The sequence below is a fragment of the Aquarana catesbeiana genome, linkage group LG13 (assembly GCF_042186555.1).
Source record: "Aquarana catesbeiana isolate 2022-GZ linkage group LG13, ASM4218655v1, whole genome shotgun sequence".
Classification (NCBI taxonomy): Eukaryota; Metazoa; Chordata; class Amphibia; order Anura; family Ranidae; genus Aquarana; species Aquarana catesbeiana.
In genome coordinates, this window is record NC_133336.1 from 109,628,048 (window position 1) to 109,916,405 (window position 288,358).

At 41.9% G+C, this 288,358-nt stretch overlaps 1 protein-coding gene and 1 long non-coding RNA gene across 7 annotated transcripts; one reads left to right on the forward strand and one right to left on the reverse strand.

Moving 5' to 3' along the window:
* Nucleotides 1-56,147: 56,147 nt before the first annotated feature.
* On the reverse strand, nucleotides 56,148-185,787 carry NOVA1 (NOVA alternative splicing regulator 1). 6 transcript variants are annotated; one of them, XM_073608710.1, is made up of 5 exons: nucleotides 185,670-185,787; nucleotides 182,784-182,927; nucleotides 72,714-72,880; nucleotides 68,738-68,809; nucleotides 56,148-60,184 (listed from the first exon to the last, which is right to left on the reverse strand). In XM_073608710.1, exons 3-5 carry the CDS (start codon nucleotides 72,792-72,794, stop codon nucleotides 59,177-59,179), a joined length of 1,161 nt encoding a protein of 386 aa, XP_073464811.1. In that variant the 5' UTR covers nucleotides 72,795-72,880; nucleotides 182,784-182,927; nucleotides 185,670-185,787; the 3' UTR covers nucleotides 56,148-59,176. The 6 variants fall into 6 exon arrangements, with proteins under 6 accessions (XP_073464811.1, XP_073464807.1, XP_073464809.1 ...); XM_073608706.1 differs by lacking the exon at nucleotides 185,670-185,787 and adding an exon at nucleotides 184,698-185,631; XM_073608708.1 differs by lacking the exon at nucleotides 185,670-185,787 and adding an exon at nucleotides 183,894-184,213.
* On the forward strand, nucleotides 126,243-139,410 carry LOC141117778 (uncharacterized). Its single transcript, XR_012237211.1, has 2 exons — nucleotides 126,243-126,543; nucleotides 138,958-139,410. It is a non-coding gene; the product is annotated as an uncharacterized lncRNA (long non-coding RNA).
* Nucleotides 185,788-288,358: the final 102,571 nt, after the last annotated feature.

Consider the following 288,358-nt stretch of genomic DNA (forward strand, 5'->3'; position numbering starts at 1 on the left):
TAATAAACATTCTTATTTCACTTTACATGCGTTTTGGTTTCCTCTTTGCAGTCCACGCAATCTGGTCACACCGGTTCATGACAGTATACCAAGGCCATCTCTGACCAGAAGTGGGTGCACAAGGGAACCATCTCGGTTCTGTTGCACATTACTGGGATGAATTCAGATATAATTGCTTATTATGCTCTGCTGGCAACAGAGAGTTCTGAATATCTCCGCCAGACATTGAAAGGGTGGTCCAGTGATCAGCTGCTGGAGATTAACCGTTTAGCTCACTCTGTGGTCGATCAGGGCAGTATACGGTTTGAGGATGTTCAGCCTTTGATTGGAATGTGTACAGAACTGGCTCTGCCTTGTATTCCAGAGGGCTATGATGACTTTTCTCCCCCCTTCAGCATTAACCAGATTGCATCCTTAGTATGGCTGTTGGAGGATGACTCTGCATCCTTTTTTGAGCATTATTCGGTTTGTCCCAAACAGTTGTTGAAGGATTGTATAGATGAAGTGCAGTCGCTGGTCAGACAGGGGGAATGTGAGGCCACTTTTGTGCTACCTGTACTTCAGGCATGGTTAGACCTGTTATGCCCAGCTTCTGTCAGCTCTCCACAAACCAGACCTGCTACTAAATACCTGCCTGCTCAGATGTCCTTTCTCCCATCACCCCTGGCAACCTCAGCTGCAGTCCAATATACCCTGCTCCCCACCAAGTATCAATGCCCTGTTTCTACTTCCTGCACCTATCCTGCCTTTAACCCACCTGCCTCTTCTCTAATACCTGCAACTTCCCCACAAGAACTCCCTCTGGCTGCTGTTCCCCCTTCCTTGCCATATCCCAGCCCTTCCTTTCAGTATGCCTCACCTCCTGTCTACAGTCCTACAGCCACCTACAGATCTCCAGCAGTTAAGCCAAAGAAGAAACGGAAGTTCTTCCCCACTCACACAATCCTGCCAGTAACCCAACCTGCTCCCACTTTCCAGTCTGATGTGCCGGCTTCCCAGTCTGATGTCTTGATGCCTGCCTATCAGCCTGATGTTCCAGCTTCCCAGTCTGATGTTCCAGCTTCCCAGCCTGATGTGCCAGCTTCCCAGTTTGATGTGCCAGCTTCCCAGTTTGCTGTGCCAGCTTCCCAGTTTGCTGTGCCAGCTTCCCAGTTTGCTGTGCCAGCTTCCCAGCCTGATGTTCCAGCTTCCCAGTCTGATGTTCCGGCTTTCCAGTCTGATGTTCCGGCTTCCCAGTCTGATGTTCCGGCTTCCCAGCCTGATGTTCCAGCTTCCCAGCCTGATGTTCCGTCTTCCCAGCCTGATGTGCCAGCTTCCCAGTCTGATGTGCCAGCTTCCCAGTCTGACGTGCCAGCTTCCCAGTCTGACGTGCCAGCTTCCCAGTCTGACGTGCCAGCTTCCCAGCCTGATGTCTTGAAGCTTGCCTTCCAGTCTGATGTCTTGATGCCTACCTACCAGTTTGATGTGCCAGCTTCCCAGTTTGATGTGCCAGCTTCCCAGTTTGATGTGCCAGCTTCCCAGCCTGATGTCTTGCAGCTTGCCTTCCAGCCGATGTCTCGAAGATTGCCTCCCAGTCTGATGTGCCAGCTTCCCTGTCTGATGTGCCAGCTTCCCAGTCTGATGTGCCAGCTTCCCAGTTTGATGTGCCAGCTTCCCAGCCTGATGTCTTGCAGCTTGCCTTCCAGCCTGATGTCTTGAAGATTGCTTCCCAGTCTGATGTGCCAGCTTCCCAGTCTGATGTGCCAGCTTCCCAGTCTGATGTGCCAGCTTCCCAGTTTGATGTGCCAGCTTCCCAGCCTGATGTCTTGCAGCTTGCCTTCCAGCCTGATGTCTTGAAGATTGCCTCCCAGTCTGATGTGCCAGCTTCCCAGTCTGATGTGCCAGCTTCCCAGTCTGATGTGCCAGCTTCCCAGTCCTATGTGCCAGCTTCCCAGTCTATTGTCCCTGTGCCTGCCTTCCAGCCTGATCTCTCAGTGCCAGCTTCCCAGACTGATGTGCCAGCTTCCCAGACTGATGTGCCAGCTTCCCAGACTGACGTGCCTGCTGCCTAGCTCGAAGTGCCCATGCCCGCTGCCCAGCCTGATGTGCCTGCTGCCCAGCTCGAAGTGCCCATGCCCGCTGCCCAGCCTGATGTGCCTGCTGCCCAGCTCGAAGTGCCTGCTGCCAAGCTTGAAGTGCCCGTGCCCGCTGCCCAGCCTGATGCGCCTGATGCCCAGCTCGAAGTGCCCATGCCTGCTGCCCAGCCTGATGTGCCTGCTGCCCAGCTCGAAGTGCCCATGCCTGCTGCCCAGCCTGATGTGCCTGCTGCCCAGCTTGAAGTGCCCATGCCTGCTGCCCAGCCTGATGTGCCTGCTGCCCAGCTCGAAGTGCCCATGCCCGCTGGCCAACCTGATGTGCCTATTGCCAAGCTCGAAGTGCCCATGCCCGCTGCCCAGCCTGATGTGCCTACTGCCCAGCTCGAAGTGCCCATGCCTGCTGCCCAGCCTGATGTGCCTGCTGCCCAGCTCGAAGTGCCCATGCCCGCTGCCCAGCCTGATGTGCCTGCTGCCCAGCTCGAAGTGCCTGCTGCCAAGCTTGAAGTGCCCGTGCCTGCTGCCCAGCCTGATACGCCTGCTGCCCAGCTCAAAGTGCCCGCTGTCCAGCTTGGTATGTTCCTGCCCACTGTCATCTCGGATGTGCCCGCTGTCATCTCGGATGTGCCCGCTGTCATCTCGGATGTGCCCGCTGCCTGCTCGGATGTGCCCGCTGCCTGTTCGGATGTGCCCGCTGTCTTCTCAGACGTACCCACTGTCCAGTTTGATGTACCCGATGCCCAGCCTGATGTGCCCTCATCTGTTCGGTTGGAGGCCATGAACTTTGGACAATTGCACCTTGTTAGAGCATCCGGAGGCCGCTCCTTTAGGGGGGGGTACTGTCATGAGAGGGTTTACCCGTTGGTGGCGCTATCGGCCTCTTGGATCGCAGTACCAGTGTCCACCAGCGGGTGTCTTACAACACCTGGGACCTGCAGTAAGAGGTCTCTCCTGCTGGTGGCACTGTTGCATCCTTGGGCCTGGGTACCGGTGTCCACCAGCGGGTGCACTCCGGCAGTGTGGAGCAAACAGCACACTCTGCGATCAGCTGTGACATGAGGTCATAGGCTTGCCTTGGTATCTTTCTTCCTTGCGCCCTGACCTGTTATCCTGCTATCCTGTAAACCTGTATCGGACCCTGAACCTGTTCCTGAGCCTGTATCCTATCCCATCCTTTATCTCCCTTTCCCAACCTGCCCTTGTTCAGTTGCTGATCTCCTGTGTATGACCTTGGCTTGGCTACGTTTATGTTTCTGGTATATCCCTTGTTCCTGCTGACCTGCTGTGTATGACCCTGGCCTGCCTGACATCTGTGATTCCGGTATTGCCCCTTGCTGTATATATTATCTGTTGTTTGTGGGTTTCTGTCGGTTGGTTGAGCACTATTTATATTTGGGGTGTTTGTTTATTTATATCACTTATCTTTAATAAACATTCTTATTTCACTTTACATGCGTTTTGGTTTCCTCTTTGCAGTCCACGCAATCTGGTCACACCGGTTCATGACAAATTGTCAAAAACTGTCTCTTGTCATGACATGTGAAGGACTTAAACCCCAGTCCTCTATGCTACCCCTTAAACATAAACTCAATTCCCTCCAAATCCTCCCCACAAGTGACGTGACAAGGTGTTGGAGTAAATGGCCTTGACGGCCTTTTATTAACAAAATAACATAATTAAATAAATAACATTTTAAATAACATTTTAAACAACTTTTTAAATAACCTTCTCAGTACTTATTGGGGTCTTGGAGGGGAAGACACACCACAGGTCACTGCGACAAACTTCGTAAAAACTTTAGGCCTCCAGACCCCAGACTGTGAGACGGTACACAACTTTCCCAGTGACCTAACTTTTTACCCCTTCCTGGTTAACCCCTCATAACCCGAAGGTACATAACAAACCCCATATTACATATGGGTACCAACCATGTTATATCTCCAGATAACATACATCTCCTCCTCCTCACAGACCCAAACCACTGCCCAAGCTGACTTCGTATTCCCCTTTTACCATAAGCATACCAGGGAGGGTGGGAATCTTTCTTCCCGCCGCTCTCCACTGACGTCACTTCCCCCCTTCTTCCACCTAATCTTTTTCCCCAGCGTAGCCTCCCTGCTTCTGCCACTCCCCCTTCTTAAAGGGGAAACAGCTTACAACAGCGTGACTGTACAGTCAGCACATCATGTCATGCTGTCCCTGCGCTGATCCCCCTCTATCCTCTGCTCTGGGACCTTCTTGACATGTGAAGGACTTAACCCCCAGTCCTCTACGCCACCCCTTAAACATAAACTCAATTCCCTCCAAATCCTCCCCACAAGTGACGTGACAAGGTGTTGGAGTAAATGGCCTTGACGGCCTTTTATTAACAAAATAACATAATTAAATAAATAACATTTTAAATAACTTTTTAAATAACTTTTTTAATAACCTTCTCAGTACTTACTGGGGTCTTGTAGGGGAACACACACCACAGGTCACTGCGACAAACTTCGTAAAAACTTTAGGCCTCCAGATGCAAACCCCAGACTGTGAGACGGATCACAACCTTCCCAGTGACCTAACTTTTTACCCCTTCCTGGTTAACCCCTCGTAACCGGAAGGTACATAACAAACCCCATATTACATATGGGTACCAACCATGTTATATCTCCATAACTCCTCCTCCTCACAGACCCAAACCACTGCCACCGCACGCAAGGGGTAAAACTTTACCCTTGCAAGCACCTCCAAACCCTCAATGCACTCTGTACCCCATCCTGTAAGCCTAAAGCCCAGAGGTCGGTACCCACTTCATTAAGGTGCACCCCATCACTCCTAAGGTACCTCCATGTATCCACCTCCAACTCCCTATGCCATATGGTCACACCCCCATTACGCATAATGAACCTGCTGACTTCCTTATTTACCTTTACTCGGGCTCTATCAACCTTTTTAGCAGACAAAGCCCACCGCCATGACGTCCTCCCAACCATATCCGACCATACAATAACCATCCCAGGAAATACCGCTTGTAAGCGTAAAAAATCGCATTTTATGTCACGGATAAGATCCCTCATGGACCTAACCCCATGTCATCCCCCCCCACATGTAGCACCAAAACATCTGGTGCCCTGTCCCAACGAGCGAACTTGTGGACTTCTGACCTTACCCTGTTCCACAACATACCCAGTAACCCGACCCATCTGACCCGAGCCTCCTGTCTGGGGATACCTAGCTGCCTACCATTCAGCCGAACCTTAGTCCATCTGGCCCCCCAGAAAACGAATCAGTGGCCCAAGATCCAAACCAGGCCCGCCGATTCACCTGTAAAGCAAGATTGACAAACACAACAGTAAGTTCCCCCCAACCGTAAACTCTAACCCCAAACTGAAAAAACCCCTGTTAACAAGCCTGTAATAAATGTGGGTGGATATAAAGCTTGAATCTATCTGAGTCCCACCTACCAATGCGCTTCACTGCTTCAAAACGAAGACCAGCCCTAGCAGCCTCTGTAGCAGCACCTATGCGGAAAGAGTGGGATGAGTAGCTTGTGGGGTCGTACCCGGCCGCCGATAAAAATTTTTTGAACACTGCTATAAATTGAAATTTAGACAAAGACGACCCATCTGCATACATCAAGAATGAGCCCGATAATCTCGGACGCATATCCCTGAACAATAGCACCGCTCTTACTGAACAAATGTGTGATTCCGCAATCCGGAAAACCTCCAGTTGCACGCCCTTACCGATCTGATCAGTTTTTGACCGTTTAATACATATTCTAACCGAATCAGTCAAATACTCCAGATCGTCCCACTGAAGCCCCCCTTGGGCCCGCCTGGACGGGCTAACCAGTTCGCTCACCCGTAACGCCCCAAAGAACGCTAATGCAAAAGCCGCACGGAATAAGGCGCTTTCAAAACCTGAACTGCAAAGGTATGATATATGTCGAAATAGGCCATGTAACATGTCAAAAGACACCAGGCGCCGCCCATCCCTCTTCCTATGCGCTTTCCTGTATCCTTTCAATGCTTGTTTCACCCAGAAGTCTTTTGTATGGTCTTGTAGCTTAAAAAGAAAGGCCAAACCCGCCAGTTTCTTATCGATGGCAGCTGCCGAGATGCCCCGCTCAAATCCCATATTAATAAAATAAAGAATAGCATGAGGTACCTCCCGGCCCGCAGGGGCGATTTCCAGCCCATGTAAGCATACCAGCCAGTCTTGCCATACCTTGGAGTAAGCGTCCCAAGTGGCCTTACTCACGGAGCATTGAATCCACCCTGCCACGTTCCCAAGGCAACGTTCCACATCCAGTCGGGGCAGGTAACCCCCTGCATCTGGTGCCAACTCCTGAAACCTGTCCTACTGGAAATGAGACAGTGCATCAGCTAAGGTGTTCTCAACCCCTGGTAAGTGTACAGTGTAGATGAAAACATTCAATTTCAAACAGCGCAATACTAAATGCCTCAGCAACCTGACCACTGGCATGGACTTGGCTGACAAACGGTTAATCACCTGGACAACACCTAAGTTGTCACAGTTGAGCCGTACTTTCAAGTTAGGAAAGGATTCCCCCCAGATTTCCATTGCCACCACAATTGGAAACAGTTCCAGGAGGACTAGGTTCTTCAAGAACCCAGCCTCCACCCAAGTAGAGGGCCAGCGTGCTGCACTCCAAGTTCTTTGAAAAACAGCCCCATAGCCCGTAGAACCTGCCGCATCTGTGAATAATTCAAGATCCCAATTACTGATGGGACCTGACATCCAAAGAGCGCACCCGTTAAATGATTCCAGGAATTCATGCCATATCCACAAGCCCTCTCTATGTTCATGATTAAGAGTCACAAAGTGAGTGGGGGGAGGTGACCCCCGCGGTCGCTGCCGACAACCGCTGGCAAAAAACCCTACCCATGAGAATTATTCGGCAAGCAAAATTCAGCTTACCCAATAACGATTGGAGCTGCCTCAATTGCACCTTGCACTTACCAATGGTTCCACGCACTTCTGCCTTGAGAGTTTCCAGCTTGTCCGACGGCAATGGACACTTCATTCCCAAGGAATCCACCTCAGCTCCCAGAAAAACGATATTGGGGCCCTCTGTTTTGTCCGGCACTAACGGGACCCCGAAACGCTTCGCTATGTGCTGTAACGTCCCTAAGAGGACTGCACAAATATTAGAACCCGCTGGGCCAACGCACAGGAAATCGTCCAGATAGTGGATGACTGAGTTGATCCCAGAAACGTCCCGTACCACCTATTCCAGAAACTAACTGAGAAAGCGCATGAGATAGAACATCCCATTGGGAGGCAACGATCCACGTAGTATGCCCCATTCCATGTGCAGCCTAGCAAATGGAAACTTTCCGGGTGAACCAGCAAAAGTCGGAAAGCAGATTCAATATCCGCCTTTGCCATAAGTGACCTCCGCCCGTAGCGACGGACCCATGATATCGCTGCATCAAAGGAAGTATATGTCACCGCACACACCTCAGGTGCAATCGAATCATTGACTGACCCACCCTTCGGAAAGGAAAGATGATGAATCAACCTGAATTTATTTGGCTCCTTCTTGGGAACTACTCCCAATGGGGATACCACCAATCCAGGAAGTGGGACCGAAGTAAAAGGGCCAGCCATGCGCCCCAACTGTATTTCTTTTTCTAATTTTTCCGCAACCACTGTCGAATGCATGAGGGCCGAACGCAAATTCTTTGCTATGGGAGGGGCTGCGTCCAATGAACACGGTATTTTAAATCCGCTTGCGAATCCTGATTCTAATAACTGAGCCGATTTTCGGTTGGGGTACCTACTGAGGAAAGGACGCATCCTTTCCACCCGCACCAGCATCATCCCTCTTACTCGCAGGCTCTCCGCCATGCCCCTTCCCTCTTCTAAAGCACTTTGACAGTGCGTGAGATCCCCCGCAGCCGGAGCATGTGTGCTTGAATCGACAGTTTGCACCAAACTTACAGGTGCCCTCATTAAACTGCCAACAGAAGCCCCATTTCTTTTCGGTCGGTTGTCCTGGAGCTGTGGTACCTCCAACCCCTGCCTGAAAAAACTGGTTCGGAGCCCTCGCTGTAGTCATTGGCTTCATCCACAGGCTGATATCCTTATGATCCCAGCGTAATGAAGGTCGGACGGCCATCCGTTGCCGAAACTGCTCGTCGTATCGCAGCCATGCCACTTCGCCGTATGTCCGGTGCGCCTCACTAATGGCATCTAAGTACACGAACAAGGCCGAGCAGTGCTCGGGGGCCTTTTCCCCAACCACACTCGCCAAGATAGCGAACGCCTGCAGCCAATTAGAAAAAGTACTCGGAATCAGCCTATATCTGCGTTTTTCCTCATCCTCTTTCTTACGTTCTTCCGGTTTCAGTCTATCCAGACTGAATTTTTCTAAAGGCAGTAATGTGAATATATCCACATATTCCCCTTTCCAAATTTTTTCTTTCACTTCTGTTTTGAAATGGGTTCCCAATGGGCCTTCAAAACAGACATAGACCTCACTCTTAGCGGAGTCCGCCAAACTGACTGACTCCGCCTTCTTCTCCCCAGTTTTTTCTTGGCTGTCCGGGACCGAAACGCTGGTTGATGTTCCAGGCGGATCGACTACCACCGTCCCAGTTCCGATGGTCAGTGTAACCGAATCTCCGCTAACCGTGACCGTTGTTGCTGGCGTAGCCCCATTTTTTCCCTGTGGTGTAGCCCACACCCGCGCTGGTGATGAACTGTCCCCCATGGTCAGCTCAAAGCGCTATACTAAGTCCCGCAAACCTGCCAATAACTCCTGCAGGCCTGTCCTGCCGCCCCTTCTCTTGCCTCCCTGGGTTGTTCTGAAGGAGGCCTAACAATGCTTACCCCCGCTGAACTACCCCCCCAGAAGAACCCCCTTTTCTACCCTGCTCCAATAACTTTTCTAACAAAGAAGAAATAGATAAAGTAGAGCTGCACTCACCGGGCTGCCCAGGACTGGGCCCACCAGCCGCCACTCCGGAATCCACCGCTGATGAATGTCCCTGGTCCTCGTCCCTCTCCGACCCGGACAGTTCCCCTTCCGATCTGTCGTTGACCTCCTCCTGACGAACGACCGCTGGCTGCACTCCAGAGGGTCCCGCTCTGGCTGCCGGGGGTCTGCGCTGTTACTCTCGTCCCACTCTCTGCGTTGCAATGCCAGACCTGTGTCCTGCCTGCCTGGATGGACTTCTGTGCCGCCGACTGGTTTGGGCCTCTGTTGCTCTCCCTCTGCCTCTGCTCACCAATGACACTACGCTCCTTACGTTCCTCCCTCTGGAAAGCACAGGGCTGCTGGCTGCCTCAGCCACCTGGCCAGCCCCCCGATGGACTGATGGCTGCTCAGAGCCCCCCCCTGTGAATCCCCGGCCATCTGCTCCTGGCATCTGCGATGAAATGAGGGGGGGGACCGTGGCTTGCGCTGGTCTTCCCCATCCCTGCACTCCGGCCTCTCCACTGTGTCCTCCTCGTTTCACCTCTTCTGGCTCCCTGAGCCTGCTGATCGCTGGGGGGGTGGCTGGGTTGATCCTCCTCTCACCTGATGCTGTGGCCTCTGACCCCCAGGAGTGGAGTCAGGGCTGAATCGCTCCGGTGGCCTGGAACGGCGTGCAAGTGGAGCCTCCGGGGCCCCCCCGTTTGTTGCAGCTCTGTGCTGAGACCTGAGCCTGCAGGTAGTCTGCCCCTTGTGCTGCCGCCACCGCTCGCAGCTGCTCTAACATCGCCGCCGCTGAACTAGCCACCATTAAAGATGAATCAGTAGAGTGATGGGAGCATGTGTTAATCTTTCTCCCCGCCGCTCTCCACTGACGTCACTTCTCCCTTCTTCCACCTAATCTTTTTCCCCAGCATAGCCTCCCCTGCTTCTGCCACTCCCCCTTTATTAAAGGGGAAACAGCTTACAACAGCGTGACTGTGCAGTCCGCACATGTCATGCTGTCCCTGCGCTGATCCCCTTCTATCCCGTGCTCCAGGACCTTATTTTTAACATTATTGACACTTTTTTTGTGAAATGGTAGGGGTACTTTTGTACCCCCTTACCATTTCACACAGGGGGGGCCAGGATCTGGGGGTCCCCTTGTTAAAGGGGGCATCCAGATTCCGATAAGCCCCCCGCCCGCAGACCCCCACAACCACCGGCAAGGGTTGTGGGGATGAGGCCCTTGTCCTCATCAATATGGGGACAAGGTGCTTTGGGGGACCCCAAAGCGCCCTCCCAATGTTGAGGGCATGTGGCCTGGTATGGTTCAGGAGGGGGGGTGCTCTCTCATCCCCCCTCTTTTCCTGCGACTTGCCAGGTTGCGTGCTCGGATAAGGGTCTAGTGTGGATTTTTGGGGTCCCCACGCCATTTTTTTTAAATTTTGGCACGGAGTTCCCCTTAAAATCCATACCAGACCTGAAGGGTCTGGTATGGATTTTGAGGGGGGCCCCCACGCCTTTTTTTTTTTTTTTTTAATTTTGGCACGGGGTTCCCCTTAATATTCATACCAGACCTGAAGGGCCTGGTATGGAATTAAGGGGGACCCCCACGCCATTTTTTAAAAATTTTGGTTCGGGGTTCCCCTGTGGGGAAATTCCATGCCGTTTTTAGCAATAAACTTTTATGTTTATTATCGGACCGATAATTCATATAGCCGCGACTCTGACAATACACATAAAAGTTCATTGATAAAAACGGCATGGGATTTCCCCACAAGGGAACCCCGAACCAAAATTAAAAAAAAAATGGTGAGGGGGTCCCCCTAAATTCCATACCAGGCCCTTCAGGTCTGGTATGGATATTAAGGGGAACCCCGCGCCAAAATTTAAAAAAAAAAGGCGTGGCGGTCCCCCTAAAAATCCATACCAGACCCTTATCTGAGCACGCAACCTGGCAGGCCTCAGGAAATAAGGGGGGACGAGAGAGCGCCCCCCCTCCTGAACCGTACCAGGCCACATGCCCTCAACATTGGGAGGGTGCTTTGGGGTCCCCCAAAGCACCTTGTCTCCATGTTGATGAGGACAAGGGCCTCATCCCCACAACCCTTGCCCGGTGGTTGTGGGGGTCTATGGGCGGGGGGCTTATTGGAATCTGTGGACCCCCAGATCCAAGCCCCCCCGTGTGAAATGGTAAGGGGGTACCCCTACCATTTCACAAAAAAGTGTCAAAAAATGTTAAAAATGACAAGAGATAGTTTTTGACAATTCCTTTATTTAAATGCTTCTTCTTTCCATCTTCTTTCTTCTATCTTCTTTCTTCTATCTTCTATCTTCCTTCGGTTTCTTCCTCCATCTTCTTCTTCTTCCTCCGGGATCTGGGGGTCCCCTCCTCTTTTCCTGTGGCCTGCCAGGTTGCGTGCTCGGATAAGGGTCTGGTATGGATTTTTGGGGGGACCCCACGCCATTTTTTTTTAATTTTGGCACGGGGTTCCCCTTAAAATCCATACCAGACCTGAAGGGTCTGATATGGATTTTGAGGGGGACCCCCACACCTTTTTTTTTTTTAAATTTTGGCACGGGGTTCCCCTTAATATCCATACCAGACCTGAAGGGCCTGGTATGGAATTTAGGGGGACCCCCACGCCATTTTTAAAAAAAATTTTGGTTCGAGGTTCCCCTGTGGGGAAATCCCATGCCGTTTTTATCAATGAACTTTTATGTGTATTGTCGGACCGACAATTTATATAGCTGCGAGTATTTTTAAATTACTTTTTTTCCTTTGAAATGTCATTTTGCTGTCAGACTGTTCTAAACATGGGAAACATGCGCCCCTTTACAGGCATACTATAGACACCCCCCAGGTACGAAATTTTAAGGAATATTACACTTTTATTGTTTCACTTTAAGCATTATTAAAATCACTGCTCCCGAAAAAACGGCCGTTTTTAAAACTTTTTTTTGCATTGATCCATGTCCCCTGGGCAATGGCGTCCCTAGGGGGGGCAGAGTGGGCCCTGACCCCCCCAACATTATGCTGTGCCCCACCATGTGTTTTTTTTTTTTTTTTACAAAAAATCAATGTCTAAGAGGGAGAGAGTCCCCAGTCAGCTCCTGTGGGTGATTCCTCCCCCCTCCCTCTGCTTGCTGACACTGCATAATGCGAGCGCTCACACAACCATGGCCGCCTGATCTGCTCCTTCTCCTGCATCCTCCTTGGCAGGGAGAAGAGCGAGTTGCAGGAAGGACTCCACCAGGACTCTTAGTTACTGAAAAAACAGACTGATTTCTCCCGTCCTTAGGACAGGAGAACCAGCCTGTAAATTCCAAGAGATGCCAGACCAGAGCAGTCAATAGCAGGGGCAGGACAGCAAGAGGAGGCTGAGAAACCCCACAGTGGCAGAACACCAGGGCCCGGAGGCAAGACAACCTTTGCAACCCTGATAGTTCTCCCACTGCTTTGGATCCTTATATTTTCTTGGTATGCTGGTGACATATATATCTTGTTTTCTGCCACCCTGGGGGACCCCAATACAGTAGGAAGGGAGCTCACTGCAGAACATGTGAAAGGGCCATTGTGGGGTCGTAGTAAAGGGCCCCAGTATATATTTATATATCTATATATATCTATATATCTATATCTATATATATCTTATATATATATCTATATATGCATTTTATAGTTGCCCCCCTACTTTTGTCCCTGTCCCCCCATGTGCCCCCCCTAAATATGAAAGCTGGAGACGCCACTGCCCCTGGGGCAGGACCCAGGTCCCCAAACACTTTTTATGACAATAACTTGCATATAAGCTTTTAACATTAGCACTTTTGATTATTCATGTTCGAGTCCCATAGACTTTTATGGTGTTCGTGTGTTCGAATGAATTTTTTACCTGTTTGCATGTTCTGGTGCGAACCGAACAGGGGGGTGTTCGGCTCATCCCTGGTGAATAGACGTAGAAGCAGGACACGGGAGCACACCGGCACAGATGTCCATGAAGGAGGGCACTTCTCCAACGGGGCACTCGATAAGAGGAGGAGCCAGGAGCGCAGCTGAAGGACCCCAAAAGAGGAGGATTGGGGCCACTCTGTTCAAAACCAACTGCACAGCATAGGTAAGTATGACATGTTTTGTTTTTTTAAAAACCCTGAACCTTTACAACCCCTTGAAGGTATTTTTAATGAAACGTGAAGCTTTTAAAACGGAAAAAAACTATGATGGTTTACATATAATTGTTTTTGAGCCATAATCCATACGTTGAGGAACAGTAATCACATAGATGTATGGTTACCTGGAGGAGAGTTGGAGGACCTGAGGAGCAGATAGCCACGGGATAAGACCGCTTTAAGGGGAAAGAACATTGAAACCTCTGAATAGGTCTGAGTTTAAGATCCTCAGAGGAAACAGCACCTGATGGACCGGAAGGTTTGGAAGCTGGGAGGGCTGACCTAAGGGATAATAACCACAAGCTTGGGTAGACCCACTTTTTGGGTCAAATGTTCCGGTGAGTGCATAGTAATTGGTGGTGGAGTAAGGCGCACAAGGTATACCAGTTTTTGATAATATCACTTGAGATATCAGATATGGGAAAGAGGATCTGCTGGATAAAGTTTTGACGATACAGGGGAGGACTGTTATTGTTTGATGGACAATTTATGCACTTTATATGATTTAAAATTGTTGTATTTGAATCTCCTGTTGAAAAGTTGAATCTGATAGCAAATCTAATAGTATAAAACTGCACACATCAACGTGGGAGATTGTTTTATGCCCCGTACACACGGTCGGACTTTGTTCGGATATTCCGACAACGAAATCCTAAGATTTTTTCCGATGGATGTTGGCTCAAACTTGTCTTGCATACACACGGTCACACAAAGTTGTTGGAAAATCCGATCGTTTTAAACGCGGTGACGTAAAACACGTACGTCGGGACTATAAACGGGGCAGTGGCCAATAGCTTTCATCTCTTTATTTATTCTGAGCATGCGTGGCACTTTGTCCGTCGGATTTGTGTATACACGATCGGAATTTCCGACAACGGATTTTGTTGTCGGAGAATTTTATATCCTGCTCTCAAACTTTGTGTGTCGGAAAATCCGATGGAAAATGTGTGATGGAGCCTACACACCGTCAGAATTTCCGACAACAAGGTCCTATCATACATTTTCCATCGGAAAATCCGACCGTGTGTACAGGGCAGTAGTGGTATACTGTATATTTTATTGTAAAGTAAAATTATTGTAAAATACATTTTTGTGGGTGATTACACTGGTGGGAAATATCATTATAGGGGGTAGCACATCACAAGTTTATATATATTTCACATCTGTCTGCATTGTGGCTAGTAGAAAGTCTCACTTCTCCTGTTGCGTCTTCTTCAAAATGAAGAAAAAAGCAATGCATCTTTAATAGTGCTGCAGCTTGATGGAGTAGCTGGTGGGCAGGAGTGGGAGCTCAGTTGTTGATAACTCCACAAGAGATTTAAGAAGCTGGTCAGTGATTCAACCTGCTGACATCAGCCTTATACATAAATATCAGTTTTTCATAGATTTTGTCTTTAGATCTGTGTGCTCCAAGCAGGATGCATAGATAAGTGATTTTCAAGGCAGCTGTATATGTTAATGTCAGCAGCACACTGACTGAATCATCGTATAATCATTCCAGGGTCGTTCCTACCATGGAGCCAAATGAGAATTGTGTCTCAGGCTGGGCTCTCCGGGCGAAGTATAACACGCGTTTTTCATCTCGCCTGATAATCCCTCGACTGTTTCCTGCTGCTGTGTACACTAAGGAAGCAGCATGAGGTTCATCATTTCCTAAGGCCCCATTTACACAGGCATCTAGCTCCCTAAACTTATCTGTAAGCACCGCAAACCTCAGAGTGTAGGAGGAAATATACCAAACTTATCAGGATGGTTTTTGTTTATTTCATCCTTTAGCAGCCGTCTCTTTTTTTAATCAGATAACATATTTGATCTCTTTTTATTGTGTAAACTTGGGGTGATTGCATTCTAATTGTTCTGCTGAAGTGCAATTATATTATTTTGTTAGGGTAAAAATAAAGCTGGCCATGCCTCTGTATAATTTTGAAAAAACGTGTACGAAAATTCCAGTATGTCCAATGACTTGATGAATGGTGTTTGAACGTACTTCAAAATGTCGTTTGCTTTTAAAATTGATTTTGAAACAGTTGGATTTTCCCGAATGAAACCTACATACACTGTTAGAAATTTGTTTGATAGTGAAAAAAGTTCTATCCTGCTCCTCAAATTTTCTTGTCTCTATGGTCAAAAATAATGTCACTTTGACACCCCTAACAACTAGAGAATCATTCCTAAAACAAAAGATTTCAAACAAATTCTACTAGAGTATTTCCAGTTTAAAGTGCATTTCTATTTTTGCAGTCAAATAGAAGTTTGTTACTATATGTTTGTTAAATGTTCCCATTCACACAGTATGTCTACATTTTAAAAAAAATTATATATTTTTTACTTTTTAGATGTTTCTCAGAAGGTGTCTTGGCTGATTGCAAGGTTTTTTGAAGAAGTGAGCCTGTCCCAAATCTGTGCTTATTAACATACAATGCAAGAAGCCCACTCTCTACACATTTAACCCTTTGTTAGGAAAGACAGTGGTCAAATCTAGTTACATTTGGTCATGAAGATCTGCCTGCATTGTACAGACAGGGTTAATTATGGCAAACACAGCTGTCATAAACAAAGAGAACTGTGTAGTATTTTTCCTTGCTGGAGGGTCCACGTTAGAGCATCTAAAAAAGGTAAGCTGTAAATTTAAAATATTTTTTTAAGTTATACTATGTGCATGGAGACATATGATAAATATAAAGTAGGTGTTATCCCAATCTGAGAAAAAGTGGAAATACACTATAATGCCCCGTACATACGACCGGATTTTCCGCCAACAAATGTTGAGCTTGTTGGCGGAAAGTCCGACTGTGTGTATGCTCCATTGAACATTTGTTGTCGGACTTTACGCCAACAAATGTTGACTAGCAGGTTCTCAAATTTTCCACCAATACATTTTTGTTGTCAGACTTTCCGATCGTGTGTACACAAGTCCGTCGCACAAAAGTCCACGCATGCTCGGAATCAAGTACAAGCCGGAAGCGCTCGGTCTTGTAAAACTAGCGTTCGTAATGGAGAAATCATGTATGTCTTGTACGTTACTACGTTCGTAATTGTTGGCCAACATTTGTGTGACCATGTGTACGCAAGAGAAGTTGGAGCCAACAACCTTCGAACAAAAATCCGCGGTTTTGTTGTCAGAAAGTCCGATCGTGTATACGGGGCATTAGGGTACTAAAGAGGACAGATGAGCATGTGTTCAGTCTGAACCTGGAAGTTTTCTCTATTGTTGGGCCAATGAGCTACAGGCAAGAGATTCCCCACACACCAGATGCACACATTCAAAGGGCGGTAGGGTGCATGTGACATCATTGACCTAATATGGCAATATAGGGACAATTGAAAATGAAAACTCTGCACCACAGACAAAAACAAAAAAAGGGAACACAGATGAATGTGAATATGATTGCTGCAGTCTTTAAAATGTTTCTGACTTCCACATTCATGAACCCTATAAATGTGTAGATAGACCGTGCTACCAAAAATGTAAATCAAAACTGCTAAATTGTTTGCCACATATAAAAGTGCTCAAAGTGAAAAAACAACATTGATACATTGGACATTAGTTGTTTATTCATTTTGTGCACTTTTATATGTGACAAACAGTTTGATTTACATTTACAGCAACGCAGTTTATATACACATTTATAGGGAATATAGAGATAATGACAACGTTCTAATATGGCCACATGGCCATATTAGGTCAATGATGTAATGTGCATCTTGCCCCTTTGTTACATGCAGCCAGGCATGTACTGGCCATTGGGACTACAGGGAGTTTCCCGGTGGGCCGATGGCTCAGTGGGCCGATTTCAGTGACAGTGGACCGCTGCCTCCCTCCAGTCCTCTGTCCCCCCCCCCCGCAGTGCTCACCTCCTCTCCCTGGCTAGTTATGCAGCACGCCTGAATACAGACATGATGCTCAGGAGTCAACACTTAGAAGCTCATCATACGATCTGGAAGGAGGGCGGCCTCACTTTCCTGCCTAATCTTGTTCCATTGGGGGGGGGGGGCGCCAAACTGATTAGCTAGTGGGGGGGGGGGGGCTTGGGTGGCAAGCCGGCATGGGAGAGACCTGTCAAAGTGGGCCAGTCTGGGTGAAGTCCAGGGCCAAATTTTTGTCCCAGTCCAGCCCTGCATGCAGCCAGGGCTGGACTGGGACAAAAATTTGGCCCTGGACTTCATCTAGACTGGCCCACTTTGACAGGTCTCTCATGCCGGCTTGCCACCCAAGCCCCCCCCCCACTAGCCATTAGCCGTTCTACATTATTTCTCTTATAGGCAGTAGGGGAAGCTAGACATTATTTCACCTGGGGCAAAGAATCAGTTTGGCGCCCCCCCCCCCCAATGGGACAAGATTAGGCAGGAAAGTGAGGCCGCCCTCCTTCCAGATCGTATGATGAGCTTCTCAGTGTTGACTCCTGAGCATCATGTCTGTATTCAGGCGCGCTGCATAACTAGCCAGGGAGAGGAGGTGAGCACTGCGGGGGGGGGGGACAGAGGACCGGAGGGAGGCAGCGGTCCACTGTCACTGAAATCGGCCCACTGAGCCATCGGCCCACCGGGAAACTCCCTGTAGTCCCAATGGCCAGTACATGCCTGCATGCAGCTGTGGGAGCCTGTAGGCTGTAGCTAATTAGTTCAGCCTAGAAGCAATCATGTGACAGCTTTAGATCCAAACCCAGCTCATTTCTACTAAAGAGGTATATATGAACTCAATCCTTAAAATCTTATATAAGCTTTAACATGGTCATGTAAATATAAATGTAATTTTCATTTTTTCTAAATCTCATTAAAATAATACCTGGTGATTCTGCTATAAAAGTCCTGTTATGTGGCAACAACGCTCTGTCCCAGTCTTCCATTTATGTTCCTGCATTGTTACCTTGGAACATCTGATGGGGATGGTATGTTGCTGTTTTAGGCTGGTTTCACACTTATGCAAATTGGATGCAGGTTTCTCCGCATCCAATTCGCATGACTGGAGAGTGTGACCGGCTCTCAATGCAGCCGGTACACAACTCTGGGGCGGCTGCGGTCCGCTGAAAATGGGTCCTGTGCATCTTTGGTTCAGTTTTAGGTCCAAATTCAGCCAAAAATTCGGACCTGATTCGCACCTGAAATGGGAACCAAGGACACACCGGACCCCCTGCTTTGAGCTGCGTCCGCAGCGAGTGTGAACCGGGCCCTAAGATACAATACATGGTGCACCTTTGACACCTGCATTAAAACCTACCCCAGAAATGTAGGAAGGGAGTGGCTGCAAAGAGGCTGAAGGATAACAGCAGCACTCAGATGCAACAAAGGATAAAACGTTATAAAGGATAAAAGGTCTGTAGCGCTGGTAGATTTTTAATCTACTACTGATAGGTAAATTTAGTGATTTACTTGTTAGGTGAAGTTAGATTTGCCTCTGTTCCAGCTTGGCTGAGTTGCGTGTAGTTCCACACTGCGCCGGTGGGTGTCGTTGTCCCCATGGGCCGGTGTTGGAAAGGCAACGTGTTGAAGCGCATGAGTGCTCCTCTGTCCCGGAGACAACTCGTTGGAGGTGGTCCTCCGAGTTGCATTCTGGAAGAGGGTATTTATGGGACAGACGCCATGTTTAGGGGTCTTTTTCCGTCCACCTGCAGGCCCTCCTGGCCGACAGGTATGCATTAGGAATACCACATCGTGGTCCTCCGATCCAGAGGCCCACGTCGCTGCAGCGTGTGGGTGGGCCCAGAAGCCTGTCTGGGGCCTACCACAGTGGCACAGGAATGGTCCTGGGCTGTCTATCCTGAGAGAAGAAGCTGGACAACTGAGGAGATCCCAGGGGAGGACCCGTCATGGAAGGATCATGCAGAGTGCTGGTCTGGAGAGGGGCCTGGTGACTCAGTTGGAGGACGTATCCTGAAGTAATCTTACTGCATAGTACTGCCGGGTTGGCTTAAAGGTTCAAGTGCTGTGTCTGATATTCATCGTAAACCATTACATTCTGTGGCAGAGGATCGTACCGGTTCTGTTCCAAACAAGTCTGTGGCAGAGACTTTTGTTCATGCTACGTACTGGCTGCTAGGCAAGTGAGAGAGGCCTATCCAGGCGGGCAAAGATTGAATCCCACAAGGGGAGTGCATTCAACTACAAGTGTTCAATTCCTAACAATGTACTAAAGAATACTATGAAGAGGTATTTGAGCTTCCCTGCAACTTTCCTTCTACCTCTTTCCTGCTACTTCCTTTAGTACCTGTTCAATAAAGCATTGGAAAAGATACTCAAGTGTTTGGTGCCTACATTGTCCGGAGGTAAACTCAACGGGACCCTAGACCCGGTGACGGTGAAACAGAGGTGGCGAGAGTGAAGGTAACAGCCCGCTTTAAACCAGCAGCTCCACCGAGAGTTATTGCTACAGGTTTAAAAAAAGTTTGTAAAAAAAAAGCAACTGTTTATGGTACACAGTGCTTTAGTATACTAAATGGTATTCAGAAGAAATCTAGAAAATGCTTCTTTTTCCTTGCAGCAAACTGATAACCTAATCTTAGCCTAGGCCAACTCTAGGGATTGGAGCACAATGGCAGTTTTTTAAAAAAGCTTTTTCGTAAACCAATATTGTTGCTGTATATTGTAATATGTCAGAAATGTACCAGTAGCTTTCAAAGTTACTGAAATGTCCACTGTAAGCGCTATTGTTGTATTGCTGTATGTTGTATGTTCAATGCTATATGACAAATATACCAGCAGGGATTTGTGTTATGTATAGTTACATTTTACATATAATGTATATTTCAGAACATGGATAACTGCACTTCCTGCTCTCAACAGATGGGTATCAGTTTATGCTTAAAGTATACCTAAAGGCTTTTTGTTTTGTTTTGCATAGCATGGAGATGGATTAGAACACTTGTCTGTTTTTATTGCTGTCTGTGCCCCTGTATTCATCCTCTTTACTTGTCCCATTTACCATTATCAATAAGGCTGGGTTCGGTCTGAATTTTTGGCTGAATTAGGACCTGAAAGAGACCAGAAGATGCACAGGAACTCCTGTGCAATTCACTCCGAAACCACTCTGTGTGAACTGGCTCCATTGAGAGGCAGTCACAATCTCCTGACATGAAAATTGAATGCGGAGAAACCCGAAAATCTCAATAATGTGAACCCAGCCTAAAAGTGAAAGTAAAAGAAAATCCCAAATTTGCAGTTGTCCCCCAAGAAATTCCCTATTTGCAGGAATTTCCTCTCACTTCCTGTTTTGCTATGGGACAGGAAGTGAAGGGAAAACTCTGCAATGGGACACAGATGTCGAAAAAAAAAAATCTGACAGCGGTTATAACCCTCCCTTGCTCTAGCCAAAATAGGCATCCAAAATGCCTATAGTACTACTTAAAGCGGAGTTCCACACAAAAATGGAACTTTCGCTTTTCGGAACCCTCCCCCCCTCCGGTGTCACATTTGGCACCTTTCAGGGGGGAGGGGGGTGCAGATACCTGTCTAAGACAGGTATTTGCACCCACTTCCGGCATAGACTCCCATGGGAGTCTATGCCTCTTCCCGTCCCGACCGCGCTATCTGCTGGGAACACACAGCTCCCAGGAGATAGCGGGGACCACTAGGGACGCGCAGCGCGACTAGCGCATGCGCAGTAGGGAACCGGGAAGTGAAGCCGCAACGCTTCACTTCCTGATTCCCTCGCCTAGGATGGCGGCGGCAGCTGCCGAGAACCGAGGGGGTTCTCGGCGTCCCCTGCCGACATCGCTGGACCCTGGGACAGGTAAGTGGCCATGTATTAAAAGTCAGCAGCTGCAGTATTTGTAGCTGCTGGCTTTTAATATTTATTTTTTTTGGCAGTGTGGGTGAACCCCCGCTTTAAAAAGGAATTCATTGTTGTTGTGTACATACATCTATATATTTAATTTTTTATGATTAATGCTAGTATCCCTTTGATTAGGGACAGTATTGCAGTTTACTGGTCTTAAGGATGAGATGGCTGCATTCTGTATTTTCTCACTTTTTCCTTTATTTTAACTCAGTAATCCTGCCAATAACACACTTTCTACCCTAGGGTGACAACCATACTGAATAGTGTTGTCACGCTAGAACAGTGAGTGTGTTAGGATTACCTCTTCTCCATAGGAAGGGTTATCAGCTCAGAAGATTTCTGTCTGGATGAACAGCTGCTTTTTTGGCACTTGTCCGACAGAAATAAAAGAAAACACTTTCATACTGTATATTAAAATGGTTGTAAACCCTGTATAAGCACTTTTACCTACAGGTAAGCCTATAATAAGGCTTACCTGTAGGTACCGTGAATATCTCCTAAACTTGCACAGTTTTGGAGATATTCACTGTATCTGCATGTGCCGACGTCATCGGCACATGTGCACTAAAGAAACGGCTCGCTTGTGCTGCTTCTTCAGCTGCTGTGCCGTTATCGGCGGCTCCCGCGCACATACGCAGGAGTGATGTAATCGCAGCTCAGGCCAATCACAGCACCGGAGCCCTTGAACCCGGAAATGACTCCGGGACAACATGTCGCCAGTCACAGCGCTGAGCCGGGACCGCTGCAACAGCATCGCTCTAAGGTAAGTATTTCATAATGAGCTAGTATGCGATTGCAGGTTTTGTTTTTTTTTCATCTGGGTTTACAACCATTTTAAACACACCAAAAGGGAGAAAATAAGATACATTTATTGTAAGCCTTACATACACTTTAAACATGGCTGGCTGAGTTTGTACATTGACAGAAGCATGGCCCTTTAGAATCTTAGGTGCTGCTACAGCTAAACCTGTGCACCAATGAGAGATGAAGAAGGGGAAGAAGGCAGGGGAAGGGAAGAGCAGCAGCCATTTTCTGGAGAAGCAGATCCAGTTTGCTCAAAGAGTGCCAAGTTGCTGATTATCTGTCTATGACGGTATGGGAGTCCTATTTATGCTGGGGAAGTGCTGGTATATCTTTTATCTGCATTAGTCAAACCCGTGAAAGTAAAAGGGTTCATTCCCCCGGTCAGCCAGAAGGTGTTAAAATCAGGTGGTCACAAGTTTTGCCACCTCCTAACTGTTCCACCTTAACAAATGCATGCAGCCTCTTAAGGGTTATGCAAATGCCACAGCCGCAATGCTTTGTTTCACGTCTACAGCAAAAAAACAGTATGCCACATTCAGTGGGTCAATGCTGCAACCGCATGCAATGCACACAGTTGTGGCACATTGGGTCAGTATTTTCAGAGTTAAAACATGTGCCTCCTCACTACCTGTCAAACTTATCTGATCGCGAACTGCTTTTCAGAGGAGCGGCAAGTGCTGACGTATGTATGAACAAGCCCTAAAGCAGCAGCAGGAGAGACTGTGCACAAGTCACAAGGGATCTGAGGATTGAGCACTGTATAGTGGAGTTGTGGTGAAGAAAGGCAGAGTTAGGATTTTCGCTAACAATGAAAGTCTACCATATATAAAGATGCCTGCAGGAGATAGTTCTGCATTCAAAACAGCAAATTGCCATTTTGCCTAAGGGACTGATAGAACCTGTATTGCATTTATATTTGAGTGTACCAGAAAGCAATTATTTGACTTTACTGAGCAATTGCAACTACCCTCAGGTGCTAAATTGATGTAGGTCTACGTAAAGAAAGAGTACCTGATATTGTTAAAGTGTTTTTCCAAGTACATGTCCCTGTATAAAGGGACTAACACATCGCCGGTCAAATCCTGGAAGGCCCAGAGGGTGTCGCCAATGAAAGATTGCCAAGTATGTTTTCTGATATCGGTGAAGGTTCATCCTTTACTCCTAGATGACCTATCCCCAGCCACTTGTTCTGCACTTGTTACCCTTAAGCTAACCAGCTGATCTCCAGCATTCCAGTTCTAAGCTATTTTATCCAACTTAACCTCCACAGCATCATCAGGCTGAATTACACAGACACAGTTTTAGCTAACTTATTAAGAAGACTATGTTCAAAAATCTTGCTTAGGGACAGAGGCAGTTAGGGGGACATAACTGGGTGTCTGGCCTAAAATCCGCCAAGCCATCTTATACTTCTCTGCACTAGTCCACCTGTAGATTACAAAGTGAGCTATTCGTTTAATACAGGCTCCAAGGAGCTCCAAATTTGCTAGCTGTGAACATTTCCAAGTGTTTTGTGTATCTTTTCTTCAATAACCAATGTGCCAAAAGGAGAAACTGTCTTTACATTATTTCGTTGAAGTTAGATTTACCTTTACCATTCATACTGCCATCTCAATTTAAATTTACATTGTCTGTAACTAATGTATGTATTTACCACTGTTACTTTTCATGTCTGTCTTGGGTTGTGTAGTCACAAACTGGTTCTCTTCTAGAGTTGCAGCTCCATATAAAAAGAACAAATTTCACTTCCATTGGCGTGTTCTGGGTTCAATTCAGTGTTTTAATCTCTGATAGAAGGTAGGAGAACCCCGCTATTAAATCCAGCTACTTTTACAAAGGTGTGCTACACCAGTGTTTCTCAACTCCAGTCCTCAAGGCGCCCCAACAGGTCACATTTTCAGAATTTCCCTTTGATGAAATGGCTGTGGTAATTACTAAGGCAGTGAAACTGACCAATTACCTGTGCAAAATAATGGAAAACCTGAAAACATGACCTGGTGGGGTACCTGGAGGACTGGAGTTGAGAAATACTCCATGAAAGAAGCTTGTTGTTTATAGATGTTCCTTATTTACTAAAGGAAAAGAGCAGGGATAAATTGCCACGGTACATTTGTTTTGCTGCTTGTAAGAGCACACAGTCATGAGATTCCTGAGCCTATCAAGATACACTGATGTTCAAAGCATATGGTGGGATCCTAGTGTGTCATGTTCATTGAACATCCACATACGGCTGCTTTTGTGCCTTCTGGTCTGATAAGATGCATTAAGGAATGCACGTGTCAATATTTTACTTGAGAATAAATATTTAAAAAACCTGTACACAATTCTCTCAGAGATATTATCATTGGATCCAGTATATGAAATGATGATTCCCAACATTGTGTGTGGTATAGCTTTTTTACTTTTGCTGTTTTTTTTTACACTCATTAATTAAATCAGTACACACTTTATGTGATTTCATTTCTACATGAGATGCACATGTAAAGACGCTAACAGCAAATTTTTTTCCTGGTGCCTCCCATGTCAGCACACCCATGGTTGGTTGCTCCGCCCTCTACCAACCCACAGGACCATTTTAACTCTATAAAAAAAGAGTTCCTCCCCTTAGTCAGTATTCTTTACTTTGTCCTCATGCCTGCAGGATCATTATCAGCCTTACCTCACCGCTTTATGGTGTAACCATTGCAGGTTCATGCTCTCCTGCAGTATGGAGTCCCAGCGCTTGGGCTGCTAAAGGCGCCAGATAAGTATGGGAGGCCGTTTTTTTCTGTGGATCTTTTTTTGGGCCATATTGGAAGATTAACAGGAGCTTAGCCTCTCCTCTATGCTCTTCCCTGATGGTATGTCCCCTATCTGTATGTGAGCAGGCTGTTACTTGCACATGTGACAGTATGGTGCATGCCCAGTAGCAAACTGAAGCTGCCGGCGGCCATCTTGGTACTCCCAAAGTGCTCTCAGCATAAATGGAGAGCCTGGGATTCATTACAGGGCCAGCTATCAAGGGGAAGACATCTCCCTTAAGTGTCTTCCCTATTTTTTTGCAATGGAGCCTGGCCAAGGTATTTAGGGGCTTGCAAATGGGTACTTTTGGTTAATGTTATGTATATGTATTGTGTAGATATGTGTATCTATGTGTATATATATATATATATATATATATATATATATATATATATATATATGTGTGTATATATGAGAAATGTAAAGTTATGCACTTGGGGGCTAAGAATATGCATGCATCATACATTCTAGGGGGAGTACAACTGGGGGAATCCGTAGTGGAGAAGGATCTGGGGGTTTTGGTAGATCATAAGCTCAATAATAGCATGCAATGCCAAGCTGCGGTTTCCAAAGCGAGCAAAGTTCTTTCTTGTATTAAGAGAGGTATGGACTCCAGAGAGAGAGATATCATTTTGCCCCTGTTCAAATCATTAGTAAGACCTCATCTGGAATATGCCGTTCAGTTTTGGGCACCAGTTCTCAAAAAGGATATCGGGGAACTGGAGAAAGTGCAGAGAAGGGCAACCAAACTGATAAGAGGCATGGGGGAGCTCAGCTATGAGGAAAGATTAGAGGAACTGAATTTGTTCACTCTTGAGAAGAGGAGAATAAGGGGGGATATGATCAACATGTTTAAATATATAAGGGGTCCATATAGTGAACTTGGTGTTGAGTTATTCACTTTACGGTCAACACAGAGGACAAGGGGGCACTCTTTACGACTGGAGGAAAAGAGATTTCATCTCCAAATACGGAAAGGTTTCTTCACAGTAAGAGCTGTGAAAATGTGGAATAGACTCCCTCCAGAGGTGGTTCTGGCCAGCTCAGTAGATTGCTTTAAGAAAGGCCTGGATACTTTCCTAAATGTACATAATATAACTGGGTACTGACATTTATAGGTAAAGTTGATCCAGGGATAATCCGATTGCCTCTCTGGGATCAGGAAGGAATTTTTTCCCCTGCTGTAGCAAATTGGAGCATGCTCTGCTGGGGTTTTTTGCCTTCCTCTGGATCAACTGTGGGTATAGTATTGGGTATATTGTTTTTTTGTTTTTTTTGTTTTTTTATGGTTGGACTGGATGGACTTGTGTCTTTTTTCAACCTGACTAACTATGTAACTATGTAACTATATGTATGTATATGGTTAAAAAGGAAAGCAGAAAGAAATCTATCCTTTTTTTGTTTTTCTCTTGCCCAGCTGTCCCTAGTAATGTGATACCGCAACAAAAAGATCCTCATCATACCGCTAGGTAAGGGCTGCAACAATCAGGTAAGTTTTAAAGGAAAATAAAAAAGAGCACTATGGGCAAATTAGAACATATTTTTTGTTTCTACAGCCCGCACCGGGGATCATCCCGCAGATCATCTCACCGTAGCTCCTCAGATAGGAGATCCAAAGGTCATAGGAGCTCAGGACACTCTCACTCATCTTCAGCTCATGCCTCCCGCAGTGACCAGAGGTCACCCCAACATACCCCTAGCAGACACGAATCCCACAGACCGGTGTATCCAAAAGAGAAGACCTGTTGGGTATGTGGAAGACAAGCGCTGCCGGAAAAATTGGTATGCGAGAAGTGTCTACTAGAGGCTACAGGGGATAAAGAGAAAGATAAGCAGCAGTCTCTGGAATCAATTAAGAGCTTGATCATGGATTCAATCAGGGAGTTGGCCCTCTCCCAAGACCAAATTAACCCACCCTCACCTGAAGCAGCAGTAAGCGCGTCCACTCCTCATTCGGACGCAGAGGTGGATTCTGAAGACGAGGCGGAAGGGGTGGATAGCAATGTTTCAGCCTTTGACTTCGCTCTAGTTGAGCCTTTCATAACCGCTGTCAAGGATGCAATCCAGTGGGAGGAAAATCCGGAGCCACCTTCTAAAACAAAGTAATATTTCCCACATCTGAAAAAGAAGGTATCAACTTTTCCCTTGATGGAAGAAATCAAGGAGGTGGTAACAGATGAATGGCAGAAGGTAGACAGAAGACCTATGGCGTATAATCGTTTTCTTAACTTATATCCACTGGCAGAAGCAGATGCGCAACTTTTTGATGCTGTACCAACTGTGGACGCCTCAGTTATGAGGTTGGCTAGAAACTCGACCTTGCCACTAGAAGACGCAGTCTCCTTTAAAAATGTCCTTGACCGAAGGATTGACTCAGACCTGAAAAAAACATAGGCGGCTGGGGGAGCATGCAAGCCGGCGGTAGCTCTGATTTCAATCTCAAGGGCCACCAGAGTATGGTCGGACAACATGGAAACGGCCCTCAGACAAGGGGTAGGTTCAGAAGAAATCATTAAGGCACTGGATGAATTAAAGCTGGCCTCAGATTTCATAGCAGAAGCGGCTATTGACGTCCTAAAATGCTCTTCCAGGGCCATGCTGTATTCCATAACGGCCAGAAGAGCGTTGTGGCTAAAACCATGGTTGGCCGACCCAACGTCTATGCAATCATGGTGTTGTATTCCATACGATGGGAAAGCCCTGTTTGGCGAAAAAATGGATACGGCAATTACCAGAGTCACAGGGGGGAAAAGTGGGCTAATTCCCCAGGACAGAAGCAGGAGGAAGAGATTTGCAAACTGCCTAGCGGGCCAGTTAAGAGGGAAGGACTCCAGATCCTACCGTCCGGGAAGGGAGTATAGAAGGGGCTGGAAAGGTTCACAAGCTACCTTTCTGAGGTTGGCTAAACCAAAAGCCTCTACATCCACAGTTGATGGCCAGAAGTCCTATTGACACCCTCTCCACCCAAACCGGTCCTGTAGGAGCCCGTCTAAAGGCGTTTGCCTGGGTTTGGGTGGAAGGTTGCGTAGACCAGTGGGCAGTGTCCACGGTCTGTCAAGGTCATTTCTGGGGATTCAAAAGGCAGCCTCCCATCTGTTCCTTTCAGGCCACCAAGATTCCAACCTCCAGAGAGAAGAAGGAGGCCCTTCTTCAATATGTCAAAATGCTTGTTCTCCAACAGGCAGTAGTACCCGTTCCAGACTTGGAGAAGCACTTAGGCTTTTATTCCCCAGTCTTCTTGGTCCCCAAAAAATCGGGGGGGTTGGAAGCTGGTGCTAGACCTGAAGAGGCTGAACAGGTATATCCGGATGGAACATTTCAAGATGGAGTCATTCTATCTGTTCAGCCAAGAGATTGGATGGCGTCCATAGACCTTCAGGATGCGTATCTGCACATACCTATCCGCCCTCAGTTTCAACCTTTTCTTCGGTTCAGAATAGGCGACTTACATCTTCAATTCCAATGCCTTCCCTTCGGGATTTCAACAGCGCCCAGAACTTTCACCAAAGTGCTAGTAGCATCTTGGCTCCTCTTTGAGAGAAGGGGATTCGAGTACTACACTATTTGGACGATATTCTAGTTCTTTCTCAGCACAGGCAGACATTGGTGATACATGTACAGTTGGTCCTAGACACACTGATAAAGTTTGGTTGGCTAATCAACTACGCCAAAAGTCAACTTACGCCCACACAGGAGATAATTTACCTAGGGGCATTCTTCAACACTCCAGGAAGAGCAGTTTCACTCCCGGCAGAAAAAATCCCTTCATTGATAGGGAAAGTGAAAAGGGCGCTAGCGAGCCATTCTATGGCAGCATCAGACTGTCTAAGCCTGCTAGGTTCTCTCTCTTCATGCATACCTATGGTGAAATGGGCCAGATGACATCTATGGACTTTCCAGGTGGGCTTCTTATCACAGTGGAAGAAAGATGGCCTAGAGCAGAGGACATTGATTACACCTACAATGAAATCCAGCCTTTGGTGGTAGACAAGACCATCCAACCTTCTGCTTCACTGTCCCCTTGGCCCCATCCCATGGACTGTTCTGACGACAGACGCAAGTCAGTTAGGATGGGGGGCACATTACCAAGACCAGTTGGTACAGGGCAGATGGCAATTCAATGCGACAGAGGTAGTATCAAACACCTTGGAGCTAAGGGCGGCTTGGTTAGCAATCCTGTCTCTGGCCACCTTCCTCAGGGGAAAATCCATCCTTCTCCAGATGGACAACAAAGCGGCAGTATCTTATGTTCAGAATGAAGGAGGAACGCACAGCAGGTCCCTTCTGAATGAAGTGACACCCATTCTGACATGGGCCGAGAGGAATTTAGTCAACCAACAAGCCTCATATATCCCAGGGCCAGAGAACCAGTTAGCCGATCAGCTTTCAAGATCTTTCAGCCACAACAACGAGTGGTCTCTGAATCCGAGGGTCTTCTCCTGGATATGCCAACAATGGGGCACTCCCCAAATAGACCTATTTGCCTCCCCGCTCAATGCGAAGACACCGCTTTTCTTTTCAAGGTTCCCATCTCCGAAATCAGCAGGGGTGGATGCCCTAACCCAGCCATGGAACTTTCAGATGGCATACGCATACCCACCAACTCCACTGATACTGAGGTTTCTCCAACGTCTAACCACAGAAGCGATCACAGTTTTAGCAGTGATTCCATACTGGCCCAAGAGACCGTGGTTCACGTTGCTAATCAAGATGACCTTATGCAAACCGCTTCACCTTCCACGCATAGACAACCTTCTGTCTCAAGGCAAATTCTGTCACCCGCAGCCGGAGATCCTAGACTTGAGGGTTTGGAAGTTGAGCGGAAAAGGTTGGGCGAGTTAGGATGTTCGCATAATGTCATTCAAACACTACTACAGGCCAGAAAAGCATCTACGAATTCCACATACTATAGAGTTTGGAGAAAGTTTACGGAATTGGCAGAAACTAACCATTTCGATCCTCTAAACCCCGGAATCCAGAACATACTCCTCTTTTTACAGAGTGGATTGGACTTAGGTTTAGGCCTGAATACGCTTAAGGTCCAGGTTTCAGCCCTTTCCGCTCTAACAGACACCCGGTGGGCGCTAGATCCTCTGGTGGAACGTTTCTTGAAAGCAGTTCTAAGATTGAGACCGCCTAGAAAAACGCTATACCCCAAATGGGATTTGACTATCGTGCTTAATATCCTTTCAAAACCTCCCTTTGCTCCCACAGAAGAAAGCACCTTGGAGAATATTTCTCTGAAGGCAGTCTTTCTAGTCACCATCACTTCGGGTCGCAGGGTATCATAGATCCAAGCATTAGGGTCACAAGAACCCTACATTACCTTCTTCCCGGACAGGGTGGTGTTGCAACCTATTCATCAGTTCATCCCTAAAGTACCTTCAGTCTTCCATCTGAACCAAGAGTGGGTTCTTCCAGCATTCGGGGAGGATCCAGCCTCCTCAAAACTGCATGAGTTGGATATAGCCAGATCCCTAAGTCACTACCTAAATTTGACGCAGCAGTTCAGGAAAGATCAACGGCTATTTGTCATCCCCAAGGGTGCCAGAAAGGGAATGGCAGCATCTAAGACGACCTTGGCAAGCTGGATTGTAAGCTTAATCCAAAGAGCATATCGGGCTAGTGGTCTCCCAGTTCCAGATGCGGTCAATGCGCACTCAACGCGTGGAATAGCCTCCTCCTGGGCAGCTTTGGCGCTGGTCTCCCCTGAGACAATTTGTCAAGCGGCCAGCTGGTCGTCCTTCAGCACGTTCATGTCCCATATAGTGTGGACCCAGCAGTCCTTACTTCCCGAGAGTTTGGGGAAAGGACTTTGCAGTCATCTGTACTGTAGCTTTTTTGTTTAATTAAATTGCTTTATTGCAGTACCCTCCCTGTAAGCGAGTTATTTACCATGGGTATGCTGACATGGGAGGCACCAGGAAAACGGAAAATTGAATACTTACCTTTCCATAATTTTCCTTTCCTGGTGCCTGCCCATGGCAGCATACACCCTCCCTTCAATGGTCCTTAGCGTTATGAGATCTAGTTACAAGAATACTGACTAAGGGGAGGAACTCTTTTTTTATAGAGTTAAAATGGTCCTGTGGGTTGGTAGAGGGCGGAGAAACCAACCATGGGTATGCTGCCATGGGCAGGCACCAGGAAAGGAAAATTACAGAAAGGTAAGTATTCAATTTTCCGTTTTTTTTTTTTTTAAATAATGGCACAGCACAGCTTAGCTTATTTTCAATCCTGAAGTTTATACTCAATAGCAAACTGCACTTATTTGTTACCATCTTCTCCATACCTAGGGTAGAGTATGCGCACATGCATTACTGGTACATATTAAATACTGTGATATGACTTGCTTGTTTGTACTCATTTAATGGGCAGATGTACTCACATAAACTTTGTAAATCAGGCCCAATGAGTCTCAACTCTTATCAGATGGCATGGTCAGAGGATTAAGTATGACAACCTGAAGCCTCATGGCAAGCTGCTCCCCTGTCTCTTTAGTTAAATCAGTGGTGGTCAACTTACTAAATAAAGGGGGCCTCAAGGGTGGCCGCTGACATTTCCAGATGGCTGCAGATTAGGTTACTATTTGCTTTGTGTTAACATGCATGTTAAATGTCAGGCATAACCACCCATACTGCAGCTCTGCGTTGCATTAAAAAGTAATGTCTGATTTTTAATGTTTTAAGGTGCACTGCCAATCTATTCAAACTGAATGGACTGCTTTAATGCCGCACACCTTAATGCATAGTACTACATTGTGTTGGTGCACATGTATTAATACAACACATGGAGGTTGACTTACTAAAAGCAAATATACTGTGCATTGCAAGTGCATTAGTGCTAGATCTCAGGGGAAGCTCTGAAATGATGGAACACTCTGCTGATTTCTATCATCCAATCATTGGCAAGCAAAAATACAGTTTTTTATTTTCCTTGCATGTTCCCCTCTGATCGAGAGCTACTGCACTTGCAATGCACACGCTATTTGCCTTTAGTAAATCAACCCCATAGTGTAAATGGGCACTTGTTAGGATCAAGTCAAATGTGTGCAGGTTTAAAATAAGGTAAAATTCTGAATGACATAGCACTTACTTATGCAAAAATACAACTGTCATTCAGAAGTTATCTTATTTTTTTACTTTTTTTTCTATGTGTGGTTCAAATCTGGTCAGTGGAGGCCTGATCCGCCCCACCAGTGTTGGCCCGTAATTCAGGGCACACAGGCGCCGCTCCCCCTATCCATGTGTCTGGCCCCCTAATCTACATGCCGGGTGCCGGACACGTGGATTCCAAAGGGTTATTTTTTTTAACACGTGATTAGAGCCAGAGGCTCTAACATACTTCAATCAAAAGTGGGCTTTGCGCCTCGAGCCAACCTAGTTGTGTGGCAATAGCGAATGAATATTTCACTATTGTCACACTGATTTACCCGGAGGGAAGCACTGCCTGCACCATATATATGGGTAAGTGCCGGTCTCATAACCGACCGACTGTGGGGGGGTTGCTGTGTGGGTGCACTGTCTGCTGTCTCCCCCCAGCTTCCACTGGCCCCCACATATAGCTTTATGGTACCACCTCACGTATAGTAGTGATCTACCATGTTAATAGAAGGTGATGTCACTCATGAAGTCACTTCACATCCAGTCTTATCCAATCTTATACTTCCTGAGGAACACTTTGTAGCAGGAGAAGGAGCCTAGCAGTTAATCAGTTCGGTCACTGACACTCAACAGTCTCAGGGCTAAAACCTGCCGGTGTTGTTGTCACATGAGGCCTAGGGGCCCCTTTCTGGGCATCGATGAGATAAACTGCAGAGCTTTGGGCACCCTTTGTCTTGTCTTTAAAGCATGTGTTACCCCAACACTTCATATTCCTGATATGTGCCTGCTGTACCATGTACTTGTATGAGAAAGTATCCTGTTCTCTTTGTATTGCTTCCTTTTTGTGAAATCCCTGATGTACTTGCTAGTCCCCTTGCTTTCCTATTAAAAACTGACCACACTAAGCAGGAGAGCACACTGTGGTCAGTTCTCTAGCTATGCTAAAATGAATGGGTTGTTTTACAAGGAGATCGTTCACAATCACTTTAATATTTATTAACAACATATGTAGTAATATACAGTATATGCTGTATATAAATACATATGTTAAAAAAAATAACAGATAAGACAACAGTTTCAAAACATTGTTAGTCTGGTAACACACTCCTAAACTGAATAGAGACCATGGTGTACATGCTCCAATAGTGCTCTACTAAATTTGAACGTGTTTAGGAGAAAGGCAGTGCATGGCAGGTCTTACAGGTATGTATAAACTATGACCAAAATTTGGGATGGGGGGAGCAGTAAACAAAAGTACATCAAAGTGCAGTTATCCTTTAATGTAAAACACTTTGTATATTAGAACACAGCTTCTAAGCCAGCACTTTTTCCCTAGCACTAATATCAATTTAAGAAAAATTGATGGATGTCTTAGAGCAGGGCTGCAGCCTGCGACCTGTGACATCACATGCATATCTCTCTCTCCCTCCCTCTCCCTCTCCCTCTCTCTCTCTCTCTCTCTCTCTCTCTTACATTGACTTATAGGGTACTATGTGAATGCATAGATTCTGTACAGTTACTGCTTTGTCCATGGTGCTGAAGTTAAAAAGCAATGCTATGGCTAATAACCTTTTTTTAAACCGCAAAGAACCACTACAGCCCCGGAAGGATTTACCCCCTTCCTAACCAGAGTATTTTTTGCGATTCTGTATGGCGTCGCTTTAGCTGACAATTGCACGGTCGTGCCACGTTGTACCAAAAACAAAATTGACGTCCTTTTTTTCCCACAAATAGAGCTTTCTTTTGGTGGTATTTTATCACCTCTGCGGTTTTTATTTTTTGCGCTATAAACAAAAAAAGAGCGACAATTTTGAAAAAAACGGCAATTTTTTTTAATTTTTGCTATTTATAAATATCCCCAAAAAATATATATAAAAAAAAAATTTCTTCCACAGTTTAGGCCGATATGGTAAAAAAAATCGCAATAAGTGTATATTGATTGGTTTGCGCAAAAGTTATAACGTCTACAAAATAGGGGATACATTTATGGCAATTTTATTATTTGTTTTCTTTTTACTAGTAATGGTGGCGATCAGCGATTTTATTGGGACTGTGACATTACAGCGGACACATCGGACACTTTTGACACTATTTTGGGACCATTGTCATTTATACAGCGATCAGAGCTACAAATAGTCACTGATTACTGTAAAAATGACAATGGCAGGTAAGGGGTTAAACACTAGGGGGCGGATCAAGGGGTTAAGTGTGTTCTAGGGAGTGATTCTAACTGTGGGGGGGATGAGCTCACACCAACATGACAGAGATCACTGCTCCCGATGACAGGGAGCAGTAGACCCCTGTCATGTTGCTAGGCAGAACAGGGAAATGCCTTGTTTACATAGTTCCCCATTCTGCCTCTCCTCGCCGCAATTGCGGGCTACCGGCGAACATACGCGGACACGATCCCGCGGTGCGTGGCGGGCGCGCACGTGTGCTCGATGGGTGGTAAATTCAAAGGGACATACAGGTACGCCCATTTGCCTGCCTGTGCCATTTTGCAGACGTATATGTGTGTGTGGTGGTCGGCAAGTGGTTAAGGTAGTCAGCTGTTGTTAAAGCTTGTGGAAATCATTGGTAGTTGGTGGTTTCAGTCTGTCTCACATAACTTTTGCAAAAAGTTTTAGCATCTGCAAACTATAGTGTATATACTGGAATTTACGCAGCTATAGACGATATATACTGTAATAGTGGTGATCAGCGACTTATAGTGGGACCTTGATAGGGTGGCGTGTAATCTGACACTAACAGACACTGACTAGGAGGGTCACTAACTGTCACTGACATCGCTAGTGACACTAAAAATATTTGTAAATGCAGAACTCTGTGTGTGATTGCACATAGCTCATCAGCAGGTTTCAGCTGAAACAACTGGCTGAAATCTGCTGCTAAACTCGTTCTGTGTCCAATCATAACATTAGTTGGCAGGGGGTGTAGAAACCTGGAGGAAGGCTGGTCACATACATGTACATTATTATGCATGTACCTGTCGCATGCCTGCAGTTGATTTGCTGTGAGCGGTTGGTAGGTGGTTAAACATATAAATAGAGATTGCAGAAATATCTTAATAAATCTGATTTCTGCAGGTTAGGTGATTACAGTCTTTCTTCTCTACACAGTACATGCCATTGGATGGGAAAAAGCCACAGCATTTCATGTGCTTTTATCAGGAAATCCCACAAGCACACTGCTTTCCTGCACTATTATGATAGCAAGGCTCCCTTGTTATAAATCACACAGTTGCAAGCAGCCCATCATGATGATTTGGACTGGAGAGTGAAAGGACAGAACATGCCATGCATACATGCCATGGTGGCAAGGCTGCACAGACTAGATCAGAAAGCAGATCGCTGCCACATGAAACAGGGAAAAAGAGAGTAACTGGTGGGATCAACAGGTATTTTATCCTTACTGACTGTGACGGGAGTCAATTTGGGCGGGGGGCTCGTGGAACTCAGAATCCCTTGGAGAGGTTGGGAAACCCTTGTTTCAGCTCCCCATGCACCTCCTATGTCTAAGTCACCCTGTGTCTATTAGGGGCACAGGGTGAACGAGAACCCCAGTCTGATCTGTACTAATCGGACTCACTGTACAAACACTGTACAGTGTACTCACTGTATATTGTATATTGTCTCATACTATGGTGTGCTCTCTGTTGCGTCGTTTGGGGTGTGGTTGTATTCCATTGTTCTATTGTTTGTGTCTGCCCTAGGAGCAACCTATTATGGGATGTATGTCTATGTGGAATAGCTGTGAGAGGGGAGGGGGGATTTCTCCAGCAGCCCCTCCCAAAAACAGTCTACTGATGAGAAGTTTGAATCCACCTGTGTCATGCTAATGTAGATGCGGGAAGGGGGGAAATCCTCCAACAGCCTCCCTGCTGATTGAGTGCTCTGTTGTTGAAATGTTGAATGTGTGTCCCTTATTGCTGACTGGATGGTTTACCCCACCCTGAATCAAAGGGAGGGGTGATTGGCCCCTGAGTGTATATCTGTTGTTACATGTGTTTGAAAAAAAAGTCTGTTGTTTTCACCCTACATTGAGTTATGGCTAATGACTGGGTGCTCTGAGGATCTTGGATCATGCTGGTACCAGACATAGGAAGCATTTACCGTGGACAGACTCATCTTGAGTACGGGGGTCCATCAGAGGGCACATATGCATTGGCAAATTTAATTGGAAGAATTATTTTTTTGGTTTACAGATACTTAAAGAATATTTAAAGTGGTTGTAGAGGGTGAAGGGTTTTAGCTTCATGCATTTAATGCATAAAAGTAAAAAACGTTTAGTGTGAAGCTCCCTCTGAAGCACCCCCTAATACTTACCTGAGCCAGAGCCTGATTTAGCAATGTGCACGAGAGCAGCGTCTCTCCTGGTTCTCTCCCTCCTCATTGGCTGAGACACAGCAGCGGGAGAGGAGGGGGGTGCTGAACTGAGCCACGCTTTTTTTTAATATAAATATACTTAATTTAACCTCTTGCCAACCACACATGCTTATGTGTGGTGACAAGGAATGTGGACCTTAATGTCTACACTCTACAAAAATGCATTCAAAGTGGCCGAGGTTTCTGTGCTAAGAGCATGCTTACTCCTCACTCCCAGCAAAGTGTCCAAGTTGTCAAGGGCAACTCCTGACCTATGTTTATGATCAGGAGCCAGCAAGACGAATTCCCGATCATGTGACCACTGTGACAGGCCAATCACAATAATCATGTGATCAAGAAGTCCATCCCACCTGCTAGCATTAAGACCCTCACTGGGAGGGGGCAGAAAAGCATTAAAGGAAACTTGTGTGGACAAATGTGTAGGTTCCATTGCTAACATGCTTGGCTGTCATGTTAATCCTTGGTTTTAAAACTTTCTGAGTCAATGTCTTAAAATAAGAACATAGATTATATGTTTTGAATAATTGATTTGATGTTACTTGCTGCATGGGTTAGCAGCTTAGAATATTATTGAAGACGGTGGACCAGCATGACAGTGAGTAAGCTAGCTAGAAAGATATTAGCAATAACAGCTTGTGTATTTATCATATGAAGTTTCCTTTAATGTATTTAATCATAACAAGGTGTTTTAATAACTTAAATTATTTAATTTCTATATTTAATTATATCTCCACATGTTTATCCATACATATGTACTGAAGTTCCTGATTAGTAGTGTAGTTTAGTGATTGTGTTCTGTTGTTAAACTCACACAGTTCAAATCTATCAGACTGGTGAAACACAATACAATTTTAAGGTGCTTTATCTTGTTATGTATAGTGCCTTGAAAAGTATTCATACCCCTTGAAATTTTCCACATTTTCTCGTGTTACAGCCAAAACCATAAATGTATTTTATTGGGATTTTATGGGATAGACTAACACAAAATGGCACATAATTGTGAAGTGGAAGGAAAATGATAAATGGTTTTCAAACTTTTTCACAAAAAAAAATTGTATTCATCCCCCCTGAATAAATACTTTACAGAACCTCCTTTCACTCCAATTACAGCTGCAAGTCTTTTTGGGGATGTCTCTACCAGCTTTGCACATCTAGAGAGTAACATTTTTGCTCATTCTTCTTTGCAAAATAGCTCAAGCTCTGTCAGATTGAATAGAGAGCGTCTGTGAACAGCAATTTTCAAGTTTTGCCACAGCTTCTCAATTGAATTTAGGTCTGGACTTTGACTGGGCCATTCTAACACATGAATATGCTTTGACCTAAACCATTTAATTGTAGCTCTGGTTATATGTTTAGGGCCATTGTCCTGCTGGAAGGTGAACCTCTGCCCCAGTCTCAAGTCTTTTGCAGTCTCTAACAGGTTTTCTTCTAAGATTGCCCTGTATTTATGTATCCATCAACTCCGACCAGCTTCCGAGTCCCCGTTGAAGAAAAGTATGCCCACAACATGATGCTGCCACCACCACCATGTTTCACGGTGGGGATGGTGTGTTCAGGGTGATGTGTAGTATTCGTTTTCCACCACACATACTGTTGCATTTTGCTTTTAGGCCAAAAAGTTCAATTTTGGTCTCATCTGACTAAAGCACCTTCTTCCACATGTTTATTGTGTCCCCCCACGTCTTCTTGCAAACTGCAAACAGCACTTCTTATGGCTTTCTTTCAACAATGGTTTCTTCTTGTCACTCTTCCACAAAGGCCAGATTTGTGGAGTGCACGACTAATAGTTGTCCTGTGGACAGATTCTCCCACCTGAGCTGTAGATCTCATGATGCTGTTTGTTCACTAAGGTTCTCTAATAAACCTATGAGGGCTTCACAGAACAGCTGTATTTATACTGAGGCTAAACTACACAGAAGTGGACTCTATTTAATAATTAGGTGACTTCTGAAGGCAATTGGTTCCACTAGATTTTAGTTAGGGGTATCAGAGTAAAGAGGGCTGAATACAAATGCACACCACACTTTTCAGATATTTATTTGTAAAAAAAATTGAAAACTATTTATCATTTTCCTTCCACTTCACAATTATGTGCCACTTTGTGTTGGTCTATCACATAAAATCCCAATAAAACACATTTATGTTTTTGGTTGTAACATGACAAAATGTTGAAAATTTCAAGGGGTATGAACGCTTTTTCAAGGCACTCAGTCTAAAAAAGTACCAAATCGAATGACTTTGTGATGCAAAACCCTCAAGTAAACAAAAATCTTCCTTTACCTTCACTAACTGAAACACTGCAGCTCACAGTGGGAGGGTTTCAGTAAGAGAGGCGATGTTACCAATTCAGAAAGCAGTGAGCAGAACTAGGTGTGATTGACGAGCTACAGGCTTTTGAATTAGCAGTGACAATGCTGATGGCCACAACCTCTGCAACATTTTTTTTTCATTCCACAGTAGTACAAGCAAGCACAGTTTACATGAGAGTGGCAACTGTGCTCTGAATTAAGAAGCAGTGCAGCATCATTGCCACACCACGACAGGAAGCTGCATTAGGTGTACTTTATTAGCAGACTCTACAAGTATTTGTAGGGCCCTACATTGGGCTACAAAACTATAAGTGCAGATGCACTTTTTTATGGGTGGCCATAGTTCTACTTTATTCATTAAAAGATGAAGGTGGAATTCCTTTAGGTTTTCATTTCATCACTCACAGTAAATGAGACACTCCCCCTGCCATGGATTAAACTACATTTGTTTATCGTAAATGGGCACATGTGTTGCCAGGTGCTTTTCTAAGAATGGGAGTGAGAGAAACACTGGCTGCAGCTGCTCTCTGTAGCTGCTGCCCTGCGGTGCCAAAATGGTTAACAGCTATTTCAGCAAGAGGAGGCAGCAATGCACTGTAGGAACTGTAGTCCTGAGTAGACACTCTACTGCTTAATCAAGAGCTTTTGAACAGCATTCCCCAGGGAGGGATGGCTGCGAGGAAGGGAAAGAGCTGAATTTTCCCAGGCTGTACAGGACATAACTTCCTTATGCTGTGAGGGGGACCAGAGAGTGCACATCGCTGTCCAGTGTGCACCATTACTGTTGCACATCGGCGGCCTGAATGGGATCCGGAGTGCTGAGGTTGAAGGTGCCAGCAGACTGATTTACCTGGATGCATAGCAGAGAGTGGACTAATCAATGTGTGTGCCTGGATGGTGAGCTGAAGTATTGCTGAGACTGGTGACCTACTGCTGTGGGGATTTACTATCTGCTGCTATAGAGACTGAATCCTTAAAGGAACTAACCATACAAATATCTAGTAGCCTTATTGCTGCCTGCAGGCTTGACTGGGAGAGGAACCTCTCAGGGTACATTGCACCATATCCAAGCCATTCTTTTAGAGATCACTCCAAACCAGTTACAGTATTATTGTCCAATCTGACGGTAATGCTTACACACACTGCTTATTGTTGACTTTGCTGATTTATGCACTAATTCCAATCTAGTGGTACAGAACTGTACATAGTGATTATAGTGTCTAGCAGTTTGTGTCTAAACCTACCTTCTGTATGCTTATTTATGTTCAAATCACCATTCATTCTAACCTGTGCCAATACATTGAGTTAATTTACCACTAAACGGTTTTGTGTCTATTTCCTGGTTCTCACAGCCAATTTAAAGGTATCTATACATGCTTGCAGTGAATTTAATTCAAGCTAGAGTGTCAAAGAGGGGCTGGGGTAGTTCTTAGAGCTCAGGCACAGAACAGAGAACCCAAATTACCAAGTGGCTCCTTCAGGGGTAGTGCTTCACATAGATTGAGCCAGACATACTTTTTAAAGAATCCTTCCTACTCTGCTGCCAAGCTGATTTCCAAGGGCTAAAACATCTGAAAGAAAGCAAAGACACGGCACTAATGCAGATGCATTGACTTGCTGTTACACAGAATAGTAGTTAATCAACATGCTCTCTGGGACGGATAATAATTTATATAGAATACATGAAGAAATGGACATATTGTAGATGAAGGCTCGGCTAAGGAATCTCTTTTAAACAATCAGATACTTACAAGATGCCACCAGGATCCTGAGGCTAAAGCTTTCATTAAAAGTTAAAAGATCATTTTTTGAAGGACTATGTGTTTTCTAAGGATCTATGAATAATGGAGATACGGTGTAGCTGGAAATAATTAAAATTTTGTGGGCATTTTATGGAGTCTTTGGCTTTGCTTTGTTGCCCATTTGTGAGGGTAATAATATTTTATGTCATACAGATGGCTGTTTAAAAATTCACAACATTTGATATTTTAGATTCCTAAGCAATATTAGAAAATGTTGTAAACTGATGTAACAAAATGTTTTGAAATCTTACTATTTCAGTTATTTTATGGTGACACATCATTTGGTGATATGTTAAATGCTGATATATTCCATCAGACAAATGTATATAATGTTTAGAAAGGAAACATTTACATATAACAGTTTGGTATAGTGTTCTTCAGTTGTGGTCTTCATACATTTAATGCACAAGAACTCAACCACCATTGGAGCGGTACAAGGGAGATAGATGAATGCTGAGCTATGCTGAAAGTACAACATTGTAGCAATGGAGTGCTAAGGTTTTTAAGCTACAAGCAAATTCCATGTTAAGTTATGTAGCTCTCAGAACTCCACAAGCTCTGCATCAAAAAGGTACAGAGCTCAACTCCGAGCACTAAAAGCTTTTATACTGCAGTTACTGGTTTTTGTTTTTTTGTTTTTGTTTTTTTATTGCTCCCAAATTTCCACTAAGATATGTGATTCATTGTGATATGTGTGTTTGAGTGCGCTACTCTATTACCAATACACCACTCTATATATTATTAAGTGTCCTAAATATTTCTCAACATATACTTTAAATTTTCTCCCATAAATATCTATGTGTAAGACCATATACCACAAACTTCTTAATATATCAACAAGCAAACAGAAACCAGGATAATCAGCATACTATGATGCGAAACGCGTAGAGGCTGCTGTGAGATTTTCGACCACGTGATTGTGACACGTCCGGTACGAACGAGAACGAGATGTGAAGCGCAAGCCGAGTGCGGAGGCAGTTCAAACCGCACACCGGTAACCACGCTACTAGAGACACCCATCCTTAACTGCTGGAACAGCTTAGTGTCGGCTCGAGGGCACTTTTAAATGTGAGTTTACATTGTTTACTGTGGCTAAAATAAATAAGCTTTTTAAATACATTGCGCAATGATCGTTGTCCATATATTTTCTATGAGGAAAACTAAAGCTCAGACATAGCATTGGTGGGACAGCACATACATCATTCAGGTGGAGTGGTTATCCCTATTAATGAACCGAAGGCGCATTGTCTAATAAGCATCTGGTGAGTGGCCAATCCATATGGTGGTGGTGTGTCATGGATATGGTGAATAAGTCACGATGAATCACGGCTGACAAACAGTGTGAATTGAATTAGAAGCCTGCACAGAGTTTTTAGAATTTATTGCACATTGCCTTTTGCACATGGACTTTCTGAATACTTTATAACTTCTAATTTTTTATTTTCATTTTTATTCACATATATTTTTTTATTTTTTTTATTTGTTTATTTGTATTATAAACACATGAAAGTGGGGATTATCCTGGTTTCTGTTTGCTTGTTGATATATTAAGAAGTTTGTGGTATATGATCTTACACATAGATATTTATGGGAGAAAATTTAAAGTATATGTTGAGAAATATTTAGGACATTTAATAATATATAGAGTGGTGTATTGGTAATAGAGTAGCGCACTCAAACACACATATCACAATTATACTCCATTTCACTGAATGGTTTTTTTTTAATGCAGCAACTCAAATCTTAAAGGGGAAATAGAATTTGTTAAACTTTTGCGCTGGTGACACACACATATTGATTTTTATATGTGATTCATTGGCTTTGTAAGTTCTGACGATGGCCAAGCAAAAATATATGGATCATACTACTATATTACTCTTAGACAATTGCAGTAAAGGTAATAACCCGCCAACTAAACTGGAATGTTTGGTTGTAGCAAAAGAAATAAAGCAAATTCACAACAGTCATTGCTTTAACGTCAATTTATTATACTTAGAGCAAATTTCCTGTAGTGCCATATGTGGTAGACTGATAATTGTCACGGATGGTGTGTCCTATGATATTTCAGGAGGATTTGGCTCTGCTCTATTAAGGCAGAACGCTGTTGGATCAAGAAGTGATGGAAAATCTCTCCACTAAAAAGCACAGTCCACATATTTTGTTTTTGGATCTTTACTCCCATGATCAAAATTTTACATAAAAAGAAAAAAAACAGTAGGTAAAATGATAAAACATATATTCACCTTCCCCCAGCTTCCACATTTGTAAGAAAATACTCCAGCACAGTGCACTTCTCATGATATTTGGGATCCTCATCATTCCTAGGATCTCACCTGAAGTATTATGATGTCATCATTGCCTAGGTGCCATGGGCAGTATATATATTATATATGTTGGGGTTGAAACCTCTTTCAGGTCATTTTTATTGACTTTGTCTTTCAGTCTCAGTGACAACTACTCCCTTTATCTTCTCTGCTGTTGCAGGGATGGGCAATGAGGAGAAATATACCCAATGGTGTCATGGACAGCGGTAAAAAAACTTTACCAAGCATTTACTCTTTTAAAGTCCGAATGGCATTTGGTTAGAACTAGACTTTGTATTAAATTGTACGAAAATCGTGCTTGCGTTCCAATTTTGGATGGGCCTCATCCACGACCAATGCACCATCTTTCTTTCACCTCCATGCATTTCTTTACCTAGACTCTTTCTCCTTACTGATTTATTTCAGTGTTTGTGCAATTATAATTCTCCAGAAGGTCACTTTATAAATACCTTTTACTTGTGTAGACAATATGCCCAGTCCAGATTTTTTGTATCATTATTCTACAAACCAAATTTTGACCAAAGCTTTTACCTTCAGATAAGTAAACTGATCGGCTGGTACATAAACTCATCTTTCAGTGGAACAATTCTATAGATATTTCACTTTAGACAGAGTTCAATAACTTGTTTGAATGTTACTGTTTAGTTTAACAAAGGTATGCAATGGCAGTAAAGAATATCCTAAGCATTTAACTAAATGATCAGACGTGGACAGCATAGGTTTCTTTGGAAATGATGACTTTGTGTAAGTGCCAACATTTTTTTTTGCATAGACTTGTTTTGGAATATGATTTTTAGCAGAAAAGAACTATTTCTGCTACTATTGTCATTAGGTATGCAAAGCCATAACAGTCCTAACTTCACTAGTGGTAGAGAGAGTGTGTTAATGCTTATGTTCAGATAAGAGTTTTTTCATACTGTCTGGCATCAGCACAAACCTGTTAATGAGTGTTATGCCCCAAAACAACCATGACATGTTAGAAGAAGGCATAACATGTCAGAGAAATACAAAATGAAAAACATGGGGTTGATTTACTAAAGCTGGAGAGTGCAAAATCTCTTGTGGCTCTGCATAGAAACCAATCAACTTCCAGGCTTTATTGTCAAAGCTTAATTGAACAAACTGAAGTTAGAAGCTGATTGGCTACCATGCACAGCTGCACCAGATTTTGCACTCTCCAGTTTTAGTAAATTGACCCCTATGTGTGTAGGCAAAAAAGATATATTTAAATTGCTTGTAGACTCTAGCAAAAAAATATTTTAAGTGCTCCTTTAAGTTCTTTTAAATATACCATCAAAGACATTTAGTTATATGAATCTAATAAGTGCAAAAAAACTGTTGATCAAGTCGGAAATTTAGAGCTTTCCTGTGCTCACTTTGACCTCTTTCACGCTGGGGTGGCTTTCAGGCGCTTTAGTGCTGGAAATAGCCTCTGCTAAGTGTCTGAAAACAGCCTCTCTCCATTCATTCAAGTGTTACTTTTCACACTCAGGCAGTGCGCTTGCGGGACGTTCCGACAAGTCCTGCAAGCAACATTTTTGGGGCGGGTTGGGAGTGCTGTATTCAGCGCTCCCAAAAAGCTTTGCCCAAAAAGCCAATATATTGAATGGGCAGTGCTTCCAAAGTGCCTGAAAAGCGATTCGGAAGTGCCGCAATATGGGAGTTTTTAACCCCTTCTTTGGGGTTAAAAGACCCCCGCTAGCAGCCGAAAAGTGCCGCTTAAACATCGGTTAAGTGCCGCTAAAACGAGTGGTGCTTTACCATGAACGTGACCGCGACCCCAGTGTGAAAGGGGTCTTCCTGTGTTATCCTAAGGGAGTAATTAGCCTCACTAGTTCTATTTTTGGGACTTTATAATGATTGTCCATTTGGTGTGGAAATGGGAGAGTCTGAGTAGTTTGGCAAGAAACAATTGGGCAGGATTGACAACACAAAAATGCTGTTTGTTGTCACTTCTCTGCAGGGTCTGGAAGCTTAGTGCATTTCTGGCAAATCCACAGGTATTTTTTTTTCTATTTGCTATCACACAGGGGACCAATATGCCGCTAGATGATAGCTTTTTCAACAAGACACCAGGGTTCTATTATATTAGTCCCCCTGATGTTTCCCCTGAATTCCACTGAAGCTAATGAAGAGCCGACTGTACTCCATTAGCTTTTTCCCTGGCCACAGCTACCAGGGAAAGTGACACTTGAAACCAGAAGTGAGAAAATCCTCATCACTCCAGGGTTCTTACCAGCTTGGGGAGATCTGTGGACATTCCATGGTCTCCCTCCCCTCTATCCAATTATACCTAATATGTGGGTCCCAGGTCTGAAGGTGAAATAGCTGAGCCCAGGAAACATGGCGGGGAGGCACATGTGCGGGTGAAGAGTGTACCAATGAATGTATCAGGGGTATGACACATATCAGCAGAAGTAAAAGGGGTACATTGATAAAACATGGGGAAATGTGCATGCATTTCACAGATGTACTGCATACGCTTTTTCATTTTTCTTTTTATTTGCCCTGACATACACTTTTACTTATCTTACTTAAATTGACCTAATGTGATTTTTCTACTTTTTTTTTATTTTGTAAAGTTTTGACAGGATTAACCTTTTAGGAACAATTATGCAAAATAGCTTTTCCTTTTGACTTTAGCTGTGAGCAAGTGTTTTTTTCATGGTTGTTTTGTTCTGCCTTTGGATCAGGATAGAGAGATAAAAAATAATGGTTAGAGAGGTATTTATCTCTAGGCAAGAGTAAGCTACCTGTGTACAATGCTAATGCACATAAAGTCTTTAGTTATATTGTATGAACGTGGTAGTGTTTAATTTCCAGAGTTTATCTTAACCTACTAGTATATTGTTTGCTAAATTCATTATTGCTAAAAGTTCACCAATGGATCTTCATGTACGTGGTATTCCTTTCAGATAACTGTAGTTTATGATCATACAGGATAAGGCCATTCTTGGGAAAGCAAATTGTCAAATAGGTAAAACTGTTTTTTTTTTTGTATCACCCCTCTCAAAATTACAGAATAAATTATATGGACCACTGAAACTTGAGTGGAGAGGGCCCACCAGTGCAGATGAGCATTCAGTGTCAGTAACTGATAGGCACTAGGACATATCCTCCCGTCTTCTTTAAGCCACTAGCTACATCAATGATTCCATACATAGAGTTCAGTGATTAGGCTTCAAACTAGGGTTTCTTTTCCAATCCATTGACTGTAACGGTCTGTAAGTAAAACATGAGTGCAGAGAAGGGGCATACACATGATACCCTTAAACAGCTGAATTAGACAAATGCAACAATGGAGGTTGGGAGCTTTCAGTTCTAAATGGTTGTGATTCCGGCAATATGCAGAGGAAGAGAAAGAGGACATGATCCTTTTGCTGGAGATTCTGTTCATTTTTTGAATTCTGTTCAGTCTGCGGTGAAAGTTTTAAGCACAAATATAAAAATGATGTAGGGGAGGTGCCCATTCATTCATATCTTTATTTATATCTTTATCAAATTCACACCCTAAAACTATCACCTAGCTATTAAAATTACAAAAAGGGCACACATTTTTATTTTGAAAATGTCATTGAAAAACCAATCCATTTCCAAACAGTTAAGTACAATATATTTAAACTATGCGGTGCCTACCTATTTGACAATGTTAATTTTAGTTATGAGTGCACTGTCCAGGAGTGATGATAGTCAGGCAAAGCCAGCCAAACAGTTGGTTTATGGAACACATACCCTTACAGCACCAACATAGACACCCAAGGCAGCTCGTTTCCAGGACTGGAAGTTCTAAAGATCCCATATCTGCAAACAGGTATTTCACAGTTTAATTTACAAGATTAGGATAGAGAATATCAAGGGGTGTGTATAGGATTATGTATAAGAAGGTTTTCTATTTATTCATTTTTTCTATTGGTTGTGTAGGATGGATTTGTGTCTTTTTTTCAACCTGACTAATTATGTAACTGTGTTTTTTAAATACATTTAAGAAATTGTAAAGAATGTGTGTTCTAAGGTCATTGTAAAGAACTGCATAATGGGCGTTTCATGTAAAAATGTCAATGGGTTTGAAGAGAAACAATTTTGTTACAAGCATATAAAATGGGTCGTTGCAGGGGTAAGCAGACTTAAAAAAAAAAATCTCACAAAGAAGGCGTCGGTGGTCAGCAGTAAATTGAAAGGTGAACTGCATGTGTTTCCTACTGAAAACGGCCTCTACAGCTTTAATCAGCAGGATTCATCAGCACAGTTATTGATCCAGTGAATTAATCCAATTTAGTGAGGTCCCTACTATAAGAATAAAAAAGCAGCAACCTTAGTCCTTGTATATCTTTTTCCATTGGCAAAAATGTAACATTTAAGCACCACAGAATAACATGCATTCTCTGGTGTTTGCACATACCTTTGTGTGTATTCTCCCATGCTTGGAAACACAGGGCGTTTCTATTATACAACTGTTCTTGCTAAAGATGGTGGATGAGCTGCCCCTCTTGCTTCTGTGTATTACTGTTGGTTCTTAAAAATGATGGTGGCTTTAGAAACCAATAGTAAAGTACAGGGGGCACAAGGAGTTCACCAGCCTTCAAATCAGTTGGTACTGTATGTGCATATCAGAGCACCCCAGGTTTTGGGTGCTTAAAGCATATGTAAACCTTAAATTGAAAAGTTGGAGATTGCTTACCTTTGTTCCTCACAAATCTTATAGTAATTATTTTATAAGTGCACAGTCTGTAAAACAAAGTACATTTTTGGTGACCCTGTCAGTCCCTTTAGAAAGTTCTCTTTCTTACCACACTGGTCATGGAAAGAGCTTCATTCTAGAGTAGGTAGTTAACACCTTTATTCCTTAGTGATGCAGAAAATTGTGGCAGCACATAGAATGTGGAATGTCGGGGAATGTCAATAAACTCTGCATTGCCTGAAACAGCCTGAAACTTTGTAAGTCTCCACCCTACTTCTTCTGAGCTGTGGGGGAGAAGAAGGGACTGAGTGTCATGTGATTGCTGATAATTGAAAATAAAAAAAAATATTTACAGAGGGTTTTTTACATTTTCTTGTTTGGGGAACATGTAAGCTTTACAGATACTTTAAGAATAAATTCAAAGGTACCAGACGATGCTTACTTTCAGTAATATTTGAAATTCCATTTTTTTTTTTTTTTTTTTGCAAAAAGAGAGGTTTTTTTTAGTCTGTTATTATGTAATATGTACAATAGGACGGCACCTAAAGGAAAGTAGGCACAAGATTTAAGACAAGATTTCAATTTATGTGATTTGCTACTGCATTGCATACTATCAGGGTGCTTATTGGAAGTTATAAAATATGTGGAAACATCATCTTAGCTAATATATATTTGTAACAGACACTGATCTAGACAGAACAACTTCAGGCATCCTGATCTTTATTTACCATGGGATTCTCTCCTTCCAGAAACATCATTAAATATGAATGGGATCCTCTTCATTAAGAAACCAGCTGTTTGGACTTCCCACAGAACAAAGCTTTGCAATACACATTGGGGTCATTTATGAAAGCTGGTGTTTGGTTCATTGGAAACCAATCAGAATTCTTGTTTTAGTTCTCAGTTTGCAGTTTAGAAAATAATAGAGAATGCTGCTAAATTGCAGCCAGTACACCAATTTGCATAAATGCCCACACTCCCCTTCAGAGAAAGAGATATCAGAACCACATCAGAGTATAGCATTTATACATTGCATGAATTTAAGCTTCGGTTCCCTTCCATAAACTGCACTTCGTCGCACAGGTGGGCTCAGACTTAGCCAAATTACTTAAATTTACCAACTTTTAATGCTTTCACACTGTTTATTTTTTTGTTTTCAAGTAGAAAAATATTTCTCATACATTCAAAGTGGTACACAAAAGAAAATGAGTGGGATTTCTAGTTTTCTTCAATGATTTTCGCTCGTATTATCCGATAGCACCATATCGATACATTCTTAACGTAAACATCCTGAGCACTTTCTTAGAAAGCGAGACCAGAATATATTCATTGTCATATATTTTAAATATATATATATAAATATATAAAGAGAAAGAGAAAAAAAGATAATTTGGTGACTATTGTGTTAGCCACTGGGATGGGATGAAATATTTTAGAGTACACTGAGGAGAGTTGGGCATGGCTGGATTTAATAACTGTGTTCACAGATGTAATGATAGACAGGTTTGTGGGAAGAGCAAAAAAAGGGGTCTGTAACGCTTTCGTTGTGATGAATCCATGCAACACAAGGTGTTGTACGTCCCTGTGACACTGAATGGGTTACCATATTGTCATGGGGTAGGGCCACTGGAACTCACCTCATGTCTTCAGAGATACATCATATTTTTGAGGTAGGTTCCGCTGACCCTAGCAACCTTTGAGAAAACAAAATAAAGTAAAAAAGACAAAATGTGTATGTGTGGACATTAAAATATGAATTCAGCTCCCCCATGAATAGTGAATGAATGGAACATTCTAGGAACTAGGTTGACAGCTGGGCAGGAAAAAGTTTGCACACCTGCATTTTGATTGGCTTACAATATTGAGTTTTTTTTTCATGTTTTTGGAAGGAAGAGCTTTCTTACCAACCGCAGTCAGGAGGGTTCCCAAATGGATTAATCTCTGAAAGACAAAGTAGTGAAAGGAAAAGAGGAGGTGTGGAGAGGTAGTAGCAGAGTGATGTGAAATGAGTTCTAAGGGAAAGTGGATAGTGTAGGATTCAGAAACCATTCTCAGACAGTCATTTAATGGTGATTAACACTTTTTTTGTAACAACTCTAATAATTATCTTTCGATCTTCAAACACTTTATTATTAAAACACTGCTTATTTGTATTTTATAGTCCATTGACATCTATCATTAAAATCTACTGTCCTGTCATTCAAAATGCTATATACACATTCACTGATGCCCAGAATGGGCTTGCTCATGACTGAGGTAGAAGCAGAGCCAAGAACCATATTTTCAAACCATATTTTTAAATTGTGCACTCAGAGGGGATTTGCACCCGTTGCAGTGCCCCCTAATTATTCCTTATAGTTGTAGCTTTCAGTTATGGTATAAAACAAGTGGCTCACCTTTCACCAAAACCAGGGAAGAAATTACATGCAACACCCTTGGGACTGGTTTGGTTAATGTTTCTCCTCCGGTGTGGATAACTCTAACTCTATTAGCTCCTACATCTTTGCATACTAATTTAAGCATGGGTTATAGCCAGAATGCCAATTCCTTGATTAGCACACCTGCTCCAACATATACGTCATTCAAATCTGGTTATTCTGTGAATATAAAATGAGGCTAGATTCAAACATGATGTTCTCTTTTCAAAAACACACCAGTGCTTCTTGGAAGAAATTCCTTTATTGTTTCCTCTCCACATCCAACTGACTTTTGAACTGAAATGATTCACTGAACTTTACCTAAGAAAAGGAGATTGATTTTGATTTTTTTTTTTTTTTTAACGTAAAATTGCAAACATGAAGCCATCTGATTCTGCCAAAATCAGTTTTTGAACTCATATGTAAAGCATTTATTTATGTGCTTTCTTGGATGTCATCACTGAAATCAAAAAGCTTTGCTTTTAATTGCTTTGGCCCTTTCTTAAAAATTGTAAAATTAACAAAGTTTGGTCTAAAAATGTTCCTAGTGTATATAAGTAAAGTGGGCCATGTTCATTTTGTGTTGTGTAGACTGCATTAAAATATCCTGTCTTCCGGATAGCAGTGAAGTGGGATGGCCAGCAATGAAGCAGTTAAATGTGGGGCTAAAGATTGTGCAGCACAGCATCCATTCAATCACAGCAAAGTAAATGAAATATTGATTGAAAGTGTCCCTGAAAAGAGAAAGCCATTAAGGAGGCACAGGAGTCGTGGCGTTCTTCATCCTCTGAACTCCCTCCCCCCACCTTCAACAAAGCATGAAAATTAAGTGCATTATTCCCAGGAGTTGGGCCTTTGTCCCTGAGCAGATACTGCTGGTAAGGACAGAGATAATGCTACTGTAAGCTGAACCTCTTGTGTCAGCTACAGCTTACCCCCATCCCAATTATAATAATACTACCTTTTCCTAAAAATCACTCACCCCAACCAGCAAACAAACAAAAAATGTCATGGATTCTATAAAGCACAAAACCCCACAATGACACGTTATTTGTGTAGCTCAGTAACTGCCAACTGATAGGACTAGGAGCTCCATGTGGTCCTCCTACCTACTGCTCAGGACTGAATTAACTATTTATAAAGTATTTTTTAATTGTGATTTTCTTGGTTCCTTCCAAACACCTTTTAGGTCCTATTAGGATAAACTGAAATGTGATGGACAATCCAGTGGAATACTACATTTTTTACAATCTTATCAATATGTTTGACTATTTCTTACTAGAGACATTACAAGTCATTAATATAATGACTTCATATTTACCTGAGTTGGCATTTTTTTTTTTTTGGAGTTTCCCTCACGTAGAGTTTAAGTAAAACTATAGCTTCTGGCCTTTTAAGGAGTTAGAGGTTTCATACGCTCTCTCTGGACTATATCATTAATACCCACTACGTGTGAGTAAGCCTGTTTGTTTATATTTGTAGGCACTGCTATCCATACTCATATAAATGTCAGCAAAACCCTTCTGTCCAATAATGTCACAGTGGCAAGACATCTAGTGGCTACATGCTGAGCTTAACATATTATTACAATCCCATGGTAGCAGTAATCCCTGAGAATGAGCACATCTTATTATGTTACCTGTGTACTATTTGGTTTGCCAACATGCATTCTTTAGTGAATTTAGCTTTGATGACCATCAGGAGTACCTTTTATCTTCTTTTGTTAGAAAGCTCTAAGCTAGGTAATTAGGAAATGATTTATATACTCTTTGTTACAAAGCCTAACTATGACTACCAGCCATCAGCAGTGCACCCATATCTCTGCGTTATTAAAGGAAACCTTTACTAAGAGGATATGGAACTCTCCATCTAAAAATTAAAGTTACCTAGCTGTCATGTTGTTCCAAAGGATTGAGGGCTTTTACTCACTAACCCAGAACAAGTGTGCAGATACAGAGTTCTGACCTTCCAGTCTGCATGCTTGTTCAAGACCAAAGACTCAAAATATTGAAGCCAGAGACAACAAGGCAACTAGAATTCTTAGGAGGTCAGCAATGGCAGATTTCTATAATTATCTCAGTGCAGGTTTCCTTTAACCATTAAAAGATCCAAACAATAACTTTTGGATGGTGAAGAGTATCTCTGTCTAAAACTAGACTTCTTTCCAGCCAGGATGACAGTGATACACAAACAGGGGTGCACAGAAACAGTACACACACCATTTCCTGAAACTAAGAGGGAAGAGTGTTTATTGACTGGTACATTTTAACATATTAAAATCCCTCCTATAAAATCAAAGCAGACATTAATATTTGTTGTTCTGGACTTAATATGTGTTGTTCTAGTTTATGACAAATAAATCAGGTGTGAAAAAGTATTTGTGTACCTGGAAATTCTCTTCTCCCTCACAGTTTAGATCTGAAGCACTGGCAGTTAAAAACCAACCAACAAGTTAGGTGAGAAAACCCAGTGGGAACCTGTGTAAAAACTGGAGAACAGGAAAAAAGGAGAGGTCCCACTGTTAGAGAAACCAAATGGATACTTGATTTCTATCTGTAGCCTGCTCTAGAAAATAACCTGCCTCTCAATGACCATTTCAAAACGAACAAGGTTTGAATATTAGAAATAATGTTGGAGAACTGTTTTAGTGAATAGTTTGTGGTAGCCAGGCAAACGGTGGCCACAGAAGTTCAGTTTTTATTGGCATCCTCTCTGTAGTAACACAGAAAGGAAGTAGGTATGTATTTTTGGGTCAAATGTCAGTGTAAATAAGAAAACAATTTGATTTGACATTTTTATTAACTGGATATGATTCTAGTGACCTGGACCCATGAACTGACTATAAGCTGTAATCTGCCACCTACAATATAAGGAATGTCCCTCCAAGAGCCGCCTACAGTCATTTTTACTATTCCATAGAGCACCCCTGGATCCTGGAAAACTGACTAGCACCTTGGTTTACCATGACGGCCCACCTACCTTCTGTGCTTCATTTGCCCATGGGTGTGATGAGTAGTTTTACTAACCGATTGAGGAGTGAGAGGTGAGATAATGCTGGCAACCACTGAAAAGGGTCTCTTTTGTATCTGTAGAATGCCCTGGTTTTCTGAGTTACCTAGGAATGCTTTATAGGAAAGCAGAAAGAATGTTCAGGCCACTAGAGATTCAATTTTTACAATGTAAGGGGTAGTTGGCAAATTATTTTTAGCACACTTAAACGTGCATCTTTATGGATTAGGATTCATTACCCACTGGCTTCTTATCTCTCTGAAGGTCTCTAGCAGCAATGGATTCTCACCCTTCATAATGCTGTAAATGGACAGTTCCATCAAAAATGATGACTGACCATGAATGTTGTAGGTATGTAGCAAAGTTAGAGATTTAAAACCAGAGATTCTGCAACCACAGAGATATAACCAACTAGTGGGTGGATTTAACTTTCTGGCATTTACCAAGGTTGTATCTGTTTTAGTTCAAATTACCTTTTAAAGAAAACTTCAACTGCTGACATCCCCCTGCAATGCTAGTTGTTTGGTTGTAATCCTGGTTCAATGCCTTTGAGGCTATCTAAGTCACTGGCCTAGAAAAAGTACGCTACAAAAGAAAAGTGAAGTCAAAGCTTTGGATCTGCATATTTTTTCTGGACTGTAGCAGTTACCTAGCTTTTCTAGAAAGTGAGGTCGGCCTCCAAACTTTCTTAGCATGGATTTCCTTTAATTAGTGATGAGTGTTGGTATTTTTGCTCAACTTACATAACATGTTTTCTGGAAAAATGCAGTTATTATAAACTAGAGTTTGACCTAAATGTTTTCTTTTAAGGAGAACCTGTTTTTTTTATTTTTTTAATCTTTGCTCAGATCAGAGTTATGCTGTAACTCTTGACAACTGATCAGTTTATCAGCAATAATTAGCTTTCATGAATTGCTGGTAATGTCTAGTTGACAGGGCTTACAGCACATCACTGCTCTTTACTCATGTCATTAAATAAGCCCTAGTTGTTTATAAGTAGAAAGCAAACACAGTGGTAGGTACATACAATATCTGGGGTGTGAAAAAAGCAGAGTGTACATCTCATGCAAGTTGTAGTGGTTAATCCTGTTAAAGCACATGCAGTAATCCGTGGTTCTTTTCTACAAAGGCCTGGGTTCTATTCCGGCCTCAATGTCTCATTTTTCTTAACTGAGAAAAATCTCTTCATCTGCCAGTGCCTCGTCTACTCAACACTATAATGTCACCTCTTATGCAGTGTATATCCAGTATAATTGTAGCCCTGTGAACACTGCAAGCACTATATAACATCAATACAACTCTAAACACAGGCAAAGCAAAACTAACACTAAGCCCTTCTAAATTGCAGGAACTGGTAACTGAGGCCCTCTGTTAGCAGATAAGAGGTCAGTTCTGCTGAATGCATTAAAACTGTGTCAATCATGTTCTGAAATAATCATTAGCATTTAAATTCCCCCATTTTGCAAAGGATGAATTGAGCATTCCAGAGTACAGCTGAGCAGGCTGGCAGGGTCTCTGTATCCATGGCAATCCCGAGCCAGTCCCAATGGTCCATGTATTGGAGCTCATGCTTGGACAGAATTAAAGTGTGACAAGGCATAATTGAGTGACTGGTTTACACCACAACTGTGAGCTACAGAATTTAAAAAAAAAGAACTGCGAGGGGCAACATCTGAGTAATAGGAACTCAGAGATTACTGCAAAATGTCCTTATGTGCTGAATTATGGCTTACAACATGGCAACTCCCCACTGGATTTTGTTTTAATAAATCTGACCCAATATCATAAAGGAGCAAACTATTAAACATCTATTCAGAACAATGGTATAGCAACTCCCAGTAAAGAAAATGTTGCTAAATCTAGCTTGCTCAATGTCCATAAAGTGCAACTGCTTTGTGCTACTGGCAGATAGCCAGGTTCTTTATCATTATGCATTATAGGAGAGGAGGACAGTGCTGCTTTGTACACCTTTCTTGTACTAAAGTGCTGAGGGATGGAGGGGTAAGACTGTACAGGAGGTGCTAGGTGCAGGAAAATATATGAGTGAAGCTGAGTTAATGGTGATGCTGTAAAGAAGCACATTGTCAAGACATGAATGGGTCGGGCATTCTTTTACAAGACAAAAGCAGCTTCCTGTGTAGTCCTCCGCTTCGAGACGTGCTGCTGGTTATGATTCGAAATGACAGGCAAAGAAACCTTTTCTTTGTAAACCGCCCCCCTCGTGGTGAAGTTATAATAATTGTGGTTCCTTCTGTCAGGTTTTCAAGACTGAGGAAGGAAATAGATCCATTTTATACACCCATGAGCTATACATAGAAATGGACACTTAACCCTCTCAGTGCCAAAGAGGGACTACAATGAAATGCCTTAGAGACCCTCCTGTGTCAGAGATTTAAGAGCTATTGATATGTTGCAGGCCACTTAAATTGACAAGAAGGCACTTAAAGAGCTCTCAACAGCTAGGGAAGAGTAACCATCTCTGAAACATGGAAATATGTGGTACTGTTCTGTCACCTGTTATTAACTACATTGAGGTGGCAGTGAATCATTGAGCCGTAGGCTGAAATAGCTTCACTGAAAGCAGAACAAGTTACATCTACTATGTGAGAACAAAAAGAACTGTAAATAGCAATTGACTTTATTAAAAAAGGCAATATGCTAGGAACAGATACATGCAGTCTTCCTGAGCAACCAATCAAAAGCCAACTGTTATTTCTGTGACTTTATTAAACAGATGAATGCTGATTTCTAGCTGGTTGATAAGAGTTGGTGCTACTTATCATCATTGCCATCGTTGTTTTGTTAAGGAAGAGAGTGTATAGCCAAACAAGTAGGTCAAAAAGTTATTACAGCTATAAAGGCGCCTTACTGTCAAAAATGGCTGCAACATATCAACAGAGATGGCTAAAGGAACATCCATGTAATGGGCTGAGAGTAAGCCCAGCTCCCACACTACACATAGTCTGAACCAGAGGGTGCAGGTTTCTCACACTGTGAATGGAATGTATGATTCCGAGATACTGTTGGGATAGAAAGATATGACAAAGGGTTTGTAACATTTTCCCCCAAGAGTTCATATAAACAGATCCCTCAGAAGCCACTTCTCTGCCTCTCACAGCTCTTGGTATTTTAAAGTGTGAAGCAGCTCTTTCTATTCCATGATAAAATAGCTCTGCTGCTGCCTTTATTGCAAAATGAATATGCTGCAATGTGCATGGGTGCTGTGAACTTGGGACTATCTTCCCAGACTTTTCTCTGTAGAGAATAGAAGATTACAATCTAAAGACAAGGAATGACCCTTGTGGAATGCACCCTGCCACTGTCGTCTGACCACACAGTTAACACCAGAAGCAGAGCATTGTTAGTGCCACATACAACACGTCATGAGAGGCTGACGGCTGTAATCACGGTAGCATCCGGTGCAGCATGTTCATTTTAAGGAGGATATCTGAGCATGAAAAGCTGATGACCTGCAGCTCTGTGTTGGTGCACCTGCTAACACCAGGACAGTGGGGAAAAAAATCTGAGAGGTATTATTCACTGTTAATGTATTATAAATGAATTGAAACTAGTGACATGCAAGGAAAATAATGAGACGGGAGACAGTGATGGTACATGATGAACAAAGCACATTTATAATGATATGAGTAAATATATTCGCATCATCGGCTAACCACTAGTTACACTGTATTGTCATAAAAACTTACAGAGCTACAGAGACTATTAACGATAAATAACCATTACCAATTAAAACACAGTTTGTACGACAGCTTTGCTCTTTCCATTTTTAAAAACAAGCAATATCATTCCTTTTTTTTAATATATATCAGTTTTCTCTTCTTGAAAATGTTTTTTTTTTCTTTCTGTAATCAAAGAGAAAGTGAAAATGGAAGGAAAGTAAGAAGAAATTGACTTGATCATCAGATTGGAATGGCTGGTGTCCCCCAAACTTGAGAGGCCTGTGACGCAACTTCTAGGTAGCCCAGTATTCCTCACAGGCCTCTCGGAAGTTGGGGGGCTCATAACAGTGAACAGAAACTGTACAGGAGTAAGGCAGGAAAGTTAAGGGTAAGGGAACTGACAGTAAGGACTGGAGGTCTTAAATCAATATTCCAGTATCCACTGAATATGGGACACTGTTGACTCAATAAAACTAAATAGTGATGAAGGTCATTTTTTTAAAGTTCAATGAACTAAATAAAAAAAAAATCATAAGGGTAAAAAAAAAGAAAACAAAAGATCACAGTTCAGAAAGAGAGATGCTGGACGAGAAGCCAGACGAGAGGACATCACAATCATTGTTCAGTTATCGGTTGCACAGGAGGAGCAGCGGAAAATGTCACTGAGTTGGTTATGATGGACGTTATCAATGAATTGAAGTTGAGATGGAAGGAAAACTGTTGTTTGGGAATTTCTCAGCCTGATGATCCAGAGGTAGCCAGCATTTTAGTTTTTTTTTTCTTTTTTTCTTTTTTTATTATTATTATTTACTATTTTAATTACTCTCTTTGTCCATTGATTTTGATTTTTTTTATTGTTTTACGACTGCATGCATAGCATGAGAAGATGCTGGGTTTATGAACGGCCACATTTTCAGTGGCTTGAGGTGGCCCAAATGCAGAGGTTAACATAATGATCTGGCTAGTTGGCACTCAGAAACATGGAGGAGGTGACAAGTTGGAGAACAAAAAGGCTTATTCTAGAAAATAAAACCAATAAAAATGGCCCTTGGAGGAACCTGTACTGTGACAGGTAGACACACGCCGGAAATGAACACTATCTCAGCTAAACGAGCATGCAGGGAAGTACTGACTGAAGCCGACATAAAGATGCCCCACGGAAAAAGAACATGCAGGTAAACGACTATCGGAGCCTGCGATGGCTGGTTGAGCCTTGCCCCGGAGGGATCAAAAACAGCTAAAAATCACAGATACTGTTCACAGTAAAATCTACATTGACAACACTAAGAGATCGCTAGTGTTAAAATTATACACAATCAGAAGCGTTTTTAAAAGGCAACGCCCTCGCTAAGTCGTTGCAGATAATGAAACCTCATCAACTAACAGTTGGCACTTTAATCTGTTGTGTGTGTGCGTGATTTGGCTTAGAAAAAACTCCAATACGCTCACAGCACAGCATTATATCTAAAAGGGGAGAGGATGTTAATGGATCAACTGGTGCATGGCTGGCCAGGAACTAGGGGGTCTGCTTAAAACCCCAGTCCTACAAACCCCAAATGTAAACCTTTAACCTGAATTGAAAGCAATAGTTAAGTGTCTTGATCATATCCTACCTTGGAGAAGAACAAACATTGTAGCTAGAGGTTGTGCGTAAAAAAGAGGAATGCCTTCTGAGTTACAATTGTACCACCTCAGCCCTGCAATCATAGCAATTAATTGGTTAACTAGGACTGCCATGATGAAATGTTACTAAATGGGTGACAGCGTTGTTTCTCCAGAGCAGGATTGGAAACAAGGTCATCTAGGGGAGGAAAGAAAGCTAGGCTGATTTATTAAGCAATTAAAACAAGATGGGGTGAGAGACTGGGGATTTAAAAGGATTTCAGCATGAAGGGGCAGGAGGGAAAACCCAATGAAGGAAGAAAACAGACACAGCTCTTGTCAAAACTGAACGTCACCCATCAGAGTAGTTAAATCTGATGAGATTCATGAGCCATAAATGAGAGAAATGGAGCCTGGCCAGCCGGAATATTCACCGCCATACAGGTTGTTATGAAGACACTGATCTGTAAACTTATCAAAAAAGGTTATTTTTTTCCACAGTTTTAACCATTTTAATATATATTTTACAGTGCTTTTTTGCAACTATATTGCTTTTAGATAATATATATATATATCTCTCTTTTAATGTTTTAATTTAAAACTATTTTTCTTTTTTTTTTTATTCCAAAACATGTGTTCCCTCACACACTGCCACCCCAGGGCAGGACGCATAAGTGAAGTTGGACAGTGCTTTTGATTTCTTTACTCCCTTTTTGTTTTAAAGGTACCTCACCCACCCAACCCTCCTGCTGTTTTCCAGCAAAACAGTAGTTCAGTTACAGCGTCGCTAAGGACTAATACTGATTACCTTGTGATTCTGAGGGGACCAGCAACACGTGGCTCTGCAATGCATTACTGGACACGTCAGCCCTCACAGAGATTAAAATTAATGTGTCACTTCATGTTTACATTCAGTTCATTTTCGACTACAACAATGCTGGTAAAATGGCAGGCTTCAAAAAATTTTTTTTTTTTTTTTTTTACTTTCTGACGCGTAAACAATAAAACCTCAACAAGAGAGAGATAACCTGTCAAAATCCTTCAAATAAAAATTAAAAAAATTAAAAAAATAAAAAACACTAAAAAAATTCCCTCTCTAAAACATCCGTAGAACATGTATTATTTACAGATGCGCTTTGTCAACACTGTTGCGTTCATTTGCATAATTATATATTAATAACCCGACGCACACACTTCCCCTGCCAATAACAAAAAACAAAACAAAAAAAGAATATCCAAATAAAAAATAAAATATAAATCGCTCCTGCAAAATACAGTACATCCATGAAAAGAAGAAAAGGGATTGGGTAGGGGGACAATTAAGTTAACATCCAGGAAAGGGAAGGAAAGGGAGGTCATTTAACCCACTTTCTGTGGGTTGGCCGCCCGGACACCTTGCTCGTAAGTGACTCGTTGCGTTATTAGATACTGGGCAGCTTGTGTGGCGGCTGGTGTGCCTGTTATGGTTACCTTCCGGTTTCTGGTGCCGGGGACAAACTCCCCCTTTTTAGAAATCTGTATCCTGGCTCCAGTCAACTCCTGATATTCCACCAATGTCTTGCCACCTTTGCCAAGTATGGCACCTACCAAATTTTCTGGCACAGCAATTTCTACTACGTCCTTGGAGCCGTCCGTTGACTTCTCAGTCCCCAAAATGGCGCTAGCAGCTAAAGGGGATGCTGCCCCGAAATATCCATTGGTAGCTGCGGTGGCAGCAGCCAAGCTGCCTAGTGCAAACGTCCCAGCCGCTCCTCCTGCAGTGCCACCACCCCCAGTTGCTTCGCTGGCGTATGTAGCTAGCAAATTGGCTGCTGCAGCTGCGGCTGGGTTGGCGCTTGCAGCAGCAGCTGCTAATGCTCCTGTGGCTGCTGCTTGACTCAATCCCAACCCTAATGTATTGAGGTTGTAACCATAACTGGCCAAAGTGTTGAGTGCTGATGTAATAGCAACTAGATCATTGCCAGTAAAGCCAGAGAGAACAGTGGGGAAGGCTGCTACCCCAGCAAGGTTAGCATGTCCTAGGAGCCCTGCAGCAGCAGCAGCCGTAGGTAGAACTTCAGCAGTGTTGGCATAAGGGGATCCTGTGGGATTGGAGTTAGCTACAGGTCCTGTAACATTGGCATAGCTGATGTTCAGACAGCTACCACTCTGTGGGTCCTCTTGGATCTTCTGCACTATCAGCTCTACTGCCTTGCGGTTTTGCTCTGGCTCGCCACTTACAGTCACCACTCGTTCCTGCAGATTAATGCCATCTGGTTTCTGGGAAAGCTGCACCCATGCACCAGACTGTTCCATTACCGCCTTCACAGTGGCACCTCCCTTCCCGATGATCAGACCTGCAGTGCTGTTTGGAACGATGATCTTCACCTAAGGTCAAAAAAGCATGAAGAGGAGCCCATAAAAAAGAAAAAGAGAAAGACAGATGGAAATCACATGAAAAATAAAGAAGCATAAATCTCAATGAGGTGTATGATGAAGGACAGTAACTAAGCGAAATATAGTAATATTGTTACATGGCAAAATTATAATGGGTATCTATTTTTAATCAATAACCCTAAGAATCACCATTAAAGAGTCAATAATCTTGAGAACAACAATTTAAAGGTAGTGAAGAGCTTTTTATTTTAAACTCTAATAAGAGCACCTATGCTAATAAACGGGACTCTATGGGTGCCAAAAATAGCTATTAAGTAAAAATAATAATATTAATTTACTGTTGCATTAATATAAAGGGCCAGTTCATACCAGAATGTGATGCAGGGAAGGTGCATTCTGTTTGTGTTTCTGGCACAGAACTCAAAACACACTGGGGTTGATTTACTAAAGGCAAATAGACTGTGCACTTTTGCGAGTGCAGTTGCTCCAGGGCTAAGTAAATGAAGGAGAGCTCTGCACTTCCATCATCCAATCATGTGCAAGTAAAAATGCTGTTTTTTTTTATTTTCCTTGCATGTGATTGGGTATTCTTTGTAAAGTGAACCTTTACCTCACTTACTAAGCTTTGGAGCAATTGCACTTGCAAAAGTGCACAGTCCATTTGCCGTTAGTAAATCAACCCCAATGCCTTTGGTAGCTGCTGCAGGTGCCAATGTAATGTTGACAGCACGCCAAATGCAGATTGCAAATGCAGTGCATGTGCAGGCACCAAACCACATGGTAGTACCATGCAATTTGTTGCCACACATTTTTTTTAAATGGCGCATGCATTCCCCGCATTCTGGTGCAATTTCAACCCATTCATATGAATAGGCAAAGTTGCATCACATAGGAATGTGTAGGAATTCAGATATGAACCAGCCCTTTAAAATAAGATAAAAATGAAAAATGTTGTTAAAATATAAGAAGCTTAGGGGCATTGGCCACAGTTGAGATGCATGCCACAGCACTGTTTAAATAACATACATAAATCAAGTTACAAGAACGACTTATAACCTTATGTCTCCATTAGGCCTGGAAGTTTATTTGCTTTCAATGTTTTTAGCCATCTTGTTTCAGATTGTAGGAGGGCTTTATCACTATCACCTCCTCTACTGTTAGTGTGTATATTGTCTAAAGCATAGAATTGAAGTTAGAAGCTGATTGGCTGCCACCAGAGTTTGCACTCTCCAGTTTAAGCTTTGACAAAAAAAACCTGGAAGCTGATTGGTTTCTATGCAGAGCTGCACCAGATTTTGCACTCTCCTGTTTTAGAAAATCAACCACTAAGTGTGTTACTGGCCGGATCATCAGGAGAAAAAGAAAAAAAAAAAAAAAGAAAAAATTGAAACAAATGCAGCCACCACTTTCAAGAATTGGTAAGTTGCAATATAGTAAAAGTTTATTTTTGGGTTTAACACCACTTTAAAATACACATAATAATAAAATATTGATTTATATATATCATAGTTGGTAGCTATTTTTGGTACCCTTAAAGTCCCATTTATATGACTAGGTGTTCTGCACCTGAGGTTACAAGGAATGTGGTGCTAATGGTTATCTATCAATCCAATTGAGATTGTGTATTAGTTCCTAGTAAGACTATAGGTTTTAGCATGCCCAGCATAAATAGGTTTTGCATTTTACAATTTTGAAAGAGAACGGTTGACCAAGCTCATGTTATGGCCCGGCACTAAAATTTCCCCAAAAAACAGTTAAAAAAATTCTCAAATGGCAAATAAAATATAACTTTATCTATATAATATAATGAAATATATCTCTGCTCAGGCTATTGTTCCAGTGCCATCTGATAATCTTTGGGAGGATGTATGAACACTGAAGACAAGAAAATGTACATATATCTACAATAACAACCAACTACATTTTCCATGGGCAACACTTCCACTTTACCTTTCCTTAAAGTGGTTCTAAAGCCTTTAGGTTTTTTCACCTTAATCCATAGAATGCTTTAAGGTGAAAAACCTTGTGTGCTGCAGCTCCCTCTCAGACCCTCCCTTTTTCTTACCTGAGCCCGATCCGATCCATCGTTGTGCATGTGCTCCTGCCACTGTCTCTCTCCTCATTGGACAGATTGATAGCAGCAGCTCTCACTGCTGTCAATCGGTGACACGGGAGTGGGCCAGAGTTCCACTGTCAAAAGACACAGCAGCGGGACTTGGGAGCGAGCCTACACAGGTGCCACCGCGGAAAGTGGCTTTCCGTGGGGGGCACCCGATGAAGAGGGGGGCCTGGAATGCCAGCGGAGGACCCCAAAAGAGGAGGATCAGGGCTGCTCTGTGCAAAACCATTGCACAGAGAAGATAAATATAGGCATGTTTGTTATTTTTATATATAAAAAAAAAAGGTTTACAACCACTTTAAAATAGAACTATAGGCAAAACCTTTTTTTTTTCATTTTGGATAGAGTAAGGGAGGGTTTTAACCCTTGTCAGACATTTTTTTGCCATCTGTGTCCCATTGCCAAGATTTCCCTTCACTTCCGGTCCCATAGCCAAACAGGAATTCCTTGGGGACCCCCAGGTCACCAGAACTAGTGTCCCCATTGGAAGATTTTCCCTCTATTACTTTTCTGAGGACAACCCAAAATTTGTTTTGTTTTTTACTTTCCCTTTCAATGACAAAAATCTTAACGGAAGCATAGACAGCAAAAAAAACTGACAGGTGTTCTGATCCCGCTCCACTCCACTTTTTCTTTTCTGTCCCGAACTCTCCCATTCTTTGAAAGAATAAAGAATTGCAGACTTCTAAAATATAAAATATAAGGCTTGCTAGAAGTCTATCCACACATGACCTATAATTGGCAAATAAAGCCACAAATATTTGTAACAAGCCATGAAAGTGGCATCCATTATAGGTGCAAGTCATTACAATGTTGTCCATGTTGTGAATAAATGTAACATTCTGTCTAGGGTTAGATAACAACTTTATCCGTCAATCTCTAAGATAATGATCTGTGTTGCCTCTGTTGTTATCTGTAATGCTGACCTTACACGGTACATTAACTTTCAATCAGAAATTTCAGTTTCAGAAGATTTTTTTTCACAAATATTATTGTTTGAAAGGATTGTTGAAGAATCAGTTTATGAACTTGACTTCATTTTCTATTGGGGACAGATCATTCCTAGAGTAAATGTTGCTAATACAAAATGCAACTGATTTCTGAATTCAATATCATTATTGTGATATTCATGTATTAAACTTTATTTTTGATGCATCTCTATACAGGTACTCCTCACTTAACGACCAGGTTCCGTTCCAACGACCAGGATGCCATTATTGTCTCTATATACTGAGTATGTTTTTATCCCTCAACTTTGAACTAAATAAAATGTTATGTACTTTTTATCAGCCTTCATTACTGCCCATTGTTGCCTTAGTAGCCGCTGCTTTCTCCCCGGGTAACCGTACCTGGGCTCCTTTTTTGTATGTCCGTTCCAACGACCAGGTCGTTAAACGAATTGGTTTTTAAACGAGGAGTCACAAGAAATCAATATATTAAGCATTCTTAACTACTGTACTGTACTGTAAAAGGTCTAAACACAAAACTCCAGTTCAATAATGTTGTTTTATTTGCATAAGTACAGAACACAAATGTAAATTCTGTACTGTACTGTACAATACAATGATGTACAGCGGGTCGTTCGGGTGGGGAGAGTTGGTCGTACGTCCAATCGGTCGTTAAACAGGTAAGTCGTTAAACAAGGAGTATCTGTATCTATTTATATTATGTTAGACCTTTTCTGTAGAACACAGTGTACTTGGGTTTACTATTCTCCTATGTGCTTCAAATAATATTCCTTGGAGTGAAGTAGGGCTTTATGCTCCACTCATCTTGTTGGCTGCCTTACATCTAAGTTTAAATGATGTCAGAATGTTGTGCTAATAAGCAACTTTTGGATTGCGCAACATTGCATAAGCAGAGACATCTAAGTTATTGGAAAGGGTTAAAGGTTCAATGCCACCCGAGCGAGATGCAAAGGGGTGAGAACGGCTCCTGACAGGCGCTCATAGGCAGGAGAACACCCGTAAATTACAAAATCGCTGGCAGGACCAAAGAGCGCAGAGTGTAATTGACTGTAATGAAACATTGTAATGAAATGATTGATCTAATTAGCTCTGCCTGGTTATCAGTTGTCCCCTCTGCACTAGGTTGGTGTCACAGTTTCATTCTTCATGCATGTAAGGTTTGTAACTGAGAAGGAGACCCACCATGTTTGGTGCTATAAAGTATGTTTCTTCCACACTGATATATATCTATCTTTATACATTTTCTGTACCCTAAATATGGAAGGACAGTACCCAGTTTATCATATGGCACTTGAACAGGTTGCTTTATTACTTACTATTAAGTAAGCAAAATTACAAGATTAAAAATACTATTCTAAGCATTTTTACTTAGACAAGATGTACATTTCTATTTCCAGCTAAGTTGTAACTTAAAACAGTTGGAAGTGCAAATGTTTTTCATAGTACAATTGGTTGCTTAAGGAAACAGGGAGCTGAATGTATGTGTATATCTGACTTGTGGGGCCACAAAGAGGCAAATGTCTCACTAAGTCCAGGTTTACATATGTGCGGCCGCGGTTCCCAGCATGGGTCTGGTGCGTCCCTGTTGGCCAGTTCAGATGCGAATTAGGTCCTTATTTTTGCCTGAATTCCCACCTGAACCAGACCCAAAGACACACAGGACCCTTTTAGAATGCGGACCGCAGCTGCCCCAGACACATGTGAACCGGCTCCATTGCAAGCCAGGCACACTCGCATGTCATGCGAATTGGATGCTGGCAAACACGCATCCAATTGACACATATGTGAATTTGGCCTAAGGGTGATATGCCATGACATAGCTGCCAATCCATAAAGGCATAGTTTACCTTTACTAAAAAACTACCTATGCAGATAAGGGATGTCTGTAGATAAAAACAAACTGTGCAGCTTTCACCAAGTTAAATAATGCCCTTTCTATAGAAGTAGGCCATTTATGTACCTCATGAAGAATAACTGGAAAAGTCCTAGGACTTTGCTAAGGGCGTTCCTAAGAGACGCATTGCTGTTACTGTTCACCTTCACCATCACAGAAGCAAGCTTTTTCTCTCTCACATGCGGTTTCTCTCCCCTGATGCAGTAGTTCTGAGTTAAGTGTTTGAAAACTCACTAGTGTGGTGATAGAGGCGAACAGTAACAGCTAGGCCTCTCTTAGCAACATCCTAGGAGTTTTCCATTTAGGCTTCATAAGGTATTTAAATGGCCTACACCTATAGCAAGGACATTATTCAGCTGTGGTCAGAGCTGCACAGTTTGTTTTTATCTACAGACTCCCTTTATCTGCATGTGCATTTTGTTTTTTGGTAAAGGTGAACTAAACCTTTAAAGCAGAACTCCAGTGAAAACATTTTTTTGTTGCTTTGGATAGCAGGGGAAAATGTTGGAACCTTTTTTCAGATTTTTTTTCTAATGCTGTCTGTGCCCCCCTGGGTGAAGAGGTTTTCCTTTTCTATCTGGAAAAGAGGAAGTAAGTGGAAATCTCCCAAAAGTAGGGGGATTCTCACCTTTGACAGTTGTCACTGGAACCGGTATCCCCATTTCAAGCTTTCCACTCTAATGCGGTTGCAGTTACAACTGAAAAAGTAGGATTTTTCTTTATATACTGTGATTTAGGATTTAGGATTTTTCTACACTTGGTGATAATGATCTTTAGGGCATTTATAGTGAGTGAAATCTCCTGAATGTGGACACAAATGGCAAAAAAGTGACAGAAGTTTGCTCCCTTACTCACTTGGTGCAAAACTGAAAAAAAAACTTTTTAACTGAAGTTCCACATTAATGGCATTGTCATATCACTGGGGCCCATCCTAGTGGTCTGCCTGACCTTAATGATGTTTGATTGTGATGACATTCCCATTCACCTTCAAGAAAGGGAACAACTATCCACTTACATTCAACAAATTAGAAAATATTTGTGCACCTTAACAATTGCAACTGAAACACTCTTTATCTACCCCAAAGTAAACTCAGCAACCGAATCAGGTGTATTGCTTGTGTATGGCTGCTCTTATGCCCGTTTCAAGCAAAACTCATTTGGAGCTGGAAGGACATACCCTTTAAGCTCAATTGACAAGGACAAACTGAATGTTTACCTTGGCTGTTTTCAATTATTTCACATGTATAAATGGGCTGAAACTAGAAGGCATATGAGCTGCCTGGAGGTTCAAGGCTGCCTTAAAACTCCCTTAGCCAACCACTATGATCTGCCTGTATACATTCATAGGATCACTTTCAAAACTAAACAGTCAAGTACATGAATGATATAGATTAGCGTCAGAAGTATGGATTACGCAGTACTAAAAAATGAACTCTTTGGATTTTAGCAATGTATTACTATTTTATATTTTCTATACATATTTTCTAAAACATTACACTAATATTATAAATTGTACCACATCTCTATCTCATATTGTACCTATGCAGTAGCAATATTTAAAAACAAATGTACGTTATTACTCTAATAAATAAAATAAATAAACAAAACTCGGTAAAGCAAAATTTCCTGAAATCGATGTAGAGAATAATGGAGTCAATGGATTATCTGAGAAATGACAGTTTTAGTGTTCACCAAAACTTGGCGGCCTATTTGTAAAGATCAAAATGACAGTATCCAATTTTTCCCAATATTGTTACTTTTAATGCTGTCTGGGGCTTTTTCTCTACTCGCTTTAATATACTTTATAAAGGTAAAATTAAACAATGAAATCTCTTTGTAAATCAGATTTGCTCATTTATAAACATTTACTCACAGTTTGTTTTTTTTCGCTAAAAATGTCACCAATAATTTAGGTCACCCCAAACTAAGAGCTATCTATCATTTCCAATACAGGGGAACCAGACCACAAAATTTCCTTGACGTGGAGTAATATTTTTTTTTTAACCGTATTCATCAATATGTGTGCATTTTATTTTCTTACATCTTTTTACCTTGTGTATTATTATTTCCAAATTTTATAAAAATGGAAATGTGGTGGTGACATATGGTGCAGTATGGATAAACAAAGGACTTATTTTGCTGATCTATATAAATAGGCCCCATAGTATAAATGATAATTCATAAAATTCTTATAATATGAATTACTTAATCTTTTTCTAATGATGTTATAATATATCAGGTCATTATTCATTCTTTCAAATCCCCATGCATGTATTTGATGTATGTCTGCTGATTAAAAAAGACGATTATTTCTATAATGCATATACTCAGGGTTATATATATATTTTAAGAACAGTTTTAAATTTTAATGAATTGTACAGTGCGTTATACTCCAACACTGGGGCCAATTTGCTGAAAGCATAAAGGGTCTGTTGCCCGGCCAGTGAGATTTCAGCAGTCACACTTCTGTGAGGTTAGAAAGTGATCAATAGACTATCGCTAGGGGTGATATAAACACTATTTTACACTTTTCTACACTATTTTTTTTTTATAAATCTGCTTTATTGAAGCAGAGCATGCAGTACTTCTAGTGTGATATGAATCACCAAACGCTAAAATTAATTATGGACTTAATGAATAAAAGCATCAACCAGCTTATTGCTTCAGCAACAATGTCTTTTGCTATTCTTGCTAAGTACAGTGGGCTTGAGTATTAAAAGGCCTTTATGATAACCTGCTGCTATTTCTCCAAAAACTCCAGATTCACTTTTGCCCTGGCATATGGAATTTAAAATACTGAGTAGGAACTTGATTGTTGTCTGTTGGTTGCCTTTATTAGTCTGCTTTTGAAAGATCATGTTTGATCGATCTATCTATCTATCTATCTATCTATCTATCTATCTATCTATCTATCTATCTATCTATCTATCTATCTATCTATCTATCTATCTATCTTTCTATCTACACTCCTATCTACATTGTAGATAGGAGTTAGTAAGTCCATATTGTTTTATAATATATAATGATATATATATTTTTAATAATCGTAGCAGTGATTCAGTGATTAGTAGAGGCTGTGCATCAATGAACTCAATGCCAACAGCAATGTTGCCTAGAACATTGATGAGAATATAATGCATAGTTTAGTTGCTAAGACTTGTCCAATGCTTCAGTTGTATGAAGCATAAATTGAATAACTTAAAGCTATTTCCAGATATTTTGCTGGAGTCTGGTTTTGAACAATATTATGAACTTTCAAATTCTTTTGTTTTTTCTAGAAAGTAGAACAAACAATCTAGAACTGAGACCCAGATCAACCATCTGAGTTTTCACTTTCTAACCTACACTGCAAAGTAAAGAAAGCTGGAATCCATTGGTTTCTGTGGGCAACATAATTTCTTTCATCTTGGTTTTAATGAGTCCCCTGTGTATTATATCACTTGACATAAACTGAGCATTAATAATCTGGAATGTAAGAATTTAGTTAATGATGATCCCTGGCATGTTGATGGAATTCCACTTTTCTGTGTGAAAAATATGAGATATGGAGAATGGTACTGTACCTGGCTGGCTCTGGAGATGGTCATGGGGTCGGATGGAGAGGACTTGGTGGCTGGTGGTAATGATGACAATGTCTGCAGAACAAAGCAGGGTCAGAAGCAGAATTCAGTCAGCTCTAGTAACAAAATGACCCCTTCACTGCCAGCAGGCTGGAAAGTCATTCTGGGGCACACGCTGTCTGGCATTGAAGGTGTCTAACCAAAGGGGGAGGAAAAAACATAAAAAACAAAGTAAAAAGCATTCTCAGGTAGAGCAAGGGTGGAGAGGAGGATGGATGACATTGGAAGAGTGACAAAAAACAAAACTTTTTCACCAGGAAAGATAAGAAAGGAAAAAAATACCACCACAAGCAACATATACAAGTTTAAGCAATTTGGATTGCTGCGACTATATGTAAAGAACCAGAATCAGGAGATTTTATAATGGTATAACCAGTGTACTATTATGTGAGAAGGGAGGGTTTAACATAGTAAGGGCCATGTTAATCATTCAATTCTAGATAGCGCTATTCATCGTGGGTCTTTAACCACAGTTAATCTAACTTCATGAGTCTCAGAGACCAGCAATAGTTGTGAACAATTGCCGCAATGCGCAGCGGTGAACAACCACTGAGGGTTCCTGCAGCCCATGTTATTAGTCTAATTAACTGTAATTTGTTACAAAACTGATCAGTTGAGGAGGCAGTGGTGATACTTGTTCTTGTCCAATGACACAGGAGTCACAGGGGTTAAAAATATCAAACATCTAAACAGCACACACCATTCCGGACCTTCTGCATGTTTCAGGATTTACATTAAAATAGCAGCTGCAGAAAGGCTACTGTTTACAATTAACACAACCCTTTCAATTGCACGTCAATAAATTCACAAGTGAAAGAATCAGCAATTCAATAACAACTCTGGAATCTGTATTTATAAGAATTCACCTTTTCAATTATTCAAGAATTATTGATTTGATTGAGGCCTTCAGACTTACTTTGTTACTGTTTCTTTGTGATTTTTTATTTTTTAAAGGCAGCCTGGACTATTTATTGGGAATTATAATTTAATGATCAGGTAATTGGGTAATATGTATAATGTTTTTCTAATAGGGTCAACTGTAACAAAAAATCTCATCTTTGTGTGGTTGCAGGCAAATTGAATGACGTGCTGTCTTCTCATATTTCCATAGAGACACTACTGGTGAGGTTTTTCCTCCAGAATTCCCAGTTCCACACACAGTTACGGTTCCTGTTACAAAACTAAACCAGAGAGTAACACCTTTGTTACAGTCTTGTCTCTGGGTAACGGGTGAAAAAAAGATATAAAGATTGGCAGGTGAATCAACCCATTAGTACCTACTCCATTTTGAGTGGAATTGGCCTTTGAAGCATCTATATTCCCTTTCTTGTTTTTGCATTGGCCTGTTTAGCACTTTGAAGCAATTACAGGTAAACCATTTAACATGGAATAAAAAGCCAAGCCATGCATCAATATTTAAGTCTTATAAACCATTTTAGTAAATGGAATACACCGAATACAAGACAACCTAACACATCATGTATTTAAACACGTACAAACCTCTTGCTCAACAAATATAGCAAAATAATTAGTCACAAAGCATTTTCATAAAACATATATACTAGAAAAATATTTAGGATAATAAAATAGACTGTCAATGATCAAGAGACATCAGTCTGCCATTATTGTGTAACTTTATCTCAGCTCTTCTGTTTTTATTAGATCTTATAAATATAGAATTATTAGCACTACTAGTACACTTCTGTAATATATGGTAGTCAGATTTATTCTTAATAATGGTGAATAAATAGTGCTTCTATTGAACATTCATGTGTGGTTTGTTGTTTTGCTTTTTCATATTTTGTAAAAATATATTCATAGCAATGTGTAAGCTGGCTGGCATATTTCTGCTGGCACAAATGCATAATACTTCATAATAACTGAAAAAAGCAAAATCTAGTTTTCCAATCAACAATAAAGGCCATGCCAATAAGCAAGCAAACACAATTTGTAACAGTGTTGTTTTCAGTGGTTCCAGTCCAAGCATAGGGCTTACCAAACATGCCCACCTTTTCACTTGGTTCAGAACTCTGAAGCAAGTGAAGCTCTATTTCAAATTAATAAATGTCAAAGTCGTGTGACCAACCTCACCTCCAATCACAGAATGCTCTTTACAGTATTATGCAGCAAGTACGCCTCTTAAAATGCAGAGCATACTGTGGTGTAAACACTGCACAGTGCAGATAGTGATATCCGTGTTCCTTTATTAAACTGCCTTTAATGTGAAGCTTTCTATTGCCTGTTAATGGTAAGCAGGGATTAGTTAACACATTGAACCCTTACTGCTGATACTTACCTTCCCACACCCTCTACCCCCGCCCTACACATCCAGAGGAGTAAAGTGAAAAATGTATGCCCCATGTTTACCTGGGTAGAGATTGATCCTGCATACTCCAAGTTACCAGGTAGTTCACTTGGCTCTGGTAGGTGAAGAGTTGGTGGGGGAATGTAGGAAAGGTAAGTACAGTATCAGCAGGAAAGGAAGGGTTGGGGTGGTCTATCAAGTAAACATGTAACTTTGCCCTAAATGAGCAAAATATGGATTCACTTAAAGTATATCCTTTTATACAGTAGACCCTTTTTGTTGCCAGCTGCCCCAGCATTTTAACTGACAGCTATGAGTATCTTAAGTAGAAAAGTGACCACTTTTTGCTGCTACTGGTTGTCCCGTATAACAACAACCAAATATTGTTTGTGTGCATTACTGGAGAACCTAATTCTTCTAGGAAAACCAGCCATTTAACAGTGTGGGGAAACCTGACTTGTGGAGTTGCAAAACAATTGTACAAAATAATAATTTGCACATTCTCAGTGCTGAGTGATAAGCTCTAACTGTGACATTCAAAACCACAAAACTAGTGGTGTGCCCTCAGTTAGATTGTGAAAGGGATGTCTAACATACCAACAGAAAACATCTTATCAAAATGATACCATAAATGCATCATTTCTCTGATCAGATCTGTTCAATATGTTTTATCAATGTTCCCTGCATGTGTTATAGTATACTGTATTCTTTATTTCAGAACAAATTTTTTTCCCATTAATCCTGTTAGTTGAAAGTAGATGAACAGTGACAAAATAGTGGCACACAAGTGTCTCTTGAAGACTAAAGAGTTAGAGGGGCTTTTGTATATGGACATTTAGTCTTCACTATTGCAAGTTCTAGCTGAGCTTTGCTGCTTTGCATTGCTGTTAATCAGCACTTTCACAATGTAAGTGGACTTAGGAGAGAGTCAGTGACCCCTATGACCACAACACAGGGCATGCATACAGTTATTCAGGGTTATGCAAAATAAAGGCTTCAGAAGCAAGCTTTTGTCATTTAATGCCCTGAATTACCATATGGCCAGCCAGTATGGCCATCCTCAGGGCTAGAAATCAATTTTTCTGATTCATTGTGTTTACAATGTTTGTTATTAAATGCCAACAGAACACCACAGCTCAGCCAGAGGAGTGCTACAGAATAAACACCCATATCCAATCAGCCCACTATTTGTACTCTGTTAAAGTCAGTGAATCTAAAAGTGATATTTTAATTATAAGCAGTGCTTGAATGGCTGAGTCATCCCACAGCTTCTTAAATGTCTTGGATACTCCAGCATGGAGATTTTGTACTGATAAAAGCCATGAAAGTTGTGCAGACACTCACATTCAAAGATCTTGCCAACGTCCCAGAGATAACAAATTAACAAATTTTCATGTTGTTTTACTCTCCATCATCTACCAAAAACTGAAATATGAGTATAGTGTGGATTGGTTCTTTATTGAATCAGTTAACTTAGGACTGGATAAATATAGGTGTCTGAACTGCAAACATCTTTACTTGGCTCTAATACGATTTCATCCATTCCTGTGTTAGCTCGCTCTGTGCGCTAGAGCTCAAATTCTCAATAACAATGAAGGGGCACAGAACACATACTTGTTTAATGCGATCAGGATTGACTGTTGTTTGTGGCTGCAGGATGCTAACTGGCTCGGTCTTGGCCACGTTCTGTGGCATTTCTCGTATCTTCTCTGCGATGAACCCATGGACGGCATTGAGAGCTTCAACGGTGCCCTGGATCAGACAGACCCTCTCTGTGGTACCTGAAAAGATAGAAAGATACATGCCTTGAAAATATCTTTCATATCATTACAGCAGCATGTAGTGCATATTAAAAAAACATTTGAATGTGATACTACAGATCTCTTTTTCTAGTTTCCGATGGCAAACAAGCCGGTTTCACTGTTACAATCAGTAGCAAAATATGCATTTGGTTCTTTTGATGAAATGCTTTACTTCAGCCACAGTTTTACAGTTTTCATAAATAAGCCCCCCTCCTCCCAATTATTACTGCTGTACTTTGTCCTTGCTGAAATGGCCTTTTCAAGTATGTCTAAAGCCAGCATTTTTCTAGTTATAGATAGCGTGGGGAAAGGTTAGAACCCTTGTTGAGTATTGCTGTCTGTGTCCCTGTTGGGAAAAAATCACTCTCTCTCTGTGTCTTAGTTACCTTTGTTACCAAGAATGAAAGGATGGAAATACTCAAAATTTTGAGTTGCCACCAGAAGTAAAGGCAATTCTCCCAAATAGGACCCTAAAATGAGCAAAACTAAAAATAAAGTTTTGGCTTTAGATACGTTAAGCAGTAAAAGGGAAGCACTGCATTGAATGTACAAAGCTGAATTGAAATAAAACAATGGAAGAAAACGCATTACAATATAAATGTATAAATGAAAGTAGTGGTAAAGGAATAGGTTTTTTAATTTCTGCACTCTATAATGCCAATTCTGGTCACAAGTTGTATCCATTGAAAAAAATGCTACTGACCATCGATATTAAGTTATTTTCTTCTTGCCCTCCTGACATCTTTTTTTCCTTTGCGGATAATTAATGACAATATGGATATACATATTGAAAGATGAAATAGATTGATCTATCTTTATAAAGGTTGTGTTGAAATATTAAATAGTCTCTTAACGAAAGGATAACCAGAAAAGGAGGTTATATATCCCCCCAGGGCATTCTGAATTTTTCACAGACTATCTGGAGTTTAAATAATGGTCACACAGCCTTGGAAAGGTTGTCGGCAATATCAGGACTAAACAGTATACTGCCTTACCCAGCCATTCTGTTTCTGTGGAATTGTATCCATAAATGTACATGTCAAAGCTTCACTACATGATCTGCTATTATTACTGTGTGTGTATATATATATATATATATATATATATATATATATATATATATATATATATTGGACTTTTTTCATATATTCATCTTTATTTTTTCAGTTACAGGTTTCAAAGCAAAAAGCATGGAAATATAATAAAGGCATTTAGACAATTGAGCCTATTTAGCCTGCACAAAGAGCAATCATGATGAGATTTAACCCAAAGGAACTAGATATAAGTAGAAGAATGTCACCTGCACTTTACATTACTAAAAATACAAATTTCATCTGGGTTATTAAACACTAGACATCAACTAACTTGAACTAACAATTGTTCAAATAACTGAGTGTTTCAAGGAAAATGAAAGCACATATCAGCGGGTTTTGTGAAATGCAATACCTCTTATGTACAGGTAGGCACACTGCAGTGTATCAGTGTTACTAATCAAAGGATAGTGCCTGGATAGTGCCCTTGATTGATGCTGCTAGCAATATTAATTGCTGTAAATAATGTGGATATTAAAGCACTGGATTTGATAGCAGAGAACAATCCTTTGGCCATCTGCCCAATCTAAATATTGACTGTAGTTTCAGATCCTATTTTGCATTCAGGCATTGCTGTCATACTCCAGACAACCCCACTGTTTAAATTAAGCTTGATGCCCAAAAAAAATGTGGCATCCTACGTACCCCCGCTTCTCACTTATGTGAACAGGCAGGCTAGGTATTGTCAATCCAGAAGCTCCTATCTGTCTTTTACATACAAAGATAAAGATTTGCAGAATTATGTGACAAAAGGCTCTGCCCCCCCCAACAACACGTCAGCATCTACTAGAAAGCAACATGAATTAATTCAGATTGCTTCCGCGGCTATGACACACCAGGCACCCATGTACACATTTGGTGGGAATGCCCTGTTGTTTTACCTTCTGGGTTGAGGTGTTTGGGATCCTATCAACTTTGTTTGGTTCGCCCCTGACACCAGACCCTGCGGTAGCACTCCTGAACAACAAGCCACAGGCTTTAACCTACCGTCAGTTTAAACTTTTCCTATTTGTCACAACAGCAGCTAAACAAACCATACCTAAAGCATGGATATCCACCTCCTTATGTATACTGTCTATGAAACATAGAATCACCCAAGCCATGATCCACGGCAAGACTGAAGCAGTCATACTAGACAAAGTGCCCATCTAGTAAAGACTCTGGAGGCCTTGACTCACCCACTTTTTGCCGATGAGCGCTAACGACACTGAGTGCTTCATAGCTGCAACTTAGCAGTAGACTCTGCACAGCACCTAGACAGGTGAATTGCCACATTAGCCCAGCAAAGACTTGGACTTCCAGGCATGGATCACTGGCTGAGACACCTGAACTAATTACTAGGTCTTCCTGACCAATAAAAACAAACTACGGACAATTGCATTTGAGTTCATCCCCCCCATGGTGCTGAGAACACTGCGATGTGGAAAGATAAATCCCAAACGTAAAGGATATTTCACTCATATGGTTAGAGCACTCAACTAGAGTTATACCACCCATCCAGTTGTCTCTCTATTATAACACGCAGACCAAGGCTCTGATGAAGAGGAAAACCCTCGAAACGTGTTAGCAAAGTATTCATCTCATTTTAACCTTTGTATGGGTATTATTTTATGTCAATCCATCTAGTGACAACATTGTCGTTAGCTAGTATTATTACTATTTTAATTTTGAATACGTAGTATCCACCCCTGTATTAACTCATTTGTTTATTGGAATAAACTCTTTACTATATTTCATGCATCAGACGCGCCTTCCTTTCTTTTTTCTACATACCCACTTTTCGCCCCCAGACCTAGATGACTCTTTCATACTACCCTTGTGGTGATACTACTCCCCTCCCACCCAAGACTAACATATACACATGGTCGTAGGGAATGAGTTCCTCTGCCTAAGGAACCCCCCTTTACCCCCACCCTTCCAATCTAATGTTTCTCTAACCCCCGTTCTCCCCCCTGCTCTTCAGGATTACTTTTATAACTTCTTATCTCCATCTCGCTTTCCACCATGGGGTCTACACAGCCCCCCTGTTTTGTGACCCAAGTATCACGGGACACAAGCTTCCCTCTTTCTCTTTATATTTTTCATTTCTTTTTCAAAGCCAGTGGCATGGAAGAAGTGATGTATCCACCCACAACCTTCTTTCTGAGGTATAATTTAAAATTTGCCTTGGGGACAGGGCCACACTAGACCCTGGGTACTCTATACAGAGGAGTTCCTCTGAACAATTTATTATGCATGTTCGCAGGACCAGTTTACTTACTGTTACCTAAATTTTAACCCCTCCTGCGGTCCTTCATTGACCTTCTAAACTAGAGGCCTGGCTTTAATATGATAGAGGCTCCCTAAGCCCTACCGCTCCATATACTTGAAGGTAATGTTATCGCCTGTTGTTTTCATACAGACTGCTGTATGTTTATGACTTTCTTTTTTATAATTGTACAACTCTTTTGATGTATTGTACTGTATTGTACCAATAAAATATTTGTACAAGAATTAATTTAGATTAGATTATATTTTAAGGTAATTCACATGGCTATTCTAACTTCTGCAATTTTGACTGGAGACACTGAAAGATGAGTGGGGCAGTTCTTGTTTTTCTATGGCAGGTACAGAAGAATTAGATGACTGGATAAGGTTTTACCCACATATTGATAGACTAGGACAATGCTTTATGGATAACAGGACTGCTTGATATGTGTTATAAGTGTATGTAAATAAATCATGGTTCATACATGTAGACAAGTAATGGCTTCATTTAAGCATCTTACCATATATATATATATATATATATATATATATATATATATATATATATATATATATATATATATGTATATATGTGTAGCGCTGGTAGATTTATGATCTACCATCTGATAGGTAAATTTAGTGAATTACTCGTTATAGGAAGTTAGATTTGCCTCTGTTCCAGCTTGGCTGACGTTGCGTGTGGTTCCACATTGTGCCGGTGGGTGTCGTTGTCACCATCGGCGGGTGTTGGAAAAGCAACGTGTTAAAGCGGATGAGTGCTCCTCTGTCCCAGAGACAACTCGGTGGATGTGGTCCTCCGAGTTGCATTCTGGGAGAGGGTATTTATGGGACAGACGCCATGTTTAGGGGTTCGTTTTCAGCCACCTGCTGGCCCTCCTGGCTGACAGGTATGTGTTAGAGTACCACCTCGTTGTCCTCCGTTCCGGAGGCCCGCGTCGCTGCGGCACGTGGGTGGGCCCAGAAGCCTGTCTGGGGCCTACCACAACAGCCGAGGAATGGTCCTGAGCTATCTATCCAGAGTGAAGAAGCTGGACAACCGAGAAGCTCCCAGGGGAGGACCCGTCATGGAAGGATCATGCAGAGTGCTGGTCTGGAGAGGGGCCTGGTGACTCGGTTGGAGGACGTATCCTAAAGTAGTCTTATTGCATGGTACTGCCGGGTTGGCTTAAAGGTCCAGGTACTGTGTCTGACATTCATCGTGAACCAATACATCCTGTGGCAGAGCATCGTACGGGTTTATTTCAAGCAAGTCTGTGGCAGAGACTTTTGTTCATGCTACGTACTGGCTGCTAGGCAAGTGAGAGAGGCCTATCCAGGCGAGCAAAGATCTGGTCCTACAAAAAGGGGATTGGATTCAATTACAGTAGTCAACTTTAAAGGATGTTCTAAAGAAACCTAAAGAAAGGTATTTGAGCTTCCCTGCAGTTTTCCTCCTGCCTCTTTCCTGCTACTTCTTCGTTATTTGGTTCAATAAAGCATTGAAAACGTACTCAAATGTTGGTGCTTATATCGTCCAGAGGTAAACTCAACGGAACCCTAGACCCGGGGGCGGTGAAACAGAGGTATCGAGAGTGAAGGTAACAGCCCGCTCAAAAACCAGCAGCTCCACCAAGAGTTATTGCTACACACATATATATATATATATATATATATATATATATATATATATATATATATACTCTGTATATATCCTAGAGATTGTGGTGGCCAGATATTTGCCCACCTATGACTGCTACCCTAGTTGGGAGCTTCAAAAAAAAAAGAAAAAGAAGGAGGGAGACTTCCTCCTTCCTCTACATGTAATGTGAAATGTGGCATGGGACAGAAGGGCGCTCCACTGTGGAGATCCATTAGATATGTAATTCCACCTGCCAACTGAAATATTAGTTTTGGGGTGTAATGGGGCAGATTTACTAAAACTAGAGCACTCAGAATCTGGTGCAGCTGTTAGCCACTCAGCTTCTATCTTCAGTTTGTTTATTTAAGCTTTGACAATAAAACATGGAAGCTGATTAGTTTCTATGCAGAGCTGTACCAGATTTTGCACACTCCAGTTTTAGTAAATGTCCCCCAATGTGTCTTTAGCAAAGTGCAAAGAGCAGTGAGGTGTCGTACCCAATCAGAGGGGCTAATGTGACACAGATTTCTCAAAGGTTGATTTAGATACCACACAACAGCTGTTTTTTTCCTTTACAGGACTCTATAAACCAGCAAATAGTTCTTTGGGTTTTACTCATTTCTGTGCAGTATGGAAATCTTACTGGTGGGCAACAAGTGAGAACATTGCAGAGTTGGAAAAGGGCATGTACAACAAAATGTCTGCCTTTAGATAAATATACTCGTTGCTCTCTCTGTTGCATGTGCTACCCAGCCATTGAAAACTACTGTTTATTATAACTTATCTAAGAAAAAAATTCTCAAAAATAACAATTCTCAAAAATCCTCCTTGCAGTACCTGTCGGACAGGCATTATAAATTTATGAATGCCCTCTTATTGCTAGACTGACAAATACAATCAATATCTTTTGCTGGAAAATAGTCAGTGAGTAGAAGAAGAATTATCTCCCTTTATTTTAGTGCTTTTTGTTGCCATAAAGTGGCACAGCAATTCTCAGCGGTGATCCACACACCCGCCACGCTGGCAGAGCTGTGGTTACCACCGGTAATAAAAATAAAAACCGTAAATCAACAAACTCAAGGAAAATTTTGTCATGTTTAAAAGCTTTCAGGCTTCATTAGTGTCTAAAAGGAACAGCAGGGTCCTTCATCATGGTTAGTGAGCTGACAGGACAGAGCACTGTATTATAATGCTGCGGAGACGTGCTCAGATAAAGTAAGGGAAAAAAATTGCTGTGATAAGTGCCTCCCGGACCATAGTATAAATCAGAAAAAGGCACAACATCTTCCTGCGGACACACAAACCTCGCTCTCCTTTTTGATGCCAAGATCATATAATAATTGCAATAACAAAGTAATTACTAGAATAACCCAAATGAGGTAAGTTAAAGATATAAAAACTGAAAGAAAGTTTTCAGGAAGGCTACTACCATGGCTCTGTAAGATGTCACTATGGCCCTCAGCTGTCTAAAAAATGAATAAAGTGCATTTCATGGATATACTTTTTCTAAACGACATATTCCATATAAATACCAATTGTGATTTAAAAACCGAGAAGACTTTATTAGGCCACTGCTTGTATTGTCCTTTATTTAGATGTGCTATAATCAGCCCCTCGATACCATGTCACTGTGGTTACCCCATTATCCAGAATAAAATATTGAAGGACGCAGAGCTTTTTGTACAGTGTAGCATAAAAATACAACAGGTGGAGGTGTTGCTCATAGTAATCACGTTTTGCATTTATATTTTTTCTGTCCTGTGTCAATGACAGTTACATGCCAATTGGTCTACTATGGAAAAACAGCAGAAATTCTTCACCCTTAGTTACATTTTACTATGAGGACCTCCATGGCAACCATGCCTAAGCAGCCATGAATTAATTCAAACCATGGATAATGCTGATGTTTTCTTTAAAGCCCAATGGAAGTCTCCAAAATGTGCCAAATAGGAAGCAAATATAAATGCCATTTTGAATATTCCTACCTTACAATTCTGCCACAGTAAATTTCTAATCACTGCTCTTTGTGGCAATGCAGCTGCATAGGAAGAGGATAAAAACCTGTGTGTAAGTAGCACTTTTGCAGTTAGGCGTCATCTTTGTTTTTCTGCATATTATTCTACAAGTAGTGATTTGCATATGCTTTATCATTTCTCCTGCCCTCGCTGCTGTGGACAAGAGAATAGGTCCATGACAGCAAGTAGTTCTCATGAGTGCACCGAAAAATTTAGGTTGCTGATAGCATTTAAAAAATGTAAAAACACATTTTTTAGTGCACAAGAAAGGTATAATTTACTCCAGAAAAAGAAGGACCTAACTTGGGCAACCCAGTAGGGTAAAACATGTGCTTCGATAGATGCCATTTGCACTCTTAAGCACAAAAACATAAAGTATTGGAGAGCTAATGCTTTCTAGATGGGAAAGGATAGTCAAGAAACCAGAACCTGGGAGATGGAGGGCCTTCAATATTAATTTGTACAAAAATGAATAGATGGATTTAGAATTATTATTTTACAGGATTTATATAGCGCCAACAGTTTGCACAGCACTTTACAAGGTGAGGGCAGACAGTACAGTTACCATACAACTCAATACAGGAGGGATCAGAGGGCCTTGTTCGTTAGAGCTTACCTGAGTGTAGTTCATCCTTTCTGGTTGCCCTATGGAGGTCAGTTTTCAAAACACAGGTGGAGATCACCAGCTTTTGTTCATCCAGCCTTCTAAAAACTTGGTAATGGTTTGAACAATTCTTATCTTATCTTATTGGAGTAACTCCTTTTTTAAAGCATAATGCAGTTTCCATGTGTTACCCTTTTATAATTGTGTTGATGTGCAAGGGCCTTTTCCCAATAGGTTTTATTTTTTAAAGTGTCTATGACAGAAAATTTTGTATCTCTTATATTTATGTCCCTGTTCTTTTTTTGCAGATGCCTCGATAAAAGAGTGCTCAATATACAAAACCTTTTGCTGACAAAGGGACCGCAGGTGTCAATGAACAATTTGTTTGGAACCCTGCCTAAGAGTTTACTAGTGGTTTAGCATCCCATAGACATGTAGATCCCAAACGAACCTAGTAGACAGAAAGAAACATCTGATCTGCTAGGGACCTGCCTCAGGACACAGAATACATTCACAAAAGATAAATCAGAAAACCTGAATGTGAAAACATTGGATTATCGGTGTAATGTATAACACAGTAATGTCACAACCTGTCACACTGAATAGGAGATAAAGGTTAGCTCATTATATATTGAGCTCATTATCCTGAATTTATATATTTGCGTAAAACTTTGAATTAACTACAGCTCAGAAAGTTCATGGCAGATGAGAAATTGGTAAAGCAGCTAATTCAAGTTGTTCTTAGTGATTTCTGTGGTCTGGCAACCTTCTTCCCACTAAGCCTCGACAAACATAACTTTTTATAACCTGCACAGAGCTGCCAGCTCCCCATTTATTGCCTAAAGAAAAGGACATTAAGTACATGTTTTCACTCTATCCTGCAGCAAGAACGCCCCATGTGATCTCAGTGAGACAAGCAGCTGCCTCAGTACCAACGCTGACTGCCTTTAGCTGCCTTTAGCTGCACTGTGCCTATGAGCTCATGGGTGCCAATACGGTTTCTTAATGTTTAAAGACAAATAAAATGAAATCTTAATGTGTTGCCCCAATCACTTAAAGACTGAGGGCTAATTGTAATAATTAGCAGGCAAATGGAATGTGCTAATTGTTCAGAGTGGCTAATTGCTAGTGTGTGACTGTCACTGGGTGAAAACTGTATTTATCGTGCACCCCCAACCACCAGACACCACTCACCGCACAAGGAGAGATTTTCAGGGCAAATGATAAACTCCTTCCTGTAAGATCCTGAAATCTAACGACCGGATAAAGATCTTTTTACATTTTCTGTGCAAAGAAGACCCTGAAGCACAAATCTGCAAAGCTGTATACACATTAATATGTATGTAGCTTGCACTGATAAAGAAATATTGAAATGAATAGGATATAAAACTATGTGAAAGGAAAGAGAAGGTGCCCCTAACAACCAATTCAATTTTAGCTGATGGTTTTCTAATACAGGTTACATAGAGAGAGTCGGTTTTTCTTCCTAAGTGGCAGACTTTTTCTTTCCTCCAACTTATATTACCTTTCCTTTAGTGCAAGAATAACTCACAAAACCTTATATACATGTAAATACTGCAGGCAAGGAAAAGTGACAAAAAAAGCTCACAACAACCAATAACATTTTAGATTTCATTTGTTAACCTAAAATAGTAAGACTATTTCAACACATGAAACACATGATCAGTTGCTTCAGTTTTATTGGGGAGGTCCCATATTTATGGTGATGGTGTGTGCGTTGAAGACATTTGCATAAGGATGGTAAATCTGCTGAAAAGCAAATAATATTGAGTTTAAGCAAGTGCTGTAGAGACTGGTGAGGCTTTATAAACCCTGAATATTATTAATGCTTAATCCCATTGGGCTCAGCTGAAAATAACAGTTTTTTTTGTTTTTTGTTTTTTTTAAGGGTCCCTATTATTGTGTAAAAGCTTTGCATGTTTGCATTCTAGCATATCACATGTTGCATAGCATCGTGTGAAAGCACTTGATTGGCTTTGCAATAAATATTAGTAGCTATAAAGTCTTTGGTGATCTACTAGAGCACTGGCAAAAGACTTATTCAGTTACATAAACTGTACATACAACCAAAACCCAAACTGTATCTGTAAAGACTTTTCAGTATGTATTATTGGAGAAGTGAAGGGGTTACAGTGTCATACTACAGACGCAACACATTAAACCCTACTGGTTTAAACCCCTTTCCATACTTTGATTCCTGCTGCTATAATCTGCCAAATGCCTTGTTAATCCCAGATCTAGGGGGCAAGTATTATTTTTTGTGGGATTAAGCATATGCCACCCTTGAATGCTAGGACACAAATTAAGGAGATGCTACTGGGATACATATTAATAACTTATAAAAGATCATTTATTTCTCTATAGACAAGGAGCATTAAACAGTGTTGCTGGCTGCAAATAAATTCTCTTCCTGAGACAGAGGGTTGCTTTTATTACACATCAAACCGTAGGAGGAAAATATCTTTTTACATTTATATGTTAAAAGATGATGCGAAAATATGGCTGAGGCACTGTTTGTTTACTAAAAAGCACAGATGGCCATTGATAAAGCCGGGCTTAATTGAACAAGTTTAGTACTTCCAGCCACAGCAAATAATACTCTGGTTTTTATTCTCTTGCTTGCAGAGATGTGCTGTAAAGACAATTTCCTATAACTTCAGTCTATACAAATTTTTATTGTTATTAACACGATTAGCAAACTAATATGTACAGTATGTATCCATATTCTCCACAGATCATGGATCGAGGACAGATCAGTTTTTTAAAGAGTAGATTCCCTTATAGGGCGTACACACGGTCGGACTTTGTTCGGACATTCCGACAACAAAATCCTAGGATTTTTTCCGACGGATGTTGGCTCAAACTTGTCTTGCATACACACGGTCACACAAAGTTGTCGGAAAATCCGATCGTTCTAAACGCGGTGATGTAAAACACGTACGTCGGGACTATAAACGGGGCAGTGGCCAATAGCTTTCATCTCTTTATTAATTCTGAGCATGCATGGCACTTTGTCCGTCGGATTTGTGTACACACGATCGGAATTTCCGACAACGGATTTTGTTGTCGGAAAATTTTATCTCCTGCTCTCCAACTTTGTGTGTCGGAAAATCCGATGGAAAATGTCCGATGGAGCCCACACACGGTCGGAATTTCCGACAACACGCTCCGATCGGACATTTTCCATTGGAAAATCCGACCGTGTGTACGGGGCATTATTGTTTTTATGGGTAGTTACATTGAAAAGCCAGACTATGTTTCTGTGTGCTTTATTAAAGAATTTTGTAAATATTTCTTAGCCTAAAATAATAAATATGTTTTATACTAATCTGCAGTGGTACTTTTTTTTTTTCTCTATAACATCTACACTCTGCATGTACAGAATGCTGGTGAATAAAATATGTTATTATTGGTTTCCTCTTAGGATGTGTTGTCTAGAATTAAAGATGTGTGACATTCATATCTTTCACCACTAGAGGGTGGTAAAACACATTAATATATTTATCTGATAAACGGAAAGAAAATGCCATAAGCATAATAAATTCAGCCTTTAATACTAACTGCAAATGATAATAGGTAAACTGACATACTGAATTACATTTATACTATATATAGATCTATATATAGATATCTATATATATCTATATAGATATATATATAGATATATCTATATCTAGATATATAGTATCTATATATAGAGATATATATATATATAGATATATCTCTATATATAGATATATCTATATATATATAGATATATCTATATATATATATAGATATATCTATATATATATATAATTTTTATTTTTTTAAGACAGATGTTTAGCAGCAGGTGGAATGAAGAAGGTCTGCTCTGTCCACATTAAGGTCCATTTTACATCTATGTGCATGTGGGGTGATGTACATGTATAACGGGGATTATATATTTATCTAGTAACCTGAGAGAAAATGTCCTAAGCTTAAAAATTCAAAGGAACCTTTAACACTAACTGTAAATGATAATAGGTAAACAACCGACATACTGGATTTTTCAATTACTAGTTTATATATGGATATATATATATATATATATATATATATATATATATATATATATATATATATATATATATATATATATATATATATATATATATTTTTTTTTTTTAACTGTGAGAAAGACAAGATATTTAGCTTTTCAGCAGCTGATGTTGGAATGAAGAGTATCTCCTCTGTCCACATTAGGGTCCATTTTACACCTATGTGCATGCAGTAATGTACATGTATAACGAGGGTGGGTTACTGGGTGTAGCTTAACCTGGGTTTATGTGCACTTTTAAAGTGCCTTATCTAATGTTTTAAATAATGTTTTGTTCATGTGTTATCTAACGTGCAATAGGAATATTTAAGAACAGCAAAATGGTGCAAAGTGTTCTAAAATCCACAGCATTAAGTGTATTGTGCATTTATATAAGTCTGCCATTGAAGTCAGTGTGCCAGCATAATGTGGATTAATGTAAAAAATGCAAAATGTTCTATTAAAAAAATGCTGGTATGCAGGCATATGTGTGAAATAATTATACAGGCACCATAGGGTTGATTTATTAAAACTGGAGAGTGCAAAATCTGGTGCAGCTATGCATGGTAGCCAATCAGCTTCTAACTTCAGCTTGTTCAATTAAGCTTTGACAAAAAATGGAAGCTGCTTGATTTCTATGCAGCGCTGCACCAGATTTTGCACTCCAGTTTTAGTAAATCAACCCCATGTACGAAAGTGTTTTTGCTAAGAACCAGAGTTATTTCTTAACAAGCACCAATCAGATTTAGACTTTCCGGGTATGTTTGGTGTTGGTTGGTGGAGGAGCATTAGTTCTTAACTACAACTCGACAAGTTATCAGCAAAAATGCACAAAGTGCCATAAATAATCTCTGCTCTGTTGTACAAAAAAAAAAGACATGTGGAATCTAAGGGGTTACTTTGGACAACACTGTTTTTTTACATGTCTTCTCTACTGTCACTGGAATTACTACACATCCCAGTGTAAGAGAGATGTTACATGCACACAGTAGAAAGTAGTATTATAAAAATGCCCGTTTATTCATTCATATTACCTCTTAAAGTTCAACAACACATAATGTATACACACATTTAATCCAACCAACAAAATTAAGCATTTGCATTAGTATAATGTACTCAGTGAAGAACAATCATTGTTTGTTTCAGATCACATATTACAGAGGAGGTTGTACGGAAATGTTTATTCATGACAAGATTATTTGTAATGATCACCAACAAAGAAGTCACTGTATCAGACTGCAGGCCAACAGAGCATTTATAAAACTGTGGTGTTCACTTAGACTCACAGCTCCATGTATAAAATAAAAGAAGGGATGTATAAAAAAAAAAAAAAATAAATGATCTCTTTGTGGAGTGCTGAGACCTCAGAAGGTAGACTCTAAAGGGGACATAATAACCAGAAACCCAGAATAGTCATCAGTAAGTACCCACCAATGCAGCTTTATCTCTACTTACCACAGGTAAAGTCCAATTCCATTTTTTATTCAGTAGTCATGCAATTATAAACAAGAAAATGAGCTCTCAGGGCAATGCTAATCTCTTTGTCTTCTTCCAGGTTAAATGACAACATTACTGAACTCACTTTTGTGAGTGCATAGGGGCAGGCTGGAATTGGCCTTTATGGTGCCAATATAGCACAGGTGAGCTATTACATCATTTGTAAAAACCCTATTCTACAGCTGTGAAGAAAAACTTCTCCAAATGAAGCTTCTGAAATAATTTAAGTGATATGGGTGATTTGTTTATGTGTTGGGACTGCATTGAGCAAGGCTGCCTCCAAAATATCTGGTGTGAATGGGCACCTAAGCATACAGTATAAAGTGAATCTACGTGAACCTAATTTCCAGAACCTATGTTTTCGATCCAGGAAAATATCCTCAATTTTGGGCCAGAGCATTAGGAAAAGGTTGGGTCATATGATAAACAATGCTCTGCACAAATCCTCATGTTCTTCTGGAGGAGCAGTTTTTTATTCACATTTCATTTCAAACAAACCTTGATATAGCTTGGAAAGGCCCTATTTCTGTTTCGTTCTGTTCTGTTTTGCTGCGTTTCAGTATTGCCTGGCCTGGATGTTGATGAATGGGATTCTATCTGTGAGCTATAGATGTATAGCGTACAAACTCCCCAGAGGAGTGACTGCTCCTCATTTGAAAATGTACATGCTAAAGGAATTGTAGCACTGGGTCCTTTCCCCCTCCGGACTTTCACCGCTGCTTAACCATTTTCTTGGCTTTGTCTACTTTTTTGTAATAATCCCCATCCTTCTAAGTTGCGTATATGAAATGCTTCATTTGGTTTTGAATTGCAGCAGGGTTGGTTTAACTACCTGGAAGGGCAGATTTGAGCCTATATCAGTAGACGGACCTGATGTTTTATTCTGATGGACCATAGCACCCCTAATGTGCCAGTACAACATTTTATACATGCACTTTCTCTGACTCCAAATGCAAGAATTTTGAATGTGCAGATTAACGTGTTACATACCTTGTCTAGGGATTTAGCCTGACATGTTGTTGTTCTTGTATTGCTTGGAAAAATGTTCATTAAACATTTATTGAAACTAAAACTATGCATAATAAGTCATCCAGTAAAATCTAGAAGTTATGAAGACAATCTATTGTACCCAAAGAACTTTGTCCACATGCAAGAACTCTCACTTCTACCAGTGGGAAAGACAGTGCATACACCTTCCACAGATGTATGATGTGGTGCAAGGTTTTGCACTCACTATGAACCCCCTGGAAAAAAGGTTAGCACAAAGTGGGTGCCCACGGGACACCAGGATATTAAAAAGACCCTGCTGCCAGGCCATTCATTTCAACAGAAATCTTCGAAAATATTATTTTTGTGGTTAACAGGGAAGTACAGCCAAAGCTCATTTGGCTGTACTTCTCCTGTGGATCACAGGAGTGCAGTTTGTTTTGCACTCCTATGACCCCTTTTCAGAAGATAGTGGGCTGAAGCCCGCTGTCGGCTGACGTCATAGAGCCGGTCCAGGCGTGGAAAGGATCGGGACCATATGGTCCCATGCTGCATCCAGCTAGGTAAGTATGATTCACAAAAAATCGCAAATCCCATATTTCACTTTTAATGTTATTTATCCATAAAAGCCTCTAAAATGCCTGAGACTGCTGCTGGGTGTCAATATCTTGGATGTGATGTCAACAGACCCAGCAGACTCAGAGCTGTTACTCAAATAAACCTCTATAGTATTCTTCACAGTTTCTGTAGGGAGGCGTAGAAGAGCTGGGCCAGCACAGAAGAGGAGAGGGCTATGATGTGCATGAAGGGAGGGGGGTCACCTAGGGAAAAGCCTCTTCCTGAAATAATCACATTTTTTAGCTTGTTCAGAGACACATTGCAAATGAATAAAAAATTGTTTATTGAAAGGAAAAACATTGCAAGTAAACATTTAACATTCTTGTTTTTTTTCTATGCTTTAAACTGCGTTTTTTAAATCAGTGACTGGGTCTTTTTAATAGAGTGCCACTCAACATTTTCATGTGTGTTCAGGTGGATAGCTTTATCACAGCAGCCAAGTATAGAAACCAATGCGTCAGAAGGAGCACAATTGTTTTGACAATCTGCCACTTTTTTGCATTGTGAACACTGTGACTACCATACAAGACTGGTATCCAAGGGCAACTGCAGAAGTTTTTTCGGGGGGGGGGAGGGGGCATCATGTCACCCATGCTCCACCCCCTTTTGTCCATGTCATGAAGGGGAGGGGCTTAGTCATTATCACCTAATAGTGCGATAACCCTCCCCCCTTCCACTGCCACATTTGGCACTTATAGGGGGGCAGAGTGTACCTGATTTTGCCATAGCGATCTGAGCCACATGCAAAACCATGCAAAATATGCTGCGACCACAGCAAGTGAAGGTATAAATAAACATACAATTAGGCAATCGATCAATTACAAAAAAAAAGTCTATACCTGCATGGTGCAGCACTGGTGGGCACAATAGCATCTTTATGCTGGTACCTGTAGTACAGAGATCAGGAGAGCTAAGAGAATTCAGCATGGCTTCTACTGAAATGGGTCTGTATAAAGAACAATGGCTAATTTTAGTGTTAGAGTTTACATTACAGGTCATGTTAGGTTATTGTTAGCATCAGTGAATGGGGGTTCATTGGGTTTGAAGGTCAGGCTAAACATTTGCAGAGGGGTTATGTGTAAAATGTGATGTTGTGCAAAGCAGGTTAATTTAGGTATTAGGTTCGGTTTTAGGGGTTATGGGTTAAGCATAGGTAAAGGGTTTCGAGTTAGGGACAGAGGTTAAAGCTCTGAGCGGGGAGGGATAATTGTTAGGGGTACTGTAATGTTCAGGATGCTTAGATGAGCTGCAGGCTTTGCACATGTTCAGAGTACTCTGCACTGAAAACTAATAGCACTGAGATCCAACAAACTGGGGTAGCATGGGTTTCAATATATGTAACAAAGCAGCCCATGAGTAGTAAGCATTTACAGAAGGTTGTATCACATGTACACAAGCTTGGAGTAGATTTACTAAAACTGGAGAATGCACAATCTGGTGCAGCTCTGCATAGAAACCAGTCTGCTTCCAGGTTTTTTTTGTCAAAGCTTAATTGAACAAGTTGAAGTTAGAAGCTGATTGGCTACCATGCACAGCTGAACCAGATTTTTCACTCTCATTCTAAGAATCTGGACACAAAAATACAAGTGCACTGCAAGTATTGCTTATGTCAGTTCGGACCAGTTTATATTTAAAGTGGTTGTAAAAGACTTTTTTTTATACAAAATAACAAACATGTCTATACTTACCTGCTCTGTGCAGTAGAATTGGACAGAGCAGCCCAGAACCTCCTCTTCTCATGTCCCCTGCCAGAGCTCCTGGCTCCTCCTTTCTGGCTAGGGCACCCAATAGGAAGCCGCTTCCCATGGGAGCACTCATGTGGTCCCCCTCCCAAGCCCCACTGCTGCGTTCATTGACACAGATAGCGGGACTTGGTCCCGCCCCTGATCCCTCGTCACTGGCTTTGACTGACAGCAGAGGGAGCCAATGAGACATGGAAGTGATCAAATGAGAGCTTAGGTAAGAAAAGGGGGGGAGGGGGGGGGCAATACCGATGCCTAAACAGGGAATGAATAAGTTAAAAAAATGTTTATGCTTTAGAACCACTTTAATGTCATTTGTGAATCTCGTAAAGATGACTTATTAAAATATCAGGAGAAGCAAAAGTATACCTACTACAATGTGGTGAACACTTATTCAAATCTATCATCTTTCTGGTGTCATTTAGACTTGTGTCAGTAATATACCTGATATGATACATTCTGTAATTACAATCAAAGTTTCATATTAATAATAGTAACTTGCATTATTAAATAAATCATGCATCTAGGTCATAGTAGAACTGGGAGTACAGCGCTAACATATGAATCATGTATTTATGTATCTATCCACACTTAGCTGTGTAATGGAGCAGTAATAAATATGTACTGGCTTTACTGATATCCTCAACATCACTGCGGGGGTCTAGAGAATGCAAATGCAGACTTTTTACCACTTCTCCATCTCAAAGTGTCCTTTTTTCTCAAGTTCCAGGGTTGGGAGATTTAAAACATAAGGCATGGAGAATGCAGGTAAAATATTCATGTAATTAATAGCATTCATATAATCGATCCATAAAATACTGTGTGTAGTCAATATAACCTGAAAGTCAAAGTCCATTGTAGCTGAACCACCAGCCTAGCTGTACAGAGCTAGCAGTGAGTGTTCGGTGTTAAACAAGGAAAGCTGAATACAAAAGAAGGAGGCAAAGTAAAAAAAACTGTACGCTTCACATAGATAGATAGATAGATAGATAGATAGATAGATAGATAGATAGATAGATAGATAGATAGATAGATAGATAGATAGATAGATAGATCATTTTTTTGACAACTGATTCGACATTTAGTATAATTAAATTTGCCTAGTAAAGTTATACAGGTTGTAGACCTTTGATAAGGGTGTGTTCAGGAATACACAGTGAAACCAAAAAAATAAAAGAAAGAATTATACATCATGCATGAAAAAATCATTAGCAAAGCTAATCACCGATGTTCATATTACAGCTGTGGGTAACCATATATTTAGTTTAAATGATTACATTTAGATCAGTCTTAACTGGACATGAAGGGAGACATAACCAGCCGATGACTAGCTAAACTGCATGCCAACATAGTTATATATACAATATAACAATACTGTAGTCAACTATGCATACATAGAGTCAGATTAGTATGGACTGGCTATATATGGTCCACTATAATATGCATGCAACAGAGATCCTAATGCAAGTTATACACATAACAATTCATTTTTACCAAAATATTCCCATAGGTTTTGGTACTATTACCACATAAACATGCAAAATATTCTATTAGATATGATGATTTTTTTTAATTGTGAGTTCTCCCAAAAGCACTTTTTGGGCCCTTCAAGCTAAATTGAGTGACTTATAAAAATAGATTCCTTTGTGTGATTATAACATTATAGATGGTTTGAATTAGAGGATGTCAATGTATCTGACAGCACCACTGGGTGGGTTTAGACTATAAATATAAATAGACTTATCAGGAAGACATCTAATGACAGCCAGTGCTAGAAGAGGGCGAAGAGTTAAAGACCCTCTCGTTGTTCTGGCTAAACTGTCCTATATTTGTGGGTTCTGTAGCCTGCTGTGGAATGTAAAACCATAGGGAGTTTCATAGCCTTAGTTTAAGCTGCAGAAAGAGAGGAGACAGCTGTTCCTTTCTAAGCAATCATCACAGCTATTAAAATGAGGGGTTGTTCCTTATCTTCATGACACTGGCCTCATGTCCTATTCACTTTTTCCCAGTCCATCTGTGACAGGGAGAGCTGCCTTACTGATGACCTCTGACTTCTTCACCTCTACCTGCTTTAACAACTGTAGCAAGAGGGATTGACACGATTCGATTTTAAAGTTAATTAATCCTATAAATTCATATCACAGCAACGTCTCTTTTCCTGGAGACACAATGACATATAAATACTTCAACTACCACAATATTTATACCAGCTGACACATAAAGTATGACACCAAAATACTGCCTGAATCCTTTTACCCAGAAATTCTTGCAGGATTTATTGTATGTACCATACACTGGCATGACAAGTAATAACTGCATAGTACGCATATTGATTGTGTCTCTGTAAGGAAAAGAACAACCTCTAAAACAGCCTTTCTCAACCTTTTTAACATGAAGGAACCCTTGAGCTTTTTGGCTTCAGGGAACCCCTGATAATAATAATTATATTTACATCTCACAGTACATTAGTGTGATGGCCAGCGTGAAGAATGTTCCTTACTTTAGTGGTCATTGGGAAGAATTCACCCCTTACAGATTACTAAAAAAAATATTGGTGTCAATGTTTACTTATCTGAGAGGCAGATATCGCTTATTGCTCGAGGAACCCCTAGCAACCTCTGTCTGGAGGAACCCTAGGGTTCCACGGAACCCTGGTTGAGAAACCTGGATCTAAAATAATGAAAGGAACAACCTCTATAATAACACCTTCTCTGTGAAGCTTGAAATTATTTTTTGTATTATAAAATTGTCCATTTTGCATAAGAGTATGGTGTTACAATCACATAAATGTTCAATATCATGACTGTTCCTGAGCTGCTTATATGCACTGAAATAAACCCGAGACACAGGTTGAACAACATGACCTGCATCCTTCAACATGACTGCCCTTTTCTTTTACTTTTTGGTTTCAATTGCCTGATTTGTAACTGAGTCGCATGCTAGAATTTGTGTAAAAGATGTTTAGGAGCGTATGTGTGAATGAACCTGTGTGAGCACCTACTAGTAGTTCAAAAAGGCATTTTTACTTGAAACTCCCCATTATGGAGTTTTACAAAAATGTGTGTGACAGGGAATTGCCTATTAAGATACTTTTCTTTAACTAACCCAAAATTCCACAACGAGCATAGTAGTCTAGCGTCTATCAGGTAGGAATTATTAGTACATAGGGGGCCGATCCAAAAATCTACAGTCTAACCCAATTCTTGATTTAAATTCTGCTTCCCAAATAGAGATGAGGAAATCATGATGGAAAGTTCAAACTATAGAAATTCTAATTAGTATGTGGTGGTGAATTACACCAAACCCCTATTAAATCCATTAAAACGTATGTATGGCCAAAATGTAAGAAAAAAAAATGAAATACCACTTTGACTTTCAATTATTTCTAGCTTACTTCTATTAATATGAACGACCTTAAAGTTTGTAAACTTACTTTTTGAAGATCCCCACACATTTACTTCCTTGAATGCAGTGATATATATTCACTATGCCCTGTAAGTAGGAATTACTTTCCAAGTACTGTATTGGAGTATAACACTCACTTTTTCACCACGAAAATTGGGTGCAAATGGTGTGTGCGTGTTATACGCCAATACTTTTATTACTTTTATTACTTTAATTTTAGCTGCCTCGGAGGGGACAGGGAGGGGGGTGGGACAAGCGCCGTCAGATTACATACAGTGAGAAACTCCCTGTTTACTTGGTGGCGCGTGTGCGTGTGCTGTGACTTTAGATCTCTTTTGAGTATTTAACTCCAAAGACAAGTGATCTGTGTGATGCTTTGATTTGTGGTGTTTTTTGTTCATTCTGAAGTTTTGTTCTTTAATCATTGCTAGAACATGTAGGGGTTGACTTACTAAAACTGGAGGGTGCAAAATCTGGGGCAGCTGTGCAAGGTAACCAACCAGCTTCTAACCTCAGCTTGTTCAATTAAGCTTTGATAAAAAAAATGGAAGCTGATTGGTTTCTATGCACAGCTGCACCAGATTTTGAGCTCTTCAGTTTTAGTAACTCAACCCCATATTGTCCAGCTGTGATAGAAAGGCCTATTTCTACTGGGTAGGTTCTCTGTTCATGCATCCCAAGAATACATTGATAAAATACATTACGGTGGAACCAACTACTGACTAAACCTATTGCAATGTATTTTAAACATCTGTAGAGAAATCAAGCCAGTCTTAAGCAAATACATATGTAAACTTGTTTGATACAGCATAGGACAAAGTCTTGAGTTACTCATCCCCAAGCCCCTTCTGTTCTTCTCTGTCCTTGAACAGTGTGCAGCCAAGGGACTATCATTGGGAGCAAATGGACTAGAAGGTGCAGCATAAAAGGTTAAGCCCAGTGCAGAACATCAGTTTATGGGTAAGTGCTTGAATCTGTCTCTTGGGTTTCAAAAGATCAATTTTTCAATTAATAAAACACAAAAGCTCGGAGTGCCTGAGATGCTATACTAATGAAACATGGCAATCAAACCAACTCTTGCATTTAACTCATGTGAAACCAGAGTTGCTATTACTGTACAGGGAAAATCCAGAACACAAACTGTACAGTAAGCAGAAAAGTGGTCTGGACGTAGATATACCACACTACAGTATATTCATTCATCATTTTATGCAGTACATCTTCTGGAGTTATTGTACGCAGGCACTTCTTAAACACCAATTACATATTTCTGAGGGATTCAAGAGGAGCTAGCTGGCACTGCTTAGTAGGATTCAAAGAAAAGATCAGCTGGTAGTCAGCTGATTTCTCTGCACCGGGCTATTCATGAGTCTTAATAAAGAATACATCATCATTAATTAGTACTTTATATACTCCTTGTATATCATACCATAAAATTGATATATTATACAGATCTTTAGCGTTCATAGAACTATTCACATCAGTTCCCTGTCCTTTATAAGCTTATGTTTTCATATCCTTTCTCAGTCACACCAGAATACAGATTACAAGATGCTTTTTTGGACATTGGGGGGAAAAAAAACATGCAAACATAAGGGAAAACTACAAACTACATGCCTTGGCCTATAACTGGATAGTGAGAAAACAGCGGCACTCTACTGAAGTAATCTCTGTGTTCTCTCCTCCAATCAATAATCTTTCTGTGGTACATTGACAACCTTGTGTATCGGAGGAGTGGAGCATGTTTTGTTTGACTAAGAACCGTGCCCCTTGTACCCCTAGTACTTCTATGTACATCTAAATAAAATACATTTAAAATGGAAGTGTAGCCTTAGACTAAGTTTAAATCTGCACCCACCCACCTTCTAACTCCTATACTAACTAACCTATAGAAGAAAGATGCTTATACTTACCTATTCTCAGGGCGCTCCAGTCTGGTTATGTAATCGGCTCCCTGCGGCCGGATCAGGGGATAGGAGGGACAGCTGACAATTGATCCCCCATAGTAAGCCTATGGGTGATGTCACTGCCCAGGCATTCCATCCATTGTTGGCGATATATCCTCTCCCCTGAAGCCAGACGCTGGGGAGATCATGTGACCAGACTGGACTGTTCAAACTGGACTGTTCAAAGAATAGGTAAGTATATGCATCTTTCTTTTACAGGTAGGTTAGAGTAGGAGTTAGAAGGATGGCGTGGGAGCAGTTTGAAGCTTAATTAATTCTAGCCAGGACTTCTACTCTTTTACATACAAAAGACCTGCTTTAAACTCATGGTATACAAAACACAATTCGTTATTATTTGCTCCTGAGTTTCTGCACTGAGCCATTTGGCTTCTACCTATCTCACTATATCACCTCCACTGATGTCAGAGATATCCTATTCATGCTGGTCAGTCGGAATTTCCAACAGAGAGCAGCAGTGAGTGGAAATGGTACAAATAGAGGGAGAGAGAAGGAAGCACTTCAAAACTGCTGCTTTAAAAATAGATGATTGCAGGATAGATAAAGATTAGTCCTCTGTGTACTCCATTAGGGTATGTGTATAGGAAATTTTACATGTTACATAGCATGGTCTAATCTTCACCTTTAAAACAAATATCCACCTAAAAGAGTTTTCATGTCATGAAATAAATGTGCACTTTCCAGGAACAAAGATCTTCACTGCACCACTAAAATAGCAATGAAAGGCCATCTATGACATTTTATACGAGGTGAATCCTCCTAATAATATCCCTATAAAGGAAGGAACGAGGGAATGGGCAGTCCCATGACTTGATAAAGTGCTAAAGGCAGGCTTCTGGCAAGATGGTGCAGCCAAAGTTCATACATCCACATGCTGGATTCAGACCTATCTTAGCCACATTATTATATGACTGACTATTGTGTATGACCTTTAAAGCAACAAGACTTACTATATCTGTACTATATTTATCCTCATTGAAAGTGCAGTTGTCAGACCCTAAGTGACTGTGCTGAGTAGAAATTAATTTTGTAACTGCAAAATAGATATACTATATGTGCCACCAGATTCTCTCTTTTGTTGTCCCTCATGTTCCTTCAGTTGATAAGAAGCCAGGATGAAACTGTATGCTGTGCCCTTACAACAGAAGGGGATTTCATCACCATCAGTCCCATGCTGCCTGCTAGCACTTAGATACTGTACATAACTGCAGGAGGTTTGCTGCCCTGCTTTTGGAGACAATCATACTGCCATTTGTCCCAGTGGGCAAAGCTGATAGTGTGATTTCAGCACTAAAAGGAATAAAGAGACAAATCAGGACATACATATAACATTTTTAAGTATACGTTAAAATACTAGCATTCAAGACAATGGAACATTTTTAAACAGAGATCCTCTGTTTAGGATGTGATTTGGAATAGTTCAATCTAACAGAAGGTCTTTGCTGTTATCCAGGAGCTTGCAGGCAAAATCCCACCCACCCTGACCATGGATGTGAACCTTTTTAGCTAAACTCTCATTTATTGTTTTTCCATGGTTTGTCTACTTCCATAGAGAATCCACTAGAGGGCGAATACATTCTACGTCCGTCATTCTGTACAGGATTACCCATAGGTATACATGAGAGTGACTTGAGTAGCCTGGATGAGTAGCAGATGTGATAACAGTGCAATATAATTACAATATCACTTTGGGGGCCTGTGTCAACAGACTTTGGGCTTATGTCAATGGCATCAGTTTGTAATCAGATTGAGATGCTGCTGAGTTCATTCTGAATGTATTGAAAGGTGCATCTGACCTGTGGTTGACCTCCTACCTTGCATTTGATCTGCCGCAAGCAGGTTTTTGTATCCCAGTAGATTTGTATGGGAACACAAAACATGCTTGAAGCAAATCTTAAAGTCCAAATTGAGTCGCACAATTTTTGTGCCTCGATATAGTCCTATACTCTCACATGCTATGAATTTGTACCAATTTTTGCTTGATAATGGTTTTTAACACCTGAAAAATGCTTCTTCCTGCCCTTCCTTATAGTGCTATCTCTTGACATAGCTGAGTAACAACTACAACCCTCAGCACAAATGTCCTCATACAGACTTGTATTGTAGGACCAGAGGGGATGTCTATGACCAGGTCTATTACTGAGTGCACATTACTGAGAGCATTTGATCCAACTCTGGGACCTATTAGACCGCTTGGTCATATTTAGACACAATGCACAACTGATGTAGCAGGAAAGTGGGGGTAAGGCAGCCCATACATTACAATAGTCAATTTTTTGACCCGATTCCCCCATCCACACATTTGAGGTGGATGGGGTACTTACTCCTGTTGAGCCTTTGTACCCTGACAGAGGGGGAACTTACCCACTGTCAGAATAGACTAATCAGTGCTGCTGGCTATGGCACTGATCATGCAGAATTTTTTCAACAGGCTGGTTGGACAGAAGTTGATTGATAAACCAACTTCTGGACAACCAGCCTTCCCATATATGGATCAAAATTTGGCTGGTCCCTGCTGAGCCAGCCAAATTTTGATCCATGTATGGGTGGCCTAAAGTGGTTCTAAAGGCAGAAGTTTTTTTATCCTAATGCATTCTATGAATAAAAAACTTTCTGTGTGCAGCAGCCCCTCTAAGCCCCCTAATACTTACCTGAGCCCCATCTCGATCCAGCGATGTTGCACAAGAGTCTTGGCTGTCCTCTCCCTCCTCATTGTCAAATAAAGTCAGTGAGCCAATGAGGAAAGAGAGGGGGCGGGGAGCCGGCTTGAGTGCCCCCATAGCAAGCTGCTTGCTTTGGGGGCACTCGACAGGAGGGAGGGGTCAGGAGCGCTGGTGAGAGACCTGAGAAGAGGAGGATCTGGGCTGCTCTGTGCAAAACCACTGCACAGAGCAGGTAAGTATAACATGTTTGTTGCTTTTAAACAAAAAAAAAATTACTTTAATATCACTTTAAGTCAATGAAAATAGAGGTTATTAATACAAATCCTGTTTGACCGCATATTTATTTCTGTGACATCAACTGGGCTTTAAAATTTCACAGTCTTAAGAGGAATATAACCCAATTCAGACTCCTGGGACATAGGCTATTAATAATAACACACCTCCATTTTGAGCTATATTTGAACCCTTTTTATTATGATCCCATTGTTCTATTTTACAAACCAATAACTAACCAGTTTTAGAAACCTGTGCTGAAAAAATGTGTAGGCTGCCCATGCTAATACTGCTTTCTGAACATGCTAGTTGCCTAGCTGTCATTCTGATGCAGTGCTGTCAATACCCTCTGAATCACTGACCTGTAACAGATATGCAGAGCAGGTGTTCTGTTTTCACTTGCTCACATATTTGTTTTATGCCAGTGACTCAGAGACAGTATTGAAGGCAGAGAGAACCGCCCAGATAGTGTTTTCAGAAGGGGGTCAGCAAAGGCGGCCTATGTTTCTCTCCTTGCAGGTTTTCTTTAATTATACAAATTGGGGTTCATTTACTACAACTGGAAATTGCTAAATCTGGTGCAGCTGTGCATGGTAGCCAATCAGCTTCTAACTTCAGCTTGGTCAACTAAGCCTTGACAAAACTAAAACAAAATAGGAAGCTGATTGGTTTCTACACAGAGCTGCACCAGATTTTTCACTCTTCAGTTTTAGTAAATCAACCCTATTGCGTAATATTGCTTGCATGTGTTGACTTCTGACATACATGCAGACCATTATGAATACATATTAAAATCTCATACCTCCTTTGTTGGTAATAACTAGATATGATCTATATTGCCAATGGAGCCAAATTGTCAGAAAGACAAAGAACGCAAAGACCCAAAAATTAGCTACAATGGAGCTTATGAAAAAGTGAACTATGGCTTTACAATACAGGCCACCACTGGTGACCTTTAGACCCCTTTCACACTGGGGCGCTTTTTAGGTGTTTTTGCGCTAAAAATAGCACCTGTAAAGCACCTGAAAAGCGCCTCTCAAGCCACCCCAGTGTGAAAGCCTGAGTGCTTTCACACTGGGGCGGTGTGCTTGCAGGATGGAAAAAAAAGTCCTGCAAGCAGCATCTTTGGGGCAGTGCGAGAGCGGTGTATACACCACTCCCAAAATGCCCTTCCCATTGAAATGAATGGGCAGCGCTGCCAAAGCGCCTGCAAAGTGCTTCGGCAGCGCTGCAACACGGGCGCTATTAACCCTGGCAAAAAGTGCCGCTATTACCGCAGTAAAGCGCTGCTAAAACTAGCGGTACTTTACCGCTAACGCCCGCACCACCCCTGTGTGAAATGGGTCTTAGAAAGGAAGTGGTAGGTCATGTTTGTTACAGGGTCTATGTTAGCTGGGAGAGGGAAAATTGCTATAGTCTTAGCTCTGCTTTAAGATTCATTCAAGACAAAGGAAAAAATATTCATCTGACTAAAGATGGGCAAAAATTGTCACTAAAGGAATTTTTTCTGTGATCCTTTTTTAAAGGTAAAGAGAAATCACTAATCTGTTCAGCAAATGGTACAGACAGCATTTTCTAAAAAGATCCCTATCTCTACCAGTTGTGGGGCATAAGGAGAGCAAGTCCCATTAAAAACTATGCTGACCTAATGTGGCATTTATCAACACAGCATGCAGCAGTTTATAAAATTGCAGTGTACAGACTTGTCTCTCTGATATTGCCCATAGAACATACCATACAAAGCAAGGTGCTAATGTCTGATGGCCACCTTGAATTGCACTCAGTGTATGAGTGAAAGTTTATTTTTGATGACGGCAGCCTCACAAGCAGATGATCTTTTCAGGCCTCCCATGCCTCCATCTGCTTTCTCACTGGCTCTCAGCTATTCTCTGCAAGTGTTTCCTCCAAGATTAGAAGATGCCCTACATTCTGCCCTACTTCCCAGCAGCACATAGAATACAGCAAAAGGATTTGGTGATCTGAAATTACTCCCTCTGCTAGTAAAATACATACAAGAGGTTCATTTAAAGTTAAATGACTGACAATGGGTAAAACAGATGCCACAAGGATCAAATTATTTTATAAACTTTTAGTAACCCATCAAGGCCCAATTAAAACAATTATTAAACAATAACTGAGCTTAATTTTTGGTATACATTTTTGATGACCCATTTATATTTGTGCAATGTGTTAACATACGCGTATTATGTTGCACATGTATTGCATTAAGGAAGCCCATTCATTTGAATGGACTTGAAAAGACTGGCAACGCACTCCAGTAAGTTCAAAATTGGACATGCCCCTTTTTTGTAACATACCACAAGACAACGCACTGCCATGCATTGTGGCTCGCTACAACACAGGCGCATTGTGATAGGTGTGTTGGTGAATGGCACCACATTGCACCAAGACAGCTAACACGTATTATGACAATGAAAAGGTGTGATTCAGCCTTTAATGAAGACTGTTTGGTCACCTAAAGGTCAGTACACTCAAATGGAGATGAACAATTAAAAAATAATTAAAAGGAAATTTGCACTTTGGCCTGAACTTGTGGCCCAGCAGCTACATGGGACCCTCTTGTCCTACTCTTGTAGTTTGGGACACAAACCAGGTGACCTTGATTCATTTGTCAAACAATTTCCAATATGAAAATAAAAAGAGTTATAATTTTGTATTAGAAAGTAAAGGTGCCCACACACATTTAAACTACATCACCCTTTGGTCAGATAATTTTATTTTCCTGAGCACATATTACAAAATATAAAAAATTTAGTTTATAAGGATATTTGACAGCCTTCTGCCCAATCTGTTGAAGTCAAAGTAGTTTTGGAGAGAGGTGCCTTTCAAAGCTCTCTGTGCCTGGGATCCTTTTCTTTTCACCTTATGTGGTAGCCTCTTCCCTCCCTTACATTATCCCTTCTATTTTTGGTTTCGCCCCCCTCCCCCTCCCCCACCCCCCACCCCTTTTTTTTCTCCCTCTCTTCCTCTGCTTTTTCTCCTCTCTCGCCCCTTTTCTTTATCTTTTCTTTCATTTCCCCTTTTTCCTCTTTCTCCTTTTTTTTTTCTTTTTTCCTTCTCTTCTCTTGTTTTTTTCCCTAACTTAAGCCTCCTTTTGCCTTCTCTGTGTATATTTGATCAGCCATGAGTGTAGCTGAGGGTGTCTCCCTCCCATTGTATTGAACGTAGGGGGGGTTTCTCCCCCTCTTTTTTTTCTTTTCTTTTTCTGAACTATAGTGTATTCAACCTGCAAGTTGAAACTTACTGACACAATCTATGGATATTTACATGGTGCCTACATAAGGATACGATAAGAAATGGAGTGAACTTTCATCAGAGTGCAATAAATGGAGGCTATTTCCTTTGTCTTTCCTTCCAATCAAAGTTTATGTAACACTTATAGGTGGCAAAACTTTCCTTAACCAGTGTAAGGTTAGATAAGTAGGTTATGATCTCAACTTACCCACAGGACTTCTCTTACATCGAAGCATCCTTTGGCCTGGACTCGGCTTACCTCTATTGTGTGAAGGCTCTCCAGGACACCTAATTGAGGCATTGGTCAACTGTAGGTTGGAACTCACATTTGCAACGATAGTTAAGTGTTATATTGTTTATTTTTTCTCTTTTATTATGTTGCACAAACAAGATGTATTGTGCAAACTGTGTAATACTTGGAGAGGGATTTGTCAATATCACTTTGTTCCACCTTGACCTCTCGGTGATCACACTTTTTTGATCTTTGAATTTACTATGTTTTTAATGGACAATTGCATTTGCTTTTTACTCAATCAAATATTATGGAACAAAAAAATTGAGTTTATAACAGCTTTTAAATTATTTTTTTTAAATGCTCATTCACACCATGTGCATTGGACTGCACTGGGTAGCCTTAGGTAGCCTTGACACTGCAGTCCCAATGCATACACAGGGCAATTTGCTTTGAGTTCTATGAGTTCAGTTCACAACGCTGCAATAAAAAGTAAGCCTTTCTTTGTTTTGAAACACTAAACCACATAGAAACATACTGTGTTGCATTAGATAAATGAAATCAAATTTTGAGACATTTCAATGAAGTTGAACAAAGTAAACAGTGTGATCACTGGGCAGTGGGCACGTCAGTGGCCATGGTAAAATGAAGCTGCTGGTGTAAATAAGCCCTTAAGATATAAATGAGGAAGAAACAATAAGACAAGGTTATCTATTTTATGTGGGGGTGTTGGTTGAGCTAAAAAGTCAATGATCTTTTCATGAAAGATTTGATGGTGTGTTGTACCATCATAAAAAAATATCCCCAGATATACAATATTCCCATATACTGTATATATTATGGTTGAAAATTGTAGATGGATAAAAATAAATAAACCAAGGCAAATAGCAAATGTGAATGGCCTGCAACAGTCCTAGTACTGTACTATCACCCATCAATACTATTACCAGTACATTTGTGTCACTGATGACATATTAGTAACTATTACTGAACATATATGTTTATATATTTTCAATCCTAATGTTTCTGACTTCCCTGTTCACTAAACACATTTCAAATTGTATCCTGGAAGGAGAAGCCCTCAAAAACTAGCCAGTTGTCCACTGTTGGCTTGTAGAAACCAATCACTGTTATTTTTTAACTTGTACAAAACAATTGACAGCTAGAGTTTAATTGCTGTGGGTAATGCATTCACTTTTTATTCACACCCAAACATTTGCTTACAAAGAAAGGTCATATATAGTAATATTTTGTAGACTGACCACAGTGAATGCAGCTCAAGCATTCTGCCATACAAGACTACCTCGTCCATCCAGCTGATTAAACTGCAGCCTTCAAAGGCAGCCAGAATCAACATTATTTCACAGCTGGACAGCACTTCTGGTTACCTCTGGTTCTGGTTACTCCTTAAAGTAATAGAAGTTATTTTATGAAATGGTCAATGGTCAGATTTTCCCTTATATTTTTATTAGGTTTATTCAGGAAAATCAGTATAAAGGGCGGTGATGATGTAGAAAGTTACCAATAGCAAACAATCAGATTCCGGTATCCTGAAGTCACATCAACACAACTTGTACATTGATGGTTACGGCATCTTTCATAAAAAGTCGGTGAAATCAAGATTTTTGTTTGGTTAGCAAAAAAGTACTCTGCAGGCTTGGGTAATGAAGTCAGTGACAGGTTTGAGGTGCTGTGCTCAGAGAGAACTCTGACAATCTTTACAGCCAGGATAAATGACTGTTGAAGAACATGATTACAAACAGTTGGTAAATGCTTGTCCTTTGGGTAGAACAGTGCTCTCTGACCTATTTACTTATATGATTAGCACATTTGGGTTATTACAGACCTCACAATGGTTAATGGTGTGTAAACCACATTAAATGGTGACATCTCCAGAGGGTGCATGTAATTCGCAATTTTTTTTTTTTTTTCGGATTATGTTCAGGTGCTACAGTGCACCTAATTCCAACCATTGCCATGTGCTAATGTAATTGACCAAGACCTATGATTGTTTTTTTACAGATATATACCCAGTCTAAAAAGTGGGGGGAAAATACGCTATCCACTTTGCAAGGGAATAAAGTGAAGTTCTGCTGACTTCCTTCATCCAATCATTTGCAAGAAAATATTACAGTTTTTTTTCTATTTACCTTGTATGTGATTGGGTATTGCAAGGTAAATTTTCATCATTTTTGCTAAGCAATGGGGACAATTCCATTACAAAGTGAACAGCCTATTTGCATTTAGTAAATCAACCCCAGTGTATCTTTATGAGTTATATGGGGATGGGGGGGGGGGGTCTGCAGCTTCTTTTTACATAATCCTGTGCAGTACTTGAAACCAGGGAATACACCCGCTATCTGTGTCCCATACAGGAGATTTCCCTTCACTTCCTGTCCCATAACCAAAACAGGAAGTTAGAGGAAATTCCTCCAAAATTAGGTATCCCAGGGTGTCACCAGGGTCACTAGAACTAGCGTCCCCATTGGAAAACGTCCCCTCTTTTACTGTTGTGGTGTCAACCTAAAATTTAGAATTTTACTTTACTTTCACTTCTGGTGATAATGGTAAACAGGACAAATAGAGAGGTTGAATCTCACTAATGGGGGCACAGACAACTGTAAAAACTGACAGGTGTTTTGCCTTTAGTTACACTGTGGGGTGGATTTATTAACGGCAAACAGACTATGCACTTTGCAAGTGCAGTTGCTCCAGAGCTTATTAAATAAATGAGATGAAGCTCTGCTGACTTCCATCATCCAATCATGTGCAAACAAAAATTGTTTTTCTTTTTTTTGTTTTTTTTTTTGCATGTGATGGGGTATTCTTTGCAAAGGGAAGCTTCATCTCATTTACTGAGCTCTGTACCAACTGCACTTGCAAAGTGCACAGTCTATTTGTCTTTAGCCACTTGCCGACCGCCTAACGTAGATATACGTCGGCAGAGTGGCATGGGCAGGCAGAATCACGTATATATACGTGATCTGCCTCCCGCGGGCGGGGGGTCCGATCGGACCCCCCCCCGGTGCCAGCGGCGGTCGGCATCTGACTGGGAGAGTCGGGAGGCGAGGGGGAGACCATCCGATCGTGGCCCCCCCCTCGCGATCGCTCCCAGCCAATGGGAATCCTCCTCTGCCTGTGTGTAGTTTCACACAGGCAGAGGATGTGATGTCATCTCTCCTCGGTCTGGCAGTTTCCGTCCAGCGCCGAGGAGAGAAGACATGTAAGTGCACACAACACAAACACACACAGTAGAACATGCCAGGCATACCTTACACCCCCGATCCCCCCCCGATCGCCCCCCGATCCCCCCCCAATCACCCCCCCCCCTGTCACAAACTGACATTAGCAGTATTTTTTTTTTTTTTTTTTTTTTTCTGATTACTGCATAGTGTCAGTTTGTGACAGTTACAGTGTTAGGGCAGTGAGTGTTAGGCCCCCTTTAGGTCTAGGATACCCCCCTAACCCCCCCTAATAAAGTTTTAACCCCTTGATCACCCCCTGTCACCAGTGTCACTAAGCGATCATTTTTCTGATCGCTGTATTAGTGTCGCTGGTGACGCTAGTTAGTGAGGTAAATATTTAGGTTTGCCGTCAGCGTTTTATAGCGACAGGGACCCCCATATACTACCTAATAAATGTTTTAACCCCTTGATTGCCCCCTAGTTAACCCTTTCACCACTGATCACCGTATAACTGTTACGGGTGACGCTGGTTAGTTCGTTTATTTTTTATAGTGTCAGGGCACCCGCCGTTTATTACCGAATAAAAGTTTAGCCCCCTGATCACCCGGCGGTGATATGCGTCGCCCCAGGCAGCGTCAGATTAGCGCCAGTACCGCTAACACCCACGCACGCAGCATACGCCTCCCTTAGTGGTATAGTATCTGAACGCATCAATATCTGATCCGATCAGATCTATACTAGCGTCCCCAGCAGTTTAGGGTTCCCAAAAACGCAGTGTTAGCGGGATCAGCCCAGATACCTGCTAGCACCTGCGTTTTGCCCCTCCGCCCGGCCCAGCCCAGCCCACCCAAGTGCAGTATCGATCGATCACTGTCACTTACAAAACACTAAACGCATAACTGCAGCGTTCGCAGAGTCAGGCCTGATCCCTGCGATCGCTAACAGTTTTTTTGGTAGCGTTTTGGTGAACTGGCAAGCACCAGCCCCAAGCAGTGTCAGGTTAGCGCCAGTACCGCTAACACCCACGCACGCAGCATACGCCTCCCTTAGTGGTATAGTATCTGATCGGATCAATATCTGATCCGATCAGATCTATACTAGCGTCCCCAGCAGTTTAGGGTTCCCACAAACGCAGTGTTAGCGGGATCAGCCCAGATACCTGCTAGCACCTGCGTTTTGCCCCTCCGCCCGGCCCAGCCCAGCCCACCCAAGTGCAGTATCGATCGATCACTGACACTTACAAAACACTAAACGCATAACTGCAGCGTTCGCAGAGTCAGGCCTGATCCCTGCGATCGCTAACAGTTTTTTTGGTAGCGTTTTGGTGAACTGGCAAGCACCAGCGGCCTAGTACACCCCGGTCGTAGTCAAACCAGCACTGCAGTAACACTTGGTGACGTGGCGAGTCCCATAAGTGCAGTTCAAGCTGGTGAGGTGGCAAGCACAAATAGTGTCCCGCTGCCACCAAGAAGACAAACACAGACCCGTCATGCCCATAGTGCCCTTCCTGCTGCATTCGCCAATCCTAATTGGGAACCCACCGCTTCTGCAGCGCCCGTACTTCCCCCATTCACATCCCCAACCAAATGCAGTCGGCTGCATGAGAGGCATTTTCTTTATGTCCTCCCGAGTACCCCTACCCAACGAACCCCCAAAAAAGATGTCGTGTCTGCAGCAAGCGCGGATATAGGCGTGACACCCTCTATTATTGTCCCTCCTGTCCTGACAATCCTGGTCTTTGCATTGGTGAATGTTTTGAACGCTACCATTCACTAGTTGAGTATTAGCGTAGGGTACAGCATTGCACAGACTAGGCACACTTTCACAGGGTCTCCCAAGATGCCATCGCATTTTGAGAGACCCGAACCTGGAACCGGTTACAGTTATAAAAGTTAGTTACAAAAAAAAGTGTAAAAAAAAAAAAAAAAAAAAACACATACAAAAATATAAAATAAAAAAAAATAGTTGTCGTTTTATTGTTCTCTCTCTCTCTCTCTCTATTCTCTCTCTATTGTTCTGTTTTTTTTTACTGTATTCTATTCTGCAATGTTTTATTGTTATTATGTTTTATCATGTTTGCTTTTCAGGTATGCAATTTTTTATACCTTACCGTTTACTGTGCTTTATTGTTAACCATTTTTTTGTCTTCAGGTACGCCATTCACGACTTTGAGTGGTTATACCAGAATGATGCCTGCAGGTTTAGGTATCATCTTGGTATCATTCTTTTCAGCCAGCGGTCGGCTTTCATGTAAAAGCAATCCTAGCGGCTAATTAGCCTCTAGACTGCTTTTACAAGCAGTGGGAGGGAATGCCCCTCCCCCCCAACGTCTTCCGTGTTTTTCTCTGGCTCTCCTGTCTCAACAGGGAACCTGAAAATGCAGCCGGTGATTCAGCCAGCTGACCATAGAGCTGATCAGAGACCAGAGTGGCTCCAAACATCTCTATGGCCTAAGAAACCGGAAGCTACGAGCATTTTATGACTTAGATTTCGCCGGATGTAAACAGCGCCATTGGGAAATTGGGAAAGCATTTTATCACACCGATCTTGGTGTGGTCAGATGCTTTGAGGGCAGAGGAGAAATCTAGGGTCTAATAGACCCCAATTTTTGCAAAAAAGAGTACCTGTCACTACCTATTGCTATGATAGGGGATATTTACATTCCCTGAGATAACAATAAAAATGATTAAAAAAAAAAAAAATGAAAGGAACAGTTTAAAAATAAGATAAAAAAATAATAATAATAAAGAAAAAAAAAAAAAAAAAAAAAAAAAGCACCCCTGTCCCCCCTGCTCTCGCGCTAAGGCGAACGCAAGCGTCGGTCTGGCGTCAAATGTAAACAGCAATTGCACCATGCATGTGAGGTATCGCCGCGAAGGTCAGATCGAGGGCAGTAAGTTTAGCAGTAGACCTCCTCTGTAAATCTAAAGTGGTAACCTGTAAAGGCTTTTAAAGGCTTTTAAAAATGTATTTAGTTTGTCGCCACTGCACGTTTGTGCGCAATTTTAAAGCATGTCATGTTTGGTATCCATGTACTCGGCCTAAGATCATCTTTTTTATTTCATCAAACATTTGGGCAATATAGTGTGTTTTAGTGCATTAAAATGTAAAAAAGTGTGTTTTTTCCCCAAAAAATGCGTTTGAAAAATCGCTGCGCAAATACTGTGTGAAAAAAAAAAATGAAACACCCACCATTTTAATCTGTAGGGCATTTGCTTTAAAAAAAATATATAATGTTTGGGGGTTCAAAGTAATTTTCTTGCAAAAAAAAATTATTTTTTTATGTAAACAATAAGTGTCAGAAAGGGCTTTGTCTTCAAGTGGTTAGAAGTGTGGGTGATGTGTGACATAAGCTTCTAGATGTTGTGCATAAAATGCCAGGACAGTTCAAAACCCCCCCAAATGACCCCATTTTGGAAAGTAGACACCCCAAGCTATTTGCTGAGAGTCATGTTGAGTCCATGGAATAATTTATATTGTGACACAAGTTGCGGGAAAGAGACAATTTTTTATTTTTTTTATTTTTTTTTGCGCAAAGTTGTCACTAAATGATATATTGCTCAAACATGCCATGGGAATATGTGAAATTACACCCCAAAATACATTCTGCTGCTTCTCCTGAGTATGGGGATACCACATGTGTGGGACTTTTTGGGAGCCTAGCCGCGTACGGGACCCCGAAAACCAAGCACCGCCTTCAGGCTTTCTAAGGCCGTAAATTTTTGATTTCACTCTTCACTGCCTATCACAGTTTCGGAGGCCATGGAATGCCCAGGTGGCAAAAAAACCCCCCAAATGACCCCATTTTGGAAAGTAGACACCCCAAGCTATTTGATGAGAGGTATAGTGAGTATTTTGCAGACCTCACTTTTTGTCACAAAGTTTTGAAAATTGAAAAAAGAAAAAAAAAAAATTTTTTTTCTCGTCTTTCTTTATTTTCAAAAACAAATGAGAGCTGCAAAATACTCACCATGCCTCTCAGCAAATAGCTTGGGGTGTCTACTTTCCAAAATGGGGTCATTTGGGGGGGGTTTGTGCCACCTGGGCATTCCATGGCCTCCGAAACTGTGATAGGCAGTGAGGAGTAAAATCAAAAATGTACGCCCTTAGAAATCCTGAAGGCAGTGCTTGGTTTTCGGGGCCCCGTACGCGGCTAGGCTCCCAAAAAGTCCCACACATGTGGTATCCCCATACTCAGGAGAAGCAGCTAAATGTATTTTGGGGTGCAATTCCACATATGCCCATGGCCTGTGTGAGCAATATATCATTTAGTGACAACTTTGTGCAAAAAAAAAAAAAAAAAAAAAAATTTGTCACTTTCCCGCAACTTGTGTCAAAATATAAAACATTCCATGGACTCAACATGCCTCAAAGCAAATAGCTTGGGGTGTCTACTTTCCAAAATGGGGTCATTTGGGGGGGTTTTATGTCATCTGGGCATTTTATGGCCTTCAAAACTGTGATAGGTAGTGAGGAGTAAAATCAAAAATGTACGCCCTTAGAAATCCTGAAGGCAGTGATTGGTTTTCGGGGCCCCGTACGCGGCTAGGCTCCCAAAAAGTCCCACACATGTGGTATCCCCATACTCAGGAGAAGCAGCTAAATGTATTTTGGGGTGCAATTCCACATATGCCCATGGCCTGTGTGAGCAATATATCATTTAGTGACAACTTTTTGTAATTTTTTTTTTTTTTTTTTTGTCATTGTTCAATCACTTGGGACAAAAAAAATGAATATTCAATGGGCTCAACATGCCTCTCAGCAAATTCCTTGGGGTGTCTACTTTCCAAAATGGGGTCATTTGTGGGGGTTTTGTACTGCCCTGCCATTTTAGCACCTCAAGAAACGACATAGGCAGTCATAAATTAAAGGCTGTGTAAATTCCAGAAAATGTACCCTAGTTTGTAGACGCTATAACTTTTGCGCAAACCAATAAATATACACTTATTGACATTTTTTTTACCAAAGACATGTGGCCGAATACATTTTGGCCTAAATGAGTGACTAAAATTGAGTTTATTGGATTTTTTTTAGAACAAAAAGTAGAAAATATCATTTTTTTTCAAAATTTTCGGTCTTTTTCCGTGTATAGCGCAAAAAATAAAAACGGCAGAGGTGATCAAATACTATCAAAAGAAAGCTCTATTTGTGGGAAGAAAAGGACGCAAATTTCGTTTGGGTACAGCATTGCATGACCGCGCAATTAGCAGTTAAAGTGACGCAGTGCCGAATTGTAAAAAGTGCTCTGGTCAGGAAGGGGGTAAAACCTTCCTGGGCTGAAGTGGTTAGTAAGTCCACCCCTTTAAATTATTTAAATAATAAGGATATAAAGCAGAGAAGCCAGGCCACAAGAAAAATGCTGTGTTACAGATAGATATGCTCAGAAGGTAGCTTGTGTAAATCAAGTGAATTTAAAGCGGGATTCGGGCCGTAAAAAAAAAAATTAAAAGTCAGCAGCTACAAACACTAAATAAATACTTACCTGTCCTGGGTGCCCGGGATGTCGGCCGCCCGAGGCCGACCCGTCCCTCGGCTCTCGGGTCCTGGCACCGCCATCCTAACTAAAGGAAACAGGCAGTGGAACCTTACGGCTTCACTGCCCGTTTCCTACTGCGCATGCGCGAGTCGCGCAGCGCTTTGTGAATGGGACGCGATGTGTTGTGGGACACACACATTTCCCATAACACACCGCGCCCCATTCCTCAGAAGACAATGCGGGGAGGAGAAGAGATAACATCACGCGGCGTAGGAAGAGGCAGATTAGGAAGACTGCCTAGCAACAGCCATTTCACGTAAGTATAAGTATATATATATATATATATATATATATATATATATATATATATATATAAATCTGCAAAAGGAAACATTATTAGAACTCCACCAAAAGGATGAAAATCAGCTTTTATTGGAGTGTATGCCAGTTGTCCTATCTCCTCCCACACTATTATATTATCAGTGGCACTGCTCTGCATGATGCAACATGAAACTTGCCAGCCATGGTAACAGACAGTAAATTCTACTCCTTTGTTGTTGACTGGCTGTGTGGTGACTGCTCTGCAGGGTTGCCAACTGTCAGTAAATTTACAAACAGTTTGTAAAAAACATAATTTTTGCATGTGTCCGTGTGTGGCCATTACATATATGCAGACTGCATGTCCGTAATGGACATTCATGGACAGATGCAAAAATTACGGATTTTAAAAACTATTCGTAAATCTACTGAAAGTTGGCAACCTTACTTTTCTGTGATTATTCGTTAGTGCCTGATATGATGATGTTTGAAAGATATCTTGTTATGTATTGAGGATCAAATCATCAGCACAAGTTCACTTTCATAACGGAAATGTTGGAAGACTTGTATGCCATAATATTCGCTTTGCTCAGCAGGGGTAACAAAAAGCATTAAAAAGTCAGCTGAACAATGTATATCAATAAAGATGACTTTGGGCTGTTAGGTTTGCATATTTGGTCAATTTACAATGCTATGGATAGCATCCACTATTATATATTTTGTCTATGGTGTGGCTTTTCAAACACTCTAATACATAATGTATTTAGTGCAGCTACTAAACTCACAGCAGCTAAACAATCCCCTAGAAATTTGTTCATTTTATTATTTATACGCTTCTCACTCCACTAAGCAATTTAATCCTACTTCCAACTCTGGAAATGCAAAGTTTACATGCAGCTAGTCTCTGTTAAAGTGACACTAAATTCTATTTAAAGTGGAAGTTCAGTCAAAATCTAACTAAGGCTAAACCTATTACACCTCCATTCTAAAACTACCCTGTGAAAAAAAAGACGCTTATACTTACCTATTCTAAAGCTGCTCTAGTCCAGTCACATGATCAGGTCCCAGCACCGGCTTCAGCATAGGGAAGGGGCAGTTGACAACAGATGCCCCATAGTAAGGTGACGGCCCGGCACAGGCATTTGCAGCCGTTGTCTGTAAACTTTTGTTTTTACTGAAGCCACCGCTGAAGAAATCATGTGACCAGACTGGAGCACCTTCATTATAGGTAATTATAAGCCTCTTTTCTTTCACAGGGTAGAAAGAATAGGCGTAGGAGCAGGTTTAGCCTTAGTTAGATTTTGACTGAGCCTCCACTATAAGTATGTATTTTTAAAATGATTGTAAAGTCTTGTTTAAAAAAATAAAAATAACAAACTTGCTATACTTACCTGCTCTGTTGCAGCGAAAATAAAAATAACAAACATGCTATACTTACCTGCTCTGTTGCAGTGGATTTGCACAGAGCAGCCCATATTCTCCTCTTTTTTGGGTCCCTTTTCTGTGCTCTGGTTCCTCCCTCCTGTTGAGTGCCCCCACAGCAAGCAGCTTGCTATGGGGGCACCCAAGCCGAGCTGCAGCTCTGTGTATCCATTCTGACACAGACCTGTGGTTCGGCCCTGCCCCTCTCTCTCCTGATTGATTGTTTTTGATTGACAGCAGCGGGAGCCAATGGCGCCCAATGCTGTCTCAGCGAATGAGGAGGCAGAGTCCCAGACAGCCAAGTATCTTGTGCAACATCACTGGATCAACATGGGGCTCAAGGGGGCTGCTGCACTCAGAAGGCTTTTTTATCTTAATGCATAGGATGCATTAGGATAAAAAACCTTCTGCCTTTACAAACCCTTTGAGTATAAAAAAATACCTTCCATCGCTGTCAGCCTCCTCAAGCTATTTTTTTTTTTTTTGCTGCTCTGATCCAACTTCCTGTTAGAGGGTGGGTCCATTCATAATCCATGGCACCACTGTATGTAGGACTGTAGCCACCCTCTCCTGCTCGCCCCTGAGATGGACTATGGGATTTGTAGTGTGCATAGAGCAGTGTACATGACTGCAACTAACATGCACTGCTCAATCCAAACAAAAGGGAAGTTGAGGGGGAAGAGGTTCGGGAGCATATTACGATCAGGCAGAAAAACACAGTCATAAAAAATACATTACAGGGCTATTAGGTAGTAGATGTGTATGGACTGTTTTTTTCAGAGAATAAGGATATCATTTATATACATTTTAAGAAACCTTGCAAAGCATAACCTAGAGAGAGTTTCACAAAATGAGAAATGCTGGTCAACAGAACCCCCCCCCCCCCCCCCATTCTTCAATGGGCTGACAATGCCCTATTTACTCAGCTGCTACCAGCTTTTCTTCTTTTAGGAGGATTGTAGTTGCTAATGTTCATTACTGGTACATTTAAACTGTCTGGCCTCCATACTAAAGGCAGTCAGTGTTTGACAAAAACTCTCAGAGATTCTTGGTCTATGACTAATGGTGAAATGAACAAGGGGTTAAGTCAACCCAAAATGAGCTGGAATGTAGAAATAGGGGAACTTCCAATACTGAATCCCACAGACCCTTTTATATTGAAACTCTGTTTGAACATACACATATTTAAATAAACAATTACTGGTCCCATGGCAAATTCACGTCTGGATAGCTCTAGGGGGTTATTTACAGAAGGCATATCCACTTTGCACTGAAAGTGCACTTGGAAGTGCAGTCGCTCTAAATCTAAGGGGTAGATCTGAAATGAGGGGAAGCTCTGCTGATGTTATCATCCAATCATGTGCAAGCTAAAATGCTGTTTTTTATTTTCCTTGCATGTCCCCTTCGGATCTAAAGCGACTTTACTTCCAAGTGCACTTGCAGTGCAAAGTGGATTTTCCTTTAGTAAATAACCCCCTAGTCATGCTGAAATTGCCATTGTTTTCTTCAAGAGAATTTTGGGTGCTCCTAGAAGAGACAGAGGCAATCTACCATAGCATTTAACATAGATAAAATGGGGGGATTTACTAAACCTGGAGAGTACAAAAACTGGTGCAGCTCTGCATAGAAACCAATCAGCTTCCAGGTTTTATTGACAAAGCTTAAAGCAGTAGTAAAGACCGCTTGGTAATTTTTACCTACAGGTAAGCCCATAATAAGGCTTACCTGTAGGTAAAACGAATATCTCCTAAATCAGAGATATTCACCCTGGAATCAGCCAGTTATGTCATCGGCGCATGCGAGGTGTGCCGGACCTATAGAGCTTTGTGCCGGAAGCGGGGGGCTCCTGTACACATGTGCGGGAGTGACGTCATCGTGGCTCCAGCAATCACATAGCCAGAAAAAGAACCAAATTGTTAACATTGTGCTCGAAAACAATATGTGAAAAAGAAAAAAATGAAATAAATCAAATAAATAAAGCTGCCAGCACCAAAAAGCTCTTTATACAAACTCAAATCTGTGGAAAACATAGGGTGGGAGCAGCACTAATAACATTGTGAGAAAAACACAAAAATTTGAAGTTTGTGTCAAATATTCAGAAATGGTGAAAAACCTGAGTTAATGAAAAAGGAAAACTAAAGCAGAGTCCCTATATAAAATATAATATGATATTACATAAATAGTGAACCTAATTGGACAATATAAACTCTATATATGGCAAATGATATGTACAAGTACCAAATATTATGCTAAATTCGTTCCAAGGTGAGTATTTCATATTGTGCTAGTATGCATTGCCTTGCAGGTGTTTTCTATTTTTTTTTTCTTTTACAGCAGCCGTGGTTTACAATTGCTTTAATTGACCAAGCTGATTGGCTACCATGCACAGCTGCACCAGATTCTGAGTGCTCCAGTTTTAGTAAATTGCACCCATTGGGGTTGGTTTTCCTTGAACTTGATTGGATATTCTTCGCAAAGTGAATTCCCTCCAAATTCACTAGCCTAAGGGAAAATTCTTTTCAAAGTAAACAGCCTATTAGACCCCTTTCACATTGAGGTGGTTTGTAGGCGATCTAGCGCTAGAAATAGCGCCTGTAAAGCACCTGGAAACCACCTCCCATTAATTTCAGAGTGAATTTTCACAATAGGGCGGTGAGCTTGGGAGATGTTAGGAAAAGTCCTGCAAGCAGCATCTTTGGGGTAGTTTGGAAGCGCTGTATTTAGTGCTCCCAAAACGCCCTGCCCAATGAAATGAATGGGCAGCGCTTCCAAAGCTCCAGACAAGCGTTTCGATGGGATTCCAAAACCTCACCAGCAGCCGAAAAGCATTACTTAAACAGCGCTAAAGCACTGCTAAAATGAGCAGCGATTTAGCACTAACACTGCCCCAGTGTGAACATGGTCTAAGTAAATTAATTCACTGCTGTCTCTGAATAGTTACATGAAATGTAATGTATAGAGTGAGAGAGTAATACAGCTGACATTTCCTACAAAGAGTATGTGTGACTGTAATATCTGATACAGTTCGTATTCAGGCTTCAGTATAAGTGTAAAAATGTTTCAGAGCTGCTATGGCAGATACTGATTTATTATAGGATGCAATCTGTTTTAAACATCAGTACACCAAGGACTCCATTTTCTCTGACTCTCACTATAAAAACGATATTGGTGCACAGGAATAACACTGAGATCCCCAGTATATAGTATACCTTGTACAGGAGGAGGATAAAGGAGCACAGCCACACTATGTAATTAGAACAATGTCCTGCCTCTGGCCTACATATTCTATATACCCAGGGAAATGCTCAGAGATTTGAGAGGGAGAGAGAGAGAGAAAAAAACCCACTATTGTCACAGAGAGTCTAAATTGGCCTGGTCCCCAGGCGGCGGGAAGAACTATAAATAACTTTTTGGTTGGTTTCCATGATTTTCGAGTGTGCAGCATTGCTCAGGATTGTAGATGCAAGGGAGGGTCTCGTATTTTATTATGGCAGATAGTGAGTAAGAAAGCAAAATCACACACTGGGTTCTTACTGAAAACATTCTTATATGGGGCACCAAAAATGGACCTTTACCTACCCTATACATGCACACACAGACTGGCTACTGAAATAATAATGAGTGGTTTACATAAAGTGGAAAAAATTGCTTTGTTAATGATGTCCGTCCGGTCAAACATGAGAGAGGTTATCTTCTGAATGACACTCTGTTGTGTTATTTCCCGGTTAGCTCATACCATACAGATGCAATAATATAAGGCTGAAGGACAGATTTATGCAGTATAACACTTCTGGAAGTAAAATATAGTAATTAATATTACCAGTTATAGGGGTCTATACATTACCAGAAAAAATGGACAATTCAGGAGGAAAGAAGGGCAGAGAGATTTTGACTTTTTCCATTTTTAAAAATACTCAAAACAAACAGTTCATTAGGGGCTCATTTGGGCAAGGGGTGTTAAAACCTCACAGTTTGCAGCCATGCTTTTCCTGCATCCCCCCAACTGCTACCCCCTTTAGCTACAGAGGCAGTGACAGGAATTAAACTCCCTGTGATTTCGGTGGGTGTAGTGTCCGCAGAACACGGCCTATACTTACAAAGCCATCCACAACTCTGCCCCCAGCTACATCACTGACCTAGTCTCGAAATACCAACCTAATTGTTCTATTTGTTCCTCTCAAGACATCCTGCTCTCTAACTTCCTCATCAACTCCTCCAATTCTCGCCTCCAGGACTTTTCCAGAGCCTCTCTATTCCTATGGAACTCCTTACCCCAATCTGTCCGATTATCTCCTACTCTATTAGCTTTTAGACGATCCCTGAAAACCCTTCTGTTCAGAGAAACCTATCCTACCCACACCTAACAACTGCATTTTCATTTTCTCCATCTGATCATCCCCCACCGTTATTACCTTTTTGTTCCACTTGACCCTCCCTTCTAGATTGTAAGCTCTAAGGGTCCTTTAACACTGGGGCGGTTTGCAGGCGCTATTGCGCTAATAATAGCGCCTGCAAACCAACCCGAAAATGCCACTGCTTTAATTCCAGTGTGAAAGCCCCGAGGGCTTTCACACTGGAGCGGTGCGCTGGCAGGACGGGAAAAAAAGTCCTGCCAGCAGCATCTTCTGAGCGGTGAAGGAGCGGAGTGTATACCACTCCTTCACCGCTCCTGCCCATTGGAATCAATGGGACGGCGCAGCTATACCGCCGGCAAAGCGCCTCTGCAGAGGCGCTTTGCGGTGGTTTTAACCCCTTCTCGGCCACCAGCAGGGGGGTAAAACCGCCCCCGCTAGCGGCCTAATACTGATGGTAAAGCGCCGCTTACAATAGCGGCGCTTTACCGCCGACAACACCCCCGCCCCAGTGTGAAAGGGGCCTTAGGAGCAGGGCTCTCTGATTCCTCCTGTACTGAATTGTATTGTAACTGCACTGTCTGCCCTCATGTTGTAAAGACTATTCTTGGTTTGTTTGATTCTGAACTCAACATGTTAGTTGAGAGAGCTGATCACATTGGCCTCTGTACAATGTAGGAGACAGGCCGACTCCTGCTGGAGCTCCTGCTATTGTGAGAAGGTGTCCTGTGTTTATACTTATGATAATGTATAATCTGCTGTGTGAAGCTCGGTGACAAGTCTGACCTGTAGTGAAATCCTGATTAATCATAACAATGCTCAGGGGGGGCACGTCGGCTGCTTTAAGGGATTAGTTAATTAGCTCATGTTAATTCTGTTTCTGGTTACAGGTGTATTGTTAGAGTAATATGAGCAGGAGGGGGGACCTCCTCTTCTACTGTATATAAGACTTGTATTTCGGTTCTAATAAAGAGTCCATGTTCAGCAACTAAACAAGTATTGTCTTGCTTTGTGCTTGTGAGCGGCTGGAATATCTGATATCTATATTCAGACTGTGAGGAAGTGGTATATGACGAAAGCACTCAAGCGGAGTGTGGGACGTTTCATTACAAAGGGGTTAAAGCAGTTGGTAAGGAGGCAATAGAACACCTCCTCACAGCCTGTCAAATGCATTCTGAAGAGCAATCTGAGCACAGCTCACTCTCCAGAGCCCAAAACTGGTGTGAACAAGCCCTAAGAGATTTATTGAAAGTGATTTGACTTGACTTTGCAAAATAACATTTTCCTTTTGCATATCTAAGCAATTAGGCACAAGTTTGTTAGGTATGAAAATGTAGGAGTCTCATAAACTTTTGTGGAGTGGATCCACATTATGGTGTTGGGACAATGGATGACTAGTGCATTTTCAACTACTACTACCATTAGGCCTTAGAGATTCCTTCAATCTCTTGCAGCATCGTGGTAACAGATCTGTACTGCTGCTTACCAAGCATAGAAACCTGATTTATAGGCATCTCAATAAGTACCAGATTCATGCCATGCCAATATGTTCAGGCTTATGTGGCCTACTCACAAAGTCAGGCCCCTTGCACACAGGAAGAAAAAATGCTGCTGCTAAGGGCATCTTGATTTTTTTTACAATGCCTCTGAAAGCATCTCTTGGTTATCTAATGTGCATATGCGCATTGGGGGTTGTTTACTAAAGGAAAATCCACTTTGCACTGCAAGTCCACTTGGAAGTGCAGTCGCTCTAAATCTAAGGGGTAGATCTGAAATAAGTGGAAGCTCTGCTGATTTTATCATCCAATCATGTGCAAGCTAAAATGCAGTTTTTTATTTTCCTTGCATGTCCCCCTCGAATCTACAGCGACTTTACTTCTAAGTGCACTTGCAGTGCAAAGTGGATTTTCCTTTAGTAAATAACCCCCATTGTGTCTTTTATAGGTATATTTAAGAGCAACAATCAGGGGCATAAAAATTCCTGAAACCTGCATTTAGAGAGGAGTTTTCCAGAGTTATTCACGCCTGCACACGAGCAAACATGTCTAAACGTGCATAGACACATCTAAACGTGCTTATGCACGTAATTTTATTCTAGTGGCTAATGTACATGCATAAAACAACGGCATCAGAGGCATTTGTTCTGCCAACTTCTGGCAGCATATTTGGAACATTTTTTTCATGCGTCTGTGTGCATGAGGCCTCAATCTCACTTTAAGTTGAAGGAAATATTTACATTTGAAATTTTAAGATAAATATGTGAATAAATTGTTTAACATTATTACGTGTAAAATGAAATACAAGGCACATAATAAAAGATTTTGACATAAGAGCTGCAGTAACTCTGTGTCAGGTTTTTTTTTTTCTTTTTGGCAGCTACTTGTAATATCACTGACTATACTACACATTCATCTTCTGTAATTGTTTAGCCTGCACTCTTACATTTGTCATTTCTCATCTTACAGTCAGCTCACAGCAGGTGCAGGTAAAGTTTCCATGTACAATAAAATTTTAGTAAGACATTTTGTTGAAATTGCTCTTTGCAAACTTTCCAAAATGGTACTTTTTTTTTTTTATTTAATACTAGTGCTATATCATGTGTCCAGCAAAAGAGAGGTTAAAAAAATGTGACTGATGTTTAAAGGGTTGGTTCACCTATCGATTACAAATTTAGTTCAGCAGGCTATATCACCAGTTGGCTTCTTATATCTCTTGTAGACTCAGCAAGACCTCTTAGCTAGTTCCTGGTTCTGTTCCCCCGCTTTCGAGTTCCACTTATGCTTCTCAAGGGCTCGTTTTTATGAGCTGTACTCTCTGAAAAGTAATCCGCAGTGGATCTCTTTTCAGATGGCGGTAGAGCTGTGGCTGCTGGGCATTCAGGAGGTGATTATGCCCCCTCCTGAGGGTCCATGCACACTGGCTAAAAAAAAAAAATGTTGCTTCTACAGGAGTTTTGTGTTTTGCCTGTAGAAGCAGGTCAATGTTATCCTATGTGTCCATACACATTAGGGCAATTAGAGGCAATATTTTAAGCTCAGCGTTTAGAGGCAGGAAAAAAAAAAAAAATTCCGATTTGTGTTTTTGAAAAGAGTTCTCTGGCAGAAAACGTTAAATGCTCCTAAACTCCTTTACAAAAAGCTCTTTTTGAGCACTTTTTCTTCCAAGGGAACTGACTTTTTTTAAGCCCAGTTTGTATGAACCCTGAATGTGTTTTTTTTTTTTTTTTTTTTGGGGGGGGGGGTTAATCCCTAGGGGGATTTTGTATTGAAATAAATACAGTGCTGCATTTGACTTGTGCTTGCGACGCAGTCCCAATGGGCGAGTTTGACAGGAAGTGCCACCCATGAAACTTTACAGGCCAAGTTAAATTTATCACTTAATAAACTTTTCAAAAGGATCTTTAAATGAGAAAAACTTTTCCACTAGGCGAAGCCTCAGTACACATCCAAGAACACTCTACCATAAAATTAAAAACCATTATTTGATGACTGGTCTTTATAATATTGATGATGAAGTCCTGTCCCTCATTACATTTATTTTAGATTTATAGTGACCCTGTCACTACAAGGTCAAAAAGAAAGATAGTGCAGCCTGAAAAGAAGAACACACTTACCTTTCTGGCAGCCCGTGCATTACAAGAAAGATAGTGCAGCCTGAAAAGAAGAACATGTACACTTACCTTTCTGGCAGCCCGTGCATTACAAGGCATGTCTTTAGGTGCTGCAGATATCAGACACTTCTGGGTGTGTCAAATACTCACCGGCCATGTGCTGTGGGCCCTAACTCTGGCTCCTATGTCTTGTAGCATGGGAGTTGCTTTGCCTGAAAAGAATTTAGCATTTCTGTCCATCCAGTGCTGGGATTTACACATCTCTGCTATACTGTACAGTCAGGCTGGTGACCTGACTTTTCTCTGCTGCAGTTAGCCAAACAACGCAGGTCCCTGTCCCCAGCCTGTGATTGGATAGAAAGCAAAGCAGCAGTAGTTCACCGCTCTACTCACTTCCACCAGCCAGCATTTGTGCATGCAGCATCCAAGTGCTGTCTTTTGACTTGCTTTGTCAGATGAAGCCATATTCAGTCACTGGCATTAGCTGGATGCAACAATATATTTCATGATCCATTTACGGATATATAACCGTGTGAATAACCGTTTTCCATCCCCCTAGAGTTCAGCTTTAACGTTTCTACTACAAAGTAAAAAGACGCTAATTATTGACATTACGATATATTATTTTAATATCAGTTCTGAATGGTCTGAATTTTTAATTTTATTATTTGCAAGATTATGGCAGCTTCATATTCCTGTTCAAAGAAAAACATAGATGGACCTGCAGCAAATACCTAACCAATAGCATGTGTTTATCCTTTGGCTGTATATTCAGATACATATACTTCGTGTGAAGTGGTGTGTGGGAGACAGGTTCACTTTAAGCTAGCTTTGCTTTTAGCTGTTCCCTTATTATTGCTGACTGCAAATGGGCGTTCTACGCTATTAGGATGTTTTTCTGTTATGGTCTGAACAGAACATTATTCTTGGACATATTTTCAGCATGATGTCAGAACTGTGAACCCAAGAGAATGGAGGATGCTGGGTATTGGACATAGAGCTCTTACACAGATAAGGAGGAGGACGTAGAAAAAAGCAGGAAGTTTAGCCAGACATTTGGATGAGTTAAGGCCAAGATAATATACTCCAGAGGTATAAAACTTATACCCACCCTTAACTTTTTCTTTTCCATAATGTGCTATAAAGCAAAGGAAGGGGTTAATGTTTGTTAACTTTCTTATTTGTGATTATTGCACAACAGAGTTAGTTTGCTACACTTTGCAAGTGTAATTGTGCAATGTGTAATTAAGGCAGATCTGTGTTCAATTTAAATTAAAAAAAAAAAAAAAAGATTTTTTTGCAGCACATGATTAGATATTCAAACTGAACCCAACTTTACCTTAAAGCATAAGAAAAATACTCTTGCAGCGGGTCCTTCCATGCTGTAAAGATTAAATGTTTGTTAAGTTTAGGGTATGGAATAAAAGGTTGTTTTGCTTAAAGCTGATTTCCACCCACATTTCCATGTTTGCACCATCCGCTTCATAGCAGCAAGTTAAAACCACATTGGACGTTTTTTTGTTTTTTTTTGATTTTTTGATTTACCTTGTTTCCATGGGGTGATCTGTTTTCTTCCTGTTTAGCACCGCTGCGACAAGGTACGTCATTTACACGATCAGATCGTGCCCTCCTCCCTCCCGCTGCCTTCTGGGACCTGTGTGTGTTCCAGAAGATGATTGGACCATTCAGAAAGCGCTGCGCGACTCGCGCACGGACAGTAGGAAACTGGCTGTGAAGCCTGAAGGCTTCACTGCTAGCTTCCCTTACTAGCAATGCCAGCGCCTGAACCTGAAGCCGATGGATGGATCAGCTCCTCCACCCCCCCTGCCCATTGAAATGAATGGGCACCACTGCTGAAGCACCTGAAAAGCGATACGGCATTGGCACTTTTTGGCACTTTTAACCCTTTCATCGTCTGCTAGTGAGGGTTAAAAGCACCCTGCTAGCGGCCAAATAGCACCGCTTTACCGCTGTTATAGCGGCACTATCGGGGAGCTTTTGACCCCCGCTAGCGGCCAGATAGCGCCGCTATAAGAGTGGTAAAGCGGCACTAAAACTAGCGGCGCTTTGCCGCTAACACCCACCCGCCCCAGTGTGAAAGGGGTCTAGTAAATTATCCACATTGCTTCGTGTGCTGCTTACTCTGGCTAGAGCACATTTTCTTTTAGAAAAATACTTTAAGGAGACCTTTACTGATAGAGACATGGAAACAGCTGAAGATGACCTTTCATTATCCAGTTGTTGTATGTCATGCTGACGTTCTTGTTGCAATACTTGCTTTCTTGTTGCAGGAGCTGCCGGCTCAGAACAAATAAGTAAAACATAAGTAAAACATAATATCCAGGCACCTAGCATTTGGGATCATCAATGGAAAACATAGGGGTCTCTATGACTACACCCCACCACTACCCACTGCGCTGTTTTTACACTACTTTTTATGCCTTTTGATATCAATTTTATTTTGAGCCGAGTTTTTACTGCCCTCGCTTGTAGAATTTTTTTGGAGGGTACTCCTTAATAAAATGCTTTAATGCTTTTTACTAAATAAGGATTTACACTATGTGGAAGTTTTTTTCTTTTCTTTGCCTATTTGTTCATATGACGGGCTTTTGAGGAAACGGTCATTCGGCGACCGAAACCGAATCCTGGGGGCTCCCGATCCTAAATTGGTACACCATCTGAGGACTCCTGACAAGATTCTACACAAGTCTTCCTACAGATCATCACCCCATACCGCTTGACGGTGCAAGCTCGTTTGACTCACCGCCAACGGCCTGTGAGTCCACCTTATCTGGTAAGGGCATCCTTTTGCTTTTCTTTGTTGAGACCACCCACATGAGTCAAGAATCTGCCTATACCTAAGGACCCTTCTTAAACAGCCTTTAATCACCTCATATGAAGACGGCCTACGCCCAGATGGTTGTGGGACTAAATAGGAGTACCCCATCCACCCATTAATAGACTTCGAGTATCCATATATGTTTACCCTTTTTAGGGATTTGGACGTCCTTTCTCTTGGCTTTTACCCAATGAACATTATTTTCGCTGAGCTGCATACTTAGTATATTAAGTTACCTTGCATTATTATTTCTCTATATTTTTTTTGGAATATGGTTCTGTATGCACGACTGTTTCTTAATGAACCCACAGGTTGTTACTGAGTATCCACTCCCTTACACATCCAAGCACTCACTATTATTATAAACTTTCTATTTCTTTGGGATGTTTTATATAATAATTACCTTTCACTTCATAAGTTTACACTTTAAGCTTCATTACTCCTCTATAGAGATCACTATTACTTGATTAGTAGTATGTTTCCTACTACTCATTAGCGCCACACTTTTCATTATTATAATGGCAAACATCTGTTTCTAGCAGGAAAGTTTTAATGTAAGGCTGGGTTCACACTAGTGCGTTGCGGGAACCACAGTGATTTCTGTGCGGGTTCCCACATCGCATCTGACTCACAGGCAGTTGAAACTGCTCTCTGCGAACCTCTGCGGGTGTCAATATAAAGTTAATGACACCCCCAAATCAGTTTGCAACTGTAAATTGGATGGAATCGGATGGGTCTGAACACTCATGCAATCTGATTCCATTGCAGACAAAGAAAAGGGACCGCCATTTTGGTGTGAACGTGATGCGATTTCAGCCATGCAAACTGTTTGGCTGAATTTGCATCGTACAGACATCGCATGTGATTTGCACAGCAATGTGGTGCAAATCACATACAATGTCTGGCATCGCATAAGTGTGAACCCTGCCTTAATGCTCCTTCTGTTTGGGGGACAGGAAAGTGTATAACTCTTGATTGTAACAGGTCCTCTTTAGGGCTTAATTTACACCTGCCTTTCAGAGAGCAGTACATGTGCACCTCACAGGCATGCAGGAGGTTAACACTGCCAATTCCAGAATGCCTGCTTTATTTTTGACAGCCTAAAAGGGTTTTTTAATGAGAATACCAGTCCGCAAAGTGTGAGCCTAGCGTTTGGCTCTGATTCCTCTTGTACCAAATTGTAATGTAACTGTAATGTCTGCCGTCATTTTGTTAATCAATGTGCAAACTGTTGGCGCTATATAAATCCTGTATAATAATAATAATGGTTGCAGTGGAGGACCATTTAATGTACATGATAAACCCTATCCAGCTGCCTTTGCAGCTCAAGGGAGATGGTCAGGGGGCAGTAAAACCATACCTCAGCTGCCCATTTTTATGGCCCCAAGTATAAACGAGCCCTAAGGAAACCCTTTATTTTTGATGTGAACTGGAAGAGTTCTGTGACATACTTTGTACAGAAAGTCCGACTTTGGCTTGATGCTACTTCTGAATTGAACTGAATGTGAAGCGTTAGCTGTTCACTTGCAGGAGTTTCTCAGATCACAATGACCTCAACATTTGTACCTCTATCTCAGCTACTTCTCACTTTCCTCCACAAGTCTAGCCCCACCACGGCCTATGTTTCATCAGGTTTCCAAGCAGGCTTCAGAAGTGAAAACCTACCTACCTGACACATCGTCAGATGCAAGCGTACAGTTGTTCCCAATCCATTCCTCTTTCTTCCTCACAATAGCCTTATGTGACCCCTGTTGGAATATTTTACCACCTCTTGATCCCTGAAATCATGTTTTCAGGCACGGTTCTAAGAATAGATACAATACGGAGGTAAACTAATACTCGAATGCAGGAATAAGCAGGATATTTTCAGAGCCCGGGATGGAATGCACAGCAAGGAAATTCATTCAGTGCAGCCATGGTGATGTTAATGAGGGATACAGACTAAGTGAAAACAGAAAGCAATAAATAGTGAAAGGAAGCGGACAAAGGAACCCAAGACAAAAGATAAAGTGACAGAGAAAGAAAGTGAAAGAGTGAAAGGAAATGGGAGTCCAGATGAGAAGGAATAATACGAAGGGGTCAAAGATTCTGCTTTTGGCCTTTGTGAGTAGAGGAGGTCGGATCAGGGAAAGAGGCCTGGAAAACAGCGTAGTCAAAGCCAAGTAAAGCAGAAAAGGCTTTGCTAACACTCACGAAACAGAACTCAAGACACTCCCTGCTTGAATTGTAAGAGAGCAAACCAGCCAGAAGGATGTGATCATGAGTTTACACAGCATGGATACGGTACCTAGGCCTGTTTGTAATTGTTCATGCCCTCATATATTCACACGCATGCCTGTATAATTCATTATGACGTTAGGCGGTGGATTTGGCATATGGAGAAATGTGCGTCTGTGTTATGTTTAATCTGGGTGTGTCTGACCATGCAGTGTTGTATAACTGGGCATTAGACCACCTAGCCTTGACTCACAGGGTTTCCACGGACTGCTGTACATCTATACTTCCTCAGCAGTAAAATTCTACTGGTTGTACGTTGCTGACAGAGGCAAAGGATGCTTGTCTTTTCCTATACCCCAGTGTGATGTACTATATACACACTATAGGTTTTATTGAAAGTAAAACTCCTGGAAAAACACATTTTTTTTTAGTTTTTTGGTGTAGTGGGGAAGGTTTTATGCATCAGAGTTGTGTGATTTCCTCTCCTGTCCTGTCATGGTGTTCAATGTGAACATGGACAGCAATAAAAACCCAACAGAGGTTCTAATCCTTTCCCAACCTGTCAAAAAGTAAAAAATAAATAAAATTGATGGATGTTTAATTAAATAACATCCCGAATAAACATTAGCTCTATTTAAAATTACAATAAAAAATAAAGTTATTACTTTTCAAATGTGTTTTTATGGTCCTAAAAGCTTCTACTTATTGTATACACATGCAGGAATGTTGTATTCCGTATGTAGCTAATGTTATTAAGCCAAGAAAGTCCCTTGATTAAACTTGAGCTCCCCTATTTGTCATGTACAAAAGGAAAATGGAATGCAATACAGACTCCAAATGAATACACAAAGACACACCCCAAGAGGAAAAGAGGCTCTTACATATATGAGTTTACAATCTTAGAGGAAACAAAAGACACAAAAGGTAAGGGGGTGGCAGAGACTGCAGGTACTGTAGTAGAGGACATGGCAATGATTATTAGGAGAATAGAGAAAGATGGGTAGGCAATTTTGAAGAGGTAGAATAAAGTGACACCACATTAAGTACAGCCTGTAAAGTAAGAACATCTATACTTACCTTTGCAAAGAGCTGGTATTTGAAGAAATAGGCCATCAGGAAAGCAAGTATAAATTTTCTTCTTTTACAGGCTATGATTAATATATGACTAACCCTGTGATGGGTTACTTTAAAGATTTTTTTAGATGGAGGATAGTCTAATAAGATGAAATAGAGAATTTCAGAGAATAGGGACTACTCCAAAGAAGCATTGCATTTACTTATGGGAATTACTGGAGAAGACATTAGAAGGTCAGTATAGGAGCAAGGAAGCCAGTTTAAAGAGCATTTGTGGGCAAAGTCAGAAATATAGGCTGAAGATGAGTTGTCCCTGAAGGCTTTTTTTAGTGAATTTTATCCTAGGGTTGATTGGCCATGAAAGGGACAAATAGAGACAGGTATGAAAAGTGGTACTTAGTGGTACTTTGCCCACATAGTGGATATAATTAATATAGTATTTATCATATCCACCTTGGCTGTTTAGTTAAATGAGCCATTACATTTTTTATTTTATTTTTTCTTTTATAAATTCAGCTGACAAAAACAGCAATCGCGTAACTTTTTGGACAACACCATGAAGGGGTTACAATATTCTGACAGTGACACACATCTGCCCAGTTCTTATGTAATAGCACAAACATCTGCCTGTTCTGCATTAACACTGATTGTTTTCTTTCATCGTTGCTCAGTCGATCTGCTGGATAAGAGCGTCTGCAGCTTACAGAGCCCTCAGCTCAGAGGGGGGAGCGCTCTTTAGAGACTCCCACGGCCAATGAGCAGGAGGTCACAGCATACTCAGCTTGCACCTGCCATCAACAAGTAGAGGCACTTCACATACTCCACTCACAGCAAACAAGGTACTGGCAATTTTCAGCATAGCACTCAATCTGTAGGGGAAGTGCCTAGAAATGTATGCTAAAACTGGCTTTACAAATTATATTTTCTCTTAGTTATTTCAGTATCTTAAAAATACGAAAAACTCCATGCTTCCAATGCCCCCCCGACACACACATAAATATTTTCTTCAAAAGATAATCTGGGATTTCATTTGCAATACTAATCATGCATAGACACAATCATCTTTGACATCATATGTTTGTATAAGAACATTTAAAAGAGTTAGAAGGTTTTTTTATCTTAATGCATTCTATGCATTAAGATAAAAAAAACCTTCTGTATGTAGCAGACCCCCCCCCCCCAGCACCCCCCTAATTACCTACCTGAGCCCATTCTCTCTCCAGCAATGTCCACGATCCCCTCAGCCATCCAGGACACTCCTCCTGAGACAGAGCAGCGGCGCCATTGGATCAAAGCCAGTCAGCCGACCAGGCGAGAGAGAGGATGGGGCCAGGTCGGGGGGTCCGTGACTCGGCTTAGGTGCCCCCTGTAGCAAGCTGCTGGCTGAGGGGCACTCAAAGGAGGGAGGGGCTAGGAGCAGCAAAGAGGGACTCAAGAAGGGGAGGATCCAGACTGCTCTGTGCAAAACCAACTGCACAGAGGAGGTAAGTATAACGTGTTTGTTATTTATTTTTATTTTTTTTAACAAGCCTTTACAATCACTTTAAATTATATTTCCAGTACACAAGGTTCCCTTTAATGATACTGATTGAATTTCACTAGGAGCCAATTAACCTTTGCTGCATTATGTGTATGCAGGATGACAGAGCAGAGTGAGGACCTTGTCAGTATGCTGCTGCTCCTTTATTGTCAAATCAGTTGAGGGTCTGTTCCTGACCACGCTTTGTTGTTGCTGACTAGAGGCCAAGGATGGGTGTTGGTATCAGAAAACAGGCTTCACATGAATTTACTGTACTAATTCTTTGTCAGGTAAAACAGCAATTCCTCTGCAGAGTTTTTCTTTAAAAATAATTACACAATGAGTTAATAGGGTCTAAGGCAAGTCAAAATAGTTGGACTTTCAAGTAGGTACAAGTAATCTTTTATAAACTCATTCCACACAAAGTTTTCAAAGGGAAAATCTCAACAGCCTGGGAAAAATTCTGATTCATCATGGTTCAGTCAATCACCATCATAATTTAGTGTATGAGTTGAAATCAGTAAATTGGAAACTCTGTTTGCATCACAGTTCATAACTTGAACAAACTGGTGCATTTCCCAAAGTCCCAAACTATCCAGACCTGCTTGCTTGACTTTACTGGCAAGGAACCTCCTTAATACAGCTCATTCAATTGCTATAGCTACACATCTGCCCTGGTCTTATCCAAGTATACAGTTTGTTTTCTGTAAATCATATTTGAATGGGTATGTTAAGATTACTTTATCTTTAAACTCTGTGTTTATCTAGTCTCCTATAGAATTCTGGGGTTTGGGGGGGTGGGGGGGGGTAAACAGAAGACCAGGAATGCCGTTTAAGGCCATTTGGTGCAAAAAAATGCTCTAAAGATGTCAGTTTGCATGGAAGATGAGCAGCGATACATAAGAACATAGGTGAAGAAATAGGGGTTCAGTTAGTCCCCCAATAAATCACAATCAGTATGTAACCCCATGCCTCAAATTCCATGTGAAATTCCATCTGTCAATATTGCAAGGATGTTGGAAAACTGTATTGAAAATCCTTGGTTTTGTTTTGTACTTGGTTGATATACTAAAGGCAAATACTCTGCAAAGGACTTTTCACTTTGCAGGGCAAATTCCCTTTTGCTTAGAGAAATGAGATGAATTCTATCATCCAATCATGTGCAAACAAAAATCCTGTTTTTAAATTTTCCTTGCACGATTGGGTTTTCTATTTATTCACAACAATCGCTAAGCTGAGGGAAAATTACCTTGCAACCTGAATGTTCCCTTGCAAAGTATTTGCCTTTAGTACATAAACCCCAAATACAATTAACACAGGCCATTTCTTAATATGGCTGCTATGTAGGAGGGTATGCTTTTATGGTAATTACATAACCAGGATTGAAAAAAGCTGCAGCCTTAGCATCCTTTTTTGTGGCCACAGACTAAATGTATCTCACAAGAGATGGAAATCCTATGGCAAGGGATGTCTGTTATTTTATCTCAAGTTCTGTGCAAATTAATGGGAAATACAGTGAGAATCAGTACACTATGACATATTGCTTTTGGACAGCTGTAGAAAATCATAATTGAATATGACTGAATTGTTAACGTAATTTTGTTACAATTTTATCACATAATAACTTTACAAGAAAACAGATTATTTAGGAAAGCTACACTAAAAATTATATACATTATTTTTAAATCTAGAACTTTTTTCCATATCGGTTTGTGTATTGAAATGTTCCCATGAAAATATCCCATATAACCAATATCTATATATTATATTATAATGCTCTCATAGAGTCGTTTAAGAAGGAAACTGAAGCACTGAGCTTTCTGCATACATAGTCACATGACCTTCTAGGTTCGCCTTTTAGAGAAGAACTGCAGGAGGGAACTAAAATAGTGTAAGGCCATACAAATGTGCTTTTCAGGGTACAAATCTAGCAAACAAAGTCCATTTTTATACAGTAGAGCTCCCACAATGCTAATACAGCATCAAAGGACGGGCTTAATCCTTTGTGGCTGTGTTATGTAAAATTGCATGCCAAAGACCTCTTAGAGACCCTTTTAGAAGCAGAATGGAGTTAGACCATCTTTATTTAGAGATCAAGAGTGGAAGATGACCCTCACCCTGTATATAAGTAGTGATAAGAAGTTATAATAATAATATTCTAATTTGTTCCGAAGGAGCAATAATACTTTAATAAATGATCCTCACAGTTTTTTTTCATACCGGAGGTATATTTTAATGCAACTTATGAGGAGCAGGTTTTGCTTGTAATAATTAAAGTGGGAATCTGACCTCCTGAAAATAAACATACATTAAAGATTATAATTAAATTATCTCATCCTGTGGTGGTTGGGTTTCTTGCTGTCCTTCTTTCAGATAGGACTAATTAGGATGGAGACCCCACTGAGTGTTGTGCATTACCTTAGATATAGGACAAGCCTAAAAACATGTACCTGTGTTCTCTGATTTGCTTAATAAAATATATTATAAAGGCTAATAAACTGGCACCAGGAAAATAAATGCTGGAACACCCATTTAGGGTGCACGCACACTGGCAGTTTTAACTGAGTTTGGGCCCAGTTTACCCTCTTGGTCCAGTTCACTTGTGTAGTGTGATTGCTCTGAACTGTGCCCGGGATTGGTTAGGCATACCATGCCAAGGACCAGTTGTAAGGTGGTTGTGGGCATGGTTCACTTGGTTGGTCTAGAACCGTTTGTTTCAGTGTGAGTGCAAACCATGCCAGAGCACATAACACTCCATAGATGACTGTGCACAGAAGCAAGAATCACTGTGGGCTGGTTAGCAGAGCTGATGATGTAAATATGTACTTGTAAGTATGCCTGCAAACACTTCCCTATAGTCCTGTGTCCAGCGGGGTTGGCAATCAAACTCAGATCTCAGATATGGCTCAGTTTAACTGGTCCAAATGTGAGTGCATTAGTCAGTGAAGCCTGAGTGGGGTTCTGGGAGTTTAGAGAGGTCCTTCATTGGTCAACCCTCTAAGTATCAGAACCATAATCTCTAATGGCTGGCTAGAGACATTACACATGCCGGGATAGGAAGGCATTGGTTTTTGATGTCATCAGCTGGCAGTTCTGAGCCATCTGTATCAGAGAACATTCTCTGCAAGGAAATGTTTTCTCTTACTGTACTGATAAAAATATTGGGTGTTTTGCCTCCCTGGCATTTCCCTTTAAAGACATGTTTTTGTGTTAGGTATACAGACTATATTCAAAAGAATCCATGCTGATTCTTTCCCTTGTGAGTTCCTGACATTTGTATTTAGAGCTTACTGACTGCAGTTGCCATAGTAACATGATTATCAAATTTTATTTCAATAGCACTTTTTGTGTTGCTGCATTGTAATGACTAGAAGTGGTGGGTGAAGACATGTTTTCTAGGTGAACATTTCAGCAGAAATGTTAGGCTTGAACTCATCACATGCATAAGATGATCATTGGATGTTCAGTTACAGTATAGCCGCTGAAAGACCTTCTTGCCACCTAGCACATGATCACATTCAAAAGACTAAGCTAACCTAAAAAGCATTTCAGTCGGTAATTTGAGGCTTGGCTATAAAAAATAAACACACACAAAAGACTTTAGGTCTCAGATTTTTATCAATGAATATAATATATTTGCCCAGTAATACCAACGGCTTGATGGAGAGTAAGCAGTATTTCACAAGGTTTAATAAAATAACCATGTATTTGAGGGTCTTGTAGGAGGATGAATTGTTAAGTGGTCCCTGGTGATTTGCCCCGTGATTCACCCTTGTTGACCCTGACGTGTGGAGTGGAAACATGAGCTCTACTTGTAACTAGCAATAAAATCAGGTTTACATGTGAAGTTCAATGACAGTTTGCTGCTGCAACTCTAACAGATATCCTTCTGCAACTCAAACAGATATCCTGTAAAACCTGGAGGATGCAGCAATAGCAACCCAAAATATCAATTTGTTCACCTGCACTGAAATATAATGGAAGGTTTCTACTATGCGCAACAGTTACATTCCGTTCCTCCATACACATAAAGCCCAAATTGTTTTCTGTGTCACCTAATTTGCAGAGGGAATGCCATGTGCCACGTAAAGCAGTTGTTACTTTCATCCTCTAAAGCAATTTGGCAGTGGTGGATTTTCTTGGACTAATGCCACAGTTTCACACAGAAAGCACCCAATGTGATACCAGCAATTGTTTCATTAACACAGGGTGACATGGGTATATTGTTCAACACTTCAGCTGCAGACTGACACAGACAGATGGTGCTACCTCTCCTTCTCTGTATATAGTCAGATATCTTTGTGCCATACTACAGCAATACCTATGTCACAGTATAGCAACACCAGATCACGGTCTCGTCACTCTGCTTTACAATCTCTAGTCTTGCTAACAGTAAAACTCTAGCTAAAAATTATTATTTTTTGGATAGAGTGAAGACAGATGAAAACTTCTATCAAGATTGTATTGCCATCTATGACTCCATTGGAAAGGATTTCTTTCACTGCTGTCTCGAAAACAACTCCATCACTATTTTAAAGCTCAACTGTAGTTTCAGTTTAAATTAGCTAAGTGCATTTTAGGAGCATAAAACAAAATGCATTCAATGACTTATGTCCCGTACACACGATCGGACTTTCCGACAACAAAACCGTGGAATTTTGTTCGAAGGTTGTTGGCTCCAACTTGTTTTGCATACACATGGTTACACAAATGTTGGCCAACAATTACGAACGTGGGAACGTGGTGACGTACAATATGTAAGACGAGCTTAGGAAAAGGCCAGTTCAATAGCCAGTGCGACTCCTTCTGCTTCATTCCAAGCATGCGTGAACTTTTGTGCCCCGGACTTGTGTACACACGATCAGGAATTCCAACAATAAAGTTTTGTTGGCGGAAAATTTGAGAACCTGCTAGCCAACATTTGTTGGCGGAAAATCCGACAACAAATGTTCGATGGAGCATACACACGGTCGGACTTTCAGCCAACAAGCTCACATCCAACATTTGTTGTCGGAAAATCCGATCGTGTGTACGGGGCATAACAGTTTGATTTCTTTAGAAAGCAGCCACGGTCTGTATAGTGAAGTCTGTCCCCTGCCAGCTTACAGTAGAGACAGACCCTTGCTTTCTCCATGGAAACAATAGTCTCTCTGCAGAGATCCTAGACACCCCTCTATGAAGACACAGCTAGAGCTCTGCAATCAGTAAAGGTCAGGTCCCCGGCTAATTGGAGAGCTCTAGCTCTGACTCAGCATTGGAAATTTCAGACCTCTATAGAAACACCACTGCTTCAAAAAAAGCTTATGCGTGTAATTAAAGGAATATTGAAGGCTATCATCAATAATATTTCACTACCACTGCCACTCTGCAATCAGTAAAAATGACATCCTCTGCTAATCAGAGAGCTCTAGCTCTGACTCAGGAAGAGGAAGTTCAGACCTCTGCAGAGAAACCACTTCTTCCAAAAAAGATAGGAATATTGACTCTGAAGGAGAATCACCAAGGTTACTTCACTACCACTAAAAACTGTTATTTTTAGCTAGATATTTTTGCAGGAAAGAAAATCACTTGATTCCCCTGTCAACACAGACAGTGTTGATGGGGGAATCCCTCCCACAGAACCATTGTATTCTCAGGCAGGGGGGTTGGGAGGGTGTTAGGGGAGGAGGGAGCCATCCCCTCCCGTAGAACACAGTGATTACTGCTAGTGGCAATAGTAGCCGCTAGCAATAATCCCATGTAAAATCCAAAAGGCTGGTTGTACCCAAGTTGATTGATCAACTTGGGTAGATTCTGCCTGCCCATACACGGTCGAATCTCAGCCGGTCCATTTTGAACTGGACAAGATTGGAACCGGCTTATGTCAGATATTACAGAACAATACAATGAAACCTCGAGAAGTTCTTCTATTCTGGCAGAAGAGTTAGTAAGTGAAAGTGTTTGAAATAAAAGGACTCTAAATTTTAATAATATGAATTCAACGTGTTTCGAGACAGTGCAGCTTCTTCATTAGAAAAACGATTAACTAGTTCAAAGTACAGTTTTACTTTGTGACAGATTTTTAGTTTCAGAGAACCATCCTCTCATGTTAGGGATCTGTAGCGTAGAATTACAATTTGGCAACATCCAATATACAAAAAATAAACAGAAAGCAGTGTTAATGTATATAAACACCATAGCAACAATTGTCACTTGATTATTCAGACTAATGCTTATCCAACACCTAATCACCATGTAATACACTGCTGATGCAGAACAATTACACAATGAGGTTCTAAAAGCATCACACTGTATATACAGTATATCACAAAAGTGAGTACACCCCTCACATTTTTGTAAATATTTTATTACATCTTTTCATGTGACATCACTGAAGAAATGATACTTTGCTACAATGTAAAGTAGTGAGTGTACAGTTTGTATAACAGTGTAAATTTGCTGTCCCCTCAAAATAAGTCAACACACAGCCATTACTGTCTAAACCGCTGGCAACAAAAGTGAGCACACCCCTAAGTGAAAATGTCCAAATTGGGCCCAAAGTGTCAATATTTTGTGTGGCCAGCATTATTTTCCAGCATTACCTGAACCCTCTTCGGCATGGAGTTCACCAGAGCTTCACAGTCCTCTTTCACTCCTCCATGATGACATCACGGAGCTGGTGGATGTTAGAGACCTTGCGCTCCTCCACCTTCCGTTTGAGGATGCCCCACAGAAGCTCAATAGGAGACATGCTTGGCCACTCCATCACCTTTACCCTCAGCTTCTTTAGCAAGGCAGTGGTCGTCTCGGAGGTGTGTTTGGGGTAATTTTCACGTTGGAATACTGCCCTGCGGCTCAGTCTCCAAAGGGAGGGAATCATTCTCTGCTTCAGTATGTCACAGTACATGTTGGTATTCATGGTTCCCTCAATGAACTGTAGCTCCCCAGTGCTTGCAGCACTCATGCAGCCCCAGACCATGACACACCCACCACCATGCTTGACTGTAGGCAAGACACACTTGTCTTTGTACTCCTCACCTGGTTGCTACCACACACGCTTGACACCATCTGAGCCAAATAAGTTTTTCTTGGTCTCATCAGACCACAGGACATGATTCCAGTAATCCATGGCCTTAGTCTGCTTGTCTTCAGCAAGCTGTTTGCGGGCTTTCTTGTGTATCATCGTTAGAAGAGGCTTCTTTCTGGGATGACAGCCTTGCAAACCAATTTGATGCAGTGTGCGGAGTATGGTCTGAGCACTGACAGGCTGACCCACCATCCCTTCAACCTCTGCAGCAATGCTCGCAGTACTCATACGTCTATTTCCCAAAGACAACCTCTGGATATGACGCTGAGCACGTGCACTCAACTGTATTTGACCATGATGAGGTCTGTTCTGAGTGGAACCTGTCCTGATAAACCGCTGTATTGTCTTGGCCACCATGCTGCAGCTCAGTTTCAGGGTCTTGGCAATCTTCTTATAGCCTAGGCCATCTTCATGTAGAGCAACAATTCTTTTTTTCAGATCCTCAGAGAGTTCTTTGCCATGAGGTGCCATGTTGAAATTTCAATGACCAGTATGAGAGAGTGAGAGCGATAACACCAAATTTAACACACCTCATTCACACCTGAGACTTTGTAACACTAATGAGTCACATGACACTGGGGAGGGAAAATGGCTAATTGGGCCCAATTTGGACATTTTCACTTAGTGGTGTACTCACTTTTGTTGCCAGCAGTTTAGACAATATGGCTGTGTGTTGAGTTATTTTGAGGAGACAGCAAATTGACACTGTTATATAAGCTGTACATTCACTACTTTACATTGTAGCAAAGTGTCATTTCTTCAGTGTTGTCACATGAAAAGGTATAATAAAATATTTACAAAAATGTGAGGGGTGTACTCACTTTTGTGAGATACTGTATTTAAATTTACTGTAAGTATGTAATATGTGTTAATATACTGTATGTATAAAGAAAATACTATGGTAAAAAGCAACAACAGCCAAATGTGACGGAAGCACATGGTTTGACATTGGCAAGAAGTGGTGTTCCACGTCTGTTGCATTCCTAACAAAAATATTTATATGATAAAAAAAGGTCTCGTTCATGAAGTGAAAAAATACAGAAATATGAAAACCAAGAAATATAACTGGAAGTACAGGGACAATTAATGCCAAGCTCTATTAAATGTTACCACACCATTGAAATTAATTTAAATAAATGTGCTATAAAGTAATATAGTTAGAAACTTTAGATTTTTTTTACCACACACACATTTTGTATTGTTAAAAATCATTGTATTTTTATATTTTTATCTACTCTATGAGCAATGGTCTAATTGGAATGCTGTCTTGCCAACTTGAATGCTTTTTCACTCTATCCAAAATCTAAAAAAAAAAAAAAAAAAAAAAATATTTTGACTATACATAAACCTTAGTGACAGTAATATAAAAGCCACACAAATATATTAAGATGGGGCATATTCTTAATCGTTTAGATTACTGTTTTATTGGTCTCAGTCTACCGTGTTACTAGTATTTCTGATTACTGGCAATGTAGTGGTATTGACTACATGACCATGGATGTCAGTTTGGCATCTTTGCCCTGTGTGCTGGAAGACCTTGTTCCGGCACTGTATGTCAATGGGCAAGGGGATGTAAATGGATGACCATCCGTTTACATCCACCTAGATCTGTACCTGTTTAGGGGTCCTTTCACACAGGTGTCATCCGTTCTGTCAAGTTTTTGCTATGTAAAAAAAGGATTCAGTTTACATCAGTTTGTACATTTGTCTTCAGTTCAGTTCAGTTTACATCAGTCAACGCCCGTTTTAGCATCTGCCATTTTAGTCGTTGCAGAAACCAATCATAGATGACAAAAGTATAAACAAAAATGTTTCTTGCCTATGGACAACATCCATTTACATCCATTCAGACCTGTCTAAACAGAAAAGGATGTAGTCTTGTTCCGTTAAACGAAACAGACCTAAACAGACACGAATGTAAACGGATGATCTTCTATTTACACCTGCCCACCTTTAGAAATACATTGTGGTTCAGTTTGGATCTGCCTTAAAAACTGACAGACGGAATTAAACTGACTGCCTGAGTGAAAGGCTGCTTCCTTTTCTTTTCAGAAGGATCTGAAAGGATGTAAACAGATGTAAATGGATGCCATTTACATCTGTTCTACTTATCTCTATTTTTAGGCAGGAAACAATTTTTAGAAATCGCTGCAACACCTTAAAGGAGAAGTCCAGCCTGAGTTTCTTAGGCTGGGCTTCTCCTATGAGTCACAGGAGTGCAAGTAGTTTTACACTTCTGTGACCTGTTTTCATCGGAGAGCGGTCTTAAGTCCACTCTTCCCTGACGTCACTGCCATCAGTCGAGGCACTGCGTCATCCCGACTTCCAAGTCTGGATCCGCCAGGTGACTTGATTAATGGCAGTCTCGGCAAGCCGCTGAGACACTGAGACAGCCTCTCCCTGCCCCTCCACAGCTCAGCGCTCCAGTGAGCAGAGAGGAGAGACTCTGACTGACAGTCAGCAACTTTCCTCTCGGGGAGGAGTGAGAACCGAACCATCGACAGTGTTCGGTTGCTCGATTCTCAGTGCAGAGGTGGCGGGGGATCGGTCTGATGCTCCATCCACTGAGGTAAGTATGAATAAAAAAAAACAAAAACCCATACTTCTTTTTTAAGGTTATGAGTAAGCACGAGCCAGCCAATTTTTACTGTACCCTGCACTGTCTGTGATGTCTTTTGCATGAAGGATCAATAAAGGTGAAGTGTTGCAGCGAATTCTGGATTTCTTTTGACTGTGTAACTGCAGATGAGCTGTGCTAGCACCTTCACCTAAACCCTGGCTATGTTGTGGATGGATGGCTAATGTGCCTCACATGGAGCGGCTTTCTCTTTAGTAAGAAACATTTTTTGTTATACTTTTGTCTCCTATGATTGGTTTCTGAAACAACAACAAAAAGTAGACAAAAAATAATATGTAAATTGACCTGAATGGAACAGAACTGATGTAAATTGAACTGAACTGAAGTGCAAACTGATGTAAACTAAACTGAACTGAACTGAAGACAGATGTACAAATTGATATAAACAGATGTAGCCCGAATCTGTTTTTTCTAAGCAAAAGCGTGACTGACGGATGATGGCCATGTGAAAGTGCCCACACATTTTATTATGTTCTTGTGTAGCCTCCCTAACGGTATTCCCGAGTGTGGCTCGGGGTTAAATTTCAGTCCCATTAACGGTAACCCCGAGCCACACTCGGGATTACATTGCAGGATCCTGGTGCAGAGTTACTTACCTTGTCCCCAGGATCCTGCGATGTCCCCCGCTGTGTCTGCAGGCTCTGTCTCCTCCGAAGCCTCTCCGTGCCATGCTCCGTTCCCTGCGAGCGTCGCGACGCATGGGGGCGGAACCTGGCGGCAAATTCAAAAAAATGTACAAACCATAACACATACAGTACTGTAATCTTACAGATTACAGTACTGTATGAAATTATTTCACATCCCTTTTGTCCCCAGTGCTTTGGCCCATGCCCTGCATGCAGTTTTATGTTATATATACTGTTCTTTCTGCCTGGAAACAGGAGATTGTCCATAGCAACCAAAAAGTGTCCCTTTACGTCAAAAGTGGCTTTAGACCAGCTAGAAAACAGCGATAGTAAATTAGAACATTTGCAGAATTGAGTGATAGTGAATCGTGGGGAAATTTATTTTATTATTATTATATTATTTTTTTATATTTATTTATTATATTATAATTTATGTTTTTGTGTTTCAATCTTCATCATACCCGGGATATCTACTATACTCTTGTTTGGACAGATTTAAGTGTGTTATTGTTAAGAATTACAGGCCTACAATATAAAACGCCAAATTTCCATGCAAAATAATTGTACCGCTTTCAGCACCTAAAATCCGAAATAATCATACCGCCAGGGAGGTTAAGCACAACACTGTAAGTAGCAAACACTTTTAGCCATCAGCAGAGCTGAATTTGCCACTCATTGTGTATTCAGCACACATGAATAATACCCCTATTTCAGTTTCCTTTTTTTTTTACACTACCTAAGTTAGTTGAAAATTAAAGTTAGAAAAAAAAAAGTATATATATATATATATATATATATATATATATATATATATATATATATATATTCATATATATATATATATATATATATATATATATATATGAAGCAAGATCGTTAATATCCAGAACTCCCACAGTTTAGTAGGGTGCAGTCTATGGGCCACAGGCAGGAGTAACTGTTTGTTGCTTACAGATAATCTTTTAACAAGCAACCCATACAACACCCCTCCCCTCTGGCCTCCTGTTGAATTTGTCAATAGGTGTCCAGATTTAGACTAGCCATAGATGGGAGGGAGATATTTACCCATTGTCTGTAGAACTGGTAGCTGCTGCTGCTGCTTCTCATGAAATTCTCACGGCAGACTGCAGTTGGTAGACTTCTTACCTCTTCTTGTTGAGAAAAAGGAACGATCAGCTAGGTCACTGTTGAGCAGTAACAACCACCTCCAATGATTGGAAGTGCTTCTTATGGCTTTTATAGGTTGTCCTAAACCACCCAAACCTTGTCAGAATATCATATCTGGTGTCGGTGCATACTGGAATCACCTTTAGCAAACAAATTCCTACTATCAGAATCTGTTATTATGGTGTAGATCATATAGTAACCATTACCCTATTAATATTTTTGCTATGTGTTTTTCAGAATAATAACAATATGTTCAAGTGGATAAACCAACGTATAATGCAGCCGAAGGTACATTCAAAGGAGCAGTGAGCGATATCCATGGCAACTGTGATAATCAATAGCAAAGCAATGCAGATATTGAAAGTAATGAAGGTAATTTTTTTTTCATGCACACAGAACCTTCTTTTGACATGAATGTTTGAGGCTCTTATATGATACCTGAAAGAGGAAGATCGCCATTCACCATGGCAACCGATCTGCAGCCACCTTACAATTTTGTGATTGGTTTCTATTCACTAGGTTAGGATGAAATCTGACTTTCTGCTAATGGGCACATTGTTTCTCTTTGTACTGTGATATTAGAGCCTCTCAATGTAGAAGCTCCATGCCCTTTGTTCAATGCTGTGTAATTTGGTAATTTTAAAACAGGATATTTTTAAACTTCATTAAAAAAAAATGCTAAGTGTAAAAGCACTGTTTTCATACCTCACCCCTACCACACTTCCTTCAACACATATTTAGCTGAGCAAGCTAAATTGCCTTGTACTGTAATATGGTTTAGAGGAGAATCATAGAGACTTTCATGTATCTCCAGGGAACTCAATTAAAGCAAACATGAGTTGAAATAGGCCAAAGGCTTTCAGTCCGTGGCTTGTGTGCCCCAGGGATGTTTCTGACAAATCTGAGGGTACTTCTCTTTTCTGGTATTAATTTTCTGTTTTAAGTGGATTATTTTCAAGTCATATACAGTATTTATAAGAAATATTTGGAAAATGTCTGCATGGCAAGGGGTATATGAAATAATGTAAACCATATTACAGGCAAACATTAGGTGGCTTTTAAAATGACAGAAACCCTGAACTAGTCCTAGTATTACCATATGTCCAATCTGGAACATCTACAGAATTACACCCGATCATTATAGAATGTTTCTTCTTAAACTAACCACCAGGACAAATGTGTGATAAGTATATTGTATGAAATTTCCTGTTGCCCATAGCAAGCAGGCTGAATCTTTGTTTCATTCCCAAACCTGGGCTGCAGGATGACATTTGGAAGCTGATTGTGTACTTTAGACTCATGAATCAAGTCCTGTAGCACTATAGAGAAATCTCCAACTGCATTGCTATAGTGTAGATCCATAGATGATTAGCTTTTTTAAGTGTTTACCAATTCCTGGTTTGTTATATTAAAAAATATACAACTTTCATGTTAAAGCACTACCTTACATTGATAAATGTAGTATATGTACAGGAAATAACAAGGTTGTTGGTAAAACCATTAACCACAATTTTATATTTGTAAATAGGAAGGCTTCTCTAAGTATTAACATGTCCCTGCATACCAACCATATCCTGAAATAATAACAAGACACAGAGTCCTGCCCCTGACACACTGTACCTAATGTAGTCATATATTGGAGGATTGTTCCTGTTTTAGTTAAAGTAAAACTTCATTCTCTCAATCAACATTGACTATTTTTAATATGCTGCTAGTATTAGTAAATAGATAGGAAGGTATTATATATTTACTTGCTTTAAATGTATTTTATCCATTACTTCGGTTACCTCCTGGTTTCTATGTCCAGGCAAATAACGCCAAACATCCCAGGAGTCTTCAGGAAGGAAGGAGGGGCTTTCTAAGCTAAGCCTACCCTCCTGCCTGCATGCCAGAGTCAAGGGCAGATGGATTCCAAGAAGTAAATCCTACATGAACCATCTGCCCTTATTCAAGATGGCCATGGCCAGAAATGCTAGGGATTGTTTTTCAAAGTGATTTCTCAGCAAAATAAAGCAGGGAGACATGGATGGATTTGGCGAGTTAGCTTTGAATACTAAAAATTGATCAAATAGTGTTTTTGGTTTGCGGTGCTCAGATACAATGTAGATCTGCTTTAGGCTTTGTTTATATTCTACAGAGAATCAGTATAGCCTTGATAAAAAACAGGACTGTAGAAACTATGACCCCTGTGCAGGTATTGGGCAACAGTGGAGATCTGATCGTATTAGATTTAAACTGAGTAGAGTAAACATATTTTGGAGCGATCATTCAGTTGCTGGACAACAGTGCAGATTTGAACCATCAGTGGGTGGTATAGTTAAAATGGCAGTAGCCTAGCTGTAAGGCATGCCTCCTAGTTCTTTTCTTCAGAAAGAATATGCAGTATGGGTTCTACTTCCGTAGACTTGCCAGAACTAGTGCATCATTTTAATTGCAATGTGTTAATAGTATACTGCCAAATAATAATAATAATTTTAATAATAATAATATTCATAACATTAACAGTAATAAAAGCCTTGCACTGAATCAGTTCGTCCAATGTTTCGTCCAATACAAAATCACATTATAATGTTTCAAGCGTTTTCAGGGAAACATTATTCTTTTGCTTCTCTGTCCTTGTTCTAGCTGGAGCCGAGCTAGAAATGACACACAACATCCACACAGGGGGTCTCTATGATGACACGGCTTTTACGAAAATACTTATAAATATTCATGAAGTTTGATCAATTTAATCAAAAAGATGTCCTTGGAAGGGTTCTGCAGCAAATAAATTAAATTAAATCAACATAATTGTGTGGTGAGTTATTGTCAGAGATAGCAACTATATTCCCTGCATTTTGTCAGCCTGTCGGCACTCAAAGGACAATTTATCAAAAAACCTACCCTGCTTCTGTAATTAATTTATGTACTCAGAAATACTTCTCAGACATCTACCTGATACACGACAGGCCATTCAGTTTCTTTCCCAGGGAAAATGCACTGCACTATGTAAGAAATATATAACATGTTCTAGATAAAGATAGAGCTGACATACTTTTAATTAAACTCGTGTTAATATAGAAATATACTATAAGTCAAGTCACCCCTGAATAACATGATTAAATCTAAATTAAAACTCTTCTGAGGAAAACATGGAGCCTGCCATTATTGATTACTCATTCTGCAAAAATGAGTTGCCTGGCTGTCAAGCTGAATCTCCAGCTTTAAGAGTTGGAGTAACTGACCCCTAACAAGTACCCAGAGACTTCTGACTTGTCTCTGATTTTGATGATCTGTATATGTGTTTCAGGTTTCTGACTCGGAACCTTGAAGCCACTGGATCATAATAATAGCCAAGCAACTAGCATTTTAGAAAGAGGTCAGCAATGGCAGTCCTAGTGTTCTTCCCAGGAAAGGTTTACTAAACTTTGACCATCCCAATAGTCATAATAGTAGTAACATTCATACTTCCTATTGCTTGAAAGAGCTATCTAGTTGGGGTGATTTACCAAAGCCAAATAAATTGTGCACTTTGGAAGTGTAGTTAGGCCCCTTTCACACTGGGGCGGGGTCGGTGGTAAAACGGTATTTTTACCGCCGCTTTACCCCCCTGCTAGTGGCCGAGAAAGGGTTATAACCACTGCAAAGCGCTATAGCCGGCGGTATAGCTGCGCTGCCCCACTGATTTCAATGGGCAGGAGCGGTGTATACACTTCTCCTTCACCGCTCTGAAGATGCTGCTAGCAGGACTTTTTTTACCATCCTGCCAGCGCACCGTTCCAGTGTGAAAGACCTCGGGGCTTTCATATTGGAGACACAGCAGCGGCTCTTTCAGAGCACTTTGCAGGCTCTATTTTTAGTGCTGTAGCATCTGCAAAGCGCCCCAGTGTGAAAGGGGTCTTACACAAATTTTCCTCAGAGCTAAGTAAATGTGGTAAAGCTCTGCAGACTTCCATAATCAAATCATGTTCAAGCAAAACATTTTTTTATATATTTTTCTTGCACCTGGCTGGGCATTCTTTACAAAGTAAAGCTCTACCACATTAACATTTATTTAGCCACTTCAGCCCCGGAAGGTTTTACCCACTTCCTGACCAGGCCATTTTTGCAATACGGCACTGCGTTGCTTCAACTGACAATTGCGCGGTCATGTGACGCTGTACCTAAATAAAATTGATGTCCCTTTTTCCCCACAAATAGAGCTTTCTTTTGGTGGTATTTGATCACCTGTGCGTTTTTTTATTTTTTTGCTTTAAGCAAAAAAAGAGCAGCAATTTTGATAAAAAAACAACATTCCTTACTTTCTGCTATTAAACGTCATCAGTTTAGGCCAATACGTATTCTGCTACATATTTTTGGTAAAAAAAAATCCCAATAGGAGTTTATTGATTGGTTTTCGATAAAGTTATCGTGTCTACAAACTATGGGTTAGATTTATGACATTTTTATTTTTACTATTAATGGCGGTGATCAGTGATTTTTAGCGGGACTGCGACAATGTGGCGGACAAATCTGACCCTAAGTGACACTTTTTGGGGACCAGTGACACCAATCAGTGCTAAAATAATGCACTGATCCCTGTATAAATGACACTGGCAGGGAAGGGGTTAACACTAGGGGGCAGTCAAGGGGTTAAGTGTGTCCTAGGGAGGTGCTTTCTTACTGTGGGGGGGGGATAAGTGTTACACTGGAGGAAAACAGAGATCGTGTTTCAGCCTAGCTGGAACAGATGATCTCTCTTTTCCTCACTGACAGATCAGCGGTGTGCTTTGTTTACATAGGAACACTGCTGCTCCATGTCTCCTGTGAACCCTCGGCGGGTCGCAGCGGTCATCACAGCTGCCTGACCAGCTATAGCCGCGCGTGCGAGTCCCTTACACTGCGTGCACAGGTACGTGATTTTGCGCAGCCGAGCCACCCCGACGCAGTATATGCACAGTGGGCGCTCTGGAAGTGGTTAAAAAAAGAGCGCAAGAGCGTCTAGTTACCTTTAGTAAATCCACTTCAATTTGTTGTACAAAATAGTTGTCAAACTAGGCAAATATGTGCTTTCCATACACGTGTGACATTCTACTTTACGGTGAAGGAGAAAAACATTTTTTAGAAGCACTTTATATTATACTAAAAGATCATTAGGCCTAAAACTAAAGTTACTATTGGTAAATGTCTAGGCAAAGACAATCAAACCTACATTGGGGATCACATCAACACCAAATTTTGGATATTTGGTGTTTTTTTAGCTGTTTTCTGTGCAGGTTTATGCATTATTTTGGTCATAATTACTTGCCTGATATCTACCTGCTGATCCTACCAGTAAAGTCCATTGTAGCTTCTTCTGATGTTAATGAAGCTTCCTGTCATGGTGTGGTGAGGATGCTGTACTGCTTCTGAATTCAGAGCAGAGTTGCCACTCTCAATTAGGTTGTACTTGCTTGCGCTACAGTGAGATAAGTATACATTTCAGCAGTGGTGGGTGGCTTAGGTGGCAATAGCATTGTCACTGCGGATCCACAAACCTGTAGCTTACCAATCAGCACCTGGCCATACCTAGTTCTGGCCACTGCCTTCTGGACTGACAGCACTGTTAGTGAAACACTACATGCTGTTAGTGAAACACTCCCGCTGTGAGCTGCAGTGTCTGGAAGGAGGAGCTTGTGAGACACAAATAAAGGATGATACGGCTCAGTGGGAGAAGGAAAAGGAAGTTTTTCGTTTATTGTATGAGTCTCCTGCATCACATAGTAACTTGATTTAGAATTTTCGTAGACTGTCATACAGGAGCCTTTAGTGGCACTTTGAGGATCCATTAATGCTGCGTACGCACGACTGGACTTTCCATCAGAAAAGGTCCGACGGAATCATTCCGTTGGATATTACGATCGTGTGTGGGCTTCACCTGACTTTTTTCTTCAAAAATTCAGACGGACCTAGAAATAGAACATGTTTCAAATCTGTCCAACGGAACAAATTTCTATCGGGAAAACTGTTCATCTGTATGCTGGTCCAACAGACCAAATACGATGCAAGGGCAGCTATTGGCTACTGGCTATTGAACTTCCTTCTCTAGTCCCGTCATACGTCATCACGTTCAAAATGAACGGACTTTGGTCCGTTCTTGTGTGGGCAAGTCCGTCGGAACTCCGTCGGGAAGACCGCCGGACCTTTTCTGCCAGAAAGTCCGGTCGTGTGTATGTGGCATTACACTTAATAATCTTCATAACCCTAGCATTTACTCTCCTGGTAACCCCAACACTGTTAGTGACCCAGAAAGCACCAAAGTATGACAGCCTCTGGATTAGCATTTTCAGAAGAAGAGGTCAGGAATGACAGCTTACATATGTCTCTCAGTACAGGTTTCTATTAGGAAATAGCATGTTCACATTTTCATATCCAGCATAAGATTATATGCAAAGTGGAATAGTAGAAATCAAACAAATGTAGGGCACAACTGAGTATTTGAAAAGGCTTTGTGGATTAGAGTAAAACATAATCCCTTTAGCATATCATCCTGTAAGTATATGAGTTTTGCAATGTCACAGAGTCAAGATACAAAGACATTATAAGTCAGTGTGTCACCAAGAAAAGAGTGCTTGGACAACGTTACACTAATTAGCAGCATGTTTCACTGAGTCTCTCATGTCTGGATTACTGTTACACTGCAATACTAACTTCACTTTGGGTGTGGCTATTCTGAGTCATCGGCATCCAAGTACAGAATGGTTAGGAGCGTTTCAGTCTATATGTAGCTTTCTGATATGATTTTACACTGCTCATTACCTAGCAATGGCAACATGAACTAGATCCCACATCTCCAAACTTTCTATATGCCCAATAGCACTCTTAGGTTGTGCAGTTTTAGTTTGTCAGATGACTGGAAGATCCAACACCCCCCCCCCCCCCCCGATCACTCTGTAAGAGGATAATGACATAAGAATATCCATTAGAAGTGTATGTGTTGAAGAACACAACCCTGGAGCAGACCTATTCTTCAGGGAACAATAGCAATAATCTACGAAGATCTTTTTTTTAGATATCTCCTCTAATATTGGGCAAGTTGCTGCACATATAGTATTACAAGCTGGGTTCTATCTCTACATAATCTTATGTTGCTGTGTATCATGGTTCATAATCATTCTTTATTATAATTAACACAATTCTAGATGTCCTATATGTATTTTATCAGATGCATCCATTAACAGATAAAGCTTACAAAGACAAACTCCTATGGCGGCAGGAGCACTCAGTTAAGGATTGCAGTGGTCTCTATACAGCACACGGACAATCCTTTCTGCTAAGCAAGAGCTACATGCTTATGGCAGAACTGCAGTCACAACAAAGTAGGGACCATATTGGACTGCTGCTCCCACCCAGATCACAGCTATCTTTAGCTGCAAGCTCCTGCTGTCCACAGATGTTTTCTTCTGGGGCACAGGAAGCATTAAAAAAATTCAGTGAGGAAGAGAGGAAGAGAATTTAATCCCCTTTCTCTTTTTTTTTCTTTTTCTTGTTGCTTAGATGTTTAATTATTATTTTATATAGTAGCCTTATATATACTTGTTGAAATTGATTTGGGTTAAGATATACTCTGTGATATGCATGCAATTAAAATGTGTCTGTTTATATGTATAAAAATTGTTGGAAAAATAAAATATAGGATAAAAAAAATAATAATTCAGTGACAATTAACACTACCTTTTGGATCCAACCCAACTCTGGTCCTTTGTATAGTTCATGGTGAAACTACAATTGGGCTTTCATTTCTTACCTGTTCTTACTTGCTTCTGTTATAGCAATGTTACAAGTACCATTTTCATTATGAACTACTAACACCTTTCAAAAATGCTAAATGAGAATTTCTAGGCTCGTCAAGAATAGGAGAGGTTTTGCCAACTAATATAACAACTGAATGACTGTTTCCCTCAGTTATGATTTTTCTGTCTAAGCACAGGCAAGAGACAGGGATGTCTCTATCAATGTCTATGTCTATACACAATGAAAAGTTTCCAGTGCAGCACTTTTTTATTTTGCAATCAAAAAGGTGATTAATTTAGCTTTGAGGATAAAAAATTCATAAAAAAGAAAAAGTATATACTATGCTTATTGATTCATTCATACTGCATTTGGGATTCTAAGCGTATTTCTACCAAAAAGATGGAGTTATAACTTTGTGTTGGCTTGGCTTTTTGATACATTTCGCGTCTTTTGATTTTCAAACATCAAGGACATTTTTTCTTTTTGATATTGAATATTTTTCTTTCAATTGTTAGATGTATTGTTCTTCCTACAGTTCTAAAAGCTGCAGCCAGGAAAGTCACATGTGAAAATGAAAAAGTGTCAGCATTCCTAGACTCCATTCCATTGCGATGAACAGGTGATTATGCATTGTTGACTTTCCCATTGCACTCTTCACCCTCCATCCGTTCACTTCAAATTCCACCATAAAATAAGAGTCTGCTTTATCAACAGAAGTGTATATTGCAATAAAACATCTGTCCGCAGTTTGTAAATACAAAAGTGAGCAAAGCATAGGCAGATAAAATCCCACAGCCACCATTAACACAGATAACCACCTGTTAAGCAAACAGAAACTGGAAGGATGGTGGCTGTTGGCTTTCACAGAATTCATGTCCTGTTTGCTGATTTATTGCTAATAATAAGCAACCACAATAATAGTAAATCATTTACTTCAACTTCTTGAAAATAAACGGAAGCGTACAACTGGAGCAGCATTCTTAATCTGTTTTGGTAAAGCGGACACTTTTACATCTGTCGGTCTTGTATAATACAGTATAAGGAATATTACACTAAACGTATACAACCATCCAATGCCAGCCAGGACTTTATTGTGTGTATAGTTGCACATGCCCTGTACTCATGGATGAGATGTTTGTATTCTCTTGAATATTTATATATTTCTATTATTAGCCTTTGTCAACCTTTTTTAACAAGGAGGAACCCTTGAAATATCTTTTTGCTTTCAGGGAACATCTGTTAACAATTACCATATCTACAGTTTACAGTACATTAGTGTGATGGTCAGTGGGAAGGATGCTACTAACATTTGTGATCAGTAGGAAGAATCACCCTCTAACAAATAGCTGAAACGATCATTGGTGTTATTGTGAAATTATCTGAGAGACAGAAGTTGTTCATTGCTCAAGGAAACCTTAGAAACCTCTGAAGAAACCCTAGGGTTCCACAGAACCTAGGTTGAAAAAAGCTGGCTTAGATGATAATCATTCTGAGTTTGCATGGCTTAGCCTGGCCATACAGCAGGAAGCGGCTGAGATTCGAACCTTTAATGGGCAGGCTGAATGTACCAAGTTGAACGATCGATCAACGTTGGTACAACCCGCCTGCAGGATTCTCTTACGATTATCACTGTCCCCCCACCGGGAAAATAAAATTGCTGATTTCCCTGTCAGCACTGTCTATGTTGATAGGGGAACTGTGCAAATTTCTTTCCTGCAACCCATGGAAATTTGCCCCGTGTATGGCCTTACCTCCAAAATCCAGAAGCATACTGATAGGTCAGTCAACTTTGACAAAACTGGTCTAAGTTTGGGTAAATGTTTCCATATGACTATAGTGAGTACACTAGAATAGTATAGCCCTTTAGCTAAACTTTATGTAAACTGCTAAATACACAGATAATATACATACAATGGAGCTGCCAAAGCGCATCGCTGTTCATCCAATTCTGAGATTTACACAGCTCTGCCACACCTTAAAACCCTAAAGGGTAGGGTAGAAATCCTGAATTTTTTTCTGCTGCTGTTAAGTAACACACAGGGGTTGATTTACTAAAACTGGAGAGTGCAAAATCTGGTGCAGCTGTGCATGGTAACCAGCTTCTAACTTTAAGTGAGTGTAAGGTTTTTTGTTTTTTTAAATAACAAACATATCATACTTACCTCCACTGTGCAGCTCATTTTGCACAGAGTGGCCCCCGAACCTGCTCTTCTGGGGTCCCCCCGGCGGCTCTCATGGCTCCTCCCCATATCAGATGGGGGGTCGGTCACTGCCAGGTGTTTTTTCACCTTAATGCTATGGAGTCATTAATGTGAAAAAACACATAGGTTTTACAACTCCTTTCAGCTTGCTCAATTAAAGTAAAGTCTTGTTTAAAAAAAATAAAATAAATAACAAACACGTTATACTTACCTGCTCTGTGCAGTTGGTTTTGCACAGAGCAGCCCGGATCCTCCTCTTCTAAGGTCCCTCCTTGCTGCTCCTGGCCCCTCCCTCCCGTTGAGTGCCCCCATAGCAAGCAGTTTCCTATGGAGGCACCCGAGCCGAGTCACAGCTCCGTGTGTCTATTCAGACACGGAGCCTTGACCCAGCCCTGCCCCCTCTCTCCCCTGATTGGCTAGCTGACTTTGATTGACAGCCACGGGAGCCAATAGCGCCGCTGCTGTGTATCAGCTAATCAGGAGGAGAGTCCCGGACGGCTAAGACACTCGTGAACATCGCTGGAGAGAGATGGGGCTCAGGTAAGTATTAGGGGGTGCTGGGGTGCCTGCTACACATAGAAGGTTTTTTATCTTAATGTATAGAATGCATTACGATAAAAAATATTCTGCCTTTACAACTCCTTTAAGCTTTGACAAAAAACAAACAAAACTGAAAGCTGATTGGTTTCTATGCAGAGCTGCACCAGATTTTATGCTCTACAGTTTTAGTAAATCAACCCCATCTAGGCAAAATTCTAAATTTGATGGTTGATACTGGAATAAACTCTAAAATACTTTTTTGAGTGACTGGTACCTAAGAGGGGATTGGCCAATACCCAGGAGAGATTTTTACTCACTTCCTGTCGGGGTTTCTGTGATTAAAGAAACCCTAATGGGATACAGACTTTACAGACTGGGATTTTCATCAAAGTTTGTAAAAAAGAAACGTTTGCAAAAACTGTTGTTGTTGTCCCTTTTTTGAATAGATGTACAGGGTTTGATTTACTAAAAACTAGAGTGCAAAATCTGGTGCAGCTGTGCATGGTAACAAATCAGCTTCTAACTTCATTCAGCATGTTCAATTAAGTTTTGACAAAAAAAAAATTAAAGGTAGTTGGTTTCTACGCACAGCTGCACCAGATGTTTCACTCTCCAGTTTTAGTAAATCACCCCTATTAGGTCTTGTCCTTCCTCCTGCTTGTGATTGGATAGTAAAGGGAGAAGCATTAGACTGATGAGCTCATCTTTGTCAATATGTTCTAGTAACTCACCAGCATGCACCTTGTTAGCACATGCGAACTGCACCATAATTGACTGGCTACTTTTGCTGCGTTTACCAGTCTGAGCTCTGCTGTACAAGACACACAAGAAGTTGTTACCAAGTAAAATTTAGTTAATTATGCTGTTTGCATTTAAATAAAATGAAGGTAATGACATATTTCTGAATACAATGCTGCATTATTTGTCTGGAGTGTTGTATACCCATTCAGACGGGTCAGCTTTAAGATGCTTGAGCCGTGACCGTTTGCTGTAGCAGCTTTTCAATACTATAACTGTCAGATCAGTGTACGTATCCCAGTGCAAACATGGGTAACAAAGGATGTTTTGGAGCAGAGTGGGTTTATAAGATATGATAGTTTTCCCACACAATATAAAGCTCTGCTTTAATTGGGTTTGTTAATTAGCGAGCAAAATGGCTGTAATCATCCGACACAGAATCTGATGAAGCTGTAATTGCTGGCAGGGCTGTGGGTTTGTGTGTATTTATTAATTATTGTGTCAAAAGCAAACATTTGATTTGTCACACAGCAGATGGAATTTAAGCTCTGGAAATGCTGAGGTATGAAAGAAAGACGAAATCTCTGCTTCGTTATTATGTTTGCCCTAAACGGAAAGCAGCTGTCAGCGGAGAGCTGTATGAAAATTCAGTGGGAATAGGGAAAGTACAGGTCACACACCTTTTAATGGAACTCGGTGCCATAATGCAGAGAAACAGAAATAGAGCTAAATGAAAAAGGAAAGCAAGCCAGAGCATTCTGTATGGGGGGCCGCTGATAGAAGTTACCATTATAGACCACAATTCGAACCCCTTAGGAAAATGAGCTTTGGAGTTTCACACACCGCTAATTAATGACAGTGTGCGAAAGGTTGTTTTTTTTTTTTTCTCTCCAATGAGCCAAAGAAAAAAATAAATAAACTTTGCACTAATTGAGCAATTACTAAAACATCGGCAGCAATCTTAAATTAACAAGCCCTGTGCACAGTGCCAGACTGCAGTGCCAGAGACCAAAAAGATGAGATGGAGACTCTAAATGCTGAAACTGTGAAGACAGCCATGTATCAGCATTTGAAATTGTTTTAAATATGTCATTCATGTTGACAGTCTTATCAGCCTCATGCATCCCAGCCAGGGAATTCAAGAGCAAACCAAGGCTGTGCTTGTTGTCTCGTGTTTGGCTGTATGTAAAAGGGTGTTGGATAACACGATAATAGTCTGTATTTGTTAAGCTAGGAAATCCTACGCAGCCAAAATCCAACAGAAACCCTATAATCAGGATGGCCCACAGATACCACACCGTCAACAACACGGCTAACCAGCCAACTCTGTGGCCACAGCGTTTCCTAATCTCACACATGGTTTTGGAAAATGGCTTATTAACCCTTTTGTTCCTGCAAGGGCTTTATAGTAAGATGACCGGCTTGCAGTAGACACAATCTTGTTTTTTTCAATAATATCAGAAGAAAGCTTTCATTTTAGAATGTATCTATCAAATGTTGGCTTCAGCAAAATTTAAGAATAATTCCAAGCATCAGCATGTTGTACATAGCTACATTGGTTCAGCTTGGACCAAGGTAAAGATGTTTTTGACATACCTGGTTGATGCCCCTGGAAGCTAAAAATCACTGAAGTAGACACTGCTACCTCAGTGATTTCCACTTGCTTCGGGGGCCTGGGCTGAGCAACTACTCTCCTGCATTATGAACAGCGGAGGTCGGCCACTAAGCATGGGGGGCCATTCAGAGAATGCTTTGCATTCATTCAGAACATGCAAAGCATTCTCTGATGGCACCCATGCTGAGTGGTCGACCTCCAACCTCCTGTATTCACAATGCATCAGGCCAGCTGTGTAGCACGGTGTCTACTTCAGTGGTTTGCAGTTTTCAATGACATAGGCCAAGTATGGTATATACCGGGGATCTCCAAACTACAGCCCTCCAGCTGTTGCGGAGCTACATGTCCCATGAGGCATTGTAAATATTCACAGACATGGCTAGGCATGATGGGAATTGTAGTTTCTGAACAACTAGAGGGCCGTAGTTTGGAGACTCCTGGTATATACATAATTACATTGGTCCAAGCTGGACCAATGTAACTATGTATAGCATACTAATGTCTGTAATTATTCTTTAAATCTGGTTGTTATGGGTTACTCTGCATAAACATGATTTTGTGCAGTTGTGGCATGGCCCCATTGACTTGAATTGATGAGTTTAACAAGCGGTTCACCTGTCAACTCAAGAAGCAGCATAAATTTACTGTGGCCATGACTCAACACGTTGCACCTATGCAATGTGTATAACCCCTTTCGGCTGTATGGTAGGTTGTAGGTGGGTGGTCAGGAGGCATTAAAACAATGGCTCCACTACCTCTTTTTACCATCCCCTAGCTGCTCATGTGAAAAAAGACTTACTGCAGCAGAGGCACCATGACCTGGTCAGGAACAAACCTCCTGCCTGGCTGATTCAACATTAAAGGAGCCGCAGAACACTAATGAGTCATCACTCTGCTCTCTTCCACTGTCGGCGTGTTTACTATCAGCATATCATGTGCATGCAGCAGGCTTCTAATGTTGGCACTTCCTCTCGCAGTCTGAGGCAAGGAGTGCTGACATGCAGGATGTTTTGTCTGATTTAATTATATGTCTGATTCTTAAGCAGGGTACACATGGGTCGAACGTTGGGAGACATCAACCGATTCACAAAAAAACTGGCAGACATCCGACCCATGTGTATGTCAGTCTGTCCGACAGAAGTTCAGCCGGCTTCTGTCAGACTGGTAAAACCAGCACCCGACTGACTCCCGATCCCGTTCTTTCCCATATATTAAATTTCATCTTCTGGATAATGCATGGTTCCAAAAAGGAAGACAGTCAGCAGCTTGGAGTAAGTGTGACTTACAGATTACAAATTATGTTTAATAGGTTTAATAAGACTTTAAGCTCTGCGGCAGCACTTAACTAAAAAATCATATCTATGAGTAAATCACAGCTTGCGCTACAAAAATAGCTCCACTTTGTTTTGCTATATTGCACAGTACCCAAAATAAAAGGATATATTGATTACTATGCTACAAGACACATGAGTTCTATAAACCCTCTGCAACAACAGCAGAACTTCTTTCTATTCTGGGTGAATAAGAGTCCCCGCAGTCCTGTGAGTTTTGATGCACTTAAACACAGGCAATCATTGCATGCATTAAACATACAGTTTACTCAGTAAAAAGAACCAACCTAATGCAAAACAAATATTTGAAATATTGAGAAACTGCTTCGTTTGCCAAAATCTTTGACAATTTTTATCAGCATTGGGTAAAGATGAAAACGCCTCTATTAGTACCTGGATTAACTCAATCTACTGCTGTCATTATAAGAATATAAAATTGGATAAAATATTCAGCCTATGACTGACGTCCCTGAACTACGTTGTATTTCAAGGAAATATGCTGAGAAAAATGTGTAGGTTGTCAATCCTGACCCTGTTCCTGATGGTTTAAGGGTACTTGCTGGAAGATTTCCCCTCTATTCCTGTTTCCATTGAAAAGTGTATAATTTTGGATTTCCAGACCAATTTTGTGTTCCAATGACAGTGTTCACTGTGACAAATAGAGAGGGTGAATGTCCCCATCAGGAACACAGACAGTGATAAAACCCGACATGGCTTTTAACACTTCTATCCAAAACTGAAATCCCTATTTTAGCTTTAGATACACTTAATCAATTCCCGACCAACCACCACAGTTGTACTGCGGCAGGTTGGTTCCCCCTGGTGAACCGACGTAGCTGTACGTTGGTTTGCCTTTTGACCACTAGGGGGCGCGTGGCAGCGGCGTTCCATCGAAGCCGATGCGCATGCTTGGGGGCCACCCGCGATCGCTCCACACAGAGACAGAGCGGAGATCTGTCAATGTAAACAGACAGATCTCTGTGCTGTCAGGGGTGAGGAGAGACATCTGTTGTTCATACTAAGTATGAACAACTATCACTCTCCTCACCCAGGCAGTCCCACCCCCCCACAGTTAGAATCACTCCTTAGGTAACACAGTTAACCCCTTGATCGCCCCCTACTGTTAACCCCTTCCCTGCCCGTGACATTTACACAGTAATCAGTGCATTTTAATAGCACTGATCACTGTATAAATGCCAATGGTCCAAACAATGTGTCATAAGTGTCAGATCTGTCCACCATAATGTTGCAGTCCCGACAAAAATCGCTGATTGCCGCCATTACTAGTAAAAAAAAATAATAATAAAAATGCCATATATCTTTCCCCTATTTGGTAGACGCTATAACGTTTGCGCAAACCAATCAATATCTTATTGCGATTTTTATTACCAAAAATATGTAGAAGAATATATATTGGCCTAAACTGAGGAAAAAATTTGCTTTTTTAAAAAAAAATTGGGGGTATTTATTATAGCAAAAAGTACAAAATATTGTGTTTTTTTCAAAATTGTCGCTCTTTTTTTTGTTTTTTGCGCAAAAATAAAAACCGCAGAGATGATCAAATACCACCAAAAGAAAGCTCTATTTGTGGCAAAAAAAAGGACGTCAGTTTTGTGTGGGTACAATGTCGCACGGCTGCACAATTGTCAGTTAAAGCAACGCAGTGCCGTATCGCAAAAAATGGCCTGGTCATTGAACAGCCAAATCTTCCATGGCTGAAGTGGTTAAAAAACAAAAAAAAACTGTAGAAATTTGAATAAATAATAACAAGTGCTAAGCCCAGATTGTGGAATGTGTTCTGATGATTTAAAATGGTTATTTAACAGTGTTCGCATATTGTGAATAAGAAAACATTAAAACCAGAGACCTTGCATAAATAATACCTAAAAAATAGAATAAAGATGCAGAGAGAACAAATGCTAATTCTCTTCTTCACCAATCAGGTAGCAGGAGCAAGGCCCCTCTAACCCTCTTTTTTTGAATTGCACTGCTTGTGTATTGTCTCCCTCTATATTGTAAAGCGCTGAAACCTGTATAATAATAATAACAATAAAGAGGAACGTTACTCTTTACAAAAATTATAGTTCATGTGCCCTTTACCTCTTGTGTTCTTTTTATGCCCTAGAGATATACTTACAAGACCAGTTGGTTCAGTGTTGTCCCCATCCTGTCCCGCCATCTTAATCTTGCATGCAAAAGAGAGGCAGATGTCTCTTTCTTTCATCAATGTATTTTATTCTGCAACCACACTGCATTTTGCTTTGGGAAGGGGGGTTTAGGGGGGATCGGGAACACATGGGACACTGGCAGTGTTACTTTTCTTTTCTATTCATGCCCAGAAAATAAGTGTATCCCAACATTTGTATGGAATTATGCATAGTGCTGAACTGTGCCAGTGACTGCAACATCTAACAAAACATACTAAATAAGTGAGATTATTGAAATTATACAATGGGGGTTGCTTTCTAAACCTGAAGAGTGCAAAATCGGGTGCAGTTGTGCATGATAGCCAATCAGCTTCTTGTTCAATTAAGCTTTGACAAAAAGACCTGGAAGCTGGTTTTCATGCAGAGCTTGCACTATCCAGTCTTAGTAATTCAACCTCAATGTATAATCTCCTAAAGTGTAAAAGTCAAAAAAAGTTTTGTTTTTTTAGTTTTGAAGGGAGTATGAAAAAGTCAGTACCCCTGTTTTTTAATGTCTGAATATACTGTATGTGTTTCTGTTATCTCTTAGGGAGATTAACTGAATTTTATGGTGACCACTGTCACAAAACAGAAATAGCTGGGAATACTTGCCACTTCTGCTAGCAACTGTCTCAGGGGTGTTTCCCCAACTTTGGAGTGATTCCTCCCACTTCCTGTTGTGTTTACACAACAGGAAGTGAAGGGAAATTTCTCCTGAACTTGTCAGGGGCCTTAATATTTGCCACCTCTATCCAAATGAAAAATAAAAGGCTGGGTTTTAAGTATACTTCAAATGCAATGCACAGGTAGATTGTACTCTACAGAAGTCATGCTATTAAGAAAACAACCACCAGATAAATACTGAATCAAGCCATCATGGGATGAAAAAGGGTAAGAAGTCTGTGGGGTTGATTTACTAAAACTGGAGAGTGCAAAATTGGGTGCAGCTGTGCCTACTGCTTGGAGTGGCTAAAGACTTCAGAAACTGGATGTGCTGTTTATTTCAGAGGAAAGTGATAGAATTACTTCAGGTCTTCTAGGCCAGAAATTCTCAACCTCACTCCTCAGATACCCCCAATGGGCCATGTTTTCAAATCTTCCTTTACTTTTCACAGCTGCTTTAAATCAATATCAATGACATGGTATTGATAAGAGCTATTTTATCTAAAGGGAAATTCCCAAAACATGGCCCGTTGGGGATAATTGAGGACTGAGGTTGAGAACCACTGGTCTAGGCTGTCCAATGCCCCAAAGAGCAGCCAACTGTCATGAACACACACAGACATAGAGAGAGATTTACTAAAACTGCTGCACACAGAATCTGGTGCAGAGTTGCATAGAAACCAACCAGCTTCCGGGTTTTATTGTCAAAGCTTAATTGAACAAGCTGATGTTAGAAGCTGATTGGCTACTATGCTCAGTTGCACCAGATTTTGCATTTTCTGGTTTTAGTAAATCAATCCCTGTACATCTATTCAAAGAATGGACAGCAATGACAGTTTTTACAAATGTTTCTTGTTTTACAAACTTTAACAAAAATCCTCAAGTTTATCTACTATAAATCCAAAACTTTTTTTGGACAGAGTATGGATTTTTTTTTATATTACTGTCTGTGTTCTGTTAGGGAGATCACCTTTGATTTTCTGTCATAGAAACACCACAGGAAGTGAGTTAAAAATCTCTCCAAGGTGTTGGCCATTCCCCTCTTAGGTTGTGGTCACTAGAAAAACTATCCTCATTGGATGCCCTTTATGAATGTTCCAGTTTAAAAATTTGGATTTTGCCATCACTTTTTGTGTGGCTAAATAGGGGGATTAAATCTTCCCCAATCTATCTAAAAACTTAAAAAATGAATCTTTAGATGTCCTTCAATTGGTCTGAATTTACACATACCATATACTTAACTCAGACCTATTGTGTATGGGCAAAACCCCCCTGCCCTCCAAAGAAAAGGTTACAAGGTTACACTTGCACCTTTCAAGGTGGAGTAAACCTCCATTCTCCACTGTCTCCTTGGGTTGCCAAACTGCCAAATGGTGTCATACTGAAGGGTAGTCTTTCTACAATAGCAAAGAGAGATGGCCCTTCCTAAACCTTGATATGCTTCTGGCCCTGCACAGCTGTCATCTGAAGCTGAGGGACAGCTCAGTGTGTTTCTCTATTAATCTTAGAAAGCATTTCTCTATAAGCTGCTGGAAAACTGGCAACCTTGTAGAGGCTTGTTCACACCAGGGTAATTGTCATGCATTGTACCACATTTTCCAGCACAATAATAAGCCATCAGAAACGACATTAATGCATACTTTCCAGTGTTAACAAGCACTTAGGCTGCCTTCCATTATACTCTGCAGCTAAAATGATATAGCAGACCGCTCATTTGTGAACCAGGCCAGGCCGAGTGATTGATTGCTTCATATCCACTATTTTGGCACAACAATTTTTTTTTTGTGGCTATCAAAGTGATTGCTTTCATAAAAAAACAGAGCCCACCTTGTGTATAAAGCTTTTTGAATTGGTACTTCAAATATTTTTGTTACAGGCTGAGTAAAATTGGTGGTGCTCTTACCAATACATACTATAGCTTTCAAAACTTTCCTGCTGAACCACAGCCACACAATCACTACCAAGCTAAACAAGTACATAAACACAAGAAACATGCAGTACAAACACAAACTGGCATCAACATCACAGAAAAGGTAATAAGACTGAACCCCGTGGATAAAGTAGATTTCCAAGTTAAACTTAAGTAGTCTTAAAAGTCCCCTCCCCAACACCTATGCTGATTAACATGTGTAAGAAAAATGTACATACTTTCCTATTTTCAGCTCTCTCCGGTCCGGTCACATGATCTGGCTCCCTTGTTTCAGTCAGAGGTTGCTGCAGGGAAGAGGAGGGAGCACTGACAATGGATGGGCCATGGGAGCTCCTAGTCATTCCCAGCTGTTGTTGAGCACTCTCTCCTCTCCCCTGCAGCCACCACTGACTAATACAGGACCTGGATGCATGATCTGAAAATAGGCAAGTATATATATCTTTTTTTTACGCAGGTTAGTCAGCATAAGTGTTGGTGGAGGGAGCATTTTTAGGACTAATTAGGGTTAACCTGGAATTCTACTTTAATAGTGGATGTCATTAAACAGTTACATAGTTAGTTACATAGTTGGAGGTTGAAAAAAAACACAAGTCCATCAAGTCAAACCTGTGTGTGTGCTTTTATGTCAGCATTACATTGTATATCCCTGTATGTTGTGGTGATTCAGGTGCCTATCTAATAGTTTTTTGAAATTATCTTTGCTCCCCGCTGAAACCACTGCCTGTGGAAGAGAATTTCACATCCTTACTGCTCTTACAGTAAAGAACCCTCTATGCAGTTTAAGTTTGAACCACTTATCTTATAATTTTAGTGAATGGCCACGTGTCTTTTTAAATTCCCTTTCGTGGAAAAGTTTTATCCCTATTGTGGGGTCACCAGTATGGTATTTGTACATTGAAATCATATCCCCTCTCAAGTGTCTCTTCTCCAGAGAGAATAGTTCAGTGCTTACAATCTTTCCTCATAACTAAGGTCATCCGGTCCCTTTATTAGTTTTGTTGCCCTTCTCTGGACTCTCTCCAGTTCCAGCACATCCTTCCTGAGGACTGGTGTCCAGAACTGGACCGCATACTCCAGGTGCGGCCGGACCAGAGTCTTGTAAAGTGGGAGGTTTATCAGTGAACCTTCTAAGGCTGGCTATACATTATACAGTTTTCTTTACAATTTTCTTTAGATTTACTGTCAACGATGTAGTAGAAGGTCCCGCCTGACTGGATACAAATGGAAAGTGTCTGACCTCATATTATTTGGTTTTGGTAAATCTAAAGGAAAATTATATGAGAAAATTGTATAATGAATGGCCAGCCTGACAGTCTGACCATTAAATTCAAAATAATCAAATCCACTCTTGGTCAGTTTTTGCCACATCTACATGGTCTGTACTGTCAGTTTTAGCAAAAAGGCCCACCCATCCGTGTACTCCCACCATTTTACTTAGCAATGGAAACTGCTTCAACCTCCTATGATCTGTTAATAGGACACAGTAAATGTGATTCAGCTATATCGATATTCTTCCAGATTATATGTGTTTAAATTATTCTGTATTTTAGTATATCATGCCTGGAGAGGCAATTAGAAAAAAATAAAAACAGCTACTAAAAATGTCTAATACCCTTAACTATACCAAATGGATCTAGGCTAAACGGTTGATGCATCTATACCGAAACCCAACGCTATCACATCTCAATCTTTTGGGTTTTATACACTAAAATAGACAAACGTTAGAGGCCTAATGGTATAGTCTATAAAAATGCCCTTTATTTTTTACCTGACGTTAACAAAAATGCTAAACCAAGTGCATATATGTCATTCAGCCCTGTCGGTTTTACTGATGTAAGCAGACATGGATAGGGTGACAGGTTTCAAATATAAAAAAATAAAAAATAAAAAAAAAACTGGTGGCCTGTATCCTGCTAAGATCAGTGTATGGTAGCCGGTCCCCACTGATGAAAGGCAGTCATGTATTGTACTGGACCCTGACAGATGAGCTGCCTCCCTTCCTGCTCCTGCACAAGGCTTGCCTCATTAGTTATATACCACACTTCTTGTTTTCTGCTCCAAATAAGCTTCATTTGCAGACAGTGCCTCGCTCCTGCACTGCCCTTCCTCTAGATATGTGTCACTCATCATTACATTTGCACAGGCCAGCGTGTTTACAGATCACAGAATGGCTTTGTTAAAATAAAAACTGCAAAAGAAGATGAGAAAAGATATTCCAGAGCAATCAGCAAAAAAAATAAAAAATAAATAAAACCCCAGCACAGTCTTTCTTGACAGAATGTATCGGTGCCTTGTGCACGAACAACAATTATAAAAGATTAGAAGTCAAATGCGTAAAAAAAATCATTACAGAACAACAAATTGCATAGAGATCTCAGATTGCTTCTCCAGTTTTTCATTGGACCAACCACAATTGACTTAAAATTAGGTCTTTGTATTTAAACCTTTGGTTTACTAGTAAACTAAATGTAGTAAAGAGTCAAATAGCAAACAACAATTGCAAGCAGCAAGTGAAAAGATCAAATAGAGTTAACATTGCCATCCAGAAATCAGTGCAACTGTATTATAATAATAAAGTCTATTCAAGTTACCTTAGTTTGAAATCAATAAAATCCACAAGAACCAAAATCCAGAGACTACCTTACAGGTCAGTTGGAGTAAACTTCCTGAATCCTGTACTGTGCAATCTTCTCTCTGACAGATTTTGTACTGTCTCAGCTACTTTTAGATATTGAACCATTTATCAGTGATTCACCACTGCTTTCCTGAAAGACCGCTTGGTCCCACTCAACCATTGCCACATGCCTTCACTGTACATTGGACAGCCCACAAAAGAGGACTATAGTTTATAATCCTAATTTTCATGTGCCTCCTTTACTTGTTGCTAGGATACTTCACTATTGAATCTAAAATGGGGCATGTATGATCAAATTCAGGAATGGAGATATAAATGTATAATAAATAGGCCCCATCAGATGGGAAGTCAATCAGCTACAGATCAAGGAACCCCTAGCAACCTCTGGAGGAACCATAGGGTGATGAGATTTAGAGCTGTCCCATTGGCAAATATAGAGATGTTTTTTTACTACCAAGAGCACTGGTAATCACATTTTAGGTATGTTAGGTATGTTAGTTCTCAAAGTCTAGCCCCTCCATTAAAACAGATACCCAGAAAGATATTGGGTGGTGTATCCCACGTCACAGCTGTGTATGTTGCACAGCAATCTTGTTTGACCTCTTTCGTTGTGTAAATGACTTCATCAGGTCTGTGGGATTATATCAGCTGTGAAGGTAGCCAATCAAGAGCATTTTCACTTTTGCTCACGGTAAAGGCTTGGCTTAGCAGTAACTGGCATATAGGCCATATTCAATAAATGCATGGTACTCTCACTGTATACTGTGTATTAGAGTGTTACTAAACCCAAGAGCCTGCATTCACTATATCTGGTCTCCCACAGTACACAGAAAATGGAAATGCAATTATTTTAGTAAATATAAACAGGTAAATACCTTTTCTCATCAGCAGTATCATAACTTGTCTTGTGACTTCTATTGGTGTCTGGTTAAAGCTTGTAGGAGGAGTTTTCATTCTGCTCTTGCTGTCCTATGAGGCTGCAGGACCCCTAAACCCTCTGCCTGCACAATGCTGATTGGCCCTGTGCTGATAATATGCACCCTCCCAAGAAAAAAAAACTCTCTAGCAATACACACCAAACTGAGCATGTGCAGTGTGACTCCAAAGGCTCTGTCTTATAAGAAGATGGATTGGGGACAGTGGAAGAAGGGGAGGATCAGAGAAGATAGGATCAAACAGCCTTTTTACACAATGAGAAGAATTAACCCCTTAGGTTCCACAGTGAGTATTACAAGCATGCTTTACCGCATATACAGACTGATTTTACCGTTGTGGGTTTAGTAACACTTTAATGTGTATCAATTGTTCTGGGAAGAAGAACATCAGGCCAAATAGTTAACCAGCTTGTTGCTGTAGTGCTTATTTCCAATTAAATGATTATATATTTAAAGAATTAGCATATTAGTTGTCTAGCCCCATAAACTTACTTTTGTGCAAGTCTGACGTGCTTGTGGTCTAGTACATTAGGATTTAAACATGCTAAATATACTACAGCAACAAAAACATTCCCAGGAGAGTAGACGTCAGCCCTTTCCTGAATTTTACAGACAACAAAATAATAGACAGGAGGGCTCTCTGGGGAGAGAAGAGGCAACAGTCATTGTGGACAGGATAGAGAGAATTGCTAGAATGTCTCCAATAGTCCCGGGGTTTGTGTAAAATGTATCATGTCAGTGTACATTATTATTGTTACAGGTATATAGCAGTGACAATTTACACAGCACTTTAGGTTATATTATACATTCACATCAGTCCCTGTCCTCAAGGAGCTTACAATCTAAGGTCCCTAACTCGTATTTATGCATATACATACTAGGGCCAATTTAGACAGGAGCCAATTCACTAACTGACATTTCTTTATCTAACCTAATATGAAGCATACCAATACCATTTTGTATTACTGGAAGTGTAATTTATTATAAAATATGATATTACAAACAGAAAGGAGAAATATTCTATAGCAGCTACATATATAAAAATTGAGCTGTATTGAAAGTGGTAGTAAACTCTATATAAAGCCCTATAATAAGGCTTACCTGTATGTACTGTAAATATCTACTAAACTTGCACAACTTAGGAGATATTCAGTGTGCATGCAGCTAGTGACATTACCAGCACATGCGCTCTGAAGGTCCGGCATAAAGTGCTGGACCTTCAGAGCCCATGCCGTAAACGTTGGCTCCCCCACACATGCACGGTAGTGAAGTCATTGTGCCCCCTGCCGCTCATGTAACCGGATGCCGCAAACCCGGAAGGAAGACCGGGAGAAGATATCAGCCCTCTCAGCGGTGACAGCCGGCGCTGGAGGGCTTCGTTCTAAGGTAAGTTACTGATAATGTGCTAGTATGCGATGCATACTAGCACATTATGACATTGCCTTACAGGTCATTTTTTCAGCAACTGCGCTTAACTACTGCTTTAATGGCAAGTGTTAAATGTAGCATTCTTCAAAGCCCAGAAGTGCGCATAACCAATCAAAATCAATATTTCCTAATTTGATTACAGTTAATTGAAATCTGGTTGGTTGTTTCTGTACATTGGACTTTGCATTGCTTCACTGAATAAGCTTACTACACAGCCTTGTGTTCAGTCACTATGGCAGACCGCGAGGCAGAAAATTGGCATTCCGTCACTGTATGAGGACCCAAGGTGCAAGAGGTTCTATCCTGCAAAAGTAGTTGTTATGAGAAACTCACTATTTCTATTTGAACAAACTTGTATATAGATTTGTTTTTCTATTGTGTCTATTTATAAAGCATTGAATAACTGCTGTCTTTATCTTTTTGAGTGCTTTTGTCTGCAGTTTTTTTAAATAAAAATGCATGCCCTTGTTTTGTGCATTGGAAGAACATGTCAATGCTCCATATTTTAATTTCTCCATTTGTCTTTGTTGTATTTTGCAGTTGTTTTAATTATTTCTATTTATAAAGCTTTGGGTTTTGAAAAAAAAGATACAATTCTTATACAGATCACAGATAGAGAACCTCCAGGAAACTGACAAAAATAAGGAGAGGTTTCTATTTTCATTGAAACCAACTCAGCATTTTTCTAATTTAGCAGTTGCCCATTAGCTGCTTTATAAATGTAGGAAAATTGTTCAGACATTTCATTCAGCTCTTTTATCAAGGCCATCCTACATCAAGTGATAGTGACATTAAAAAAAAAGGTAATTTCCCTAAGCAGGGCTTTTTTTCAGGGGGAACTTGGTGGAACTCCTGGCTCAGACCCTTTGGTGCCTGCTCACCACAATCACTTGTAAACACAGAAGTCTGGTTTCTGTGTTTACAAGTAACAGCTCTGAACTCTGTGTGTAACCCTCATGAACTCTGCACTCTGTATGTAATGCAATCCTGATATTTAATGCCCCTTTAAAACCCTCCTACTGTTTGTGAAATATGACCACACCCACTATTTGATGGGGCTTTGGGGGGGTCGTGGTTGAGTTCCAGCACCTATTGTTTGAGAAAAAAAGCCCTGTCCCTAACAATAAATGCATGTTTTAGCACATACCTGCAGTGGTTCAGGTCATTTTAAAAATTGAAGATTTCATGAATATTAAATCTGTATATTATCAGCTTGCTGACTGCACTATAGCAGATTTACTGCTATAGGGCAGCCGCACTGTGCAGAATTGCGTACAGTATATATACATGATTCTGCACTTTCCGCGTAGGAAGCATGTGCACCCCGCTTTTGCTGTGATTTGTCAAATCAGAATGCGATCAGCAGGTGCTGGCCAATGGGGTGCCCCTGTACCTTTAAGAAGGGGTGGGCTTCCTTCTTCAGTCCACCTGCCCTCCACCCATCCATCAGAATGCATGTGCTTCCATTGTGGAGTCACTCATAAGCTAGTGATAGGACCACAGATACCAGGGTGCCGTGACAAGGCTCTCTGGCTTAGGCATGTATTTGCAAATGTGTGCAGACTAACCCTTGTTTTAATGCATACTGTTAGATAGGTTGATTTGGTTGTCAGCGTGCTGGTTGGTGAGTAAGCTTGGATCTTTCCTTGGATTTATCCTTGACCTTGTTTATATCATATATTGCCTACCAATGCTGCTTGCTGCAATGGCCAGTTATAGGTGGGGGCATTGGACACCTTTTCTGGATGTCCACCGGCACTCGCTGATCATCGAACAGAGACACAGGAAGGAGCTCTCTCTATATAAACATAGGTTACTAAGGGAAGTGATGGATAAAATCCATCACTTCCCTTAGTAAAAGCACCACACACTGTACACACAAACACTGGCTAGGCACACATTTAACCCCTTGTCAGCCATTGTCATTAGTACGGTGACAGTGAATATGTTTAGTCCTGATCACTGTATTTGTGTCACTGGTTTCCACAAAGCGTCAAAAGTGTCAGTTAGTGTCGGAATGGCTGCTGAAATATAGCAGTCCCGCTATAAGTCGCTGATTGCCGCCATTACTAGTATAAAATATAAATAAATAAGAATTCCAGTATATATCTCATAGTTTGTAGATGCTTTTTTTTCAAAATTGTCAGTCTTTTTTTGTTTATATCGCAAAAAATAAAAAACACAGTGGTAATCAAATACCACCAAAAGAAAGCTCTGATTGTGAAAAAAAGGACATCAGTTTCATTTATGTAGCGTCACATGACCGCACAATTGTCAGTTAAAGTACTGCAGTGCAGTATTGCAAAAAATGGCCTGGTCATGAAAAAAAAAATCTTCCAGAGGTCAAGTGGTTATTTTAAAATATTACATTATGTTAATTCTTGTACAAAAAAAACAGTCTCCCTGTAAAGGAAAGACCTAACACTTACCTGTCCTGAAGATTTTCGCTCTCGTAGCCTCCTTGACGGTTTTCCCAAGTGTGGCTTGGGCTTAAAATTCAGTCCCATTAGCGGTAACCCCGAGCCACACTCGGGATTACTTTGCAGGATCCTGGTGCGGCATTACTTACCTTGTCCCCAGGATCCTGTGATGTTCCCCCGCAGTGTCTGCGGGCTCTGTCTCCTCCGAAGCCTCTCCGTGCCAGGCTCTGTTCCCTGCGAGCATCACGACGCACGGGGGCGGAGCCTGGCGGCAAATTCAAAAAATTGTAAAAATCATAACACATACAGTACTGTAATCTTACAGATTACAGTACTGTATGAAATTATTTCACATGCCTTTTGTCCCCAGTGCTTTGGCCCATGCCCTGCATTCAGTTTTATGTTTTATATATATACTGTTCTTTCTGCCTGGAAACTGGAGATTGTCCATAGCAACCAAAAAGTGTCCCTTTATGTCAAAAGTGGCTTTAGACCAGCTAGAAAACAGCGATAGTAAATCAGAAAACTTGCAGAATTGAGCGATAGTGATTTATGGAGAAATTAATTTTATTATTATTATATTATTTTTTTTTTTAATTATTTACATTTATTTATTATATTATAATTTATGATTTTGTGTTTCAAACTTTATCATACCCGGGATATCTACTAGACTCTTGTTTGGACAGATTTAAGTGTGTTATTGTTAAGAATTACAGGCCTACAATATAAAATGACAAATTTCCATGCAAAACAATTTTACCGCTTTCAGTACCTAAAATCCAAAATAATCATACCGCCAGGGAGCTTAAAGAACTACAGTGGCCACAGGATTTTCAGCATCTGAAACACTTCTGGGTGTGTCGGATACCTGGTCCCTAATGATCCATTTGCTTAGGTTCAGCGACCTCTTCATCACTACTGCATCCGGTAGTGGCATAGGGGTCAGCAGATGGATCCAGAGGGAGGCCAGGTATTTTACATTCTCAGGCTTCTATGAGCCACTTCTAGTAAAAAGTGACTTGTGCAATTGAAAACAGGCAAATTATTCTACTTTCACAAATGAACATCTTTGGCAACAAATGTCATTCGTTTTTCATAGACAAAGACATATTAACTCAATATCGCTCCTCTCTAATGTAAGCCTGCTCATGTTGTTGTGAACCTTAGCCCATTCATTTTGAATGGTCTGTTTATTGCACCAGAATACATGCATTACTGTGCACAGCATTGCGGAGTGACTGAGCCCTAAAGGATACCAATTGGTAGTGTTTTTCTGTACAAGAAATTAGATGTCCCCATAACAACAGCCTATTTTAAAAAATATTGAATTCTTTTACATGTCCCTGTAGAGATTCAACTATTCATCCATGAATGTTATAAACATTATTTTACATAAATTAAAGCAATATTTTAAAAAAAGCAAACATGTGATGGCTGCATTAGTTTTCTTTTTTTACTTTCTTTTTTTCATCCATTGATCCAAGCAGTAAGTCTGCTGTTTTTCAATAGAACAAGTTCTCTAGTTGATGTATTGGTTTACAGGGAAGAGACAAACCATTTACCGCTGGCAGGGGTGGTTACAATGGCCAGCTATTTAATCTTTAGTAAACTGATTGAAAAGTGTGATCTGCACATCAGCTTCAATTTGTTGGTGTATCTAAATCTGCTAGTACAAACACTCAATTTCCCCCAAATTGGCAAGTCTGCTGTCCAAAGGTGCCCCTTTACTCCTTCATCCAGAGTGGGGACACTCTAATAAAGGAGGTGTGCTCCTGGCCAGACCACCAAGTAAAAACAGTGGGCAAAAAGGCCTAAAAAAATAAAACGAATGCAGCTGCCACATCTAATGATTGGTAAGCTGCAATTTATTAAATTTTTGGATTGGGGTTTAATACTGATTTTAAGTGGTTGTAAAGTCAGTGATTACAATTACCACCAACCCACCAAGGGGTTAAGATTCCCTCTGACATTAGCGGGGCGCTGTGAAAAAAAGGTATTCAGCTGCCAACATTTAAAAAAAAAACAAACACTGTGTAGTATTGCTTGTTATAACAGAGGGGCTGGCAGTAATTGTAATCACTAACTTTACTGCCACATGGAATATCGGCAGGAGGGGAGAGGAAGGGCAGGTTTGGAGAGCGGCTCACACACTAGGAAGTGACAGGCAGGGAGGGGGAGAGGGAGACACTCTAAACACAGCGGGATGATGGAGGCACGTAAACTGACCACGGTATTATGGATCAGCAGCCATGATTACCGTGGTCAGCACACCAATGGGGACACAGGAACAGGCAGGATCAACCTGATATTTTACATCATAGAAAAGGACAAATGGCATCGCACAAGCACTATGTGGTTTAACATGCTTTAAAGGAACAGGATCTTTTTTTTTTTTTTTATAGGGTTACAGCCTCTTTAACTTATGAAGTACCACTGGGTATACATATAACTAGATTGACAAATCATACCACCTAACAATTCTCTCTCGTCTTTTCTTCCTGTAAGTATGCCAATATCAGTTTCATAAATAACAGCAAGGTCACACATATGTATTGGAGTGCAGTTCATGTCATCTCTTCCAAAGTTTCTTTATATTATTGTGAATGCCAAAGTGTTAAATAATATTGCGTGAACAAAGTGCTGAGCATCAAGACTAGGAATGCTCAATCTGTTTGCAGGAAAATCTGACTTTCCACAATGATTTCAGGGTTGGGAAAGCACAGACTGAACAGAGCTCTGTTGTGCTGTTTTTTTTCCAGTGCAATCTGACCTTGATCCACACAATCTCTATTGTGCATTATAATTGCACGTTAATACAACTCACACACAGCTTATTTTGATTTCAGATCCCCCAGCTGGCGCTCAGTGTCACTTCAGCTGTTCGCTGGCCCCGTTGATTCCCTGCTCCTCCCTACACCATCCTTCATAGGAGTAGCCAGAAATGTTATTCTCACAGCCAAGCAGGGAACCCACACCTTCCCAGCTCTGATACACATGGTGTAGGCCCACCCGTCTCCAGGCTTCCTGAGGAAGTTAGACCTCACACGTGTAACCCTTCCACTGCCAGGAGGCCTCCGGGAAAATGTGATCTGCTGCTCGTCTAATGATTAACGACAATTTCTTTTTTCCCAAGTCAATTTACAGTAGGACATTGTTTTAATATGAGAGGGTTAATTCACAAAATGCAACTAATACACATTTTTTGCAGGCCATAACCTGGGGGTAGGAGCACACTGGTGAAACATGAACAAATTAAGAAGAGATGCACTCAAGCCATATTGACATATTGGCTTATTGCACCTGATTTATTTATTGCTGCTTGTGCTTACCTCTTTATTACTGTCCTGGTGACACCAGTGACACAAATGAAGGCGAATGGTTGTCACCAGAACAGGATGACACAGCAATAAAACTGGACTGGTGTTCTGAATCTTCTCATGTACTCATGTAATCTGACTATCTCTGTCTTTTTTGGAGAGATATCTGGTCCATTCCTGTACTTGCAATACCTAGCCACCAGGACAGGAAGTAAAGCTCAGTCAGGGCAGTACCAGGGAAGCCATTTTTGCCTTCCTAAGGCAGATTGCACCCCCATTAGCTCTGGTGGTGCAGGTGACTGTCTCACGGTGTCTTCACGTCCAGTGCACCCTACATTGGTCTTGATGATGCAGAGAACCTTAGACCACCAGAGCATGGGGACTGATTTGACAGTGCAGAGGAGCCTGGAAAAAGAATCATTTCTGATTTTTCAACAGAAATGAGCAGGTAACCCTTGCAGTGCAGGCGAAGCCTCATTGCATGAGAGAATTGTTAGGTTTCCTGGAGTTCAGCTTTAAATTAGAAGTCCACCCTAACACTAAAATCACTGCATCTACAGACATCCACGATCTAAAACTAACACTAGCCCTGTAAAGAATAAATCAGTATACATACCTTTTTTGAAGCCGATCCGACGTGATTCCACGATTTGCTGTCAGCTGCGGCTTCGCTGTGTAGGCAGGTGCAGAGGACACAGCCGACAACGGAAGCCCAATAGTAACTCTATGGGTGACGTCACTCCCCATTCATTTCACAGCTGTTGTCAGCTGTGTCCTCTGCAGAGCTTCTGCCGCTGGTGACCGGACCAAATCGGCTTCAAAAAATTATGTATACTGATTTCTTCTTTACAGGGCTAGATAGGTTAGTGTTAGATCGCGGATGTCTGTAGATGCAGGGATTTTAGCGTTAGGGTGGACTTATACTTTAAGGATCTGTATAAAGGTTAACGGCAATTTGAACACAAATACAACACTACAGCCCCCCTCCAGCCTCAAGATGTATCCATGATGTACAGAAGAAGCATAGCCTGTTCAGTTAATGTAGTGGTTACCAAGGAAACGCCATGGTTGTCAACCAGTAACATAGAAGGAGCCTTCTTAATAACTGTGACATAGAAATAGAGAGTAAAAAATGGCCCATAGCTCCTCCAGCTCTACAAAATTACAAAGACAAAGAGGTACAATATGTTGGAAAAAAAAAATCGGGGTTCCATGCGAGACTAGCACTACAATTCAAAAAATAAGCTGCCAGTTTCTATCAACCAGCAGTCAATTTAAGACAGCAGCTGCTTTAGGTTTCTAGGATAATGAAAAAAGTGTGTAAAGCACTTGTGTGGGTGGGCAATAGTTCTGGATCTAAGTGCTCCTTGGATCCTTGTGACATGTATAGTTTGTATTTAATGTCATTGACAAGAGTACAAAGAAAGGGAATGTAACAGGATTAACAATTCCTACTGTGATCCATCCAGATTGAAAATCTGACTAGTCTGAAATTTGAATGTGTCCAGAAATTGTTTTGTAATATGACTGTTAGCCTTTGTGCTGTATCTGTTGCTTTATGAAAAACATTTTTCAGTTACTTTTAGTGTTGTATTATTTGCAGAAAAATGTGTTGCTAAAAAGAAACACAAATGTTACAAAACCATTAAGGAAATGTTTAGGTGTGTTTGCCTCATGACATATTTTATTGAATAATGATCAGCCTTGATTATTGGTACATCTTATGTTGCAATGTGTAAAGATGTACCTAAAGGACTACTCTGTTCATCCTCATAGTATAAGTTAACTAAATGCCCCATCCATACACCTTATTCATATTTCACATCTTGCCAAATCTGGCCTAACTATAATTTTTTCTTATTATAATTATACATTTTATAAATGTACTGTATAGCAGGGTGGCTGCATGATTAGTACTCCTGCCTTTGCAGACTTGAAGTTTGTGTTTCAGTTTCCAGCAAGGACCCTATCTACATGTAGGTTCTATGTTCTCCAAAAAAATATTTAGGTTTAGTTTCATTGGCTTCTGACCAATTATGGTCTAGAACAGTGATGGCCAACCTTAGCACCCCAGATGTATTGGAACTACATTTCCCATGATGCTCAGCTACACTGCAGAGTGCATGAGCATCATGGGAAATGTAGTTCCAAAACATCTAGGTTGCCAAGGTTCACCATCACTGGTCTAGAATGTGGTCGTATAGCAAGAAGCAAAGGGCATGAGGCTGTAAGAGGCTATTGCATTGCGCTAAGGACTGTAAATTGTTCAATGTACTTTGTAAAGAAATACCTAGTATGGTGGTGCACTCTACAGGGATAGGAAATCAGTTAAATTCAATAATTTTCTACATAGTCCGTGCGAATGAGCTATTATATTGTTGCAAAGAATCCACCTGGCTACTGAGTCCGAGAGGTGGAAAGATTTCTGTCAAAAGAAGAAATGAATAGCGTTTTGGTGATGGGTTTAAATAAACAAAGACTATTTAGGGCAGTGAGGTGGTATCAGGAAACATAGTCATTGGCTATAGGATTGGCCAATTCTGCCATTCAACAATAATTGATGCAAAGCAGGTGATGAAATAGTCAATGTCATATGATTTTCTGAATTTTTTTCAAAATTACTAGTGTATGGGCACCTTAATGCCCAACTTCAGCAAACATTTTGTAGTTAGGAAGAGTTCTCAGATTTGTATTGCCCTATCTATCACGAATGGTCATGCATGGATCAAAATTCAAGCTGTTTAACAGGAACCAGCGACATTGTGATACATGTATGGCCTATCCTGTTCAAGAGGAGTAAATCTGGCGATCAGTTCAAAAGGAACGGGAGTGTTGTCATATTTTCACTCAATCTGTGCTTGCATCTAATTGGCTGCAGAAGAGATTAGTGTATTCTGGCAGTGGAGGAGTCCCACTGCCAAAATGCAATAGCGCAGTGGGAGGGATTCCCCATCTACTTCGTATGTGCGGATGGGGGAATTGGTTCCTTGTTTTTTTGGGGTTTTTTTTATCAGCTGGCTGGCTGATCAGTTAAAACTGATCCATCCATGGCCAGTTTTAGATTTATTTTCAGGACAGAACATGATACAAATGGGAAAGGAGTACAACTTCTGGGGCGGCACAGTGGTGTAGTGGGTAGCACTCTCGCCTAGCAGTAAGAAGGGTCGCTGGTTCGAATCCCAACCACGACACTACCTGCCTGGAGTTTGCATGTTCTACCTGTGTCTGCGTGGGTTTCCTCCGGGTACTCCGGTTTCCTCCCACACTCCAAAGACATGCTGGTAGGTTAATTGGATCCTGTCTAAATTGGCCCTAGTATAGGTATGAATGTGAGTTAGGGACCTTAGATTGTAAGCTCCTTGAGGGTATAGGGACTGATGTGAATGTATAATATATATGTAAAGTGCTGCGTAAATTGACAGCGGTACCTGAAATAAATAAATAAATAAACTTCTAACTACCGTGTCTACCTGTCTTCCTATCCACTTCTTGTTCTGGTTTCACACGGACACAAAGAGAGGGAAAATCTTCCCAAATGAGTAGAGAGAACTTTTTAAGTTTAGCCTTTATTTCCCCAAAGGACTCTATACATTTTTATCCATATAGCTGTAAATATTTGCATTACATATTTACAAAGGGAAATTGAAATAAAGGATTACCACTATCTTATAGTTAGTTATAAGTTTGGGAATTTTTTCAATTATTAAGCCCTGTGTAAACCTTTATTTTTCCATCAATGTCCTCTACTATACAGTGCAACATATTGCACCTCCAGACTGTGTAGGGGGACTCCCGTACTCTTTTATGGCAACAAACGGAACCATCTTTTCTTGCTTACAGCCCAAGGCTACCTTGTGTGACTATCATAGAAAAGTGGCTTAATTTAAATGTGTCTTGAACTATTTACTCAATGAATAGGTAAAATGTGTTTACTGCATACTTGGCAGTGATTCATTGTTTGATATGCACTCTATCTTTTGTAAAATAACTGCAAATGTATGATTTTATAGAGAGGATTTGTTGCAAGTTTATTTTGGTTATTTCTTTCTGAGAATCAGTCATATGGTACCAATTTCCCTTCAATGCCATCACTATCTATATCATGTAAGCTTCTCCTTAACACAGTTTTTTTTACGTCATTGCAGCGACAGGGCCAAGACATGAAGGGAATGCCCATAGAATGTCTCTCCTCGTTGGCAGGTGACTGAATGTATGCTTAGGACGTAACTGTCCCTTCAGCTGACCGAGGGTTGCGAGATTACAGGAATATCCTCACTTCCAGGGTGGGGGGAGATGATATGCCCTAAAAGCTGGCTTGGCTCCAAACTTCTAAATCTACGCTTTTACGCCAAGGGTACATAGGAATACAGACAGTAGATGTGTGCAAACTCATCTGTAGAAGATTTGTTACGCACAGAAATTTGTTGCCAGCCCTTTAATAATGACTTAAGACTCATTCAATGTGCCAAGTGTAATATCTCACAAAATGCTTTCAGTGCAATTTTTTAAATCACAAAAACTAAATGTACAGCAAAAGCAAATTAAGTTAGCCATTTTCTTTAAATTGGAGAAATGTTTATGAGTTTCTGAAGCTGGGAGGCTGCGGGATCTAGAGATATTATTGCTTATTTAATATGATTTTGACTTATCTAAAATTCAACCTTGTACAACCACAAAAATCTAACCCAGTATTAAATGAAAGACACGCCATATCAAAGCTAGTATAGAATATTGAGGCTGCAATTTCATTCTACTGCAGCCAGCCAATCTCTAATCATCATTTTCTAGAGCAGGTTAGAAAATAAATCCTAACTCCTGATTGGTAGCCAGGAGCAATGCACCAACTTTTAGTATTTGCAAATCAGCCCTGATTTTTTTCTGTTTTTTATTTTTTATAATGCCTATTAAAGGAAAGTGGTTGAAAGTTGCAGAAAAAAAGTTAATTTGTTGCAATGGAAAATTCAGCTACACTGTATGTTTATGTATGAAGTGGTTTTTAGTGTCAGATCATTCCAGTCAAATAGAAGGGGGGAGTCGCAAAGAAAGTCACATAGGGTGCCAATAGGAGCTTAGTGGCCGCTTCCCTGTTGGACGGAGTTCCTCCTCCTGCCCTATAGGTCAGGGTAATTAAGACCAACAGCAGCTGCAGTGAAACCAGACACTGCTGTGGTTGAGTTCCTACCAGTTGGGCCCCAATTACCTGCAGCTTTCTACTGACACATACAGTATATCAGACCTTTTCCCTTAACCCAAAGTAGTTTCAAGACTTCAAACTTCTACTGCACAAAACTGTATAAAGGGTTAATATGGGATTTCACTCCCACAATTCAATAAACACTTGTGCTTAGTTCCTTCTAAAGACAGGCTGCAAAGGTCCAGCTAGACAGAGCCTGAAATATGGAATCTTGATGAGTGACAGTTCTCAATTCACAGTGGCTCCTTCTACAATTTTCTGCACATTTGCTCACTTTGCTATCTACCAAAATATGTTTTCTTGATCACTGTACAAATTCGGGAACCATTTTGTTCCTTCTTGGTCACTAAATGCATGCTTTAAACTAGTCTCTTCATTCAGCTACTAACAAGTCCTGCAGTTATAATTATATGAATATTAAAAAAAATTGTCAATTATTACAGTGGATGAAAGAGTATATATCCGTGGAAGTTTATTTAAAAAGAAACCTAAAATAAATTACCTGTTTGGCAAAAAATTCAAGAATGTGGCAAAAATTGCACTGCTTCGAAAAATGAGGGGGAGCCACACTTTTTCAATGATGAGATCTATGATTTGGAAATTCATTATCACAATTCTCCAAAACTACAGAAAGGGGAGATATGAGAGAAAAGCATTTGCTCTTAACCTAATTGTGAGGAGCACTAATAAACAATGTGAATAGGAATGCTAGGGCCAGTCTGGGAAAGGCAGGGGTCAATTGCTAATTGTAATATAATACACAGTGGGCACATTGCTACAAAGCAGAGAAAGATTATTTTTTTTCTGGAAAGCACCATGTTCCAAGTACTTGGCACAGAATATATTTGCGTTTGCTTTTATCATTTGATAACTTGTTGCAATGGGTTACAGAATTATACCGGCCAAAAAATTTTTAATGCTGAAGATTTTTTACCAAATACCAACCAGTTGGAATTAACCCCCCCCCCCCCTTCTGGTTAAAGGAGCCCTCTTTCCATACTATTTTTTTTTTCTACTTTATATTGCATATTATAAGTTACCTATATGGTTATAGTGAGTCTGCAAGTATCTTGTGAAAGCTGTCAGTGACTGTGAAAAAACACACGGAATGAATTGGCATTGATTTTCCAGATGTAATAGGCCTTTTAACATTTTAAAATATTTTTTAAATTGGGCCATATGTAAACTATTAACTATACAAGGGTTCATGTGTGGTCTATATTGATTAGAAAAAGTAACATATAATGTAAAAATGTTAATTATTTTATTGCTAGGTGTTTTAATTCTGTAGTTATTGTGTTTAGGTCAAATATGCCCGTGTGCCGCTTCTGAAACAATTATGCATTTGTTTCAATGAAATAAAATAAAATAACATACTCATATGAGACCTAGATGCTTGACAAACTTAGGTGAACTGAATTGAAAGCCCTGCAAATGATTATCTTCTTTTCTCGTCGCTCATGTCTTTTATTACACATAGAGACATGGCGTGTGAATTACCTGAACTCATAGTTAGTTGACTTTACCACTGCTTGAAAATAATGTGATTCTTGCATGCTTGCTAAGTTAACAGCTGGAAAAAAGTATTATCTCTGCATAGAGGCTAATTTAAATGTAGTTGCCCATGCTTAAGGGGATGGTGCTTATTCCTGTTAAAATATGAGCATTTATCAAGTAGCCAGGCCCTGGTAAAGCACACATGGACGTGGTTTTAAATCAGCTCCTCTACTTTTAAATGACATCATTGTAACGCAATATGCACAAAACATGCGCACAATGATCCATTTGAGGTCACAAAATGAGGACAGGTGAGGAATTTTAAATTTCACGCTATGGAACTCTTTTAAAGCGATGAGCACCCTACAGCGGCACATACTCATTACAGTTTTTGGACACAGTTACAGTTTGATGGTTCGGCATTCTGCCATAGGCTGCTTAGGAGACGAGCGATGGCTTCATTGTCTGCATCACCCAAAGAAACGGTAGTGAAACATTCCATTTTTAATATGAGGCTGAGTAAAAGTCTATGTTATTTCATAGCCAAATAATTAGCGAGATAGACACTGAAAAAAAAAGCAATCTGATGACACATCACTATGCAGCATTTGAGAAGAACGAGACAGATGTGTTTGGTGACTGTAACAAACAAATGTGTTTTGGCTTTAAACATTAAGATTACTGATAGAAATCCTTTATACTACTCAAGATAGAGATAAGCAAAGCTGATGCTTCCACTTGTGAGCATTAAAAAATGCACCGCTGCTCTGTCATAGCCCTGAATGGACGCCAGTCCTGACAGCTACTCCTGCTTTATCACACCGTCTGTGGCAAAGCTCCTTCATTCACTGTTTACTGCTGGCTGAAACCCAGACACATTCATATAGTCGGAGCAGGACACAAATAAATAGCTGAGTGGGGATGAGATCCGTCTCTACCGTGGGTACAAGAGTCATGAATTGTGCAGAATGAATTTTTGTGCAGATTTGCCCGGGATCATTTTTAAAAACCATAATACACTGCACGGTCTTTGAACTATGGCCATCAGACTTATAAGGTTCAGTAAGGGGCTTTTAGATAAGCTGGTCCCCTCTTTAAAAAAGGATGGGGGGGACACAAGACAGCCATAACGTCAGTGAATTGTAAGTTGTTGTAAGGAAAGCACAGGGAGAGATTAGGGTCATTTAGAGAAACTGCTAGCTCTTTGGAAAATCAACCCCTTTGTTGACCTTTTTCCTATTATCGAGGACTTTTTTTGTCTTTCATTTTATTGTATGGATGATCTGAGGTCAGTGGTTACTTTAGTCTACTGTCCCAACATTAGCAAACTTTTTTTGTGCTGTAAGGTCTCCCTTTTTAAAAAAAACGGGCTTTGTTTCAGGCGCCGTTATTTTGCAGATTTAATTTATTTTCTTGGGTTTATTGGAGTTTATTTTAACAATTTTGGTGTTTTTTTTTTCTTTTGCTAAAAGTCTTCCCTTTTGAAAAAAGATGCTTTTGTTCTAGGGGTGGTATTTTGGGGCTTTTGATCTCTTCTGTGTTTTTTTTTTTTTTCTTACATTGATAGGGGATTTTTGTGTTTTTGGTGTCTAATCTAGAGCATTCACTTGTTACTGTCCATCTGTTCTTTAAGCTGCCTCTTTGTTTGCAGTATCCTGCTGCATCGTTGTAAAGGAAAAAAAACGAAGTGCATTAACAGTGTGCACCCAAACCACCTCACGTTATATAACACATCCAATGCACCCCCATATCCCCATAGGTACAATAAAAGTTAGGCATACACCAGTTAGGCCTATTATCTCTGATTAAAATTCTCCTCCTGGCCAATTTTGCACTGCTGTATCCTCTGCGGGATCTTAACTCTTACAGTAAAGCCCAGTTTGTGCACTTAGTCTCTAAAAATTTTGACCTAGGCATGCCTGGAAATTGGCCAGCGGCAGAACAGTTTTGCAACGGTATAGACAAGAATAACCAGAGCGGACTATTGGCCATATTCTTTATGCCAGTCAAAGCAGGTTCACATGTGTCGCTTTCTAAAACTACCTGAACAAATTCTGTTTCAGACTGGGGTTCTGCTGCTGTATGTGAGCCAAGCTAATTTAATTTAAAATCCACAGATAAATATGTGTACACTGTCACTGAAACTATCCAGGAAAATAATACAATTTCAAAAATTCACTTATAGCTTTAAAGTATCCCCAAGCATGTTATTTAAAGGGTGTTTCTGTTTTCAACATTGTCCTCAAAGCTACATGAAAAGAACCACTCCCTTGCTGTATGCTATCTTTTTTTTAATTGGTACATGTGCTCTATGGCAGTGCCCAGCTTTAAATGCCTTTTCATTGAAGTTTGCCTATTAGCCATACCAATAGTCATAATTTACCACAACATTTTTTGCCTGCATGGACTTCAATGAAATTCACCTTGAATTTCAGATTCACCTTGGATTTCGAAGTTCGGATTCATCAAATTTTGAACATGATTCGCCAAACCCCTGGCAACCTTCGAACCTGGGCAGATTCACCCATCGCTAACGCTAAGCTTGAAACAGACAGACGTTTTTCCATATACCCCATATGGAGGACAGTTGTGACTTCATTACAAAACTGAATAGGGAATAGGAAGAAAACTGGCATGCTGGGCTTATAAAAGTGAACAGTATTTACTATGTGGCATTTCATTTAAATCTCGTCAATCAATATCAGGTAAACAGCATAGATAGAAATAGTCGTTTTTTTTTCATTGATGAAAGCAGCCGTGATGGAAATCCGGGAGTGTGAACCTGTAGAGGAGCCAGAGGAGTTTCTTTACCAGTGTGCTTATCTTGGCTAATAACTGCTTGTAGCGCATTTTGGGAGCAAAGTAATTGTGTGACACGCTTCAGTGAATCTTTTCTTACATCTCTGGATATCGCTTTTCATTGAGATAACGGCTGGTCAGTTCAGACCACAGAGCTTAACAGACAGGAGCACAGTATTAACTACAACTAAAATTGAGAGAATGTTTTTGAGAAAATGAGTGGGTCTGGATAGCAAAGGAGGGCCAAAGTGTTTTTTATTTTTTTTTTTGTTTTTTTGTTTTTTATATTCTTCATGCAATTTGCCTTGCAGGTATACTGTGCCTATTTAAACATACTTGGAAATAGTAAAAAGATATCCAAGTTGCTATGGTTCATACAGAGATGATATGATTCTACATGTTTATGTGATCTGGAACCTGTAGATACATGGGCCAAATGGTTCTACTAGAATTAATTTTGACTAATGATCCAAGCATGGACTACAATGTGGTTTGGTGTTCATTCTTCTGCTATGCCCCGATACCCTTAATTGAAAATTAAAATTTCCTTTCGCGTTCAGCTTTCTCTACAACTGAAGGCTTCCAGTCTTATTACCAGTTATGTTTTAATAAACTAGGTTTTACCAAACAATTGTAATAAACATAACTGTGGTTTCAACATAGGTAGTCCGCTAGTGTACTATTGTACATCTCTGAATGTCTTTTCCTTCTTTTCATCGTCTTATATCTCTTTTGTATCAGTAGAGTCACAAAACGCAACTAATAGTCAACATGAAGTTCATATTTGATCATTTTTGGACAGTAATACAGTACTTTGTGACACTAGAAAATAAACTAGCTTGGGATTATAAGTAGGGTGATTAGGGACATCACAGAGCTATGATTGCTGATGGTTATCTGCAATGACGACACCACAGTGTTTAGTAAAATGCGGATTCAATGCTCCAGCACTGCCACCTGCGGAATTTTTACTGTAAAGAATCTACCTAGGCATGGATGTTTCATGGAATGCTTTTCACTAACTGGTCATATTCAGTATATATCTGTGTTCATTTTCTATCAAACAACAACTATATTTTCAGTCATTTACTATGTCTTAAACCATCCCATTTAGAGTAGCTGGGAGTGTTTGACAAAGCTTACAATCAAATCTGTATAGATCAAGGTTTTACGCTAGTCTCAACTGGAATTTAGGAACCTTTAAAAACCTATAATAAGACCATTTAAAAAATGATTTTGTAGGAAAATGAATGATAATATCATAGCCACACCAAAAATTTTCTTCACGCAATTTGTTATTCCAGTTAAAATATATGAGATCCAGTATTAGTGCATTGGATCGAGAATAATACATGCAGATTTCCATAGGTTGTATTAGAATTGGTGTTTGGTGTCACTTTAGACATTCATATCTATAAGTTTAGCAAGCCAACTAAGAGAGTGTAAAATATGTTCAGTTATTTCCATAGGAACTCAATGAAACACCTCAAAATAAACCAAGCATCAAAAAGTGTCAATGACATTCTGTTAAGAAAATGATGACAATTATACTGCACACATAGCAACATACTGTACTAATCCTGAATAACATTAAACTTCCCCAGTTAGAAGTCATTATTGCTGCAGGATAGTGACGTACCTTCGCATCACAATAGCCAATGACATGACTATGACTTTGGATAGCTTGGGAGAACGATCGACATATATGTACATTTAGGTAGACATAATGTGCACAAAGTATATATTTTCACCTTGGGCAAAACACTGCCAGCTTTTCTTTATTATCAGTAAAGAGAGTAGAGATGAAAAAATAAAAATATTGGACAAATAAAAAGCCATGAAAATGTCCAGGGATGATAAGGTTAAAATGGAAACCCCACCAGCTGTCACAATGAAGAGTCACATATAGTGACATCATTTCATTCCTCATTGCCTAAGTGATAGCATGCAGCTAGACATCCGTGTAAAAAACATACACTGTTTTACACATAGACATCCACTAATAGTGTGCGATGAAAATTTTCACCAGCCAACAAAATGAGTGTATGTATCAAACTATTGGCGCCTTCCTTTTGTTCCATTCCTTATTTGCACTCTTCTTACACCCTTAAAAGCGCTTTCATCATTGAACAAACTCAATCAACAGAGAGAAGCATAAGACATATGTCTCTGTTTCGATATTACATGAACTCACTAGTATAGACGTTCCTTTATTATAAACTCAAATCTCAACCTAATCACAAGAACAGAACTTAAATCTTAGGCAGCAGAAACATCTCTCTCTGAATGTCAATTATATTATACCTTCTGAATTGCATATATGTGCAAACGTTCTTCAATCACAGCGAAAATCAATGAACCAGGACTGGTCACATCCTATTCAGTTGTTAAAATGTATCGGAAATGAACGTTGAAAGGAGGTTTCCTAACTAGTACATCAACAGGTCATTGGAAGGATATACATAAAATAGTACACACAAACACACATATATACATACACGTGTAAACTATTGTGTGTACCCAGCTCATCGACTAGCAAAAGTCGATGATTTTTTTAAATGAAGTATTTTCTTTCAGGCCTAAAAGCCTTATCTATAAAATTCAATTTATTAGAAGATGGTTATCTAGTAATTTAATTGCCACACTGAAATTACAGCATTAAGCATAATTATGCTTACTTGTCTGTATGATATTGTAATTTTATTGTTATTTTTTTTTTTTATATGATGTATTTATGATGTTACATCAAGGACTTGTTAAAAATAGTACCTTGCATAAAAAATATACATAAAACTATATATATATATATATATATATATATATATATATATATATATATATATATATATATATACTGGTACACTGCACACAACTAGAGCCCAACAATGCATTTCCATGTAGAAATATAGCAAGGCAGCTAAAAAAAGCACAGCATGAATAGCAGACAGCCACATATGTACACTCTGCTACAAGTATGGCCCAGGACTGCAAGACTCAAACCAATTCAAGCGGAATTAAATTATTGGCAAAACAAGGCCACTTTTAATCTGGAATTTGGGCTATCTTTTCTAAACACCGCTTTCCTATAATATCTCAGCACATCTAATACAAACTCATGTATAATGCAAGAAATGCTATTTCATTTTCAGCTGTTAAACAGCAAATTCAATTTGGCTGAACGGTTGTCTGCCAGATATATTACCTTATTAAATTTGAGCATTAACCACCCCCCCACACCATGTTATTTTTATCTGACTATGCTGCAATAAACTCTGATCCTTGCAAATCTCCATTTCTGAAAACATTAAATCTATACCTACATGCATGCATACAAACTGTCAATCCTAGAGTAGGATGTGTGCATTTATATAATGAGTTGCATGGTCAGCGCATAGGTATGTGCTATAGCCAAGTAGGTATAGTGTCCACATTCAGTCCAATTGCAATCACATGTATAATTTACGTTACTGTAAGGGTATAGCTACCTAGATTATAAAAACAGACCGTTTGATGAAGGCTGGATGCAGCCTTGTCAGATTAATCCTACAACCCCTACCTGCTACAATAATTGCTTCATTACAGGTAATGCATTACAGGTAATGCTCACACTATGCATTTGAATAAGGATAAAGGTAATTCAAAGGACATACATGAAAATGATCGACAATCAACAATTGTTTTAAATAATTCTAAGAAGAAAGTCATGCATACACAAGGGTCTCATACATACCAAACAAGCCTTCCAAAACCCTCTGCCATTAAAGCGTAATAAGGCAACATTATCTCATTTAAATGCTATGTACAGCGCACTAACGGTGGCTTGCTTAAAACAATGTTTTTGTCTGGAAGAGGATGAACACTATGCATTTGCATATATTTTTCAGATTTTTATTTGCAAACAGTGCAGCTAAATTACGCAAAACAGACATCCTCCACGCTTTTCATTTGCATGATCTTTCCTAGAAAATGATATTAAATAGACTTTCCCAAATCAAACTGTGACACAAAACAATGGCTCCTAATTGTATAGTAGGGGCTGATGTAATTACAAATGGTTTGGATCGCACGTCTATGTATTTGGTAAGTGACTTTCGGCCTAGTGTCTTATTGCAGTCTTCTTTTGTGGTCTAAGAGTGGCAGCCTTTGAAGTAGAACATCTAATTAACTTACTGACCTTTCACACTATATTCTTACAGGGTGACACCATTGCTTTAGCAGTTCATTGCAATAACTGTCCTAATATATGAACATCCAGTGTGCGATACTCATTGTCAAATCTGCCTTTTAGATCCTCTTGGGTTGTCTATAAAGAACACACCAATATATTTAGAGTCCAATAAGCAGCAACCTGCAGCTGCTATAGATTCTGCTAGGTCCTAGAGATTGGTTTATACTAAAATGTGTAATCTGTTTTTTATTTTATTTGGGCTTGTTCTGTCTGTACCGACTTCTGTTTATTTGTGCTGTAAACTGCGCAGTGGAATATGCCATGACATCTGCCATGGCATCCACTCACGTTCACAAAACTAAAATGTCACCAAGCTTGCGTGACTGCAATATGAATCCTCCTACACAGCAAGTGTGTCATAGGCAGGCAGCAATTTTTCTGCCCCTTTACCCTCCCCATATTCCAAAATGTTCAAAACCTCTATAGAAAAAAGCTAACAGTAAATGTGGCTTACCACTGGCATTAAAATGCATACAATGCTCAACAAACCTAAGCAAGGTCGATCACCTCTTAGCCAACTACGAATATAAAACAAGGGGGAAAAAAAAATATCAGGCAGCAAACATAACTGTACATTCCATTCTTATCATCCCAAACACAGTTATTCAATGATGCATTTACATCCTACTCGGCAGCAGACTTGTTACGTGCTGGCACGAGTCTGGTCTTTACCTGGATAGAAGTCTTTGGATTTGGACAGCTTGATTGTAGCCCCTGTCTCTTTCTGTAGCTGGACGATCGTCTGCCCACCCTTTCCTATGATAGATCCGGCTGCATAACTAGGAATGAGGACCTTCAGGAAAAATTGGCCGTCTTCTGTCAAGGGGTAAAAACATAAAAATAAAAAAAAAATCAACAGTTAGAATACAGCAGAGATATATATACGACACAATTTTTCAGACATTTGCAATTGATGTACATAATGTAAAGTGTTTTATCCATGTCGCGGTTTCTGCTATACACTTACATAAGTCCCTATAACACCGCTTGTGGGCACAAATCAAATATATCAATTTTTTTTTTTTCTGTTTTATGTGAAATTCAGCCTATAATCATTGACAAAAAACACATTGAAATGATATAATCCATACCCTATACATAAATAATAATAATAAAAAAAAAAATGCAAAGCAATGCAAGATGAATATACGTGGATGGATGAGGCATCTGACAAGCAAAACTCTTTATCAACATCTGCTATGAATGAACCCATGCAAAATCTCACCTCTGAACAGCATGTTTAATTTGTAAGCATTAGGTAGTTGCCAAGAAGAAAAAAAAAAAAAAAAAAAACTCAATGCAATGTGGAATGACTTCCACACTAATCCCAATGTATTTCTTTAGCGTCTTTCAATCTCTCATGATCCTCCTATAAGCTTATTAATTAAAGTAGTTTAAGAAGATTTTCCCCCTTATTTCAAACTGATCTAAAGCTTAAATCACAGTTATCTTAAATACGCACAGGTCACCGGATATCGACGCGTTTAACCAACAAAGTTAAAGCAAAAACAGAATAAAAAAATGTAAAACATAGCAAAATTGGGAAATCAATGCCCCAGCTTAATGGAATGATTGAAAATGTTGAATGTTTGTTCATTTGTTTTTAATATAAAACAAGTCACTGACTTTGCATAACCTCAACATGTTCCAGTAAATATATATCCCTGTACAGTTTATGATAAAAGTGCAGGTCCATGTGTGATTCCTGTGCTGGGAGCATACATCCAAGCCAAGGAAAAAAAAAAAATGATCTTCCTTCAATTCCTCAGCAAATGCATTCACCTCTGCATCGTTGCATTGTTATGCCTCCAATAGGAATGAACGTGAAGATGCTAGGACACATCACCAGGATGCAGAAGAAGCAACCCCCAGCTCCTGTGAGCTGAGCCTCTCTCTCTTCCCCCCCTCCCCCAAGCTCACAATTAATGATTGGGGGGAATCAAAAAAAAAAAAGGCACACAGTATTGCTCCAAAAATCCGGGCACTCGGGAAAGGGAAGGTTTGTCTTGCTAAATAAAAGGATGCCCAGAAACAATGAGAAGGGACCGAGAGGTGCAGTCACTGATGTGCAGCTGACTGGTCTGGTCCCTGCCTCCTCCATGCATCTTCCAGCACTGGGATTTAACCTGTTCCTTTCCGGAGGGCTGCAAGTGATGCCAGTGCCTGCATCCCCTACATCAGCAGCCGTAGTGATTCACAATGAAACCCTTAAATCAGCCGTCCTTATGTCCACGGCATCTATTGTAAGCACACAATGACATGCCCATGAAGGGCAGGTACCCCTTTCCGAGCTGCCCCTGCACCCCAGAACCATTAAGGGGTGTATACGTGTATTGCCTTCATACAAAGCATATTGCAATGAGAGCATAGCACAGGTTGAGGACGTAAGCCATAAAAATCCACAATAATAACACAAGAAGACGCCATTTTGACCATAGATTACAATGAACATGCCTGATTTAGAAGCCCCCAGCAACGTACCACACACCCCCAACATGGTGCCTGTACCAGGAGTGCATGCAGGGCCAGAATCCGTCTCAATACATCTATTCCACCCCCTTGCAGTATAGCAGACAGTGCACTCACCTCCAGTGTTGGTCCTTTTCGTGCTTCCAGCCTCCGGGGGTGCTTCCAGGGGTCTCTTCCTTGAGTCTGGGGGGTCCAGGTCTATGGGCACCCCACTATGGGTGCCGTTTTGCTGGATGGGTGCTGCCGCCATCATGTTGGTAGGCTGCAGCAGGCTGAGAGCACAGGGTGGGGGGGGGGAACTCTGGGGGTAGGGGGGGTCACAGGCTGGAGCAGGAGGGGAGTGAGGGGGGACCCCACTACCTGCACTGCGAGCACTGCAAAAGGGGAGCCCCCTGGTGCACCTCCAAAAAATACAGACACCGCTATACAACGAAAGAAGGGAAACAGACAGAGAAGAGCAGCCAAAAATAAATAAATAAAAGAGAAGCCAGGAGGGGGAGGAAAGGGATGGAGAGAGAGAGAAAGAGAGAGGGAGAGAAAAGAGGGGGAGGAGTGCAGAACGGTGGGGGTGGCAAGGAGAGTGTGCAGGGAAAAGAAGAAGGGGGTGATAGAGAAGGATTGGGGGAATGAGAGAAATATAAAGGAGGGAGGGAAGCGGAGAGGTGGCAAGCAGAAAATAAAGCAGGATGGCAGAGATGGAGAACGACGGCGATGGAGGGTGGGGGGGGGGAGGGTGCAGAGTGATGGGGAGGGAAGGGGTGTGTGGAGGAAAGGGATGAAGAAGGGCTGAGGAGGAAAGAAAAGCAGCCACAGCGAGATGTGTATGTGTGTGAGAGAGGAGCAGTGCTGATTGCAGCCTCTGACTTGTTTCCTTGCTTTCTCTCCTCCTCCTCCTCCTCTCTCTTTTGTTTCCTAATAATCCCCCTGCCTGCTGCTCACACTGGATCTCTTGTGGCTGCTGCTGTGTTCAGCTGTACAGCGTTCTGTCCTCTGCTGGCTGGGGTCTGAAGTGTCTGTGTATATGAAGGATGCTCTAGCACATCCCTAGCCCAGCATCCCACACAAAGGCTTTCTGCTACCTACACCTACCTATATAGGTCAGCCGCAGGAGCACAGGCTCAGTGCGCTCAAATAGCTTTGCCTTCCCCAGCACCGTGACATGCTCCTTTAACTTCTTACTTGCCAGATGGTTCCTCTGACAGCACCGCCTGAAAAAAAAAAAAAATACACATTATTAATTGAAAGCTGGTTAACCACCAGATGTCTGAATACTTTAGCCTGATGCAGATAGATCCATGCTAGTACACTGCATTTTCATGCTATTTCTGTCTGGTTGGCACACTACAAAGTAACAGATACAGCCGCAGATATTGTTTTAGAAAAAAAAAAAAAAGATTTATATTATGTAAATTGCAAAAAGACAAACAAAAAAAAAAACAAAAAAAAAAAAAACAAATAAAATGTTAATAAAAAAATGTAAATAAAAGATTTATATTATGTAAATTGCAAAAAAAACAAACAAAATGTTAATAAAAGAATCTGAATCTTTGATCACGCCAGACTCCTTCAGGCAATTTGAACGGTCCTTTCATTCCACACTGCTCATAAAACTCACCACAACGCATCAAAAATGCATGCGTGTTGATGTACATTAAGGCTGTGTTCACACTCGTAAAACGTTGCGCTGCTTTCAGTGTGAGCTTCTGAAATGCGCATTGCGCTGTTTACTTTTCTCAATTTTTCAACTTTATTTGAAGTGTTATGCAGTAACGCTTCCTTCATGTCTCCGCACAGCAGTGCAGTGCATTGTGCTGTCGTGCGGTGATATGCGAGGTAATCCAGTGCGCTGAGGGAAACTGCAAACACGTTGCGTTTTTTCCACACTGCACCTTGCCCCTAGGTATTCCTGCACCATGTAAAACAGACGCTGGCGATGGTACCTGCCCTTCATGGGCATGTCATTACAACAGCATTGTGGTGTGATCGGGGCACATAGAAAACATTTTTTTTTTTTCACTAGTGAATGCAGGTCTCCGCACATAGTGTGAATGAGCCCTTAACATGTATTTTCAGGCAGATTGCATTGTCTTACATTGGTTTTTTATGCATGTTGGCATGTGTTTTCATGTCCTCGAGTGACATATCTCTGAAAGCGTCAAAATACTAAATATTTTTTTGGTATATCTTTACTTTCACTTGCATTGCTTTTACATGTATTAATGTGTGTATCATTCAAATGCAGACAAGTTGCACTGCAATGCACATGTACACAAAGATGTGCTATAAACAACACACATAAAAAAACATTGTTTTCTATGTCACCGTACAGTGGCCTGCGTTGACCTGGCACAGAAAAACCCAGGTCACTGTACATAGTGTGAACAAACACTAAAAGCTTAGGCTGGGCATATACGGTTTGAATCTCGGCCGGTTCAGCAGGAACCGGCTAAGGTTTGAACCGTTAATGGGCAGGCTGAATGTACCAAGTTGATCAGTCGATCAATGTGGGTACAACCAGCCTGCCAGATTCTCTTGCAATTATCACTAGCGGTTGCTATAGCCGCTAGCGATAATCAATGTCTTCTCCAGGCGGGGACAACTTCACCCTTTGCCCACCCCTACCCCCCTGATGGGGGAAGACAATGGCCCGGCAGGAGGGATTCCCACATCAACACTATCTGTGTTGATGGGGGAATCTAGCTAATTTCTCCAAGAATTGCCAGCCTTAGGCTGGTTATACACTATACAATCTGATTGTGCAAGGGCCTGCCTGATTAGATGCAGACTGATTGGACAGAGTGGATAGGTCCTCATATTATATAGTTTTGATAAAACTAAAGTTTATTGTACAGAGATTGTATGGTTAGATTGTAACGTGTATTGTGCCCCTTAGTGCAGCAATGTTTATTAACGGATGAGCTTTTAGGGTTTGTTCACATATAGTGCAGTGATTTGTACTAGATATACGCCAGTCACTGCTAGGGCACATAGAAAACAATTGTCTTATACAGTATCTCACAAAAGTGTGTACACCCCTCACATATTTGTAAATATTTTATTATATCTTTTCATGTGACAACACTGAAGAAATTACACTTTGCCACAATGTAAAGTAGTGAGTGTACAGCTTGTATAACAGTGTAAATTTGCTGTCCCCTCAAAATAACTCAACACACAGCCATTAATGTCTAAACTGCTGGCAACAAAAGTGAGTACACCCCTAAGTAAAAATGTCCAAATTGGGCCCAAAGTGTCAATATTTTGTGTGGCCACCATTATTTTCCAGCATTGCCTTAACCCTCTTGGGCATGGAGTTCACCAGAACTTCACAGGTTGCCACTGGAGTCCTCTTCCAGTCTTCCATGATGACATCACGGAGCTGGTGGATGTTAGAGACCTTGCGCTCCTCCACCTTCCGTTTGCGGATGCCCCACAGATGCTCAATAGGGTTTAGGTCTGGAGACATGCTTGGTCAGTCCATCACCTTTACCCTCAGCTTCTTTAGCAAGGCAGTGGTCATCTTGGAGGTGTGTTTGGGATCGTTATGTTGGAATACTGCCCTGCGGCCTAGTCTCCGAAGGGAGGGGATCATGCTCTGCTTCAGTATGTCACAGTACATGTTGGCATTCATGGTTCCCTCAATGAACTGTAGCTCCCCAGTGCTGGCAGCACTCATGCAGCCCCAGACCATGACACTCCCACCACCAGGCAAGACAAACATGTCTTTGTACTCCTCACCCGGTTGCCACCACACACGCTTGACACCATATGAACCAAATAAGTTTATCTTGATCTCTTCAGACCACAGAACATGGTTCAGTAATGCATGTCCTTAGTCTGCTTGTCTTCAGCAAACTGTTTGCGGGCTTTCTTGTGCATCATTTTTAGAAGAGGCTTCCTTCTGGGATGACAGCCATGCAGACCAATTTGATGCAGTGTGCGGCGTATGGTCTGAGCACTGACAGGCTGACTCCTGACTCCTTTAATCTCTGCAGCAATGCTGGCAGCACTTATATGTCTATTTCCCAAAGATAACCTCTGGATTAGATGCTGAGCACATGCACTCAACTTCCTTGGTTGACCATGGCGAAGCCTGTTCTGAGTGGAACCTGTGCTGTTATACAGCTGTATGGTCTTTGCCACCGTGCTGCAGCTCAGTTTCAGGATCTTGGTAATCTTCTTATAGCCTAGGCCAGTGATGGAGAACCTTGGCACCCCAGATGTTTTGGAACTACATTTCCCATGATGCTCAACTACACAGCAGAGTGCATGAGCATCATGGGAAATGTAGTTCCAAAACATCTGGGGTGCCAAGGTTCGCTATCACTGGCCTAAGCCATTTTTGTGAGAGGCAACAATTCTTTTTTTTCAGATCCTCTGAGAGCTCTTTGCCATGAGGTGCCATGTTGAACTTCCAGTGACCAGTATGAGAGAGTGAGAGCGATAATACCAAATTTAACACCTGCTCCCCATTCACACCTGAGACCTTGTAACACTAATGAGTCACATGACATTGGGGACGGAAAATGGCTAATTGGTCCCAATTTGTCCATTTTCACTTACGGGTGTACTCACTTTTGTTGCCAGTGGTTTAGACATTAATGGCTGTGTCTTGAGTTATTTTGAGGGGACAGCAAATTTACACTGTTATACAAGCTGTACACTCACTACTTTACATTGTAGCAAAGTGTCGTTTCTTCAGTGTTGTCACATGAAGAGATATAATAAAATATTTACAAAAATGTGGGGGGTGTACTCACTTTTGTGAGATACTGTATGTGCACTACTCACAATGCAATGCAGCCTGGAGCTGCAGTAAAGTACAGACATGTAGCATTTTGCTATAGTACGCAAGAAGACACTGTATGTCACCAAACAGCAGTGCATTGTCATTTACCAGGATAGGTAATTGGCTGAATGATCAGACAGAAAGTAACTGTAACTTGCATACTCTGCAGAATAATACACAACAAATTATGAAAGTTGCACAAACATGGACCCTTCACAGCAATGACTCTGTGGTTCCTTCAGGGTGACATGTGACTGCACAGCATTATATCTATAAAAGTGACAATACACAATCTGAGTGCAAAGTCCTCTTTAGATCTTCCAACAAATATGTAATACAAGGGTGTGCCTGAATAAACACAATTTGCATTGAATGCTTAGGTTTCAACGAGGTGGTACAAATACTGAATAGTGTATGGCCAGCTTAACAACAGAGATTCAAACTGGAAATTGGTGGGTGCGTGTCTGCGTGGGTTTCCTCCTTGTACTCTGGTTTCCTCCCACACTCCAAAGACATGCTGGTAGGTTAATTGGATCCTGTCTAAATTGGCCCTAGTATGTATGAATGTGAGTTAGGGACCTTAGATTGTAAGCTCCTTGAGGGTGTAGGGACTGATGTGAATGTATAATGTATATGTAAAGCGCTGCATAAATTGAGAGCGCTATATACGTACCTGAAATAAATAAAAATAAATAAAATAAATACTTTAGTAAAACAGTACAGAACACAGCTACTTGCAACTATCTTCACAGTGAAGTCCAAGGTATTCTGGAACACAGGGGAACAACTGGAGGGATCCAAGAACAAAGAGCTGCCAACAGTATATGGATCTGTTATAGAAGTTGTGTGCTATTAAGCTCTCATCCAGCTGCCCACATGCTAGTTTTAACTGTGGAGGGCTTCTCACTTGGCTGCAGATCACTCGCCCAGCTACCTCTACCTCATTATGTGTGGTGCTGTAGGAGAGAAGCAGAGAAACTTATCTTCCCTAGGTGTGTCCAAGAACCCAAGGAGTTGTGGGAGAAGGAGTTAAATGGACCTACACCTGAATCTGATCATAAGGGGTAAAGCTAGGATCACATGTTTCATGTATGTTTTTTTTAATGAATGTTTGATTCATTTTTTTACTATAAAAAGAAAGCACAGACAGACAGGCTCTTTATTGCAGAAGGGGCATGCATTATCTCTTTTGCAATAAAATAAACCTGCCCGTTTGCTTGCAATCTTCTGAAAAATGCACACTGAGCTGTGCACATGCAGCTCAATTTGCATCTCTGGCATGGTGCCAGTGTGCAGGAGTGACATCATTCCACACCAGCAAATCAAGAGGGCTGAAGATCAGCACCCAATAGAAGCTGGGAAGAAGATGCCAGCATCAGTGAGGAACCTTAGTCAGACTTTTGAAGCAGAAGTAAGAATTTCTGCCCTTAGTTCCACTTAAATTGGAAGTAAACCCTCCTATCTTTTTCAGATAAGGAAGCTGCCATCTTGGTTTCTGTTTGATCTTCAACTGCCATGGTGCTGCACATGTGACCAGTTATGACACCAGCCATTGGATGGTTTGACAGTTTGGTTAAGAGCGCAACCAATGTGACAGTTAATCTTTCCGGCATTCCGAGAAGGTAAATGTTTTTTGAAACTGTTAAATCGATGGGTTTACCTCCACTTTAAAGAGGTAGTAAACTGCTGTGTGTTTTTTGGGAGTTTTTTGGAACCTGCAAGGTAAAGCCATAATGTGCTAGTATGCATATTATGTGAAGCTTACCTTAAAACGAAGCCCTTCCAGCGGTGAGCTGTCACCACTGACAAGGCTTCCATCTTCACACGTCTTCATTTCCAGGTTCATGGACTCCGGCTGTGTGAGTGGCCGGAGCCATGATGATGTTACTCCTGCGCATGCTCGTGGAAGTTGCCATTTACAGCAAAGGAATCCTCGCACGAACCAGCTACCCGGATCATGCAAGGAGCCTGTGGGACGCAGTAGAACTCCCAGGACTATATACTGGGGTGATCTTCTAAACAGTGCACGTTTAGGAAATATATACAGTACCTATAGCCTAGGTAAGCCTTATTATTATTTGGTTTGGTTCTGCTTTAAAGTGATTGTAAAGGTTCCAATATTTTTTTTTAAAACAAACATTTTAAACTTACCTGCTCTGTGCAGTGGTTTTGCACAGAGCAGCGATGATCCTCCTCTTCTCGGGTCTCCAGCCAGTGCTTCTGGCTTCTCTCATCCTGCAAGAGCCCCCCTAGAACCACTTTATGGCTCCATTCACACACAAATGCATGACAATGGAAATCACATTGTTTTCAATGATGTCCACCCCCATCAATGCACCTCAGAATGGTGTGACTTTGGAGAAGGTTCCTGTACAATTTTGGTGCAGGTCCACTACAATTTTGGCCCCATAGAATATTCTAACCACATCAAAGTAGCATCCAAGTTGCACTACATAATCGCACGGAAATTCAGATCAAAATCGGATGGCAGTAGTGTGACCCTAGCCTTAAACTGAAAGTGGAGCTCCACCCAAAAGGGGAAGTTCCGCTTGTTCGCACCCTCCCCTCCACTGCCACATTTGACACTTTTTGGGGGAGCAGGTATCTGGTTTTCACCTGTACCTGTTCCCACTTCCGGGTAAGATCGCCGATCTTCGACATTTCCAGCCCCTCTTCCTTCCTCCCGCTGCAATCTGGGACACACACAGGTCCCAGAAGACGACGGGCCATTCCGAAAGCTCAGCGCGACTTGCGCATGTGTACTAGTAGGAAACCGGCTGTGAAGCCTGAAGGCTTCACTGCCGGTTTCCCTTACTTGCAACGACGGCTCCAGCACCCGAAGCCGATTGACAAATCCGCTCGGGGTGCCGACATCACGGGATCCCTGGACAGGTAAGTATCCTTATATTAAAAGTCAGCAACTAAAGTATTTGTAGCTTCTGACTTTAATTTTTTTCCCAAACTGGAACTACTCTTGAATATTCCATTGTGTTTTTAAAGTTTCCAGGTGGCCAGAATTTTACCAGATTGACAGGAAAAATGGTGCATGCTGCCACTATTATTAATAGAAAAGAGAACATAAGGCTGGCATTTTTTTCTCTGAAAAGGTGGCAACCTTACTGATTGTATGTGAAAGCTCCCAAACAGAAATCATCTTTTATCTCCCGAAGCTGATCTGTGACTAGTTTAAAAGAATGAACGTTAGTCTGTTTTCCACTGTTTAATTAAATTAAAAACAAAGCGTTAATATCCGTGTACTAAAAAGAGCATGTTGAAGAGTAATAATAAAAACTATCTTATATACATGGGAATTTTAAACAGAGTTTTGTTCCCTCATTTACTATCATGGTAATGGTATTGCTTACATTTTCATTATTAACATGTAGTACAACTCTGTACACTGATAACACTGTACTGATTACTGTTACTCTAGAGATAACTTACAGAGGACTATTACAATAAAAATACAATCCAATAACTTTCACATTTAGATTGTGTAGTTTGGAGCTTCGCTCTATGGTTGATCCTGTTGTCATGCTTCCAATAGAGGCTTTATAACAAATAGCAGTATATTCATCTAGCCACATGGGTCACAGAGGCCCACAAGAGCTGCAAACGTTAATGCAATGCATCCATTATTAATGCTGCAGGTCTGTATGAGCCATAAGCAAATGAAATGCTGCTTGTTGTAAAATCCCTGATGAGGGGTGGAATTCATTTAAAAAAACTGCTATTGTTGCCACTGTCACAATATAGATACAATAATAATGGAAAATACTGATTTCGCCCCCTGGTTCCACAACACCCTCCAACCTCCGTCCCCCTTCCATTCACACCATTTTTGCATATGTTTTTGCACCTAAACCTACCCCCCGCTCAACAAATAAATCCCATCATACCATGCCAACATACCTAAATAACAAGGTTATCAAGCTATAAAGTTATGGGAAAACTTCAGGCCTCATCCCCTTTATTGGGCTTAAATACATTTTAATTATGAAATAAACATACCCTTTATTACCGAACAGAACTGCTGTTACCCATTAACAGGCCAACATGCTTAGTCACCAAGACTCGAGCAGTAAATACATAACAGTTTACCATCCACTGTCCACCCACAGAGTGGGCAATATTACCCCATTAAGATGGACCACAACAAGCAAAGAGGAGGGACCACACTCGCATTCCTCTTTGTACGGGGTTTTTAAAGGCAACCAATGTATTATCAACTACAGTTAAAAATAATTAATTCTTTATTAATACCGTTAACTATAAAAAGTATCACATTAAAACAATTAACTTATGTAACTTTAAGTACAATGCATTGTAAGGCCCCAGTGCCTCAGGTGAACATAGATTTTTACATAACATACTGTAATGGCATATATACAGTACAAAAAGTGGTATTCCCCAGCTACTTGCTGTTAGATCCCACCACTATATAAAACACAGTTGATGGTTTCAGGAGTTGGGGATAGCCAACGCATTTCGAAAGGATCAAATAGTATCTTCTTCAGGGATTTTATACCACTCTGTAACATAAACAAACTTTTAGAATCCATGCATACTTTACAACATGATATGTGCAGCAAGCAACACTTATATGGCATGCAATCACCCATAACTCCATATATCCGACCAATGCTGAGAATTATACCCACGGTACACAAGGCTGGGCTGTACACTAAAGCGAGGCATCATCAAATGAGGAGGGGAAAACCGAAAACAAATATATACAGTATATGTATTCATACCCCTTGAAATTTTCCACATTTTGTCATGTTACAACCAAAAATGTAAATGTATTTTATTGGAATTCTATGTGATAAACCAACACATAGTGGCACATAATTGTGAAGTGGAAGGAAAATGATAAGTGGTTTTCAATTTTTTTTACTAAGGAATATCTGAAAAGTGTGGCGTGCATTTGTATTCAGCCCCCTTTGCTCTGATACCCCTAACTAAAATCTAGTGTAACCAATTGCCTTCAGAAGTCACCTAATTAGTAAATAGAGTCCACCTATGTGTAATTTATTCTCAGTATAAATACAGCTGTTCTGTGAAGCCCTCAGAGGTTTGTTAGAGAATCAAGGAACACACCAGACAAGTCAGGGATAAAGTTGTGGAGAAGTTTAAAGCACGGTTAGGTTATAAAAAAATATCCCAAGCTTTGAACAGCTCAAGGAGCACTGTTCAATTCATCATCCAAGAATGGAAAGAGTATGGCACAACTGCAAACCTACCAAGACATGGACATAAACTGACAGGCCGGGCAAGGAGAGCATTAATCAGAGAAGCAGCCAAGAGGCCCATGGTAACTCTGGAGGAGCTGCAGAGATCCACAGCTCAGGTGGGGGAATCTGTCCACAGGACAACTATTAGTCGTGTGCTCCACAAATCTGGCCTTTATGAAGGAGTGGTAAGAAGAAAGCCATTGTTGAAAGAAAGCCATAAGAAGTCCCGTTTGCAGTTTGCAAGAAGCCACGTGGGGGATACAGCAAACATGTGTAAGAAGCTGCTCTGACCAGATAAGACCAAAATTGTACTTTTTGGCCTAAAAGCAAAACGCTATGTGTGACAGAAAACTAACACTGCACATCACGCTGAACACACCATCCCCACCGTGAAACATGGTGGTGGCAGCATCATGTTGTGGGGATGCTTTTCTTCAGCAGGGACAGGGAAGCTGGTCAGAGTAGATGGGAAGATGGATAGAGCCAAATACAGGGCAATCTTAGAAGAAAACCTGTTATGCCGTGTACACACGAGCGGAATGTCCGACAGAAAAAGTCTGACGGAAGCTTTTCATCGTATATTCCGATCGTGTGTATGCCTCATCAGACTTATTTTTTCGAAAAATCCTGACGGACCTAGAAATAGAACATGTTCTAAATATTTCCGACAGAACCAATTCCTATTGGGAAAACTGCTTGTCTGTATGCTGTTCCGACGGACCAAAAACAACGCATGCTCTGAAGCAAGTACGAGATGGAAGCTATTGGCTACTGGCTATTGAACTTTCGTTTTCTATTCCCGTTCTGGATGGTCGGAATTTGGTGTGACCGTGTGTATGCAAGACAGCTTGAGCGGAATTCCGTTGGAACTCCGTCGGAAAAACCTTCAGAGTTTTTATCCGACGGCAAAACCAGTCGTGTGTACAGGGCATTAGAGTCTGCAGAGATCTACAAATTATTGACTCAGGGGGGCCGAATACAAATGCACAACACACTTTTCAGATATTGATTTGTAAAAAATTTTGAAAACCATTTATCATTTTCCTTCCATTTCACAATTATGTGCCACTCTGTGTTGGTCTATCACATAAAATCCCAGTAAAATAATAGAGAATCTTAGGGACCAGACTCTCCCCTCATAGAATACCATATACATTTGTTAGGAGACCCTCATATACCTGGGGAGTTCCGAAGGGACTGTAATACAGTTTCTCACAATTTTACCTATATATCTCATTAAGAAGATGGTACTCACGAGTGGGCCAAAGATGGTTGGTATCAGAGCCGCCATCAAGTAGTGCAGAGGTGTCTCTCCATTGTCTCCTTTATAGAGCCATGGAATAAATGCATATCAATACTGGGATCCCCTCCTGCAGAAAATATCTATCCTCTTCCATGCAGTAGGAAGAGGTAGAATGGCGCCCGTTGCGACCCCCGGCATCCCAATATACTGCGCATGTGCATTGTAATGACGTCATATGCAGTCACGTCACTGAGGGGACCTTGCTTTGTGAACTGGTCCAAATCATTTGGTGGAGGGGGAATTATGGTGTGGGGTTGTTTTTCAGGGGTTGGGCTTGGCCCCTTAGTTCCAGTGAAGGAAATTCCTAAGGTATCAGCATACCAAGACATTTTGGACAATTTCATGCTCCCAACTTTGTGGGAACAGTTTGGGGATGGCCACTTCCTGTTCCAACATGACTGTGCACCAGTGCACAAAGCATGGTAAGTAAAAACATGGATGAGCAAGTTTGTGCAGGTCAGTCAAGTTCCTCCACTGCAGAGTGCTGACCTCAACCGGATAGAACACCTTTAGGATGAATTAGAGCAGAGACTGTGAGCCAGGCCTTCTCGTCCAACATCAAAATGCACTTCTGGAAGAATGGTCAAACATTCCCATAGACACATTTCTAAACCTTGTGGACAGCCTTCCCAGAAGAGTTGAAGCTGTTATAGCTGCAAAGGGTGGGCCAACTCAAAATTGAACCCTACAGACTAAGATTGGGATGCCATTAAAATTTATGTGCCAATCCTTTTGGTAATATAGTGTATATATTTGCTCTATAGTGTATATATTTGTTCCTTGTGTACCTTGGGTATAATTCTCAGCATTGATCTGATATACAGTATGGAGTTATGGGTGAACATTCTGGTCAAAAGGATAGCATACTAAGTAAGTGTTGCTTACTGGACATATCATGCTTCAGTTAAATGTAAAGTATGCAATGATTCTAAGAAAAGTTTATGTTACAGAGTGGTATAAAATCCCTGAAGAATATACTATTTGATCCTATGGAAATGTGTTGGCTATCCCCAACTTCTGAAACCATCAACTGTGTTTTATATAGTGGTGGGATCTAACAGAAAGTAGCTGGGGAATACCATTTTTTGTACTCTATATATGCAATTAAGTTATGTACAAATCTATGTTCACCTGAGGCATTGTGGCCCTAACATGCATTATACTTGAAGTTACATAAATTAATTGTTATAATGTGATACTTTTTATATTTAATGATATTAATGTAGCGGTGTAGTTGCCACTAGTAACAGACAATCCACCAATTCACCCAAGCTGACAGACTTCATACATCACTTGCAGAGACAATGAACAGTCTTTTGTTGGTTTTGTTTTGGTTGTTTTATTGGAGGGTACAACTTGGTTGGGGAAAGGGTATATGGGATGCCCATAGAATCTTTTAATTGCCATCATATTTTGAAGATTAAGCACAAAAGCACATAGTTAGAGCCAGAAGAGGTGATGTGCATATGTTATGAGTATGATCTCCTCCTGCATCTCCATGCAGACTGTTTGCTTAACTCCCGCAGACTATTCCTTCTGAGAATTCCCCATCCATTACCGTGTAAAGGATGAGGACATCACTCTTGACCGTGTAAAAGTTATGGTCCCAGAACTCCTTCTCCTCCTGCACAAACTTGTTTCCTCCTGCACAAACTTATTTCCTCCTGCACAAACTTCTTAATACTGAGGTTAAGTAATGTCACATCTTCTTCTGTTGAGCAAAAAGGACCCACTCTGAATAAGTCCCTAGACAGGCTCTGGTTGCTCGCTGCTACTAAGCCTGAGGCCTGCAGCACCTCTCCCTGGAGGCCTAGTAGTTTAAAAGCATTTTTAAGGATGGTGGACTGATAAAGACTTTGCTAATGAACGTGTAGAAGCAAAGTTCCCTCACAGACTTCCTGGAACATCCAGCCCTCCACTGTGGTAACACTCACCGACCTTCCACTGCTCTGAGTCCTTGATGAGGAACTTGACCGGACCATAGGTTCCGACAGCTTCACCTGCCCCTCTACTCCAGAAGTTCTTTACCACCGACCGTGTGGTGATAAAGACATTGCCAATGACTGTGTAGAGGCAAAGTTCCTTCACAGCTCTCCCTGGGCCTCCTCCTGCTAACGGTACACCGCCACAGATGGGAGTGCCCTCCTGTTGCTGCCTAGTATTCCATTCCTTACCTCACTCAGCCGACATCTCCCCCCAGTGGCATGCTACCTCAGCTTATATAAGAGGCCGGCCCCCTGCCAATACCAGATGGGGATTGGTCAGGGCTCCCACATGATCTGCCTGCCACTCCAGTCCTAGGCCCAGCCCCTCTTCCAGAATATTATCCCTGGAAGCAGGGGAGGCGCCTCAGAACTGGAGCACAGGTGATCACACCCACTGCTACTCTGACCACTCCCAGCCCCCAGATCAAACAAACAGGCCTATCTTGCAGCATAGGCCTGCCTAAATTTGCCTGTGCTGACAGTTCCTAGTAAAAATCTATTACTAGCACCTACTTATTGGTAGAGGGTGCTACATTCATAAATAATTCATTGTTTTTAACTGTAGTTGCTAATACATTGGTTGACTTTAAAAACCTGTACAAAGAGAAATTTGAGTGTAATTACAATTATAGGGATTATGGAAACCACACCCCCAGTCATATGAACTTTTTCTAGAAAACAGGAGCGAAGGTGGGGAAGAAGAATGAAAAATCTATTCAGAGGAAGTCTGAAGATAACCCAAAGGAGAATTTAGATGACAGACCTGAGGAAACTAATGACAAAGCCCAGTGAGAGGGATAAATATACAGGTGAAAGGTTACACTCATTGGCCATCTGTTTTCCCGCCAAAAGATTGTGTCACCAATCTGGCACTCAGCTGACTGAAGATCTGCCCAGCAACTGAGGTAAATCTTTCAAGCAACAGCAGGCAGCTTGTATCCTGAAACACAAAACAGAAAGACCCAGCAAAGCTGCCCCAAACATGGATATAATAGTCACCATAACCCTTTATAAAAAACAGTTAATGTGGTTCTACATTCAAAATGTTTGGGGAACAGCATTTTATTCGAACAGGAATCGTACCACATTCCTGTTAAAATCACATGCAATTCGTTGCAGTGCAATCTGAACCAATGAATTTTGTATGGCTCAAATCGCCATGACCCTAAATGGTGCATGCACCTTTTTTTGGCGCACTGGAATTGGATTGTTCACACCCATGCAATCAGATTCAACCAATTGCACTGCGTTTTGGGAACCATTTTTGGGGTGTCGTTAATTTAACATTGACACCTGCAGAGGTTCGCATGAACAGAGTGCGATTGTGTTGCAGTATGGGAAACACACAGAAATCCCTGTGAATCCCACACCGCATCAGTGCGAACTAGGCCGAAAGGGTTAGTTCATCGTTATAAAAAATCTCTCTATGCAGGTAAGGGGTGTTTGTACATAAAAACAAACCATGCAACCTTGACTAAAGTTGAATAATGCCCTTGCTATATGTGTAGGCCATTTACATACCTCATGAAGCCTGACTGTAGTACTCCCAGGAGGGTGCTAGGATGTTGCTAAGCGGGGCCTAGTTATTACTGCTCACCTCCTCCATCACACGAGTGAGAGCTTTCTCTGATTCAAACTTCCTCACATGCTTTTTCTCTCCTCTGATGCAGTAGCTCTGAACTCAAGAGTCTGAGACCTTGCTCCTGTGATGGACGAGGTGAGCAGAAAGGACTAGGCCTCACTTAGCAACATCCTGGGAGTATTTCAGTCAGGGTACGGGAGGAACATAAATGACCTACACCTATAGCATTTATGTCTTGGCTGCATCATCACTCCTCTCACTTCCTAGTCTCACAGGAGACATAATTGGCTCCTGCTGCTGTCAATGCTGGTTCACGCCACAAAACCACACTCCAGATCTCTTCCGGATGCATGTCTGCATGCACGATTTTGATGTATTCCGGTTTGTTTTTGATGCGTTCGGTGTGTTTTTGATGCATTTCTGGATGCTTTCACCGTACTGGTGTCTGGTGCATTTTTCATGTGTTCATTGATGCGTTTCAGTGCATTCCAGTGCATTTTTGAGGCGTTTACCACATTCCAGTACAGTCCAGTGCAGAAAAATGCAGCATGTTCAACCTTTTTTTTTGGAACTGGAATGCCCTAGAACTGACCGCACTTGTGTGAACTATGCCACTGGAAACCATATAACCTACTTTCCAGGAATTTTTGATGCAGAACAAAAACACACTGGACGGCATATGGTGTGAACTGGCCCTCAGTCAAACTCCTATGAGAAAGGAATAGGGGTATGGCTTTCCAGCATTGTGCTTGTCTATGGACATACACAGCTTGGCTCAGGAGCGCGCACACACGGGTGCCCTCTTAGCACATGCAGGGAAAAGCAGACAGTGCCGGTGTCTTGCCGAGAATGTTCCCCCGGCGGATAAGTTCCCCCCCCTGTACTGCACAGGCGCAGCGCCTGCGCAGTACATACTACTCTCAGCCGCCGGAGATAGCCGAAGCTCAAATGCTTCAATCAGCTGTACACGGCGCCTGAGCTCTGGGTCCAGGTTCCTTCCCCACCATCCAAGTGGACCTAGAGGGGGAATCTAAAAGTGCCGAGCGCAGCGAGGCCGTGCCCGAAGCGTGGCGAGCGAAGCGAGCCCGCGAGGGGCCCTCTTACAGGCGCCGTGTACAGCTGATTTTCAGCTGTTCTGCTTCGGCTATTTCCGCCGATACCTACTGCACAGGCGCAGTAGAGGGGGGAACTTATACGCCGAGCGGAACTTTCTCGGCAGAACACCGGCAGTTGACTTCCAAAGAGGAGGTTCGGAACTGCTCTGTGCCATATCATGGCACATAGTAGGTAAGTATAACATCTTTTTGTATTTTAATTAAAAAAATTTTGAAAACAAATGGGTGATAAGGGTGACAATTACAGTTTTTTTCTTTCAGGGCCCTCACATTCTTTTCAATACAGGCTGTTCATATCTCTATGCTCAGTCACTGGAAGCTAGAAAAAGTTTTTTGGGAGCTGCGTGTTTTTGGCTCTATAGCCTTCAATAGAAGCGCCTTTATTCACGTGACATAAGCATTTTCACACAGTTTTGTATTTTTTTTCTAGCACCAATGACAACTGTTCCCCTCTGTCCTCACCCTCTTCTACCACCCAGGAGATTGCACACATGTGCACAAACGCTTGCAAAAAACATTTAAAAATGCGTTTACGGGTGCATTAACACTTAAGGAAAGTCCTATAAGTGCTTACATAAACACTTACTAGGTGTGAATGCAGGCTAACTATCAGGATTTAAAAAAAAAAGAGAACAGAATGTATCTTTTGTTAGGCAATAGCAGAGCAGAACAAAGCCCTCAGAAACAAGAGACATTCACGGCCTTCATGTATTGTGGGGATGCAGCTGCATTATCAAACTGACTGCTGCAGGGGATCAGGGCTCATAAACACGACAGACTGTCAGACTATGGCTACACGCTGCAGCCAGGCCTGTGATGGTGACTGTAGCCCTAGCAACAATGGACAGCCTAACCCTATGCAAGTACAAGAGGCGGGATTTCCCATGGCGAGCTGCAAACTAGCGACTGAAGACAAGTCTTACATTGAAGAAGACATCCCCAGCATACCTATGGATGTGCAGGCTCATTGCTTAACCAGAGCGATGTGAGTTACACTGGGGTTGATCTACTAAAGGCAAATAGACTGTGCTTTTTGCATTACAGTTGCTCCATAGCTTAGTAAATGATGGGAAAGCTCTGCTGACTTCGATCATCCAATCATGTGCAAGCAAATTGCTGTTTTTTTTTTTTTTTCTTCCATGTGATTGGGTACTTTTTGCACAGTGAATCTTTACCTCATTTACAAAGAGCTGAAGCAACTGCTCCTGCAAAGTGTACAGCCTATTTGCCTTTAGCAAATCATTATCACTATGGGGGTTATTTACGAAAGGCAAATCCACTTTGCACTACAAGTGCACTTTCAAGCGCATTTGCTGTAGATCTGAGGGGAACATGCAAGGAAAATAAAAAACAGCATTTTAGCTTGCACATAATTGGATGATAGAAGTCAGCAGAGATTCCCCTGATTTCAGATCTTCCCCTCAGATCTACAGCAACTGCACTTTCAAGGGCACTTGTAGTGCAAAGTAGAATTGCCTTTCGTAAATAACCCCCATGTCGACTGAGCGCCAAGGACAAGAAAGGATATGCTCACACTGATATTTGTATTTCAGCTAATACTAAAGAAATTGTACATATAATGTATACTTTATTGTCTTTTTTTTTTTAATCTTTATTTCTAAAGCACCCAAAAAATAAAAATACATGCATTTTAAGCCTTAATAGATTATATACTTCTCTAACTTATATGATACTTACATGTTAAACAAGGCAGAAAAAGAAAAAAAAAATCATACATATAATTGCTGGATATGCTCGGCTCAAGACTCCTAAGGCGAAAAAGAAAAAAATAATAATAATAATGAACAGAAAAAAAAAAGAAAAATAACAAATATATGCCACTTACGGGCTGCATTGCAGGACCGCATGAACATTTTTTATTTATTTAAAAAAGAATTCAAAAGAAAAACAACTAGAAAAAAAGAAAAGAATGAAAAAAAAAAGAAAAAAAAAGAAAGGGAAAAATAAATGAATAAATGAATAAATAAAAAACAAAACAAAATAAAGCTTTTAAAAATGTGTTGTGTATCACCATTTCAGAGAAAGAGTGTCTGATAACTCCCCGTGAGAGTAAAATGTATCCATCAAGTTCACATTTTTCAAAATAGAACTTCATTGAAGCTGTAAGTTTCTCCATATACATTATATAATTTACTTCTCCGATACAATGACCTATAGTAGGAGGAGAGGTCGATTTCCACTGTGCTGGTATACAGGCCCTAGCTACATTGAGTAGATGTCTTACCACAGACTGATTATATCTGTTTTTAGAAACAGAGCTAAGGTGTAGTAAGCAGGCTGCAGGGTTCTGACCTAGAGAAAGGCCAATTAAAGCCTCGTACACACGATCGGATTTTCGTCTGGGAATTGTGTGATGACAGACTGCCTAAAATCCGACTGTAATGGCTCGTACACACGATCGGATTGTTGGCCAACAAAACCGTGGACTTTTGTCCGAATGGCATTGGCTCAAAGTTGTCTTGCATACACACGGCACACAATTGTTGGCCAACAAATACGAATGTAGTGACGTACTACATTGTTTTTCAGCTCTTTAACACCACCCTTTGGGCTCCTTCTGCTAATTTCATGTTAGTAGAAGTTTGGAGAGTGTTGATTCGCGCTTTTCATTTCACGCTTTTCATTTCGCACTTTTCATTTAGCACTTTTCAGTTTGTTTCTGAACGGCTGTTCGTCAACCAGCCATGTTGCAGATTACGAGGAGATAACGTGTTAATTATTATTGGCCTTGGAGTTATTGCTTTGACATTATTTTTTTGGTTGAATAATGATTTGATTTGGTATATATTCTATATTTTTGGATGCATAGAATGCACTTTTTGGTTAAGTTCTATTGGCAGATAGCATGTCTAATTTTATTTGTTTTCTTTTTTTAATGCACAGTAAAAAATTGTGTAGAATATTACTCGGCTATGTGTTTTACTTGAAATGACAGTTTGGGAGTAGGCAGTTACATTTAAAAAAATACAATGTAAAATTGACAAGGGACACCAACATAGTTGTATCTTGATATCACTAGAAAAAAAAAGCCTTTGAAAATTCGTTTGCAATAATTCCATCAGTATCACCAGCAAAGCAGCTTCATTACTATCCCATCAAAGAAGAAGAGAATTGTGCGCTGCATTTCGAGATTTCATAATTTGCCACGTCATGAATGTTAATTCTCCATTACGAACGCTAGTTTAGAAGACCGACCACTTCTGGCTCGTCCTTGCTTTCAAGCATGCGTGTTTGTACTTCGGACTTTTGTCCGATGGACTTGTGTACACACGCTCGGAAAATCCGACAACACACATTTGTTCGCAGAAAATTTGAAAACCTGCCATCCAACATTTACCCGCAGAAAATCCAACAACAATTGTTCGATGGAGCATACACACGGTTGGATTTTCCGCCAACAGCCTGACATCACACATTTCCCGTTGGAAAGTCTGATCATGTGTACGAGGCTTTAATACGCTCCATCAGACAATTGTTGTCCAACTTTCCGCCAACAAATGTTGGATGGCAGGCTAGTAAATTTTTGGCGGACAACGGTCTGTTGTGAGATCTTCCTATCGTCTGTACACAAGTCCGTCACACAAAAGTTGAAAGTACAAACACGCATGCTCAGAATCAATGTTCACCAAACACAATATTAGCAGAAGGTACCCAAAGGGTGGCGCTCAAGAGGTGAAATTCCTTGTAGTACGTCACTACGTTCGTGTTTGTTGGCCGACAATTGTGTACCGTTTGTATGCAAGAAAAGTTCCTGGCACACGCCCTTTGCACAAAAGTCTGATTCTTTGTTGGTCAATAATCTGATCGTGTGTAACCTGGCTTAAGATCCTTGTTTAAGGAACAAACATTTTGCCAATAGGCATGTATTCGAAGGGCAAGTCCAGAAGATGTGAAAAGGCGTTCCCCTATTTTCACCACATCTCCAACACTATTCAGGAACATACAATGTAATTTTTCCGGAGACCTATACCATCTGGTCTTCGGTCATAAACCTTTCTCCCTGCCTGTCCTGCAGGCACAGGAGTGTCAGTGCAGCCCTTCCCATCAAATGGCCAAATAGTGTAAACCCGTAAGAAAGACCAAGAGAAGATAGAAGCGTGAGTGCCAAAAGCACTAACATTGAAATGCTGGAGGTAATAGCTTGGCAGGTAAGTCAGCATAATGTGCCAGTATGTGTAAGCAGGTTAGGTTTAATGCTGCCCCAGTCAATAGAGTTAGAATTAACATGCTTCCTGGGTCTTTCTTGGTGGGCTTTTTTGGATCCGACCCTCTGGTCCTGTGTTATAAAAAAGGGGACTAGTGTCCAATCCAGAGAGAAGGTGCATAATTAAATTAAATAACTATGGAGATCTGCCATTGTGGACTCTTTCCTGTGTAGGTATGCTGGGGCAGCTCCAAAGCCTGAGTTAGGGTCTAGGTGTCAGGAAATATTCCATCCGCTGGTAATATCTGTCATTTGGCGCTCAGTACTGAGGTCCACCAGCAGGTGTCCCCTTTCAGTTTGGAACTGTCAGGAGAGCTTTTCCCCGGTGATGTTATGTCATCTTTGGGCCGCAGTACTGGCGTCCACCAGTGGACGGATTCTGGCAGTGTGGAGCAGACAGCACCTCCTGCAATCAGGTGTCACTTGAGGCCAATCACAGGCCAATAAATACCCGGCAAGCACTCACATGTTTGCCTTGGTTTCGTCCTTGCACCCTGACCTGCTAGCTTGTGATCTGATCCTGATTCTGATTCTGAACCTGTTCCTGTGCCCTGAACCTGTGACCCGTGTATCTGATCCTGTCTCCCTGTCCTGATCCCTATCCTGTTCCACCTGTTACCTTGCATCCCTTCCTGCAGTCTAATCCATCCATCCTCTCCCTGTCCTGTGTTCCTTACCCCATCTGCTGATCTCCCTGTGCATGACCTTGGCCTGGCTTACGTTTATGTCTCTGGAACATCCCCTGTCCATCTGCTGATCTGCTGGGTATGACCCTGGCCTGGCTATTGTTTATGATCCTGGTATTTCCCATTTATTGTACTTATCTGTCTGTTGTTATTTGTGGGTCTCTGTCTGTTGGTTGGTTATTGCACTGTGTCATATTGAAGGTGGTTGTACTTCTATTATTCACTTACTTTAATAAATCATTTATATTTTCACTTACATGTGTTTAGTGTGCCTCTGTAGTTAACCACGCAGTTCTGGTCACACCTGGTACATGACACTAGGTTAGGAAGAACTGTGTTACTGTCATCTATAATTCTCAAGTTATCTAAGTAAAAGTGTTGAACCTTTGTCTTAGCCTGGTCTGAAGTTACTAAATTTCAAGTAACAGCACACGTAGTATTCAGCTTGGGTCAGTTACCCAAGCCAAGCACATTGGGGTGTGAAGACAGCTTTGCAGATCTCTCTTTTTGTCACAAAAACATTTTTCTTTTCTTTCTTCATTTTCAAAAAACAAATGAGAGCTAGAAAATACTCACCATGCCTCCTAACAAACACCTTGGAGTGACTACTTTCCAAAATGGGGTCATTTGGGGGGTTTTGTGCTATCTGGGCATTTCATGGACTTTAAAACTGTGATAGGTAGTGAGGAAGTGAAATCACCATTTTATGCAGTTAGAAAACCTGAAGGCGGTGATTGGTTTTCGGGTTCCTGTACATGACTAGGCTCCCAAAAAGTCTCACACATGTGGTATACCTGTGCTCAAGAGAAGCAGCAGAATGTATTTTGGGGTGTAATTTTACATATACCCACGGCATGTTTGAGCAATATATCATTTAGTGACAACTTTGTGCAAAAAAAATAAATAAATAAATAAAAGTTTGTAATTTTCCTGAAACTTGTGGCAAAATATAAAATATTCCATGAACTCAACATGCCTATCAGCAAATAGCTTGGGGTGTCAACTTTCCAAAAAGAGGTTATTTGGGGGGTGGGGGGTTGAACTGTCCTGCTATTTTATGCACAACATTAGAAGCTTATGTCACGCATCACCCGCTCTTCTAACCACTTCAAGACAAAGCCCTTTCTTTTTGTTTTGTTTTTTGCTAGAAAATTACTTTGAACCCCCAAACATTATTTATATATATATATATATATATATATATATATATATATATATATATATATATATATATATATATATATATATATATCCTTTTTTTTAAACATTCAAAGTTTATTGAACATCAACATTGCACAGAATTGTTACATACTCATATTGGAGATACATGTATTTATCCTTTGTTATTTTTGAAAATACAACTAGCGATGAACATTGTGGTAATCATTGACGGTTGAATATTTTAATACAGTGCAACCTATCATCGCTATAAATCCGTTTGTTACTCGTATCTGTATGTTAGTTCCATCTAAGTCAAATCGGTTTATAACATCATCTATATTACGAACTTGTGTATCGTCTATCATTCTTAAACTGTAGGTAAACCTATACCAATGAAGATATTCAATCATAGTAACAGAGGTTAGAGAAAAGGGAAAGAAGTATATTAGAGATTAGATTTAAGGGGGGAGACAGTGAAGGGGTATACCATTAGGGTCTAGTAACAGATAAAACTATCTGTTCCTCATGTGTTTGAGTACTGACTTATCAAGTTTTACAGAGTTCTTTGTATGCGTCAGAATAACGAAATTCTATCCAGGGATACCATGTTTTGTGAAATTTGTCAACTGCATCAGAAGCTTGAGCCAAGGTGTCTTCCATTTCGTGAATCATTGAGATCTTTGCTAGCCATTGCGAGATAGTGGGTGCCTGAGCGGTCCTCCAGAAGGTTGGGATTAGCGTCTTTGCTGCATTCAGCATATGTTTAGTTAGAGAGGTCTTGTACTTTTTCAGAGGTTGTGGGGAGATGTGTAGGAGGCAACAGGCAGCATCCAGCTTTAATTTTGTTTCAGTTATCAACTTTATCAGTTCTCTGACTTTACACCAATATGTGGTCAATTTAGGGCATTGCCACCAGATGTGTAAAAGCGTGCCTGTGTCCCCCCCACATCTCCAAAAAGTATTTGGGGTTCGAGCACACCAGGAGTGTAGTTTAGCAGGTGTAACATACCAATCTGTGAGCAGTTTATATGATGTTTCCTGCATTTTGGTACTTATTGAACACTTATGTGCCAGAATACAGGCTTTTGTCCATTGTTTGTCAGTGAAAGTTTGGTTGAGTGCCGCAGACCAATGTTTTTGGAATCTGTCTGTTTTTTCAATGATGTGGTTTTGTAGCCATTTATATGTTATTGACGTGGCTTTTTGGAGTTGCTCACCCTGTGAGCAGACTGTTTCAAGGTCTGTCAAAGGTCTAGAGAAATGGTCTTGTCTATTCGCGCTGTTCACGTAGCTGCGAATCTGGTAATATGTCCAGATGGGCAAATGGTGTAACTCGCATATTCTTTTTAGTTCTATGTGGTCTAATAGTCTACCTTTTTGAAAGCAGTCACCTGCCAGTACGGTTTTGTAAGTGTGGGGCCAACGTAGTAATCTGTTGCCCATTCCTGGGCTACATTCCGAATTGTCTGATAGTGGGGTAAGAGGGCTTAGTGGTGTGGTCAGTGTGGATCCAGCAGACGCTTTCGTGCAAATATTCAATGTGTGTTCCAATAAAGGTTGTTGTTTCAGTGTGTTATTATTTTTCAGTCCTGGGTTCCATAGGGAGAATAGGAGAGGGAATGGGCTTAAACTTTCTTCTAGTACTACCCAGTCCTTAGTTCCTCTATGGCAGTGCCAGTCAATCACCCTTGTAAGGTGTGCCGCTTGACAGTATTTCTGGAAGTCTGGGATGCCCATCCCTCCCTGTTCCTTCGGTCTAGTCAGGAGTGTAAATTTAATCCTGACTTTTTTGTGTGTCCAGAGAAAAGCCAGTAGGGCGGATTGTAGTTTTTTGAAAAATATCTGGGGTATTTTGACCGGCAGTGCCCTGAGGAGATATAGAAGTCTGGGCAACATCACCATCTTTAAGATTGCGGCCCTCCCAAACCACGAAAAGTAGCCTGAATTCCAGAGTTTTAAATCCTTCTCTATCTGCTGGAGTAGGGGGGGGGAAGTTTGTCTCATATATCTGTGATATTTTAGGGGTCAGCCAGATCCCCAAATATTTGAAAGCTGTCCCTTCCCATTTAAAAGGGCAGTTGGCTTGTGTTTTATCTCGGTCTGTAGGGGATAAACTAATATTCATGGCTTCAGATTTTGTTAGGTTTATTTTAAGGTTAGAAAGGTAACCATAGTGGGCAAAGGCTTTCATAAGGTTAGGGACAGTAATATGTGCGTTTGTCACAAAGAATAATAGATCATCGGCATATGCTGCCGTTTTGTATACCTTGTCTTTAATGGATATGCCATTGATTGCGTTATCTTTATTAATCATACGTATGAATGGTTCCAGGGATAGTATAAATAATAATGGGGATAAGGGGCAGCCCTGTCTGGTACCGTTCATTATTTCTATTGTTTCTGATAAAGATCCATTGATCCTTATCCTAGCTGAAGGTTGCTGGTAAAGGGATTTGATCCATGTCATCATGCGTGTGGGTATCCCTATGTGTGTGCAGGTCACAAACATAAAGTCCCAAGCTACCCTATCGAAAGCCTTCTCCGCGTCCGTGGACAGGAGAAGACTCTCGATATTCAGGGTATGTGATGCTTGTGTAAGTAATAATGCCTTAATTATATTGTCTTTGGCCTCACGTCCCGGCATGAAGCCTACTTGTTCAGGTCCTATTATGGATGTCAGAAATGGTCTGAGTCTGTTCGCTAGTATTTTGTCCAGTATTTTCATGTCTATGTTCAATAAGGAAATAGGTCTGTAGCTGGAGCAGTCTGTGACGTCTTTATGTGGTTTGGGTATAACTGTTATGTGGGCGGTAAGCAAGTCCGGTGGTATGGTTCCTGTTCCTGTCAAGGAGTTAAATGTTTTTTTAAGGGGTTCTGTCAGTATATCCGTAAAAGTTTTGTAATAAATGGAAGTGAACCCATCTGGTCCTGGGCTCTTTCCAGGTTTTAAGGCTTTGATAGTTTGTTGTATTCTGCTGAGGTAATTTGTTCTTCTAATATGGCAGCGTCTTCCTTTTCTAGTTGTGGTAACCCGCTCTTTGTTAAGTAGTCATGTATAGCCTTTGTTCTGTCTCCTAAGATGTCCGACGGTCTGTGTTGTGTTGGTAAATTATATAGCTTGGAATAATACGTATGGAAGTGTTGTGCTATTTCTTCTGTTTTAACATCTAGGGAACCATTTGACCCTTTGATGCCCAGTATATGGTTAGAAGTGTTGGGTTCTCGTAGGGCTCTAGCCAACAACCTGCCAGATTTGTCGCCTGCCTCGTAGTATACTTTCTTTTTAAAGAATAAGAGACGTTTCGTTTTAGTCTCTAAGATTTGTTGCAAATTCTTCCTCGCCTCTAGTAGATTAACAGCCGAGGATTCTGATAAGGACTGTTTATGAGTGGTCTCTAATTGTGTAATTAGTTTTGTCAGTTTCACAATCTCAGCCTCTTGTTTCCTTTTGCGTTGAGTCCCCATTCTTATCAGATCTCCTCTGATAGTACATTTATGTGCTCCCCAAATCATTAGGGGATTCGCATCTGGGGTCTCATTTTGTTGAAAAAATTCTTTGAGCTTAGTTGTGATTTTGGGTAGTAATTCAATGTCTGTCAGAAGTGACGCATTTAGTCTCCAGGAGGCTGTATTGGAAGGGGGTGTATTTCCTATTATTGTCATGGACGTGGGAGCATGGTCCGAAATGGACTGGATTCCAATTTTTGCTGCAGTTATTCTACTTAAATCTCTTTGGGAAATATAAATGTGGTCTATGCGTGAATAACGGTTATGTGGGATCGAATGGTGTGTGTAATCCCTGCCTGTCGGATGAAGGAATCGCCAGGTGTCAATTAATTGTAAAGATTGCAATTGCAATTTGATTTTTTTTAATATCTTATATGTGATGCAAGATTTTCCTGTGGATGTGTCTACTAGTGGGTTGAGTGGAATGTTAAAATCTCCGCCTAGGATTAGGCATCCTGATGTAAAACCTGTCAGGGCATTTATCATTCTTTGGCCGAAGTTTACATGTGCCGAGTTGGGGTAGTAGACATTTGCAAGGGTAATGGGTGACCCTTCATATGTGCCTTTCAGGAAGACATATCTTCCTTCTGGGTCTATTAATTTGTCCGTTAGATTAAAAGGTGCATTTTTGCTGATCAGGTTTGTAACTCCCTTTGTTTTGGCATTGTTGTTAGTGGCGTGTATAGCTTCTGTAAAATATGGGCTGGTCAGCTTTGGTACGTGGTTGGTTTGAAAGTGTGTCTCCTGCAAAAAGACAAAATGAGGCCTACCTTTCTTGAGTTCCCTCAAGATTGTGGATCTCTTTTCTGGTATGTTCAACCCCCGTACATTATGTGATATGATAGTGGGACTACGTCCCAAGGATGAGTAAGCCATCTGGAAGACCAGCAAGCACCCCTCGCTTCAGTATATCTGTGGACGAGACTTCAAATTGGTCAAAGAACAATAATCGATACAACAATGGTATATTATTAGAAGAGGGAAGAGGTAGGTGGATAGATAAGGATGTGAAGTAGGAAATGAAAAAGGGGATCAGGTAATAGAAAATAGATGTTAGAGAATACGGAGAAGTAGTAATACCCTTCAGAGTATGTTCACTTACTCTGAAGTAATTAGTTAGTGGACTTGAGAACAAGAGATTGTATCCTGTTCTGTAAATGCCACTCTGTGGTAGCGTGTTAGGACTGCTCTCTGGCGATTGGAAAAATGAAAAATAAAAAATTGGTTATCTGTATCTGTCGTCCAGAGAGGGAAGAGGAACCCGGCCTATAAAATCAAAATAGTCTAGCCTGTGTACAGTATCTGCACCCAGGTTAGAGTGTAGACAATATAACCGTGCAACTTAAATTAAAAATGGAAGAAAAAATAGAAAAAACTTAAAAACGTAAAAAACGTAAAAAAAAAAAAAAATATTAGCCATATTGGTGTCCTGTGTAACCTTTCGGCATTTTATGGTTAGTGGGATATAGTGACTGTAAGACATTTCTACTATATAATTCAACATTCAGCTTTCTTCATTGTAGTGAAGCATAGTCTTGCAGAGTGTCCAGCTAGTTTACATCTATAACTCTAAGCAGGTACATTCAAGATGAGGTGTAGAATGTGAACCCAGAGTTCTTTCAAGCTTCTCTTGTGATTTCTGTTATTCGGATCTGATTAAGCAGTTTTTGCCTCCTGTAAGAATAGTGAGTGTGACCCCAACAGCGTCCGTAGACAACAATTAAACAGGGGGGGTAAATGTTCCTTCTCACTAGCAACATTCTGCCAGAAAGGCATTATCAGATCCTCAAGTCAGTGTGTTCGATGTCAGGTTCAGTGACTGATTTCCAGATGCCGAGGTTATCTTAGGTTTTTGTGGTTATATGTAGTCAGTTACCAGGTTTGTAATTCTCCTTGATCTTCATCTGATGCTCTGGAGGTGGATTGCCTGGCTTTGGGTGTTCCTCCTTGAGGATTAGGGCCTCGATTGTGCTTCATTTTTTTGGACGATCTTTTATCCGGAGAGGCAAATGGGGATCTCTGTGTCCCTCCGTCTACTCGTGGAAGAAGAAATTCTTGATACCACTCTGGTAAAGCGATAGGATCCATTTGCAGCGAATCAAAAAATGCAGGCAAATCTGTAGGAGTGCGGAGCACGTGTTGTTTTCCTGCATGTGTCACACTGAGGGCGAAAGGGAAGCGCCATGTGTACTTTAAGTCCTGTGCCCTTAATTTATCCAGAAGGGGTTGCAGAGCCCTGCGATTTTTCAGGGTGATTTGTGAGAGATCATGCAACAGCATGATTGTCTCACCGTTGAACACAATGCTGTAATTTCTCCTGGCTTTGTTCATTATTGCTTCCTTAAGAGGGAAGTTTTGCAGGCAGCAGATTATGTCCCTGGGTGGAGCAGTGTCAGGACCCTTAGGCCTCAAGGCTCTATGAGCTCGTACAAAGTCAATTGCTGTGTCCTCTTGCCTTTCTAGGAGGCTATTAAATACCCTCTGTAAAGCTGGTATTATTTGTACTGTGTCTACCGACTCAGGGATCCCCCTCACCCTAATATTACACCTTCTGCCCCTGTTGTCCAGGTCTTCCAGGTGTCTATTTATTTCAATCAGGTGAGAGGCGTGTGTCAACGCCACGTTTTCAAGTATATGCAGCCTTTTGTCTCTGTGTTTCCCATTCATTTCTACAGCAGAAAGTTTTTCAGTCAGTACAAGCAGATTCGATTTAAGATCCGTTATGGCTGCTGAAAAAGTGGATTTTATATCTGCAGCAAAGCCTGACATGTCCGCATAGGTTAGGGGCTGGTTTGTATGGTTATATCCCCTACCTGTGCCTCCTGTCGCGGATAAAGAATCCTCGCTGGAGTCCTCTTCCTCCTGTTGCGACCGTGCCATTTTGTTCCCCGCCATGCTGCCTCTGGAGATCACTTGATTTTTGAAGAGATCTGTTATATTCCTGGCCGATGTGGTGATGGTGGATCTTTTCGATCTGGTCTGTGGGGTCTGGAGGAGCTTTCTGCCCATAGCTGGAACGCTGAAAGCAGGGTATCACGCTGCAGGCCGGGATCCCTCACGGAGCTCTGCTAGTGTGCGTCCGTCGCCATCGAGCTCCAAGCCACGCCCCTCATATATATCTTTTTTACTGCAAGGCCCTACAGATTAAAATGGTGGGTGTTGCTTTTTTTTTTCACACAGTATTTGCGCAGCAATTTTTCAAACGCAAATTTTTGAAAAAAAAAAAAAACACTTTTAAAAATTTTAATGCACTAAAACACACTATATTGGCCAAATGTTTGATGAAATAAAAAAGATGATCTTATGCTGAGTATATGGATACCAAACATGACATGCTTTAAAATTGTGCACAAATGTGCAGCTGCGACAAACTGCATACACTTTTAAAAGCCTTTAAAATACTTTACAGGTTACCACTTTAGATTTACAGAGGAGGTCTACTGATAAAATGACTGCCCTCATTGTGACCTTTTTGGTGATACCTCACATGCATGGTGCAATTGCTGTTTACATATGACACCAGACCGACGCTTGCGTTCGCCTTTGTGTGTGAGCACGGGGGGGACAGGGGTGCTTTTTTTTTTATTATTATTTATTTTGCTTCTTTTATTTTATTTTTAAACTGTTCCGTTCATTTTTTTTGGTCATTTTTATTGTTATCTCAGGGAATGTAAATATCCCCTATGATCCCCTATGATAGCAATAGGTAGTGACATGCCAATCCCCAGTCGATGTCTGTTAGTGACGAAACGTGGAGCCTACGACGTTGATGTCATCACATTTTTCCTCTCAGGAGGTGGATGGGCAAAAAATTTAGGCAGTGAAGTGAAGCCCATGGAGACACCGCGGTTTAGTTTTCAACACATGTTGCTGTATTGCTTTCAAACGGCTTTTCAAACGGTTATGCCCCGTACACACGATCGGATTTTCCAATGGAAAATGTCCGATTGGAGCGTGTTGTCGGAAATTCCGACCGTGTGTGGGCGCCATCGGACATTTTCCATCGGATTTTCCGACACACAAAGTTGGAGAGCAGGAGATAAAATTTTCCGACAACAAAATCCAATCGCGTCAATTCCGACCGTGTGTGGCCTGTTCCGACGCACAAAGTGCCACGCATGCTCAGAAGAAATTCCGAGACGGGACAGCTCGTTCTGGTAAACTTAGCGTTCTCAATGGATACAGCACTTTCGTCACGCTGCAATGTTCAAAATGGTTTAATACAGCGCAATCTCTTCTTCTTTATAATGTGACAAGAATTAAGTAGTTTTGATGCTCATATTCACACACACTTCTCACAAACTTCTTTCGTTACTATTTATCGGGATTCCCTCAATATATTTTGATTTCTCACATCTGACAACATATTTTTGTATATTTTTTTTTTTTTGCCTTTAATGTAGAATCTTTTTTTGTGTTTCTCTTTTTTTTTTTTTTTGGTGATTTTGATTTGTACTCCCGAAAATGTTTGTGTGTTTTTTGTGACAAGTTCCCACAACACCATTGATATGTTGTTCTATTTAATCTGTAGGAGATTGTTTGGTGTTGTTGTCCCTTGTTAATTTCACATTTTATGTTAGAAATGTACCTGAATCGTCACCAACAAACTGTCCTTTTTGGATGAAAACACACACAGGAGAGTAGAATTTACCTAAAAAAATTTTATTAAGGGGTCACAACTATAAAAAAACAAAGAGGGAGGCAACGCTGGAGAAACTGCAGAAGTGGGCGAAGCCTTGGAACCCCAGGGCAGACATCAATTATTTAAAAGCAAAATTGGTGGCCTGAGGAGTCCATATCTAAGGGAGGGCAGTCTGGTCCAGAAGTCCCAGAGATCCACAGCAGATGACATCTGTGTCCCCAGGCTGTGGTCATACGAGAGACTGCATCTTCTGTCAGACCAGACTGAACCCAGGGTCATCACCAGGCCCGGATTTACTCCCTTTGCCGCCCCAAGGCCGGGTCCTTCAATGCCGCCCCCCCCCCCCACACACACACATACACACACACCACGTCCTTTATCGATGACTTCTACAATAGATCAATTAAAAACATATCTACATACACGAAAACACTGAAAATAACTGGCTTTAATTGTACAGACTAAAAATACTTCAGGGTAAGCGCGCGAGGGGTAAGGATTTTTCGCAGGCAATTTTTCAAGGCAATGGCTGGTGTTAGTGCTTCAATCATCCCCGGCACCATGGTTGTTATGGTGTCAGGATGATTGAAACACATTACTTCTATCATTACATTGTAATATAAACTGAAATAGTTCAACTCACCATAATGCAGAATCATTGGGAGCCCTGAGCGTGTCACTTGCCACCATCTCTTGTCACTTGCCACTATGCCTGCCACCAGATGGGGATGTCACTTGCCACTATGCCTGCCACCAGATGGAGATGTCACTTGCCACGCTGCCTGCCACCAGATGGGGATGTCACTTGCCACCATGCCTGCCACCAGATGGGGATGTCACTTGCCACCATGTCTGCCACCAGATGGGGATGTCACTTGCCACGCTGCCTGCCACCAGATGGGGATGTCACTTGCCACCATGCCTGCCACCAGATGGGGATGTCACTTGCCACGCTGCCTTCCACCAGATGGGGATGTCACTTGCCACCATGCCTGCCACCAGATGGGGATGTCACTTGCCACGCTGCCTGCCACCAGATGGGGATGTCACTTGCCACCATGCCTGCCACCAGATGGGGATGTCACTTGCCACGCTGCCTGCCACCAGATGGGGATGTCACTTGCCACACTGCCTGCCACCAGATGGGGATGTCACTTGCCACCATGCCTGCCACCATATGGGGATGTCACTTGCCACGCTGCCTGCCACCAGATGGGGATGTCACTTGCCACACTGCCTGCCACCAGATGGAGATGTCACTTGCTACACTGCCTGCCACCAGATGGGGATGTCACTTGCCACGCTGCCTGCCCCCAGATGGGGATGTCACTTGCCACGCTGCCTGCCACCAGATGGGGATGTCACTTGCCATGCTGCCTGCCACCAGATGGGGATGTCACTTGCCACACTGCCTGCCACCAGATGGGGATGTCACTTGCCACCATGCCTGCCACCAGATGGGGATGTCACTTGCCACGCTGCCTGCCACCAGATGGAGATGTCACTTGCCACACTGCCTGCCACCAGATGGGGATGTCACTTGCCACCATGCCTGCCACCAGATGGGGATGTCATTTGCCACACTGCCTGCCACCAGATGGACATGTCACTTGCCACACTGCCTGCCACCAGATGGGGATGTCACTTGCCACCAGATGGGGATGTCCCTTGCCAATGTTGCCATGCTGCCTGCCATCAGGAGGAGGGCGGAACAGCGGTGCGGGCAATAGGAGATGTCATCTTTCTCCCACGCCGCCGCACCGCTGACACTACTAGCTCAATTTTTTTTTAAATGGCGCCGAGCGGCGCAATCACGCTACTGCGCATGCGCCGCCCGGCCGAGCGCTTACAAGCTTTCCCGAGCCCGGCCGGCTTCGGAACGGCGCATGAGCAGTTGCCTGGTCGGCTCGCGGCCATTTTTTCTATGGGCACTGGTGCCCATAATAGACTTTAATGGGCAGCACGAAAGGGGGGGCGGCCGCGAAGTCGCTGCAGGAGCGGCGCCGCCCCTACACCACTGCCGCCCCGAGGCCTGGCCTCGGTGGCCTTGTGGCTAATCCGGCCCTGGTCATCACTCTCTGGTCTTCTTTCCATGCCTCCTTCCACGTGGTGGCTCTGGTGGTGGAGTTGTGGCAGCAGGAGGAGGAGGAGGAGGAGGATCGTCGATCTCAATGACATCCGTCTTGGGTGTCAGTTCCCCACTCTCCCCCTTACGTAGGACTTTATAAATCAGGTCCTCAGAGAGCTTGCGTTGGCCCTCCTGCATGCCCTACAATTTGGTGGCAGCCATGCAGGCAAAGGCCTCTGCAGGACTGGGGAAGGCTCTGAGGGACGCAGAAGCCTCCTGGATCAGCCTGTATGCTGAATCCTGCACAGGACTGGGAGTGGCCTTCCTGGCCCTTTTGTATGGCAGGTGGAGGGGAGGAACCTGAGACTCAGTCAGGCTGCGACTTGTCCCAGGCTTCTCTTGGCTGACACTTAGCCCCGCCTCCTCCTGGCTGAGACTAATCCCCGCCTCCTCCTGGCTGACACTAATCCCCGCCTCCTCCTGGCTGCCACATTCCACAGCCTCCTTCTGGCTGAGGTCTTCCTGTGTATGAAAAAGGGACATAGTTTTAGTATTTTTTCCATCAATCACACACAATTTTCACCTCCTGACTGCTGCAAATTGAATGTTAACAAATATAACAGACTATCCTTCTGAGCCCAGCAGTTTTCATTCTTGTCCCAATTTTGGGTGCCCACTACTGTCTATTGATATGTAAAACACTTTCAATTAATGATCAATAATAACATCTAGTAAACATCATTTATTTATTGCCCAGAAATCTGTAGAAGAATGCTATACCTGGCTCCAGCTGGGCTCCTCCACTTCTTCCTGGCTGGAAGGCCCAGGTTGGACATCAGAAGCCTCAGCTGGTATGGAAGGAAGCGTGGAAGGAAGAGTAGAGAGGGATTACCTGACTTCAGTGTGGTCTGACAGAAATCGCAGTCTCTCATAGTACCACAGCCTGGGGACATAAATGTCATCTGCTGCAGCTCCGGATCTCTGGGAATCTGTGACCTTCTTGCGCTCCCTAAGATAAGTAGGCCACCAATTTTAGCTTTTAAATAAGGGATGGTTGCTGTGGGGAGCACCAGCTTCACCAACTCCAGCAGTTTCTCCAGCGCTGCCTGCCTCTTTTGTTTATGGTTATAGTGGGGGTGTCTCACTTGCCACAGACAGGGCAGCTCCCTGTACTTGTCAATAAACAGGGGCAGGAAATTGTGGTCGTTGAACCCATCCATTTTCTCTGCAAGACACAACACAAGACAAACCCTAATGTCAGGCCAAACTCCCCTAATCTTGTTACAATATAGGCTTCCATTTCGAAGCAGTATAGGCCCAAGTTTAGATCCTACCTTCGTTCTCACGATCGGCGTCTCCGATGCTCCTTCCTCCGCTCACAGATCGTACGTAAGACGCGCGCGTGTTACGATTTATACACACTGCGCATGCGTATAACTCCGCCCGCCCCTGACGTTCTTTCTAGTCTATTCCCCGCCCCTTTTCGTTCGGCGCAGTGGGGGAAGAGCACATGGCGGATAGACAGCAGGATCGTGCTAATTATAGCAACGAGGAGGAGGAGGAGGAGGAAAGGCCAGAGCCTGAAACGTCCCGATCCAGAAGGAGATTGAAGGACTCAAATATGTCCTTTGGGGAGATGTTGGAGATGGTGGACATCCTGAAGAAGGCCGACTATGATGGAAAGTATGGGCCTTACCCCAACCCCAATGTCCGAAAGGCCAAGATCATGGCGAAAGTGGTCAGGAGTCTGCACCGGAAATTCAGGGTACGAGGATCGAAAGATCAGCTCAGGAAGCGGTGGTCGGACCTGAAATTACGAGAACATGAGCAGTACAGAAAGATCCGGAGAGTGCTGCAAAAAAGTAAGTAGTTGTGCTGTGTTCCTATTCTTTTTGTGTTTATTACGTTCGTGCTGCTCCATGTGCTTTTAGGAACTGTTGTACAGTTTAAAATGTCAACTTTCATGTTCATGGGCACATTATTCGTTCGGATCACACATTTTTATTTCGGACTATAAAATACCATTGTTTAGCCCATATGCATTTGGCCACCATTTTGACGCCCTATACTTGGCTTCAAAGAATTGGGTTGTGTAGATGGCTTTGTTACTAGAATGAAATGCAAACTAGATTGTGTGTAAGGAGAGGACACTCAGCAGCTGTTTTCACATCTGGACACTGGAGCACTAGTGTGGGACACAAGAACACCATTTTTATTAGGGGGGGGCACACAGGTGCTCCAGTGTATACTATAGGGGGGGGTCTCCATCTGTGAAGCTTGTACTAAACAGGTAAAGTATTGCAGCTTGACAAAGGACACTAAAAAAGCTACATCTTGGAACTCGGCTAAAATAGATATTTGTACCCCACTTCCAAGCAATGTTTCATCTTTATAGTTCTGACATTAAATATCTGTGTGCTAATTATACCATTTTTGTTTTACATAGGGGAGAAAAGACTCGGAGGACACCCCTCATCCGAGGAGACCAGAGCCCCTCCCCCCCTCTGGAAGAAGGGGAAATCCCCCCAACACAAGATGAGCAGGAGGATGAAGACGTGGTGGAACTAGTCACCACAACAGGTGAGTGTCTGCGACCACAGGCTCCGATAAGAGATGGATGGCGGCATTTTTTTGGAAACCTAATTTATTTTGGGTTCCTCTCTTTTTAGGTGATCGTGAGGTTGTGGATGAAGATCCTTTCACATCCGAAAGTGCCCAGATCCTGATCGGGGAGATCATGGGGTGTAATTTACAATTGGAAAACATCAAGCAAAACATCAATGATGTTATTCCAAAATATAAAAACATCATTGATGTTTTGGGGCGAGTTTAAAACCCCTCCAAATCACTTTCTTCTTTTGTCTGCTACAATGTGCGAAATGTTTTTGTGATTTTTCCCAAAGCCAAATTTGGAGGATGCACACAGTGTGTCAACATGTGCTATCTGCCATCACGGGAGATCAATGGACGCGTTTTGGGGGTGCAACCCCTTCCTCAATAATAAAGTAGCGGTGAGGAAGGGCTTTCTCCCCCAAAACACGTCCCTTGATCCCCCCTGATGGCAGATAGCACATGTAGACATTGGGAAATTTGTGTGCATCTTCCAAATTTGGCTTTTCCAGGGGTGATTTTCCCCCATCTGAACGCAATATCAAACCCAGTTCCTAAATACTGATGTCTGATATTGCCTTCAAGTTCTACCTAATGTGAACTTTGTAAGATCAAGATTTGTGTCTTTCTTGTTGGTTTTACACAGGCCTGTTTTCTATAAAATGCACATTTTGATTTTGGATAATGACACCACAAAAATTGTTATACAACAAACATGTTGGTTTGTCAGAAAAACCTTTGGTAAATGCACATGTGATTGTGCAGGTATTAAAAAGATTGTTCATCAAGAATGTGTGGATTATTGTCTCAACGCTACAACACTTTTGGGGTGATGTAATTGTTGTTTTATGAGAAAATGGGGGTCATTTCCTAAGGGCAAATCCACTTTGCACTACAAGTGCTGTTTCAGTGCTGTTTCAAGTGCACTTGTAGTGAAAAGTGTCTTTGCATTTAGTAAATAACAGCCAACAGTGCTTTGTATAAGGTTACACAATCACGACATTTTCTGGACTCCACACATTTCTGTCAGGGTCAGCTCAAACAAACACAAGCAGTAAATGTCCACAAAGAAGAGCCTGGGGGGAGATGCCTGTCGAGAACTTGAGGTCCTGCAGGCTTCTCCCTGTGGCCAAATACCGCAGGGTAGCGACGAGCCTCTGCTCCGGAGTGATGGCTTGCCTCATGCAGGTATCCTGCCTGCTGATATAGGGGGTCAGCGAAGCCAACAAACGGTGAAATACGGGGTCCGTCATCCTGAGAAAGTTCCTGAAATCATCAGGATTATTCTCACGGATCTCACAGAGCAAAGGCATATGACAGAACTGGTCACGCTGAAGCAACCAATTCTTGGTCCATGAACTCCTCCCCACCCTGTTCATGGACTGGACTTGTGTCAAGGTCAGGACCCCAACACCAAGCCCCCGCACAGCACGAACTGTACGAGGAGTACGCATACGAAACATGGCTAGAAAACGGTCGGCTGCTCAGAACGAAGTAACAGAACGCACTGAAGAACAGCAAGGCCTGTGAAGAGCGACCTGAAAACCAGTAACGAACGAACAAGAATACAATGACTACCTAAAGTCACGCGGAACTTTCTGCACGCACTGAAGAGCAGATACAAACCCACAAGCACAAACTGAACGGCAGAAAACTATCTGAAAGCCACGAGTCTGAAAAAGCGCGAATCGTCTCTCACCAAACTTTTACTAACACGAGATTAGCAAAAGGAGCCCAAAGGGTGCCGCGCTTGGTTCTGAACCGGCCTTTTCTAGTCTCGTCGTACGTGGTGTACGTGACCGCGTGGTTGTCAATCGGAAATTCCGACAACTTTGTGCGACCGTGTGTAGGCAAAACAAGTTTGAGCCAACATCCGCCGGAAAAAATCCTAGGATTTTGTTGTCGGAATGTCCGAACAAAGTCCGACCGTGTGTACGGGGCATTAGTGTAACCCACTTGTTTTTATTAAATCCTCTTTTATAAAGTACTATACTATGGGAGAATTTCTTTTTATATTTTTCTGAGCATCACCAGTTTTAGTTGCAGTTCCAGACAACTTTACAGGTCCTGGGGTGACCGTGACTGGGGTGACCGTTCTTTCCCTGAGCTTGGTGAGACTACTGTTTAGTGGTCATGGCAATCCGGTAAGCAGGCTACTCACCTGGGTGTGGAGCTGGACGCACTTTATATGAAGGATTTTTCACGATTTCCTCCGCTGTAGATATTCGCCAGTTGAAGCAGACCTGAGGGTGGGGATATGTGATTGGGGCTCTAGCATCATCTGGGTCAGCACAAGGACCGTAGAATCAGCCGACGGGAGGAAAGAAAATTCCTAGTCAAGGGATGTAGCAGATTCCAATTCCAAGAGATGGTGATACAATTTGGCTGTGCAGGTAAGCATTAAGAGGGGGATCCAGAAGATCGACCGTGGAGGAAGCTCATCACCATAGGTCCAGTGCCTTCTTGGATGCTGGTTTCTCCATCTACATATTTAGGAAGAAATCCTTCACTAATGGAGTCACCTGTTTCAGGGTTTGTTATTACAGTATGTGCCCCGAATACTAATCAGGAGTTTATTTGCTTTCTCATTGCAGGTGATCTGTGGCTGTACGAAGCAGTAGGACAGTGCCGTGTCTACCGGAGAACTAGAAGGTGCATACATACTCGCTCTTTTTAGCATGCGGGCTGGTGTGAAAAAGCCCTTAATGTGTTGTGCAATACTTTTTCAAAACAGGATTGTATTATGGTTGCGGTGTGCCATGGGGTTATATTACAGACAACCCTTGTCAATGTAGCCTAAATCTGCATTAACTAATTTTTCATACCTTCTTTAATTAAATTCTAAGTAAAAGCAATGCTTTTCATTTAGGAATGCAACTAAATTCAACCTGTAAAAGTTTGAATAAGCTTTAACGTGTTAATGTAATTTGTAAAAGTAATTTTCAATATGTTTAACTCACTTCCAGCCCAAGGATGTGATATGATGTTCTTGACTTTCAGTGGTGATATCTGAATGATGTCTGCAGCTGCAGGCATCATTCAGATATCTTCTTTTTCAGCTGGTGATTCTGTGCACCGTAAGAATGATCATAGTGGCAGTTCAGCATCTTGATCGTTCTTACAGGCGACAGGAGGGGACATCCCCCCTCCTGCTGCCCACCGGTGCTTTTCCAGGCTCTCCCGTGCCATCGGGTACCTGGAGAAAGAATCCAACGCAGCTGAATGAAGAGCATAGATTTCCGGTGACCAGATGGTCACCAGTTATCTCTATGACCGTCGGAGGCCCAGGCGCGATGTTATGACGTCATGTCCGGGCCGTGGATGTAAACAAAGCCGATATCTCACCCGGAAAGCATCGGATCGTTCATTTTTTTTTTGATCTGATGATTTCCAGCCTGGAGGAGGGATGTGGGGTCTTATAGACCCCACATATCTCCATAGAGAGGACCTGTCACACACCATTTCTATTACAAGGGATGTTTACATTCCTTGTAATAGGAATAAAAGTGATCAATTTTTTTTTTTTAAGTAAAATAAACAAAAATAAAATTAAAGTGCCCCCGTCCCGGTGTGCTCGCTCACAGAAGTAAACGCACATGTAAGTCGTGCCCACATATGTAAATGCTGTTCAAACAACACATGTGAGATATCACCCCAGTGCGTTAAAGTGAGAGCAACAATTCTAGCACTAGACTTCCTCTGTAACTCTAAACTGGTAATCTATAAAGAAATTTAAAGCGTCGCCTATGGAGATTTTTAAGTACCAAAGTTTGGCGCCATTCCACAAGTGTGCGCAATTTTAAAGCATGGCATGTTGGGTATCTCTTTACTCAGTGTAACATCATCTTTCATGTTATACAAAAAATTGGGCAAACTTTCCTGTTTTGTTATTTTTAAATTCCTGAAACAGTTTCAAAAAAGCGCTTGAAAAATTGTTGCTTAAATACCGTGCGACATAAAAAGTTAAACGCCTGCCACTTTATTCCCTAGGGTGTCTGCTAAAAATCATGTATAATGTTTGGGAGTTCTGAGTAATTTTCTAGCAAACAAATGATGATTTTTACATGTAGAAGTAGAGTCCCAGAATAGGCCCGGTATGGAAGTGGTTAAATCTGCATCTTTCGTTAAAATAATAGCTGGTGATTCTGCCATGAAGACCTTTGTTCAGGCATTTCCTGTTACAGGATAACAAGGCTCTGTCCTATTTTCCAATTGTGCTTCTGGTTGTCATCCTGTCATACAGACTTCCAATGGGAACTACAATCAGTAGTTGTATACACCCTGTTCCTCATTTTTATGCAAATTCTATTTCAGTGTCACAAAGGTTAAATATTTTGTTTTTCAGTTTAACTCATGGATGGCATTGTGTCTCAGGGCTCTTTTGAGCACTGAAAACAATCTCGGACGCCTGTGATAATTAGATTGCCAGGTGAGCCCAATTAAAGGAAAAACTACTAAAGGAGGGTGTTCCACATTATTAAGCAGAGCACCATTTTCAAGCAATATGGGGAAGAAAAAGGATCTCTCTGCTGCCGAAAAGAGTGAAATAGTTCAATGCCTTGGACGAGGTATGAAAACATGAGATTTTTCACAAAAACTTAAGCGTGATCATCGCACTATTAAGAGATTTGTGGCTGATTCAGAGCAGAGATGGGTTTCGTGCAGATAAAGGCACATTGAGGAATATTTCTGCCAGATCCATGCATCGGATCAAGAGAGCAGCTGCTAAAACACCATTACATAGCAGCAAACAGATATATGAAGCTACTGGTGCTTCTGGAGTCCCACAGACATCAAGGTGTAGAGTGCTCCAGAGTCTTGCAACTGTGCATAAACCTTCCGTTCGGCCACCACTAAACAATGCTCACAAGCAGGAACGGCTGCATTGGGCAGAAAAATACATGAAAACTAATTTTCAAACTGTCCTGTTCACTGATGAGTGCCGTGCAACCCTGGATGGTCCAGATGAATGGAGTAGTGGGGGGAAGTGGGGCAGAGCACACTACAGTGGGGAAGGTGATGTGAAGGGGCAGAGGACACAGCATTGGGGGGTACAGAAGACTACTGTGGGGGGAGGGGGGCAGAGAACACTACAGTGGGGAGAGTGATGTGAAGAGGACAGGGGACACTGCCTGGGGGGGGTACAGAACACTACTGTGGGGGGGAGTGGGGCAGAGCACACTACAGTGGGGAGGTGATGTGAAGGGGCAGAGGACACAGCATTGGGGGGCACAGAAGACTACTGTGGGGGGAGGGGGCAGAGAACACTACAGTGGGAAGAGTGATGTGAAGGGGACAGGGGGCACTGCTTTGGGGGGGGGTACAGAACACTACTGTGGGGGGAAGTGGGGCAGAGCACACTACAGTGGGGGAGGTGATGTGAAGGGGCAGAGGACACAGCATTGGGGGGTACAGAAGACTACTGTGGGGGGAGGGGGGCAGAGAACACTACAGTGGGGAGAATGATGTGAAGGGGACAGGGGATACTGCTTTGGGGGGGGGGGGTACAGATCACTCCTGTGGGGTGGAGGGGGGCAGAGCACACTACAGTGGGGAGGGTGATGTGAAGGGGCAGAGGACACAGCATTGGGGGGTACAGAAGACTACTGTGGGGGGAGGGGGGCAGAGAACACTACAGTGGGGAGAATGATGTGAAGGGGACAGGGGATACTGCTTTGGGGGGGGGGGTACAGATCACTCCTGTGGGGTGGAGGGGGGCAGAGCACACTACAGTGGGGAGGGTGATGTGAATGGGCAGAGAACACAGCATTGGGGGCAGAGCACACCACAGTGGAGAGGGTGATGTGAAGGACACTACTGTGATGCTGTTTTCTTATTGGGAGCTTGGAAGTTGTTGTTTTTTTTGGGCGGAGGGGGGCGTAGTAGACCCCCTGGGATTTTTGCCTTCCTCCATGTTGTCCAGGTAACTCTCAACCTCTGAAAGGTTGCATACCCCTGCTTTACAGGCTCCTGCAACAAAAAATAATAAATTCACTTTTTTTACCTGCATAAATGTGCATTGATTATTTTTTTAAAAAGTGAACTTATCCCTTAATACATCCTACCAGGCATTCAGATGTCCTTACCATGTGAAGTCAATCTCACTGACCGGAGTCCCCCCACCAAGGTACCTTGCTGGTACTGCTTCTACCTGCCGGGAACGCTAATTCAGTGCGGTGCAAGAAAGAAAGAAAAGTACAAAATCACCTTACATTCCTTTTCCTTTCCTTTTTACACAAAAGAAAGATGTTTCTGTGCCAGCTGAATTGTATCTGCACATCTAACCTATATTTAATGGTTATAGCCACCTTGGGAGAATTGCCTGTGAAATAGATGGCCATGCTTGTCTCAGCACATGGATATGGCATGCCCATTACTCTTTAAGAGCAAGACCAATGCATGCGCATTACTGCAGAGGACAGCAGCAGAACGTAAACATCTCTTATCTCTGGGCAGGCTGGGGTAATGACAAGTGGGGAGAGCGTGCACCAGAGGTCTGTACTCATATTTACTAACTGCATAGTGTATGTGTTTGTGTGTGTGTGTAACCATTTTCATTCTCAAAGTAAAGTTGTACTTACACTGTCACAGTGTACTTGCCGAATTTCTTTCTATGGCTGCCATTTAAAACAAATTACAGGCACTATCAATAATACTTTCAATGCCTCTGGTTCAGTTTACTAACTTTTCCTTTATGTGTCACATAGTGAATAACATATATAACAAGATATGAAATGATAATAGAGGATTAAGATACTAGGGTTGTTTTCTTCAAGGCAAATAGGCTGTTCACTTTGCAAGCCAATTTTCCCATAACTTGGTGAATGTGGCGAATATTCACTTTTCAAAGAATATCCAATCATGTTCAAGGAAAATAATAAAACAATATTTTTGCTAGCCCATAATTGAATGATGGAATCAGCAAAGTTTCACCTTGATCACTAAGCTAAGGGAACATTCCCTTGCAAAATGAAATAATGTCCCTAGTAAAGTGAACAACCCTTATACCTTTAGTAAATCAACCACAATGTGTTGTGGTGAAACACCAAATTGTCATGGTGAAACCAATATTCACAGCTACGAGGGAATATACTGTATATTATGGAAATTGCTACCTAATATCACGGTGTTAGATGTCAGTGGGATGTTCTACAGTATATTACATGTTAATGGCAATAGTACATACCCTGGAAATGCTTGAAGGGTTGAATGCCCTATATCACAGAATACATCATATGTTTTGGGGAGGCATTAGTTGAGAAAAGTCATATTTCAGTGGATCATGGGAAATTATGTTATTATGAAGGAGGCATGTGCATATTACAGGCTGTCACTTTCCAACAAATGTGATTGTCCCTAAAAATAGGCATATCTCATATCGTATCATATAGTTTAGACGTGTTATGTATCAGTAGGCAATGGCAGGTACTGGAGAATGTCATTTATCACAGTAAATGGCATATATGAATGGCAAATGTATTTTTCATTTATATAGTGCTAGCAAATTTCTTGTTGTGTCGCAGGGTACAACAAAGCACACCTCAGCTGATGCTGTGGTAACTTATAATTTGATGTCTCTACCAGTCACATAGACAATTATCCTACATGTATGTTTTTAGACTGGGTAAGCAGACTGGAGCACTATGAAGAAGCTCATACAAACTGTATGGAGATAGTGTTCTTGGTGGTTTCTGGTCTCAGAACACCAGCACTACAAAGCCACAATGCTCATCAATCACAAATAAATATCATACAAGATAGCAAATGTCATGTAGCCAATCTATAAAAAAAATCTCTATGTTGCAAGCTAATAAGAATTATTAGCATGTAAATTGGGAAAGTTGTATACAGAACAGAGTGCACAAAAAACATAGGACTGTGTAAACCGCACAAAATTATAGCCAGACATACCCGTAATGAAAAACGTCTGGTTCAGCAACCCCCAGCTTCTGTTGAACGGTCATGCTGGAAAGCCAGCATTTGATCAGTGCTTGCAGCCAATGGCTTCAGCGTTGATCTGTGTATTCTGATGGGGGGGGGGGGGGGGGTTTATGAGGAATAGAAAGTCCCTGCTGATAGAATACAAAGACACAGAGGGGTGATCCCACCATGTGTGGTTCCAACTCTTGTGGATGCAAAGTTGGATGGACAGCCCCCAGGGGTGTATTGGTTTCTACCAGCTAAAGAATATGAAAGCATACTACAGAAGTGGCCCCATACCAAAAAACAATCCTTTGTGCTCCTGATACACACTACTGCTTGACTATGGAGATTATTGGTAATTTCTAAAGTACAGAGCATGAAGTAGATTCCCATCTCCATAATATCTCAGGGAAGAGGTTTTAGGTTAAGGAATGGTCCAGTATACAAATAAACAAATAAACACTGTAGGAGATGCAACACCCTGGGGTTTAGCTCTATTAATTTCACCCTAAGTTTGGCCTTGTTGCACTTTTCTATTCTACCACTAGATGCCCAGGTACCTGGTGGTACTAGATATGAGAAGCCAATGAGATTGTCATCAGAGGTGGAAGGGAAGCTGTCGCCACAAAGGGGCCAACCACCTTTACCAGGGACCACAGTGAGTAACTGAAGCAAGTACCGGAACCACATAGTTACATAGTTACATAGTTGGTGAAGTTGAAAAAAGACCATCGAGTCCAACCTATGTGTGTGATTATATGTCAGTATTATATTGTGTATCCCTGTATGTTGCGGTCGTTTAGGTGCTTATCTAATAGTTTCTTGAAACTATCAATGTCCCCCCGCTGAGACCATCGCCTGTGGAAGGGAATTCCACATCCTTGCCGCTCTTACAGTAAAGAACCCTCTACGTAGTTTAAGGTTAAACCTCTTTTCTTCTAATTTTATTGAGTGGCCACGAGCCTTGTTAAACTCCCTTCTGCAAAAAAAGTTTTATCCCTATTGTGGGGTCACCAGTATGGTATTTGTATATTGAAAACATATCCCCTCTCAAGCGTCTAGTCTCCAGAGAGAATAAGTTCAGTGCTTGCAACCTTTCCTCATAACTAATATCCTCCAGACCCTTTATTAGCTTTGTTGCCCTTCTTTGTACTCACTCCATTTCCAGTACATCCTTCCTGAGGACTGGTGCCCAGAACTGGACAGCATACTAAAGGTGTGGCCAGACCAGAGTCTTGTAGAGCGGGAGAATTATCGTTTTATCTCTGGAGTTAATCCATGCCAGTATTCTGTTTGTTTTGTTAGCAGCAGCTTGGCATTACATGCCATTGCTCAGCCTATCATCTACTAGGACCCCCAGGTCCTTTTCCATCCTAGATCCCCCCAGAGGTTCTCCCCCCAGTGTATAGATTGCATTCATATGTTTGCCACCCAAATGCATTATTTTACATTTTTCTACATTCTGCATTGAACCTCATTTGCCATGTAGTTGTCCACCCCATTAATTTGTTCAGATCTTTTTGCAAGGTTTCCACATTCTCACTGAAAGGGCACGGTGGAGAATCAGGAAACTTCAGGCGGTGATCAAGTCAGAGACTCAGCCCACGGAGGAGCAGCTTGCAGAGCAGCCTTGTGAGTCAAGCCAGGGACCTCATCGGTTAGTAGGGGTGAAGCTTGAGAAGTATCTGGAGTGCCACGCTAGGGACCCAGCAGAGAAGCAGGGGTGACGCTTGAGGGAGATACCACCACAAGCCTTGGCGGAGCTCAAGTGATTCAGAGTCAGTGAATCAGAGGGTCTAGTGAGAGATCGGTAGCTCAGTGTTGAAGAACTACAAGAGGCAGCTGTGGTGGAGCTGAAAGAACTGTTATGTTTGAGTTAGGAACTGGTAAAGACTGTTACCATAGGAGACAGCATTCCTGCAAGTGCAGATGTGACTTCTTGCTGGGGCCTTTCCCTGCATGGCTGTTCTCTTATTGAAGTCTCGGAGTCTGCCAATTCAATTAGCAACTATCTAAGGGTGTCCTGGCCCTAACCCTCTTTCCCCCATAAATACAAAAAGGACTGTTAAGAGAAATAAAAACCTCCTTTACATCCAAGAAATGTCTGCTGCCCAATAACTTTGTCCACCTTGCACCCACTATGCCTCACAACCCACCACGTACAGAAGGATGTCAGCTATCTTCTGGCTTGGAAAGTTCTCGATAGACTGGATAAGGCCAGAGACTTTGCTACAGAGACAATTTAAAGCGTAACTAAAGGCTCAAGAAAATCCCAAATTTTGGGTTGACATCAGAAAAGTAATACAGGGGAAATCTTCCAATGCCGACACTAGCTCTGGTAACCCTACCTTACTCTATCCAAAATGATTTGCTTTATTTATACTTTAAATAAATTGTTCATGCATGAAATTTGTTGTGAATACATTATAATTATGCAGCATAGGTACAGGTATGGCCATGATGAATATTGTAGGTCCCCATCTCATAATATCTCAAGGAGAGAGTTTTTAACTATTAAAGAATGGTCCAACACACAAATGAATACAGTATGTTTTATCATTTAAAAAAATAATAGCTACAACATTGCAGGAAGCCATTTAGTTAAATCCTTACATGCATGAAAGTTGTGGTGAAAAGATTATAACTATGTAGTGTAAAGTTCAGGGGTATAGCACCACCAAACCACGTGCAAAGCCTTTAACATGAAGGTGTTTATTTTTCTTATTTTCCAAAGCAACAAAACAGCACTTTCAGCAGGAACATGGAGCTAACTATTTTCCAGAAACACAACACAAACGTCTGCTTATCCTCAGCACAAATATAAGAAAAAGAAAATTCATATACAGGATTTACCCCAGACAGCTTCAGATATTTGTGCTGTTTTGTGGAGGCTGCTTAATCCTCTAGGGACCGGAGTCCCCGTAATTGGGAGTGGAGGTCCTTTTACCACCTGAATGTTACTCCGAACCTCCAAAATTCTGGGTCCCAAACTTTCTACTGATACCGAGAGGACTACAAGTCAATCCTCTCCTTTACTTAACTATCCCGGAATTCCTCACCCATCCCTGGTGAGACCCCTGAGTACATAAAACATTACCCTTAAAAGGACCATAACCCAAATATTGGTGACACATAGCAACCATCCAGAACCCCTAACTGGCCTTCTGTACATATCCCCCCCCCCCACCTCTGCCTCAATGCGGAGGTGTTAGAGGCACCACTCGACATCATACAATGTACTCGGGGGGAACCGATATTTAGATGCTGTCTCCCGGGTCTGTGCACCACTACAAAGTTGAACTCCTGCAGAAAAAGGAACCATCTCATCACTTTGGCATTGGCCTGCTTGTTTTGTCCCATCCAGGTCAATGGGATATGGTGTGACATCAGGCGCAACCTCCTGCCTAGCAGAAAGAACCACAGAGAGTCCAGAGCCTATTTGATGGCCAGGCACTCTTGCTCCACCACAGCATAGTTTTTCTCAGCTGCCATCAGTTTCCTAGTGAGATAAACTACGGGGTGCTGTTCCCCATTGATGGCTCCTAAGCCCCCATTTGAGGCATCTGTCTGCACCACAAACTCCTTAGAAAAATCAGGAGCCCCTTGCATCGTTGTGGGCTAGGTCAAGGGCCATCTGCCTATATGGCTTGGGAACAAGCATTTGCTCTACAGTCTCCCCTCTGATTTCAGTCACTCCATACAGTCCCCAGGCATTTATGGGACCCCATTAATAATGGAAACCTGCTCTCTAGCATTGACTAAAGTAGGGTCCTGTATTTGGGCAGTGCAAAACCCACCCCTGGACACCCCCAAGTCTGGTTGCACTAACCTAGAGGAAGTTTCCCCTTCATCCTCCTCAACAGGGATGTGAGATGTTGAAATTTTCTCTTCATCCTCCCCCAACATAACGTAATGTAAAGTGACTGAAAGTCAGTCCTCTCCTTTATTTAACTATGCTGGAATTCCTCACCCATGCATAAAACATTTCCCTTAAAGAGACCATAACCCAAATATTGGTGACACGTAGAAACCATCCAGAACCCATCCTCGATGTTCTGTACAGTAGCAAATGTATGGGTATGAGTATGATATTGGTCATACTGGGATACTGTACCCCTTTGGCATCCATCATTATTTGTAGAAATTATATTGTGATATGTACCATATACTATGTGACATATAAGGCATTCTCCCTGCCAATGACCATCCCAGTTATTTGTGACATCCCCCTATCACGATAAGTGTCACATACCATGACGCATTTATCCTTCATACATGGCATCACTCATTAGGAACATCATTCCTCAAAGCACCAATTACATAAACGGTAGCAGTAAAACATTTGGCAAGGTTGTTGGTCCTATGCTAATAACCAGAGCAGTAGTTTAAAGGTTACTTGTGCAATAAACTCATTACAATAAGGGAAATCACAGTCATGAAAGAATATTATCTTGTTTTTATTGCCTCCGTGATAAAATATTGCTTCACGTTTGTTGCCGTCATGATAAAATATTGTCTTGTTTATGTTTCAATTATGGTAGAGTATTGCCTGGTCTATATTGTAGTAGTCATGGTAGAATATTGCCTTGTTTATGCCGCAGTAATGATAGAATATTGCTTTGTTTATGTTGCACTCATGATAAAATATTGTCTCCTTTATGTTGCAGTCATAGTAGAATATTGCCTTTTTTGAGCTACTGTACAGTCATGATAGAATATTACTTTGTTTATGTTGCAGTCATGATAGAATATTGTCTTATTTATGTTGCAGACATGATAGAATAGCGACTCATTTAGGCTGCAGTCATGATAGAATATTGCCTTGTTTATGTTGTATTCATGATTAGGGATGACCTTTGAGTTTGGGTTGACCTTGAGTTTGACTTGAACTTAAACCAGATTAAACCAGGCCTGTTCACCCACCTGGAACTCTTGCATCTGCAGCCAACAAGTTATTTATTTTGTTATTTAGTATCATCATCACACTCTCCGCCCTGCCCTCCCTTCCCTGGCTAACCAGGTTGCATGCTGAGCTAAGAGTCTGGTATAGATTTTGGGGGGAACCCCAATGCAGGGTTTTTTCTATATTTTGTTTATGGGGTTCTTCCTTAAACTCCATACCAGAAACTTATCAAGGATAAGGATCTAGTTTGGGTGTGAAGGGGAATCCTCTGCTTGCTTTGTTTTCAAATGGAATGAAGTGACTAGGAAATGCCATTTAGCAGCAATTTAAAATAATTCTTTATTTTTAATATTGCCCTTTAGGCTTTGGTAAAGAATCTACTCCCTACATAATGGTATTTTTGGAGAATGTGTTTTGCATTGGTAAATTTCCTCCATGGCAACATCCAGATACCTACGCCCTTTTTGCCCTAAAAGCTTGCAAATTGGCCTGAAAAAAGCCTGAAAAAATACAACAAGATTCACCTTCCATAGACTTAATTGGGGTTTTGGGTGCTATGTTTGGTATACACAGATTTCAAGATGGGTTTTGGCAAACTTTCTAGTAATCAAAACCAGGCCAGTTTATGTTGAAATCATGATGGAATACTGTCTTGTTTATGTTGCAGTCATAATATATGTTCACATTCCAGTATTTGCATGCATTTTGCCAGTATTTGATACACTGGCACAATGACTGGATGCTTTTGGCTGAGACTGTTCACATCAGGGTGCTGTGCTTGAGGGTGTTTTGAAAACCTCCTGCGTTCAAATTATACAGGCATTTTTTGCCAGTCATTTTAGTCTATGGTAAGATTTGCAAAACACTTGTGAAATGCTTGTTAGAGCTCATTCTAAGCCAGCAGGCTTAGACGGAGCAATAAGGGGAATTTTGGATAAGCCTGCCTCCTCAATATGAAAGGGGGAGCACAGGGCAACCACAGTGTCAGGAAATTGGAAGCTGTTGTAGAGAAAGGATAGGGAAAGCTAACAAACAGCATAAGGAGAGATTAGGGTCAGTTAGCAAACGGTACTTTAATTTGGGTTGCTAGCTCTATGGGCAACCAACCCCTTAGCTGTTTTTTTCTGCTTATTATCGGGAGCATTATTTTGTTATTCATTTTATTGTGTTGATTTGAGGTCCGTGGTTAATTTAGCTGCTGCCCTGTCCATGGCAAACTATTTATTTGCTGCAAGGCTCGGCTTTTGTTTCAGAGGGTGATATTTGGGGGTTATATTGCTGTTTATTTTATAGTGATGGGGCCCTTTTTACGGTTAAATGTGTTTTTTTGCAGCACGGCAGGCAGGCTCTTTTTTCAAGGGTGGTATTTTTTATTCATGTTGATAAGCCTTTTTTACAATGTAAGTGTGGGGTGCTTATTACTGTTGCTAGAGTTGCCTTTTGTTTGCATGCTTCTGCATCTATTAAAAAAAAAAAGGAACAAAAAACAAAGTGCAAGAACAGTGTGCTACTAAACCACCTCACATTATAGCACTCACATTTACCCCCCCCCCCCCCCCCCATCCCTATATAAAAATTTAAAGATGCATTGGTTATGTCTATTATGCCTGATTAAAGCTGTCTTGCTGCTGGCCAATTTTACATTGATGTAACTTCTGCAGTATTCTTTGTTTCTAGTAAATTTGGGCATAGCCTTTCTAATTAAATTGTCCTGATTTTACATTGGAGGTCATCAGATTAGGCCCTCATATGTGTTACAGGAACAATTCCTCATATTCATGTCAGGGTTAAAGGGGTTCTTTCAGACACTTTTCCTATTGATAATGGGACACATCAAGAATGTCTACTATCTCATTTGATCTTCATATTGACCTTGGAACCATTTTTACACTCCATACAAGCTAACCCAGACATAACTGGCATTACCAATGGACCTCAGACTCTTACGTAGGTGATTTACTATTTTTTCTCAGCAATCCAATTTTAACTTTGTTTAATCTTATCATCTGTCATTTTAAATCTTACTATGTCACATACAGTGTATGCCTGGCTCCAAACGGATTTTGCTTTTAAGTGGGCCCTTCCACTGTCATGGATTTGCTGGGATAATCATGTTTTTTAATAAAATATCCCAACATGACCTTTACCCGGGCTGCGTCCCAGAAAACAAACCTGCTCATGGACACTGGCCTTTTTTTGTGTTATTGCCCTCCACAACTCTGCACAGAAATCAGGGAATTTCAACATGCTGCCGCAGCTGGATGCCTGCTCATTTGCACATTGGGACACATTCATTTGCTACATTGCTGCCATGTGTCATCTGGACAGACAGAGATCGGGACAAATCTCCTCCTCTAGCAGTAACTTTCATTAGTTCCGGCTCTGTGGTGGAATGAAGAAACATTCCCTAGGCGGAGCCTGCCTCCTCCCTACTAGACATGCTGTATAAGTGGGCAAAGATGGGGACGTGGCTGGCCTCAGAAGCCAGGGAGAGTATTGTAAACCCTCATTTATGCATTAAGGTGAAAAACCTTCTGTCACTCAGCAGCCCCCCGAGCCCCGTTATACATACTTGAGCCCTGTGTTTCCCACGACAGGAACGAGCACACGAGCTCCGGCCAGTGTCTCGTGTCCTGATTGGATAGATTGATAGCAGCGCAGCCATTGGCTCCCGCTGCTGTCAATCAAATCCAATGATGGGGCGCCGGGGAGGCGGGGCCGAGTCCTGCTTTCTGTGTGAATAGACGCAGAAGCAGGACACAGGAGCGCGACCGCACCAGAGTCCACGAAGGAGAGTGCTTCTCCGATGGAACATTCGAGAAGGAGGAGCCAGGAGCGCCGCTGAGGGACCCCAGAAGAGGAGGATCAGGGCCACTCTGTGCAAAACCAACTGCACAGCAGAGGTAAGTATGATATATTTGTTTTTGGTTTTTAAACCCTGAACCTTTACAACCCCTTTAATGTAATTTTATTTAGTTATATTATGAAAATACCATACTGGACTCTTTGACCCTGTTTGTTCTACAATAATTCCTACCTACCTAGCTAATGCCTGTAGTATCTTTAATAACATACAGGTTGCACGCTCTTGTGTATAAAAAGAGGCAAATTATAATTTGATATTTGTGATAATTTATTTCCCACCATTTCTGACAACTGACTGCATATGATAATTAGATAAACAGTCAGTTTGAAGATCAGGCTATGACAGTGCATAGGGATGTTTCCTGCAAACGTCTATTTGTACTTTAACTTGCACTGTCTATGTGCTTGGGGACTGCGATTAGATATTAGGAAAAGCTCATTAAATAAAGCCCTGCTGTTTGTGTATGTCTAATAATAAAAGTAGCCAAGTCTTGCCCTGTAGCAAGTGGGTATATCGTTCAGTCTTACAGCTGTTTAACCAGTCCTTAACACTTAAAGTGACACTAAAGGTTCGAATATTTTTTTTTTAAAATAACAAACATGTCATACTTACCTCCACTGTGCAGCTCGTTTTGTACATAGTGACCCTGATCCTCGTCTTCTGGGGTCCCTCGGCGGCTGTCTCGGCTCCTCCCCGCTTCTGATAACCCCCTCTGGGAAGCACTCTCCCAAGGGGGTTACCTTGCGGGCACGCTCCCGAGACCTGTATTCGGTGTCCATAGCCGCCGAATACAGGACTCGGCCCCACCCCCCGGCCCTTGCGTCATTAGAGTTGATTGACAGCAGCGCGAGCCAATGGCTGTGCTGCTATCAATCTATCCAATGAAGAGCCAAGAAGAGCTGAGCAAAGGAAGAGTGCGTTCACGACTCGGGACTTTCCAGGGCTCAGGTAAGTAAAAGGGGGGGGGGGGGCTGGGGAGCCAGTGATCTGATCGTAAGATGTTTTTTCACCTTAATGCATCCTATGAAACATTAAGAAACATGAACCTTTACAACCCCTTTAACCACTTAACACTGTCGTGTACTATTTTAAAATTTTTCATACACAAGATAAAATTTGCATTTTTTGCTAGAAAATTATTTGGAACCCCCAAACATAATAGGTTTTTAGAAAGCAGAGACTGTGTAAAATAAAAAGGTTGCAGTTACAATTTTTTATGTTGTACAATATTTACGCAGATGTTTTTAAAACATATATTTTCAGGAAAAAATAGCTGTGTTTCTGTCCTTATGAAATGTTGCATACAGTATTTAAAGCACTGCATAAATTGTAGGCACTATACATATGCCTGCAATAAATAAATGAATGTTAATTACAGTGCCTTGAAAAGGTATTCATAACCCTTGAAACTTTCTACATTTTGTCATGTTACTGCCAAAAACTTAAAGAGGAAGTAAACCCTGATGGATTTTACTTCCTCTTTATTTCCCTGCAAAGGTAAGGCCCCTTTCACACTGAGGCGTTTTGTCAGGCGTTTTAGCGCTAAAATTACCGCCTAAATACCGCATGAAAAATGCCCCCCCCCCATGTATCTCAGTGTAACCTTTCACACTGAGGCGTTGCACTGGCTGTGCGTTGGAAAAAATCCTGCAAACAGCTTTTTTGGAACATCTTTTGGGCGCATAAAATAGCGCTGTAAAAACGTCTATCCCAATTGAAATGAATGGGAAACGATGTAAAACTGCGGTAATACCACTTTAAAACCGCCCAGAAGCTGTGGGGAAGGTCACATGACCGCATGGACACATGGTCACATGGTCACATGGTCAGGTTTGCTGACGCTAACGCTTAAAAAACGCTATAAAAATGTGATTAAAACGCATGGGCATTAGCGCTATTTTTAACGCTAACGCGGCAAAAACGCTGTAAAACCACGCTAATAACGCTCATCGTTTTTACCGCGGTTTTGCAACGCCTCAGTGTGAAAGGGGCCTAAAGCTTAATGGGCTACTATGCATCGCATAGTAGCCCATTATGTGTCACTTACCTGAAACCCAAGCCTGGGATGTCACCGCTGTCCCCACTAGCAGCAAGCGTCCATCTTCACCCCTCTTCCTTCCAGGGCTGCAAACTCCGGCTCTGTGACTGGCCGGAGTCACATTACGTCACTCCCGCTCATGCGTGCGGGAGCCGCCAGTCACGGCACGACCCCTTTAGAAATGGCACAATCTGCCCTATCTAAAGTGCGCATGCGCTGTAGACATCGGGGCACTGCTTTATTGTAAATATCTCCTAAACCGTGAAGGTTTAGGAGATATTTCCAGCACCTACAGGTAAGCCTTAATATAGGCTTACCTGTAGGTAAAAGTGGTTGTACAGGGTGTACAACCATTTTAAATGTATTTTATTGGGATTTTATGTGATAGACCAACACAAAGTGGCACATAATTGTGAAGTGAAAGAAAAATGATAAATGTTTTTCAATTTTTGTTTACAAATAAATATGTGAAAAGTGTGGCATGCATTTGTATACAGCCCCCTTTACTATGATACCCCTAACTAAAATCTAGTGGAACCAATTGCCTTCAAAAGTCACCGAATTAGTTAAGAGTCCACCTATGTGTAATTTTATCTCAGTATAAATACAGCTGTTCTGTGAAGCCCACAGAGGTTTGTTAGAGAACCTTGTTGAACAAACAACATCATGAAGGCCAAGGAACACACCAGACAGGTGTCAGAGAAATAACAGAAACCGGACTTGCCAGACTTTCCCGTGCGCATGCATGGTAGAATGTAACTCTGGCGCATGCGGATGTAAGATAGAAGCGCACATAACACGAATCTCCTTGCTGGCCTATAAAAGGCTGCTCAGTCTCATGTTTTCTGGTTTGTCTCTCAGCTTCTTGTGTTCCTGCCTCAGTACCCTGCTAGCTTGTGATTACCTGTTGTGACCTAGATTGACCCTGACCTGCTCTGATCTTCTCCAGTACTTTGACCCCGGCTTGCCTAATGGACTCCTCTACTCTATCTGCCTTCAGTGTTTTGACCTCAGCTTGTTTAAAGGACTCCCTCCCGCCTCACCTGCCTGACTTCCTGTGTATGACCCCGGCTAGTACTAAGGACTTGCTTCTACTTGATTACCTGTGTTTGGCCCGCGGCTTCCTCCAAGGACTCCTCCCCAGTCTCTACTTGCTGGATCCGCTGGGTTAGAGCCCCAGCCGGGCTTCTTACGCTAGACCAGTGGCGTTTCCAGCTTTCATATTTGGGGGAGCACATGGGGGGACAGAGACAAAAGTAGGAGGGCCAACTATAAAAGGCAATTTTATATATATCACCTGCCCCTCTCGTCCTGTCCATCTTCGTCTGCGGCTTTTTGTCCACCATGCAGCCTTGTGCCCAGTGCCCACCAATGCAGCCTTGTGTCCACCAATGCAGCCTTGTGCCTATTGTCCACCAATGCAGCCTTGTGCCCAGTGCTCACCAATGCAGCCTTGTGCCCACCAATGCAGCCTTGTTTCCACCATGCAGCCTTGTTTCCACCATGCAGCCTTGTGCTCACCATGCAGCCTTGTGCCCACCAATACAGCCTTGTGCCCACCAATGCAGCCTTGTGTCCACCAATGCAGCCTTGTGTCCACCAATGCAGCCTTGTGTCCACCAATGCAGCTTTGTGCCCACCAATGCAGCTTTGTGTCCACCATGCAGCCTTGTGCCCACCAATGCAGCTTTGTGTCCACCAAAGCAGTCTTGTGTCCACCATGCAGCCTTGTGCCCATCAATGCAGTCTTGTGTCCACCATGCAGCCTGTGTCCACTATGCAGCCTACCTGTGCATGGGAGGAGAGGAACAGGAGAGTTACCCAGGTGTTTAGAGCGCAGCGTGGGAACACAGCGATAACAGCTTTCATTTCAATTGCTGTGTTCCCGCCGCGCAATGTCATATACAGCCCCGCTCCCTGGCTGGGGAACTTTGATTGACAGATCACCCGTCACTGGGATTGGACGGGTGATATGTCTATCAAAGTCCCGGGACCAGGAGGAGGGGCTGTATCTGACAGCGAGCAGCGGGGAACACGGCAATTGTGAGCAGGCGAGTGGGAGGGGGATCTCCCGCAGGAGTGACAGGACGCTCTCCTTCTCAGGATAGCCTGTGTTATTCTGACGGTGGCCCAAGCAAGATGCGGGCTGCGGGGCCCCCGTTGCAACAAAAGGCATTTTAATGGGGGGGCACATAAAGGGGGCACAGTATAATGTTAGGGGGGCCGCTTTCAGCATCTCGGCCTTGGTGAGTACCCTGATAGTACAAACCAGCCATGTCAGAGGCCGACAGAGTGGGTTCACTACTTGAGGCTCTGTGCCAGCAGGTTACAGCTCTTACACAGGCAGTCCAGAGGTTACAAGAGGGCTGTTTTCAAATTGAAAGCCATCTCCAGCACCTGACAGGGTCTCCTGCTTCTGCAAACTCAGTTCCGGCATCTTCCAGTGGGGCTTCCTCTTCACAGGATCGAGCCCACACCAGAGCAGTTCCACGGCACGGTGTGCCAGCTCTACCTGTGATCATCACTGAAGTCCCATCTAGCCTGCTGATGACTCATGCCTCTTTGTGCCCTATACTCTCTGTACCACTTCCAGGGGTAGAGTGCGCTTAGCTGCAAGGGGAGCCGCTCTCAGCATCTCGGCCTTGGTGAGTACCCTGATAACAGGTCAGGGATAAAGTTGTGGAGAATTTTAAAGCAGGGTTAGGTTATAAAAAAATATCCCAAGCTTTGAACATCTCACAGAGCACTGTTCAATCCACCATCTGAAAATGGAAAGAGTATGGCGCAACTGCAAACCTACCAAGACATGGCCATCCACCTAAACTGACAGGCTGGGCAAGGAGAGCATTAATAGGAGAAGCGGCCAAGAGGCCCATGGTAACTCTGGAGGAGCTGCAGAGATCCACAGCTCAGGTGGGAGAATCTGTCCGCAGGACAACTATTAGTTATGCACTCCACAAATCTGGCCTTTATGAAAGAGGGGCAAGAAGAAAGCCATTGTTGAAAGAAAGCCATAAGAAGTCCCGTTTGCAGTTTGCAAGAAGCCATGTGGGGGCCACCACAAACATGTGAAAGAGGTTGCTCTGGTCAGATGAGACCAAAATTAAACTTTTTGTCCTAAAACAAATCACTAGGTGTGGCAAAAAATAACACTGCACATCACCCTAAACACACCATCCCCACCGTGAAACATGGTGGTGGCAGCATCAGGTTGTGAGGTCGCTTTTCTTCAGCAGGGACAGGGAAGCTGGTCAGAGTTGATGAGAAGATGGATGTGGCCAAAAACAGGGAAATCTTATGCCACGTACACACGAGCGGACTTTATGGCAGACTTTGCTCGGCTGACTTTTTGCCAGACTTTGTCCGCTAGGTGCGCCGGACTTAAAATCGGATGGACTTGGACACACACGATCACTCCAAAAGTCCGCTGGTTTTCGAACATACATACAGCACGTACGATGGGACTATAAAAAGGAAGTTCAAGCCCCACTACGGCACCCTTTGGGCTCCTTCTGCTAATCTCGTGTTTATCTCGTGTTAGTAGAAGTTTGGTTAGAGACGATTCGCGTTTTTCACACTTCAGCTTATTTTGATTGTTTTCTGAGGTTCAGTTTGTGCTTGTGAGGTTTGTATCTGCTTTTCAGTGTGTGTTGGTCAGTTCGTAACCTGCCTAGCAGGCCGTTCTGGTCCGCTCGTTCCTGATTTTCAGGTCGTTCTTCATAGGCCTTGCTGTTCTTCAGTGCGTTTGTTATAAGTTTGTTTGTTTGACCAGCCAACTGTTTTGAAGCCATGTCCCATGGACGTACTCGTTCTCGAGTTTGTGCTGCGTGGGGACTTGGTGTTGGGGTTAATACTTTGACCCGAGTCCAGTCCATGAACAGGGCGAGGAGGAGTTCATGACTGAAGAATTGGTTGCGCCAGCGTGACCAATTCTCGCATATGCCTTTGCTCCGTGTGATCCGTGAGAATAATCCTGAGGATTTCAGGAATTATCTCCGGATGACGGACCCCGTTTTTGAACGTCTGCTGGCTATGCTGACCCCCTATATCAGCAGGCAGGATACCTGCATGAGGCAAGCCATCACTGCGGAGCAGAGGCTAGTTGCCACTTTACGTTACTTGGCGACTGGGAGAAGTCTTCAGGACTTGAAGTTCTCGACAGGCATCTCCCCCAGGCTCTGGGGATCATAATCCCAGAGACCTGTTCTGCCATCATTCAGGTCCTGCAGAAGGACTATATGAAGGTAAGTTTTATCCTTTAACATTACATGATATGTATTAAATGTTTGCTAATGTATTGTCTAAATGTCCTCGTTACCTAATTACCATGCTTGAAATATGCTGTGAATGTCCCCTTTATCTTCATGCATGCCTGTTTTTTTATATTAATCCTTTTTTGCCCTACATGCATATTTACCTTCAATAACCCCCTGTCACGAAGATCCTGCCAGTAACCGGCGTCCCAGGCGCACGGGAACCCGGCCACGGGTCCCATTGCGCATGCGCGCGCGTTCACGGGTGCGGTCACGCACAGGCACGCGCGCGCGCACTCCCGCTGGTGCCCGGCGGGCTATTTAAACCTGCCTGTCACACTCCATCCCCGCTGTCTGCTCTACAGCGTTCTGTGAGTGTTACCTGATCTAATCTGTGTTTCCTGTTATCTGACCCGGCTTCCTGTTTGACGATCCTGCTATCTGCCTGCACCAGACTCTCTTGGCTTGCCTGACCATCCCTCTGTATTATCCCTGGTACCTCTGCTGTCCGAACGTTACTGACCACCGGCTTGTTGACCCTCCGCTGTGTTCATCAGCTTCAAGTCTGCTACCTGCTGTTGTTCCTGGTTCCAGTCCGGCTTCCAGTTGCCTTTACCTGCGGTTGTTCCTGGTTCCAGCCCAGCGTTCCAGGCTATCTTCTGCTGTGTCCAGTCCAGCGTTCCAGTCTACTACCTGCTGTTGTTCCTGGTTCCAGTCCAGCGTTCCAGGCTATCTTCTGCTGTGTTCCAGCCCAGCGTTCCAGGCTATCTTCTGCTGTGTCCAGTCCAGCGTTCCAGTCTACTACCTGCTGTTGTTCCTGGTTCCAGTCCAGCGTTCCAGGCTATCTTCTGCTGTGTTCCAGTCCAGCGTTCCAGTCTACTACCTGCTGTTGTTCCTGGTTCCAGTCCAGCGTTCCAGGCTATCTTCTGCTGTGTTCCAGTCCAGCGTTCCAGTCTACTACCTGCTGTTGTTCCTGGTTCCAGTTCGGCGTTCCAGGCTACCTTCTGCTGTGTTCCAGTCCAGCTCCCAGTCTGCTATCACCTGCTGTTGTTCCTGGTTCCAGTCCTGCATTCCAGTCCCCGTCCTCAGTCTACTCCTCAGAGGGTGCCACCACTACTGGACTTTCAGCAACTGTTGATCCTGCCAGGCACCCATACCACTCTTCACTCCTGGCCCTCTGTCTCCATTCCAGGGGAACGGGAGTGGGAGCTGTAAGGGAGGTCTTTTCCTGCACTTCAGGCTCACAACCTACCAGGTACGTGACAGTAGCAGACAGCCATGTCTGAGCCTGAGCAGGGAACGTCTCCCATGGAGGAACTCTGTGCACACCTGGCAGGATTGACTGAAGCAGTCAAAAGTCTGCAGCAAGGATACACCAGACTGGAGGAACGAGTGTTAACCCTGTCTAATCCCATTGGGGCCCAGGGAGCTTCCTCTGCTCCTGCTCCCTCAGTTGGGCCTTCCTCAACGGTGGTAATGCTCCCTCCGGAACCTAAGGTTCCCACACCTGAACGTTTCTTCGGAAGTCGCCATAAGTTCAGAGCCTTCCGCAATTCTTGCGAACTATTTTTTGCTCTTCAGCCACGTACCTTTTCCCTGGAGACTACAAAGGTGGGCTATGTGATTTCTCTGCTCTCTGGTGACCCCCAAACCTGGGCCCATCGCCTCCTAGAGCAAAAAGACATATCTCTGACCAACCTCTCCACTTTCTTTGCCGCACTAGGTCAGCTATATGATGACCCCCAGCTATCTGTAACTGCAGAAGCGGCTCTACACACCCTGCAACAAGGTCGCAGAGCAGCAGAGGATTATGTGGCTGAATTTAGGAAGTGGAGTGCGGATACTAACTGGAACGATGCGGCTCTCCGTTATCAATTTCGGTTGGGACTTTCTGATCCTCTGAAGGATGAACTGGCCAGGGTGGGTACACCACAGACTTTAAATGCTTTAATCGATCTAGCTATCCAGATCGATCGACGACTACGAGAACGCAGGTCGGAGAGAGCTATGGGGTCCCCTCGTCCAACTTGGGTTACCCCCAAGGTTCCACATCACCCATCATCAACACCACCTACCTCCACGTTTAACTTACCTGAGCCAATGCAACTGGGTGTCTTGCGACCTTCGCTCACCTCAGAGGAACGACAACGTCGTCGTGCAAATAACTTGTGCCTGTATTGTGGGGAACCCAGGCACTACGTCAGGAACTGTCCTCTCAAGATCCGTAAGTGTTTATCCCTATCTACTGACTATGTAACATCCCTGGTTAAAAATACCACTCACCTTGCTCTGCCTCTTCTGCTACAGCTTCCAGGGAAGGATCTACAAGTCACCGCCATTATTGATTCAGGAGCTTGCAGCTGCTTCATGGATTCTCGTTTTGCCATCCAACACCAAATACCTTTGTCACCTAAAGCTCATGGACTTTCTATCCATCTAGCTGATGGAACCGCTATCAAGTCTGGGCCTGTCACCCATGAGACTATGCCAATACCTGTTCTCATTTCCAACATGCATCAGGAACAGCTGCGCCTGGACATCATCACTTCACCTCTGTTCCCCATAATACTTGGCATGCCATGGTTACAGGCCCACAATCCGGACATAAATTGGATCACGGGTGAGGTGACCTTTTCCTCTACTTACTGCCAACAGTTTTGCAGAACCCAGAACATCCAGGAGAACTCTACCCTGTTATGCCTAGATACAGATCCTGGTCTGCTTCAATCCATTCCTTCAGCCTATCATGATTTCCTGGACGTATTTAGTAAACAGAGGGCAGAGGTGTTACCCCCTCACCGGGCCTATGACTGTCCCATTGAGTTGCTTCCTGGTGCTGAAATTCCTTTTGGAAGAATATTCCCCCTGACTGAAGTGGAGCAAGGGGCATTGAAGGAATACATTGATGAAAACCTCAAAAGAGGCTTCATTCGTCCATCCACGTCCCCCGCAGGTGCAGGCATCTTCTTCGTGCAGAAAAAAGATAAGACTCTCAGGCCGTGCGTGGATTACCGCGAACTAAACAAGATTACTGTGAAGAATCGGTACCCTCTCCCCTTAGTACCCGAGTTGTTTCAGAGACTGGGAACGGCTACCATATTCACCAAACTTGACCTCCGTGGGGCCTACAATTTAGTTCGTATCAGGGATGGTGACGAATGGAAGACCGCTTTTCGTACCCGTTATGGGCATTTTGAATACCTAGTGATGCCTTTCGGCCTGTGTAATGCCCCTGCCACATTTCAATACTTTATTAATGATGTGCTACGTGACTTTTTAGACCTGTTTGTCATTGTCTATTTAGATGACATATTGATTTTCTCTTGTTCCCTTGAATCCCATCGTAGGCACGTCAGGAGTGTACTGGGCCGACTTCGACAACACGGTCTGTATGCAAAGGCTGAAAAATGTGAATTCGAACAGGAAAGTATCCCATTTTTAGGGTTGGTCATCTCCAGTAAGGGCATTAAAATGGACCCCCAGAAGGTCACGGCTGTTCTAGATTGGCCAGTCCCGACGGATAAGAAAGGAATCCAGCGATTCGTTGGATTCGCTAACTTTTACCGCAAATTTATTAAGGGGTTCTCAGCTATCATTGCACCCATCACACAGCTTACCAAACAGGGTACACGCTTCCATTGGTCGGCCGAGGCTCAAAAGGCTTTTGAGACTCTCAAGGGCCTTTTTACCTCCGCCTCTGTACTGAAACACCCAGATTCCTCTCTGCCATTTATTCTAGAAGTGGATGCATCTGAAATTGCTGTAGGAGCAGTATTATCCCAAAGACAGGGAACCAAGGCCCTGCTGCATCCTGTGGCTTTCTTTTCTCGTAAATTATCCACGGCAGAGAGAAATTATGATGTAGGTGACAGAGAGTTGTTGGCAATCAAGTCAGCATTGGAGGAGTGGCGCTATCTGTTGGAGGGTGCCGCTCATCCAGTTCTAATCTTTACAGATCATAAGAACCTGGAGTATTTGAGGTCTGCAAAGAGGTTGAAACCACGTCAGGCCAGGTGGGCTCTCTTTTTCTCCAGGTTCTCCTTCCATGTCACTTACCGTCCCGGCTCCAAGAACACCAAACCAGACGCCCTGTCTAGGATGTTCCACAAACCTCAAGAGATTTCCCCTCCAGACACCATTTTGTCTCCTGGGAACTTTCTTCTACTTCAGGGAAACCTGCTTTCCCGGATTAAACAGGCCTCCGCAGATATAGAATCTTCCATTAAGACAGAACTCCAGGTTAAGGATGGGTTATTGTGGCATGAGAATAGGATCTTTATACCTGAAACACTACGAGTTCCAGTACTAGAGCTCTGTCACGATCATGCGCTGGCTGGGCATTTTGGTGTGGCTAAGACCACTGATTTGGTTCAGCGCACCTTCTGGTGGCCTCAGCTGCGCAAAAATTGTAAGGAGTTTGTAGAGTCTTGTACCACCTGCCTTAGGAACAAAGGGCACAAAACAAGGGCATGGGGTCTACTAAAACCCTTGCCTGTCCCAGATAGACCCTGGAAAATGCTCTCGATAGATTTTATTGTAGAACTACCCCCGGCCGGGGGCTTCACTTCAATCTTTGTCATAGTGGACCGGTTGTCGAAGATGGCGCACTTTGTCCCAATGAAGGGTACCCCTTCAGCTACAGAAACAGCACAAGCATTCATTAAAGAGGTTGTCAGGCTCCATGGGGTACCTATTAACATCGTTTCAGATCGAGGGGTACAATTTACCTCTCGATTCTGGAGGGCTTTGTGTAAGACCTTGGACATTGAACTCTCGTTTTCATCGGCTTATCACCCCCAGACTAATGGGCAAACAGAAAGAACAAACCAGACTCTTGAACAATATTTGCGCTGTTTTTCTTCTTTTTCCCAAGATAATTGGATTGCTGTTTTACCATTGGCTGAATTCGCTTATAACAATTCTATTCACTCTGCTATCAAGCAAACTCCGTTTTTTGCGAATTATGGTTTCCATCCCTCATTTTTACCAAATTCTCTTCCAGAATGCACGGTACCCGCAGTCCAGGAGAAATTGGATTTCTTTACCTCTAACAACCAAGTTTTACAGGACACCATGACCAGAACCCAGGAGTACAACAAAGCGACCTTCGATAAAAAGAGGCGAGGTGAGCTCTTACTTGCACCTGGGGATCAGGTATGGTTGTCCACCATAAACCTTAGGTTGGCCTGCCCTTCCAAGAAGTGGGGTCCCAAATTTCTTGGACCATTCCCTGTTAAACGGAGAATTAATGAAGTTGCATATGAACTTGAACTTCCGGATTCACTAAAAGTACATCCAGTTTTTCACGTGTCCCTGCTTAAACCATCTATTACTAACCCATTTCCAGGTCGAAGTACGGATCCTCCTGATCCAATCCTGGTAGATGGGGAAGAGGAATTCGAGGTGGAGGCTATCATGGACCACAGGAAAAGAGGTAATCAAAACCAATTCTTAATAAAATGGAAGGGGTTTGGCCCAGAGGAGAATTCTTGGGAACCAGAGGATAATATTCATGCTGAAGACCTGTTACAAGCCTTTAAAACAGCTCATCCAGAGAGATTTTTTCAAAGGGGCATCCGGAGGCTGCCCCTTGGGGGGGGGCAATGTCACGAAGATCCTGCCAGTAACCGGCGTCCCAGGCGCACGGGAACCCGGCCACGGGTCCCATTGCGCATGCGCGCGCGTTCACGGGTGCGGTCACGCACAGGCACGCGCGCGCGCACTCCCGCTGGTGCCCGGCGGGCTATTTAAACCTGCCTGTCACACTCCATCCCCGCTGTCTGCTCTACAGCGTTCTGTGAGTGTTACCTGATCTAATCTGTGTTTCCTGTTATCTGACCCGGCTTCCTGTTTGACGATCCTGCTATCTGCCTGCACCAGACTCTCTTGGCTTGCCTGACCATCCCTCTGTATTATCCCTGGTACCTCTGCTGTCCGAACGTTACTGACCACCGGCTTGTTGACCCTCCGCTGTGTTCATCAGCTTCAAGTCTGCTACCTGCTGTTGTTCCTGGTTCCAGTCCGGCTTCCAGTTGCCTTTACCTGCGGTTGTTCCTGGTTCCAGCCCAGCGTTCCAGGCTATCTTCTGCTGTGTCCAGTCCAGCGTTCCAGTCTACTACCTGCTGTTGTTCCTGGTTCCAGTCCAGCGTTCCAGGCTATCTTCTGCTGTGTTCCAGCCCAGCGTTCCAGGCTATCTTCTGCTGTGTCCAGTCCAGCGTTCCAGTCTACTACCTGCTGTTGTTCCTGGTTCCAGTCCAGCGTTCCAGGCTATCTTCTGCTGTGTTCCAGTCCAGCGTTCCAGTCTACTACCTGCTGTTGTTCCTGGTTCCAGTCCAGCGTTCCAGGCTATCTTCTGCTGTGTTCCAGTCCAGCGTTCCAGTCTACTACCTGCTGTTGTTCCTGGTTCCAGTTCGGCGTTCCAGGCTACCTTCTGCTGTGTTCCAGTCCAGCTCCCAGTCTGCTATCACCTGCTGTTGTTCCTGGTTCCAGTCCTGCATTCCAGTCCCCGTCCTCAGTCTACTCCTCAGAGGGTGCCACCACTACTGGACTTTCAGCAACTGTTGATCCTGCCAGGCACCCATACCACTCTTCACTCCTGGCCCTCTGTCTCCATTCCAGGGGAACGGGAGTGGGAGCTGTAAGGGAGGTCTTTTCCTGCACTTCAGGCTCACAACCTACCAGGTACGTGACACCCCCCCACCATGCAATCCTGGGTCCATTTATATCTCTAGCCTATAGTCCCTTGAACAATGTATATTGTCAGCTCCATTGTACTTTTTGACCCCCCCCCACCCCTCAAATGTTTGAAACTGTCAGGTGTGTTTTTTACCCTAATTAGTACCCCTCCCCCACCCCCTCAAATGTTTGAAACTGTCAGGTGTGTTTTTTAACCTACTTAGTACCCCTCCCCCACCCCCTCAAATGTTTGAAACTGTCAGGTGTGTTTTTTAACCTACTTAGTACCCCTCCCCCACCCCCTCAAATGTTTGAAACTGCCAGGTGTGTTTTTTAACCTAATTAGTACCCCTCCCCCCACATTAAAATTGTTCAATGGGCCATCAGAGGGGGTGAGTAATCTTATAAGTGGGCCTTATGTTTTTTATAATTAAACTAACAAAAAAGCATATTAATAATGTTCGACTGCTGTTGTTCAAGAATGTTTTTGTGTAATCTGATATCCAAGTTATGTTTAAAAGTACTTATCTTATTTTTTTTTTGTTTCACTCCACAGTTTCCTTCCAGTACACAGGAATGGAAGACTGTGGCCTCCCAGTTCGCTGACCGTTGGGACTTTCCCAACTGTGTCGGGGAGATTGATGGGAAGCATGTCCGCATGGTGCCACCACCCCATTCGGGGTCTTATTTCTACAACTATAACGGGTTCCATAGTGTAGTTTTGATGGCGGTGGTCTCGGCACATTTGGACTTTCTGTTTGTGGACGTGGGGAAGAACGGTGGATGTCTGACGGAGGAGTCTTTGCACAGACCGAGCTGTGCCAGCGTCTCCAGACTGGTGGCCTGAGATTGCCACCTGATGACCAGAATGTGGATGGACTCCCCTCAGTTTTTATCGCTGATGAAGCGTTTGCTCTCGGCGAGCACTTGATGAGGCCATTCCCCCAAAGGACACTCACCCCTGAGAGGAGGGTATTTAATTACTGTCTGGCCAGAGCAAGAAGAGTTGTGGAGCATGCCTTTGGGATTCTGGCCAGCCGGTTCCGTTTGTTCCTCTCGGCCATAAATCTGGCGGACTATAAACTAAATCATGTCATACTGGCTTGCTGCATACTCCATAAATTTTTAAGAAGGCATTCCGCTACATATATGACCTCTGTTGGGCCTGAGGCTGGACTTGGAGTTGACCAAACTCTCACAGGCTTGGAAATTGGCCGTATTGGCTTGGCCCCCCAAACCGCACGTCAAGTGCGTGACCGATATGTCAATTATTTTAATGGTCGGGGGGCCATTGCTATTCAAGAAGAGCACTAATTTCTTAAAAAAATAAAGAAAATAAATTTTGGCTCAAATATCTTGTTTTTATTCTTGTTTGCATTTAGTTTTGTCTGTCTCCTAGTGCACTTGTAGTAGTGGCAAGTGCATTTCCCTTTATTTAATAAGGCCCTTTGTCACTGTAACCACACAAAAATTAGCATCTTATTGATAAATAATCAGCCACACACATTGTAGTAGATAAAACATTTTACTGTGTGCACATTGAAAGGTGCATTTTTGGGTTAAATATATATTTTTTTTAATTTGTTTTTTTGGAAATTTTTTTTTTTTTTGGAAAATATTTTTTTTTTGGTTCTTTAAGGCATATTTAAAAAAAAATAGAACTTGTTTACAAAATTACACTTAAAGAGGAGTTCCATCCAGGGGCTCCATTAAAAAAATAAAAATAAAAGTCAGCAGTTACAAATACTGCAGCTGCTGACTTTTAATTGGACACTTACCTGTCCCTGGGTCCAGCGGTCGTCCCACCCCTCCGCTCGTCGGCGCCAACATTTCAACTGTGGGCGCCGGGCTGTGGCTTCACAGCCTGGCACCCACTGCGTATGCACGAGCGGCGCCGCGATTGGCTGCTCAATCACCTGGGACCTGTAATGGGTCCCAGATGATTGACAGGAGGGAGGGAGCAGAGCGGAGCCCTTCCTGTGCCGAGGGGGAAGTGATGTCACCAGCCCAGGCAAAGGAAGAGGCAGACTACGAGGGACCACCTAGCAACAGGCATTTAGAGGTAAGTTAAAAAAAAAAAAATATCCAAATTTTTTTTGTTTTTTTTTTTTAGAATTTTTCAGGTATTTTTGTTTTTTGTGTGGAACCCCACTTTAACAACAGTGTTTTTAAATACGTACATAAAAAAAAAAAAGAACTTACAAAGTTCAACATGTGTGAATAACGGTGCTGGTGATGTCACCCTTGTAAAGGCATAAATTTGCAGATGCTAAAAACTGTGTATTAAAAAAGGTTCACGTCAACATGTGCTATCTCCCATCATGGGGGACCAATGTACGAGTTTTGTGTGTGTAATCCCTTTGTTCCTCTCACAAATTAACATTTTTAGGATGAAGGGGTTGCAAACACAAAACAAGTACATGGATATCCCCTGATGGAAGATAGCACATGATGACACACCGTGTGCATCTGCAAATTGGTTTATTTTTAATGGAAAAACTTCTAAATTGTAACAAAAAACAAACTTGACAATGAAATGAAGAACATGATTGATGTTTATAGGCAAAACGTTATATTCTGCCCAAAACATCAATCATGTTCTTCATTTCCTGTTGCATGGTGTCCAGCCGCATTTTCATGCTCTCAGTTTGGTCATGCATTCAATCTATTTGGCCATTCCACAACATTATCTGGCCAATAAGGCGTTGTGCACTGTCTGTGCTGAATGGCTTTTCCGCTTGGCCTTCCACAACCAGAACCTCACCTAAAATGTGTAGATAAAAAAATGGGTTAAAATATGCACGCCTAAATAGATTACCTTAAGCTGGGGTGTCAGTCACTCACTTGGTGGGGTTGAAAGCTCGCACACTTCCTCCATCTCTCCTTCCTCCAGCTCGTCGGGTGGGCGTGGTCTTGGGCTGGGGCTTGGGGTATCTTCAACTTCAGGCTGGTGACTTGGGGGGGTTCTGGGATCCTTGGACTGTTGTCTGAGTCTTTTCTCCCCTATGATAATTAAACAAAAGGTATAGTTAAAACACAGTCATATTTTTTATGTTAAAAATTAATATGAAATGTTGGTTATGAGTTGTGGACAATTGCCTTTTATAGTCCACAAAAATTTAGAAGACAGGATCTAAATTTCCTCTGAACAACAATTCTAAACAAGACACATTTTCATGCAAGTTTCACAGATGCAGACCCCTCAGTGATCTCCTATGTGTATTACCCCTCAAAAATGTATTTATGGTCACATAGTACACTAGTGCTCGTGAGTCCAGATGTGGAAACAGCTGCCGTGTCCTGTCCTTACATTACACTGAATCATTTTTGAAGAAGCATTATATTTTCAAACACATCTACACCACATCACCAAATTTTGGGAATATGACAAATTATCAAGCCTTAAATGTATGACCAACCCTGTAACATCGTATTTGCCGAAAAAAATAATGTCATTTTCTTAGTATCATATGTATTTTACAAAGAAAGGTCTTTACGAACGTGGCTGTATTAACAAAAAAAATATGGATCAGCATGCAAGTTAAGTATCTCACTAGGAACACACAACAAGTACTTACTTTTTTAAGCAGCTTCTTTATTTGCCAATATTGTTCTGGCTCCCTACTTTTGATGTCAGACCACTGCTTCCTCAATTGTTATTTCGACCGTTTAGTGCCAAATTTAGCTTCTAGAGCGGTTACAACTGAGGATATTATTTTGTCCTTATGCATATTCGGTCGTGTGTACGGTCCTTTTTTCCCATCGTAGTCCTCCCTTCTCAAAATGGACATCATCTCCACCATCTCTTTAAAAGCCATGTTGGTGGCCTTATATCTCCTCCTCGATGTGGATGCTTGTGGCTCCGGGCTTTCCTCCGCGCTACTTCCACTTAATCTCTCCGCCATTTTTTCATACTCCCACTGCGCAACGAAAAGTGAAGGGGCGGGGACAAATCTTACTAAAGAACGTCAGGGGCGGGCGACGCAGGTGGAGCATGACACATGCTCAGTGTATATAAAGCTATTACGATGGCCTACGTATGTCCGTGCAGAAGTAGCGAACGTCAGAAACGAAGGTAAGATTAAACGTGGTGTGTGTGTGTGTGTATGTGTGTGTTTGGTGAATGTGAATGTGTTTGGTGTGTGCAAAAATGAATCCCTTTTAAGGAGGAAGATTTTTTGTCCAGATTTATAGATTTATATCAGGAAAACAAAAACCTGTGGGAGGTCAAACACCCACTATATTACAATAGAGATGTAAGGAAGGCAACACTGGGCACACTTTTAGAATTTGTGAAGACTCGAATCCCCAAGGCAGACCTCAAGTTTGTGGACAAGAAAATTGGTATCTTGCGAAACATGTATAAGCAGGAACACAATAAAATCCAGGAGTCGCTTAGATCCGGAGCAGCAGCCGATCAATTTTATGTACCCAAGCTGTGGTACTACCACAAACTGCGATTCCTGGATGACCAGACAGAAGCCAGGCAATCACTTTCGACCCTTCCCCCCACCCTTCCCTCCAGCCTTCCCCCCACTCTTCCCTCCAGCCTTCCATCCACCTCCACCCCAGCTGAGGAGTCCCAGGAAGAACTGGGCCTTTTCATCCTTGATGAAGTGGATGCGCCCAGCTTTAGCCAGGTATCCTTTTTTGTTGAGTTTGTGATTGTGTAAATATTAATGATGTTAATGTCTCAAATTTTTAAGTGCTTCATAAAAAATGACTTCATCACAAATATTAATATGTAGACATATCACTAGACCGTAGTGGCCAAAAATATACAGATATTGTTGATCAGCTGGAATAATGGTGGGGTCAAATAGATAGCCTTTACTATTTGTTTAGAATTAGATTTGCAAGTCATGAGCTGAAAATTGTGTGTGATTGCGTAACCCAAAATTACAACTATGTCCCTTTTTTTTTACACAGGATGACCTCAGCCAGCAGGAGGCCTTGCCCAGTGGGAGAGAGGAGGAGGCCTTGCCCAGTGGGAGAGAGGAGGAGGCCTTGCCCAGTGGGAGAGAGGAGGAGGCCTTGCCCAGTAGGAGAGAGGAGGAGGCTGTGGCTGGGCCCAGTAGAAGCCACACGGAGTGTCAGGTGCCTCCCCTCCGCATTATCACCAAAAGCCCCAGAAGAATGACACAAACTGAGGAGGGATCCCTAGCCCTCATTCGTGAAGCAAGCAAAATAATAAGCACACCACCCAATGCAGAGGAGGCGTATGGGACATATATGGCCAGCAGATTGCTGGAACTGGAAAAGGGGCAACGCCTCCTCTGTGAGGGTCTGATTTGGCAGGCCTATCAGAAGGGCTTGAGAGGGGAGCTTACTGCTACAACCTATCTAGCAGATGAAGCCACTCCTCCTCCTCCTCCTGCCCCAAGTACACCACCAGAGGCACAGCCTCCAAGGAAGGCTGCAGAGAAGCGTGGAGGGAAGGCTGCAGAGAAGCGTGCAGGGAAGAGTCGAAAGTGATTGCCTGGCTTCTGTCTGGTCTGACTGCTCCCTGTGCTCCCTAGTCGACCAATTTTCTTTTCCTCAAACTTGATATGTGTCCTGAGGGACGAAAGGCTTCACAGATTCCAAAAGTGTCTCCAGTGTTGCCTTCCTAATTTTTTTTTTACCAAAATAAATAGAATTTTTAGTTACCTTACATTATTGACTATGTGTTTTGATTACAAAACGACATTTTGTTTGGGAGTAGGCAGGTACAGGTCAAAAAGACTATGGGGTTGATTTACTAAAAGCAAATAGACTGTGCACTTTGCAGAGGGCAGTTGCCCTCTGCAAGTGCAATTGCTCCAGAGCTTAGTAAATGAGGTAAGGCTTGACTTTGCAAAGAGTACCCAATCCTGTGCAAGGAAAATTAAAAAAAACAGCAATTTTGCTTGCACATGATTGGATGATGGAAGTCAGCAGAGCTTCTGCTCGTTTACTAAGCTCTGGAGCAACTGCTCTTGCAGAGGGCAACTGCACTTTGCAAAGTGCACAGTCTTTTTCCCTTTAGTAAATCAACCCCTATGTGTGTTTGTTCCAAAAGGCTAAATCATTTAGAAAATCAAGTGCAAAGTACTAGTAAAAAGTGCACTTTAGAAATTGCACTGCAAGTGCACTTGTTGGAAGTGCAGTCGCTGTAAACCTGAGGGGAAGAGCTGAAATGAGGGGAAGCTCTGCTGATTTTATCATACAATCATGTGCAAGAAAAGGGTTTTTTTTTTTTTGGTTCCTTGCATGTGCCCCTCGGATCCACAGCGAATGCACTTCCAAATGCTCTTTATGTGGAATTCCAAGTGCAATTTGCACTTGTAGTGAAAATTGAATTTGTCTTTGGAAAATAAACCCCCCTATGTCTAATTAACAAGGGACACCAACCTCATTAAGGTTCATTAAAACAACACAAAATATTAAGGTTATTGTGGTAACTACAAAAATAAAATTAAAAAAAAAAAAAAAACATTTTGTATAATTTAGCACACATTGGAAAATAGATAGTGTTTAAATCAAAAAAAAAAAAAAAGATGAGTCCAAAATCTAATTTAATACTTTATTTATGGAGATCTGGCTTTTTAAAAATATCATATTAGTCATGGCATGAGGATAAATCATTAAGAAAGTAGTTTGTGAGAACTCTGTGTGACTATAAAGCACCAAAACAACTTCATTCCTCTCGCATTATAAAGGAAAAAAAAAGCACTGTATTAAAAGATCACAGAAGAGGAATGTGCTAGCTTTAATACGAAGGCTAGTTTTACCAAACCGAGCGCTTTCGTCTTGTAATTGCTTCAGAGCATGCGTCAGTTTGAGTCCGTCGGACTAGCACACAGACGACCGGTTTGTCCGCCAGAAAGAAGAGTCCGTCGGATAGATTTAAAACATGTTTCAAATCTAAGTCCGTCCAACTTTTGACCAAACAAAGTCCGCTGGAGCCCACACACGATCGAATTGTCCGACGAAATCCCGTCTGCCGGGCAAAGTCTGCCGTAAAGTCCGCTCGTGTGTACGCGGCATTAGAAGAAAACCCTGTTAGAGTTTGCAAAAAGACTTGAGACTGGGGTGGAGAATCACCTTCCAGCAGGACAACGACAACGACCCTAAACTTACAGCCAGAGCTACAATGGAATGGTTTAGATCAAAGCATATATATATATGTGTTATGCCCTATTATGCCCGGTCGGATTTTCCGATGGAAAATGTGTGATAGGACCTTGTTGTCGGAAATTCCGACCGTGTGTGGGCTCCATCACACATTTTCAATCGAAATTTCCGACACACAAAGTTTGAGAGCTTGCTATAAAATTTTCTGACAACAAAATCCGTTGTCGGAAATTCCGATCGTGTGTACACAAATCCGACGCACAAAGTGTCACGCATGCTCAGAATAAATTAAGAAAGGAAAGCTATTGGCTACTGCCCCGTTTATAGTCCCGACGTACGTGTTTTATGTCACCGCGTTCAGAACGATCGGATTTTCTGACAACTTTGTGCGACCGTGTGTATGCAAGACAAGTTTGAGCCAACATCCATCGGAAAAAATCCATGGATTTTGTTGTCGGAATGTCTGATCAATGTTCGACCGTGTGTACAGGGCATTAGAATGGCCCAGGCAAAGTCCAGACCTAAATCCAATTGAGGATCTGTGGCAAGATTTGAAAAATGCTGTTCACAGACACTCTCTATCCACAGCTTGAGCTATTTTGCAAACAGTAATTTTGCAAAAAGTAATTGCAGCAAAAGGTGGTTCTACAAAGTATTGACTCAGGGGGCTGCATACAAATGCACACCACCCTTTTCACATGTTTATTTGTAAAAAATTTGGAAAACCATTAATCATTTTCCTTCCACTTCACAAATATGCGCCACTTTGTGTTGGTCTATCACATAAAATCCCAACAAAATACATTTCCATTTTTGGTTGTAAAATGACAAAATGTGTAAAAAATTTCAAGGGGTATGAATACTTTTTTAAGTCACTGTATATGCTTCTTGTAGAGCCACACCCATTGTCACGTACCTGGTAGGTGGAGCCCGGAATGCAGAGAACGGCCTCTCTTATACCTCTGACTCAGGAACCCCTGAAGGTGTGAACAGGGGCTCAGAAGTACAGAGGGGCAAAAGTGCCTGGCTGGAACACTGGAGTAGAGAGCTGGATCCTGTAGTCAGCAGGGAGGTACTCTGTAGTCCCAAAGCAGGTTGCAGGCAGCAGGGAGGTGCACTGTTGTCCTTTAGCAAGTTGCAGACAGCTGGGAGGTGCACTGTAGTCCCGTAGCAGGTTGCAGACAGCAGGGAGGAGCACTGTAGTCCTGTAGCAGGTTGCAGACAGCAGGGAGGTGCACTGTAGTTCCGTAGCAGGTTGCAGACAGCAGGGAGGTGCACTGTAGTCCCGTAGCAGGTTGCAGACAGCAGGGAGGTGCACTGTAGTCCCGTAGCAGGTTGCAGACAGCAGGGAGGTGCACTGTAGTCCCGTAACAGGTTACAGACAGCAGGGAGGTGCACTGTAGTCCCGTAGCAGGTTGCAGACAGCAGGGAGGTGTACAGACAAGCCGGATCAAGGTACTGGCAGGCAGATCAGGTACAGGAGGGCAAACCAAGAGAATAGTCAGAGTCCAAGCCGAGATCGGGGCGGGCAGCAAACAGGTAAGTCAGGAACAAGCCAAGTAAGTACTGGATACAGAGAAACTGGTAACAAGGGGGCAGGGGTCTCAGGAAACGCTGTAGACTGGACAGCAAGACAGCATTGGAACAGTCTCCTTTAAATAGCCCATCTTGGCACCAAGTGTTGTTACAGGGGGCACGCGCGCACCCACGCGCCGCTATTGTGCATGCGCGTTCGCCCTTGCGCACTATTGGCGCTATTGCGCGCGCGCGAGCGCCGGATGGCGCTTACAGGCATTCTTTTAACCTTATGTAACCAAGTGTAGTGCTAAAGAATGAGAAAGAGAATATTGCTATACCACATATAATAGCAAAATGAATTGTGAAAAGATAGTGTTTTGTATACTTTGTGAACATTCATACATATAGAACACTTATGTTATAAAGCCTTAGGGTCACCAAAAGTGATAACAGGATGTAAAAATGGCAATAAAGTCCAAAACTGAATGTGCAGGTACGATGAACATAAATTTTGCAATGGTGATAAATTCCAAAACATATACTCGTGAGAGATTTCTGTATGTAATCCAACATGTGCTGACAAACACTTGTGCGAAACCGCCACCTAGGTTCACTGGAGGCTTACCAGAAAGTTGGGACCCACCTAGCATACGCTATATGGGTCAAACAGGCTTGGATTGCTCACTGGCAATGAAGGTAGGGAACCAAGGGCTGGTGAATGGTGAAGTTGTAACGTTGCTATCCCAAAGAGGTCTTCTTCATATGGAAGCTCAGACACCAACGGACATTACCCACATGTAATGAAGAAGGGGCTCATAGCGTAATTCCGTAAACCATAAAAAATTTATTAAAAGGAAAAACACTTACATTTCAGAATAAAAAGCGCTTGCAAGTAAAATGGCGGCAGTGGAGTCCTCCCGACGCGTTTCGTCATACAAGACTTCGTATGACTTCGTCCAGTGAGCAATCCAAGCCTGTTTGACCCATATAGAGTATGCTAGGTGGGTCCCAACTTTCTGGTAAGCCTCCAGTGAACCTAGGAGGCGGTTTCGCACAAGTGTTTGTCAGCACATGTTGGATTACATACAGAAATCTCTCACGAGTATATGTTTTGGAATTTATCACCATTGCAAAATTTATGTTCATCGTACCTGCACATTCAGTTTTGAACTTTATTGCCATTTTTACATCCTGGCATCACTTTTGGTGACCCTAAGGCTTTATAACATAAGTGTTCTATATGTATGAATGTTCACAAAGTATACAAAACACTATCTTTTCACAATTCATTTTGCTATTATATGTGGTATAGCAATATTCTCTTTCTCATTCTTTAGCGCTACACTTGGTTACATATGATTTATTACAAATTTTCTATTTGTTGTGTTAGCTGCTTACATCTATGACTTTTTTGGAGTAAGCGCATGGTTTATAGGTTTTTTATTCTTTTAACCTTCCGTTTGCTGGAATGTCTACAAGAGGGCTTTTCCTGACATTGCCCCCCTCCAAAGGGCAGCCTGTGGATGCCCAACTGGGCCATTTTACTCGGATGAGTTCTTTTAAAGGCTAGAATTAGTCTTTTGGCGTGGATGTTAGTCTCTGGTTCCCAGGAGTTCCCTTCCATTTCACCAGGTACTGAACCTGATTACGTCTCCTCCGGCAATCTATGATGGATTCTATCTCAAATTCTTCTTCGCCTTTAATAAGTACAGGCTCAGGAGGACCGGTGTTCTGGTTAAGAAAGGGATCCGGGACTGACGGTTTGAGTAAAGCCATGTGAAAGACTGGATGTATACGGAAAGACTCCGGTAGCTTCAGCTCATACGCCACACTGTTAATTTTTCTCAACACTGGGAAGGGACCCACAAACTTAGGGCCCAATTTCTTGGATGGGCATGCCAGTTTCAGGTTCTGCATGGACAACCAGACTTGATCTCCAGGTTTTAGGTCAAGCTCCCCTCTTCTCTTTCTGTCAAACGTTTCCTTGTTATAGTCCTGGGTCCTTGCCATTGTTTCTTGAAATAGCTTGTTGTTGGTGCTGAAGAAGTTCAAGGTTTCTTGAGCCGCCGGTACTGCACACTCTGACATGTTATTGGACAGAAACATGGGATGGAACCCGTAGTTCGCAAAAAACGGGCATTGGTTGGTTGCAGAATGCACAGAATTATTGTAGGCGAACTCAGCAAGAGGTAGCAGAGGCACCCAGTCATCTTGAGAAAAGCAAGAATAGCATCGCAGATACTGTTCAAGGGTCTGGTTGGTTCGCTCAGTTTGACCATTCGTCTGAGGATGGTAGGCAGAAGAGAAGGAGAGGTCAATCTTCAAGGCCCCACACAGGGCTTTCCAGAATTTGGATGTAAATTGTACCCCCCAATCAGATACAATATTAGCGGGTACACCATGGAGTCTTACAATGTCTTTAATAAAAATCTTCGCAGTCTCGGAAGCAGATGGGTTACCCTTCATAGGCAGGAAGTGAGCCATTTTAGAAAGTCTGTCAACCACTATGAAGATGGTAGTGAAATCTTCTGAAGGTGGTAATTCCACAATGAAATCCATGGAGATCATCCTCCATGGTCTTTCTGGTACAGGTAGAGGCCTCAACAGTCCCCAAGCCCTGGTCTTGCTGCCCTTGTTCTGGATGCAAGTAGTACATGCTTCAATATATTGTCTGCAGTGCTGTTTCTTGGCCTAGGCCGACAAGGCTCAGGCCTAGGGTGGCACTTTGCGGGGCGGCGGCAAAAAAGCCACCCCCCGCATGCAAAAAAGCCCCCCGGTCCCGTTTTCCTAAGTCCCCGCTCCCGCGGCCACCTCCCGCACAAATACAGCCCCAGCGGCCGGCTTGCTGTAGTGCGGCACTTGTAAATATTGTGGGCAGTATTTGGAGCGTGCTTGGTGGGCGGGGAGGGGGTGGGGCGGCAGCAACGATGACTGGCACCCCCATTGGTAGCCAGTGATTGGCCAGGCTGGCTGAACGTAATCTGACTGGCGGAGCTCAATGCTCCGTCCACTCTCCTCCGTACGTCTTCTTCACTGAATCTTCTCCCTGGCCCGGGGCGATAGGAGGAGGAGAGAGAGAGAGAGGAGCACGAGGGAAATCCCCAGCCAGCGGCCAGGACAGGTTAATTTACTATTACTAATGTGTGTCAAGTGCTCAATGTTAGAGTTGTTATACTGATGGCCACTGATGAGCTGCACTGATATGGGCACTGATAGGCTGTACTGATATGGGCACTGATAGGCTGCACTGATATGGGCACTGATAGGCTGCACTGATATGGGCACTGATAGGCTGCACTGATATGGGCACTGATAGGCTGCACTGATATGGGCACTGACGAGCTGCACTGATATGGGCACTGATATGGGCACTGATGAGCTGCACCAATATGGGCACTGATGAGCTGCACCGATATGGGCACTGATGAGCTGCACCGATATGGGCACTGATGAGCTGCACTGATATAGGCACTGATATGGGCACTGATGAGCTGCACCGATATGGGCACTGATGAGCTGCACTGATATGGGCACTGATGAGCTGCGCCGATATGGGCACTGATAGGCTGCACTAATATGGGCTCTGATGAGCTGCACTGATATGGGAACTGATAGGCTGCACTGATATGGGCACTGATGAGCACTATTAGGCTGCACTTGTTGCCCCTGATGAGGCCACGCTGATGGGCACTGATGAGGATGCTCTGATGGGCACTGATAAGGCTGTACTGATGGGCACTGATAGGCTGCACTGGTTGCCCCTGATGAGGCTGCACTGACGGGCACTAATAAGGCTGTACTGGTGAGCACTGATAGGCGGCACTGATGGGCACTAATAGGCTGCACTGGTTGTCCCTGATGAGGCCGCACTGATGGCCCACTGATGAGCTGCACTGTTGGGCACTGATGGGGCTGCACTGATGAGCACTGATAAGGCGGCACTGATGGGCACTAATAAGCTGCACCGGTTGCCCCTGATGAGGCTGCACTGATGGACACTGATAAGGCTGTACTGATGAGCACTGATAGGCGGCACTGATGGGCACTGACTGATGAGGCCACTTGGTACCCACTTTTAATGTACAGAGCAGAAGAGGTGGTGCTCTGAAAGGAAAAGGTGGAGCCTGAATAGGAAGGGGTGTGGTTTACAGATAGGGCAGGTCTTAAACAGAAGGGGTGTGGCCTTGACAGGAAGGGGTGGCCCATATTTTAATTAGGGGGTGTATGAGTTTAGTTAAAGGGGTTGTAAAGGTAAAAATGTTTTCACCTTAATGCATTCTATGCATTAAGGTGAAAAAACTTCTGACAGAACCGCCGCCCCCAGCCCCCCCGTTTTACTTACCTGACGCCTCGAAAGTCAGCTTCGCGTTCCCGACATCTGTTCCTGATTGGCTGCAGTGGATGGATTGAAAGCAGCGCAGCCATTGGCTCGCGCTGCTGTCAATCACATCCGATGACGCGGCGCGCCGGGGGGCGGGGCCGAGTGATACAGCGAGCGGCTATAGCCGCCAGCTGTATCACGGGAGCGCGCCCGCAAGCACTCACCACTGTGCGAGGGAGCTCGCATTAAGGTGGTGAATGCTTGCGGGGAGGAGCTGAAACAGCCGCCGAGGGACCCCAGAAGACGAGGTTCGGGGCCACTCTGTGCAGAACGAGCTGCACAGTGAAGGTAAGTATAACATGTTTGTTATTTAAAAAAAAAAAAAAAAACACCTTTACAAACGCTTTAAGCCTAGGGCAGCACAAAACCAAAATACACCACTGATTGTCTGCAGTCCTTTTGTAGCTGAGGCTACCAAAACATGCGCTGCATGAGTTCAGAAGTCTTGTGTACCCCGAAGTGGCCAGCTAGTTCGTGGTCATGACAAGACTTGAGGATGGCAACCCGTGTCTGTTGTGGCACAAAAATTCTGTCCTTGTACCAAAGTAGATCATCTTTCCACTGTAAAGTGACATCTGTTGGATGGGGAGCCAGTGAAGAAGCTTGTTTAATTTGGGAAAGCAGATCTCCCTGAAGCATGAGAAAATTCCCAGGAGCAAGGATGGTATCAGGAGGAGAAGAAACTTCAGGTTCGCTGAACATCCGGGAAAGCGCGTCTGGTTTAGTATTCTTAGATCTCAGCCTGTAAGTGATGTGAAAGGCAAATCTAGTGAAAAAAAGTGCCCATCTGGCTTGTCGTGGTTTCAATCTCTTGGCAAATTTCAAGTACTCTAAGTTCTTGTGATCAGTGTACACCAGAATAGGATGGGCTGCTCCTTCCAAGAGGTAACGCCATTCTTCTAGTGCAGCCTTGATTGCAAGTAGTTCTCTGTCCCCGACATCGTAATTTCTTTCAGCTTCGGTTAGCCTGCGAGAGAAGAACGCCACTGGGTGTAACAGAGCCTTGGATCCTTGTCTCTGTGAAAGAACTGCCCCTACTGCTATCTCAGAAGCATCTACTTCCAGTATATAAGGTTGGGTCAGGATGTTTTAAGACGGAGGCTGAAACGAACTGTTCTTTCAAGGAAGTAAAGGCTGCTTGAGCTTCAGGAGACCATTGGAAACGGGTGCCTTGCCGGGTAAGACTTGTGATAGGAGAAATGATAGAAGAAAATCCCTTGATGAATTTGCGATAAAAATTCGCAAACCTCACAAATCGCTGGACTGCCCTCTTATCAGTCGGGGCTGGCCAATCCAAGATGGCAGAGACCTTCTGTGGATCCATCTTGACACCATCTATCGAATCGATCAGGCCCAGAAACTGGATGCTTTGGCGTTCAAATTCACACTTCTCAGGTTTTGCATACAAGTCATGCTGGCGAAGGTGGGTTAGAACTTTTCTGACATGTCCCTGATGAGTAGCCAGTGAGGAGGAAAAGATCAAGATGTCATCCAGGTATACTATGATAAACAACTCAAGGTAGTCTCTAAAAATATCATTAACAAAATGCTGGAAGGTGGCAGGAGCATTACATAACCCGAAAGGCATGACAAGATACTCAAAATGTCCGAAGCGGGTACGGAAGGCCGTTTTCCATTCATCTCCGCTTCGGATCCGGACTAAATTGTAGGCTCCACGAAGGTCTAATTTGGTAAAGATGGATGCAGTTCCGAGTCGCTGGAAAAGTTCAGGTACCAAGGGTAGAGAATACCGATTCTTAATTGTGATTTTATTAAGGTCCCGATAATCTACGCAAGGGCTTAGAGAGTGGTCTTTCTTTTCTATGAAGAAAATCCCTGCTCCTGCTGGGGAGGTAGAAGGGCGTATGAACCCTTTCCTCAGGTTGTCATCTATGTATTCTTTAAGAGTTCCAAGTTCAAGTTCGGTCAAGGGAAAAATTCTCCCAAAGGGAATTTCTGCTCCGGGAAGTAACTCAATCGGGCAGTCGTAAGGTCTATGGGGTGGCAAAGTCTCTGCCCCTTTCTTACTGAACACATCCAGGAAGTCATGATAAGCCTTAGGAACTGCTTGGCAGGCTTCAGCATCGGTCTCCAGACATAGCAGAGAAGATGGGATGTTGGGAGTTTCCTGTAAACAATGTTGCTGGCAATAGGAGGAATGAAAACTGATTTTTCCAGTGGACCAGTCTATTTGCGGATTATGTGCCTTGAGCCAGGGCATTCCTAGTATGATGGGAAACAAGGGAGATTCGATGATATCAAGACAGAGTAGTTCTTGGTGATTGCCAGAAATTGTTTCTTGTGTTACAGGCCCAGATTTAATAGCCGATCCATCGACCAGATGTACAGACAGTCCCTGTGCTCTGGGTCGTAGAGGTATGCAGAGTCTACGGGCAAAAGACAAGTCCATGAACCCGCTGCAGGCTCCGGGGTCAATGATGGCGGTTGCTTGCGTATTCCCTTCTGGAAGCTGTAGAGAGATGGGGATAGCCAAATGAGTAGCATTATCTAACACAGCAGGTGAAGAGGTAGAGGAAAGAGTAAAGTGCTTACGAGTCTTTGCGGGACAAGTCCTCACATAATGTCCAGATTCTCTGCAATACAGGCAAAGGTTATTCGCTCGCCGGCGTTGACGTTCTTCCGCAGTCAGAGAGGGACGGATCAGGCCTAGCTGCATTGGCTCAGTGGAATCAGCAGGAGTGTGGACAGAAGGCTGTGGTACACGTGGAAGCATCCAGACTGGGCGAGCGGAACCAGCAGTCCGTTCAGCTCTTCGCTCTCTTAGGCGCCTGTCGATCTGGATGGCAAGATTGATAAGGGCTTCAAGTGTCGCAGGGATGCCAACCCGGGCCAACTCATCCTTTAGTGGCTCGGAAAGTCCCATGCGGAACTGGTGGCGTAGGGCGTCGTCGTTCCAATTTGTGTCGGAACTCCAACGCCTGAACTCAGATGCATAGTCCTCCGCCGCCCTACTGCCTTGCTGGAGAGAGAACAGAGCTGCTTCTGCGGTAGCTGCTAGTTGCGGGTCCTCATAGAGAAGGGCCATGGCTTGGAAGAAAGTGTCCAGTTGGTTAAGGCAGCTGTTCTTTTGCTCCAGGAGTCGATGAGCCCATGCCTGGGGTTCCCCCAGCAGGAGGGAGATGACGAACCCCACCTTAGTGGTTTCTAAAGAAAAAGTCCTGGGTTGTAGTGCAAAGAAAAGTTCACAGGCATTACAGAATGCTCTAAACTTGCTGCGGTCCCCGGAGAACCTTTCTGGTGTGGGAACTTTAGGTTCTGGAGGCAACATTACTACAGAAGGACACGGGGAAGGACCTGGAGCAGAGGTAGAGAGCACTTGAACACGTTCTTCCAGACGTTTATAACCGTCTTGCAGGTCTTTAACAGCCTGTGTAAGTCCAGCCAGATGATGGCATAAGTCCTCCATAGGCGACGTTCCCTGCGTGGGCTCGGACATGGCTGTCCGGTACTGTCACGTACCTGGTAGGTGGAGCCCGGAATGCAGAGAACGGCCTCTCATATACCTCTGACTCAGGAACCCCTGAAGGTGTGAACAGGGGCTCAGAAGTACAGAGGGGCACAAGTGCCTGGCTGGAACACTGGAGTAGAGAGCTGGATCCTGTAGTCAGCAGGGAGGTGCTCTGTAGTCCCGAAGCAGGTTGCAGGCAGCAGGGAGGTGCACTGTAGTCCTTTAGCAAGTTGCAGACAGCTAGGAGGTGCACTGTAGTCCCGTAGCAGGTTGCAGACAGCAGGGAGGAGCACTGTAGTCCTGTAGCAGGTTGCAGACAGCAGGGAGGTGCACTGTAGTCCCGTAGCAGGTTGCAGACAGCAGGGAGGTGCACTGTAGTCCCGTAGCAGGTTGCAGACAGCAGGGAGGTGCACTGTAGTCCTGTAACAGGTTGCAGACAGCAGGGAGGTGCACTGTAGTCCCGTAGCAGGTTGCAGACAGCAGGGAGGTGCACTGTAGTCCTGTAACAGGTTGCAGACAGCAGGGAGGTACAGACAAGCTGGGTCAAGGTACTGGCAGGCAGATCAGGTACAGGAGGGCAAACCAAGAGAATAGTCAGAGTCCAAGCCGAGATCGGGGCGGGCAGCAAACAGGTAAGTCAGGAACAAGCCAAGTAAGTACTGGATACAGAGAAACTGGTAACAAGGGAGCAGGGGTCTCAGGAAACGCTGTAGACCGGACAGCAAGGCAGCATTGGAACAGTCTCCTTTAAATAGCCCATCTTGGCGCCAAGTGTTGTTACAGGGGGCGCGCGCCTGTGCGCCGCTATTGGCGCTATTAGCGCTATTGCGCGCGTGCGCGAGCACCGGATGGCGCTTACAGGCATTCTTTTAACCTTCCGTTTGCTGGAATGTCTACAAGAGGGCTTTTCCTGACACCCATTTTAAATGAATGTCCCACCCCTAAGTACATTGTCTACCTACAATGGATTGCCAGACACACTGAATTTTTTGGGGGGGAATGTTGTTAACTATGCCCTTCTCATTTTTGATATCTGGTCATCCAACTTCCCAACAATTTGTCCAAATTATATTTGCTTACTTTTGGCCCTCTGATACCGGTAATACAAGCAGAATTGCAGTCTTGGTCCTCTAAAAACCTCTCCTGTTTGGAGAAATGTAATGCCATCAAGCAAAACATCCTACCCAGGACACCCTTCTGCAAAACCCTCAAATATCCCATAAACAAAATTATATGGTACAACAAATCTGCCCGATTGAAACACTACATCCTTCACAGGCCAAAGTATTCTGGAGGCATAGCTCTGCCTGACATCTGACTTTACTTTATTACCTCACACCTGTCAAGGGTTCTAGACTGGTCTAAAAATAAGACCTCACATCAATGGGTCTCTGTGGAACAGGAAATATTCAGAAAAATTCAGAAATACATGGTTTTAGTGGATTGAGTTCTGTAAGGATGACTGTAAACAATTGTTAGCTAGATAATCGGATTGATGTCACAGCTATACTGGGTTATGGTCATCGGTGCTTACTATTTTTTATCTGTGGGGGTTCTATTGGTTACCTTTCAAGCCCCATCTACAGCATTATCAAGGCATGCCCCTGCTATGGCACACCTCCCGCCTCCTTTTCCCCTCTCCTCTTTTCCAATCCCCCCACCCACCCATTTTTTTTCTTTTTCTTTTCCTGAATTACTGATTGTATGGGCATCGTGGGGCCTCTTAGAAACCACACAAAGTGGTTTAGGATAAGTACATCATGTCGCCTTTTTTCAAGACTGGTTTCTGGAACACCTACCGCCGCCATAACCTAATGCTCTTAAATTGCCTTAACTCTTGCTGGACATTTGTCTGGGCTCCTACTTAACTTCACTAGGTTCTATGTACTGTACTGTTATATGAGGCCTGTAGGCCCATTTTTGCAAATGGTACCTTGTTAGGCTCCAATTGTGTTGTATGAAGTGTTTTGTTCTATTTGATCAATCAATTTTTAATAGCTTCTTTGTTCCCCCTGTTTTTCTTGGCTTTTGTACTGCAAAAGTATAAATAAAGAATGCAAAGGAAAAAAAAAAAGTCCTGCTACCGGCTAGTTTTACAAAGCTGTCTCATCTGTGATCCCGTATAGTAAAACACCTGCCTGAACTTTTACTGTCATTGTGGCCAATTCTACCTAATTAAAATGTCCTGCTGCTGCCTCATTTTACATTACATTTTTTCTTGATTCCTAATGAGAGTTTAATAAAAATTGGCCATCAGCAGGACAGTTTTGCACTAGCAAGAACAGGGACAACCTCAGCGAAATACTGGATAATTTCTATTTGCCGGTTGAAGTGAACCTATTATCATTTGATTCAAAACCACGTGTCACTACTAAATCTACGTGAAAAAGACTATTTTTTAAAGTAAATTAATCAGATTGGTATTCTGCTGCTGTATGTAAGCTAAGCTAATTGTAAAAGAATAAAATCAATTCCGCAATGAAATATGTGATGCAATCTTTCGATTACCATTTCCCCTATGGGTCCTTCACCTTCATGGTTCTCATGCTTCCCCCAGGAGTCCAGGAACACAACTAGTGATTCCAGGAGCTACTTGCAAGTCAGAGAAGATCCAGGAACATGTACAGTTTTCCCCAAACTCCTCTGCTGTGTATAAAGTCAGAAGTGCTTAGCTCTGAGTGTTTCTGGTTTCAGGGCTCTCTGAACCCTGGCTCAAATGCTGGGTGCACAGCAGATCAAGCACTGTGCTGTGCTTAATCAGTAATAGCAGATGGCAAGGTGAGACATGAGGCTGAAAAAGCCTATTTTTTATAGTAAATTAATCAGATTGGGATTTTGCTGCTGTATGTAAGCTAAGCTAATTGTAAAAGAATAAAATCAATTCCGCAATGAAATTAGTGATGCAATCTTTCGATTACCATCTCCCCTATGGGTCCTTCACCTTCATGGTTCTCGTGCTTCCCTCAGGAGTCCAGGAACACAACTAGTGATTCCAGGAGCCTCTTGCAAGTCAGAGAAGATCCAGGAAAGTGTACAGTTTTCCCCAAACTCCTCTGCTGTGTATAAAGTCAGTGCTGTGCTTAATCAGTAATAGCAGATGGCAACGTGAGACCTTAGGGTCCGATAGACCCCTGATTAGACCGTAAAGTGGACCCTATGTGCCCTCTGCTTATTAGCCCTCTTGTGAAGTTAAATGAAAAAAAAAATGCTAAATAAAGGAAAACATAATAAAATTAATTAAAAAAAAAATAAAAAGAGCCCCTCTGAACTACACACACTGGCAAATTCAAAACTGCACAAAGGGCTTGTATCCATGTAAATAACGATTGCGCAACCATGTTATATATTGTCACGAATGTCAGAGTGAGAGTGATAATCCTAGGGCCTTTATTTCCGTTTCACTTTTAACTGATAAGCTGTAAAGGCATTTAATACTCCCCCTATTGATACTTTTGGGTACCATATTTTTTTGCCATTTTGTGTGGACATCCAGTTTTGAGGACTGACATATTTTGGTATCTATTCACTCGACGCTACCTCATCTTTTATTTTGTACAAAAAAAATTGGGGATAGAATTAATTTTAGTGTTTTTTCCTTTTTCCTGAAAATACAGATTTGATAAACATAATTTACAACATAAAACTACCATCTTTTTGTTTTTCTAAAGGCCCTATGCATTCAGAAAATGTATAATGTTCTGAAGCTTTTAAGCAATTTGAATAATAAAGATTTTGGTATATGTGTGCAAAATAAAAGTACAGGGCAAGTGGTTAATGTTGCTTTTGAAACTGCATGAAAAAAATACTCTTCCTCTATATGTTTTTTTTTTTTTTTTTTTGGATTAATGCTTGTTCTGATGGTATAAGCCAGCTTCCTATTGCTTTTTTTTTTTTTTTTTACAGTCATTTGCCTGATAGCCCTAAAAATGGGCAGAATTAAAATCACAGAATTAGTCCCCTAAAAAACTGTAAATTTCAAACAGTAGTCACCCGAATCGAAATTGGACAGATTCACCCATCCCTACTTATACAATATAACTGAGAGCATGTTGTTCAAGTATGGCAGGAACATGCATGTCTAAAGGGAAGTCAAGGATGCCTTCTGCTATAAAGCACAGGTCCAATCAGGGATAGAGGGGAAGGCTTAGCTTTATTACCCAGCGCAGCCAAAAGATGCAATCAGTGGGAGGGACAGTGAGATTTTTTTTTCTTTCAGCTAGAGTTGACGTATTTGTTCTCCATAATGTGATGCTGATGTATCTTAAAGTAGTAGCACCTGTTCTCGTTATTTCTTCTGGCAGCCAAAGTCAGATGTCATTCAGCTAGCAGCAGGTTGCTCTGGAATGGAATCTAGTTGAGTGCCTGGAATCTCAAATAGATTTTGTGGTGTTTGTTGATATTCCAGAAAATTGTTCTTCTTGTAATGAACTATAGCTCTTCTTTATATTAAATTGCCATCATGCCAGCCAGGCTGAGTGTGGGCTGAAATTAGAGAGACGGTAGAGAGAAGTGGCAAATGGAACAAAACATAAAAGGATGTTCTATCAGTATTTAGATGTCGTCATGTTTCATGCACTAATGTTTGCAACAATATTTAAAGGCCAAATCCGGGCACAACAAAAACTACCTTTATGCCCTGTACACACGATCGGACATTGAGCCGACATTCCCACGACAAAATCCATCGGATTTTTTCCAATGGATTTTGGGCCAAACTTTTCTTGCATATACACGGTCGCACAAAGTTGTTGGAAAATCTGATCGTTCTGAATGCGTTGATGTAAAACACGTACGTCGGGACTATAAACGGGGCAGTAGCCAATAGCTTTCGTCTCTTAATTTATTCTGAGCATGACTGCCAGATATCATATCTCCCAACTGTCCCTGATTTCGAGGGACTGTCCCTGATTTGCAGCAATGTCCCTCTGTCCCTCATTCCTCCTCATTTGTCCCTCATTTTGGTCTGATCTATATAGTTGTATATAAAATGCACTTTTTTATCTTTCAAAAAGTGTTTCCCAGTGCTAAACCTTTCATTCAATTTCCAAATTGCTGCATTTGTACATTTTAAAAGCCAACATAAAGTAGTAGTAGTGGTAAAAAAAAAACACTTGTAGATTTAATTAACCTTTTTTGGGTTCATTTTCCTTTAAGGGGGTGTGGCAGGGGGCATGTCCTATGCCTACATACATTTGCTGGTAGGTGTCCCTCATTCCCATCTCGAAATGTTGGGAGGTATGCAGAATGCCAGAATAAGGATACTTATTTTTTTCAGCTCTCCAGTTGTGCGCTTGGGTCGCTGCAGTCTCCTTCCTAAGCCACTCAGGACTGCGGTTTCAAACTTCCCCCTCCACGTAAAATTCAGGGTTAATAGCCCAAACTATATTTTATTATAAAATGGAAGAGGTTTAGACATTACTTAAGGTTTCCACAACCCCTGCAACACTGCAATTTCTACTTTCTACATTCCTCCAATGAAAGGGCAACAAATTCTGTACTACAATTAAAATGTATTTCGCTTTATTTTGCATACATCATAAAACAAACAACAATGGCCTGAAAATTTGTACAAAATATTGCATGGCAGCAAACCCCAATTTCTGTTTCAATATGTTTATTAACCACTTGCAACCCGCCCACAGTACATTTACTGCAGACGGGCGGCACAGCGATGTACCAGTACGTCGTGGTGTACTTCTTGGTTTTTGGCCATGCATGTGTGCGCGTATGGCTTTATACCTGCTGATCAACCGTGGCCAATCACACCACAAACCTCTTTGTTTGTAAACACAGGCTCTGGCTGGAATTCTCCCTGCCATTCAGAGATTAACCACTTGACCCCCGGAAGGTTTTACTCCCTTCATAAACAGACCATTTTTTTTGCTAAACAGCATTTGATCACAATCAGAACTATGTTAGTGTCCCCAAGATTATAGTGTCCCCAAGAACGCAATGTTAGCAGGATCAGGCCCTGACCACTGCCAGTACTTGCAACATATAGCAGAATACATTTTGGCCTAAATTTATGAAGAAATTTGATTTTATTGGATATGTTTTATAACAGAAAATGGAACTTTTTTTTTTTTTTTAATTTTCGGCCTTTTTTATTATATAATAAATTTGGTGATCAAATACCACCAACAGAAAGCTCTATTTTGCGTGAATGAATGATATACCGTAAATTTAATTTCATTCAGTATTGCATGATTGTGCAATTGCTAGTTAAAGAAGCACAGTGCTGAAAAGCAAAAATGCCCTGGTCATGATGGGGTAAAACCTTCCTGTAGCAAAATGGTTAAAGTTTTACATCAATAACAACGAAGTTGGACATTCTTTTAACCATAACACTGTGTGGTTGTCCTGCCAACCCAGGCGGAGGGTAAAGTCAAAATCAACAGACCAATAAGGAACAGATGGTATGTGTCATAGGTATCAAAAACATAAAGCAAAAATAAGGTCAATTGAGCACATCAAGACAATCTGATTATGTCTCCCCCCACCGGCTAGACACTCCAATGCTACATCAAAGTACTCCACCGTTCCATAGCAACCACTCATTATTAGAAGGATAAATACTCAAAATCACAATCTGTGATAATTGGAGGGACACTATGTCATCAGTCAACATAAAGGGAGAAGCAGGAGTGAGAGGAGAGAAGAAGGAGGAAAAGAAGAAAAGCGAAAAACCAGAACCCATCTGAGGTCCCTCCCAGTTGCCACCATACTGTCATGAAGCAGGAGGTTTGAGGTAGTGAATCCACTTAAACCTCAAAGTGGTATCTTTCAAAATGCTAATCATCTTTTCATTGATCATTATCCATGTTAATCTACGTTTTATCACCACCAGGTCTACGACCAGGCTTTTGCAGGTAGTTATTATTGTGATTTTGGCCGCTAGGATCATAAAAAATATCAAGTGTATATGAGAACCCCTTCAATAGATTTGTTAAGTAAAGCCACCTTGGGGTCCCCGACAATGTTTATCCTGGTCACTGTGTAGATCAAATGTGCACTCTTATACAAAATCGCAGGACCTTAGGGTATGTCTACCATGTGTGAAACATTGTTCCCACCTGCCTGCACCCCGAAAACAAAGTGAACAGATGCTGGGTACAGCTTGGAGGGACACTCAGGAATGAAATACCATCAGGTATGTCATCAATAAGGCGACATTCGAAGAGCCCAGGCATTCTAATCTTCCTTGGCAATCTCTGCTCCCAAGTCCCTCTTCCAGGCGCGCCTTTAGGGAAATTTAGCAGTCGCAGTTGCAAACTGTTAATACCACCCCTTTGAGCCTCGCCATGGAATCTATTTTCAGAAACTGTTCGTATTGTAATGTCATCAGCAGTTTGTTGCGGTGTGCGTAAAAAGCCCTTGTGGTCAAGAAAATGGCCTATGCAATAGAGTCCCTTGTTTACCCACCAGTGGAATTCATGGAGGCGGAGGCCAGGCAGGAAATCCGTGTTCCAGAATATAGGTGCCACAGGGGTGTGTGGGGACCAAAGCCGGGTTGGCTTGCAGGAAGAATCCAATAGTTGTAGAGAGTGTGGGACAGATTTAGGGAAATGGGGATTTTAACATGCCTGAAGACAGTTAATCACTATCACAAAGATAAAATCAGTATTTTTTTTAAATTTTTATACAAAAGCATTAAATACAAGAGAAGTGTAAACTGCTAAAAAAAGTAATGTGTTTGATACATAGACATACAGTACATTCATCCGTATTCTCAGTCCATTGGCTGGGTGATCCAACACGTTTCAATATCTTTATCTTCTGCAGGGGAAACAGTTTGCCACTATAATGGATGTACATATACAGTTTTATCAGCCATTCCTTAAAACTGCAGATGCCTAATTTTTAGTCTGTCAGGGCACGTATGTCCATCTCAGATCATCTTCCTATGAGTACACAAAGATTACATAGCATAGACCAAATTGGACAACGAGAAGCTTAGTTCTCAATGCCTGGAGATCTGAGATGCAAATACATGTAACGTGTAAAAAAAAAAAAAAAAAACGACAAATAACTCATAACTGGTAAAGCAAACCACAAGCGTGGCCTCGCAAAGAATATCCAAACAAATAGGCCGTCTACCATTCGGGGCAAAAGTTTTCTTCCTGTAGCCTTTCAATGCCTGTTTTACTGTAAAAAAACTAGAACAGGACGGAAAACCTCTCTTTCTAAAGAAAAAAGATACTCCCACTAGGGTCTTTGCTAGAAGCCCATAAGGAGGCAGGCTCCTCATCAAAAAGGCCAAAAAAGCGAGAACCGCCTGCTCCTTGGGAGCATCCCAAGCGAATTCATTAGTATCAGCGAAATGTATCCACTTCCTCCAGGCGGCGGAGTAATCTGCCCATATGTATGAGGAGCGACTGAGTGTCTAATAGCTTCAACAACCTGCGTTAAATCAGATTCCACAGGTTGGCTGGGCACTCCGTCCCTTCCTCGTCCGCCCCAGGGAGCAATTGGTGAAAACGCTGCATCTGGAAACGGGAAAGAGAGTCCGCCATAGTATTTAAAACTCCTGGCGCGTACTTAGTCTTAATTCAGATATTAAATTTCAAACATAAAAATACCAGATGACGCAAAATCTTAACCACAAACAAAGAGCTGGAAGAAAGGCAATTGACGGTGAAAAGGACCCCTTTTTTGTCGGTTTCCACCAGAATCCACCTATTTACAAAAAATGTTCCCCAAAGCGACACTGCTACCAAAATCGGGAAGAGCTCAAGCAGCACAATGTTTCTAGTAGTTTTTTTCTGAATCCATGCCTCCGGCCAAGCACCACAACTCCAATGATATTCCCATATTGCCGCAAAACCCTTTGAGCCCGCTGCGTCTGTGAACAAGTGAAAATCCGGAGCAAAAATAAAATCAGTCTGATAAAAGGACCCTCCGTTAAAGGTCGTTAAAAAATCGGCCAAGCGTATGTGAGCAAAAGGGGATTTCAGACCTGAGGTTGAAATGTACAGACGGGAAAAAATCCTCCCTACCAGCATGATTTTACAAGCAAAAGCCACAGGGAAACAAGTCTTCTCCGTGGCCAGTGGAATACCAAAATGTCCGTAATCTCGCAAAACAACTGCAACAACCAAGAACAAAAGTCAGATCCCGCTGGACCAATAAATATAAAATAAAATCGTCCAAGTAATGCACTACAGAATCCTGCCCAGACTCATAACACATAACCCAATGAAGAAAAGTGGAAAAAGCTTCAAAATACGTGCAGGACAATGAACATCCCATAGGGAGACATTTATCAAAAAAATAACACCTGTCAAAATAAAAACCCAAAGAATTGAAAGCTAATGGGGAGATGGGCAAAAGCCTGAAAGCCGACTTCACGTCAGCTTTAGCCAACAAAGCCCCTTTGCCACAGGCCTTAACCTTCCTCAAAAGTCACATAATCAACTGAACAAAGCGACTCAACAAGTTTGTCATTCAACGATCCCTCTTTAGGAAAAGAGAAATGTTGTATCAGACAGAACGTATTTGGTTCCCTCTTGGGGACCACCCCCAGTGGAGAGATGCAGAAAGGTGGAGACTGAAAAGGGCCCGCCATGCGCCCCTCCCCTAACTCTTTAAAAACTTTCTCACGCACAACCTATGGAAACTGATCAACTGACTTTAAATTACCTACAATAGTGCACCCCGTGCTTGAAAATGAAGGAAGCTGAAAACCTACAGAAAAACCCCCATTTAGCAAACGCGCCTTCTCCTTGTTTGGATATAACTCCAGCCATGGGCGCATGTTTTCCAGCCTCACTGGCATGCAGGCTTTTGGGAAAAATATCCCACTGAGACGGGGACCCAGATCCAGCCGCTTTCCTTAAGCATCGCACCACTGGATGTGGCCCTGCACAAAATGAACATTTATACCTATATTTACATGAGGCATTAAAGCGACTTTGGTTTTCATTAAAAGAAAAACAGCAACCCCTGCGATAAACAGAGCTAACAGGGTTAACCGGGTTCTGACGAATAGCGTGCCCTCTTTGGGGCTGGATCAAATTATGCCATAGGCCCATGTCCTTCATCCCCCATCTTAAGGATGGGTGGACCGCCAGCTTTTGGCGAAATGACTCATCGTAGGCATACCAGCCCAAACCACCAACATTTTTATAGGCCTCCAACACGTGATCTAAATGCTGAAAAAAGCCTCCGCTCAAATCAGGGTGCTTTTCTACTAACACGCTGGCATAAACAAAAAATGCCTGTAGCCAATTATTGAAAGAGTGGGGTACAGGTCTACGCCTATCTTCCTCCTGCCTATCCTCCCCTTTCTTATCCAATTTCAAAATAAAATCCTTTGTAGCGGGAAGAAGGGATAACACATCCACAAATTCCCCCCTCCAGATTTTCTCCTTAACTGACATAGTTAAATGGTACCCCAAAGGAGAAATCTCACTGGGCATTGTCTCCTTCATACAGGATTCAGGTACTGACAGTCTATTTACACCCATGCTAGCAGGAGTGGGAATGTGTGTATCCCTCACAAGTGTTGTGCTGCTTAGCTGACTCAGTGACACAGGAGGTGCTACCACAGGTGTAGAAGCAGAGCTTGTAACAGCAGACCCAGGAGGGATACAGCTAGAGAGGTAGGAAAGAGAGGGGCAGAAATGCCAGCAGCAGAGAGAGCAGTAGAAATAGCTGACAGGTATACCATAGAGCTGCACGATTCTGGCAAAAATGAGAATCACGATTTTTTTGCTTAGAATAAAAAGATCACGATTCTCTCACGATTGTCGCCACATAAAATCTTTCACATTATACAAAAAAAAATTGGGCTAACTCTACTGTTAGTTTTTTTTTTGTTTTTTTTAAATTCATTAAAGTAATTTTTTTCCCAAAAAATTGCATTTGAAAGACCACTGTGCAAATGCAATACAGTGTGACATAATATATTGCAACAACCACCATTTTATTCTCTAGGGTCTCTACTAAAAGAATATATATCATGTTTGGGGGGGTCTAAGTAATTTTCTAGCAAAAAAAAAGATTTTAACTTGAAACCAACAAAAGTCAGAAAAATGGTTAAGTGGTTAAACTTTCTTCATTTACACACAAAGTCTATTCCATTGACAAATTGTTACAATGTTTATACTTAGTTCCACTGCTAAAGAATGTTGTGATTCTTGGCAGACTGCCCAGTTTTTCTTTTCCTTTGTGATGACTCTTCAGTGTCAGCCATCTCCATGCAGTGTCTCAGCCACTGTTCTCCCCCACTACACTCCGCTCTCTGCATAAACTCCCGGACCAAGTCCTCCATTAACACACAGTGCAGTACCTTGAAAGGGAGGGAGGGTAGCTCTGCTGAATTCCTGGAGCTTTTTCTCCTGTAGTCCCGGCGCTGCAAGAGGAAGGAGAGACCCTCTGCAGCCCTTTTATCACATCCCAGGAACATCCAGAACCTTCCCGGAATTCCCATTGGACCGCCTGGCATGCTTGATTTAAATATTTAAAGTGACAATACCCCACCATCCTATACCTTATGCAACTTAATGGCTAACATGCATATTGCAACCAAACAGGGCTGGGTGGCCGCCGTCCCAAGAAGGTGGGCTCAGATGATGCGCCCCCCTTTTTACATTATATCACAGTATGTATCGGCAGTATGTTAACACATTTCCAAAGGCAAAAGGCTCCTTACCTTAAGGCTGTATTTTCTATTTATTTTTTTTCATATTACAAGCATTTACTACAAACACCAGTAAAATATATAATTGAATATTGGAATAATAGAGAAAAATAAAGAAGAAAAAAAAATGTAATATGGACAAACCATGAAAATACATTGTTATAGTAAATATCACATGACATGAGACTACACAATAAATAATGAAGTAATAGACTGTATAATCCATGAAAAGAAAAAGGAAAAAAAATGTTTTTAAATTAGGATAGTGATGAGGGGGAGGGGGGAGGTATTAGGGAGATTAGTACCCCTGATCCAATCAGGAAGAGTAATTGGTCCATAGATATAAATAAAATATTTAGACGAGAAATGATGTGGTTACAAAGTCACACACAAAAAAAAATCAACCTCCCTGCTAGCTAATGACATAATGTGCTAGTATGCATCACATACTAGCACATTATGACAGACTTGCGTGTAAAATGGATCCCTCCAGCGGCTCGCTGTCACTGCTGCTAGGGCTTCCATCTTCACAAAGTCTTCCTTCCGGCTTTATCAGCTCTGGCCGAGTTGCAATGATGTCACTCCCGCATATGCGCACAGGAGCCACGATCGCAGCACAGCACTCTGGATTGATGGCCCATTCAGTGTGCCATCAATTCATAACACAGTGCGCATGTGCCAGTGATGTCCCCGGCTTCAGAACATGTAAATATCTTCTAAATGGTGCACGTTAAGAGATATTCATTATGCCTATAGGTAAGCTTTATTACAATTGTTATTATCTGTTTCAGCGCAATGGGATATTCCTTGCTGCTGGCACCGGGTTATATAACCTAAACCAGTAGGAAATATGTAGTGCATAAGGCTACTTTCACACTGAAAGCGCCCGGCCGCTGGCCGGGTCTATTAACCCCCACTTTGCAGGCGTTTCGGGAGCTCTGCCCATTCATTTCAATGGGCAGGGCGTTTTGAGAGCAGTGTATACACCGTTCTCAAACTGCCCCAAAGATGCTGCTTGCGGGACTTTTTTTACCCGCCCCAATGTAAGACCACTTGGGCTTTCAAACTGGGGAGGCATGAGGGGTGCTTTTCAGGCGCTCAGACATCCCAACCTGCCAAAGCCCATTTCGGTAGGATCGGCCCTGCCACTGCCTTCCCTGGCTGGGAGGAGGGGGCAGCTCAGGTTGCAGTGGCTGACAGCTGGGAGATCGTGCCGCACTCGCGGGTGTCCGTGAGCCTGCCATCAAATGTGGGAGACTCCCGCAAGTTTCGGGAGACTTGAGATCTCTGGGCGCTTTATAGGCACTATTTTTAGCGCTAAAACGCCTCAAAAATGCCTCATGCCGTGTACACACAATCGAAATTTCTGTCAGAAAAAAATTGGATGGTTTTTCCGACGGAATTCCATTCAAGCTTGCCTTGCATACACACGGTCATACAAAAGTTCTCTGAACTTTAGACTGTCAAGAACGCGGTGACGTACAACAGTACGATGAGCCGAGAAAATGAAGTTCAATGCTTCCGAGCATGCGTCAAATTGTTTCCGAGCATGCGTGATTTTTGCGTGTCCGAATTGCATACAGATGAACGCATTTTCGGATAGGAACTTTTCCCGACCGAAAAATAGAGAACCTGCTCCCAATCTTTTGCTGGCTGGAATTCCGCCAGCAAAAGAACGATGGAGCATACACATGGTCACATTTTCCGACAACAAGCTCTCATCGGAGTTTTGCTGGCAGCATTTCCAATCGTGTGTATGCGGCATAAGTGTGAAAGAGGTCTAAGGGTATTGTGGTGTAGCGCTGCCCAGCACCCTACCTGTTGTGCTTGCTATATAGTAAAGCCAAAAAAAAACAACAAAGAAAAATCGGTAAACATGTATCTGAACTACAGTGCACCTACACCAATTCGGTATACTGTGGTCAAACCACCTCTGATTGACCTGCTTGTGAAAATGTGGTAAATTATGTATATGAAATTACTCTTCCACTCGAAAAAAGAGATGTGGTGCTACAAAACACCTCCACTCAAAAATTACATGGATAAACATTCAGTGAAAAACGTGCTTCATGTGTATACAAATGTAGTAAGATAGTAATGTAATATAAAGCACCTCCACTTCAAAAAATGGTGCTATAGTATAAAACTTTCACTTGTTATAAAAATACACAAGTGAACAATACCAGCTAATGGATAATACACATCAATTAAAATTGTGCTCCACATATAAATAAGAAATGCATGCATCAGATCTACAGAACATCTTCCACATGAATATATTGTATACAGTCTCTTGTGAAATCCTTATCAGCATGCAAATTGAACTTGTGCTTTTTCAGTATGATAAAAACCAGTGGTGCCACTCGTACTCGTTCTCCAAATCCCCTCTCAGCACGATTCCCTAACCCCTTGGTGATTATGTGGGTCAAAATGCACTTATGGGTGAGATGTCCTCTGGCTCCCAGCTGCCCCCACAAATGGTTGCTTGCTCTGGTCCTCTCTCCACTCCTCCACACGGACCATACCTGATAAATCAAAGGGGAATCTTCCATTGTGTTAAACTGTTTATTGATACTCCTAAAACATTAAAATTGCACTTACAGAATAAGCAAAAGGTACTGGAGATTAAAGAAATCAATGTCCCTGCAATCATTGGCTTGGAATCTGTAATGTCGTTTTTGAGTGGAAGGGCTTTGTAGTATCACTCAAGAGGAAGAGTCATATACATATTTTACCACATTTTAACAGGCAGATTAATCAGTGGTGGTTTGACCCCAGTATACTAAAGTGGTGGAGGTGCACTGTAGTACATATACATTTTCACCTATTCTTATTTGTTGTTTTTTTTCTGCTTTATTATATAGCAAGCACAACAGGTAGGGGGCTGGGCAGTGCTACACCACAATATCCATAAAGCTTTCTTACAAGCTTACCTGTAGATAAACTTGACCAAGCGGAGTTTGCTATAACTTTAATGCATTGTCTGCATTAAAGTGATTGTAAAGGCTTGTTTTTTTTTTTTTTTTTAAATAACAAACATGTTATACTTACCTCTGTGCAGTTTGTTTTGCACAGAGCAGCCCAGATCCTCCTCTTCTCGAGTCCCTCTTTGCTGCTCCTAGCGCCTCCCTCCCTTGAGTGCCCCTCAGCCAGCAGCTTGCTATGGGGGCACCCAAGCCGAGTCAGAGCTCTGTGTATCCATTCAGACACGGAGCCCAGACCTGGCCCCACCCCTTCTCTCCCCTGATTGGCTGACTGACTTTGATTGACAGCCGCAGGAGCCAATGACGCCGCTGCTCTGTCTCAGCCAATCAGGAGGAGTGTCCTGGATGGCTGAGGGGATCATCGACATTGCTGGAGAGAGAAAGAGCTCAGGTAGGTAATTGGGGGGTGCTGGGTGGCTGCTACACACAGAAGGTTTTTTTTTACCTTAATGCATAAAATGCATTAAGATAAAAAACCTTCTGTCTTTACAACTCCTTTAAGGTAAAAAAGTTTTTCAATAACAGCTCCTACAGCCCCCCATAAACACTTTACTGAGCCCATTCTTGATCATCGCTGAACCCATCTGCTGCAGCTCTTCTTTCCTCTTCTTGGGCTTACTTGAGGCTCCAACGGCAGCCATTGGCTCCTGCTGCTGTTAGTCAGAAGAGAGTGGAAGGCGAGGCAAGCCAGCGCTGTCTGTGTTTATGGACACACGCAGCCCGGCTCAGGAGTGCGCCCGCACAAGTGTCTTCATGGTAAGTGGCACTGCAGAAGAGGAGGAGCAGGGTGTGTCAGTGGAGGGCACCAGAAGAGGAGGTTAGGGGCCACTCTGTGCAATACCAATTTTAGGAAAAAAATTGGGTTTACAACTGATTTAATTCTTGTAGTAAAGCCCCAGTTTGTGCTCTTTGTCTCTAGTAAATTGAGCGTAGGCTTACTATTTTAAATTGACTTTCTACTAGCCAAAGTTGCACTACTGTATCATCTGCAGTCACCTCATTTATGTAGTAAAACACCTATCTCTTTTTCTCTAGTACATTTTAGCCAATTCGCACTTATTAAAAATCCCCTGCTGCTGACCAGTTTTACACTGCTGTATCATCTGCAGTCTCAAAATTCTTAATGAAAGCTTGGTAGAAATTGGCCTGCAGCAGGACAGGAACACCCACAGTGAACTACTATTTGCCAGGCAAAGCGGGTCAATTACCAATTTTTGAAAAAGCATATGTCACTACTACAGAAACCTGAGAAAAAAAAATCTTCAAACTGAAATTAGTCAGATTAGGGGTGCTGCTGCTGTATGTAAGATAAGTTCATCTTAAATTAAATTACTGTTTGTAACACCACATACATGGTATATGCTGCCCCCCCCCCCCAAGTATGTTATAGAATTGAAACAAAGAAAAATAAATTATTGCACTCAGCTGACAGAAATAATGTGAACCTCGGCAACTGAAACATCCTGAATACTAGGCCAATACATAACTTCTGATATAGCACTATCAATGGTGGATTTGAAGAAACCAGTCCTTGGATTTAAAGAGACGCTCTCCACACAGGCATAAGTAAAATATTAATAGGGAGACGCCTCATAGCGTGATACAGTTTTTATAAACTTTATTAAAAAGTAGAGTTACACTTATATTGAGGCAGTAAGTAAAAGGCAGTGTATGAAAGTAGCAATCTGGCTGCCACCCGGCTCTCAGGCACGTTATGACCTCACACACATACTCCGCCTGACGCGTTTCCCAAAAATGGCGTCCTCTGAGATTGGAGGATCCACCATTGATCATGCTATATCGGAAGTCCCTTGACACTTGATAGATGGAGCTTGTGCATATTTGATCCCTGTTATTCCAGATTCACTTATCTGGTAAGAGACCTCCCTTTCAATATAGGAGCACCTTGAGCACTGAAGCACTTAGAAGTAAAATTTTTATAGGCACTGAGCACTTTGCTACTGTTTATTTCATAGGGACTTTTATTTGAACACACATGCTTTTTGATGGACTTTAAAATTTCGTTTACATGATATTGCACATTATAAAGTATTGTGTATTGGTTTATTTTCACTTGCCCTTTTCATACATGCCTCATAAGTTTTAATTTATTCACAGGTGTTGTTACATATTTTGATTTGAATTTGTTGGTTTTGCACTGTTATATGCATATTTTCAGTGTGGGTGTATGTATAATTTTCCCTACATTGACACTTATTTATGAATTAGGCATTTGCTTTTGATTTTTAAAGGAACAACACTCCAAATCTTTTACTTTATGTTAGAAAATTTGTGTATTTTCAATGCTGCCCTCAAAACAGTATGACAAGTTCCTCTCATAGTTGTTTTTTTCCTCCATAGCAGTTCCTATGTCTTTTGACAAAAGTTTGCCTATTAGCCCTAAAATGAGCAGAATTTATTAATAATATTCACCCCCCCCCCATAGTCTTCTATAGCATGTTTGGTTATCCCGAAATTTGAACAAGACACGCTGAACACTTGGGTATCGAACCCGTGCAATTTCGCCTTTCACTAACTATAACACAGAAGAAGACAAGAGTCCTGCATCTGTATCTTGGACCCCTTTTGAAAAAGGAACTCCCCACTCATTTCACTCCCTCCACCTTCAGCATAAGGACCCTTACTGTTTCTTTCTGCAGAATTACAGTTGCTACTTTGCACATTCGTAGCTTGTTTGTAAATGTGATCAGCAGGGGCTGGTGTTTGTCTCTTTTGTACTCCTTCATTCAGGCCGAGGAATAGTACTGGACTATAAATCGCTATTACCTGGAAGAACACTGTGGAAGAAGGTTTCCTTTCAGTGTTGGTTACTAAGAATGATAGCTTCCTTTGCTACCTTTGCATAAGTAAGATCTGGTGGCTTGGTGCTCCATAGGAGTAAGGTGCCAGCCCCAACTCTACTGTTCATGGAAGCTACTGATGGTAGTTCATCCTAAAATTGGTGAAATTGCAACTCTGTTCTCGCCTACAGGTAAAGATTTTTCTCACCAATCTATTAAACAAAGATACATTGGTGGAGAGTTGGTTTAGGATTTTGGTAGGCCTTTTGATCTGTTGATATTTTAGAGGCTGTTCTCTAATATTTGATAGGTCAGAAGAGGAGGTCCACAAATTGACAGCATTACGTTTTGCAGAGTGGAGAATGAAAAGGTAGCCACCACACTTCAGGGGCTTATTCTAATGCCATGTACACAGGTTCGGATTTTCCGACAACAAATGTTTGATGGGAGCTTGTTGTCGATAATTTCCAACCGTGTTTAGGCTCCATCGGACATTTTTTGTCAGAATTTCGGACAACAAAAATTTGAGAGCTGGTTCTCAAATTTTCCAACAACAAAATCCGTTGTCGGAAATTCCGAGCGTGTGTACGTGGCATTAGAGTGGGTACCCGGGAGTTGATTTCTATATCGTGAAATAAGGGTCTGCTTTGGTTGCTGGTCTAGCAACCAAACGTTTGGTACTCTTTTCATTCTACCATACTTACTTTCAATCAATCTTTTAAAAAGAGAACGTAACCAGGGGTATCCCATTGTGCCAGGGGAAATAAGAGAATTATCACCACATGCACAGAATTACATTTTTTACTATGATACGAGTCATGTCATGCACTATCATTAGGTTTTATATTGGCTGACTGGTTGTGAGGTGGATGTGATTGAGTCAGCAAATTTTTACTCACAATATGATTAACAGGATTGGCAGTAGTTCTTTTTTTTTCCATGTGTGGATAGATAAAGCAGTACTGGACAGTATTCCTTTCTTTCTCTTTTACTTTTTTCCTTTATAGTGGACATAGTATTAAAAAAAAATATGTTTACAATCTCAAAGCATGCATGCTAAATCTGCGGTACATACTTAAAAGTATTAATGGCCTTTCACAGAGGTCACAAAATTCCCATTGACAATGCCTTTATCTGCCTTTTTACCTAGAAGGATGGAGCCTTGTTCACACATTCCTGGACGTAACTACTGGCTCAGATTACAGAATCATGCATTCACAAATGTCTGACACAGAGCAGCCCCTGATGCAGCCTCTCACCTTGTGACTTGCTACAAATTTACAATGTTGCAGTTTGTTTAGTAATGAGAGGCGACTGAAGGCATGCGTCCTTCTGCAGTAAAATAATGACATTATCTCAAACTCACGTTTGGAGCTCAAGGACTGCCTTTTAAGGGAAAAAGGCATGGCGTCAGAGAATCACAAAATACACCAATATTGTCATTTCTTAGATTGGACGAGGTGGAGATTAGACACGTGCAATTAGTTTAGTTACAAATTCATTTTTTTAACAAATTTCGACCAAATTAGTAAATTAGGAAATATCTGAATTAACGAAAACCTGTTTAACTAAATTTTCCCAATATAATAAATTCGTAAACTCAAAATTCGAAAATCCAAAAACCCGAAAACCTGAAAATTCAAATCTGAAATAATAACTAACTAATAATAACTTAACTATTACTAACTATTAAATTATAGATATTGGAATTTTCATTCAAATTTAGCTGTTAGTGAACGTAACGAATACAAATGTATCCAAAGTTATGAATTATCTAAAATAACAAATGCTGTATCTAAACTAATGGAACGTAACTAATTAAAAATAATAAATAGGGGGGAGGGGAAGGTGGGTCGGAAGCTATGAAGTTCTGAGTCTGAGCTAGTCAGCTCGCCCCCCTTTTTTTTGTTATGTTTGGTTTTGTTTTGTTTTGCCTTGTTTTGCTTTGTTCTATTATGTTCTGTTTGTTTGTTTATCAGTTTTGGAGATTTTGTCACCAGACCCCTAATGTTGAGGTCTGGAGGAAAGTTTATTTTCTTATCCTAAAAGTAGATAAGTCAAGTAATAATAAAGGAAGATATTAAGCAGCGATATAAATATAATGTATTATAGATTAGTAGTTGAGGTAAATATTATATTTTAGGTATACGATGAGTCTATAGGACCCTATTAGATTTGATAATGAATTTTTATTAGGGTGGCATATTATTATTATTATTATTATTATTGTAGTACTTTATAATTTGTAATAATCTTTATCTTTGTCCATGAATGTAATATGTGTCGCTGCTGGTTTATCTGTTATATTTGTTTTGCAAGGTTGGTTTCGATTTATTTTTCATTTTAAAATGGGCTTATTTCCTTTTTTTGTTATTATATAAATTGTTATATCTTTCAAGTAAAGAAGTATACTTAAAAAAAAAAAAAATAATAAATAACAATATTAATAATAAAAAAAAGTTCTATTATTATTTTAATTTATTATTAATTTGTTCCGTTCCATTTGTTTTGAAACGGCATTCATTATTTCAGATAATTTGTAACTTCAGATAAATTCGTATTCATTACATTCACTAACAACCAAATTTGAAAGGAGATTCCAATACCTATAATTTAATAGTTAGGTATTATTAGTTAGTTAATAAAGGGAATAAATGATCGCGCTTACGGATCTGTCTAGGTATGCTGCCTCCCCTAATATAGTCCCCCAAAGGGGTCTATAACCACAGATTGTATGAATAAAAGGATGGTGGCGCTTCCTAGTTTGGGTAAAGGTACCAGGTGTGAGAAAAAAAGAAAACTAATTTATAATATTAGTACTTAGTGACCTGTGAATACGTGACTGGTAAACAGGCTGTTATTCACTTAACAAAGTGATCCTGCCAGAAACATGACTCATCTTAAAATCAGTGAGTGTCTCCTATTGGTAAATAAGTTTTAATGTGCAAATCTCCAAATATATACTAAATACCTAGCTCCAAAATATCCGTCCTATATATTGGTGCTGGTATATACCAAAATAAGGCCCATACCCTCAGTTATGAATCAAAGAAAATATATATGTACATTGAACATATGTGCAGAAAAATAATAACATAAACAAACAAATAATTGTACATAAGGACTTAGTAATGGTCCATAATTAGATGTAGAACCCCCCTCGGGGTTAGCATCCCAAATTAGTAAGTGCAAATATTCCAACAAATCTTGCTGCGTGTAGCTAATAGTTCATCAGATAAAGTGAATTTCCATACATAATCGTTGACGTAAACACAGTGACTGTGAATGTTCAAAAAATTCAGTGACTGCAGGTGTTCAGACAATTCCACTTGTGACTTCGTGCTCCCCCTCAAGTGTCCCCACTCACCAGATCCCCTCGCCCCCACAGGGGCACTGCGCTTATCTTTAGGCCAACCAAGGTTGCTCCACCGAACTCATCCAAGGGTCTGGGGTAATCCACCTTCCTGCAGGTATTATCTCTATGGTTGGCTCTCTTTGCCCAGTGACCCTATTTGGCAGCCTGTCACAGACGCAGCGCATATAGTGTTCCCATTGCCCTCAGTGCTTTAGAGTTTTGAAGGCAGCTTCTTGTTCTTGAGGAACAAGAAGCTGCCTTCAAAACTCTAAAGCACTGAGGGCAATGGGAACACTATATGCGCTGCGTCTGTGACAGGCTGCCAAATAGGGTCACTGGGCAAAGAGAGCCAACCATAGAGATAATACCTGCAGGAGGGTGGATTACCCCAGACCCTTGGATGAGTTCGGTGGAGCAACCTTGGTGGGCCTAAAGATAAGCGCAGTGCCCCTGTGGGGGCGAGGGGATCTGGTGAGTGGGGACACTTGAGGGGGAGCACGAAGTCACAAGTGGAATTGTCTGAACACCTACAGTCACTGAATTTTTTGAACATTCACAGTCACTGTGTTTACGTCAACGATTATGAATGGAAATTCACTTTATCTGACGAACTATTAGCTACACGCAGCAAGATTTGTTGGAATATTTGCACTTACTAATTTGGGATGCTAACCCCGAGGGGGGTTCTACATCTAATTATGGACCATTACTAAGTCCTTATGTACAATTATTTGTTTGTTTATGTTATTATTTTTCTGCACATATGTTCAATGTACATATATATTTTCTTTGATTCATAACTGAGGGTATGGGCCTTATTTTGGTATATACCAGCACCAATATATAGGACGGATATTTTGGAGCTAGGTATTTAGTATATATTTGGAGATTTGCACATTAAAACTTATTTACCAATAGGAGACACTCACTGATTTTAAGATGAGTCATGTTTCTGGCAGGATCACTCTGTTAAGTGAATAACAGCCTGTTTACCAGTCACGTATTCACAGGTCACTAAGTACTAATATTATAAATTAGTTTTCTTTTTTTCTCACACCTGGTACCTTTACCCAAACTAGGAAGCGCCACCATCCTTTTATTCATACAATCTATTATTAGTTAGTTAGTTATTCTTTCAAAATTTTGGATTTTCTTTCTTTTTTTAGGATTTTCGAATTTACAAATTTACAATTTTTACGAATTTACAAATTTTCGTATTTACAAATTTTCGTATTTACAAATTACGATCATAACAAATGACTTGAAAACTAAAAAAAAAAAAAAAAAAATGAAGGGAACACATTTTTCAACAGTGCACATGTCTAGTGGAGAGGTGAGGCAATGCTGTATTTGGAATTCATCTTTAGAATTATAAAAGATTACATAAGTAATGAATAGATCTTTTGGGGTTCAACTTTCAGGTGTATTCAGCAAACACAGCCAAATTTTGAAAATCTATTCTTTCAAGGGTAATAGACAAGGGATTATCAAATAAAGGGGACAGGGATCAACCCCTTTCAACATGTTCAACATAAATGGGAGATTTTGCTTCCTGGGCTGTCCGAGGAGGGGTGGGAGGAGGCCTTAGAGATTTGTTTCTAGGACCCTTTTGGTTCTAACGATCAATAAAATAAAATGTAAGATTATACACCAACTGCACTATACTCCTGCTAGGTTAGCCTGTGTGGGTTTTGTCTCTGCTGCTTCCTGTTCCCATTGTGGTTTTAAAGATGCAGATTATTTACATATGTTTTGGTCCTGCCCTGTCTTGTCATCATATTGGAAGGACTTATTCTCTTTCTTTGATAACACTTTACATTTACCTGTATCTCATACTCCTGAGGCCGGACTGCTTGGTGTGTTAAATGACTTTATACATCAGACTCATTCTTGAACTCTTGTGCATGTATTATTATTGTACGCTAGGAAATGTATTCTGCTACGATGGAAAAATGCCTCTGCTCCGAATATATACAAACTTTTTACCGCATGGTGAATAAAGTGTTACCTATTTTCAAGCTTGTTTATAATGGTAGGGCTTGTCCTAAAAAGTTTTTTAAGATTTGGCAGCCCTGGCTTGATAATGTGGACACCTTTTGGAGAGACACTCCGCTTTCTCAACAGTAGTAAGTGGTTGACATAAGCCCATACCAATGTGACTGTGGTTCGCTATGAGCCATGTTTTTAGGCTTCCTGATTCTCCTGTGTAATGGTGAGGGAGGGGGTGGTAAGGTTTTAATGGTGGTTATGTGTGTGTGTATGTTTGTGTTTGTAAGGCTTGGATGTCAACTCTTCTTGTTATGGTTGAAGTGTACATATTTTGGGCCCAGTGTGGTCCTTCTAATGCTATTTTGCTATGTTATTCTATGACATTCTTCTCCATTTGGGGGTCTGTGGGTTATGTTATTGTTTTATTACTATGCTGGCCATGTTCGGCCATATGTTCTATAAATTCAATATGTACTCAATGCTACATTGAAAAGTGCTTGTTAAAACTATTTTTTTTAAAACTATATTTTTGTAAATGAATAAAAAGATACTTAAAAAAAAAAGAAAAAAGGGGGACATGGAGCTGGACATTCAACAGGGACATGTACCAATGCAAAAAAATCTTTTGAAATACTGTTTAGCAGAGAGCAGCTCTTTTAATCAACCTTAAAGTGAAAAACATTACCATTTTCTGGCCAGCTTTGTTATGTTTATAAACAAAGCCAATAGGCAAGATATTGTCAAACTAATGGCATAAAGATTAAAGAACTAAACAATACCAAGGGATTCCCCCTTACAACCATACTTGACCATGATGAGGGTCTGGTAGGATTGTAAGGGGGACCTCACAAAGAAAAAAAAACAACATAGGGTTTGCCCTAAAAATACATACCAAACTCTTATCTTATGAAGGTCTAGTATGGGTTTTCAGGGAGACCCTTAGCAAGCTGTGAGCATGTGCGCCCCCTGCCTTCTAAGCA

What these genes read in the sequence shown, in the direction of transcription:
- NOVA1 (XM_073608706.1), bottom strand. Translation starts at nt 184,833, where the DNA reads ATGATGGCGGCAGCACCCATCCAGCAAAACGGCACCCATAGTGGGGTG. An exon ending in ATCCTGATCGCATTAAACAA is followed by an intron (nt 68,810 to 72,713) that starts GTATGTGTTCTG and finishes TTTGTTCTGCAG; the next exon opens with ACATTGTCATCATTACCACC. An exon ending in CCATCTCCAGAGCCAGCCAG is followed by an intron (nt 60,185 to 68,737) that starts GTACAGTACCAT and finishes TTTTGACCTTAG; the next exon opens with GTGAAGATCATCGTTCCAAA.